The sequence below is a fragment of the Triturus cristatus genome, chromosome 10 (genome assembly GCF_964204655.1).
Source record: "Triturus cristatus chromosome 10, aTriCri1.1, whole genome shotgun sequence".
Lineage (NCBI taxonomy): Eukaryota > Metazoa > Chordata > Amphibia > Caudata > Salamandridae > Triturus > Triturus cristatus.
Genome location: NC_140593.1, coordinates 755,737,876 through 756,026,233, shown reverse-complemented (window position 1 = coordinate 756,026,233; position 288,358 = coordinate 755,737,876). Strand labels below are relative to the sequence as shown.

Here is a 288,358-nt window from a genome sequence, read left to right as displayed (position 1 = left end):
CTATACAAACAATGAGCCGTCGTGTTGTAGTGCTACTCGCACTCGAGACCAGTCATGCCCACGTTGGAGCCTTCACGGCTCTTTAACCAAAGAAAATGCCCCCTCGAGCCTCGCAGGCTCTCTCCACAAAGACTGCCCCTCTCGTTGGAGCCTCGGGGCTTGGGAACACGTTGGGGCGGCCCGCTGCCTTCCGGGGCCGCCCGACACTCGCACTGCCCTGGTGCCTGGGGCAGGCACGACAGAAATGCCCCCACTGCCGTTAGAGTCCCACACGGGGGACTCTTTCACACTGCTGCCCCCGTAACGAGGCGTCCCGCACTTAGAGCATTGGCGCTTTCCCCACTCGGCCCCCACTCACCGGGATGGCTGCTCCGGTCTCGGCAGCGCTGCTCTTCCTTTCGCCCGGGCCCCCTCCTGGGACCCGGGACTTGGGGAGCGGAGCCTGCCGGGCTCCGAGCGTCCGGATTCCTCTCTCCTCCGGCCAGTGCAGGAGCGCGAGGTGAGCTCTCGTCGCTTCCTGCTTCCAGGTCCCGCCCACGTCCCAGTCAGCGTTGCCTGACTTCCTGGGCTGCGGCGGTGAATTGCGATCGTGGTGACGCGGGGTGGGCACCCGCGAGGGGGGGTGAAATTCACTACGGCAAGGTCCCTGGCGGGGTGGGCACCCGCTAGGGATATTAATTTACCAATAAGCGGGGTAGGCTCCCGCAAGCACCACAATGCGGGGTGGGCACCCGCTTTGAAGAGGACGGAAATAGCAGGGAATCCCTACATCGGGGTTCCCTCGCCGATCATTGCAGCGCAGCGCTGCTGGGCCACAAATAAAGCGCTCCCGGCGCTAGAGGTGAAACCCAGAGCGCTTCCAGGCGCGCAGGAGAAAGAAAAGCGCTTCCAGGCGCTTAGGGGTGCAAATAAAGCGCTCCCAGCGCTTTAAAGCGGATAACAGCAAAGTCAGCAAAGTCCAGGACAGTTCTCCCTTGCAGGCAGCAAGGCAGGGGTGGGGGGGGGGCAAGGCTGGACCCAGAGCCAGCTCACTGGGCCTCCAGGCAGGGAGGTAATCCAGGTGGCGGTCCTCTGGTCCAGCAGCAGCAGCAGCCCCCCTCAGGTAAGATCCTGGCAGAGAACAGTTTCTGTGGGGACACAGCCCCATTTTTATACAGGCAAACCCTTTGTTCTGGGTTCAGGGTGAGGGGGAAAACCAGTCGCAGCTGGTTGGGGAGCACCCTTGATGTGCTCAGCCCCTCACTCTATTCACTGGCAGGGCTAGGGTCGTCAGTCGCACCACAGGGGGCGGGGCCAGCATTGTGTGTGGAAAACCCTGTCCTATTCAGGACCCAGGTGTACTCCTCCCACCCATCTAGCTGCTGATCTCCCCATTCACCACTGGGTGACTCATCCTGACTCTGGGGAATCCCTAGCCCGTCACATGACCCGACCAGCCAATCATGCGATAGACACACTGCACACAGAAGTGCCCACTTCTAGAAGTGGCACTTCCACACTAGGTACATGCACGCCGCACACATCATCGCGCAGCATTCACTCCCACGAGTCCGCACATACCAAACTCGGGCCTGCACACCCCACGCATCAGGAACTACTAGGGACACATACACTCCCCATGCATTCCTATGGGAGGGCAGGCCTATCTCACCACATGCACTCAGAGCACGCACGCACTTTACCCTGGGACACAGGGAAAGTGCGCAGAGACCAAACAATTACCACACCAAGTCACCAATAAAAAGCCAAAAAGTCCAGGGGTGAACCTGCCAGAAGGGCCAAGTCCAACAGGAAACCTACCAAACCCACACATTTCTGAAAACTAGACACCCGGCGGCTTCCAGGGAGGTATGGCTTGCGTGGATCCCCCAACGTTTCCTTACCCAGAATCCCCTGCAAACCTCAATTTTTGCTGAAAAACTCACTTTTTTCACACATTTTGGGGTGGGAAAGTTGTGGCATCACCGGGCTCACACAAATTTACCACCACCCAGCGTTCCCCCAGGTCTCCCGGTAAAAATGGTGCCTCACTTGTGTGGGAGGCCCAAGTACCCGCGGCAGGCAAGGGCCCAAAACATAGTGAGGCGACATCAAAATGGCCTATCGCAAAACCACCTGATTTTGCAAGGGGGGGTCACTTGGGTTTTTGGCCCGGTGCTCGGCGGCCATCCAGGGAAACCTACCAAACCCATGCATTTCTGAAAACTAGACACCCGGCGGCTTCCAGGGAGGTATGGCTTGCGTGCATCCCCCAACGTTTCCTTACCCAGAATCCCCTGCAAACCTCAATTTTAACAGAAAAAAATACTTTTTTCACACATTTTGGGGTGGGAAAGTTGTGGCATCACCGGGCTCACACAAATTTACCACCACCCAGCATTCCCCCAGGTCTCCCGGTAAAAATGGTGGCTCACTTGTGTGGGAGGCCCAAGTACCCGCGGCAGGCAAGGGCCCAAAACGTAGTGAGGCGACATCAAAATGGCCTATCGCAAAACCGCCTGGTTTTGCAAGGGGGGTCACTTTGGTTTTTGGCCCGGTGCTCGGCGACCATCTAGGGAAATCTACCAAACCCACACATTTCTGAAAACTAGACACCCGGCGGCTTCCAGGGAGGTATGGCTTGTGTGGATCCCCCAACGTTTCCTTACCCAGAATCCCCTGCAAACCTAAATTTTTGCTGAAAAACTCACTTTTTTCACACATTTTGGGGTGGGAAAGTTGTGGCATCACCGGGCTCACACAAATTTACCACCACCCAGCGTTCCCCCAGGTCTCCCGGTAAAAATGGTGCCTCACTTGTGTGGGAGGCACAAGTACCCGCGGCAGTCAAGGGCCCAAAACGTAGTGAGGCGACATCAAAATGGCCTATCGCAAAACCACCTGGTTTTGCCTGGTGGGTCACTTTGGTTTTTGGGCCGGTGCTCGGCGGCCATCTAGGGAAACCTACCAAACCCACACATTTCTGAAAACTAGACACCCAGCGGCTTCCAGGGAGGTATGGCTTGCGTGGATCCCCCAACGTTTCCTTACCCAGAATCCCCTGAAAACCTCAATTTTAGCTGAAAACATCACTTTTTTCACACATTTTGGGGTGGGAAAGTTGTGGCATCACCGTGCTCACACAAATTTACCACCACCCAGCATTTCCCCAGGTCTCCCGGTAAAAATGGTGCCTCACTTGTGTGGGAGGCCCAAGTACCCGCGGCAGGCAAGGGCCCAAAACGTAGTGATGCGACATTTGGGATAGGCCATTTTGATGTCGCCTCACTACGTTTTGGGCCCTTGCCTGCCGCGGGTACTTAGGCCTCCCACACAATTGAGGCACCATTTTTACCGGGAGACCTGGGGGAACGCTGGGTGGTGGTAAATTTGTGTGAGCCCGGTGATGCCACAACTTTCCCACCCCAAAATGTGTGAAAAAAGTGAGTTTTTCAGCAAAAATTGAGGTTTGCAGGGGATTCTGGGTAAGGAAACGTTGGGGGATCCACACAAGCCATACCTCCCTGGAAGCCGCCGGGTGTCTAGTTTTCAGAAATGTGTGGGTTTGGTAGGTTTCCCTAGATGGTCGCCGAGCACCGGGCCAAAAACCAAAGTGACCCACCAGGCAAAACCAGGTGGTTTTGCGATAGGCCATTTTGATGTCGCCTCACTACGTTTTGGGCCCTTGCCTGCCGCGGGTACTTGGGCCTCCCACACAAGTGAGGCACCATTTTTACCGGGAGACCTGGGGGAACGCTGGGTGGTGGTACATTTGTGTGAGCCCGGTGATGCCACAACTTTCCCACCCCAAAATGTGTGAAAAAAGTGATTTCTTTCTGCTAAAATTGAGGTTTGCAGGGGATTCTGGGTAAGGAAACGTTGGGGGATCCACGCAAGCCATACCTCCCTGGAAGCCGCCGGGTGTCTAGTTTTCAGAAATGTGTGGGTTTGGTAGGTTTCCCTAGATGGTCGCCGAGCACCGGGCCAAAAACCAAAGTGACCCACCAGGCAAAACCAGGTGGTTTTGCGATAGGCCATTTTGATGTCGCCTCACTACGTTTTGGGCCCTTGCCTGCCGCGGGTACTTGGGCCTCCCACACAAGTGAGGCACCATTTTTACTGGGAGACCTGGGGGAACGCTGGGTGGTGGTAAATTTGTGTGAGCCCGGTGATGCCACAACTTTCCCACCCCAAAATGTGTGAAAAAAGTGATTTCTTTCTGCTAAAATTGAGGTTTGCAGGGGATTCTGGGTAAGGAAACATTGGGGGATCCACGCAAGCCATACCTCCATGGAAGCCGCCGGGTGTCTAGTTTTCAGAAATGTGTGGTTTTGGTAGGTTTCCCTAGATGGCCGCCGAGCACCGGGCCGAAAACCAAAGTGACCCACCAGGCAAAACCAGGTGGTTTTGCGATAGGCCATTTTGATGTCGCCTCACTACGTTTTGGGCCCTTGCCTGCCGCGGGTACTGGGGCCTCCCACACAAGTGAGGCACCATTTTTACCGGGAGACCTGGGGGAACGCTGGGTGGTGGTAAATGTGTGTGAGCCCAGTGATGCCACAACTTTCCCACCCCAAAATGTGTGAAAAAAGTGAGTTTTTCAGCAAAAATTGAGGTTTGCAGGGGATTCTGGGTAAGGAAACGTTGGGGGATCCACGCAAGCCATACCTCCCTGGAAGCCGCCGGGTGTCTAGTTTTCAGAAATGTATGGGTTTGGTAGGTTTCCCTAGATGGCCGCCGAGCACCGGGCCAAAAACCAAAGTGACCCACCAGGCAAAACCAGGTGGTTTTGCGATAGGCCATTTTGATGTCGCCTCACTTCGTTTTGGGCCCTTGCCTGCCGCGGGTACTTGGGCCTCCCACACAAGTGAGGCACCATTTTTACCGGGAGACCTGGGGAAACGCTGGGTGGTGGTAAATTTGTGTGAGCCCGGTGATGCCACAACTTTCCCACCCCAAAATGTGTGAAAAAAGTGATTTTTTCAGCTAAAAATGAGGTTTGCAGGGAATTCTGGGTAAGGAAACGTTGGGGGATCCACGCAAGCCATACCTCCCTGGAAGCCGCCGGGTGTCTAGTTTTCAGAAATGTATGGGTTTGGTAGGTTTCCGTAAATGGCCGCCGAGCACCGGGCCAAAAACCAAAGTGACCCCCCCTTGCAAAACCAGATTAACTATTGTTCCTACAGCGTGAGAATTTTGGAATAATATTGCAAAGAAAATGTGGCAGACATTTTGAGGTTTGCAGGACATTGGGGATAAAAAAAACTTTTTGAATTCACAAGAGAGACATCACCATGAACTCCCATGGGTTTTCGACAATATCTACAGTTGGTGGGTTATTCTTGCATGGAAAGTGTACCTTGGCAGAGAAACTAAAGACAAAGATTCCTGCACAACCATCTATTCCTCAAACACACACACATACTGGTTGGATTTGGCGCGAGTCATGGTTCAGTGTATTAAATTTTATTAACAAGAGATTTCACAAAAATGAAATGCACTGTCAATAATTAAATACACAAAAAAAAAAAACAATGACTCGCAGCTCGTGAGCTGTAAAGCCACGTCAAGGCACCAACCACTTTACAGGCCATTCACACACCTTTCATACGTGATACAAACAAGACCATTCGCACCACCAGGCACAAAAGCAACACATTACAAAATTCACCAAAAAGGGACAAGGTACACCCTGCTTCAGAAAGACAAATATTACATCACAGCCATCTAATCCGCAAGCACACACACATACTGGTTGGATTTGGCACGAGGGTGAGTGATGGTTCAGTAGATACAATTGTATTAGCAAATGATTTCACAGAAATGAAATGCACTGGTAATAATTGAAAGGGCGAGAAACTGAACCATTGACTCACAGCTCGTGAGCTGTAAAGCCACGACAAGGCACCAACCTCTTTACAGGCCATTCATACACCTTTCATACGTGTGAGACATACAAAACCATTCACACCGCCAGCCGCGGGCCCATTACATAACAAAACTCACACCAGCACAAAGCGCCATTCAAGGGCCCATCACTTTCACACGCCCACAATCCAGACACAGCAACTACACAGGCTGATGGATTTCGTGGAGTAGCACTCAGCTAGCAGTGTGTGTAGTGACCAGCAGAAAGTCACTACTCACACACAGCCAGCCGAGCACCAGTCCACACACACCGCTAGCAGAGAGCCAGTCCACGCACACCGCTAGCCAAACACCAGTCCACGCACACCGCCAGCCAAGCACCATTCCACACACACCGCCAGCCAAGCTCCAGTCCACGCACACCACCAGCCAAGCTCCAGTCCACGGACACCACCAGCCAAGCACCAGTCCGCACACACCACCAGTCCACGCACACCGCCAGCCAAGTACCAGTCCACGCACACCGCCAGCCAAGCACCATTCCACGCACACCGCCAGCCAAGCTCCAGTCCACGCACACCACCAGCCACGCACCAGTCCACGCACACCGCCAGTCCATGCACACCGCCAGTCCACGCACACCGCCGGCCAAGCACCATTCCACGCACACCACCAACCAAGTGCCAGTCCACACACACCAACAGCCAAGCGCAAGCCTAGACACACCGCCATCACATTTAGGATTTTTTTGAAAAAAATAAAAACACAAACAAATCGCAAATAGATACAAATCTTCTAACAGAAAATCAGCAACTAAATACATTGCACTAACACCAACCTTGAAACAGAATCAAATTATCCAAAGAATACAGACCAGGCAGTTCACTTTACCACTCATGAATGCTCCCAAAAATTATTTCGCGTGTGGTACGCTCTAAAACAAGCAGGGACACACAGTGCAGGATGAGAAGGACAGTCGGGGCAGTACATACGACTCTCCTTCCGCGAACCTCTTCGCCAACAGACTCTACATCTCCTACTGGGAAAATCTTTTGAGGGTGTGGGAGGAATGTGATCTGGAAAGTGGCGATCTTTCAATCTAGCAACATCCTCCACCACTCCAACTCTAGGAACACTTGCCTGTTCCACTACAACAAGGCTGCCTATTACAGACTCCTGAAACTTAGCAAAAGTCATCTTTGACTCAGGGCAAGAATCCTGGAGCACAACAAAAGCATTAAACATTGCCAAGTGGAAAAGATGGATAGCCAACTTCTTGTACCAAATGTAAGCCTTACGAAGAGCAGTGTAAGGTTCCAACCTATGATCTACTCTGTCAACACCATCCATGTGCCTATTGTAGTCTAAAATGCACACAGGTGTGCGCGCTTCAGCGACCTGACCCCAAACAGTCACAGGTGCAGTGCTTTCATCATGGATGGTAGTCAGCATGTAGACATCTCTCCTGTCTGAAAACTTCACAGCAAGAAGCTCCTGGCAACGCAACGCACTGCACTGTCCCCGCACAAGCTTTTGACAAAAAAGTTCTTTCGGGAAACCTTTACGGTTAGAGCGGATTGTGCTACAAGCAACAGTGTCCACTTTGGCCAATTCCCTGAACAACCGCACACCAGTGTAGAAGTTATCTACATATAAATGGTGGCCTTTGTTAAAAAATCCTCTACAAAGTTCCCAAACAATTTTCTCAGTCACTCCAAAAGTGGACGGACAACCAGGGAGGTTAATCCTAGATTCCTTACCGGTGTACACCCTGAAATTAGAGACATATCCAGTCCTACTGTCACACAGCATATACAGCTTTATTCCATAGCGTGTCCTCTTACTAGGAATGTATTGCCTAAAAACCAAGCGGCCCTTGAACAACACCAAAGACTCATCCACTGCAATTTCTTTCCCAGGGGCATAAATCTCAGAAAATCGATCAAAAAAGTGATCAAGGACAGGCCTAATCTTAAAAAGACGGTCACAGTCAGGGTGATCTCGTGGCAACGCTAAACCATTATCAACAAAATGCATCATCCGAAGCAGAAGCAAATACCTGTCACGACTCATGACTGCCGGAAAAATAGACGTTGCCATCAAGGGACCGCTAGACCAATATGAAGACATTGATGGCTTCCTTAGCAAGCCCTTCAAAAAAGTTAAACCCAAGAACTTCTTCATCTCTTCAACATTTGTGGGAGTCCACCGGGTAGCTCTAGAGTAAGGCCTAAGTCTGGCACTGTTGTCCCTCAAAAAGTGTTCGGCATACAAATTAGTCTGCTCAACAATCTCTGCCAAAAACACATCGTCCATAAACAACTGAAAAACATTTACCGGCAAAAAGTTTTCAGTATTCACTCTAGACCCTGGAACACCAGTAAACTCTGGCAATGCCGGCTGCACCATGCCAGGGGCAACCCAGAGGTCATCACTTTCAAAGGGAAGCCTTGCAGCCCAGATGCCTCTTGCCGCACTACACCAACGGGAAGCCTTGCAGCCCCAGGCTGCAGCCCAGATGCCTCTTGCCGCACTATCGGCACATCAGTCTCCTCCTATAACACAGGCACTTCATCCGCACTAAGAGTATCTTCATCATCCGATAACTCCATACAGAGAGACAACTCACTGCCAGAATCGTCCCCTGCCTCCTCTCCCTCAGATGCAGAGTCAGTCTCTGAACCATGGTCAGAGGAAGACTCAAACAGCAAACCAACAACCTGCTGAGCAGTAATCCTGCGGCTAGCCATTATACTTACTAAGATAGAAGACTGCACAAACAAGTCAACAACAACCAACAATGTGCAAACCAAGTAAGTAAAGAAATGTGTACCTTTATCACAAAGATCAATGTACTCAAAAACTATACAATCCAATTACAAGAGACAGCTGCACTCACCAGAAACCAACTCTGCAGTGACACAGCAAAAACCAACGATATCAAACTAGAAAGAAGAAAAAAAAACAAATTACTCACAAGACAACAAAATACACATCGAGCACCAATGCAAAAAGTTTTTGACACTCAAAAAACAAACATACTGCTATTATTACACCATTTGCAAAAAAAATTCATGCAGAGAAATCAAACACATTTACATTGTACAAAAAAGAGTCTCTTACCAAATTACACAAACAGCAGAACCACCAGTAACAACACGGCAAACTGAAAAGAGCAAAAGCCTTCACCTAGAACAAAAAAGTTTAAAAAAAACATTACTATTGCAATTCACAAAAAATATAACAATAAACATTATAACATGCTATGTTACTACCCAAATGGTCAATCGGGTTATGTGCCAGGTGGGGCAGAAAACAGCAGGAAAAAAAAAGGCTACTCTGTCCCGGGGCAGGTGGGCCAAATACATATTATAAAAATTGCCCCCTGGAAGCGACACTTGCCAAAGGGGTCACTTCCATTTTTCTGGGGCCAGAAACGGACCGAAAGTCGACCGATCTGCCCCCAGGGGGGGCAGAAAAGTCTTCCAGAAAATTATGCCCCCAAGGAAGCGACCCTTGTCCAAGGGGTCGCTTCCCAAATTAATAAAACGACATCCCTGGTGTCTAGTGGGCTTTTCTGCCCCCCCCCCTGGGGGCAGAAACGGACCGAAAGTGGACCGATCTGCCCCCAGGGGGGGCAGAAAAGTCTGAGCATAAATGATTCCCCCTGGGAAGCGACCCTTGCCCAAGGGGTCGCTTCCCATAGCAATAAAACGACATCCCTGGTGTCTAGTGGGCTTTTCTGCCCCCCCCCCCCCGGGGGCAGAAACGGACCGAAAGTAGACCGATCTGCACCCAGGGGGGGCAGAAAAGTCTGTGCAATAATTATTCCCCCTGGGAAGCGACCCTTGCCTAAGGGGTCGCTTCCCAAATGACGAAATGGACATCCCTGGTGTCTAGTGGGGCATCCCTGCTCCACGATCACGACGCTGTGCGCGATTGTGGGACAGGAATGCCCAGCATTGAGACATCAGGGGAGAGGAAATACTCTTTCCTCTCCCCCGATGCCTCAAGGCCTGCGAATTACGCCCTCCCCCCGCCACACCGCAGCAAAACACTCACCCTCCCCGTTGGACGCGCTGGAAGAAATGAATTCCAGCGCGTCCAACGCTTCCTGATGACGCCGGCGCGCGCTGTGCGCGCTGACGTCATCAGGAAGCGTGGGGGGGGCTCGGGGGTGGCAGCGGAAACTCTTCCGCTGCCATCCCCCTCTGTGGGGGCACGATCGATGCCCAAGGGGGGGAGCGCCAGCGCTTCCCCCAGGGGCTGTGCTCATGACGGAGCGGTTCCGTCATGAGCACAGCCCAACCGATGCTCATGACGGAATCGCTCCGTCATGAGCATCGAAGGGGTTAAGAAGAAGCAATCTGAAGGCGAAGACGTTGATTCTTATATTTCTGTTTTTTCATAGGTTGGCAGCAGATCACGCTGTCTTGCATCTAACGTCACTTGCAGTTATTGCAAAAAAGTAGGACATTTTGCAAAAGTTTGTCTTAAGTTAAAAGGGCAGAAGAGTTTTAAGAAACCTGCCGTATATCTAATTGACTCTGAGGCTTCTTCTGACTCCGAAGTAATTTCTGTTGTTTCTGACTATACTGCTGGTGATGTAATTGAAGGTGATCCTAAGTCCTGTGTTGACCCCATCGTTGATATTTCTGTAGGAAGCAAGTGTATCAAGCTTTTACTTTACTCTGGTGCTAAAATAACCATGATCACGAAAAAAAAAATTGCTGAAACTTGGGAAGGTAGCCAACCTCTTCTTCCCCCTGATCACACACCTGTGCCATATGAGGGTCGAAAAATGTACCTTTTGGTTTTCTTTGAAGAAGAGTTGTGCTTTAAAGGAAGGAGAATACAAGGGAAGATCTATGTTGCTGTTAAAGGCCTAAACATTTTAGGGTGGTTCCACAAAGGACTTTTCGGAATAATCCTTAAACCTGGAACCAAAGAGCAAGTCCTTGTTGTTGGGTGTTCCGATGAGGTCCAAACTCTTAAAGACAAGTTTCCCTCTGTTTTCAGCTCTGATTTAGGTAAAATTCAAGGCTTTAAACACAGAATCATAGTTAAAGAGGGGTTTTACCAGTCAAGCACAAACTTAGGGGTGTACCATATAATGTCAGAGATGACTTAGAGAAGGAGTTATTGCATCTCTGTGAGAAAGGCGTTATAGAGCCAACTGAGTCCTCCCTTTGGCTTTCGCCTTTGGTTGTTGCCAGGAAGAGGTGTGGTCAACTCAGGGTGTGTGTTGACTTAAGGTCCCTCAATAAAGAGATCTGGGTTGACTCACATCCTCTCCCGAAAAATGTATGATCTGTTTGCATCCACCAAAGGTGCCAAATTTTTCACCAAGCTTGACCTGGCCAGCGCATATCACCAGGTTGAGTTGCATATGGATTCCCGTCATCTCACTGCCTTTGTGCCCCCTCTAGGCACGTTTCAGTATCGGCGCATGCCCTTTGGTTTAGCATCGGCTGCGTCGGTATTTCAGAGGGTGATGAGTAACATCCTAAAGTGGGTTGACGGAGTGTTAGTCTTTCAAGACGATGTACCCATCTTTGCCAAGGATGCTTCTTCACATGACCTAATTTTGCACAAAGTCTTGGGTTTATTTCAACAACATGGAGTTGTTCTAAATCTAGAAAAATGCAAATTATTTTGTTCTGAAGTAGAATACTTAGGTCATGTTCTCATTCAAGATGGTGTTAAGCCTAGACCTGGTCTCCTGGAGGCCATTTCCAATGCTTCCACTCCCACTGACAAAACTGGAGTCAAATCTCTGTTGGGTCTTTGTGAATATTATTCAAGATTTATCCCTCATTATGCCACTATAGTCCGCCCCATCAGTAATCTCCTTAAAAAGGGGACTAGTATTGTTTGGAGCAATGAATGTGTGTCGGCATTTGGGGAAGTTAAAGATCTCTTAAGAAAGAGTGCTGTGCTCAAACCTTTCGACCCCAGTTTACCATGCTGCTTAACTGTTGACGCTAGTCAAGTGGGGTTAAGTGCCACCCTGACACAAGTGGAAGATGGAGTCGAAAAAACCATTGGGTTTGCATCTAGAGGACTGAGATCACCTGAATTGCAATACTCAGTAATTGAAAAGGAATTGTTGGCCTGCTCATGGGCCATTGAAAAGTTTCGCCCATATGTATGGGGAAAGCGTTTTTTACTTCAGACTGATCACAAACCTCTAGTCAATATCTTGGGTGGTAGTCTGAGTAAATGTTGCACTCCCAGAATCATGAGAATGGTTACCAAGTTGCTGCAATATCAATTTGATATCAGACACATCTCTGGGGGTAAGAATGGAAGGGCAGGATTTCTTTCTCGTTTTCCTCCCACAGATTTTCATAAGGATGAAATTTCCTTTTCTGACCTCATTGAAGAGGATTGTGAAGATTGCCTTGTGGCAGGTGTGGACATTCCTGAGCTCAAGTTGTGTTCTGAGGATGAATGGAGGGTAGCATTTTCCAATGACTGTATACTTCAAGATGTATGTCATTTTGTTAGAAGTGGGTGGCTAAGAGAAAAGGTTCTGCCTCCTTCACCTCAATTGTTTTCTAAAATTGAGGATGAAATTTCTTTGAAATATGGTATTTTGCTGCGTAATTACAAACTGATTCCTCCACATTAGTTCAGGAAAGGGATTATTGTTAGAGCTCATGAAGGACATTTGGGTTCCTCCTTCACCAAGCGTTGCATTCATGACACATTTTGGTGGCCAGGAATGGACTCAGAAGTTGACGAATTTGTGATGGATTGCTGTATCTGTAGGTCATCTGACAAGTCCCTTAAAATGTCAGCTCCTCCTCTCATGCCTGTTGAGTGTCCTGACCGTCCTTGGGTGAAACTTGGTGTAGGTGTCATGGAACCTTATATGACACTCAATGGTAATTCTAGGTTTGCTTTGGTTTTGGTTGACTATGCATCCAAGTGTCCTGAGCACAAACTGGTTATGGAAGCTGACACTAAAAGCATTATTGAGTTTTTAAGCGAGGTCTGGTCTAGAGAGGGCTTTCCTGAAATACTTGATTCAGACAATGGGAAACAGTTTGTCAGTAAGGAATTTGAATCTTTTTTGTCTGTTTCTGGTGTAAAACATATAAAAAGTTCCCTTTATCATGCTCAAGGAAATGGACTTGTTGAAAGGATGAATCGTGTGGTTGAGGACTGCGTGAAATGGGCTAAAGCCAGCAACCATGATATTGTCAAATCCCTTAACAGCATGATATGGTTCTATAGAACCACCCTACATTCATCCACCAAAGTGTCTTATTTTGAATTGATGCGGGGAAGGAAGCCAAATACTTCCTTTCGTCCAGGGTGGATGTTCAAGTGGGTTAATGCTGAGTCAGATGTACAGAATTTGATGTCTATTGTAAAAAGTAATGTTTCTTCCACCCAAGCTAAGCAGAAAGATCATTTTGACACCAAGAAAGGTTCGAAGACCTCTATCCTTAAAGTTGGGGATACTGTTAAAATCAAGAAGTCTATTCAAGTTAACAAAGGGGAAAGCAGGTTCGGTCCACCTGTCAAGGTAATTAAGATGGTGGGCAATGCTATTCAAGTCGAAGGTGGATTTTGGTGAAACTTAAGCAAGGTTGCCAAAGTTTACTGTCATGCTCAGCAGGTATCCTCCAAGCATGACAGCAGCTTTTCTCTCGATACGGAATCTGTCCTAGGGAATGCCAGGAGGAGTTCCCGCAATGTGGTTAAACCTGCAAGGTATAGAGAAGAAAGTCTTATTTTTTTTTTTTTTTTTTTTTTGTTTTTTTGTTGTTGTTAGAAGAAGGGAAGGAAATGTAGTAATATGTTAAGTCAGATAATGTTTACTCTGCTTTAGTAATCATTATTTTATTGTTTTTTTTTTGTTTGTTTTTTTTTAAACCTTTATTTATATCAGTCTGGAACACAGCTATTCAGCCGACATCCCGGAGGTTCGGCAGCCAATTAAGTGCAACACATGGAAGCGTCCATAGCTCTGGTACAGGAAAAAAAAAACCAAAGGTTCCGTTTTTTAAACAACCTAAAATAAATAACACAAGCAAGGCAGTATACACAATAAACTCGTGCCAGTTCCCGATGGGGGCGCGGCCCCATTCCCAAAATCAGAACAAAGCCACCGGTCGGGTGGATGAGGGAGAAGCAGAGGCGCTAACATTCTAGCATATAGTCATCATGAAAATCCCAAGTTGGAAGTGAAGCTAGGGGGAAAGTTGCTCCTCTAACGGTTCAGTGGCCGGGGGCAGACATATATCACCCCTATACTGGTTCCATCGTCCCCATATCTTGTGCCATTTCTTAGGCCGCCCCCGGGCACTATACACCGTTTTCTCCCTAAACATGCTCCAGTCCATATTATCCATCCATGCATCCATAGCGGGAGGTCTCTGAGAGCCCCACAGTCGCGCAACATCACGCTTCGCCACCATATTTCCTAGGGTCACCCATTGAGTCTGCGCCGCGTCATAGTCAGTAGGACCCCAGACATTCAAAAGACAGCGCCGTGCCTCTGGCAGCAGTGCAATACCCGTGACCTCCTGCATCACTACATGAATTTGCTTCCAGAACTCCGCGATCACACCACATTCCCATATGATATGTAGAAAGGTGCCCACCATCCAACAGCCCCTCTTACATAAACCATCCTCGGAGAAACCCATTTGAATCAGTCGGGGCCGTGTGACGTAGACTCTATGAAGTATCTTAAGCTGGACCAGCCTTAGTCGTGCGGGGATCGCGACCTCCTTAGGAGAGGAGATGGTGTACTGCCAGTCCTCATCATCCAGTTCAAGGCCGTCCCTAGTCCACTGATCACGCACCCCTAGGAGGAGGTCAGTCCGGACATTAACGAGCTTCTTATAAATTAAGGAGATTGTACTCTCCGGCATACGGCCATCCAGGATCCGATCTTCCAAGGGAGAGGACTCAGGCACCGTCTCCCCCTCGACGAGGACGGACCGCAGAGCATGGCGTACCTGTGCATACCGGAAATATTCCGTACCCTCCAGAGCGTACTCCGTCCGTAGCTCGTCAAACGATTTAACTCGCCCCTTAGCCAGCAGGTCCCCCACCCTGGATATCCCGATCAGATCCCATTTCTCGAATCCCTTCGTGTGCCAAAGTTTCCCCAACATATCGGAGTCAAACAGCGGAGTGGCGAGGGTGAGCCTATCCTTCCAACCCAGCGAGTTCGTAACCGCCTTCCACACGTGCACCGCCACCTTGGTTGGCCCCGTGAGGGACCCATCCGTTGACCTGGAGTAGAGTGCTCTAAAGTAATTACCCCCGCGCAGCAACCACCGGTCCATAGCGAAGCCGGGGCTCAGCGCCGGACCGTAGACTCCGTGGTTGATCGCACTCAACTGAGAGGCCCAATAGTATCTTCTGATGTCAGGAAGCGCGATACCCCCATCGTACCACGGAAGGGTCAGCTTTGCAATAGCTATACGCGGACGGCCATCCCACAGCAACGAGCGCTGGAGGCTCTCAACCTCCCGAAAATAGCTGGCCGGGACCAGCTCCAGGGTATTCTGCAGGGCATAGAGAAAACGGGGAAGAGACATCATTTTGAACAGCGCGGCACGGCCAAGGAGGGAAAGCGGCAGCCGCCGCCAGCCCGCCCGCCAAATCCCGCCGCAGGCGCGTCAACGGAGGGAGCAGTTTTCTCTCGTATCGAACAGTTGGATCGGTGGAGATATAGATCCCCAGATACAAAAAACCCTCCCGGGCGATCTGGATCGAGCAATTCCGCGGGAGAACAGGGACGTCTCCACTCAGGGCATACAGATACGACTTTCCCCAGTTAATGGTGAGACCCGAGTTCCTACCAAAAGAAGTCAAAATGTCACAGACAACTATGAGAGACTTCGTGGGTGAAGTGAGGTATAGCAAAATGTCGTCGGCATAAAGAGAAATGCGGTCCTCATGATCTGGTGACCATCGGATCCCCCTTATATCTGGGTGCCATCGTATCCAGGCCGCCAGCGGATCAAGAGCGAGAGCAAACAACAACGGCGACAGGGGACAACCCTGCCTGGTGCCCCTCCCCAGCTTGAACGGACGGGACGCCCTACCATTGACCGCGACTTTAGCCAGGGGTCCTTCATACAGTAGTCTCACCCAGCCAACAAAGCCAGGTCCAAAGCCGAATTTTGCAAGTGCGGCCCACAGATATGCCCACTCTACCGTGTCGAAAGCCATCGTGGCGTCAAGTGCTGCAACAATGGTCGGCTCCCGCAGCGTCCCCGTCCTTGCGAGCATGCCGTGGATGCGCCTAAGGTTCAACGCAGTGTTACGGTGCGGGATGAAACCAGATTGGTCCGGGTGGATCAGGTCCCCGATCACCCTGATCAAACGGTTGGCCAGTATTTTAGCGAGGATTTTCGGCTCGGCATTAAGTAGCGAGATCGGCCTATATGAGCTGCACTTATTCCTGGGCTTGCATCTTTGTGTATGACCACAATTGTCGCCAGGCGTTGGTCGAATGGAAGGCATCCCGTCTGCCGCGCCTCTACAAACATAGCTCGCAGATGTGGAGCGATCTTGTCCGGCCGGAGTTTATAGAACTCAATTGGCAGGCCATTCGGGCCCGAGGCCTTGCCCGGGCGCAGTGAACGGATAGCACCCGCGACTTCGTCAGCTGTGATGTCACCATCTAGATCTTCCCTGTCTATGTCAGAGAGGCAAGGCAGAGCAAGATCGCGCAGAAGTTCACACGAGTCCTCCACCGGCCTGTCCGACACAGAGGTATAGACCGTGCGGAAATAATCTGCGAAGCACTGGACTATGCCATCCGGCTAAGTGACAATAACGCCACCCTCTGTTACTAGATCCGGCACCACACGATTGACCCGCTCCTTTTTATCCAGCCACGCTATTAATTTCCCGGCCTTGTCCCCGACGTCGTACAGTAGCCCCTGCTGCTCCCTACTCAGGGCTTTGGCCGCATTCGTCACCAGGGCCTTATACTCCGACTGCTTAAGGCTCAATTTATGCAGCGCTGCTGCCGTGACCTCCTCCTCCAAAACCAACTCCAGAGCCGCCATCTCCGCCTCGATCTGGGCGACCTCCGCATCCCGCCGACGTTTGGCTGCCGCTATCAAGGAGAGGGCCTCTCCTCTCAGCACAGTTTTAAACGCTTCCCACAAAGACACCGCAGACGTGACCGAGCCTAGATTTTCCTGGAAATAGCGATCGACCGCCTTCAGCACCGCACTACGAGTCTTAGGGTCACGGAGATACCAGGGGTTAATCGGAGCCACCCTGCCCCCCACTCCTCTACCAACATCCATACAGATCCACACCGGCGAATGGGCAGAAATACCCCTAGCCATGTGCCTAGCCTCGGACACAAAGGAGGCGTGTGCGGCCAAGGTAAGCACATAATCAATTCTAGAGAGACTGCCATGCGCCCCGGAGTGGAAAGTGTACTGCCGCTGTGTGGGATGCAGCAGTCTCCAACAATCAACCAGACCAAGGGTATCAACAAAGTCCGGAAGCCATTTCTGCGCCCCCCCAGAGCTTCTTGGCGGGTGTCTGTCAAGCAATCCGGAGCCAACCGGATTAAAGTCACCACCCACCACCAACATTCCCTCTGGGAGATCCAACAGAGCCCTCCCCAGGTCCGCAAATGTGGAGGGCTGCAGCGCAGGAGGGACATAAACCGACACCAGGACCAGCGTCCTGTCCTCCCACCTCCCCGCCACAGCCGCAAATCGTCCCCTATCATCAACAGTAGTGGAGTCAACCTCAAACGGCAGCGAGGCCCTGACAAGTATTCCGGCCCCTCTAGAGCCCGAGGAAAACCCCGAGTGTGCGACAAATTTGTAGCCCTTCCTGTTGAGTGCGTAGCACGTGTTACCTATCAAGTGCGTCTCTTGCAATAAAACTATATCAGGGGAGCATCGCTTCAGAAATTGCAGGACAATCCCTCGCTTAATACGATCCCCTAAGCCGTTAACATTCCAACTGAGTATCTTTAAGCCCCTACCCCCATCCCGAAATGTAAGGAGACCTCCACCCCCCTGTAGAACCGCACTCGAGCTACAGAACCTTGCATCACTACGCCTTGCAAAACAAAAAACAACAACAACCACTTCAACAACCCCAATCCACCCCCCACCCTGCACCCCTGCGTAAGCTCAAAAAGCCCCCCAACTTGCAGTGTGCCTGTCGCCCCAGTCAAAGACTAATCTACAAAAAGAACCCCAGAGGAGGAAAAAGCTCCCTTCCTACCCCCGCCACCCCCCGGGCTACCACCCTCCCGGAGGAACCGAAGACTGCGAGTCACTGTCCTGGACAAAATCAAAGTGATCTAGCACCCGAGTCCTCGCTCATTGTTCATCACGGCCACCTTCTGCTCCACCGGCATGTTCCCCGCTAGTCCGTCGTTGGGGCAATGTGTCCAGCCAGTCTCCGACCATGTCCGGTGATTCAAAAAAGAAAGTCCGCTCTTCATACACCACACACAACCTGGCCGGGAAGAGCATGGCGTACTTCAGTCCCATCTCTCTTAGCCTTCTCTTAACCGCCAGGAAGCTTTGCCGTTGCTTCTGCACCATCTGGGTAAAGTCCGGATAAAAACTCACTGTGGTGTTCTGAAAAGTCATCGGGCCGGACACTCGTGATGCTTGTAGAATGGCGTCGCGGTCCCTGAAATTAAAGATCCTGGCGACAATCGGTCTCGGAGGGGCCCCCACCTTGGGCCTCCCACCAGGGACTCTATGGGCCCGTTCAACAGTAAAGAACTTACTGAGGCCTTTAGGCGCCAGATGGTTCACCACCAAGTCCTCCACGAACAGGTCCACCGACTGTTCCTCCGAGTTTTCCGGGACCCCAATAATGCGCACGTTATTGCGCCGTGCCCGGCCTTCAAACTCCTCCAGCCGTCGGGCAAAGTGGTCATTTGCGGTCCTCAAGGTAAGGACTTCCAACTGCAGGTCAGAGACATCTCCCATGAGGCCAGAGGTTTTAAGGTCCAAGGACTGAACCCGCTCATTAGTTTTCCCCAGGTCTCCCCGAATCAAGTTGACGTCAATCGAGATTGTGTCCACTTTATGTGCCAGGGTCTCAAATTGCTGCCCGATAGAGGACTGCATCCCCTCGATGGCCCCCATGATATCCTGCAAGGTTAGTTCCGTGGCGGGGGGCAAACCGTCTTTCAAGGCTTCCAGTGTCCGTCCCGATCCGCCCGGTGACCCCTTCTGCTGGGCATAGCGGTCCATGTTGTTGGTTTGGGTGTATCCTCCCCACCTGGTATTCTTGGGCTTCTGTTTTTCGGCTTCCGATTTGGTCGTCATCGTGATCTGCCGCGGAAACAGTCTCCTTGCCCATCCAGAGAAGACGACCATGCAACAAGTGACCAGCGCGACTCACTCCCAGGCCAGGGCGCGATGAAGACAGGAAAGCGAAAGCGAAAGCGAAAGTGATGACACCGTCCTCCCGACGGCTCGCCCCTCACACGGCTGCTGTTGTTCAATTAGTGCTCGGGCACTGTGCCAGCGCAAGCCCCGGGCATCTTCCGGGGAGTAGGCCGCAAACTTCCATGTAGCACAACTTCGGCCTCCGGTGAGCGATTTCAGTCCGGACAGCGACGATCACCTCAGCAACGGCTCGCCTCCAATATTCCGGGTGTTAAAAACAGGATGCTGCACAAGATATTTGCCGGAGGGAGCGAGGGTCTCGGGAGCTCTGAGCTCACGCGGCCATCTTGATCACGCGCTAGGCTCCTCCCCCCCATTATTTTATTGTTAATCTGTAATTGTAATGTGTCGGTTTCTTTTAGAATGTTCTACTGCTGCTCAGATACTTTAGAATGTACATGGATTATTCTTGAGTTGGTGTCTGTTGGAGCTGGCTGCTTCCAAGCTAGATCCTTTTCCATGTAACCTTACAATAAATCGACTCAAGACATCATCTGCTTCCTGGCTCCTTACTACGCCACCCTTCCCACCATTTACACCTATAAACACCACAGCACACACCTAAAATTAATTACACAATGACCATAATGAATTACTAAATAACTAATTTAAATTAACAACTAATTAATACATCATCAATAAAAAGTAAATTACTTCCAACCCTTCCTACCATTTACACCGATAAACACCACAACACACACCTAAACTTAATTACACGATTACCATAATTAATTACTAATTAAATAGTTTAAATTAGCAACTAATTAATAATTAATCAATAAAAAATAAATTACTTCACACCCTTCCTGCCATTTATACCTATAAACACCACAACACACACCTAAAATTAATTACACAATTACCATAAGTAATTACTAATTAATTAGTTTAAATTAATTAACAATGAATAATGCATCAATAAAAAATAAATTACTTAAATTGCCCTTCCCACCATTTACACCTATAAACACCACAACACACACCTAAATGTAATTACAAAATTACCATAATTAATTACTAATTAATTCATTTAAATGAATTAACACCTAATTATGAAACAATTATTAATAAATTATTGTACACATTTAACACTATAACATCACAATTAAACAAATATTAATAAATAAAAAATATTCAATAAATTATATATAATTAAATTACTTCCCACCCTATTCCCCTATAAACCCACAACCCGCTACGGAACTAAAACGCAAAATACAATTTAATTTTTTATAATAACTACTATAAATAATCAATAACATTTATATAATTAAATTCCTTCCCACCCTATTACCATATAAACCCACAACCCGCTACTGAACTAATAACACAAACATCTATTTAAAAAAAATAATAACTACTATAAATAATCAATAAAATGTATATCATTAAATTACTTCCCACCCTATTCCCCTATTCCCCTATAAACCCACAATCCGCTACAGAACTAAGAACGCAAAATTCAATAAAAAATGTTTTATTAACTACTAACATTTTAACACATATAATAAAAATCCAAAGAATTCTTAAACAAAAAAACAAACATCACACACATATAAAATATATACTAAAGCAGCAGAACCTACCCTGTCTGGTCCACATCGCCATTGTTACTGCCGCCACCGCCAGGGGTCATACGGGGGCCAACACTGACCACAGCAGCACCAGCAGCTTCAATCCATCGCGTCGCCGCCCCGGGACTCAAAATCCCGGCAGCCTCAGCGGCGGCGCGTCGAGCTGACGCGCGGAGAGCGCCAGGTGGTGCCCATAAACAGCGGAGAGGCCGGCGGAGCTGCGGGAAAGCAGCAGAACCTACCCTGTCTGGTCCACATCGCCATTGTTACTGCCGCCACCGCCAGGAGTCATACGGGGGCCAACACTGACCACAGCAGTACCAGCAGCTTCAATCCATCGTGTCGCCGCCCCGGGACTCAAAATCCCGGCAGCCTCAGCGGCGGCGCGTCGAGCTGACGCGCGGAGAGCGCCAGGTGGTGCCCATAAACAGCGGAGAGGCCCGCTTCGCGGGACGCGCGCGGGACGCGCCGGGCGAAGCCCGGGCAAAGGGCGGGCCGTCTAAGGCCGTCAAAGGACGACGAGGGACGGGACGGGCCACCCCTCTAACATTTACGACGCGGTAAGACTGCCTTATGGACTTGGTGTCACCGTTCTTATGACTTGTTAAATATCGCACTGGATCCACCTCACACCATACCATCTATCTCTCTTAACGTATATACCATCTTTGTACTGTACCTGTGTATTCGTTCTTGGATAACCCTCATCATACTACTTGTGAACTAGTATTCCATCATGTCTAAACAAAAGGGTAGATCCCGCACTATAACGGTAAATACATTACATGGAACTGCTACTGGGTCAATTGACCAATTTTTTAAGAGGGTCTCCAATGTACTTGAAAAAGAAATAGCAGATACAGAAAAGCGCCTTTCAATAGACCTATTAACGGGGAAACGTTCCTCCCTGGGGTCATTAGCGCAAGCTGTCTCTCCAGGGAGGACACATTTGGACTTAGCTCAGGGCCTTACTCCCTTAACAGCTTCAAGGGTGGAGAATGATGATGACACACCATCCACCACTAACGCTACCACTGTGCTAATCTCAAACTCCTCCTTATCCTCTTCAAATACATCTGGTTTATCGAATACTCCCAAATTATTCTCCACTTCCCCATTGTCTTTAGATCAGCATTATAGAGGGGAAAAAATAATACAAAAAAAAACAACAAGGAAAAAAAGGGGGTCTCCGTCTGCGATAAATTCTACGAAAATACAAAAAATCAGTTCTCCTGCTACTCATAATACAAGATCTTCCAAGCCGGCTTGGAAGATCTTCCCATAGAGATAAATAACCTACCTGCTACCTCTAATCTCCCAGAACCCTCAAACACCTTACGCCTAGAAGTAGATTTTATTAATAAATTAGAGGTTCTAATGAAATCCCTCCTACTCCCCCTATTAGAGAGAACACGAATGATAAGTACACATTTAGATAGCTTGGGCAGTAAAATAGAAGGGAATACTGCCGCCCTGACAAAATTGCAAAGCACTTATGACAAAAATATTGGTAGTAATCATACAAAACTTCCTATTTTGTCAATACCGCACTCTTCCACAAGTATAGCACCTGCAATAGCAGTCAGCACGCAGGGGGAAACAGCTCTGTTTAAAACAGACAAATCAAAAACTAGTAAGGAGAAATTTTCCCCTCAAGCTAACTCTCAGGGAAATAGGGAGACTGTCCTATCTAGTAATAAAAGGGAAGGGGATAAGAATGAACCTATCAAAAATCCTTTAGTAGATAAAATCTCTCAACCAGCAAATCAAGCAGCTGGGAGCGATAAGGGAATGTTACCACCTACTCAGCTATCTGGAGAAATAAAAAGAATAGTAGATTTACCACCACAATCGGCCCCTTACACGATTATTATGGCAGGGGTACCAGAGCTTGCAAAGGGGGTCAGAGAGGATCATCACGCCCTAAAAAATAAAACTATCCATTGGCTTGAGCTGAATAGACCTTTACCAGCCCACATCAATGGAGAAGTTTTGACAGTGAGACGAGCAATTTGGGTGGAATCAAGACCCAAAGACAGAACTGGTGACGTGATAATTATAAACTTCAAAGACCATAGAGCAGTAAGGTTCATCGGAGACTGGTATGAAACAAGAGGAGGAGCCTCTATCTCCACCCACTACGTTAGCTATTTCTATCCAAGAGACCCAACCATACACTCGAAATCTATTCCAGCAAAAAATTCCTATTTGGACTGGAAGGAAGTGGGTCCCCGACTCCTGCGCCAAAATATGGACAATTATTGCCCTTATCCCCAGTCACATAGGGAGTTCCATAGTAACAACTATAATTTTCCCTCACATTATGGATTTAACGTGCCCACATACAATCGTTTCTCTATTTTTGGATTAGATGAAGTTGACTGACTTAGATGGCACTGGAGAGTCCCGCAAAGACGGTCTCCCTTAGAACCCTGTATTGTACAAGATCATATAATTGTGGAAGGGGATGACATCGGTAAAACCCTAGAAGATAGAGAGCAAGATGTATTAGGCGATCTACCATCTGCAAATGAAGAAGAAACCCCCCTTTTGCAGGAATCCATGGTTGAGCTACCATATAGCCTAGCCACTGAAGATGGACTCTATCCACCAGATAATCCAATAAATGGTATATTTACCACACTAAGGGCCATATGTAGGAAGCCTAATACCGGTCGGTAACGGCCGATTTTCGGTAAATATCCCGTTACCGACCGGTATTTAGGCTTTTGCTATGTAGGGGGATCATTTCAGGATTCGGTAATTTACCGAATCGGTAAAATTACCGAATCGGTAATTTTACCGATTCGGTAAATACCGAATCCTGAAATGAGATGTAGGGGGAGTGTGTCGTGGGTGTGGGGATTCGTTATTTACCACCAACTAAAAGTTGGTGGTAAATGACGAATAGGTGTAAAAAAGCATTTTTGTGCACTTTGAAGTGTGCAATGTGGCAGACATGCATGCCCTTAGGGCATGTATGTGCGCCACATGTGCACACATGGACGAATCAGGGGTGCAACAGGGTGTCAATGTGACACCCTGCCACCCATGATGATGCCTCCCCCATTACCGATTCGGTATTTACCGATTCGGTAATGGCAACTGGCTTCCCATTCATTCCTATGGGCCTCCAGGCCCATAGGAATGAATGGGAAGCCAGTTGCCATTACCGAATCGGTAAATACCGATTCTAAAATGCCGACACTTACCGATTCGGTATTATTTTACCTACATTACATTTACCGATTCATAAATACCGAATCGGTAAAATTCGGTATTTAAGAATCGGTAAATGTAATTTACCTACATATGGCCCTAAGAGTGGGAGCCCATTCTACCGCAAAGAGCTCCTCCCAAGAAGGAATAGATCAGATTGAAAGAACTGATGAAACCCAGAAAAGTTTAAGAATACAATTTTTATTCTGGAACATCGCGGGGCTCAAGAGAAAAATTATAGATGGGACTATGCTAAATTATGTACAGGAATACCATGTGATTTGCTTGCAGGAGACATGGGTAACATCTGAGTTACATTTAACGGGGTATAAAACCTTTTTTATTCCAGCAAAAGCTGTCTCGCATGGTAGACCAAAAGGTGGGCTAATGATCTACATAGCGAACACTCTACCGGGCCTAGAGATCACACCCCTTGAATTAGAACCAAACTATCAGATATTAAAACTAACATTTGAGGGGAAAAAGACTATTCTTGTCGTAAATTTATACGATAATTTGATAGAAACTGACAGACTCGGAATATTAGGGGCTCTCCGTAAGAAACTTGTAACTTGGTCCAAACAGAAAAAAAACCAGGATTCCCCAAGTATTATATGGGGGGTGATTTTAATCATCACCCCTGTGCTAGAAGTAACACCAATCTCTGCGGGATGGTGGATGAAATAGATGGTCAAATAATTCATTTTAGTCATTCAGTGGTGGGAATCTTCCTAAATGAAACTATGTCCGAATTAGGCCTCATAATATTAAATACCCCAAATTCTCTGAACGGCCAGTTGGAACCAACCTATTTGGGAAGGGGCTGTGAGTCGACAATCGATTATATATTGGCTACAGCCTCATTAGTAAATAAGGTTGGAAATTTTAGGACTCTTATAAATACTTTAAGTGATCACGCTGCCCTGACTATAACTCTATCCTTGGATCAAGGTCAGTTCCCGCTTTCGTCTATAAATTCCATTCTTACCCAGCACGAAATATACCTCAAAAAAATAAATGGTTACACCCTAGGCTGGGGTAAGATAGACCCCGTAGATTTAACAAAAAGGGTGGTCCGTGCGACATACGAGGCAGTAGTAAAATGCCTAGATACCAACACGGGGGACCAGGAGGTTTTGGATAACTTCGGGGAAATCTTAGATAAGATAAAGGAACAGTTAACTAAAAAGTTTAAAAGTAATGGGAGGAGAAAAAGAGGGTGGTTTGACCATAGTTGCTCTATAGCACATAAAAAATTAAAGCAAGCCCTCTCAAAAATCCCTAGAGATCAGGATGAGAATAGGAGGCTAAGAAGAACCTACACTTCAGCTTGCAAGGGCAGGAAACAAGAACTGAAACAAACATTATGGGACCAACTTCACGAGAGTTCCCTGACTAGAAATACTGATGCCTTCTGGAAACTGCTCAGGGCGCCATTCTTGCAAGATAATACCAACCACCCAATGATAGATGTGGCAATTGATGGCCCAACGTGGGTAAACCACTTCTCAAGAATCTTTGCCAAAACTCCAGAAGTGGAATCCACAGAAGACAATGTTTGTAATACCCAGCCCAACTCCTTTCCAATTCCAATAGATATTACACTAACTGAAATTACCAATGCAGTTAAAGCAAGCAAAAGTGGGAAAGCCCCTGGCCCGGATGGCGTGCCAGTGGACTTTTTTAAATCTAATCTAGAACTGTGGACTCCCATCCTAAAAAGGGTATTTGACGCAGTAATGAAGTGTGGCCTAATTAAATCCTGGACACAATCAATTATGGTCCCTGTTTTTAAGAAGGGAGACAGGGAGGATGTCTCCTGCTATCGTCCAATCTCGCTCCTGGACTCTCTGGGGAAGGTACTGGGCAGAGTTGTTCTCCAGCGACTCCAGGAGTGGGTGGACGATGACGGGGTCCTCTCTGATATCCAGTTTGGTTTCAGGGAGGGCTCTGGGACAATAGAGCAGGCCCTAAATCTGTCCCTAATTATGGGGAAATATGTCTCTGCAAAGCGGGGTAGATTGTATATGGTTTATGTTGACCTGTCCGCGGCTTTTGACTGTGTTTCTCACTCAAAGTTATGGATAGTTCTTAGTAAAATGGGCGTGGACCAGACCTTGATATCTTTTCTCCATGAATTATACATGAAGGCCTCTGCCAGGGTACGATTTGGAGTCCGGGGAGAACTCTCGAACTCATTCGCTGTAGAGCGGGGTGTAAGGCAGGGTTGTGTCCTGGCCCCCTTCCTCTTCTCGTTATACACTAATGGTCTTGAGATGGAGATGTTAGAGGGGGCTCAGGACCTTCCACGAGTTGGAGAACGCTTAATACCAGCACTCTTATATGCGGATGACGCCGTGATACTTGCACGTACCCCTCTAGAATTACAAAAAGCAACGGAACGGTATGCAAGTTTCATGGCCAAATTAGATCTTCGAATAAACATAAAAAAAAGTTTGTCATGGTGGCGGGGCAGGGCAGAAAAAGGGGGAATAGTATCTATTTAGATAAGGAAAGGTTAGAATTAACGGGCCAATACCCCTATCTTGGAGTAATGATGGACGCGAAGCTAAATTGGAAACCAGCCATAGAGGCCCGTAAACACCATCTTTTCAGGGCAAATGCTGCCCTAGTAAAATTCTCACAAAAATTGGGCAAGAGACCACCTGTAGAGCTTCTTCGAATTTACAAAGCGAAGTGCCTTTCAACAGCACTGTACGGAGCAGGCCTTTGGGGTCATAAAAATACTGGCTCCCTCCAGGTAGCCATTACAAAAATGGGGTAACCCATGGTTTGGGGACCTGGGTGTAAACTTGATACCAAAAACAATGGTCCTTGACCAAATTATTAATACATGTTAGCCAAATACTTCACTTAGTTAATTAATTTTATGATCCTGAGCTCAGAAACCAAAACTCTTTTTAAAGGAAGGAGCTCACAATATTCAATATACAATTCGATCCAACAAAGAACAACATCCCACCTTGTGTAAATTATTATACATATGTTTATTATTTGATAAGGCAGTACGAGGTTGCTCCAAAGGGAACGTGCGTCAAAGAAGAGTGATTAAAGGGTGAATGAGTGAAACAAGGAATGGAAACATAGTGATAGAGACATTCATTTGGTTTACAACAATACGGATCGGTTGTAACTCACCGTCCAGTAGACCTGGTCACATTTATCAATCGCAGAAACATATTTTTATATTTCAAAAAAGAGACCCAACAGGTGGTCTAGCACGAAGGACTGTATGTGTATCCCAGGTAATGAGGAGTAAGCGTCGACGTTTCGACCCGTCTTGAAGGCCTTAGGAAATTTAAACCTTGGCCGTGCGGATCTTCATCAGGACCAGAGGGGGGCAACCTGACTGGGTGATGATATTGATCAACCACCTAGAATGTTAAAACAAGGGGATGTGAGGATGTTGTCCTAATTAAAAACAAACATTAAAAACAAGGTACGTCATAGTCAATCATGTACCTGATTGGATTAAGGATTTCAATTCAAAAGAGGTCACCAGACTTCCAATGGATGGAGGACTGCGTGTCAAGGGTAGTTATTCCAAGCTGTTGGGGGGTTAATCCATGCTGTTGGGGAATATCAAAGATGAAAGAATTCTAAGTGTGGGCGGTGTAACCTACACGCAATTATACTGAGAACAGAATGTTGTAGGGATTCTGCGTATGCACAGAACTATGCGCAGGAAACCAGAACCTTAGAGAATTGTGGTGTACCAGAAACTCCCCTCAGAACTAAGAACCCCTTATCCGACTAGCTTAGTGTCACATTCGTTATCCGAGATTTAGCTCGGCGGTCCCAATGTATAGACAACCCAGAACATGCGACTTAGTTATTCTCAGGAATGGTGGGAACCCGAAATACCCGTTTGCACTTATATATCAGTCCACAACAGAATAACTAAGACACAGTAAAGTTTAAAGAATTTATTCATAAACCTCGAGTCCTGTTATACAGTACTTTGGCTAACATAAGCAGACAAATGGTTAAGATCATTACCATTAGCATTGTTACAATACCATAGAAAATGAAAGGAGCGATCATATTAATAATGACAGTGGAAAACAACCACCCTCCTTTCTCTAGCAACTAATAAAATATTATTAGACTATTAGAAGGTCTCATAGGCTTGCATAGGGGACCCCATACCGTATAGATCAGCTTAGGTGTATCACATCACAGGATCAGCTCAGTGTTCTCTGCTTCAGCTCTTCTATCGAATGAATCTTAAAACCTGCTGCGCTGTAATATTAAAGCCTACGACGTTCTGGTATTTGCAGCTGCGTGCATGTTATGACTAAACAGTGGTACGATCACCCTGAACACAATCAGCCGGCACCGTCTAGTGTCCTAGAACAGTTCTTTACTCGATGTACAGACCAAGGGCACTAGCAACTGTTAAGGATGTATAAATAACATTCACTTGAGACAAGAGCGAGTCTGCATTTCTCAAATGAATAACATGTAACAACAGTGTCGGGTGCAAAGGCAGCAAAAGCAGCAAGATGGCTGTCTAACAGCTAACGTGATTGAGCTAACTTAGCACTGTAAATAGGGAGTGGCCTAAAACCACGTGACATCCCCCTTTGATCGAACCACGGGACTACCAGGGGCGTATATTTTAATAGAACGCAGAGTTCAAATTCAACGATGCAGACTAAAGAGCTCGAAATGTGAGTTTTCAGAAACTGAAAAAAAATTTGAAGAGAAAAATATGTAAAAACACAAGCCATCGTCCATTCAGGCCAACGATCCCTTGTGAAAAAATGCAACTCCACATGACTCGCCACCAGACATTGTGAGCACAATTGTCAATCTAGGAAAGTATAAGCAGCATATGCAGCCGCAGCTTCCAGTAGAAAATCATTGGAGTCATCCGCAAAATTGTCTGTCATCCAATTCAGCAAAGAAAATGAACACACATGTTCCACAGGGAAATGAGTATCAAGCACTCCACGTGGACAAGAAGCAGGCATCTCGATGTAACTTCGTGCCAGGAAGTCAACTGCAGCCTTCTCGATATCCCATAAACCAAGGACTCCATGCGCCGCACCCAAGGCCATAAACCCGACTCCAGAACAGTCAAACTCATGAACCACTAAGGGATACATCAGTCGATCAAAATCCAGGTCAGGTGACACCAAGTTTGACAAACACATATCAAGAGCCCATTGGAACGGACATTCGAGACAGTGAAAAACAGGCTGTACACAAGTGAAAAACGGGAACCGGAAGGATAATCCATAAGCGACACTCAAGGTAGCCAGTGGTAAAGTCACATAGGATTCCCACATCCGGCTACGCAGATGGAACAGGCTGAATCCGTGGTCGAGTAGCGCAAGTCGTGCATCCATAGCGTAGAGCGCAGACCAACAGGAGTATGCCAGCAATTAAAGCGAGAATCAGAGGAAACCCTCCGAAAACCCCAGAAAAAATAGAATGAAAAATAGCTGGTATTATACCAAAGATAGACTGGAAAGACGTCACAAGGCCAGAGCCTACAATTTTAAAAAAATGGACCAGACCAGTCGTGGAAGAAGCATTGAAGATAGTGTGTATTAATGTGCCAAAATGCAGGGGGAGGTCAGTATTCAAAAGAGCTTGAGCTTCTGTGCGAGTGTTCGCCACTTGAAGGAGAAATGTTTCACGGGACGAAGTCAACGCAACCTCCTTTTGAGACAAAAGAGCCCTTATTCTGCTCATCCTATTGAACTCTGCTTTCAAGGTTGGAATCGTCGGCCAGATGGATATATCAAGTCTGCCTTGCGGGGGTGGGAAAAGCACGTTATTACAGCAAATCACCCTGCGTGAAACTGAAACAATATAGGGAATTCCAGCTAACATCCCACAGCAAGCCTCACTATTTAAAAGCAGATAACTACCATTTGCAAGCAGCGTAAATGATGGCGTTATAAGTGGCACAGGAATGCCCTTCAACACGCAAGCTAAATTAGGGGCATTCATATTACACGATCCATGTAATTGGATATGTCTACACACTACGGAATGATCAGGAGCAGACGTACACTCCTCACCCTTCAAATAAACTTCTTTGCCGTCTCTCTCACATTGATATGTAAATGGGAGAGACCAGACTTCATGCAAGAATGCAGAACCAAGTTTTTCATATCTGCCCAAGGCGTAATGTTTCATGCACGAACTAAACCTATACATAGAAATCGGGAGAGTGACCATCCCATGGATGAGCCACACTGCATAATCAGACTCAGCCACTGAAAAAGGCAAAGGTTCTAACTTTTCTATATGCAGTAGTGAATACGTAGCATCTTTCATGGACATGAATTGCTGCTTTGCTGTCAGATTAACTGGGCGGAATAAAGAAGAAATATTCATGTAATCCCAAGGTACTTTCCCCGCCTTTAACGTCTGCAAAGTCCAAGCAAATTGCATAATCGAGCGTAATTGATTTTGACCATGATATAACACAGACACATCCTCCTGGACAATATCTACAACAGATGAAACAATGTTATCTAATGTATATATTCTCGAAGATAAGGTGTTAATACTATTATCTATTACTGCCAATACTTTTTCCATATTGGCCTGGTCAATAGCACGGAGCCTGGAAGCAGCCTCAATCTGCGACAACTTCCAAACCTCGTAAACAGCATACACCCACCTTTTGGATCTTCCCAATGCGGGACCTTTAACAAAATCATTCAAATCTATTTTGTCATGTAAACGGGACAAGTGCATTTTAACAGAATCTAATGTGGAATGTTGCAGCCATGTCTGGCACAATTTACCTACCGAGTAGGTAGTGACAGTGTGTGAGGACATAAAACGAGGGTCTACTCTATCCTGTATGTATCCGGGAACCAACCCCAAAAATCTACGTTGACAGGTATCCGAACTTCTCTGCCATACCAACCAACCTTTAGGGTCAAATGCACTAATATTGAAGGTGGAATTGGAAATAAAAGACTGCAACATAGCAAGGGACAGATCTGTGTGATTCTCCCAACCAGGATAAGCACTCAGCTCCGGGATCGAGGGAGAAGTTAATTTTTTAGAAATAGCCAATCCAAAACAGGTTGTCTGAAAAATTGTGGAATTTAAAAATAACATGTGGTTTGGGATGAGGCAGGCACGATGTAAAGCTTCTGTTCCTTGTACTTGCCAAGACTTTGTTCCCCAAACCGATTTGAGATCAATAGTATCTTTCCAAACGTCATACCCTCCAATTGCCAAATCGTCCATAAAGGACTTAGAAAACAACAATTTAGTGTGGGTCAAACGCACCTTTGAAATAGGTTCGTCCCTAAGTTTAAAATAAAAGGATGCATTATTGGAAACACTGAAATCCGAAAAATATGAAAATTTGTTGACCAATGTTTTTGAACTACCAATCATCGGGGCAGGGCAATGTTCCCACTGAGTAAAGTTAACTAAACTACGAAATGTGCTTGCCCTATGAAGAAAATGAGTTCCATAATGTTGATAACAAAACTGCTCTGCATAGTTTTCAGTATTCAAATACAAATCCTCAGCATCAAATGCGGCATAGTATTTCAAATCAGAAAACAGTGTCTCTATAGTTTTTAACCCCAATCATCAGATCGAATGTTCTGTTTTACCACATCACCGATAGAAACACGATATACAGATGGCACATTAATCACTTCCGTGGGCCCATGAATTTGAAATTTAACTGCATCCCATGCTATCCCATCACGGACAGGCCAGGCGGTGATGTTCACAAAAGTCTGGTCCCTCTTCATGATGTGCGACGATGAATGTGGGGCCAAAGTTCCATTAATTAATCTAATTGTAGAACGTTCATTCAGGTAGTGTCCATTTATAAGCCGAAAAAACACCACCACAAAGCCAATGGACATGAACAAAAAAATGCAAATGAGCACCAGCCAAATGTAAATCCAGGGGGGAACCAAAAATTGTCTCTTGAACCAGGCAAAACATTTTGAAAATTTGGAAGGGGCAGTGGAAGTCAATGATTCAGTTCCAAAGGAAGAATTAGACTGGATAATTTCTGTTGAATGCAAAAGGGGCAATGGAACATCAGCAGGATAAGAATACTCAGCATCATCGGGCAAATCACCATCCGCAGGCGATACAGCAGAATCAGAAAGTACTTGCATTCCAATGGCAACCTCAGGCACAATGTCAGATGGTGGCACCACAACAGAACTGCGCATCATTGAAGGGCAAGAAACTGAAGGTGTCAGACTATGGAGAATCGGCCACCCTGTGTAGCTTGACATTGTCAACTGAAATGTACCTGTTGTCTCTGTGACCAGGAAGTGGAGGTAAAACAACTGTACGTGTACCCTCAACTCCAAGCACCGGCACTGGTGCACGATAAGAGGGGCCAAACTCTTTCTTCTTCTCCACCTTCTCACGGACCAGATCACCAACTCTGGGTAGCCAGCCGACTACCGGAATCTGAAGTCCAGCTTCGGACACAGAGGATATGTGCTCTTTTGCTAGAGTGTCTCTTGCTTCTTGAAGATTCTGTAAGACAGTACAGTGGTCATCTAAGTCAAAAGGCGCGGCTGCCGCCGCCATGTCTAGACCCTCAAGGTCTGGGACAAACATTCGAACCCCGAAGAGCATCATGTACGGGGTCCTCCCACCCAGAGACCTTCTAGGGAGATTATTAAGTGCACGTTGGACGTCATACAAATGGGCTAGCCAGTTTTTGCCAGTACCTAACACCCTGGCTGTCAATGATTGCTTTAAGTCACGGTTCATTCGTTCCACAACACTATTGCCCTCAGGCCGGTATGGAGACGAAAATTTGACTTGGACCCCCAAACTTCTCATAGCTTCTTTGTACGCCTTAGAGGCGAACGCAGGGCCCTGATCAGAGTGAAGGGTTCCACATGCAAAACTCCCTATAAAGACACGCAATGCTTTGATAACAGTCCTGGCGTCAGCACTCCTGTGTGGCCACACCCAAAGAAAACGTGTGCACGAATCTACTGCAACCAAGATATACTTGTACGCAGTGTCAGAGGAAAAAGGACCGCAGTGATCTAAATAAACACACGCTAGTGGTTGATTAGATATATGCAGCTGCGTTTGTGGTGGACGCGTCACAGAAGACGGCTTTATTTGTTGGCAAATACCACAATTGAGGACATAAGTCGGCGTATGTTTGTACAAACCGTACCACCAATAACGCTGCTGCAACAGTGACACAGTTGCGGACACTCCGGCGTGCGCAGACGCAACACCCTCGTGTGCAGCTTGCACCAAAGCAGGCCTGCAGTCTGCATTGGGAATAACTCTATCCCCAACATCATTAATCCTCACTAACGGGACGTTATCAGGACTTAAGTGATAATGGTATCGAGAAGGGAAACCTCTAGGGAAGTTTGCGCCAGTCTCTGAAGCAGCAATGGCTGCCAAGATGTCATCATCGATCTTACTTTTGGATCTTGTAACTGCTGCTACTAAGTATGTTGCCACTGCTGTTTTAGCTGCCTCGTCAGCCAAACTGTTACCGACAGCATGGACGCCAACTCGTTGGTGACCAAGAGTCTGAATAACATTCACAAGGGGACGACTGTCTTTTAGTTCAGCCACCCTAGCCCAAAGCGTTTTATGCTTCACTGTGCTACCTTTTGAATCACGAAATCCATTCGCGATCCAAAACGTCAGATTGTCGTTGTAAGATTGAACACAATAGTAAGAATCACTCACTATAAGAGTTGTGACTCTATGATCAGCAAACTCCAGTGCAAGCACCAGAGCACGAAGCTCCGCCAATTGTGCGGTACAATCACCCAAAGTCTGCGTATGCACCGCATCCTGTATGAATTCTCCATTCACGAAAGTACCAACAACAATTGTGCAAGCCGCTGAATAAGCGTGCCTTGATCCAGTTGCGGGCTGCGCGGACCCATCAGTGAATATAACACAATGGAACTCCTCCAACGGGCGCAATGTATGTGGAGCCGGATGAACTAATTCATACTCCAAACTCTCCTGAGTCTGTAGCCCTGCGTCAAAGATGTATTCGACGTCAGGCGAGGCTAAGGAGGTCGCCCATTGTATCCACCTTGGATGCAAAGCTTTAGAATTCGGCACACTTGCTTTAGTGACTGCCTCTAGGGCAGGAAACGGTGTCACCACCATCATGCGTTTCCCCTGTGATAGCGCTCGTTCTTTCAGGATTGCCATCTGAACTGCTGTCACAACCTTTTCGACAGTGGAGAAACGCATTTCAGCCGAAGTATATAAATGAGATTTGTAAGCAATGGGGACCGTGTCGCCCTCATTGTATGTTAAGTACGTGAACCCCTCCACACCCGTTACAATTCTTATGACCAGGTTTGTGTGGTTATCACGAGTTTGTAAATATTTCGCAGTAAGAAGGTCAGACTGCAAAGAGTACAATGCAGCTGAATGCTCTGGCAGCCAGCAAGATTTGGTAAAAGTTGGTTGTACCAAGGCATATAGTGTCTTGATACGCTGGGCATATTCAGGAATGTAGGTACGACCGAAATTCAGAAAGCCCAGCAATGATTGTAGTTGTTTCAGTGTCGCAGGGATACGAAGGCGTGTGCATTTCTCAAGGAACTGCGGAGCCAAGCCGCGGCCCTCATTGTTGAGTTCGTACCCCAAAAATAATACTGTGTACTCGGCAATGTGGGACTTCTTAAAGTTAAACTTGTAACCAAAGTCCGCAAACATAGTAATTATGTTGTCCACGCGAGCAAGGTGTGGAAGCAACTCGTCGTCTGTTAAGTATATGTCATCAACGTACGAGTATGCCTCCGGGTCTACCATCTCTAAGAGAGAGACCACACGGGCAGCAAATACCCCAGGACTATTTTTATAGCCCATAGGAAGCCTTTTGAACACTTTTTGTTTACCACCCGAAGTAAAAGCGGTCCACTCATAACTATGAGGGGATATGTTATGGCAATAAAAGCCATTGGACAAGTCGAGTGTGGTTTTGAACCTCTTTCTCACAAGACTATCGACGAGAGCCGAACTATGTGTATTTTGCACCGCACAATTCCGGCAGTGCGAGTTTAAGTGCCGGTAATCCAAAACTAGGCGGTACGATCCGTCAGGCTTCGTCACAGTGAATAAAGGATTATTCATGGGTGACACACACGTTTCAATTACTCCCTGATATTCCAATTGTTCAAGGATAGACGCGACGTGATACCTAGCTTCTCGACGCATAGGGTATTGGGGTTGTGGCTGGGGGTCGGACCGCAATGGAATTTCGTGGAGGGTAGAACATTTATCCCACCCCACCTGATTACGATACAACGCAGGTGCTAGCACCCGCGCCCACTCCTCGGCTAACTTCCTAGACTCCTCCTTGGGCACCACGTGTCCAAAAGAAGGAAGAATGACTTCTTCCCCCCTTGGAGCGTTTAGAACGAAAGCCGGGGGCCAATCTTTCTCCGCCAATAGTATATCATAGGTGGTCGTCAGATTATCCCAAAATACCGCGTTAATTTTTCGTTGTATGTCACCCTCAATATTGAGGACTACGTCAAATAATCTCTCAGGGGGGGGCTACGCGAGTATCAGCAGTTTCTACTGTCACATAGATTTTAGTTGCTGTCGCCTCCAGAAATGGACGCAGTGCTCCCCGCACTACTGTAACTTCCGCCGCGCTGTCTAGCAGCGTCAGCGCCCATTTCATGTTCAGAAGCTATGTCCGTACCATCTGAGGCATACTTCGCTGAGATTGCAGCAACTTTCTTTTTCTGAAACGGAGGACGCGGACGTGCAGAATCTTCTTGCTTGCCTTTTCCGTCCGCCTGTCGGGGCTGGTCTCGACCTTGAGCACCCCGGCCTCTCCCACGGTCTCCGCCACCAAAGTGTGAAGCCGTTGATTCCTGTGAAGAACGAGGAGAGCGCTGGTCAGGAACCTAAAACCTATCAGGTGACTTAATACGAGAACGATCACGCAAATCATAAGTGCGTTCAACATACGCCTGAACAGGAGAGGCAGGACGAGTATCCTGTTTCTGTTGCTGTTTATCTTGTTTCTTAGCTCGCCAATTTTGTTTTGGAAAGTTGGGTTTATCGTCTTTTGTAGACGAACTCACTTTAGTGTGCTGTACTACATCAGGAATTTTGATGGTGGGTTTCACGCCTAGGGCACTACGTCCAACCATCCTATAGGCTTTCGCAATAACTTTTGCAAACTCCCTCGGCTTATCTTCTTCCGCAATTAGTTCCATCATGTTTCCCACTTGAAACTGCATGGCATATCCTTTGAGATTTCCCATAATCATGGAACATACTATATCGAAGCTGTCGATAAGCCGCATTCCCAACTCAATAGCTGCTTCCGCACCATGATCCTCCTGGACTTTTTTGATAACGGAAGGTAGTACCGACATAGACGTAGTGCCGAAGCACTTCGAATAGGTCGCGGCAAAGACCTTGCCCCAATTGTCACAATCGACAATGTCCGGGACTAGTTCTTTCGGCAAAGTAATAGTGAGTATCCTGTGTTTTTCCACAGGACTAGTGTTAGGAAACACGGCTTCTAGTTGATCGAATTTCTCTGCAAGGCAATAAGGATACTCATCCTTATTCTGGGGGCGCTTGCCAACAACCGCGTTTACCATTACAGGACTGATCACCACCGCATGATGGTGATCAGCCCCGTGTCCCGCAACTGCAGGTGCCCCCACCTGTACAGTGCGCGACACATACTGCACTAAAGCCCTATGGACCGTAATCAGGGTTGTGTGTAGTATACGTAAGCTATCCACACCTACCGTCAGGTAGCGTGGATGAGGTGTATGTCCGGCCAGTACCGGCCAAGTAGCTCCTTCAATTGACAAAGGACCCAGTCTCGCCGGGGTGACCGTGTGGGGGAGGGCGCCATTAAACCAAATAGTGTGCTGCCAGGTAGAAATAGGAATTTCTAAAGCCATATATGGGGTATAATGTAGAGGCACCTGCGTAGCAGTGTATTTGTGGAACGTTTTATCGGTATCTTCCACAGCCTCAAAGGTAACCCAAGAGTAAAACAACTCATAAGGGTAAGTGGCATTTGCACTAACGACAAACACCACTGCCATCCCGTCATCAGGCACCCCATACGTCCTCAAATGAGCACGTAGAGACACCCTACTATGAGCGGGAATTTCTACCGCCATTAGGACTAAAAAGAAGATACAACGAGATCTTTAGTAGCACTTGGGCTTAGATTAGTGTAACCTTTTTTATTATCAAGCTTGAAAGAACCTATAGCCTAAAACCTAGGTAGGTTAAACCGTCACTCCCGTTATCCGGAAACCAGAGTGAGGGCGTTGTGGACTAATAAAAGCACTACTAAGGCATCTCAGATATTAAGACCAAACGTTAGGTGCGCCATGTTGTAGGGATTCTGCGTATGCACAGAACTATGCGCAGGAAACCAGAACCTTAGAGAATTGTGGTGTACCAGAAACTCCCCTCAGAACTAAGAACCCCTTATCCGACTAGCTTAGTGTCACATTCGTTATCCGAGATTTAGCTCGGCGGTCCCAATGTATAGACAACCCAGAACATGCGACTTAGTTATTCTCAGGAATGGTGGGAACCCGAAATACCCGTTTGCACTTATATATCAGTCCACAACAGAATAACTAAGACACAGTAAAGTTTAAAGAATTTATTCATAAACCTCGAGTCCTGTTATACAGTACTTTGGCTAATATAAGCAGATAAATGGTTAAGATCATTACCATTAGCATTGTTACAATACCATAGAAAATGAAAGGAGCGATCATATTAATAATGACAGTGGAAAACAACCACCCTCCTTTCTCTAGCAACTAACAAAATATTATTAGACTATTAGAAGGTCTCATAGGCTTGCATAGGGGACCCCATACCGTATAGATCAGCTTAGGTGTATCACATCACAGGATCAGCACAGTGTTCTCTGCTTCAGCTCTTCTATCGAATGAATCTAAAAACCTGCTGCGCTGTAATATTAAAGCCTACGACTTTCTGGTATTTGCAGCTGCATGCATGTTATGACTAAACAGTGGTACGATCACCCTGAACACAATCAGCCGGCACCGTCTAGCAACTGTTAAGGATGTATAAATAACATTCACTTGAGACAAGAGCGAGTCTGCATTTCTCAAATGAATAACATGTAACAACAGTGTCGGGTGCAAAGGCAGCAAAAGCAGCAAGATGGCTGTCTAACAGCTAACGTGATTGAGCTAACTTAGCACCAAAAACCACGTGACAAGAATAGCTATACGGAACAGTCATAATGCCAGATACACCATAGGTGTAGTGTCACACGATGTGTGTGCTTACTTAATCAAGTAACGAGAGCTAATAAGCTGCGTGACAAAGGACTAGTGCTCATTAGTGAACAGAGGAGCATTTCGTCACGTCAAGCGCTAGCGCGTAATGTAAATCAATTAATTCAGGCTAGCAGATGCTAATAACGTTACTGACATTCATTTGGTGGGTGGAAGAAACTTCTTACCGCAACAGACGCTAATGTCTGGTTCGGATCAGTCACTTGTAAGATCGTGGCCTCGAGACGTATTGTTCACTCGAAGCTAAAAATAAATGGAATGAAATGAATTCGAAGTAAGCCTGGGAGTTAAATTAAATAATCCCAGGGCTGAGAATGGAATTAATTTTACCAAAAGGCACAGTGTATGTGCTAGCTTACGGAGCGTCCGCCTCCGTAGAAGCTCCCGCTCGGTGTGAGCTTCGACCGCGTCTACGTACAATTACCGGGGCAACCGTCTACGGTCGAAGCTCACACCGAGCGGGAGCTTCTACGGAGACGACCGCCCGCATGTATGGCATTGGTCCAGCACGTAGAATCACGATGCGACCGCTAATGTGGTGGTCGCATCCTGCATCTTTACCACTGGGGCGGGTGCTGCTGGCTGCAGCACCCGTCGCAATGTAAAAAATGCATGCAGTGTGTTTCCCTGCACTACATGGCAGGCACCACGTGTAGAGGGGTACCATGGGTATCCCCCAGTGCACCACCACCTCTCCCAAACACAAGGGGGGCCCGCAACAGGCCCCCAAAACCAATGCCCGCCAACCCTTCAATGGCAGTTTACCCACCACGGAACGGCTGGCTGCGATCAGCATTGTAATTTGGCAGGCGGTGCCTGCTAAGCGCCGCCACCATTTTACAGTTGCTGACCGCTCCTCAAGGCAATCAGAATGATTGCCTGAGGTGGATCCGTGGTGGGCGGTCTTTGCGCCTGCCATGGTCGTGGTCCGATTTCCCCGCCATCCTAATTTGGCGAGGGGAAAATTGCTGTCCAATGGCAGAGGGTCTGCCACCGTCCGGCTGGCCGTGGCGTGCCTTCTGCCATCGTAATGAGCCTCTATATTTTTACAAAGAATATTTAACACTTCGATAATTTTTAAATCGATGTTACTTACCTAAAATAGATATTCTTGACCACGATATTTTGTCTTTCGATATTTCTGACACACAATATTTTTACCTCGATATTTGTGCAAATCGATATTTTGACATCGATATTTTGTCTCTGCACCGTCTGCTGTCACGGTTGGCAGCATTACTAGAACATACAGCCCAACATACAGCCCAAACCCCACAGGAGGCAGTAATCTCATCACTGAACCAAACATCACACCAAGAACAGAGGTGGCACTCGGACAGATCATGCAAAAGCGAAAGAGCAGCATGGAGGGGGCTACTATAACGACAACCACAGGGCTCCAGACTAATCTTATTTCTTGGAATGTCGCAGGTTTGGCACTAAATCTTGATCACCCTGAGTGGTTATTGAGCAGTTTGATTTCTGCTTCTTCCAAGAGACCCGGTCCATCCAGCCACTTTACCATGCAGGCTATTTCAATTTTTCAAAGGCAGCTGTATCACCCACGGGAAAGGGAAGTCTCTCAGGGGGGCCTACAACCTGGGTAAGAACTACAGTGGAGGGGGTGTCAAGAGAGGTCAAGGTGGACTCCCCAGACTTACTATGTGTTTGTCTTTCAACCACCCAGAGTGAAACCTTTTATCTTCATAATATCTACTGTAGGTCTGCAGTGAATAACAATGAACCCTTAGTAGTGAAGCACTTAAAAGCTCATTTAGCCTCTTTGCCCGCTAGTGCTAGTAAAATTGGAGTGGGTGATTTTAATTGTCAATTTGAACCCCTGAGTATAGGGTCCTCGTGCCCTCTGATAGACGAGGATGAACTGTGGTGTATTCCATCTTTGGAGATTGAGCCATTTAGGAAATGGACAGCCACTGCAATAAAAATCAACCCACTGGTCTTAAACCAGGGGCTGCATGCCTGCAATGACAGATCAACATCCGAAAGGGCAGGGTCGCACACCTTCAATCGCATCACATCAACTAGCCTAATAGATTTTGTTTTGCTGGATCTTAAATTATGGCAATATTTGGAAGATATGATGGTTTTACCCCGGCAGGACAGCGACCACAATACCCTGTCTCTCAAGTTAAGATTAAATGTTAAAGGTTCAACCAACATCTCCAGAGAGACGAAGTTTGAGAGTTTCCAGCAACAAGCGCAAGGTCAAATGGAGTAGTGTGTAGAACTCACAGAAGACCTTGGAACATATTTATGGAGTGGTAGCTGATGGGATGGAGAGAGTGGAGTTGCAAATCCAAACAGGGGAATACGGCCCATCATTAGGGAGAATTGCTCAGATCCACCAAGGGTCATTCGAAAAACTGAAAAGCTTATTTTATATTGAGGCCAGACAAACGATAGAGACATAGCGATGCCCGTCCTGGTACAACAAACTGTGTAGAGTGGCAAAAGATAATTTAGTCCTAGCAATAAGCAACCAAGATAGGGCCCAAATTCAGGCAGCATGGGCTGCCCACAAACAGGCTCTCAACATAGCCAGAAAAGAGTGGGAACAGGGAAGGTGGGAGAGCCTCTTATCTGCTGCCAAGAAAAAGGACCATCGTGCTTTCTGGAATTTAATGTCCTTTGGTTCTAGGGAGGGACACTGTACTATAGTGGCTAATATTTCTGCGAGCGACCAGATAGCACACTTCTCTGACCTGTATGTACAGCTAGGTAAAACCGCCATTTACTCAGCCAAATTATTGAATGCAGGACTTCCAAAACGGATACTTGGAAGCCCTGGCGAGGTAGAGGATGATATTGGGAGGACATCTGCCACAATCCCCATAACTGGGAATGGCCATAGCCTTTTTGAAATATATGTAGTGGAAATTTGTACAGCAATTAAGGGCATCGTCCTTAATAAAGTGCCAGGATTGGATAAATTCCTGGGGACCTGTTCCAGGATGGGGTTAAAATTTGGGGAGCTTATTCTTCACCATTGCTCACAGATTTCCTGCAAGGAAACACCTCTGCCCACAACATGGGCTAGGGCAGAAATGTTCCCCATTTTTAAAAAGGGACCCGTAAACTTCCAATCAACTACAGACCTATTAGTCTGCTCGATAGCTCTCAAAAGGTATTTTCCAGCATCATATTTGGCAGACTACAGGATTGGATGACAGATAATAACATCCTGTCCCTATTGAAGGCGGGGTTTAGGAAGGCCACAAGTATAATTGACCAGGTGTTCCAACTCCTTGTGTTAATTTGGGAAACGGTCACCCTGGGGAAAGGACGCCTGTACATTGTATTTGTGGACCCCCGCTCTGCCTTTGATCTAGTCCCTAGGCCAACTCTATGGCGGGTGCTGCAGGAGCTGGGGGTGCCAAATCATCAACAAAATATCATAGCGAGGCTGAACAACAATAACTATGCACAGGTCAGATGCGGGAATGCGGGTGAGCTTACAGAGACATTTTCAGTCAGTAGATGGGTCAGGCAGGGGTGCGTGCTTGCCGCCACGGTGTTCTCACACTACATCAATGGCCTTATAAAGCACCTAGATCAGGGTGACAATGATTCCCCTAAACTGGCAGACATGAGGACCCAGCCCTCATGTTTGCCGACGATACCCTCCTCATTTCCAAATCACCAATCGGCCTCCAAACACTACTTGACCATTTTGAAGATTTTTGCATAGCACGGGACCTTGAAATAAACGTGGCCAAAATCAAGCATATGGTAATCAACCCAGGTCGCACATCCAGGGCAAATCCATCATTGGCAGGAAACCTTTACAGACATTCACCTACCTGGGCATCACAGTAACAGAGCAGGGTGGGTGGCAGGCACACATTATGCAACGCGGATTAAGACTAGAGCAAGCAGCAGGAAGCATTACAAGCTGACCCGTAACTCTGCGTTTCGACCGGCACATCCGGCACTACAGGTCTACCACCATCAAGCCCTGGGGATGGCCACTTATGGTGCAGAACTATGTGGCCCTCTAGACGTCCCCCCGATAGAATAGGTGGAAAAACGATTCAAGGGATCACTAGTGGGTGTCCCGATAAGTCCGCCTTTTTTGCCACTAAGGCTTGACTTGGGGTTGGGACCTCTCTTGGATAAAGTTGGTCTCCATCCCATTCTCTTCTGGAGGAGTATCTGGGCTACCCCAGAGCTCCGTCTATACTGAGATGAATTAGAAGAAATACTTAGGCTGGTGGGTTCAATCAATATACCTTAGATTAAGGTTATTAAAGTCACCTTGGGGGAGATCGGGCTACCATCATTGTGGAGTGCCCCAAGAGAGGCTAGATCAGTTTCCAAGAATAATATCAAATTAGCATTAGCATACTGGCAGCATCAAAAGTCTTTAATACACTCAGATGCGTAGCATGGCTCCCTGACTGACAAACAAAACCGGCCCTGGTAAAGTGCTCGGCCCCCCCGGGGGTTGGGGGTGCCGCCGGGCTCTTTGCCAGGGCCGGTTTATGGCTGATTTTGTTACAGGGCCGCTTTTGGCAAAACCAGCCCTGTACCAAAAACGGCTCCCAGGGGCCCAAAACCGGCCCCCACCCATGCAGCCCACCAGGGGATTGCCCTGTGCCCGCTATGGCCAGTCCGGCCCTGCTGACCGATGCCTTCCTCTTAATTAAAAGCTCATTCATTAGAGAAGATTTCATGGACGAGATCGAACCACCCCCCCCCCCCCACTACCCCTCTACCCCTGCCCCTCCATTCATTTACCACCAAGTGGGTTAAATCGCCTCTGGAGGCTGAGCAGCTGTGCCCAGGTTGTGAGTCCTCTAAGGCAGTGGTTCCCAAACTTTTGACTCCTGAGGACCCCCATTGAGTCACCACTGGAAGCCGGGGACCCCTAAGCAATTTGCAGGATTTAAATTTCAAACATTAAAACAGTAATTCAAAAGAAATTAACACACGTGTGCACACAAAACAAATATTCTAATTACTAATGATTTTAGGTGCATATTTACAAGCCTCTTTTACCATGGGAATATCACTTTTTGAGACGTTCCCATGGCGATAGGGGCTTCGCCTTATTTACAAGGCAGCGTTAAGCCACTTAACGTAGCTTAACGCTGCCTTGTAAATAGGACCCCCTTTCACCCAATGCTTAGCGTAAAAGGGGTGGGCAGTTTGTGTTGCGGTGGGCGTTTTCCCTGCAACACCCATTGATTTTGACGCGCCCCCTATTTACAAGGGCAGCGTAAATGGGAGGCAGTGCCAAAATTAAGACCAGGGAAAACCTGGTCTTAACTTGGCGAAACAAGGAGAAATGCTTAATTTCTCCTCATTTTTGCAAAACGCCTTGGAATGTTTATGTTCAGGAAGGTGACCCTTCCTGCACATCAACAATCTTTACAAAAAAAATGACATTTTGTAACTTCCATATGTGCTGCATTAAGCAGCACACATAGAAGTGACAAAACGACATTTCACAATTTTTTATTTGCATAAAGGGGGACCTTCCTGTACATAAACAATCTTCCCCTGTTAAGTGTAGCGCCAGCGCAGGGGAAACACAGGGCTGCACCATATTCTTGTAAATATGGTGCAGACCTGCGTTTCCGAAGTGGCGCAATGTGTTGTTAAGCCAAGGAGGCTAACGGCACTCTCCGCCACTTCTGTTGTATTTTATATTGAAAGAATTTGCAAGAAAACGAAAAAAGTTAATGGGAAGGTAGTTGCTGCATCTTCGTTACTAACTTTTCAGTGGTTGGATTTATTTCGCAATACGAGGCTCTTGCTCCTGCCAGGGCTAGACTGGAAATTCAAAGCAGCCCTGGCAAATGATTTCAGACCAGTCCCCATACGGTGCACACCAAGTGCAGTGAGTGAGTCTGATCACTACAATGGGGGCTTTGGGAGGCTCTCCCCCAAAAACATTTAGGAAACAATGGTGCAGTCAAAAACACATGTATCATTATATATTGAATTGTATTAGCTTTTAAAGAATAGTAAATGAAGACCTGAATATGCACCGGAATACGACAATCTTTCTGGGGGGTCTTCAATGATTCCCCCACTATCACCCTCCAACAGCGCTTCTCATCTCCCCATAGCCCCTGTCACCTGTATTTCACTTTTTATAGCATCTCTCATACCATTGTAGGACGTCAGAGCACTTTACATCACACACATATAGAGACAGTGAATCATACGTGTAAATCAGTGTATAGAAAATGTTACATAAGGCAAAGGGGACTACAAAGTGTAAAATACACGTCATTCATACTGGTAGGCATTTTTAAAGCGTGCTTGGTCTGAAGAAGCACAAACTCAGGATTTAGAACATAACACAGTGGTTAGCATTGACTTTAACAATAAAAATGTATTTCCACCCAAATAAACCTTTTTAGCAGCATCAGGATAATGAAAGACTGGGAAAAAACATAAGTCACTAACTTGTACCTTGCAGTTTGCAAGCAGCTGTTTGATGACAGTTTATAGGTCACTGTGCTAGATAACGATTGTCACTTATGAACTGCACAGTAATAAAAGAATCTCTGCCAAAAGCAGTAACCCACTGACCTATGCATACGTTCTTTGCAGTAGGCATATTAACCCTCTGTGTTACATTAGATAAGTCAAAGCTGCCACTGGACAAAACTCTCATCTCTCTCCAGCAGGGACACTAATCACTGGTGTTATCTTGACACTTTTATTGTTCTTTGAAAACTGCTAATTAAACAAGATGCTTTGCAGTGCTTTCAAAACTGCTGCCTGTGGACCCCCTAGGAATGTGTCAGGGAACCCTGGGGGTCCGCGGACCACAGTTTGGGAAACACTGCTCTAAGGCGTCTCTAGAACATGTAATGCTGGTCTGTCCGGCCTACCTAACTAGTAGGCATCATTGGATCCTACCTATCTGCTGAAATGTGGGGTTTAGAGAATATAAATCTGCCCTAAGGATAGTAAACACCGACTGTAGTAAACTATTGGTTTTCGTACACTCCCGCTACTTGTTTGCTATCTGGATGACAAAGGCCAAACGTAGGGCCTTAAAAACGGCTAAATATCTGGTCCAATTTTACTAATGAGCGTCCACGTACAAAAAGTGTTATTTAATGTATTTATTCTGAGTTCTTATTCTCTGTCCGCAAGACAGTTTTAATATTGTTTTTAGTCACATTTACTTTTCGACCATGTATTTATTGCATTATGATGGTCAATGTCTTACCATGCTTATGTATGAGCTTTAATGGTTTTAAGCGGACATAAAGCTTGTACGAAACGAAACTTGGCAGGTCTGTTGTTTGCTGATATTGCAGGTGTCTGATCTTTAATGTGTGACAGGTTGTTGCCATGATATGAGCTATCTTTTCCTGAAGAAAATATTTTGCTTGGTTTATAACATTGCAGCTTGTTTCTGGCCATTGAAGTAAGGCACAACAAATTTACTATAATATTTGTCCATACTCCATACTGCCAATTTCTATGGGGAAGAGTTTTAAAAATAAATGTTTGTTGCATCTCAGACTCCGCCTCCTTTCGGCAGCCCACTATTGACACCCAATTTAAAGAATGGTAGAATATATTTGTTTACTTTCCAGCACTGATATAGGACTGTTCTGCCGTTCCATTCCAGCAGCAACTTTGAGTCGTTCACGCATTGAAATGAATCACGCACTGCCGACTATTTACTTCCGGGTAGGGCACGTAGAAAACACGAGGGGCTGGAAACGTTCGGTATCTCCCGTGTACTTCCGGAGGAGACAGAAAAATACCAACGCCAGGAACACAGACCGGCGAGATTCTGCGGACTGCCCCTTTAAGTATTTTAACCCGTGCGGCGTGGTTATGGAGCAGCAACAGCTCATCGATTCCTTCCAGCGTCTCTTCCTCGCTGGGCGACGGTTGTGCTCATTTCCCTGGGCGGTGAGTACAACGAGCGCCCCTCACAACCGAAGTATCTATAATCAGACGGGGTAGTCAGGAAATGAAGCTGATGCAACCTAAATCGGGCCAACAGAAACCTATCACTTGCACTAGTAAGGATAAAAAGATAATTCTCCATACCCTGCACTGATTTCAGCAGAGCATGCCTCCTCACTGCAGGTTTCTGGAGCTCAATATTTTCGAGGTGAATTTCGGATACAGGTAAAAGTAGAATGAAGTTTATTCCAAGTAAGCCCTGACACCAAGAGGCGTCTGATAGTCACGGTGAAGTCCTCAACTGTCCCTCCAACCGTCACCCTCGCCCAAGTTTCCAGAATGAACGGAGAAACGTCATGGAACCCTGGGCGAGGGCTCGCGGCGGAAGGTAGCGCGAGGCAAGTCGCGAGGACAATAAGAAGTAAACGCAACACATATTGTCTTTTTATTTCAAATCTGTATAAATGGGGTGGAGTATTTCCAGATTTGAATGCCATTATTATTGACCTCGCCAACACCATTGATATATACCACCCATACCAGACTGAAACGTGGCAAATACCTAAATATGTTGAGCAACCCAACACAACAGCATTCGCATCTACTGAATACGATTTTCTGAGGTTGCTCCACAGCCCTCTCATCACCTCTTCCCAAAAGGTTTGAACACTTTTGCACTCTCGAATAATATGCAGGTGCCCAATCCTGTGCATCTAGGACACTGCTCCAATATATTAGCGTTCCATTTATGTAGCAAGGGAGGGGTATATTCCACCATCCATTGGGAAATAGTTGCATTTTACAAAAACTGAGACTGCGTAAAACTCTGAAATTAAGGACCGAAACTTCCATCCACTGAGGCTGGGTTGAGTTTAACCCATTCTCACGTGACTACTTGGCTTGCATTCTTGGGAACTGGGTCTAGAAGTTAGTTCCCTTTAAATTCAACCATTTTACCCAATTGAAACTGTTTTGTATAATCCTGCACATAATGAAAGAGAGCTCCAACTACCTCCCGGATTGTTTATATTTACAGTGGCTGGAGTTCCTTTAGGATGGACATAATTTGATGAAATACCAGCTGATTCTTTCTCCACAATATCAGAAAAAGAAGCTGAGCATTCTCCCATGAATTCAGGGCCTTATTCACCATCTAGTCTCCAACTTCCCCCAAAGTATATTCCTCCAATATCGAAGCTACCACATTCACCTCCACAGGACACTAACACTGAATGGAACTTTCAGCATGAATATTTGGAACTTGTAACCATCGAAACAATTGCTTCTGCTTAGTTCCACAAACTATGAGTGTGCGATACCGAACCGTTTTGGCGTACTTCTCCAAGGAAATGTTGGGATCTGGACAGTCATGGCACAAAGTAAAGAATTATGAAAAGTTTGCACTGGTTCAGAACTGTATACCTAGCACAGTTCAGCAATGGACTGCTAAAATAATACAGTTTAAAATCTGGTAAGGCAACCTGCCTTGGGCCTTCTGCAAAGTCGACCTCCCCATATTAATTCTCAGACTTCTCTTATCCCATATAAAAGCAATAATCAATCCATTAAGCCTCTGAAAAAATGATTGTTTAGCATGCAGAAAATGGATGTGAAAAAAATGAAACGGATGTAAAATATGCATTTTAACTAGTGCTACCCTGCCAATGATTGAGATTGGCATCTTCCTCCACAGTTGCAATATTGCCCTGGTCTTACAGGGCGGTATAAGTTTAATTCCTACAGATTCTCATATTTTTTCTGAAACCCGTATACTCAGATACTGAAAAATACTTTTGCTGATACACCTTCTGAAGATTTGAAGGCAAAACGGAAACATCCGTATTAAAAACCAGAATCTCGGTCTTAGAGATGTTCACTTGGTATCCTGAAAGCTGTGAACATTTGGAAAGGATGCTAAACTGTTCTGGGAATACTACCCTTCCAGGTGCAAAATATACCACTTGGTCATCCACATACAGGTTAAGTTTGAAAATTCCAGGCAGTGCTGCCTTAACTCCTTCCCTACGAAGAATAAGGTAAGCACAGGGCGAAATAAAAAGGACAAAAAGAGTTGGATACCGATTGAAACCCTGCCTAGTGCCTCAATAAATCTGGAAGGGTTTCAAGACTTTGCCATTAAGGGATACTGTCACAGAAGCTTCCTGATACAATGACGCTATTAACCTTGTGAACTGGGATGGGAATCCCATAGCGTCTATTATCAAAAACGGATAATTCCCATTTCACAAGGTCAAACGCCTTCTCTGCATCAATAAACAAGACCACTGCAGGAGTCTTAGTAAGATTGAAATAATCAGTTGCTTCTGTCAGATAATGCGTGTTATAATATTGTTGACGGCCAGTTATAAACCCGGATTGGTCTTTCCCAATTAAAAAAGTCATAACGTCTACCAATCTTGCTACTAAGATTTTCATCAGATTTTTGTAATCTTAGTCCAGAAATGTAATTGGGCGGAATGAGTTTACATCCTCTGGGTCTTTATCCTTTTTAAGAATGCACTTAAGCAGGCCTTTTCGAAAAGACGGTGGAACAGAACCATCTATCAAGATATTAAATAAGGCAATCAAAGGGGCTTTCACCTCTATAATCGAGGCCTGGTACCAGTCTGCAGTGAAACAATCTTCTCCTGGTGCTTTCCCTCTTTACAAGGATCTGACAGCGCCTCTATTTCTAATGGTGATATCGAATGTACCACATTTAATACATACCGTCAGATAGCTTTGGAAGAGTGATACCATCCCAAAAAAAAAACGCATATCTCTCCCATCCGAAGATGGGCTAGCAATACATATAGCTAAAATACCCTCTCAATTAGGGAGACGTCCCTGAACAAGGCACCTGTTAGTGGCTCCCGAATTTTATCCACCGTATTTTTACCTTGTCGGGCTCTAGCCTGCCAGGCTAGCAATTTTCCACTTCTCCCTCCTCCTGCAATTGTTGCCCATAAGTTCTAACACTAAGAATTTTCTACTCTAAAGGAAACATCTGCAACTTATTCTTAGCTTGTTCTAACTTCTTAACGTTCATTCCATTGAGCACCCTAGAAAATTAATTCTGTGCTAATTGAAAATCCAAGGACAAATCCTTAAACTGTGCCCTTGCCAGATTATTAGAGAAAATTTGAAAGGCAGTGATATCCCCTTCATAGTAGCTTTACACGCTTTCCAAGTGTTCTCTAATGCGGAAGTGTGTTGATTTCCATAAAAAAACAGACGCTGTGGCTTCATTTGCATGAGAAAGATTGGTCTGTGAGTAATGCTCTATTAAAAACTCACCACTTAGCCCGATGAGTCTTATTACTGGGCCCAAGTCAATACTTACAGCTACGTGATTGGATAAAGGGTTTGATATAATTGAGAAACTGGAGACCTGCATCTCTTTTGAGATAAGATAGAAATCTATCCTCGAAACAGAGCAGTACAGAGTGGAGAAGAAAGTATAACGTCTGGTTTATAGAGAAAGGCTTGTCAAGGATCTACTTGTCCATGCTCCTCTTTGATCCTTTTAACTACCTTCGCCATCCTAGGTTTACGCTGATTTATGAATCCCCTGCTGACATCTACCTCTAAATTCTGAGGAATATTAAAACCACCAATTAGCCAGTTGAAGAGACAATTCATACGATGAGTCATCTGAAATTGACCCATAAAAAGAGGTCGGGAGTACCTCACATCATTAATAGATATTTCAGCCAACAAACCTCTTCCTTCCCAATCTGCTGTCACCCGCCCCAGTTGAAGCTGAAATCTCTTGCTAACTACTATCACAACCCCACGATACCAGACAGAGGCTGAAAAATAACAAAGTAATTAAAAAGTAATCCAGTTGACTGAAAGCATTTTAGATTTCTTAATATGCGTCTTTTGCAGTGAGACCAAGGAAGTCCAAAACAGCCGGGCATTTACGCAGGTTATTTAACCCATTAACATTAATATAAAGTATCCTACAATGCCCCTTTACAATCCTGCTTGGCATGACAACATCTGAAATTCAGAATCCCACAGCAGCAACATCTCTGGCATACCGCCAATTCGCACTCCACCTTTGATTTAACATCTCCCTGCAAGAAACCATTTTATCCCTATAATGCACCCCTAATTTTAGTGCAAGTCAATGAGCAAATGCAGATGCCTCACCTTGTGCGGCAAAGAGTCCTGAGAGGGAAAGTTAGAAAAATATATCTGAGGAAGAAAGGACTTTAATTTCCAAAGGAAGTTTTAAGAGGGAAAAAGCTAAAATTAGTTTGCTTCAAAAAATGACAATTGCTAGCCTAAAGTGCAAGTGTTTATGCAAATGTTATATGTTTTCTCTAGTACTCTGATCAGTGAAATCCTCTAACAATGCAACTACCTTGAATACCCCGGGGTATTAATGACATCCACTAGCTCTCATGTCACTTGGACTACATTACCCTGGCAACCCTCTAATAACTATCCCCTGCAGCATATAGCCATGTGGCTCTTTCAAATCCTTGATGCCCAGTGCCGTCCAAGCTCTGACTCACTGTCAAGCTACACCTGCTAAATCCCTCCAGGGCCAGACAGGCTATTCTCCCACATACTTTGGCTTTTGGGCAAGACAGCGCAGTTGACCAGTCTCATGAAATCGAAAAGGCCTTCCCAATCCAAACCTGGCACTATATTATGCTACAAATGCAAACAAAAAAAACACGTCACTGATACAATTCATAAACATAATCACAGTCCTCCCTAAAAATCCCTGATTTCCGAATATTCTCCCCATTGCGCCATTCGTACTATCATTCACCCTAATTTGCTCATCATTCATGCACCCTTCCCTATCAGCCCACGCAAACGTCTTATAACCTTTACCCATAGACCTCTGTGCCTTCTGAACCAGCCCATCCCTCCCCCCTCTTCAAAGGCCCACTGAGTCAGCTAAACCCACACTGTGGCTAACCAACCCTTGCCACCCAGGAAAATGTGACAAAGGTGTTTTCTGGCCCCACCCTTGGTCCTCAAACATCTATAGTGGCATCACAAATCCACACTTTAGATGCTTGCCACTCGTTTTCCTCACAGCCAAGAGATGGTGCTCGTTGCCTAAAAAGCAAAGGCACCTAATCAGGACAAAACAATGACAGTTCTTTAACAATGTTTCAGTGCACCAGCACACCACATCTATGCTCCTAACAAAACACCGTCTTCTCCCTAGTCATTTTGCATCTAACTATGTCCATCATAGCTCCTGATTTAGTGCCCTCTCCAGAACCTTCTTGACACAAAATTAATCCGAACAGTGTATGTGCCAGATCATAACTGCTTCTAGTGTGACAAATCCACCTTCATCATGTTAAGGTGTGCTAGCCCCGAGAGCTCCCCTAATTCATGTTCTGCTGTGTTTGATCAATACATCAGGACAGGCTCTTCTTATAAACAGGTTTGCTGAATAGAGCGAAAGTTTTCCCCAACCCTTGCCGGTACATCCCTGCCAAGAGACCCGATTCTGTCTGCTGTGAAGTCCAAAGGATCTTCCAAAAAGACGAGAATAGTCCTGTTTAACCACCCATTTCATCGAGTGCCCCACAATCCAAATTAATGTCTTATCTGACATGGGGCCACGGACGCGTCCCACAAGAAATATATATCGAGCTAATCAACTTGAACACCTACCTCATGTTCCCAAATAGACTAATATAACTCTTGCAAGAATCTGACTTCCACATCCCTATCCATCTGAGATCTTCTTGGGGGAAAAACTAATCTTTCTACCCCAATTCAGAATAACTGCATTCCATACTGTGCTGCCTGTAGCCCTAATAAACTCCATATCCTAAAAAACAAGCATGTGCAATGTAATGGGTATCGCATTTATGAAACTCTCGTAAATGTGACACCTATTGCATTGCAAATGCTTGTTTGTAAAAGCGCCCATGTGGCCCGTTTACTTTAATGTCGGCTGCGCCCTTTTCCTTAGACGAGCAATGTCTAAAGAAAGGTGTGTGGCAGCAATTAAAGTGAAAGCTCTGTATGCGGCGCTTTTACAACAAGAATTAAAAATGCAATAGGTCTCGCCTTTCATTAAGTTAACCCCTTGAGTGACCGCCCCTTTACCCGCCCTGTGCGGGCCGTTGCATTAGCGGGCGGGGTTTATGACGAGCTGGTCTCGTCATGGGCACAGCGCAACCGCGGCCCATGACGAGACCAGCTCGTCATGGGCACTCAAGAGGTTAAAGCCATTTGCTTTGCTATACAATACCATTAGCAAAGCAAATGGCTTTAACTTAATCAAAGGCGAGACATATTGCATTTTCAATGCTTGTTCTCATTGCGCCCACCCCTACCCTTGTGTCTCTCTGACCAACCTCCATCCCCTTTTTCCACACTAGAGCCTCGCCCTTCTCTTGTGAGATGGTTAAATTATTCAGCCTTGGGATCCAAGCCACCTTGGCTGTACGCTCAGTCCTTTTCAAAGTTCTCCAGGCAGACATAGTCCTTGACTGCTTGTTTGTGCTGGTAGGGCTTTTGTGTGTATGTAACTTAAGTGAACCCCATCTGACTCCTTATATACAGTGCTGACCATATTCGGGGTAAGTACAGGGTGAGCCCAAGGGTTTCGGAGCAGGTTTCTCCTGCCTTACCCTCTCAGACAGCCTGTTTCTCCCAGTTTAGTCCAGTTGGTTACTTTCTGGTCCTGTGGGTTTCTGTGGTGTCCACGTCCACAACTTCTGTGAAGGAGCATAGTGGGCCCAACAACCCCGTGGCGAGGGAGGGAGAGGCATGCCCCTGCAGAGCCTCTAAGTGCAGCTTGGGCCCAGCCCGTTGGAGAACCGGGCAGGCGCCAACCCTGTAAAATATTCATGCCAGGAGTCTGTAATGACCGCTTCGTTAGGGATAATACGACCCAGGCGAGGCTCCGTTAACCTGCAGTGCACAGCCAATTATTTTATGGAAAGTTGTTGCTGCGACGCACCGCCTGTTCGCTTTAACTCGCGATTATACGGTAACATTATTTTATTATCGTTCCCTTTCAGGCTATTGGTGTATTATAAGGTACTTCTAACATCATAAATGCCTTAGGCATGTTGTTGTAAGTACAGCGCTATATTCCTGTCCTACTGGGAGCTGGTAATTGAGCGGACAGTCAGTCCCGTCTCCCACCCACCCCTGCTGCGTCACTAGGTCGAGGCTTTAAACTAAACAAGTTGTGCGCAAGATTCTCTGGTGGGTTTAACAAGGCACTGCCGGCGCCCGACACAGCCCACTGAACGGGAAAAAAGTAAGTCCAAACAAAGATAGCGTCGGCATGCAGTCTACTATTAGAAAGCATCAGCCACTCGGAGAGTCTGTCCATTGTCAGGCAACCAGGATACAAAAGTTGCGTTATCAGAAGCGAGAGCGCACACGCTCATTAAAGTAAACAAAGATGGCGTTGGGCTGTCCACATGGGCCGTCCTAAAAGTGGACAAGGCTGTAACCCAAAAGCCTGGTTGCCAATCACGTTGACCCGAGCCAATTGAAAAGAAGGGCCTGGCTTAAAGCCCCCTTCTGAAATCGTATCGATTCCAAAAGCACTCGCATGGCGAGAGCACCGCATGCGTGCTGCTAACGCCAAGCGATACCTAAAAAGCAGCACCTCTAAACAGACTTCAGACCACAGAAGCCAGCCCCTTCTGTCAAACAGAGGGAACGCCTACGGGGCGGGTCCTTGCTGCTGGTGAAGGCCTGCAGCTCCAACAATATTTACAGATGTGAGATAGACTGTTTAAGAGATTATTACCACATGCTGTCATTGTCGCACACAGGGGAGTGGTGGGGAGCAGGCTGTGCTGTTCAAGAATGGTGCTAAGAGGCGGCCTCCATCGGCAAGTTCAGGAAATGTGTCCCTATATATATCGGCCTCTACGTCTAACATGAAGGAGAGCGTTCAGCAAACAACTTTTCTACATCGTGTTTGCAAAGGCACCCAAACGATCCTAGGAAGAAACCCATCTCTTTCTAAACAAGTTGTGTGAGCCGCAGCCTCTATTGTTAACGCGGAAGACAGCGCTGCTGAAATAAACGCATAATATTTTCGGCTATGAAATTAAAACCTAATATTATTCTGGAGACTTAAAAAAAAAATACATTAAAAACACAGCGTGTCGAGCCGTGCTGCTTTTAAATAAATATATTATGTAGTGTGCAGTCAAGATAGAGTTCGGCAAGAGGCACTGGTTAAAAAAAAAAAAAACAGGCAGGAGAAAGTTATTTAAGGAAATACTGCCCAGTCTGTCATTAAAACATCCAGAGTAGCAACACTATCTCATCGGTCTACTTTTTTGGCAACATTCCTTGCCTGAGAACTGTATCCATCTTGATGGCAAAAAAAATTCAACACCATCCTTGGACCTTCTTTTATTTCACTGCCAAAGGAACTCCCTACTCCTCTGCTAAAGATTGAAAGCTCTTCAATCCTGTCTCATATTGCCATGCCTGCTCATTCGATTAAAAAAACACAAATCGTCCAAATAATGTGTTATTCCAACCTTTTTCACATTTGATGCATTTGAGAAAAGTGGTAAGTATTTCGAAATGTGAACAGGAAATGGCACAGCCCATCTGTAAAATTTTGTCAATTAAACCAACCCTTCAAACTGCATCATAAAAAGCGAAAAATCAGCCGGGAGCACCGTCCGCATGTAAAGAGCTGACTTCACATCACATTTTGCCATTTTGAAACCCACTCTTTTTGCTTGCATCACTCTCACCTCATCATCCAGTGATGCATACTGTACTGCCATGTCTTCTTGTGCGATTAAAATTATTTATGAGTCTCCCACTGGCCAAGATCAATGATGAATGAACCTATACTGGCCATGTTCCTTTTTTGGAATAACCCCAGAGGTGATTTCATTTCGTCCGGTAAAGGCACAGCACAAATGGTCGGACACCATGACTTCCTCCATCTCCTTATATAATTAGAGTTCTCTGCCAACTGTTGTATCCGAGGACCTTGGAATCCTAATCTGAACCCTTTCCAAAACCACCATTCCAGAGTTTTGCTAATCGCCTGTCTGGATACTTGGCCATCCGAACCCTCAGTCTCTCCACCGTAACCTTTTGGCATACGCAACTTTTGTTTTATACCTCTACCATTGGTCACCTGCCAGTATCCGATTTTACATTCCAAGACCACATGGCATTTTTCCCACCTAAAGTATTAATGTTTTAGAGAAGGCGTTGCTCTTGAAGAGAAGGCTGTTAATTCCTCTATTGCCCACCAAACCCACTATGGTCTCTTGCAAACTCCGCACCCCTATTTCTGGCTGGGGTGTCTCCGAGAAGGGCCAATAAGGGACTGGCAGACCACTGGCTGTATGTGCTGTTGGTGCCGGACTCATAGGGGCCATCCATTTGAGTCATACCCATCTGTCTCCCGCTATGTCTCCTCTGTAGCCATGTTAAGCCTTACCTGAGATTCCTCGTCATACCACAACCAAGAAAATCTCCCTAATACCATCTGTGCCTTACTGATTATGTTTGAAAATTGCCTCCGCATTCTTCAGATGCTTCACACAAAAGACACTGGTACATATTAAAAATAATGATATCCAAGTTTCTATGGTTACTGGCAAGTGGATGACCCTGCCACTTCCCACTCCTTTTTAGAACCCTTCTGAGCTTGAATTTCCCTATGCAGTAACTTGTACACATTCATGAATTCACCCTTGCAAATCTATTCCTTAGTTTTACTTGATAGAAGGGCCTCTAAAGGCTTCACCAAAGCCATATGGTGCAACTTTTTCTAATCGCCCGCTTTCTTCACCTCCTTATCTGAATCCGCATTACTGTCCCCATCACCCTCTTCTGCCTTGTCCTTCGTATCAGTCCCTTTATTTTCACCTTCCCCCAAGGTACCTATCTTATTACTCACCTCCTCTGTACCTACTGCTTGCCTTTTAATCTGAAATTTATCAAAATCCTTCTTGCTGTGCCGACTCATCTCCAACACCAGCCATACGGAATTTGTGCAGTTCTTTAGTTCTCTTACCCCAACTTCCCAATCACCCCACCACTTCCCAATACAATGCTGGAATTGTCTTTCAGCTCTCTTCCTGTGCATATTCTGGTCACTCCTTTTACCTTCTCCAAACTTAATTCATTTAGCAAGTTATCCATATGGGCACTTCATCTAGCTTTGTGGGCTCATAAGAGCATTTAGAGCCTGCAGGTTTATTTATGGTGCACATGTTTCATGCGAAACCACTGGTACACTTACATCAGTCTATTTCAGTTATAACGGAGCTGAATTTAAAGTCTGTGGAACTGAAAGTGGTGTACATTACCTTAGCACGCGGCAATGGGGGTCCCAGGAGACTTAACTGTCTGATCCTAATGAATTTCCCTACATGCTGTAATTCCCCATTAAACCGATGAATATGCTCATGGCAACTAATAAGGTATTCAAGGTTTTTTTAGTGTGTACATCTAGCAGGAATAATAGATGGCTTGTACTTGCAAAGTGTCCAGTATCAGTTTCAGTTGGTGAAAATTCTAGCCATGAGTAAAAGATTTCAAACAGATGAGTTTGGCTTACTGTAACAACAAAGTAGCCGGAGAGCCTTCTGGCATCGGATAATGTTTCTGCAGACTCCACATTCACCATTATTAGTACTTCGCCAGCTGCCATTTTACCACAGTTTATAGAACGTCTCCAAGCGCAATCAAATAATTCACTTTTAATAGTGAAGCTTAACAAACCCTTGACCGAGATAAAGGATTCCTTTTAAAATTCTTCCCATCAAACCAAAGTACTGAAGTCTCCATATTGGTACTCATTCTTGTTAGTGTCTTAGCGTATTCAATCTATTATGGCATCACAAAAAGTGCCATGTTCTGCATTGGCAGCTGGCATGTCCCCAGGGTGGTGGGCCAGGTGACAAAAATAAAATTAATACGTTAAATTAAATAAAACACACTTAACAAGCAAGACATCCGCAATCATCTACTCTCCTTGAGACAGGCTCCTAAGTCAATCCTGGCACTGCTCTCATGCTCATGAGAGCCGCGGCCTGATTGGAGAGAGCTGTCTCTGTTGATGCTCCCGAGGGCACTGGATGCCTACACTTACCCTCAACCCAGCTGTCTTAAGACAGCTGGGTTGAGAGGTTTAGGGCCATATGCATGAACACATTTTCCCATAGACACAGAATAGACAAAAACCCTTTGATGCATCTTGCCCTTAAAGTGTGCCTGTCTGCTGGCTGTAGCAAGACAGCCGGTCAAAGAGAAATGTGCACTTTAAACAAGTGCAAAAGGCAGCCCACCCTCCTTTCTGCTGCTACCGACATTCAGCAGGAACGCCTTGTCCTGACACTCCTTTCGGAACAGCATGACGAAAAATAAAATGGCAATGAATTAACTTAATTACTTTTTTATTTATTGTCTCTGGGGGTGTTTCAGTGTGGCGACGCTCCTCTGTTATAACGGGGGAGCCGCCCCTGATATTATGTCGAGAGTCCATCCTGAAGTAAAAAACAAGAAATTATCACCTACAACCACACTGGTAGACCTTTAGTGTGTTTCCATGTTTACAACTAAAATCCCTAACTTCAAACTCGCAACACTAAATTCAAATATATGCAACAATGTCAAAAGTTTATTGTATCAAATCAATGTATATATTCATAGCATTTTGATTAAAAACAATACAAAACAATTTTCTGTGGCTATTTACTATACATGTGAACTCCTGTATCTCTGGTTAATTTATACATTCACACGATATCTTGTGAAGATCACAGAATCATTAAAAACAATATTGTTGTAATGTTTTGACTTTTCACTCTTTATACACAATGTGCAAATAAACAACATAAAACAGAAAATTTAAAAATACTAAACAGCATGAAGTTGTTGACTCGGCGTTTCGGTGGATGAGAATCGATAAACCACCTTCTTTAGGACTTTTAGTTAATGACAACAATCATCTTTTTATGATTGTCCTAGGTAAGCATTTATTATTTTTAATCATTCTTGGTTAAAAGTTCATTCTCCTGATTATTATGTATACTGTTATCTTCAGTTTTCCTGTGTAGAGGCCTAAGATATATCTGACGATACCTTTTATTTAAAAATATTAGGCAAGCAGACACCGGATCGGACGGTCTTTGATCACAGTGCCTGAAATTGAGAATGGGCGCCACAACTGAATAAGTAACTACATCGGTACGGAATGATTTGTTTTTTCAAAACAATATACGGTCAGGAGGAGTCAGTCCCCACAGCATCATGCCTAATATTTTTAAATAAAAGGTATCATCAAATATATCTTAAAAGTAAAAAAATTACAACAATTAAGCTTATGCGAGTAAAATGGACAGGTGGTATCCCAAGAGTCTCTGCTGATCTTATTCAGAGAGAAATCCTGTTTGGAACATAACCGAAATAGAGTAGTACCTGTTAGAGGCACTTGGGGTAATTTTTCCCTAACAGAGCACACATGTGAAAATTGTAATCTATTTTATAAGCCTTAATTGGAGGCTATTCACATTCATATCATATGTAAAGCTATAATTCTATTAAAATAATTGTAGTAATTTATGAACGAGCAGAGAGTAAATACAGATAACATAGTACATTAAACAAATTCACTTTTTCCCTGGCTATAAATGATTAGGATGCAAAGTCTTTCCATGGTGACGAGTGCACAGTACTGTTCACTTGTTGACTACAGACAAGTCAGGGCTGTCTACAAATAACTTTTCTGATAAGCTAGGGTGCTCTCACACTGAAGCCTTTATGGAAAGACAGCAAGTTCCCTTGGAGTCAAAATGATCAGTGCCTCAGAAATGGTTAACATCTCCTCTTTTATATAGATTCCAAAAGCACTGAGAGAAATTGTTGTCACACATGATACAAAGTGAAAATCACGGTAACTATACTATCTAGACACAATTTCTCCATTGTACATATACAGTCTTGTTGTTTTTTACTTGTTGGACTTAGTTTTACTCTTACTCCTACTTTATATAATTTCTACTGTAATCTGCTCGTACTATATAAAACAACACAGCCATGAATCAACCCATGCTTCAAGCCTACATCTGCTTGTGTCTGTATATGCCTGTCTGAGTGTTGTCTGCCTGTGGTGTGTCCTCACACATCTGCAGTTTTCTTTATTCATATGGGTGATTATATATGTGTTGTCTATTAGTGCATCCAAATATAACGCACAGCGACATACGACTATTACTACACAGTTAAATAATCCAAACGCCTAAAACAAGCTAGACCTATGTGCTTTGCCATTGGCAACACTATTTTGTTGTAGTTCCACCTAAGCAATTTCAATTTCTCTGAGGTAAGCCTTGCTGCTAGGAGTAAGCTACCAAGAGCGAGGTAGACATTCCTCTTAGAAGGGTGAAAACAGTTCACCCTTAAGGAGTCAGGTAGTTTGGAGTTTGTGGGCGCTCAGAAAGAGCTCATACCAATATTGTGACCTTTCACAACACAAGCTTACCAATAGTGGGATTTCTCGCCACACTTTCCTATTTCAGTGGTTTGCCTTCAGTGACTGTACTCCTCTACAGAGCCTTTACTAAAAAGAAGTTAAAATGAATAAAAAGCTACCTAGATAAACCATTCGAGACCTAAGAGAGCATGATAATATATGCCCATCACCCAATCTTCAGTAGATGCCCTAAGGTTTCTAGTGGTATGATCCCACTCTTCTGCACTTGACAAGGAAAAGACCATCAGATTGGCGTGTCCATCCTCCAAGGGAATTCTTGAGTACCTAATAAGTGCCAGCTTGTGGGATGAGCACACTTGCAGGGAAGACCATTAACCTCGAGGACCTTGTGTGAGGTTGCCAGAATGAGAAATTGAAGGGAGGGTAAAGCCTTGCAGGGACAATGCCAATGAAAGGTAGTCGCATAATGCCAAGACAGAAGGAAGAACTGGTCCAATCAAGTAAGGCTGTGGAGCGACAGTAGCGAGGTAGTCGTGGGCAGCTGGAGGGAGAAGATTCAGTGAGGGGCGGCTGTTTGTGTGGAAGGCTTGACAGATTTAAGACTATAGATCGGTCAGTATAAGGTTGAGGGAAGAAAAGTGTGCTGAGAGGCTGTTCATGTGAGGGGTAAAGAGTAAGGATAGACCTTGCAGGGATTTTTTTTTTTTTTTGTAATAGGGATTGCCTGAAGGGAACAAAACCATGTGTTTAGTTGTAGCTAGCTCCACATGTTGTGCGATACTTTCAGTAAGTCATAGCTTCTTTTTTTTTTTTACCAATCTGGCTTTACAATCTGATCTTGTAGTGTTCTTTTTCATACATGTTAACATGTGTCAATTTTCTTCACTATAGAAAAGGGCTCCATAAAGCCTGGGTACTTAAGCCACTTCCTCAAAACAGCTGGAAGCCAAAATTACACTTACTGTCAGAGTTCTACTGTAGTCTGCTTTTCCTAACCTTCATTGCGTCTTTCCGCATGCAGGGGTTAGGACTGTTTGCCGTCCAGCACTGTCCTTGCTGATGCTGGTGGTTCACTTTTCAATCTTGTTTTTTATATAGCACTTCATACTGCACTTCTGCAGTTTCCAAGTGCTGTAAAGAGGAGGTGGCACTTTCACCCAATCACTTTAACAGACTTCAGCAGGACGAAGACCAGGTCAGCATTGCCCCGATTGTAACTTGTGACCTGCCCATCTCTGCTTTGTTCAAACAGTTAATCCCCAGCTCATTGATGTATTCCTCTGATCTCCTTTCTTTGGACCAGCGTGGGTTTTCCCCAATACCGGCAAGAGACTTCAGGCTCCAGGGAAACTCTTTCCTCTGTCATTGATGTCCTATTTGGTATGTTCTGGTATGGGGAGGGCAAGAACCGGTGAGTGGAGTCAGCAGTGGTCTAGTTGGTGTTTCTGGGAGTATGGTAAGCTGATGCAGGGAGAAAACAGGAACCAGTCTACCTTGCAGTACCATACCATAGTCACAAATGTATTGCATTAGCATATATAAACAGACACAAAACTGTTTTCTTCCTGTTTTATACTTTGATCTTTGGCCTTGATATTTCTGTGTTGCTGAATTATTTTGTAGATGCGGAAAAATATACAAAGCGACCTAGAAATCATAATTTGGGAAATTCATCCCAGATTCATTTGTTTGCCTAAGTTACATGTTTTAGCCACAATTATACAAACCCTTAAGGCCTTTGAATCCGTCACAAAATTCCCCACAAAACCACACAGTGAAATATAGTTTCACCCTTTTTAGATTGATATTTAGTTGACAAGATTAAAGACACTCAATAAAGCATTTTAGGAAACAAAGAAGATGTTAAACCTAAAGATGTAGGCGGAGAGAGATGCAAGGAAAATGTAGACCAACCCATTGTGAGAAAAATAAGGCATTTGGCTTACACATGTGGAAGTAGCCTGCCAGCGAAGAAAAATACGAATGCAATTAGTTCATACGGCACCTAAGAATAGCCAACAATTGTCAGAGACATAGGAGGTGGTAGATGAGCGCCCCACACTGATAGTGCATTATACAAAGAGGAGAATTGTTTAGCTGGAAGAGATGACGGAGTGGAGAGATGGGATGAGAATATGAGCTCATCTCTCGTTAATTTACAGCAGAGGAGATTGCCCAGTGAGGTTATACATTTTCATAGTTGGTAAATGTGAGAAAGTGGCTCTGTATATACTGTTCCTTAATAGGTACAGGGTGTAGAGAGTCCACAGACCCCAAGGGTTTAACAGAGGTTAAAGTTAGATATAACCTTACTCTCTAAAGTGGTAGCCTGGTCGAGCTGTAAGGCAGTATCAGAGGACAGTGTAAAGCATTTGTTGTACACACTCAGTCAGCAAATGGTTCCACACACTCAATAACTGAACTCTAGGCCAATGGTTTATATATAAAAAAATATATGCTTGTTTTATTTTAGAACCAACACTTGGAATTAAAATATACTTTCTCGACAGGAGATGTTTCATATAAATACTTTTCTATACGCAATAGACTTTAGTAAAAAGTTACAAGTAGTTGCAGTAGGCAACTCTATTTCTAAACACAACAATACATTGAGCTCAATGATAAATTCAAGTTATTTGCAACAGATTACTTTTTAGATTACTTTTGTAATTCCAGGCCTGGATCCTAGATTCAGTCCTGGGTCAGTTCTCAGAATCAAGTGATGAAAGTCGACTTAAATACTGTAATGATTTTTAACTAATATTTAGCTATTTTAAAAGTTGACACTTAGAAAATATTTCAGAGAAAACAACCAATGATTCCCTATGGAAGAAAATGCAGGTTACAGGTACGGTACGTTCTCATTACTTTTGTAATCCAGTACTGGGTGCCTACCTAGACTCAGTACTGGGACCTTTATCCAAAACAGGTAAGAAATTACGTTTTCAGATATTATACGATTTTTGAAGAATATTTAAAGATTGCAGAAATCGACACTTGGAAGAAATTTCACAGAAAAACAGACAATGGTTTCCTATGGAAGAAAATGGGGTTAAGGGTAAGTACAGTTGTAGAGATTTTTCAAAGTCAGTGCTGGGCACCAAGATCCAGCACTGGGAGTTCACTTAGGAACAGGTGAGTAAATTCGTTTTTGCCACTTGGCTGATATTTGGTGAATATTTGAAGATTTGAAAAGTCCACACTTAGAAGAAATTTCAAGAAAAAGTCAGTCAATGTTACCCTAAGAGGAAAATAGAGATTGCGGTTCAAGGGTAAGTACTCGACTGGCAGAGTTGAGGTTCTGGGCCCAGACTCAGGGGTCTCCCAGGGTCAGGTAGGTACTGTAGGTTCACCCTCAGCGGCTCTAGGGCGGCCGGGTGCAGAGAGAGTTAGGCCCAATGTTATCCTATGAGGGATAGGGGGGCCTTGTTTGGTGGCTGCTGACTGGCAAGCCACGCGGCTGTGGGAGCTGGGCTCCTGGTCACTTACTCAGGGCAAGTGGGGAAGTAGGAAGGAATAGAGTTTTCACTGCCAGGGCCACTCGGGCGGCTGGGTGCAGAGTGCTTTTGAGCCTTCGGGCGCTCAATGGAAGCCAATGGGAAATCTCCGGTTAGGAAAAAGACTGCAAGCTCGGGGACGAGGACTCTTCAGGTGCCACCACCACTTCGAGAGGTAAGTTGGGTAGTTGGAGGATAGGTAGGTACCCCGGGATTGGACACAGAGTGCCGTCGGGCGCTGGGTGCAGGGGTGCCTTTTGGTGTCGGAAAATCTTACCCTCTGTTGATCGCAGTTGGGGTGGCACGCTGTTCTGAGGCTGCAGGCTTCGTCAGGATTGTCGAGGGGGGGTCCTTGGGTGCCAGACTCGGGGTCACAGTCGCCGTGGGGTCGTCCTCGTGGGTTTAGTTCACTCCGGCACGGGCCAGGCTTGGCTGGTGCAGAGTGGGCTGGGATCGCGGTTCCGGGCTGCTGCCAGGGGTGAAAGGTAGTTTCTGAGTAGAGCCTCTACTTATGGGAGTCCCAGGGGATCAGAGTTCAAAGGTAGCCAGGTCCTCCGGGGTTTCTGAGGTTGCTGGCCACAAGAGATGCCGGGATTGGAGCAGGAGCAGGTTCAAGGTCGACAGGCCGGTAGGGCTGGGGCCAAAGCAGTTGGTGTCTCCCTCTCCTTCGCAGCTGCAGGGCAGGTCTTCTTTTCTTCTTGCTCTTTTTGTAATTTCGGAATCTGGAATCTGGGGAAGGAAGGTTCAGGGTGCCCCTAAATACTAGATTTAGGGGCGTTACAGGTAGGTGAAGGGCAGGGACCAATGGGTACCCGTCCTGGGGTGGGTACACCCCCTATCCTGCCTCTCTCCTGTGGGAGGGGGGCAGTAGCCTAATCCTGATAGGGTAGGGTTCCCCATCTTCAAGATGGCGAGAGCCCGGAGATGTGCTTCACCTCGCATCCCCCACCTGAGGGGTGGGGTTGGCAGGCTGGCACATCCCCTGTCCTTATTTGGGGTTTCCGGCCAAAGCTTCCCGCCAGAGTGGGGGGTTGCAGGGGCCTGGGGAAACTCACAGAGGCGGCATGCCTTTGAAGCTTCCCCCTGCCCATCCTGGGGGAGGAGATTTAGCACCTCGCCCAGGATGTGCATTGTTGCAGGAGAGCAGGGGCTCTCCTACCCAGGGGTCCAGCAACATGTCTGCTGGGTGGCAGCCTAGGCAGCCTCAGAGCAGACGTGGATTTGTAGGTTAGGTTCGAGAGGGCACCTCTAAGATGCCCTCTGGGGTGCTGGGTACATTAAATCCCACACTGGCATCAGTGTGGGTTTAATGTGCTGAGAAGTTTGATACCAAACTTCCCAGTCTTTAGTGTTGCCATTATGGTGCTGTGGAGCTCGTGTTTGACGAGCTCCCAGCACCATGTACTCTTTAAATGGCAGCACTGCACTTACAGGGCTCAGGGATGGACCTGGGCACGGTAGGGGCACAGGGCTCTTGCTCCTGTGCCCACACCATTGGTATAAGGCACCCAGCTAGAGGGGTGACTGATGTATGCCCTGGCAGTGTATGTGATGGGCATGGCACACAGGGATGTGTGCCATGTCGACTTTGTTTTGGTCTTGCACCCAAACACTCAGCCTGCAAAGGCAGTGTGTGTGTGTAAGGGTACAGGCCTCTAAGGGTGGCACAATGAGTGCTGCAGCTATTGGAGGCCTTCCTGGGTCACAAAGCCCTGGGAACTTAGAGTACCATTTACCAGGGGCTGACATGTGGCCAAGATTTGCCAATTTGGGTGTGGTTTGTTTTAGGGAAGGAACATAGGCCCTGGGCACCTGATTGGCAGGAGTCCAGGGCACACTCATTCAAAGTACATTCAGCAAAAAGTGGGGGCATACCAGGCGAGACAGATGGCACTTTCTCACAGTAAAGTTGAGAGGTGAGTTGAGAGGTGGGGAACTGTTGGGTGGATGGACAAAAGTTCCTCTCTAAAGCTGTTCTGAATACGGGGAATTCTGTCTGGAAACCGTTTTCATATTTAAAGCCAAGATTGCTTTGCGTGCCCATGACAACGTTTACAACATTTGGGGCCATATGTAGGTAAATTACATTTACCGATTCTTAAATACCGAATTTTACCGATTCGGTATTTATGAATCGGTAAATGTAATGTAGGTAAATAATTACCGATTCGGTATATGTCGGTATTTTAGAATCGGTATTTACCGATTCGGTAATGGCAACTGGCTTCCCATTCTTTCCTATGGGCCTGGAGGCCCATAGGAATGAATGGGAAGCCAGTTGCCATTACCGATTCGGTAAATACCGAATCGGTAATGGGGGAGGCATCATCATGGGTGGCAGGGTGTCGCATTGACACCCTGTTGCACCCCTGATTCGTCCATGTGTGCACATGTGGCGCACATACATGCCCTAAGGGCATGTATGTCTGCCACATTGCACACTTCAAATTGCAAAAAAATGCTTTTTTACAGGTATTCGTCATTTACCACCAACTTTTAGTTGGTGGTAAATAACGAATCCCCACACCAACGACACACTCCCCCTACATATCATTTCAGGATTCGGTATTTACCGAATCGGTAAAATTACCGATTCGGTAAATTACCGAATCCTGAAATATGCCCCCTACATACCAAAAGCCTAAATACCGTCGGTAACGGTATATTTACCGAAAATCGGCCGTTACCGACCGGTATTAGGCTTCCTACATATGGCCCTTAATGCCTCTGCCAAGAGAATATTGGTTTTCCAGCTTACACAAAAGCAAGACTAATGTTTTTTCCCAGCATGAGACACTTGCTCAGGACAGATCACAAGAGTCTGAGATCCAAGTTATTTCCCTCAAATGTTTTTTCATCTGACTCGCGTAAGAGTGCGGAAATAGAAATTCTCATTGTTTAGCACTTCCCCTTTACAGATGCTGGCTCCACCTATGTTACAGAAGAAAGGTGGATGGTAGTTAATTTTCTTAACTAGGAGAACTGTTATTGAGGTAGAGGTACATTTGTTCATATGCATGGAAAAAGATAAAACCTAAGGTTTGTTGGAGCTTCAGTTCTCTCAGTTATGGACAGTAATGTTTTGAAGATGTAGAGGTATGACCACCCAGACAGGAGTGACTCCTTGCATTAATTTGCTTCCCACAAGTCTCTGCCAGAATCTTTTACATTCTGTTAGTTTGTCAGTTGCTTGAAGAAGTTATGGAGGAGCAAAGGGGTCAATAAAAAATTAGCTAGCTTTCGCGCCAAGAATTTTCAATTCCATTAAGGACACGGAGGCGAGGATTATGCTTCTCTTTCTATTTATTGCTACTCACAGCAGCCAATGAAAACTTTTCTTATGCAAAAACAAACTACATTTCCCATGATGCATACACCACATCACTTCCTGCAGGGCCCCATAAGACCCAGTAACACCGGAACCAGTCCTCTTGCTTTGCTCCGAACAAAAAGCCCAATAATTATAATAAAGTTAAACAACAGCTTCCAACGTGGCAGAAAACCAGACCAGCTGGGGAGAACGTTAGTCTGCAAACAGGATTAGTCCATCTTCTTTTCGGATCCTGAAAAAACAGAGATAAAACAACCCGTAACTTCTGTATAATCAGAGTATATATACAAACGGGTGGGCAAAAATTACAATACTGTAATTTAACCGGGTGGGATAATCCTCGCCTCCGTGTCCTTAATAGCATTGAAAATTCTTGGCGCGAATGCTAGCTAATTTTTTATTCTATTACAGGACCCGAGGCTTCGTATTATGCTAGTTTAACGCTGAGTAAAAACAACCGAGGATATATCACCCACCGGTTTATAATAAAACTGCTTAAACGTTGATTCAGATGACCAGTCTGCAGAATGCATAATATCTTGCACAGTAGAACCCAACATGAAAGTCTTAGAGGCCATAGCGCCTCGAACAGAATGTGCACCAAAGACCTGAGTATCTACACCTGCTTCTTGCATAACATCTTTAAGCCATCTGGCTATGGTAGCCGCAGACACAGGTTTGTACGGTTTCAACAATTGTGCCACCCCATCAGGCCTGGTAGACCTGGTACATTCCTCATAAGCCTTGAGGCATTGAACCACACAAAGTTTAGCATTATCGGGAAAAGCATGATAATCCACACTGCGTGACATTGTTTTAGTTCTAGACGTAATAGAAGACGAAGCTCCCTCCGGAGTAAATACTCTACCTGTGATATCCAGAGCTTTAACATCCGAAGAACGTCTACAAGCCGCTAGGCAAAGCAACATGGCCAACTTGACCGACAACTGTTTCCTGGACAACCTATTGTTGTCGGGCCATCTATTAAAGAGTGACCGAACCAGCGAGACATCCCACAAAGAAGAGTACTTTGGTTTGGGTGGATTAGCTACTCTGATACCCTTTAGGAGTTTACATATTAAAGGATGCATTCCGACCGGTTTGCCCTCGACCTGACAGTGGCCTGCCGATATGGCGGAACGGAAGTTATTAACAGATCTATACGCCAAACCTTCCGACGCCTTTTCCGACAGAAAATTTACAATATAGGGTAATCCTGCCCCCACGGGATCCACATGCTGTCCCATGCACCAACGAACCCAGCATCCCCAGGCTGAAGAATATCGCTTCCTGGTAGAGGGGGCCCACGCTTGATTGATAAAGCTTGAAGCTTGTTCCGAAAAATCTGGCATTTGCCAACGCTGCCTGAAAGTCTCCAGGCCATCAGGGACAGATGCCCCGATAGAACCATCGGGTGTCTCTCCCCCTGAGGGCCCTGGAGCATCGTCGAGGACCATGGGATCCTCCTGGGAAAGTCGCAACTCGCCTCCAGTAACAACGGGAACCATGACTGCGACTTCCACAAGGGAGTCACTAATATCACCTCTGCTTTCTGGCGCATCACCTGAGTGAACACGCGAGGAATGAGAATGAATGGCGGCAACGCGTAATTCAATTTCTGAGTCCACTCCTGCGCAAAGGCATCCGTCGCCAGCGCCAGAGGGTCCGGTCTCCAGCTGAAAAACTTCGTCATTTGACGGTTCAGCCTGGAGGCAAACGGGTCGATCTCCCAAAACCCCCAAATCTCCTGCAACCACCGGACCACCCGTGGGAGAAGTTGCCAGTCGCTGTAGTCCCTGAGGTGGCGTGAGTTACAATCCGCCACCACATTGGACTGACCCGGAATGTATTCTGCTATGACTGAAATCTGATGACTCAGGCAGTAGTGCCAAAAGGCCTTCGCTATCTCCACCAACATGGAGGACCTCGTGCCCCCCAGTTTGTTGATATACCGTACCGCCGATATGTTGTCCATCCGAAGAAGGATGCAACATGAGATCGGGCTGGGAGCTAGTGTCCGAATCGCAAACGATCCCGCGAGGAGCTCTAGAAAATTTATGTGAAGATTTAACTCTTCTAGGGACCAACGTCCCCCTGTGGAAATATTTCCGCAGCGCGCACCCCAGCCCCAAAGGCTGGCGTCGGATTCTATGACCACCTCCGGTAGAGACCCGAAATTTGCTCTGCCGTTCCACGCCTCGACATGGGCCAACCACCATTGCATCTCGTCCTTCACTTCCTAGGAAAGAGGGACTACGTCCGTGTAAGAAAGACCCTTCTGCAAGTGTTGGAGTCGTTAAAGGGCCCTGTAGTGTAGGGGTCCCGGAAATATCGCCTGAATAGACGACGCAAGAAGTCCCACTATCCGGGCAATCCCCCTGAGCGAGACCATCTGTTTGGTCAGGAACAAGCGAAGTTCCTTCTTGATATCCCGAAGCTTGGCATTTGGAAGGCTGAGTTGGGCCGTCTGAGAATTTATGACGAACCCCAGAAAATCTATCGTCTGTGTGGGACACAGAACCGATTTGGTTCGTTGATCACGAACCCTAGGTCCTGCAAAATACGGATGGTCATGCGCAAGTGTTGAACCGCCAACTCCTGAGATTGTGCCATGATGAGCATGTCGTCCAGATAGACAATCATGCGAACCCCTTGCTCCCTGAGGTAGGCTACGACCAGCTTCAGAACCTTGGTGAAGCACCACGGTGCTGAGGAAAGTCCAAAAGGAAGGACCAAATATTCGTACCACCGGTTCCGCCATTGAAATTGAAGGAACCTGCGATGGGAGCGATATATGGGAACGGACAGGTAAGCGTCCTTCAGGTCCAGACGGACCAACCAGTCCCCTTGTTTCAGTAAATCTGCAAGCAGATGGATGCCCTCCATCTTGAAGTGTTTGTAAGTCAGAAAGTGATTGAAATCCTTCAAATTGAGTACCAACCTGTAACCACCGCCTTTCTTCTGCACCAGAAAAATATTGCTGCAGAAACCGCGAGGGCCCTCGTTGCAAGGAGCTATCACGCGTTTCTGCAGCAATCCTTCTATTTCTGAATCTATGAAATCGCACTCTAGTCGGGAACCTGATAGGGTGTTTGAAAGAACTCTAGGTGGTACCCCTGAACTGTCTGTAAAACCCAGGCGTCCTGTGATATTTGAACCCAATTGTGATAAAACTGCTGAATACGTCCCCCCAATGGAAGCAGAAATAAATCTGGAGCGGTCACCTGAAGACTCGGTGGCTTGGAATCCTCCTCGATAGGATCCTTTGTTAAAGCGCCGTTTGTTGAAGCGCTGCCTGGTGGGGTAGAAGGTGCCACCGCGGGTGGAGTCCCAGTCTCCTCTGCCGTGTCCGAAATCTCCTCGTTGAGGACCTTGAGAGTATTGACGGCCAAACGTCAATAAGCAAAAAGCAGCGGCATCGTTCTTAGCTCTCTCAAGCAGGCCATCCTAGTGCCCCTCCTCAAAAAACCTGGCGCTGACCCCGCGGAACCATCCAATTATCGTCCCATCTCCCTCCTTCCCTACTTTTCCAAATTAATGGAGGCCCACGTCACACGATGCCTGTCTAATTTTATTGAATCTTCTTGCCACCTTGAGCCCAACCAAGCTGGCTTCAGACCTGCCCACTCTACTGAGGCCGTCATTCTGGCAGTCCTGGACACGCTTAGGAGTAATGCGGACGCAGGGATCCCCCAAGCCCTTGTACTCCTGGACCCGTCGGCCGCGTTCGACACGGTGGACCATAACATCCTTCTCCACCGTGTCGGACAGGCAGGCATCCAGGGTACCGCCCTTCAGTGGGTCGAGTCCATCCTGACCGGAAGAACACAGGCTGTCCGCCTGGGCCCCTATATCGCAACAAAAACCCCCACGACCTGTGGAGTCCCTCAGGGCTCCTCCCTTTCACCACTCCTGTTCAACCTATACCTCCGGCCCTTGATCCACTCACTTCAGAAATGGGACATTACTGTTTACAACTATGCCGATGATTTACAGATTGTCCTCCCTCTAAACTCACCTCATGCCATCAATATGTTTCAAACTGTTATGATCCATATCCAACATTGGATGAACTTGAATCAGCTAAAACTGAACCCCGGGAAACCCAAGCTCCTTCTCCCCCCGGACTCAGCCATGCTCACTGGGGTTCGCAGTTCTGGCCCCCTGAGCTAGGTCCCCCCCCAGTCCCGGTCAATCAGTGAAGAGCTTGGGTGTGATTATCGACACCGAACTTTCTCTCAAAGCTCAAGTGGGTGCGGTCATCTCATCTTGTATGTACCAGCTCCGGAAGATCTGCAAAGTTCGCCACCTACTTCCGCCTGCCGCACTCACCCAGGTCGTCATCTTGCTAGTACTTTCTCGTCTGGACTTTTCCAACTCACTCTACCACGGTCTCCCACAATCTTTGCTGCACCGCCTTCAGGTTGTCCAGAACCAAGCGGCCCGCCTCATTCATAAAACTCCTAGATGGCAATCGGCAAAACCTCTACTTCACAGCCTGCACTGGCTACCAATAAGCCAAAGGGCAGCTTTCAAGGTGGCCTGCCTCACATTCAAGGCCCTCCACTGCGCCGGCCCCGCATTTCTCAAATCCCTAATCACTCCCCATCGACCAACGCGCAACCTTCGATCAGCCCACCTTCATCTGCTAGTCACCCCCAAAGCCAAAACCAAGAAATTCGGTGGTCGTCGCTTCTCCCACCTAGCTCCCGGATTTTGGAATCCTCTCCCTCTTTCCATCAAATCCAGCCCTTCCCTCCTGAATTTCAGAAAATCACTCAAAACTCACCTCTTCCCACCCCTTGGTTAAAAACATCGTCACTCACGCTTCCCTCTCACTCACTCTGTCTTAAAGCGCCATGAAGCCTTTGGTGTTAGCGCGCTCTATATAATGCACTTGACATAACATAACGTACGATCCCTCCACAAACACGTCACTGACATCTGGGACCTCCTCGATGCTGCCTCTCCCGACATCGCCTTCTTCACAGAAACCTGAACCAACCCTTGCTGTGCCCCGGGCACCGCCGCTGCCATCTCAGACGGCTACAAAATCACCCGCAAGGACCGCACCGACCAGGAGGAGGCATCGCCATCATCCACAATGACACCATCCGTCTGACCACCCACTCTAGCGACCCTACGACAGTCATGAAACACCTCCATTTCAAGATCCAGGCAAAGCCCAACGCCACACTCGGTGGCACCCTCGTCCTCAGGCCACCCGGACCTTGCCCGCCCTTCACCGATGCCATCATAGAACACATCGCACCCCAGGTTCTCGCATTCACAGACAACATCCTACTCGGTGACCTCAGCTTCCACCTGGACAACCCGAGCAACAAGAACACCACATCCCTGCTGGACAACCTTGACCACATCGGACTCCAGCAGCTAGTCTCCGCGCGACCCACGCAGCCAGATGCACACTCGACCCCGTCTTCACCTCCAGCAGGAACATTACCTACAGCCACACCACCAAACTCCTCTGGACTGACCACCAATGCGTGCAGTTCACCTTCGCCACCCCTACCGCCCCCCACCGCCCTCACTGCCTCCGCCGTCGCAGCTGGGACAAGGCCACTGAGGAACACTTCACTGCCACACCTCTGACATCAATAGACTCCCAACACCTCAGCACATAACCTCCACCAATGGATCTCCAACTGCAACGACACTCTGGCCCCTATCAATCAAGCAACAGTCCAAGAAAGCCAGCGGGTTCATTCCCGCACTCCACGAGTCCAGATGCACCTGCAGACAACTTAAGAAGAGATGGAGGAACAACAAAATCCCCAAAACTGACGCAGACTTCAAAACCGCCATAAACACACACCACCACCTCCTCCAAGTCACAAAGAAAATGGCCCTACAAGACAGAATCCACGCCAACGCACACAACAGCAAGGAACTCTTCACCATCATCCAGGAGGTCGCTAGGCCCAACAGCGAGACAGCAGACATCTCACCCCCCTAAGACCTCTGCAGCAAACTCATCACCTTCTTCCACCACAAGATCAGGCAGATCTATGGCCGCTTCGACTCCCAAGACCCTTCCTCAACACCTGTCACCACTGCAGGCATCCATGCCGCACCCCAACAGACCCTGTTCAACTGGACCCCACTTACCTCAGCCCCACCCTCTTCAACATCTACATTGCCTCTCTCGTAGACATCATCAGAAACCATGGACTCAACATAATCTCCTATGCCGATGATGCCCAGCTGATCCTTTCCCTCACCAACGACCCTGCAACCCCCAAAACCAACTTCCACAGCGGCATGAAGGCTGTGGCCACTTGGATGGAAGATAGCTGCTTCAAGCTTAACTCAGACAAGACCGAAGTACTCATCCTAGAACCTGCCCCCGCTTCCTGGGACAACTTGGTGGCCCATCCCTCTGGGAACCACTCCCATCCCCACAGACCAAACACGCAACCACTGCATCGTACTGAACTCCTCACTCTCAATGAACCGCCAGATCAACGCCGTATCCTCATCCTGTTTCTACATGCTTTGCCTGCCCCAAAAGACATTCAGATGGATCCCCATAGAATCCAGAAAGACGGTCACCCACGCACTCATTAACAGCAGACTAGATTATGGCAACTCAATCTATGCCGGCATCACCCAGAAATAGCTCATGAAACTTCAGAATGTCTAAAACGCCGCAGCCAGACTGGTCCTCGATATCCGCTGCCACAGCCCCATCACTCGACACCTCCATCAACTACACTGGCTCACAGTCAATAAGTGAATCACCTTCAAGATCCTCGCACATGCCTACTATGCTCTCCATGATGCAGGACCAGCATATCTGAACCACCGCCACGTTTTCCACCCCCCACCCCCCCGCCGACAGCTTTTGCTCTGCCCAACTTGCCCTGGCCACCGTCCCACGGATCCGAAGGACCAGAACTGGAGGAAGATCCTTCTCCTACCTCGCCGCCAAGACCTGGATCACCCTTCACCTCAGGCAGTCACCCTCGCTGACCCGATTCAGGAAGGATCTCAAGACCTGGTTCTTCCACTAAACCAACACACCCAGATGGATCAGCCCCTTCTCCCCAGTTACTTAGGCCTCTGGGAAATTATGTTCCCATATTCATCACACGTATAATCATCCTTCGATTCAACAGCATCCTACTCTGTGGAAGACAAAAAACTTTGAGCATCAATTTCTGTATTTCCTTTTCCACATTTTGAGACTGTTCAAATTCCTTTAGCTTACCATCTCAGAACTTTTCTCCATACTTCTAAAAGTTTTACGACCTTTAAAGGTTTTGTGAATTTAGAGAATTTCTCACAACCTACCAGAGCTTTATTTAGCACCCACTCTCCAGTTCTCGCCTACATAAGCTTACCAGCTTTCCTACAATCATAGATCTCTTTCCACTTCTCTCATAAACTTCCCTTTCTTTGTCTCCACTCATGCCAAACCATCCAGCCTGGAACTAGTTTACAATTGATATTGCTTCCTCTAAACAACTCCAAAGGTATTTTACCAGTAGTTTGATGGAGTGCTAATCTGTATGTCATTATTCTTTTGAGCAATTTATACTTCCAGTCTACACCTGCTGCTTTAGACATTGGAATGCTTTTTTAATGGTTTGATCAAACCTTTTCTCCATCCCATTGCATTCTCGATGATATAATGCTGCTTTTTTGTGATATGTCACACTCTTCAAATAACGTTTCCAGATCTTGAGCAAAACTGGGCTCCATTATCCGTTAAAAGTGTCTTCAGATATCCCTCCCTTTTGAAAGTTTCCTTCATAAATGTCTTCCTACTCTTAGAGAAAATATTGCGTATCTGTTTTATCTCTTGCCACCTGGAAAGTAAATACACAAGACCAAAAACATAAGGAAACATTACCTCACCCTCTAATGGTCCTTTCGGGTCCAATGCCAACTCTTCCAACGGAATCGTTGGTAAGTTCCTGAAATACATCAGTGGCATAAACATTTTAAAGAAGTTAAAACTCTTGGCACAGTCACAACAATCTCTTACATGTCTCTCCACCTCTCTATCCAACCCAGGCCACCAAACGTCAGACCTTAACGTCTCTTTAGTCTTAACATATCCCACATCGACCCTCATGAGCCTACTCCAAAACCCGATTCCTCAATATTTTGGGTGGAACAAGTTTAGAACCTCTGAGCAGTAAGTATTGTTTACTTAACAGATCGCTTCTAACTGATCAAAATGCTTTTAGTTCACATACTTGACCATTCATTTGTCATCAATCTTATAACCTCTTGCCATCACACCATCTGTGATCACAAAAACGTTTCTTCCCTTCTTCAAAGTCTTAAAAGCCACTTCCAAGATCCTGATCAGTTTTTACCAAGCACAATAGTCCATCAACTACACAATTCTGTACACTGGGTTAGTAATGAACCTCAAATGTATATGCTTGTAAAACTTTTACCCATCTCCTGATTCTGGCTGCCTCCGAATCAAGACCTTCTTTGCCAATCATTTCTCTCAAAGGCTTGTGGTGTAAACGCACAGTGAAAACCTCAACCAACAAGAAATTATGACATTTCGTTACCACCCAGTGCACGGACAAACCTTCTCTCTAAATGACAGAGTAGTACACTTCCGGTCCCTTGAGAGCTTTGCAAGCAAACGCATTGTTCTGTTCATACCCATTGATGACTTGCATCAAACCAACCCCTACATCTTTCGCACTAGCATCAATAAGTATTCACTTTCTTCTCGGAACATACACTTTGAGACATGGAGCTTTCCTTCAATTACCTTTGACTTGATTAAAACCTAGGTCACTTTTAAGCGATAATGAGCAAAAATTAAAGTGCTGAACGCAGAGATTTATTGTCACCCCAGCCACAATCTAAAGTTGAGTCCAACTGACTTTTTTAGAACCCTTTTGAGCAGCAGAGCAAATATCCATTCCAGAATGGATCAAACTAAAGGATTGTGATGAACACATAACTTCTATTTAAAACAAGTACAATACTTTCTATAACACATACTCATAGTATTAGAGAGTGTCAGTTGTATGATGAGCTGGTTGAGATGGTATGTAATTACAGTGGTCAGATTTTCAAATTGGTCTATCAAGCTATTGGAACTTGCAACAAACAAAAAGTAGATTGTAAATTGAGCTCCATTATGTACAGTAATGCTTTGAGAATGGGTGATAACACTATCCCTGGCCTCAGTGAAGGGAAAGATGACTAAATGCTGTTGATCATTTGTTTGTCAATAGACGTTTTATTTCCCTCCATTAGATACAAATTCAGCCTAGTGTCTTAAATCTATGGCCGGAACAGAGGTGAGAATTATTCACTCAGTTTCTTTTTCTTGTATTGAGAAGCCCATCCATAAGATGTTGTTAATGAAAATAGAATCACATCTTTAAAGGCTATATTTCCCATTATTTAACTAAAATTATTAGAGACCCCAAACAGAAGTAACTAATTGTAGTCTAACAGTCATAATGTGTTCGAGGGCCAAGTACTTCCTCAATCTTGTTTCTGAAAAAAAGAATAATATCATATCTAGTTCTCATGTTCATAACCACAATGTAAAACGTTGTCATAACTACAAAAAAAGATTTTACTCAGCCTGGCCTAAACCAAATCACTCAAGAACAGAACTAAACAGAAGGACTTATACTTTACATCTTGTGTATGTTGTTTTATATGGCTGGAATTACAGTAAACTCTTATTTTACTCTTTGGTGGGATAATCCTCGTCTCTCTGTCCTTAATAGAATTAAAACTTTGTTTCACAAAAGTTTGGACATTTTATAGTGTACAATATAAAGGTCCCCTTTACTCACCAAAAAATCTACATGCCATGTTGTACCCACAGAGTTAAATTGGCTTCCGAGGTACTGATTGAGAAAGTTTAGTGGGAAGGGGTTTTGTGTTCACCCGTTTTGTGTCTCATTCATAACATTTTTTTCAAAAATCTACACAGGAAAAGTGACAAACCACTCAGATGGAGCATTTTATTGTAAAGGGTAGGCTGCCTACTTAATTTGGGATACATTCTTAGTGTTTGTCATGACTCTACTTAACTTTTCTTGCCCCCAGCCTCTTGGTTTAGGTCTCTAGCACGGGACTTTATCACAAAAAAACAATTTGTCATTGGGAAATCTTTTACTGGGGACCGCAATATATAACACCAAGTTATTGTCCTCTCTCAATTTCTTTTTTTTTATTGCTACTTTTATCGTAAGACCCTGATAGAAATCAGCAACCAAGTGCTTTTGTAAACTAGGATTGCAGGTGTTTATGTTCTGTGCACATAGGTTACCCAACACAAAATGCAATGGGTGGATTTCTTGAATTAATCTTAGCCATTGATAATCACTGTTGACTGCATTCCAGTCCATCGTTTATTTTAGCTCATCTGTGCTACTGCACTTGCACCTGGAGTCCTAGACACAGCAAGCCTGGTGGGATCCACCAACTATTTGAGGAGATTCACTTAGGCAGCATACAATGTGGTTGGTGGAATGCTTGATTTAATCTCTTCCACTTATGATCATTCTGGGCCACAATCTATTATTGTTTTTTAGATCACCTGTGTCATTACAGACAGGAGCCAATCCCATGCAAACCATTCTTAGTCCATCCCTTACATTAGACGATCCAGATTGAATTTCCAGAGCATAAAATATAGTGTTCAGCATCTTCTCTTTTCGTGATTAACTTTCTTTTACAAAGTTCCATTCCGTCTCTTCTCCTGGGTTTTGGCAGTGGTGTGCGATTTAAATGTTACGGTTCCAGACTATTGTGTTCCTTATGTGATGTCAGACCTGTTCATCTGCATAGCACTATGAAATGTATCTGACAACACCATCTCCATATGTGTTTTTTTTTTCTAAATCAGATTGCACTCTTTAAGTGGGCACTGGGGACAATGATGAGGTCTCAGATTGTCCTCCTTGGTGGTTCACCCGGGGAAACATTTATCCTGAAAGTCCGTCCTGTGCTGGGCTGGAGGCTCTACGCTACCTCTCCTGGGCTGCCGGGGGACCTGGACGCTGCTGCTGAGGTGTGCAGCTGCGGGGGGCTTCCGTCGCGCTGCCCTGTGTTGCGGCCTGCGCACCCGGCAGAACACCTCGGCCGGGGACTGGAGTTTGGCGGAGGCCGCCCGGGGGGGTACTGGAGCGGCGAGTGAATCGAGTGCCCGGCGCTCCGCCCCGAGGGGCCTGGCAGAGCGGAGGAAGGAAACACCGAGGAGGCGCCGGAGCGATGCGGGTCTGCTGCCCCTACCTACATTGCAGCACTGACTCTTCTCCACAGCTGAATATCCTGCGAGGCCCTGGGCCGTAGGAGGCGCGGCGCCTGTGATCTGGCGAGCTGCTCTCGGAGGTGAGGAGGAGGCCGGGAGGAGACAAGCGCGCCGCGGGAGCATCTCCGCGGCAGGGGCCGGACGCTGAGAGAGACGGCGGTGGAGTGGCCGGCGAGGGGGAGGGGAGGCCTGTATGGACTGTCCACCCCGTGAGGTTCTGACACTACAACTATCCGTTCCTACTGTGGCCCGGAGGCGGATCGCGGGGACTGGGGCCTTTTCCACCTGGATTGGTTGCCCGCCTTGCCTGACGCCGGGGGGATAGACGGGGGCGGCCTGGTGACGCACTCCGCAGCCGGAGGGCTGCTCTTCTACTGGGTGATAGCCGGAGTGCCGCGCTGTTGGGTTCCGCCGGCTCCCGCATTGACCCTGATCCCCGGGGCACTCGGTTCGGAGTGTTGCGGCGGATAGCCCTCCCGGGGCTCCGGGTGGACCGCGAGGATACTCATGGGCCCGCAAGTGGTTTACCAGTAGGCTTACCAGAGGGGAGCTGTGACAAGAGCTGGGGGACTTGATCCTGGCTGGAATTGGACGGGGAGTCTCGACTGCGCCCAGATAGCCGGCCACCTGCAGCGAGAGCCTAGTGGGGCCCGGCTGGCCCGGGCCAGGACCCTGGAGAGTGCGCCCGACCCCCTTGCCTGCTAATACCGTTAAGCGCACTGCGTGGGGAGAGGATGGGCAAGCCCAGGACCAGACACGCCGACGGAGGGGTGGACGCCAGTGGCATATCTCATAATCAGGACTCCGAGGCTAGACCCCCGGGAGCAGGCCCCACTGCTGCGGATAAAGAGGGAGTGGCTTCGCAAAAGTTAGACCTTATTCTACAGGAGATTAAAGACACACGCAAGGCCCTTGAGCAACAAATAGGTACTCTTACCACCGGCCTTACCCTACTCAAGGCTGATCATGGAAAACTGGCGGGCACTGTGAAGGACCAGGGGCAGACGCTGCAACGTGTGGAACCTATAGTGACCGAGCACACTGCCCAAATCCGTGAACTACGACAGCAGGTGTCAGATCTTCTGGACAGGACTGAGGATGCGGAAGGCCGAAACCGCCGCAATAATATACGCGTTATCGGCTTGTCGGAGCGCAGCGAGGGAGGCAAGGCTGCGAACTATATGGAGACCTGGTTTAGGGAGCACGTGGCGACTGAGGGCTTATCACCATACTTCTGTGTCGAGAGAGCGCACAGAATTCCCACGGGACCCCCTAGGCCGGGAGCGGCCCCTAGACCGCTCATAGTCAAAATGTTGAACTTCAGGGATCGAGATATACTCCTACAACAGGCTAGAGAGAAAAAGCAAATCCTCTTTGAAAACCACAGGATATCGTTGTATCCGGATTACACCCCTTTAGTTCAACGGCAACGCGCCTCATTTCAGCCGGTCAAGAAAAAGCTAAAACTGGTCCAACTGTCCTATGCTCTCCTTTTCCCTGCCCGCTTGAAAGTTATTCACAACAGAAAGACATTCTTCTTTGATAGCCCGCAAGATGCGGAAGAATGGCTGGAAGTGCTGAACTTAGAACCTAGTCAAAACGGCTCCTCCGGCCTACGGCGAGTGGTTCAAGAGCGATCCGGGAATCACCCACGATGCTGCATACAGCAAGGAGGGTCACCACGCGGCAAGGGCCGGGGCCCACCGAGGGAACAACAAATGGCTGGTAGAGCAGAGGCGTTGGCGGCGGCGGAGATCCTATGTGATGACACCAACAAAACGCAGTCTGATACGGAGGAGGATACTGCTCACTCGGGCTCCGAATACAGCATTAACTTATTTCCCTCGGTGACACCGCAAACCGTGGATGAGCTGATGGACACCTGACAAAGCCCTGAAGGTTCCTCCTGATGTACAGGGGTGCCCAGGATCCACAGCACTGCTGGAATCATGTATTGCCGTGGACAGGCTGCTGGCTGAGAGGTGCTCGGAGTTAGCTAAAGGGACTATTCCAACGTCAATATGCTCTCTTGTAGTACTTTAGATAGATGGATTTCTATCTCTACGTTACTGTATTCATTTATTTACTTATGGTTTTTTTAAGCCCCCCTCGGCATAATGACGCTTATGGTGTGGCCTAATATGGGCTGCCATAGTGCGAGCTGAAGTGGAACATTCCAGACGGGGGTGTGGGATTGCCTATGCCGGACGGGACACTCTGACGGGTAATTCTGTGTATGATGTTTCCCCCGGGTTCTGTAGAGCCGCCAGGTGTCTGCCACCGTATTTACCATGAGGCCCCAAGTTAGCGAACGCACCGTTCTATTTTGTTGTTTGTTTTGTTACACTATGTTAGGCCCAGCACAGTTCTTAGGCTGCGCCACAGAAGTTTGGGGATATAGTTTAGGGGTGGGTTTCTCCAGGTCTACGGTAGATACCAGGTCCCTGGGCAGCAGGGAGTCCACATGCATATCATCGCCATGGCCGGCTCTCGTAGAACCGAGGACACCTATAATATAGTATCCTGGAACGTCAGGGGACTGGGAGCCATACAAAAAAGACAGAGTACATGCATACCTCTTAAGGATCAAGACCCAAATTGCTTTTCTTCAGGAAACACACCTTACCGAGCCTGAGGCCCACAAGACACGTAGGAAGTGGAGGGGGTATCTCCACTCCACTAACTACTCAGCCTTTGCACGGGGGGGCGGCGATTTGGATTAGGCACGGGGTCCCCTTTGTGGAGACGGAAAGGCGCATAGATGATCAAGGCAGATATGTGCTGCTGAAGGGCACACTAGATGGACAGCCGATGGTACTGGGTTGTTTTTATGCTCCGAATTTTGATCAGGACAAGTTTTTCTATAGGCTGGGTATGGCCCTGGCGGGATGGGTCTCTATTCCTTGGTTACTGGGGGGAGATTGTAACACCATCCTTCAAATAGATTTAGACCACTCTCACCCACCAGTTAATGGTGTGGCGAGCAGCAAACAGGCTGAACTCCTAAACTCGTGGATAGATGGGTGGGGGGTGTCGGATGCCTGGAGGTGCATGCACCCTACCCACAAGGAATACTCGTTCTATTCACCAGTACACTTATTGCATACACGAATAGATCGTTTTCTCTGCTCCAACACTGTGCTTCCACAAATAAGCCACATAACATACCTAGCGAAGACCTTCTCTGACCACAGTCCTATACAGCTCACATTACAATGGGGCCGAACGCCTACCCCCATCCCCACTTGGCGGCTCTGGCCGCAGCTACTGGAGGATGCCCCGTTCCGAGCCCAGACGGCAACGACTATCACTAATTATTTCACTGACAACTGGGGTACGACCTCCTCCAAATTAGTGGACTGGAACGCTTTGAAAGTGGTGGTGAGAGGATCGACAATGGGTCAACTTGTGGGAGCAAGACGGGAGATACATCAGAGCTTTGTGGATGTTGAACTCCGACTGAACACGCTAGAGTCTCAAGCGGTGACTGACCCCCAGCAGGCAGAGGCCCTACAAGAGGCGTGCATTAAGCATGCCGAGACTCTAGAGACCCTGCGCCTCCTTGACTATAAAGCCTTTACACAACGTAAACATGCTGAAGCTGACAGATCTGGGGCGCTATTGGCCCGCCCGGTACGGGACAGCCCAGAGCCACCCACGATCACGCAGATTATGACCCCGGCTAGCGGCCTAGTCTCTACACAGGGCGAGGTTAATCTGGCCTTTACTGCTTACCTTAGTGAGTTATACGCAGCCCCAACGCAACTCGATGCTGCCCAACAGGATACATTTTTTCAAGAGCTCACCCTGCCGGTGCTCTCGGACGAGACCCGCAAAGGCATGACAGGGCCTGTTACCAGGGCGGAGATCCGGACAGCGATCAAGGGACTTAACCGTAATAAGGCTCCGGGGCCGGATGGCCTACCCCCTGAATTCTATGATACATATCAGGATACATTAATCCCGAAACTTGAAGAACTGTACCAAGTGGCCCTAGAGAGAGGTTGCTTGCCGAAGTCCACCATGCAGGCAACGGTGATAACAATCCCCAAGCCTGGACGAGATATCACTATCATGGGTAATTATAGGCCGCTTTCCCTCTTGAATACCGAGTACAAAATTTTAAGTAAGGTACTAGCTAATCGCCTACAACTGCTGCTGTGTCACCTAATCCACCAGGACCAATCTGGATTTTTGCCAAATCGCAATATATCCCTAAACACTAGACGATTACACTATATTATGGCTGCAGGCGTTGACGCGTACCCTGCCGCAGGCTGCCTGACCCTTGATCTGAGGCAGGCGTTTGATTCCATCGCTTGGGATTACATGTTTATGGCTCTTCAGCGGTTCGGACTACCTTAAACTAGTGCGGCTACTCTATAAGGACCCTACGGCTAGAGTACGCACCGGTAATCATATCTCTGATGCATACACTATACATAGAGGCACCCGGCAGGGATGTCCTCTCTCCCCCTTATTGTTCGTCTTAGCGCTTGAACCGCTGGCGATAGCGCTGAGAGCCAGAGCACCCCACATAGGTATACTGTTGGATGGCAATACTCATGTCCTCTCAATCTATGCGGACGATATCCTCCTTTATATACGGGATCTAGACTCGGATATCGAGCCAATTCCGTCTCTCTTCCGTACCTTTGAAACTACTTCGGGATTGGCCATTAATTTTCGGAAATCATATGGCTTTTACTTCCGGGAAGGCGTCCACTCAGACACGATCCCATTTGGGGGCGCTACACTATCGACTGCACACCACACGTTTAAATATCTTGGGATTCAAGTCTATCGAGAACATAAGGACCAATTAGAAGGTAATCTCATGAGGGCCATTACGGCTCTGCGTTCTAGCGTGGCATTCTGGACCTCGCTACCACTGTCGGTGATGGGTCGGATAGCCATCTCCAAAATGGTGGTGCTCCCCCGGCTATTACACTACTTTGTCAATCTGCCCTTACTAATACCACAGGCCATGTTCAACCTACTTGACTCCATTCTCTTGGACCTCATCTGGGGAGGGGGCAGACGCAGGATTAGCCTTAAGAAATTGCAATTATCGCCGCGGAAAGGAGGATTGGGGGTACCTGACTTTAAGGCGTATTACCTGGCCAGTCAGCTACAATGGCTGTCCTATTGGACGGCGGGGCGGAATATCCGGGAGATAGGGTACACTCCAGACGACTTGACACGAGGTTCTCTGCATATGCTTCTCCTGCCTGGGACACGGATACCACGCAATGCCCCCCCTCTTCTATTACTAGCATTGCACTGTTGGAGAAAGGCCCTACAGTACACTGGAAAGTACGTCCCATATGCTCCTAATATACCACTGTTGGGTATACCTCGTCCTACTGGCAGACTGACAACAAATCGCTTGCGGGTCTGGGAGACAGTCGGGGTAGAAACAGTGGGATCCTTCTTTGGGGATGGTACTCTCCTGGACCATCGCACTTTTGTGCGGGTCACGGGCACCACAGACCGCCATTACTTGCTACACGCCACGACAGTACACTATATTAAAAACACCTGGGCTCCTCAACGTGCGGAACCAACACAGCATGAACTGGTACATTTGGTATACTATATGGGGGCAGGGGGACATTTAATAAAATGGCTTTACGCCGGAATCCGGGCCCAGGTTGGCACCCAGCTGCACGATCTCCGTGCTAAATGGGCGGAAGATTCTGACAGGGAGATCAGGGACAAAGACTGGGAGTGCTTGGTGGAACACCCAAAGAAAGTGTCGCGTAACGCCAAACTTAGGTTCATTCAAACGATGATCCTACATAGAGCCTACCTCACTCCGAAAAGGCCACACCTTATGTTCCCGACGGCACAAGCTACCTGTCCTAGATGTCGCTCTGAAGAGGCGGGATTTGCCCATATGGTTTGGAACTGCCCACGCTTACGCCCGTACTGGCAAAGCATTTGACAGACATTACACGGAGTCACACACATAGAAGTGAAAGACGACATCCTGGACTGTCTCTTAGGACTACGTAAACGCACCAAGACTCAACTAGCACGAATGCGCTTCCTTGACCTTTTTTTAATCCTTGCGATACGTACAATCACTAGACAGTGGAAGGCCTCTAGGTGTCCCACTCTAACGGCCTGGCAGGCCGATGTGTTACTATGGGGGGAGGCAGAGAGTGCTGCGTTGAGGCGGGAAGAGGAGCAAGGAATGTAGAAGCACCCCATAGCGATGGCCTGGGACGTAATGCTCTTAGGCCTAAAAAATGTGGATTTACACCCCACGGGAACAGGGCACACACAGTAAGTGGCACGGCTCCTGACCCGGCAAGTACTAGATGGGTAACCCTAGCAGTGTTTGCCCTACGGCGATCGAGAGGGCCACAACGATCCACCACACGACACTAGACACATGATAGTATGTATGACCGGGGACCTTGTCCACTGTTACTATAGGGAGATTTAGAGACCGAGGAGCGGGGTGGGGGGAGGGGGGGTTTATTATGTTAAATGTTAAGAGTATCTTCTATTCCTGGAGGTTATCCGAATGGGTTAGGTATGTAGGTACCCTATGTATGGCACTATATATTTCTAAATGGAAAGTGAGACGAGACTAGGTTTTACTTGCATATGTACGATCCGAAGACCGTGGTTGTACATAATGGGTACAATGTATTTTCTCTTTCTTGTGTCTTTTTCCTCTGTTTTATTGGTTTATTTTTTTATTTTGTATACTTTTTTTTTTTTTAATGTTTTATTTTAACGATCATTAGCGAATGTATACCTGTAATGCTGATGTGGTTGATACCCTGCCGACAAAAAAAAATAATGTGTGTGTGTCCTCCTTGATGGTTTTTTTGATGAATACTTTTATTGCTTTTATGCAGTGAGAACAAAACATTTCAGCATCCTTCAATAATACAAATGAGTACATATTCCTTCCACATGAGATTATTAGTTGCCCAAAGTACATAGTCCCAGGCCGTGATAATCCCAGCATTTACCCCAAATTCTTAAATGTTTTGAGGACATCCCCTGGCTCTGTAAATGGCTCCTCTTGTTGAGCGCACCAGATCAAGCCCCCACACCATTCGTGATTTTTGCTTCTTGCCAATCAGTGCCCTCCAGGAGGCCCACCCACACAACTGTGTGGTATGTTTGGAGAGTGCCACCCCTCACGAGACTCCCCATGAGGAGCCTGTCTTTGAGGGGTTTACATTCAGGTAGGCCAACAACTGGTTCAATGTTATGACTGCATAGGGCTTGTCTGAGTTGTAAATATTAATGAAATTGGGTCCGGGACCATTGAAGCTGAAGTTGGAGGTCCTGAAAGATGCACAGCTGGTCACTCTGTCAGATGTCACCCAGGTTTGTGATGCCTATCCTGTCCCATTTGGCAAAGCCCTCTAGGTGTGTTGCATGGTGCAGAAGTTGGCCCTGTTCTAGCAGGGTCTGTCATGTGTTTGGTCCCATCGTATAGAGTGCAGTGCCCATCACCAATGCAAGAAAATCACCTTCGAGACCTCTGGGAAGTCTCAGGGAATAGGGCCACCATAGAGCAGTTGCGTCACTTTGTCAATACTCGGGAGACGCTGGATTGCTCCTGTGCTCACACAACCAATCATTAATAACCAGGAGTTGCATCACCTGGTAAGGGAATTGTATATCGGCCATAACCATACTGCCATCATACACCAAAAGGTGACATTTATCCATAACAATGCGAGGTTGTCTACCTGCCCAGAGGCAGTACTATATATCACAGATGCAAGAGTTCTAAACTATGTATAGGGTATCATCAGTGGGAAATTTTAGAGTATGTAGAGGAATCGCAGAAGTATTGGGTTTATTAAGAGGGTTACCTTGCCAAGTACATTTATCGGCAGTGATACCCATCACTGGAGGTCCATTTCTGTTCTGGTCAGGAGAGGGTTAAGAGAGTCTACGCCAGGCCCAGTTCTCGGGCCATATAGAAGCTCAGGTACTGAGGGCTGAGACGCCAGTCCGTGATGTCACTGTCCCCATGTAGTCGAACTAGCAGAGATTTGTTTTTGTTCATTTGCAAGCCTGAGGCCTCTTCGTGGAGGTCTAAGATGAAGGCAACAGGATTTGGAGAGGCGGGTTAGCTAGGTACAGAAAGATGTTGTCCGCATATGGAGCAATTCCTACCTCCTCCCCACCCCTCCATCGTCTGCTGAGGATCTGAGCATCGCAGAGTATAAGTCGGGCAAGAGATTCAATGGTCATTGCAAAGAGGAGCGGAGACAACAAACAGGTACCAATGCGAATAGGGAAGTGGGCCGACAACACACTATTTATCTGCACTAATGTCAAGGGTTGATAGCGGAGCTGCGTATATCTACGAAATTAAGGACCAAGACCAATGTGTTTAAGAATCCTCCCACTCAGAAAGGCCAAATTGACGGAGTCAGACGCCTTCTCACAATCAATTAGGAGAGCGCATGGGTCTCGGAGTTCCTGAAGTCGGGCCAGGGCTCGTGGCACCCATCTTATACAGTGGTGGGTACTACGGCCCGGCATAAAGCCACATTGGTCTGGGTATACAATTTCGGTAAGACACGCTGGAGCCTGTTGGTGTGGATTTTAGTAAAGATTTTGTTCTCTGTTAGTTATGGAAATAGGGGTGTTATGCCACACAAAGGAGTTCTGGGTTATTTGATTCACTGGGAAGGCTCCCAGTGCTTTTTTTTTTTTTTTTTTTTTTATAGCAATCATTTTTATTGATTTTCATAACAACAGTATCATTGCTTTATTTTATTTTTTATACCTACTTTATTGGTTTCCTTAAGATTACAACTTCCACCATCATTAGTATACATCATAACATATCAATACCGACAGATTCAGCAAAGAAGCTCCAAAATAGTAAGCGGTGAGACAGATAGCTATGAGTTACCAATGGACGAATCCAGCACGTGTAACCTTTAATTTTTCGAGTTGTTGCAGCATCCATAATTCTGTTATTAGGTTGTCACCAACCTTGCCTCTCACCTCCCAACCAACAATTCTCCATTTAGTCCACCGCTGCGGAGGCGAGGAACCGCACAGTAAAGATACCTGAGAACAACAATGTCTGAGTTCAACACCGTGGAAAGTCCATTATCTTCAACGTTTATCATCCGGTGTCTCGTTTGATTCGCATTATCAAAACCAACTTTAGAAAATTCCCACCTCCCAGCCCCTCCCCCCTAACCCAACTCCCCCCCCCAGCCCCCCCCTCTGCCGGGTCAATGTAACTCAAGGTCCATGTATCGAGGTACTCATACGGGGCCACCTTCTATCTCTCTCCCCTGTCCTGGGGTCTCCCCCTCTCCAATGGACATCTCAGCTGCACTGGATATAGTGACTTGGGAGGCCTGTCCCGCTATCTCCTGCATCATTGCTCCCCATGCCAGTAGCACCTCAGGCAGTTTGGCATCCCTCCTGGTGCTCCGTATGTGCCCCTCCTCGGCTAGGGCCCACTCCCGTAAATCTGACCTCCACTTTGCCAATAGCGGTCCTTGCTGTGTTAACCAGTGGATTGCTATACTCCTCTTGGCTATAACTAGCCCCAGGATCAGAAACCGCCTGCTTATCTTGTGTTTCGGGTCCCGCGGAATCAAGCCTAGTAGACATACGCGGGGATCCAATGCAATAGTCCATCCAGTTATCCGGGTCAGTTCACCAAGAACCGCCCCCCAGTACGTCTGGATCGATGGGCACGTCCAAATCATATGCAGAAAATCTGCTGGATCCTAATGACATCTGGGACATTGGGGGTCTCTGGAGCCATCAATGGCGTGCAACCTTCTAGGGGAGAGTTACGTCATATGTATTATGTTGTACTGGATTTGCTTAAAGCGATTGCTCACTGCCACCTTCCGCACACTCTCGTGTATCCTTACCCAGTCTCGCGGCGTAAGCTCCTGTGGACACACCTGCTGCCATTTTTCTTCTATTTTTAGGGGGCCGGTCTTTTTATCGTCCCTTAACGCCCTATAGAGGTGAGTAACACATTTTTGCCCTCCCGCCATGGCAATCATAGTGACCAGAGTCTGGGTGTGCCCCGGGGCCTCCGGAAACGTAGGCCACAATTGTCGTGCCGTTGCCGCTATTTTTGCATATTGCAGAAACTGCCCTGCCCCCAACTCAAAGGCAGTCACTGCCTCCTGATACGTGATAAATTTACTGTCCGGGTACAGGTCGGCCAACATCAGGCAGCCCCCTGACTTCCATGCCTCTGTCGACATTACCTGGTCAATCTGAGCAATGGGCGGCACTGCCAGAGGTCCGCCTCCGGGGCAAAAGGTCTGTCCTGAATAATTTTGCGAACCACTCGATTCCAAATTGCAGCCCCAAGCCCCACCAGAGGCGGACCGGGCGCCTCAAGCCCACCAGCCCGCCACAACAATGCCCCGAGCTGTCAGTCCCCATGCTTACCTGCCAGCAGGGACCTCTCCCAAGAGGGATCAGCGTCCAACCAGGCTATGGCATGTTGCAATTGCGATGCAAAGTAGTAAAGCTCCAAATCAGGGATCTCCAAATCCCCTCTACCCCAACTACGTTTCAGGACTTCTAAACTAACCCTGCATCGCTTCCTGTTCCATAACAGTTGGACCAGCAGTGAATCGAGTCCCCCAAAAAACCCGGTGTGGAATTTCAAAGAAGGAACCTTGCATGGTATAGAGGCATCGGGGCAGGACTACCATCTTTATGAGTGCAATCTTTCCCATCAGGGAGAGGTTAAGAGAATTCCAAAAGGTAATACTACCCTGCAACCCACGGATTATCCTCCCCATATTACGCTGATAAAACCCCGCATCGGACCTATCGAGCCATATCCCTAGGTATCGGATCGTGTCCTCCGCCCATGGAAGTTCCAGCACTGGTCGATGGTCCACCCCCAGTTGATCTTCGTGCCAATCGTGTAGAGCTGTGACTTCGTTCTGTTAATGTAGAGTCCGGAGGCATCAGCGAATTGGGCCAGCGCTGTTAGCAATGTCGGCAGTGATTGGGTCGGTCGACTCAAGTATAGTAACGCGTCGTCGGCGTACAGTGACACCACATGCTCCGTATTCCCCACCCGTATGCCCTGTCCTACAAGTATCCTGCGCAGATGACACGCCAAAGGCTCCATTGCCAGGGAGAATAGCAATGGGGAAAGCGGGCAGCTCTGCCGCGTTCCCCTCGCTATATTAAATGCATCCGACACGTACCGACCCGTACGGACCCGTGCCATCGGCCGAGCATATAGTAACTTAATCCAGTTAACAAACCCCTCCCCCAAGCCCATTTTAAGCAGAACCTGCCAGAGGTGATCCCACCTGATCGAATCGAACGCCTGTTCGATATCAAGGAACACCAAGGTGCTCTGTTGGGCCCGTCCTTCCACAGATTGCATAATGTGCGCCAGGCGACGAATATTCCGCAGTGTATTTCTGCCCGGTATAAAGCCGGACTGGTCATCATGGATCAGCCGCCGAAGATAAGGGAGGAGCCTAGACGCCAACACCTGACTGATAATTTTAAGATCCACATTCAGCATAGAAATGGGCCTATAGGAGCCGGGGAGGAGGGGATCCCTCCCAGGTTTGGGGATCATCACAATCAATGCTTCCCTCATGGAGTCTGGGAGCGTACCACGTTTCTCGGCCTCCATCGTGGTCTCTAGTAATTTGGGGACCAGCAGTCCGCCGCACTCTTTATAGAGCTCGCCGGGTATGCCGTCCATTCCCGGGGATTGCAGTCTTTAGGTGGGCGATAGCTGCCCGTAGTTCTTCCCCACTAAAGGGGCCCCCCAGGGCTTCCTGGCCGTCCGCGTCTATGCTGGGCAGTTCCATCTCAACCAGATAGGCCTCCACCGTCTCAAGGGCCGAGGGAGACTGCGTCTCAGAGTATATTTTACATAGGTGGGCCACGAATACGCTATTTATTTCATGTTGGGTATACACAATCTGTCCCAGGTCGTTTTTAAGTGCCAAGATCGGGGGAGGCTGAGTCTCCGCCCGAATCAGGCGTGCCAGCAGCCATCCTGCCTTATCCCGTTCCGTGTACAAACGACGCCTACTCGTAGTTCTAGCATATTTGCCAAACGAGTCCCATAAGTCTCCTATCCGCCGCCGCACGTCGTCCCTTTCAGCCGACCTCTTACTATTCGTGGGGAGTTCCTTTTCCAACGCCTCCAATCGTTCCTCCTGCCACCGCAGGTCACGCTCCAACACTTTTTTGACCCCTACCTCCGTGGACCGACCACCACTTTCACTGCATCCCACTCAGTCGCCCTGTTGCTAGCGGAACCCCAGTTGATCTCCATATACTCATTCAGCCCAGTCGATATGGCGTCTTTATAAATCGGGTCGCCTAAGGCTTCAATATTGAGCCTCCAAAGTGGTACCTTCGATCTCGGTCGGGCCAGCGAGTAAGCAATCAGGAGCGGGAATGGTCCGACAGATATCGGGCTAGATATTGCGTCTCCGTTACCCGATAGATCGCCGTCTGTTGGATGAAGAAGTAGTCCAATCTGCTAAAGGTATTGGCAGCAGGTGTGTGGCACGTGTACACTCTACGACTAGGGTTATGGTGGCGCCACACGTCCAGTAGGCCATAATTAAGAAGCATTTGGCTTATTGCTTCTCTGACATGAGGCTTGGCATCCAGTTTTGGGGGGAATCTGTCGAGCTCCCCATCTAGGGCACAATTAAAGTCCCCTGCCACCACCAATTCTGTATCAGGGTCCAGATCCAGCACTCCCAGTACACGGTTTAAAAACCCACCATCGTCACTATTCGGGGCATAGACATTCAGCAGGCAGATACTGCACCCATCAAGGGTCCCCTTTACCGCCACATATCTCCCATCTGGATCCTGTTTAACATGCAGAGCCTGGAAGGGGACTCCCGGTGCCACCCATATTAGCGCACCCCGGGCAAACCCCGAGTAGGATGTAGCAAAAAGCTGACCCCTCCACCTGCGTTGGACACATTTAAGACAGTCTCCCCATAGGTGGGTTTCCTAGAGTAGAGCTATACTGACCCCATATCGCCTTAGGTATGATGCTACCCGGATCCGTTTCACCCTGTTATTGAGCCCCCGAACGTTCCAAGAAATCAGTTTGTAGTTCAGGTTATCCCCTGTCATGAGTGAACCGTTGTCGGCATCCCAGTCCCCCGCCTGTGGTGTGCGGACCCCCCATCAGTGTCATATCTTGCGCCCGCCTGAGAAGTAAGTCTTCGATCCCCTGTGTGCCAACATAAACCAGACCCGGCAGCAACCCCAACAAACCCCCAACTGAAAACCCCAACTCCCCCCACCCACAGGCGGTAGCCCGTCATTCTCACAACCAGTCCTGGTTTGAGGACTCTGAACCCCGCCCCAAAGCTCCTCCCACCCCTCAGAATACCCCTCTCAGCTTAAAAAAACAATTACAACCTCACTTACCCACTCAAATCCTTGTAAACTTCTCACCCTCCTTTGACTCTGTGAATCAGCCGACTGCCTGGCACTGTGCAACCCCGCCCGACCAAGGTCTAGCCAGGCCGCCTCGGCACTCCACAGCCGGTGAACCTAATCAGTGTGTAGGCGGAATAAAGTACCTTCTTCCAGCATTTCTCAAACCCCCCCCCCTCCCCCACCCGCAAGTTCAGAGGGCTCAATGTTCATGCACCATCGTCTCACAGTAAAGCCAAGCGCCCAGCGGGCCAAACCCGGTACTCACAGTGTCTATGGTGATCTATCCCTGAATCACAGCATCAGGGCTCTCCCTCACTTGTTTTCTGAGCCTACCACATCCGGGCCGGTGGCACCCTCCAGGTCCGACTGTGTTTCCTACACCAGACAGAGTGGGGAGAACTGGTTCTGCGTCTGGATCCCCTCTCCCTCCGTAAGGAGCATGCCATCCGGTCCCAGCACGATACGTCCCTCATCTGCTCGATCTCGGTCCCGCCGCTGTCGCCCTTCTTCACGGCGTTGCTGGTTCCTCTGTCGATTGCTTCGACGTCTCTGCTCCTGCCATCCCTGGTTTTGGTCTGGGCCGGCCAGTCCCAGCGAATCCATCCAATCAGCTGCCTCTGACGGGGTACCAAAGAAGTGGACTTTGTCAGCGTGCTGCACTCGGAGCCTAGCTGGGAACATCAGGCTATATTTTATATTATGGCTATGCATCCGTCGTTTAACACCCAGGAAATCGGCCTGCAGGTCTTGCACTTTTTTAGTATAGTCGGGATAGATATGAATGTCTTGGCCTTCAAATCGAGGAGGGCCTTTGGCCCGAATATACTGTAAGATCATGTCCCGGTCCCTAAAGTTAAACATCCGGGCAATCAAGGCTCTAGGCGGGGATCCCGGTTTTGGTGGTGGCCCCAGCGATCTATGTGCCCTTTCCACCGCAAACATTTTGGATAGTCTCAGCTGGGGGAACCCTCTGCCAATCCAGTTCTCCAGAAAGAGGTCTGCTGCGGGCCCCTCCGCCTTTTCCGGAAATCACAAAAAACGGAGATTGTTTCGCCTAGAGCGTCCTTCGGCGTCTTCCGCCCTGTCCTCCATTCGGGCAGTATCGTCCTAGAGAGCCGTCACCGTCTCCCGCAGCTGCCTGACCTCCGACTGCAGCGCATTCAGGTCTCCCTCCGTAGTGGTGACCCTGTCCGTCACCTTCCTGAAATCCAGGCGTAGGTGATTAATGTCAATGGCCATCCCATCCATTTTTGTTTCTAACGCCACCCTGGAGTCTCGAATCGCTGCCAATATATCTGCTTTATCCTGTGCGGCCAAATCCTGGTGGGCTCCCTGCTCCATATCCGCACGAAGGCGATCCGTCACCGTCTGCCCAGGGACCGTGTATTGCACAATTTTGTTCATCTGGGCGCCTCTCAAGGGACTGTCCTTCCCCATCGTCCGCGGGGCCGTCTTCAGGGATACCGCAGTGGCCCCTCCGTCCAAACAAACCAGAGAAGGGGTTCCCTCCAGCAGTCCACCTCCTCAATGGGGGCTCAGTGCCGTCTACACCGAGCTGGCCATCCGTCTGCCGCTCGGAGCAGTTACCAGGCCATCCGCCTCCGTTCTCCAGGCATGCCGGGCTGGTCCAGTGGGGCACCCCCGTGAGCCCGAACCTCGTACACACAGCTCAAAGGGGGGGGGGACCCCTCACCTCCTGGGGCACCACCTCCAAGCGCACTGCGCACCACTGCCCAGCCCTCACGCCGGCGTCAAATCTTGCTACCGATTCCCCCGCTGTAGTGGAGGCAGGCCGCACCTCACCCCCTCCGCCTCTATCTGGGCCTATCTCCGGCCGCACGTTTCAGCAATGCCAGGCTTCCGAGGGGCAAGCCGTGCCCTGGGCATGTGTGGGCAGCGCTCCTCCGCAGCCGGGCCTGAAATGTAGCCCTCAGATATCCGGGGCCTGCAACTGGGTCCCCAGGCAGTCTCCACGCAGATAAACACATGCTCAAGGGTCCTGTGACCTCAGTGACAGAGTCACTGTCACTCTATGGTGTGCTGCTTCATAGGCCTGCCTTCAAGACTATGGTGATCTTCAGAATTAATTGTGGTGGACAGGCCTTCAAGGTTAACCTACACTTGCCACTGCTAGGGTCCACCTGCTGGTGTTACGACACCAGGGCTTTTAAGATCTTGTGGGGCCTTCTAAGGCTTAGCATGGGAATGTGCTCTCTCAGGGAGAGTGGTCTGGTGGACTGGTCATGAAGGCTGAACCTGGTTCCCCAATTCCAAATTCAGCAGCTCTGACCATAGTGCCACATCCTCTCCTCCACTGAACACCATACTGCCCCATTGAGAGAAACTTGCACTGCACTGCACTGACCCGCTATAACCACCTGGATGCGACTCAATTCAAATTACACACTAATTAGGAGCAATATGCTGCCTAAAAAAAAATGTACACCCTAGAAAAAGCAAACACTCATAGAGAATGCAATATCTGAAAGAAACACGTTAGTTAGATTCCTCACCTTAGAATATCCCCAGGCGTCAGGCTGGATCCGGAAAGATTTTTGTAGCAATACCCCTTGCGCGTCGCTAGGCGTCGTCTGCGGCTCCGCGTCCGTAGTTGGCGTCGTGCACCGGAATGACGTTGTCGGAGTACTTAGACGCCGCCCTCGCACGCTGACGTCAGGTCTTCTTTTTTTCCGCGCCGATCCGGTAAGAGCTTACCCCTTAGTCACTTTTTGACTAAACTTTTTTGGCTCTTTTTGGTCTTCTGTCGACTCGACTCTGGTGCCGGTAGGATGCCTGGGTTTAAAGCCTGTGACTCCTGTCATCGACTGATGTCGGTGACGGACCACCATCGCCGGTGTTTTTACTACCTGGGGGCCGACCACGACGCGGAGTCGTGCCTCGATTGTCAAGCCTTGACCTCGAAAGCTAGGCGGGAGCGGTCCCGTAAGCTTCTCGAGCTTCGGCACTCGGCTCCGTGCCGTTCACGGTCCCGGTCCAGGAGGAGGTCCAAGGACCGGGCGCGGAGCCGCAGCCACCATCATCGCTCGTCGGGCTCGAAGTCTTCGGGTAAGTCGAACCGATCAAAGAAGTCCAAGAGGCGACACCGCTCTTCGGACTCCCCTCGTTGGTCGCACGACTCGGCCGAGGGTCAGGGTGGTCCCACCCCCGCGGCTCCATCGGAGCCGCAGGAGCCGCGTCCGTCTCCATACCCGCCGATCCCTGGGACTGACGCAACTCCGGCGGAGGTCAGTGCTTTCCTCTCGGCCATGAGGGGCCTGGCTCCGCTGTCGACGCCTGCCGGCGCGCCTTCGGGCCCCGCGGGCGCGACTGGGCGACCTGGCGTGCCGGCGGCCCCGGCACCGTCGCCAACTTCGGTCCTGACGCCGCAGGTCCCCGAGGGATCTCTGCCGGCGCCGGTCGACCTCACGACGCCTCCTCCGCCGGCGCCGACACTGGTTCCGCCTCCGGCGCCGTCCCCGGACGACGACGTTCCCCGGTTTAGCACCGCCGGCGTGGCACTGCTCGACGCCGCACCCAACGCCGATGGATGAGCATTTCATCTGGTGCCCGGCTCTGATCATTCTTCATGTTTATCAGGAATCGGATGAGGGGGGCGACTGGGAGGGGTCTGAGGACCCTATGGCCAGACAAGCCCAACTTTCATAGGACTAGGCAGATGAACTGGGGGATGCCAGTGGTCTGGACACCTCCCCGGACGCTGGTTTAATCTCTCCTCCAACTGTGGCCTCGGAGGAAGGTGCAGCTTTCTCAGTGGTGCTGCGCAAGGCGGCCGAAGCCCTTGGGCTCGAGTTACCTGCTGTGGCCGTGAGGACTAACATCCTCACAGAGGTGCTTCAACTGTCAGCAAGCTCCACAGAGCCTCTACTGCAGTTCAATGAGGCCCTCATAGACGTTCTGCAGCGCACTTGGTCCAAGCCCTCCACAGTTCCTCCTGTGTGTCGGAACGTGGCCCGGCGGCACCCCACCCCCGAGAGTCCGGTTATCCAGGCCTCAACTTCCCAATCCTCCTTTCCGTCTGCTCCTCCGGATCAGGAATCCAAGAGGTTGGAGCAGTTCGGAAAGAAGCTGTTCTCTTCCCTGAGTTTGGGCCTGCCGTCTTTGAACACCGCTTGCCTCTTGGACCGTTTCTCCCACTCTCTGTGGATGCGGTGGAGGACGTGCTGCCGTTGTGCCCGGAGGAGGCCCGGACACGACTCACCCAGGCGCTTGCTGCCAGGCGAGATGCAGCACGACATGCCATACGGTGTGGACTAGACACCGCGGACTCGCCGTTTAGGGCGATTTCCACCACGGTGGCGCTCCGGCGCCACGCCTGGCTGCGGTCCACGTCTTTCTCGGGGGATGTCCAGAGTACCCTCATGGATATGCCCTTTGATGGCACTCGCCTTTTTGGTGAGAAGGCGTATAGTGCGCTGGCTTGTTTTAAGGACTCCCGGGCTACGGCCAAGTCCTTGGGTCTCTCGGCCCTGCGGCCGCAAACTTCCGCCTTTCGTCCCTTTCGTGGCCAAGGAAGGGGCGCCTCCTCACGTCCGCCTAGCCACCGGCCGCAGAACCAACCTGCACACGGTCGCCGATGTGGATTCCGCCGAGGCGGTACTGGAGGACAATGTGCCGGTCAGTCCACATCCACCCCCGGCAACATCCGCCTCAAAGCCCTCCTAGTCCGAGCTTTCAGGCCCATTCCACGCCAGTGGGCGGCAGAGTTCGCCATCACCTGCTCCACTGGCGATCTATCACATCGGACAGGTGGGTGCTGCAAATCGTCTGAAGGGGCTACTCCCTCCCCTTCGAGACGACCCCTCCAGCCATGCCACCGCAGTGCCACCATATGTCGGGGGATCACTTGAATTTTCTGCGGGAGGAAGTTACGGCCCTCTTGGCCAAAGAGGCAGTCGAGCGCGTTCCTGGTCCAGAAGTAGGTCGTGGTTGCTATTCCCACTACTTTCTGGTTCCCAAGAGGGGCAATGGGGGCCTACGCCCTATCTTGGACCTCAGGAGCGTCAATGCCTTCCTCCGGAAGAAACGGTTCAAGATGCTCACTTTAGCTCAGGTTCTGGCTGCCCTCGACCCTGGAGACTGGATGGTAGCGTTGGACTTGCAGGACGCCTATTTTCACATCCCCGTCCTGCCGGCCCACCGGCGTTACCTGCGGTTCACGGTGGGTCAGGAGCACTTTCAGTTCACCGTGCTCCCATTCGGCCTCACCAGTTCCCCTCGGGTGTTCACGAAAGTGATGGCGGTGGTCGCAGCTCACCTGCGCAGATCAGGGGTTCCAGTCTTCCCCTATCTCGACGACTGGCTGTTGAAGGCGGGCTAGCCCCAGCAAGTCGACTCCCACCTCCAGACTACGGCCGACCTCCTGCATTCACTGGGGTTCTCCATCAATGTGGGACCTGAAGTTTCAGTGGGCCCAGCATCGAGGCAACCTGTCCGACCATGTCTTGATCTCGGAGGGCACTGCGAAACAGTTGCAGTGGTGGCTCACAGACCGCGATTGGGTCAGCGGCAGATGCCTCTCCCTACCCCAACCGGAGCACGTAGTAGTGATGGATGCGTCCCTCCTGGGACGGGGGGGCCAAATGGGAGAGGCGGAGATCAGAGGCCTCTGGTCTCCGGCAGAGTCTCAACTCCATATCAACTTTTTGGAGCTGAGAGCGATCCGGCTTGCACTGAAAGCCTTCCTTCCCTCTGTCCGGGGAAGTGTTGTGCAGGTGTTCACGGGCAACACCACCGCCATGTGGTATTTTAACAAACAAGGCGGGGTGGGGTCGTGGACCCTTTGTCAGGAGGCTCTGCGCCTCTGGACATGGCTGGAACACCAGGGTATCATCCTGATGGTTCAACATCTGGCGGGCTCTCTGAACGCCAGAGCAGACGAACTCAGCCGCCGGTGCATGATGGATCACGAATGAACGTGAACTTGGACGTGGCGCAAGGTCTCTTTCTGCAGTGGGGAGAGCCTTGGTTAGATCTATTCGCCACCGAAGAGAACGCGCAATGTCAGCAGTTCTGCGCGTTGGAATTTCCAAGGCGGCACTCGCTCGGAGACGCTTTTCGTCGCGAGTGGATTTGCGGTCTGTTGTACGCCTTTCCGCCTATACCACTTCTGCCCAGAGTGCTGAAGAAGATCAGGCGCGACGGGGCCCAAGTCATCTTAGTGGCTCCGGATTGGGCACGAAGGTACTGGTATCCCGAGCTACTCAGTATGTCCATCGATCCTCCGGTACGACTGCCTCTTCAGGAGGACCTTCTGTCTCAGCAGCAGGGGACGGTCCTCCACCCAAACCTGTCCAGTCTCCACCTCCATGCGTGGAGATTGAGCGGAGACAGTTAATGCCATTTGACTTGCCTCCTGAAGTCTGTGACGTCATTCTGGCAGCCAGGCGTCCCTCCACAAAATCGGTATACGCCTGCAGGTGGAACAAATTTGTGGCATGGTGCACAGCAAAGGCTGTGGATCCCCTTTCCTCTCCTCTTTCTGAGGTTCTCCTCTTTCTTCTTTCTTTGGCCCAGCAGGGCTCTGCTCTGGGCACCTTGAAAGGTTATCTTTCTGCAATCTCTGCTTTCTTACGGCTTCCTGATCAGCCTTCTCTTTTCAAATCCCGTTGTTTTGCGTTTTCTTAAAGGCATTACTCACATGTTTCCTCCTGTCCCCTTTGTAATGCCTCAGTGGTATTTGAATCTTGGCTTGACCTTTCTGATGTGCGCTCCCTTTGAGCCTCTTCACAATTGTCCCACTCGTCTTCTGACTCTTAAGACTGCTTTCCTGGTAGCTATCACCTCGGCTAGACGGGTGAGTGAGCTCCAGGCTCTGTCATCTAAGCCTCCTTTTCTTTCTGTTCATCCGGACAAGGTTGTCCTCCAGACTCGTCCTTCCTTTCTTCCAAAAATGGTGACCCCCTTTCACATCGGGCAATCTGTCACATTGCCCACCTTCTTTCCGCCTCCGCATCCTTCGAAAGAGGAAGAGAGGCTCCACCGTCTGGACCCCAAACGTGCGCTGTCCTTTTATTTGGATCGCACCAAACAGTTCCGGGTGGACAACCAACTTTTTGTTGGATACGTAGGTGCTAAGAAGGGGAGGGCTGTACACAAGCGGACCATCTCACAGTGGGTCGTATTGTGTATAAAGGTTTGTTACTCCTTGGCGAAAAAGAACCCTCCTGTAGGGCTGAGAGCCCATTCCACCCGGGCCACAGCGGCGACTACTGCCCTGGGACGGGGAGTTCCCTTGCAGGACATCTGTCAGGCGGCGACGTGGGCCTCACTGAACACGTTTGCCAAGCACTATTGCCTGGACAGCCAAGTCCGGAGAGATGGCTTCTTTGGCCGTTCTGTTCTCCAGGACTTTCTGGTGTGATCTTGGTTCGCAGACCCACCACCGGGGTTGGTATTGCTGGGGTATCTATTCTAAGTTGAGGAATCTAACTAACTTGTTTCTTTCAGATGAACAAGTTACTTACCTTCGGTAATGATGTATCTGTGAGAAACATTAGTTAGATTCCTCACGGACCCACCCATCCTCCCCGTTCTGCGAACCGACATCTAGGGTTAAGGCCATCCTGTTCAGGGCCCTAGACTTTTTGGCACCAGTGTCGGTCTCTTGCATGGCTCTGCGTTCCTGGCGCGGAAAGCTATGTACAAGAACTGACGTCAGCGCGCGAGGGCGGCGTCTAAGTACTCCGACGTCATTCCGGCGCACGATGCCAACGACGGACATGGAGCCGCAGACGACGCCTAGCGACGCGCAAGGGGTATTGCTACAAAAATCTTTCCGGATCCAGCCTGATGCCTGGGGATATTCTAAGGTGAGGAATCTAACTAACTAATGTTTCTTACAGATACATCGTTACCGAAGGTAAGTAACTTGTTCATTAAGTAAAGCATGTGAAATGTAACTAGGAACAACATGGTTACCTTTTTCTTTTTACACTCATTATTCAGAAATTAGTGAGTGCTTTTGCCTGAAAAGTTAAGTCCATGACTACAGGGTCCAGAAGGGGCCCGTTTCAATGCCCATTGCTTATATCCTTACAAAACGAAAGCAGTGTGGTTTAAAAAGACCACGTTTGTGAATACAGAGCCACAGTATGCATTTTGTTTTCCAATTCACCCATCAAGCAGGTATTTCAGTACCTTCATGAATAGTGCACTTTCCCACCCAGGAAAAACAATGTTGTTCAAAGAGCTAGGAGAAAACAAAAGTAGCGCTTCACTGGCAAACACTGTAAAGTGGCGCTAATGTGTTTAGGGGTGAATAACTCAATCTGGATTATCTGACCACCTTGCATCCACTCTGTCTTGCTTTAGTTTTTTCATATTTTGAATGTTTTATTTCTCTCCACCCCGAGGCTGCACTTGAAATTGAAAAATGTCAGAAAAAGCCGACGTATTCAGCAAGTGTTTTTCTTTTTTGGATCCATTTCACATCACAAGGGAGCAAATAAACGAAAGGAGGAAAGAGAAGGTAATACCAGTTTCTTGAAGTCTTGGTTTTACTAAATGAGCATGAGGGCGACAGTAAGAGAGGGAAGAGAAAGAGGGAACAAAAAAGGGGTGGGGGGCAGCTGCCAGCGGCAGAGGAACTAGACAATGTCTTTGTCTTATTTGTGCACGAAGGAAAAGACAGAGTCCTTTTCCTTCTCTGCCCGTTTCGCCCGTACTGATATCGCTTAGCAAGTTAATGTGTGTAGGTATTCGGACGGCTGGCTGGGAATGAAGAGCTCACTCGCCAGGCCGGTCAAGTAGGCCTGAAAACTGTCTCGCCCTGAAAGAAATTGACTCGTATTTTCGAGCCTTGTATAGCGTTACTAATCACCTGTGAGGGTATCTAGGTGCTGGTGATCTAAGGTGCTTGAATAAATCTTAAGTTGCTGGCAATCACTCGGGTCGCATCCCAATCCATCGTTTTTCGCCCACCATGCCACCTCAATTTGTACCCAGCCATATGCAAATCAGCCTGATAATAATTCAAGCATTCCATCTGTAACCTTGTTGTTGCAGTTGATGCCCTAAGTGCAACGGGTATGACCAGATGTGAGGTCTCGTGCTCCCTCTGCCACTGAAATCAAGCTATATCTGGCTGAAGAGCCCATAATAAGGGCGAAAACGGTCCGAGGTTGCTTGTATTCCGGTTCAGGGAGGACCTGACTTTGCAGTTCGAACTGCACTATTCCAATTGGTGTAGGGTCAAGACTGATTCGCATATGGCTGGGTCCAAACCGAGGTGGCATGGTGGGCAAAAAACGATGGGTCAAGATGCGGCCCCAAGCGAGTACCAGTGGCCGGGATAAATTCAAGCATTCCATCCATCCCCTGGTTGTTCTCCTAGGGAGGATGTCAACAGTGTGAGCCCGGAGGATGTTAGGTACCGGAAACGCAGCAAAATCAAGGCCAGAGAGTTTATTTTTGGGCTGCGGAGGTGTGACTGTACTCCTCAGCTTAAGGGTCCCAGGCCCTCCTGACACTGCATAGGCCCAGTGAGTTCATCCATCTTATGAATTGTTCTCTTCTTTGAGTACATGTCACAGCGGATGGCTTAGAGACGTCCGATTATGGTGGTGCCATGGAGGAAGGCTAGAATGGTGGATACAATTATCTTAAGGGTGGCAGTGGGCGCCTGAGGCAGCACTTAAACATTCAGGAAATTGTATTGTTTCCCCTCCTAGATTACCCTCCAGTCTGACAAATCTACAGTGGGTTAAAGTGCAATTAGCAATCACCGCCCAGGAAAGTCCTTGTGAAGACGTATAGCCATACCCCTGGACCCTCTTGTGAGTCCTGAGTCTAAGACTCTGTCATACCCAAAAGGACGCAGAAAGGGCCATGAGGTCCCCAACAAATGGATTTCCTGCAACCTAAGGACTGATGGTTGGATGCATCTGGTGCAGCACAGGACAGCCGTCCTTTTAATGCGATCAAGTAGCCAATTTACGTTCCAGAACATAAGGAAGAAGTACCTCATTAGGGATACATGGATAGGGTATGGGATCATCTGGTGAATCGGGTCCTCGCGGGTGACCGGTTGAGGAAGCAAAGGGACGTAGTATAGGGCCAGAAGTACAGCAAGCGTCATGCGTGGGAATCTGAACTATCTATGATGTGCATGGAACAAAAGATAACAATAACATAGTAAACCCTCCACAACCCCCCCACCCAACACTTCCTCCTAAGAAGCATCTGTCACCCCAGAAGTCCCAACACAACCAACCATAGCTGTAACATGTTGTAGACATCCCAGATGGACCTCCTTCTAGTTTAGGATAAACTGCCACTTCAGCTTAAGGACACTTAGCCACAAAAATGGGCTTAGCCAATATTCATCCCAGCCAAAGGCAGGTGTCCGGGGCCAAGGCCGCTTGTGGCTTAATCCGGGCAGTCTGTGGTAGTTTACTTCTCAGACTTCGTGAGCCCGTGGTCCCCAGAGCCCATGGGGCAGCGGTTTGGGGGAGAGGGGTGTACGCGGGAAGTCCTGAGGCCCCCGGGGCCGAGATTGTAAATGTTTCCATTTTGGTTTGGACGCCACCCAGAGCTTTTATCCAAGCGGAGAGCTCGTAGTGCCAGGGACAGAGCAGATCCACAAGGTGGTTGTCCTTAGTCCTTGTGTCTGTGGGCTGGAGTCGGAGGGGACCCAGTGGTGCTGTTGCAAAGGGAGCTCTCCCCATCTCACTCAGACCTGCCTGCTTGCTCCAGTATATCGGGAAACATCCATTACCACGCGGGCATTGCATCGCGATGCCTTTACATTGCGGGTATTACAACGCAAGTTGTTACAACGACTTGCGAAGAATGGCGCTCTAACCTAAGAAATAGAATGATTTACTGTTCTAACACCTTCCCTACTGTACGTAGACTGGTGTTGGAATAGTAAATCATACTATTCCTAAGTCCAGCGCCCTCCAGCGCAAGTCGCTGTAACGACTTGTGTTGTAAAAACTGCAATGTAATGTACCACGATCATTTTGATCGCGTTGTAACATGACATATTCCAGTGTATCTGATAAGGGGTGGGGGGAGGTGCGATGGCAGGGGCAACACAAGCAGCTAACAGAAAATTTCAAAAGGCAGGTATAATTCGGACATCCTACCAGGCCTTCAGAAGAGCACTGTGGTTGTTGCTAGGCAGCAGGGCCCAAGGAGTCCACAGGATAATGTCTCTAGGTTAGGAGCTACAGGGGTCCCCCAAGTGCTTGTAGAACTACCCAGTGAGTATTCTGACCAGTATTGGGCCAGAAGATCAGCTGTATGGTCTATACAGTGCAGGTGTGTGGGCATACTCTGGGTTGCAATCCGCAGCAGACCCCAACTTAGTCAGGTTATCCAGGATGATCATGCAGGTCCTCCACCCACAGTGGCGATGGCCTGTGTCCACACTAGTAGCAGCATGTCAGGTTGCAGCCATTGCCAGAATCCGGGCACACCTGAAATCAGAGGCCTCACATGGCAAGTCCATTCCACCGCAGCTTGACTAGTCCCCAGTGGCCACTGAATGCAGCAGGCCGCACAACCGCTCCAGGGGGTCCGAGCGAAGATTCCAGCACACAGAGGCAAGCCGCAGCAGATCTCAACTCCTGCAGGAACTTAAGGCAAACCAGCTGTAGACTCGCCTGTTGCGAGTGGGTCAGCTGCCCAGCGCAGGCCATGGTTGGAAGAGTCTGGCGCGCTAGGAGGAGGAGGCTACACGCAGTCCGCGGCATGCCCTATGATGTGGGATCGAATCCCGGGACAGCCCCCAAAGGAGACTGGGACAGCACCAGGCTCTGTAGATGCAGTGGACTGGGTTGGATTCCATCAGATGACGGAGGGGACGCTCTGTGCATCCACCCTCTCGGTCGGTCCCGTCCTCCATAATGTTTTATAAGGTTTAATGTATATTTGTATATATGACGTCAAAGGCAATTGTCCCTAGTATGTAAGATAATGAATGGTTCTTTATTTTTTACCTTCAGGCTGGGTTTTCACTCTGCAAGATTTTATTGCAATTTTTTCTATTGGATGCAAGTGCCAAGTTTTTTTCTTCACGCATGCAGATCCCCTGCCCAAAGCTCAGCACTGCTGATCTGTACCATTAGTGTAGCCTGTAGCCACAGTTTAAAATCGGTTACTTCAAATAAAAATAGAATTGACGTCTGAGATTTTTTTACTTGAGTGCATTGTGCTCCCTAAACTAAAGGGTCTAGAGCCCTGATTAAATGTGGCCACCTATGGCTACCACTAAGAACACACACTGGCAAGGACAAGAGGTCAGTCCTTGACAAGTTGGTGTTATGGTTACTTTTTATTTTTTTAATAAGCATATATTATTTAATGAAGAAAGGAAATCACACTAATGAAGAAAGGAAATCACACTAACACCTACATGTGCCTGCTAGAAGCTTGTAGTTATTGATGCTAACCAAATATATTATCAGCTTCTAAGTAATGTAACATGAAGACATTTTAAACACAAAAGGATGATTATAAAATCAAAGAAGAAAAAGAATTGTAAGAAAAATGGATTGGCAAATCAAAGTGTTTGTAGCACTTGCACAGCAGTACGTTTCTTTTTGGGCAGATGTGCACATGTGATTGGGCAAAATGCCGCACTCAAAGTCCAAGAGAGCCAATGGTTGAAGGGGGCTCACCCATTGCCCCACGAAAAATATGAATGACAGTTGAACAGACCTAAGAGTGAAGAGGGCTGCCCTCAAGACTCTTTACGTATGCATGTATAGGCCAGACTTACAACGTGTGCCACAGAAGCTGGCAATACCAGAGATGGTAAGTTAACATTAATTTGCCAAATGGTACTTCCGTGATAAAGTAGCTCTTTTTAAAAAAGGATGTTTTTTGGACAAAGAAAATCGCATGTGCCATGCTGTTGGGGACTTATGCATTTTGTTTACGCTGTAATTGCAGGGTCGCTGCTCTATGCTATCATGAGCTACATTTACACTGAGATAAGAAGTTATTTGGCAAATTTTCTGTCTTAAATGCCAATACTTTATTCTTGTTTCATTTACCAAACAAAAGATTTTGTTTTTGTCAGGAGCTGGAACAGCAGTTGAAGGAGTCCGCAAATAATGTATTACTGCTGGACATTTTACAGAAGGTATGATCACAGGCTTCACAATTTGCCCTTTATGCCTTAACTATTGTTTTATTCATGTATTTTTGCTGTAATGTCTTTATTTATGTTGAGTACTACATAGAATGTGATGGGATTCTAAAGGTGACAAGACTTAATCATTACACTCCTGGAAGATGTGATATAAACTCTTTTGAATACCCTTTAGTTGCTGTTTACAGGTGTTCTAGCCATTGCTCAGTGGGATGTAAGGCTGAATCATCTGACATTCAAACTTGTGAACACAGGTATCTGTTGTGGATGCCCTATCTTATTCAACAAATTTACTTTGGTCTCATATGGAGCTCATCTAGCCTTCTTTGTAAGGTGAAATGTAGAATATTTTTTTCCTCATTCACTGTGGTCGATTTAATGATGCATTTTCTTTTTGATATCTGCGGTATATGGTTGTAATTTGAGTAGTGTTTTGCGTTCTGAGGAGCTGTGTTGTGTTTTGTTGGAATTCTTGTGGTAAATTCTGTCTGGCCTGCAACAGAGAGCCACGTCAGTACTCTTGTGTACTTATTTACTTGACGGGTAGCCTTGACTGACTCATCCATGCACTCTTCCTTAGTACTTGGAGCCAAAGTCACATGACCAGAAAGCAGATGGACGGTGCAGGTTCACACCTTTATGGTGTAAGAGCTTTTTTGGCGACATTCAAAAGTGACCTCATTTGCGCTTAAAAAGAAAATGTTTTCCAAGCATTTTTGACCACCACCTACTCCTACAAAATGTTTTGTTTTTTAAATATTCAAAAAAGGGAAAGGATCAAGGGGAATTTGGGTATCACCTCATTTTAGGTGGTGATAAAATATTAATATTTTGCAACCGTTTTCTGTCGCAAAACTTTAATACATACCTTAACAAATTGGTATTTGGACGGGCCCCCTTAACACGCACCTTTAAAATACAGATTCGTTGTGGTTTCCTAAACCTATTTTATGATTTTGAAAACCTTTTCCAAAACTTTAAATGGGCTATGTACATTTTAGAAAGGATTTCAGCATTCCAAATCCTCTGACTTACCAAATAAAAGGATTTGCGAAGGCTAAAACTGTTAGTACATGTCACCTTGTCACTAATTGGGTAAGTCAGTTTGTGATCCCTAGTAGTGCTAACACTAGGCAAGATCAATCACTGTCTGTTACATTCTCTGTGCTGAACATTTAATTACAAATAGAAATTTGTAGATGTGCATTTGAACCCTCTACGTCCCATTACAAATTATGTGAAGGCTAAATGGAGCTGTAGGTGGGTCAGCGAGTAGAGTGCATGCTGCTAACACCAATTGTCCTGAAAGGACAAACTCAGTCTTTAGGCTTTCCAAAAGTGATAGATACACTGAGTATCATACATTTGTGTGACAGTTAGATGTATGCCTTCTGAAAAACAGCTGCATTAATTTCTGCGTATAAACTGTTAGCGTTTGGGTGAGATGTGTACACCGCAGAGCGCTGACAGCTTGTAGTGTGAAATAGGCCACTTTAATGAAGGAGGTGCAAATCACAAAACATTACATAACCCTAGGCAATTTGTCTTATAGCCTCACTATACATAACTAACACGGATTGTTCTATCCTACTCCTAACTGTCCCATCCCCCAAAATTCCCCGAAGTCAACCTTGTGTCACTGTAGCTCTACTCTCCATCCTTAACCCATAACATCCCATCTTTTCCTTGCCAATGCACTCTAACCCCATATTTTGGTGGGCCAAGTTGTGTTTCAAATCTTTTCAAACTCGCTTGTGCCTCCGCCCATGTCACAAACGAATGCCCCACTATCCAGGTGTTCATATCCTCACTCTCCGGTCTCGTAACAGAACCTGTGGAAACAACATAGCGATTAGGCAACAGAAACTCCATTCTGGTTCTTCGCCGTGACGCACATACCTCCTATAGCAGTCCAATGACCATTTCCTCAACCGCATAATCCTGTCCTTGTCCCAGCTTCTTCTGCTTGCTGCTGTTACCTCAATTCTAAAGAACTTTTCCAAGGAACCCACTACCAACTGCAACATCCTCCTTCGCCTATCCGCCAGAACTCATCTGGCATCGGCATTTTGTTCTTGTCTGCTCCTGAAGTAAGACCACTGAATGTCTTCCACTGCAAACAAGGCAAAACCTCCACAGTGTCATTCTCATGGCCTGGAACATGATGTGCTCAGAAAACTTACATGCTTCAAACAGGCCAACAGAAAAACCCTCAACAGATTTAGCACCTGTGTGTCCCTTGTGGACTGCCCTGTAATAGCGTGAACCGCTGGCATGTTGTCCATATTAAACAGTACCCTGTTGTTGGCAAACTCATCGCCCACAGAAACAAGTAAACCACTATGGGGGAGAAAAACTCCAAGAACGCAGTACTCTTTCCTTCTTTGTTCCATTCTGTTGGCCACTGTTCTAAACACGAATGTCTTTGCCAATACAAACCAAAACCCACTTCTCCTGTGGCCCCACTAAATATCTGTAATCTTCTATTCAGCCTTCCCTCCCCCCAGCCCCTCCAAGGAAATACTATTGAAGTGCTCCAAGAAAAAAAGCCACATTCTCAAATCCTCCTTAACTCCTTCTTTCAGCCTCAGTCCATGGTGCGTGCTGCAGTGTCAAACCTGATCATGCCAATTCAGCCTCCTGCAAAACGTCCTTCCAACCCGCACCACCCTGCATGCAAAGTTCAGTTGTCTCAACAGTACTTACACTTCCTACACCTGCACTTTGTTCTTGCCCAACAAGATATCAATCAAGTGTATTGTGCTTTTCTTGTCCTCCAGCAACCGTGCCTCATTCATTGCTGGATCAATCTCAATTCCCATAAAAATCAAAAGTGAGCTTGAATTTAATGACTTTTTCCTCAGTCTGGGAAAACACCACATCCTCCATGAGCTCCTTAAATCAAACCAACATATGTTGGCAGTCCATGGAGCTCCACAAAGAAGAAGTTGCCCAAGTGGTGTGTCACCATCACATACGATGTCACAAATGTGAATTGCCATTGTAAAAATGAACTAAACCTCTCAAACATGCACACAATACGGAGCAGCCCATGGACAAGGCTTCATCCACATAGCATTGTCCTGGAACTGTATATCCAGCAGCTTGAAATCTGCTGTGTGTACTGGCGTAATGCGAAATACTGACTTCATGTCACTGTTTGCCAACCGCCCAGGGCCCACAGGGTTACCCAGTCTATGGCTACATCAGCCAATGAGTAGGAAACTGAGGACATTCCGTCCAATATGTAATCATTTATTTATTGTCCTTCCAGCTAAGACAAAAGCTGAATGAGTCAGAATTATCCCTTGTGTTTCTTTGGCTCACCCCAGTATATGACATAATCAGTCTATCCAAAAGCCTGTCATCAAATGGGCCTGCCATTCTGCCCTCCCTGACTTCCTTCTCCAGTTTCTCTCACACCACCTGTGGGTATTCCTTCTCTGACTTTACATTCTCTGCCCATCTCCTCTACCTGGGTCCTGTATAACCCAAATGAAACCCTTGCTAAAACACCTCCTGTAATAATCTACTGTATTTTTATATCGTTGCAGCTAGTACACCAGCCTGTCCAATTTAATCGGCGTAAGAGCCTTTTCTTGCAGGTCTTGGTGTCCACCTACCTCCCCCTCTCACTGTATGTTGTTGGCGAGTTCACCCTTGCATCCCTCGTGTTCGTACCGCATTTCTTACACAATGACTGAGCGGGTGCCAGACTGTACATTTTAAGCACTTGTGTCAAAATTTGCGGTACTCCCTGATGCAGGATTCCGTTAGATGTCCAATGAGCTCCACTCTGTCCTGCCCAATCCTTACCAGCCGTTCCCACCCCTCTCTGGGTGGGATGCCTGTGAAAAGGCAGATAGACTACTGGTAAAAGGCTAGCACTAAACACCATTCATGCAGGTCGCACAGACCCCATTGTGTGGAACCAGAAATTCAGCGCAATTTACTTGCCATCTGCTAGGCATGCCCTGAATTCCTCATTATAACACAGAGAGAGGGACCCCAAGACCAAAGGAGAGGGGTACCAGAAACGACCTTAGTCACAAAAAACGACCTCCTTTGAGTATATATACTTCACCAACCAATGATCCATACAATCCTCACATTCACAGGATGAGAATGGACATCAAAAATGCAATCAAAAAGGACAATGTAAAAAGTTACACAAATTTATTCAGAATTCACAAATAGTCACATATATCACAAAATATTTTAAAAAATCATAAAAAATATTGAAATTTTTTTTGCACATATTTAATAAAATGCTGATACTTACACACAAAAAACAATATTAATTTTTTTTTTCAAGACTTGATGACAGATAAAATAAAATAATGCAACAATAATCATATAACACAGTACATTTACAAATTGGGAAAGAAAGAAGGACAAATAAATCCTATTAAAGCAAGGAAATCACCAAATCAAGGATTCATCAGTTGTAACCACAATGAAAAATAATCCAAATATATATATTACAAAACCATTATCATCACAGATTTTGGATGATTTCCTCTCATTAAAGCATTGGCGCATTACGGTGGGGACTAATACACAGCCAAACACCTTCTTCAGGAATTTTATCATAAGATCCCAATCCAAGTATATATACATATGAAAAAAATAATTATTGTGTGAAAAACAGTCTCCTTACGAGTTTCGCCAGGATTTCTCTTACATGAACCCAAGCCGCTGCTTCACAGACAATCACTAAAAGCCGTTTATACGTTTCTTACCGGCTTGTGTCAACCGCCCCACTAGGGTCAATCAACTATTCAGATGCGATCCTTATGGGTATTTACCTCATAGGAGTATAATGCCTATATGTACTAAGTTCAGATGTCTCTTCTATATTTGAGCCGTCACTGTATTTGTTTAGAGATTCCCCACAGGTGGTCAATGAATCGACCTCTCAAGTATTTGTATTGTAGGGCTTCAACAGGGATAATGGATATAAGAAAGTCCCAAACCTGGGATCAGTTCAGTCACTGTATGTCACCTGATATGGTCCGCGGATAAACTTCTTCCGATCTGATAGAACCCTGTTGAAGCCCTACAATACAAATACTTGAGAGGTCGATTCATTGACCACCTGTGGGGAATCTCTAAACAAATACAGTGACGGCTCAAATATAGAAGAGACATCTGAACTTAGTGCATATAGGCATTATACTCCTATGAGGTAAATACCCATAAGGATCGCATCTGAATAGTTGATTGACCCTAGTGGGGCGGTTGACACAAGCCGATAAGAAACGTATAAAAGGCTTTTAGTGATTGTCTGTGAAGCAGCGGCTTGGGTTCATGTAAGAGAAATCCTGGCGAAACTCGTAAGGAGACTGTTTTTCACACAATAATTATTTTTTTCATATGTATTATACTTGGATTGGGATCTTATGATAAAATTCCTGAAGAAGGTGTTTGGCTGTGTATTAGTGCCCACCGAAACGCTTCGATGCTTTAATGAGAGGAAATCCTACAAAATCTGTGATGACAATGGTTTTGTAATATATATATTTGGATTATTTTTCATTGTGGTTACAACTGATGAATCCTTGATTTGGTGATGTCCTTGCTTTAATAGGATTTATTTGTCCTTCTTTCTTTCCCAATTTGTAAATGTACTGTGTTATATGATTATTGTTGCATTTTTTTTATTTTATCTGTCATCAAGTCTTGAAAAAAAAAAATTAATATTGTATTTTTTTGTGTCTAAGTATTATCAGTATTTTATTAAATATGTGTAAAAAAAATTGTATAATTTTTTTAAAAATATTTTGTGATATATGTGACTATTTGTGAATTCTGAATAAATTTGTGTAACTTTTTACATTGTCCTTTTTGATTGCATTTTTGATGTCCATTCTCATCCTGTGAATGTGAGGATTGTATGGATCATTGGTTGGTGAAGTATATATACCCAAAGGAGGTCGTTTTTTGTGACTAAGGCTGAATTCCTCATTATACTGAACCCATAAATAGCCACCAAATGTTATGCAAGCTTTCCTTACAACGTCAATGTATGTAAATAAAGCCACACAGTGCTCAGCAATTTGTTCACAATACACACTGACATATACCAAAAACTATTCAGTCCAGTTTTCAATGGTACTGGGACTCTAGGCCTATTTGCCAACTCATACTCTTCTTCATTTGACCCCTCCTAAGCTCTTATTTTCCTGTGCAAAAACTTAAAAACCTTGATATACTCCTTACCATATCAGTTCTTTAGTGAGTCCCATTAAGCGGGTCCCCAATGGGTTTGTTATGCCCATATAGTACAGCTTCTTTAACCTTAAGCTCCTTGCTGTCTTTTTAGTCCATATCTTAATTCCACTGTTCTTCGTTGCTCTTGTCTGCCAGCGTCTCCACATCTTTGTGTCCTTTGCTGGCTTTCGTCACTCCTGAACCCCCCACACCTGTTCCGTCTTTACCTTTTCCATATCTGCACTGACCTCTCCTTTAGCTTCTGCTTGCTTTGGCACCCCCCCCCCCCTTTGTTTGTTACATAATTCCCCTTCTGCAACTGTAAGTTGGACCTCAGTTGCCTTTCCCAACTACCTTTGAAGCCATCACTGCTTGCACCTTCTTTGGCATCTGCTTACCTGGTTTCAGGGCCCACCCTGAAGCTTGATGTCCCACCAGCTGCCTCTTGTCTGCTACCCTGATTGTGTCACCATTGACATCTTCCCCCGTGCTCCATCCTGCAAAACACTTATGAACACCTATTCACTCTGACTCCCCACCTCAGTTGCCTTGCTGCTACTCGTGCCACCCATATACTTCCTCTCCTCATCAACATCAACAAGCTACTCCTCTTCCACATCATCCTCCTCATAATCAAGCACCAACTCCTTCACCTCTGCCACCCCTCTTCATTTGCAAACAGGTGTGCCATGGCATTTCGTCGTAAAATCTCTTGTCCCATCAATCATGTGACATTTGCTGCTCCTTCTGTGCCTGGTGGCCACACTAGACTTTCCCTTGTCCTGATCCTGCTGAGGCCCCACTAGACCTTCCCCAGGCTGATGCTCTTATGTCCAACGCATCCCTTAGGTTGGCTACCTGTGACCGTACCCTCTCTTTCTCTCAGGGTGGGTGAGCCACACAAGACTCTCCCGAGTCCAGATGCTGTAGTGAGTAATGCTCTCTCTTTGCCTATGCTATCTCGCTCCTCACCCAATCATGTCCATCTCCCCTGTGAACAAGTCTCCCTGCCCCCTCCCACTGTACTACCCACCCTGTCCATCTCATCAACCCACATGTTTTACCTCTTTTGATTTCCCCTGGCCCCACTGCCCCATTGCGTCTAGCCCCCCACTGCTGTTAGTCCACTATCCCCCATTCTCTGTGAAAAAATACACCTTCAAGTGCTCCTGAGGTGCCTCCCTCAGTCCAAAAAGCCCCTCTATCTTGCCCTGTTCCTTTGCCTCTGGTCACCCCCCCCCCGTTTACCGTCCTCCCCATCGCTCCACTCAAGCATGGCTTGAACCACCACGAGGCAGAACCCCAGTATGATTGGCAGAACTGCTCCTCCGCTGGGCCCTGGGTGCTAGGCTGCCTTCTTCCGAGCCACACCTTAGCACAATGTATGCAGATATTGCCCATCCTACTTGCTCCCTCCCCTACCTTCACCCTTTACCCTGCAGGGTACTGAATGCAAAGTAGTTGCTTCTAGAGCATCAGTTGCTGAAAGTACTCACCCCCCTCCCCTGTCCCCCCACCTATAAAGTCGCCTTATACCCCACTGGATGCAGCCCAGAATTATGTGCCACTCTAGCATCATAAAATGCCCCCGCACTCTTCTTCCCCATCGGCAACGTCGTTCTGTTGTGCCCCATCCTCCCAGCTCGTGCCTTTTAGCTGTCACCCCGGGGTCTGCCTGGCCTTTGCGGTCCGCAGCCCCTTCCTGCCAATACTCGCTAGACTTTTTTAGTTTTGGGCACGGCCATTAGCATGTGAGAACCTCTGCCACCACGCCCTCTGAGTCCCTGCACTTGGGTCTCACTCCGCCTCTGAGCTCTGCACCCTCCTCCGCACTGTGTACCAGCATGTCCGCGTGGCATGTTTCCTGTAGCATGTGGAAGGTTTCCACGATCCTTGGGTCCTCCATAACAACCCCACGGCACCTACACAACCTCACCACACCGCTACAAAACTCGCTAACCTTACAAAAATCTGACCCTACCTTCACTAATAATCAGTGCACCTATTACAAAATGGTGGCTAGTAGTACAACTGACCCGTTCTTAAGTACAGTGCCTCGCATCTCCTATCTGAATAGCCCAATTTCCTAACTTGCAGTCCTCTTGACTGCACTATTGCCCAAAAAGCCCAGAGAGCCCCTAATAATAATATTGACATGTAACTATCAAACCTATCACTACATGAAATAATTTTCTTTGAAAATGGCATAAAAAGAAGTGAACTAAGAAATCCGATTGCTTGAGAGTAACTACACAGTATGACATTTGAGCGTATTTTGCTCAATATACTGAGTTTTAAATCTATGGTGAACCAAGGAAAAACCGGACGGGGCTGGGGAATATAAATTACAGAGGGATCAAAGAATAAGATGAGAAATTTACTATTGCCTTTTTTGTGATACGCCGTCTGAAGTATATAATAGTCTCTGCTACTTGACAGTGGTTAATATGTAAAATAAAAAGTGCCGGTGCTCTCCTCAGGAGGCAGCGCTAGCAGGGGAAATGCCCCGGTTACTTACCGGTAATCTTCATTACTCCGAGTCCTAGTCTTCCTCGCCACAGTAATACATATGAGCCTCCGGCTCCACACAGAACTCCAAGTAAAATAAAAGAGCAGCGCTCTAGTCTCCCCTCCCTCCTCCAATATGGCCCCCAGTGGCTTCAGCCAATCCCATAAAAGGATACAAACCAACCAGCTCGATCTGATAATCAAAGCCGCAGACATGAAGCCACCACCAGGGCCGGGAGGGAAGGGAAACTATACTGTGGCGAGGAAGACTAGGACTCGGAGTAATGAAGATTACCGGTAAGTAACCGGGGCATTACCTCCTCGTCCAGTCCTCCTCGCCACAGTAATACATATGAGCCGATACCAAAGCAATCAGCTTCATGTAAGGAAATAGACCACACCAATAGTGCAGTGAAAAACATAATTTAATACACAGAGGTACAGCAATCAAAAGAGAACCTCTCAAGTCACCCCCGCAGTCAGAACAGAAGATGCAAACGAAACAGAACCCCCACCCCCAATCTGGAGGCGGTAATGGGACATGAATGTATGAGGGGAAGACCAAGTAGCAGCCCTGCAAACATCCTCCATGGACACCCCTTTGAAGGAGGCCCAAGACACAGCAACAGATCGGGTGGAACGCCCCTGAACAGGAAGGGAGGGAACCTCAGAAACAGAATCATACGCCAACAAAATGGCCTCCTTAATCCAGCGACTGATCGTCGAGAGGGAGGGTTTCAGGCCCTGACGTGATAAACCATAATTGACAAATAAGTTGTCCACTTTGCAAAAGGAAGACGTGCGTGATAAATAGATCAATAAGGCACGACGAACATCCAAGAGGTGCAACAGGGATTCCTCGTCCGAGGAAGGATCAGGACAAAGAATCGGAAGAATTACTTCAGCAGACCTGTAAAAATAAGAATCCACCTTAGGAATAAATGTAGGATGAGGACGCAATACCACACGGTCCGACAAAACCAACAAGAATGGGGCAGAACGAAGGAAGGCACCCAACTCACCCATACGTCTGGCAGAAGCAATCGCCACAAGAAACACCACCTTGAGTGTCAAAAACTTCAAGGCTACCGACTCCAATGGTTCGAAGGGAGCCAACTGCAAGGAACGCAAAACCAAAGGCAGGTCCCAAGGAGGAGGACACATGATAGGACGGGGTCGTTTTAAAGAGAGGGACTTAAAAAGTCTAGCAACCAATGGCGAAACAGAAACCAAAGGGAGGACATGGAAAGCCCGAATCGCAGCCCACTGAGCCCGAAGAGTCGAAATGGCCAAGCCCAACACAAAACCATCATTTAAAAAATCCAGAATGCGAGCCGGGTCCAAAGAAGCCACCGACAGGTCGTGACTCACACACCAAGAAACAAAATTATCCCAGTGCTTCGCGTAGGATTTAAGAGTAGAAGGCCTCCGGGATTGCTGAATGACCTCAGCCACAGCCACCGAACAACCATTCTGCATCAACTAATCCCTCTCAAGAGCCAGGCCCGCAGACCCAAGGAACGGAACAGAGGCAGAGGAAGAAGAGGACCCATCAGAGGATAAGGAATGAATGGCAAGGCCCACCCTGGAGACACAGCCAATTCCAACAGCAGGGGATACCAAGGGCGACGCATCCAACCCGGAGCAATTAGAAGCACTAAGGATCCCTCCCTCTTGATCTTCTGCAAGACCGCCGGAATCAGGGGAACAGGGGGAAAGGCATACAACAGACCCGTCAGCCAAGGGAACGACAGGGCATCCACCCTCCAGGCATCCCGGCAAGGCATAATCGTGCAAAAGCAACGGATCTTGAAATTTTCCTGGGAAGCAAAAAGGTCGACAATCGGATATCCAAACATCCTCCGCAACCTCCTGAACATCACATGCGTCAGGGACAAAGACCCCATGGAAGCAAACACCCGGCTCAGACAATCCGCAACAGTGTTCTCAGCGACAGGTAGGTAAATGGCAGATCGGGACTCCAGATGAACCTCCGCCCAACAACATATCCGACGGCTGAGGCAACTGAGGGATCGAACCTTGCACCCCCCTTGATGGTTCACATAAGACATCACAACCTGATTGTCCGTTTGGATCTGTACATGGTGACCCCGAACAAGATCCGAGAAATCCAACAGACCCAGAAGGACGGCCTTCAGCTCCTTGTAGTTGGAGGAACATGACAACACCGACTGAGGGCAAACCCCCTGAGTCGTCGAATCCCCCAGAGTAGCACCCTACCCCAGCAGGCTGGCAACGGTAGTGACCACGCGGGTGGGAACAATCAGAAAGGGGCGGCCTCTGGACAGATGACCTTCGACCAAACACCAACTCAGGACCACCCGAACATCCTCCGACATAGGAACCAAAACACTCATATCTAGGGAACAGGGGTCCCAATGCGACAAAACGTGGCACACCACCGGGTACATGTGGAGGCGAGCCCACGGCACCGTCTTCAACGACGCCGACATTAGACCCTGAACCCTCAACCATAGGCTCACAGGATGAGAATGCCCCAACAACAGGGCACGAACTGCAGACACCAGGGACAGAATCCTGGGAGGGGGCAGGAACACCATCCCCAACTGAGTCCTGAACAGAGCCCCAATGAAAGTCAATTCCTGTGCAGGAACCAGGGAGGACTTCGGTACATTCACTAGGAACCCATGATGCTCCAGGTCATGGCACACTCTCTGGACATGCAACTCCGCCTTAGGAAGAGAAGAAGCAGAAATTAAAATGTCGTCCAGATAAGGAAAAACACTAATGCCCTCCCCATGCAAATGTCCAATAAGAGGAGCCAGAACCTTAGTAAAGACCCTGGGAGCAGAGCAGAGCCCAAAGGGTAGTACCTGGAATTGGTAATGACGACCCAGCATGCAAAACCGAAGAAATCTCAGAGTCCGGATGAACAGGGAAATGCAGATAAGCATCTCTTAAGTCTATTGATGCAAGGAAGTCGCCCTGAGATATCAGAGGAAGGATCAACTGAAGGGAAACCAGTTTGAACTTCTGGTGAGGGATGTAAGCATTCAACCACTTCAGGTCCATCACTGGTCGAAGATCTCCAGTGCGCTTTGACACCAGGAATAGGATGGAATACACACCCAACCCCAATTGATCGACGGGAACAGGAATCACCGCATGTTTGACCAACAGGGATTCGATGCCTTCCAAAAGCGCCAATCTCCTTACAGGGTCTCTGGGACAAGGAGTGGCCCGGAAACAGTCTGGGGGAGTCCGGATAAATCCAATACGCAAGCCCTCTGAAACCACCTGTAGCACCCATTGGTCCGACACATTCATTCTCCAAGAATCCAGGAAGAAACTGAGGCGACCCCCAACCGGACCCAAACCAGGAGCGAACCAGTCATGACTTTGGTGCAGGAGTTGAGGAGGAAGATGAACCGGAGAACCGGGATTTACCAAAGGAAGGAGCACCCCGGCCACGCACCCTGCCACGAAAGGGCTGACCAGCCCGACCCCTCCTAGAAGGACCAAAAGCCCGCTGAGAACCAGAGGAACGGAAGTGACTCGCCCTCTCAGGAGCCAGGAGTTTACGGTCCTACGCCGTCTGTTCACCATGTCATCCAGAGGTGACCCAAAAAGTTTAAACCCAGAAAAGGGGATCTTCATCAGGAGATTTTTCTGCGCAGCATCAGCCTTCCATGAACGAAGCCACAACTGGCGCCTCGCAGCCACCGAAGACCCAGCCGCAGAAGCCGCAGAAGCCGCCGCTCCCAAAGAGTCAAAGGAGATATCTGAAAGCATCCAAACCTGTTGTTCCATCATAGCCAGGGTAGAAGAAACATCCTCTCCCTGGTCCAACAACTCCGACAGAGACTGAAAATCCTTAAGCAAGGATTGGATAGCGTAAGACGAATAGGCAGTGGCCCTGATAGAAAAATTTGCAGCCGCAAAAGCGTGCTTCACCGCACCATCTACTTTACGGTCAACCGGATCAGCAGGAGAAGAATCCTCCGAAGCCACAGTCCCATGAGACGACATGCTGGCCAATAAGGAGTCAACCTTCACCGAGGAAGGGAATTTCACAGCAAAATCCTGCAGCGGGTACCTCTTACTCAAAAATCGTGGAAAGGAACCCTTATCCACATCCTTCCATTCATTCTCCAAGACTTTCAAGACCGAAGAGTGGATGGGCAAAGAATCAGGTTCAGGACGTTGATATTGTGCAAAGAGATCGTCCTTCAGAGGAACAACAAAAGCAGGAAATACCAAGTTCTCGCGAATGTGACCCAGCACCTCCTTCAGGTCGGCACCCTGCACAAAGCGACCCCTGACATCAACCTCTTCCTCAGTCTCAGAATCAGCCGCAGTAGCGCCATCAACCTTAGCCCTCTTCACAGGAGGAACAGGCACCTGACCCTGCATTGCAGCAGCCACAGCAGAATTGATCATCTGCTGCAACACGTCCATAGAGGGGATCTGTATACCAGAACCAGAAGCCACCACCAAGGGATCAGGAGCATTAACATCCTTAGAACCACTCTCCATCATAGTGAAACACAAGTGGACGATTGAATTAAACACAGGCAACTAAGACAACACGCCCGGCATAAAAAGGCCCCGGGGTTGCTATGCAACCATACAAGCCAGTCCAGGCACGCCTCAAAACAACATAAATGCCGGAAGAGAATCGAGCGCATGCGTATAGACAGCAATAGACCGTCGCGTGAGGTCTCAGTCAGCCGCATGTCTCAGAATTGCAGCAGAAAGGAACGCAATCAGCAGCCTCCGGCCCCCACATGAAGCACATTCGGCAGTATCAGCAGGTTAGAATGCGAACGGGAGCCTCCGGCCCCCAGAGCAAACGCACCCGGCCGCGCTACGTCCGCTCAGCAGGACGCGCGGTCGGGAATGAAATAAACACCCGCAAACAAGCAGGAAGTCCCAACACAGCAGGACTCCAAAAACTAGTCCAGAAGCGACTCGGAAACAAACGCCACGGAAGTCCGCTTAAGCAGGACCAGAGGCGTAAAGGCAGAAGAAGGGGGAAAAAAAACAAATGAAGCAAAACAATATGAATTAAACACAGGCAACTACAAAATAAATCAACTACTTCCCCCAAACTTGATACCCTAGGGCAAAACGGGGCTGCTCAAGCAGGACCCCAGCCCCACTCACCTGACCATCAGGGAACACAGCACTCGGAGAAGTGCAGAAAAAAAGAACAGATCGAGCTGGTTGGTTTGTATCCTTTTATGGGATTGGCTGAAGCCACTGGGGGCCATATTGGAGGAGGGAGGGGAGACTAGAGCGCTGCTCTTTTATTTTACTTGGAGTTCTGTGTGGAGCCGGAGGCTCATATGTATTACTGTGGCGAGGAAGACTGGACGAGGAGGTAATGTGCTGGGGAAAACTGCCTCCTGACGAGAGCCCAGGCATACATTTTTCTGGAGAGGACTTGGCTTAATGGCTACAGCTGCTGATTTTGGAGCTAGGGAACCGGGTCCGAGTCTCTGCGTGGCTCAACATCCTGTGATTCTGTGGAAAATCACCTGCCTTCCAAAAGAGTGTGTCCTTAACTGGTGCTATAAGCACCGGTGCTGAGGATTAGGTGCCGGTGCCGAGCACCCTAAAGCACCTGCTCAAATTAAGCACTACTTGACACCCCTCTATACCATTTACTGAGGCCTCATCTACGTTGTAATGTAACTCAGTGACTCATTAGTTTTGCTCACACCATAAAAACATTTCCTATATATTAAAAATGTACATTTTTTGCCAGCATCTTCTGAAATTATGATATTGTTGTAACATATTTGTGTGTTCTTGTTGTAGACAGTTCTTGACCCTCTCTGCGTCAGACACCCACCCTCCGTGAAATACAGGCGACTATTCCTGTCAGAGCTCATTAAAAAGGTTTGTAAAACTATACAGAAGCAAGACTCAACAGTAATTCGAGGAAAACCTTTATGTTCACAAAATACACAATGTTTTAAACTATTAATGTTCTTTTTAAAATGTATTTATCATTCATTAAGGAGTTTTAGGATGTTCTTCTGGGGTCCTTGCATTTATTTCAGAAATGCACCCAGGAAAACGCAGACATGTTTGCCAAATTTTGCAGACCCCAAAACAAAAAACTTGTCCAAAAAAAGCAAAAATTGTGTTTTTCTTACAAGTCATATAATTTGCCTGCCGCAAAAAGCATGCCTATATACAGAACCAGCAAAGCAGGCCTTTGCCTGTCAGCAATGGAGAGCTGGAAAGAATGGTGCCTGGGATAGTGGAGAATTTAATATACAAGTTGCACTCCTGCAGGCACCACTCTCTCACCTCATTTCCCAGCTTTAAAGCCTCAGTGTGAACTACATGGTGCTGTTACAATATTCCCTTCCGTACTACTGCCATCTACAGGCAAGAGGGAGGATGGGGTCTACACTAACAGGCCTCTCCAGCATCATTTATTTCATAAGGGTAACAAAATGAAGTGTGAAGAAGGTACCGGAAGTAGGTAGGATCAAAGGAAATTTGGTGCTGTTTGGGTGAAGGCAGGAGAAGGAGAATGGGAGTCACGAGGGGAGGGAGGAGCAAGAGAATGAGTCTGAAGGAAAACTAGTGCCACAGAGAGCCAGGAGAACATCTGAAAAATGAAACCGGGATGTGTACAAGCCAGTTTAATACCAGTCTCCAGCAGTTGATTTTCCTCCTGGCTGTGCAGTCAGCTTCAGCGTCTGGGATAAGGGCTCCACCTCCACAGAACAGTCAAAGAGCAGGGCTTTTAAAATCTTAGCATTTTTATAGAAGTCACCATTTGCATTTTGGCAAAAAATAATATCACCAAAGTCCTACCGAAATTTGTTCAGGGCATAAAGTTTGGACCAATCAAAAGTACATTTGGTGTAGGGAAAGGCAGAGGTACCAATCTGTTATTATTCATCGCAACCCCCGTGAGGGTTGAGTTAAATTGTAGACAAGCTGGAAGCATTCTGTTTTCAAATCCTTCCCGAATTGCTTGTAATTTTAGATCTATTCTCACACTTGGATTTACTGTTTCCTCAGTGTTATAGCCATTTGCAAAGACTCTTTGTGTTTAAGTTTCCTGCTTCCTAATTTCTGTAGGTATACAGGGCCATTGCCCTTTTAGGCTTTTTGCACTGTACGAGGAACCATGAATGTCCTACTGTGTAACAGGGGCTAGGCAGCACCTTCTGGTAGGTTATATGCAGTCTCTCCTTTGCATTTTAAAATGAACATTCTTGCAGCTTGATTTTGGCACCTTTGCAGCCTATTACAGTTTCTTTGTGATCCTGAAGCAGAAGATGTTACAAGAATATAGTCATATCATAACCATGGTTCTTGTCAACTCAATCCAGTGGTCCTCGTAGAGGAGCGGGAGAAGATTCCAATAGAGGTAAAGCTGTAAATCAATGCTCTTGGGCTTCACAATGGCTTAGGGGCTGAAGGAGGCCTTGCCATTAAAAGGGATTACCATATTCTTTACTCACTGTAGTAGAAGAGGGAAAACCCAAGATGGATGTTAATTGATCCGGATATATTGTGTCTAGTATCATGGCCTCAGTCTTGGTTTTGTTTCTGCACATGAAGCTATCCTTCATCCAGTTAAATTTATGGTTCATGAATGTTGTAATGTTACCCTCGTTTGTTGGGCAGTTTTCTCCCGGGAAGTGAATTGCTGGTTTTTTGGCAGTATTGCCCTTTGAGGTGTGTCTGAGGGCCTTTTGTAAATGTTGAAAAGTAGGGTAGATCTCTGGAAAACTGTGTACTTATTGAAGAAAACTATTCAGATACTCATATCCGTCTCCCTTTAAAACAAACATTTTCTATTATATTTTACAATTTTTACAGAAACCGTAACACAGGGCCTGAGAAAAAAAAGAAAGCGCTGAGAGCACATGATGCAACATACGCCTTATAGTAGCAACCACATAGATAGTGCACATAATACATATTATTGTACATAGTCCGTGCATGTTCCCAAATCATATTGATCCCCACTCATCTCCGATGGAACCAGAATCGGAGCTATTACGCATCATTTCTACTTATTTTTTGATACATCATCAATGTGACTTTCCCAGCAACCACGTATTCTACCATGCTTCTGGGGACAATCCCCAGCCTCGTGTATGTGCACTTCAGGCAGTTTACATCTGTCCATTGCACGTCTCCTCTTCATTAAGCTTGGAGAGGCCTCATTCTTCCAGTTCTGGGCTATGTCGCATTTCCCCATTGTCCCTCTAGCTCAGCAGTATTTTTCAGCAGTTGTGAAACCCTCGTCTTCTAGTATATTCAGATCACAACTTTGGAGGGAAATTGTAGCATTCTCTGGAATATAGCTGTGAATACCTGGAATATTCCACCCCAGAAAGGTCTTAATCTTAGGCACAACTCTACAGTGTGTATACAATTGCCTACTTCTGCTCCACACCTTAAGCCTTCAGGCCCAGGGCCCCTGTGGAAGCGCCACAGTTATGCTGGGATTAGGTAGATTCTATGCAGATATTTGAACTGTATACGTTGCAGCCTATTTGTGATTGCAGCCTCCTTTGGGGCCATAAGAGCAAGCATCCGCTCCTCTTCCAGCAGTCCAATGTCTTCCTCCCACTTGTCCGGCAATATAAACATTCTATCAGGCGTTAATTATCAACATTTTATAGAGGCAGAACTACTGTGAGTGCGTACATTGTTAATTTTGCCTCTAAAGGGCTGTATTCAGTTATTATTTCTTGATCTGGCGAATAGGGCCCAAACGCATCTGAAGATATTTATAAAGTTATGTATGCAAAAGGCCAAACTCTTCCTTAATCTCAAATGTTTTCAGTGTTGGCCCCACCACCATGTCACTTATTGTTGCAATACATAATAAGTTCCATCCTGTGAACCCCTTCAAACTTGAAACCTCAAATAGTGCCGTACCTCACTACAGTGGAGTTTGTGCCGTCAGTTTACCTTGTCAGCCAATTCTCCTGTTAGCGGCCTTCCTTGCCGCCAATATGTCTTGCGTGGCCGAGGTAGCTCTTGATGGCAACCTGGCGCCATATAGATAATGTAACGAGGAGCAGTCACCAAACACCCACAAGTTAGAAGCATAAACCAGATCCACGTCTCCACCCACCACCAAAGAACAAATCCAGCCATTCACCGCAAGCAGTTGTGTGGCCAAATAATATTCTTCTGGATCTATCATTGCTAAGTCTCCATCGAACCGATAATTTATGTAAGAGACCCTAGTGTGGCCTTTGTTCCAAAGACAGGATCGCAATAATGATTTCAGGGTATTCAGGTATGCACGAGATATAGGGAACAGAAAGTTTTGGAGAGTGTATAATGTCCTAGGTGAGGTAACTGTCTCAAGAAGAGCTATGTGCCCAAGGAGTGAGAGCAGAAGGGACATCCACAACTGTAATACTCACTTCTTTGCCTCAAGTTCATTAGCAACTAAACAGAATTCTTAACCAGCAAGACACAGACTTCTGCAGTTCATCATGGATGTTTTGTCAAGGCCCATTTGATTCCAACATCTCCTAGATTAAGCCTAGGTTCCCATATCGAGGATAATCGCATTGACCTCTCAGGTCAATCACTTTTTCTATTCAGGTTTATATCGTATGCCGTCTACTGAGAAGAAGTGCAGTGGCTAGAAGCTCCAGTGTTCAGCCTTTATGCTTTGGAAGATTCTGCCATTCCCAGAAACTAATATTGAGCGGGGTCCTGTTCTTGGCAAAACTAGATGAGGAACTCTAACCTTTTCTTTAAAAAGAGCTACTTCTGATCAGTTAATATAGTCCAAAGCTTCTAAAGGCTTTGAGTATTGTTGCAGTAGTGACCACATCAAATACAACGAACAGTAGTGATAACACCTTGTAGACATATTGGCAGTGACCATCCAGATGCATGTCATAATATCAAGTGGTGGAATATCATCATGCCAAAATATCATATGCAGAATATTGACTAGTTAAGTGTGTTATGCCGAGTTGGGCTTACCATACATTTCTGATCGTATCAAAATGGAGCCTATTTTATTATGGCACAGGATATGGACAGAAACAGAGACACAGTTAAATAGGGATATTTTAATGGACAGTTTGAAATTGGAAGGGGTTCTAAAGATCCCCTGGGTAAGGTATGTCCGAAATTTTATGCGTGACTTAGGTCACATAGAATATTTTACTGACCCAACTACAATGTAGACCATAACGAGAAAGGACCTAAAAAAAGAGGGTCGTCTGTTACTGGACATTTTAAGAATGTTGGCTGAAATTATAAAGCTTAGTGTCCAGTATAACCATCTGATTTTAACTACTTTTAATATTCAACCATATTTAACATTTGTACCTGGTGGCCATGATAAGTTCTTATTGACTAGATTCAGGATCTTCCACAGACAAGTAAACTTCCCAAAAATATATGACTGGGCTCGAGAATTGCAATTGTGTCCTTGTGACAATCACTCCGATCAATCCACTATATATGTAGTCCTATTTTGTAGATGCTATAGTGAATACAGAAAAGCTTGGATTATTCCAATCTTAAAATCTCTGGGGATTAGACAATGTCGCCCGGCCCTCATTGTATTACAGCTTCTTGATAATGTACACAGAGTGTGGAGGACAGGAATGTTCCTAAAAAAAGTATTTAGCTACAAGAAAAGCATTGTAATCTAAGTACTGAGGCTGTAAAGACGTATGGGCATATTGTTATTAACTCTGAATTGTATAATCATTTATATATTGCGCTCTTTTATTGCTATCCTGTGTAACAAATAGATTGTTTTTATGTGCTTTTATGATTGTATGATACAGCGATCGAATAAAGCTGCTCTTGACTTGACTAGTTAAGTATCCTGAAGGAACATATTTAATGGTAAGTATAATTTTTTCAGGACCACACACTGAAGAACATTCTCAAACTATCTGTGTTGATTTGTTTCGAATATTTTCTTCTCAATCTCTTATCATTTTTTACTATGTTCAAAATTAGTTTGTCAACGAGTTGGATGGAAACTAGTTGTCGGCTCCTTTTTTTTTACCCTTCCTTCCATGTTCCCCATGTTGAAAGGACACAATGCGATCTTAGAGTTGGAAGTGAAAGAAAATTATGATACTAAAATCTTTAAGAGATTAGATATAAGCTACGAGGTAGGTGGGGTGGAAAGGAGCTGCAAAACAGACAATGTGTTTAACTATAGCTAGGTGTGACGCCTGATCACATGATTCTATTCACTCTTTTTGAGCCGCCTTAAAAGTTTACCCATAGTCTTCAACTGAACCAAATGCAACAGTACGTCTTCTACTTGGCATACAAACATTGCCTCACTTTCATACCACTTAAAAAAGCTGCACTGGCTTTCCATTCGCTTTGTCTTTTTAACTCTTTATGCATTAGCCATCAGGCTTTTCATTGCCTGGCCCTACTTGCCTACCAGACCTATTCCAGAAACCTATTCCTGTACAGCCTCTAAGATCAACTGTTTCACATCTGCTTAAAACTCCTGGTACCAGGAGAAGTACACTAGGAGGCTGCTCCTTTGGCTGTCTCACCGCAGCTGCATGGATTGTTTTACCGCCAGTCTTCACTAGATTATTCCCCAATTACAATTTGGGAAACATTTGAAAACGTATCATTTTAGCCCTTAAGCCCCTCTTGTAACACTAATCTAAACCACTGGAATGCATGCCCTCAATCTTACTGTAGTTGTGCAATGAAAGGACAGAACCAGTCGTAGGTAAATAAGAGGAATTCTGCTCCAGAGAGAGCTGTGTAGCCCAAACCTTCAGCGCACAACCACCCTCATTAAATGCCTTTGACAGCAGCCATACACGTGGAATATTCTTGTTACATCAGTGGAGAAATCTTGGAGAAAATTACTTAATTTCATTACTTGCAGGATTTCTGAAAACCTTTACTGGCCGAAGGTCTTTCTCTGTACAGAAACCGAAGCTCTAGAACACCCTCCCTGTATGAATACAAATAATCGGCAACTCTTGTGAATCCCAGAAAGCAATAAAGAGCTGGCTGTTTCCTAATAACTGTTCTATCAGGTGCGGGTGACTAAAGTAAGAGGACATATATGTAATCTAAGGTCCTATGTCTCACTCACATCTCTACAAGATATCTATGATAAAATTGGAGCACACTTTCAAACCCATCAGATCACACCAAACATACCACACAATAAACGACACTAGCAATAATGCATTACAGGGTCGAAAGAGCTACGGTGCCTCCTAAGGCGTATTAAGCTACACACATGCTACCGTACCTATGGCATACACTACTAAAGTCAAACCACTTGCTAAACTGAAGGTCTTGCTTTAGCACTTTAATTCGCCCCATTTAATCACATCACTTGAAAGTGAAGATACGTTCCTAAAGACGTTACTGATAAACAGAATTCTATGTCTCTGAGTGCCTCACATAAGGTGACTGGGCTTCAGGCAGTAAAAGAGGGCATTTCCTTCAAGTAGGAGGGAACTCGTGACTCTACAGGTCACAGAGACATGGTGCTCTTTGTTCAAGTCCATAGCTAATGTGCCTACTGCGTTTTGTCCGAACAGAAGATACAAGTTACTCAAAGGAATAATTATGTTACCCGACTGGAAATGAATTATGTATTAGTCCCTGGAACATTAGTATGGAACCTCGGCCCTTAAACACCAACTGGACATGCATAGCCCGTTCTTGTAGCCCCTCCTGGGTAAACTCTTCAGACCACGTACCACGAGTTACATTACGCCCATTCTATTGGTTGCTCCTTTGCCACACATGTATGTTCCCTTCCAAATATATACTGGCTGGTTGTATTGCCCATTATTATGGGCTTGCGATGAGCTGCTTCAGGGTGGATTCCTCGGAGTACATGTTATGAATAGATGTATAATGGCCATTTGTAGGGCTGCTCCTCTCCCAGATCTGGGTGGACTTATACAAGCATATACTGTGGCTGGTTGTTTATTACAACGTATTCCTATATATTGTTCCCTGTCGCTCTCGGGTGGACTACTGAGAGCACATATGATGGCTGGCGGTATAGTGTGCATTTCTGAGAGCTGCTCCCTGCTGCCATGGGTGGACTCCTCCGAGCATGTTTTTTAACTTGGCATGTAATGCTCATTCCAGTATTTCACACCTAATGACTTCCCATATATGCTACACCGTGCCCACAGACCTAATCCTCCACAAGCTGGTCTATAATGTGTAAGTGCCCTATCTTATGGTCCCTTTTTGCTCCAATACAAGTGAAAATAGTGTCAAAAACGAAAAAGAGCACAACTCTGGTCCACATGTACGACATCTAAATACTAGACCCAGAGTAGAGTGCTGCCCATCTGATATTGCGCTTCGGTTCCTCGTCATGGAAATGAAGCACTATATACATGTATACATACAATTCTAATGCAATACAGCGATAAACTACACTAGCCACCAGCGACACAGCCCAGTAGCTGTCTACTGGCCCAGATCCCAACCAAAAGATTTCACAATCTAGTGCTGCTGTTATTGCCTTGAATGTATACAGTAAGTGCACTGACAAACAGGCTCAATGCCAGTAGTGTGTGCTTTAAAAAAAATACTTAACAGGATCCTCTGTAAGGTGGGCAATTTACTGGACTGATTAAATGTGTTTCAGTGGACACATTTTCATCCAGGAGATTTTCATCTAATTCTAGCTTTATAACTTTATCCTCCAGGAGGGGAGTATAGTATTTGCCGTCCTATAGTCGACACAGACATCTCCTCCACCTCACCGTGAGTATTCCTTTCTCCATGAGCAGAAACCACGCTGATCTCCTGGTAAGAAATACGCTCTTCACTAATTGATAAATGCATTTACAGTTTTTTCCTAAATCAGAGCGACGACGTGCTCTGCTATCCCCGTTAGCACAAGCCCTTATCTCTTGGGTTGTGTTCCCACTCGCATACTGGATGCCCTATGACATCGTCCGGTCTCGACCTCACGAGCCCCTCCATACTTTGATTACCAGTATACCCACAGTGGGACAGTTCTTACTTAGATGGACGTTTAACTCTGGTGTTCTAATGCCTGTCTAGCATCACCTGTCGCAATACCTGGCATTGTTAACCGCTATTCATGTACCGCATGAATGCCTGTGTCTGTGTACTTGTCATGGTTACCCTTGATGTGCGCCATGTGATCATATGACTACGCCCATGTCGCTATGTCAAATTGGATGATTGTCTGATGGTAAAATTGTTTACCCTAATCTTCCTCACGACCCTAGCCACTGCGAGTACTGCTACAGTCAAGGTTGTAAGCCACACTACCACCCCTATCACTGGGTGTGAAAGTACAAATATGAGAATCTGATGTGCTGCATAGCCACTATCGTACTGACTGGCATTAACAACGTAACTATTGTGTTCTTACCAACATCTTAACTAGACCTTGGTTTTCTTGTTTTTACTTCTCCCTCTCCTTCTCCCTTAGGTCTTCCTCCTTGGCATCAAATGACCCGGGGTGCTCAACTGCATCTGATTACTAGTTAGGAATCACTGAACCAGTTTTGCGAAGGTGCTAAAGTACTTTTTAATCACCCTTTTTTGGTCCTGATGAAGTGCCGCCAGACCCGTTAGGGGCTAAATTGGCATGAAATATGTCGACCCTATGCACCACACAAGCCCTATAGGATCATTGCATCCAGCTGGGGCTCACACTTTTTAGTTAGGCTAGTGCCCCTTGGGAATAAAGACATTAGTTTGGGCTGCCCTAGACCTATTTTTAACCTTCACACTCACCGCACTACCTAGCCCACACACCCGCACTCACCCTACAGCTTCATCACCAAAAAGATATCTGCCAAAGAGCCCCTTCGCGGGTGCCCGTCTGGCATTGCAGCGCCTGCCGACGAGGAGCAGGCCCAATGATGAAGCATGACATCCTTCGGGGTGTGTGAGGGCACTTTTTAGAAAAGACCTCCCTCCCCCCACCCTTAGGAACTGCGCACCCCTCGTGTTTGTCACTATTGCTTTGGAGTATGTGTGCAGGACCTGCTTAAAAAAGGTCCTGGTTCCTCTTATTTAAGGCAGTTATTCATACCACAGCAAATGTAGGCCTGGGAAGGACTTTTCAGATATGTGGACTGAGAGGAATAATATTCTTTTGTAAGTGTTATTCACGTTCTGATCTCGCTACTCTTCTACGTTCTTTCTTGGCTCGCTTGAGCCTCTATGCTATTAACCCCTTAAGTGGTGGGACTTTCCCACCAGTACCGACTTCTTTTTTTATTTTTGGGACTGTGTGCTCATATGGATTCATAACTTCTACTTCTAAAAGGTAGCCGTTTCTGTCCTTTTTTTCCTACATTTCTGGCGATTTTAGAGGTACGAGGAGGTTTGTGGATTTTCTGGAAGGAATTGAGACAGTAGCCAAAAAGTAGCAAAATGTTGGGTGATTTTTGGGGAACATGTGCTGTGCAAGAAAGAATGCAGCTTTGTGTTTCTAAGAATGGCAGCATCAAAAGGTTTGTTGTGTTACAATCACCCACTTCCCAGATTCCAGGGACAGGCAGAGTTGTAAAAAAATCACTATTTTTGCAGTTTTGTTAGTAGTAGTCATTTTTTCATATGTTTGTGGTTTCTACCTACTTGAAGTTTGTGGTGAAAAGAGGTGAACCTTGAAATTATACATTTTTTGAAAAGTAGACACAATTGAGAACCAAGCAAAGGTTAATTTGTGTAGATCGCTTATTGTTTTCCCAATATAACCTAATAATTGAAATGAAAAACGAATTAGAGCAAGTAAAAAAATGTAAATATGTTACAATATATTTGTCTGTAATATTTTGCTCTGATGGGCCATCTACAAAAGTAAAGTACGATTACTTACATCAGACTCTTGTGGTTCCAGGCATATATGTAGTGTTTATTGGTTTTTGGTTATATATACCAACCAAGTATACATTTTTATGGTAAAATCAAATGGATGAAAAATGGGTATGAAAGAAATCTATTCCTTTTTCAAATGTGCCCTATATAATGAGTTTAGGATTATTGGTTATTTGGACAACTTTGAATTTGAGGTTATCCATATTATCACGGGTTGTTTTTCAAAATGTGTTCTTTCTTGCACATTTTCAACCCAGAAATGGAGAGAAATTAAATTCATAATGACAAATTTTTTACTATTCGGTGTTCTCACACTTCTTACAATCAAAAGCGGCATCCTACTTGTGTAGATGGGTGTTGGAAAACCACACTCCCACTCTGAAAGGGTGGTGGTGGTCTTCCGGACACACTGTGGTAGCTTGGCTCGAGTGGTCAGGAATCAGGCTCCGTAAAAAATTATGAAAATATCTTTCTTTATCTTCTTTTTCTCTTAGTTGCTGATTGGATAAATAAATAACAATCACAATATACAAACTTTAAATAGTGCAGGTCAAATAAATACTGGCTTAATGATTCAATAAATAGGGGTGATCATAAATAATGAAGGCATAAATATAAGTGCAATACATACAGGCAATTAAATATTCTGAGGCAATAAATACTGTAAACCAATAAATATTGTGCATCAATAAATACTGTGGACCAATAAATACAGTGAAGCAATAAATAGGTTAAATACAATAAATACAGTGCCCCTAATAAATAATTAAAAGCTGACAGTGACACTCATAGAATCAGATCACATTTGACTTCCTAAGGGCTGATTTGGCCCAGGCACAGCTTGTGGGGATGTGGAAGGCTTGAGGGTGTCTACTCCCTGGCTTGGACAAGGCTGAGGCCTAAACTGAGGTAGATCAAGGGGGGAATACCAGAGGCCTGGCTCTCTCCCTCCACACAACCCCTCTAAATTAGTCTCAGCTCACCCCCTGGCACAGTCAGGTTGGTTCCAGCACCTCCCTAGCCCCTTAGAGCAGTCTCTCAGGTCTCCACAGGGCCTTAGGCGCCCTCTACTCCACTTACTGCCCTTTTTCTGATGCTCCGACGCCGCTGGAGTCGTGTCGACGCCGTGAGGCGGTTCCGATTCGATGTCGGCGGCCTCGGCGCAATGTCAGTTCTTGACGACGCCGGTAGGCGGTTCCGGTTTCGATGTCGGCGGCCTCGGTTCGATCTCGACCTCCGATTCGATGGCGTCGGGCAGTCTTTACTCGATGTCGACTTCGGGCGACTCCGGTCCGATAGCGACCTCAACTTCGATGACGTCGACCGGCCTTGACTCGATGTCGACTTCCAGCGGCTCCGGAGTGCGATCCTCACTCCCGACCTCCGGTGCTCCTCTCCTTAGGTTTCCGGCGACTCCGGAGTGCGACCTCCACTCCCGACCTCCGGCACGATTCTCTCCGGTTCCGGCGACTCCGGAGTGCGATCTCCACTCCCGACCTCCGGCACGCTTCACCTCGGTCTCCGGCGACTCCGGAGGGCGGACTTCACTCCTCCGATGACGCCGCTCACTCGACCTCGGGTGACTTCCTCCTCGACCTCTGGTACTCCTCACGACCTCTGACGGCGCCCTCTCTCGACCTCTGGCGGCTCCGGGTACGACGTCTGCTTTCCAGTCGGCGCCGCTTCTCCACCTCGGGCTCCAGGTCTCAGGCTACTCGACGTCGGACTCCAGGGAAACCAGTTTCCAGGTCAGGATCTTGCTGTTCTCTGTTTCTAAGGCCTGTTCCGGCTGTCCAGGTCCTTAGGATGGTTTTTCTTGCTTCTTCCCACACAGGGCTCCAGGCTGGGCTCAGTCAGTAGGGACTAGTATCAAGGGTGGGTTTATGGACCCCACTCCAGGCACAAGTTTCCACCCCTGCTGCTTCACTCCTTCCTCCTTCAAGTTTCTGCTGCTCACTCTTCACCAGTCAGGTGCCAACTGCCAGCTCCAACTGCCAACTCTCTGTCTTAGCCTCCCAACATTCTAAACCGCCTCCAACTGTCACAGGGCTCTGGAATGTTCTGGAAGGTGCTGGTAGGTTCCAGTGGATGCTGGTGATGTCACAGGTGGCCACCATTTTGTGCTCCAGGCCCTCAGACAGAAGTTTCAGGGGTAGGTAAAATGGCTCCCTGAATCTGCAGCAACACTAAAAAGTCTGGTGGTTCCCAAAAAGGAAAAATTCAAACAGGGTTTGAGGCAAAAGTGGGACAAAATAAATAATGATGAGGAGGGACCACCCAAAGGGCTGACAGGTCTAACAATGGGCCTATCACCTGCAACAAGAAAGGCATCAAAACAAAATCAGGTAACATCAAGATTCTCTATTTAAAATTAACTTGCTCTGGCAATTTGAGTAACTTTGGTATTTGGGCCCAGGCCTGTCCAGCACCCATTGAAAATACAAAAACCAGGTGTTTTTGTGAACTAGACAAACGGGGAAGCAGTGTTGTGTGCCTTGCATGGATCGCACTATGTTTTCTTACCCAGATTGCCGACAGAGGTCACATTTTAGTTAAAATCATGGATTTTCATCACTTTTCTTTAAGGGAAAGTTTTGGAATCAATGGGGATCAGCAAAATTCCTATCACCCATGGTTCTCACACTTCTGATTAACACAGTACCCACAACAGGAAAGGCCCCAAAACGCCAATGAAAATGTCAAGATTTTTCTTTTGAAATTTACTCACGCCAGTGATATGGGTAGCTGTGCTGTTTTGGCCCAGGCTTGGCTGGCACACAGGCAAACCTATCAATCCCAGCCATTTCTGAAAACTAGTGTTCAAGAGGAGTCTGTTTTGTTGTGGCCTGCTTGGATCCCATTATGTTATTGTACCTGAGCGCCCTGCTAAAATAATGGATTTTTATTAAATTTTTTTGAAGGAAAGTTCAAGAATCTACGGGGATTGACAAAATGCCTACCACCCAGTGTTCCAACGCTTCTCTTGATAAAAACAGCACCTTGTGTATGACTGGGCATATCGCCTGCAACCAGATCCGCTCATTACTTGTACTGTGTGATGTTAGTGTGCTGTGAATCAAGTTATCGCATAGTTTCAGTTTTGTAATGTTCTTCTGATGTACAGTGGGTCCTCCCACATGTGGGAGACAGCATTTCACTCTGGAGAAGTGTGAGAATTTAGTGTGGTAAGACTTTAGCCGTTGTCTGGAAATGGCCACGTTTTCTGTTACATAAACCTGGGAAAAAAGGAATATGCTACTTACCAGTATGCATCTGTTCTTGGCATGTAGAGCTGCAGATCTATACACTGTGCATAGATCGCCATCTGATGTTGGGCCCGGATGTTTGCAGTTTGTTTTTCCTCTTGGAAAGTCTTTGGAAGTCACGAGGTCGGTGACTCCTCCTTTGGTTCGTATTGCGCATGGGCTTCGGCTCCATCCTCAGATTGTTTTTCACCAGCAGGGAAAGATGGAGCGTAGTAGTAACAGTAAAGAAACCCATGTGTGTTGTATCTAAATAAGATAAACTGGAACGGATACAGGTAGCCGGGGAGGCGGGTGGGCGTGTATAGATCTGCAGCCAAGAACAGATGCATACTGGTAAGTAGCATATTCCGTTCGAGGCATATGAGCTGCAGATTATACACTGTGCATAGATTATATAGCAGTACCCAAACCCTAGCGGCGACCACCGGCATCCGTTGCAGTTGTTTGGAACAGTGTTTTTAGTACAGCCTGGCCCACACTAGCTTGTTGCTTGGTTTGCACATCTACACAGTAATGTTTTGTGAAAGTGTGCGGTGTTGACCATGTCGCTGCTTTGCAGATGTCATCTAGTGGTATGTTTCCTAGAAAAGCCATAGAAGCCCCTATCTTCCTTGTAGAGTGGGCTTTAGGGGGAACAGATAGCGTTCGTTTTGCTTTGTGGTAGCAAATCTGTATGCATTTTACAATCCACCTAGCTATCCCTGATTTAGAAATAGGGTTGCCTTTATGTGGTGGAGAGAAAGAGACAAATAGCTGTTTGGTTTTTCTGAAAGGTTGTGTTCTTTGGATGTAGTAAAGTAAGGCCCTTTTAACATCCAGTGTGTGTAAAGCCCTTTCCGCAACGGTTTGAGGTTGTGAGAAAAAGACTGGTAATTCTACCGACTGGTTTAGATGGAATGGAGAAATGACTTTGGGTAGAAATTTTGGGTTGGTGCGGAGTACAACCTTGTTCTGATGCATTTAGAGAAAAGGTTCCTGTATAGTGAGTGCTTGTATTTCACTAACCCTTCTGAGGGAAGTGATGGCCACTAGAAAAGCTGTTTTCCATGTGAGAAATTGCAGCTCACATTTATGTAATGGTTCGAAAGGGGGTCCCATTAACCTTGTGAGAACTATATTCAAGTTCCAGACAGGTGAGGGTTGTACTCTGGGTGGAATTACTCTTTTGAGGCCTTCCATAAAGGCCTTGATGGCAGGCACCCTGAAAAGAGATAGGTGCTGCCTGTTCTGTAAGTAAGCAGCAATTGCTGCGAGGTGTAACCGAATGGATGTATATGCTAGGTTACATACACCTTTGTAGATGGAGCAAGTAACATATGATGTGCTGTATGGACACATTTAAGGGATTGATTGTGTTGTTGTGGCAGTAAACAACAAATCTTTTCCACTTTGCAGCATAGCATGCCCTAGTAGTAGGGCGTCTAGCTTCCCTGATAATATTCATGCAATCAGGAGGGAGGTTAAGGTATCCGAATTCTAGGACCTCAGGAGCCAGATCGCAAGGTTGAGCTGAGCTGGGTCCGGGTGTCTGATCTCTCCATGGTTCTAGGTTAGGAGGCATGGTGAGAGGTGCAGCTTTTGGTGTGGTACTACCGAGAGTTCCAGCAGTGTGATGTACCACGGTTGTCTGGCCCATGTTGGAGCTACTAGGATCAGTGTTAGGGAATGCTGTTGTAGCTTTCACACCACTAATGGAATTAGTGGGAGAGGTGGAAAAGCGTATGCAAATTTGTTTGACCAGTTCATCTATATCGCATTGCCTTTGGACAATGGGTGTGGATATCTGGCGGCGAAGCTTGGGCATTTTTTGTTGTCGTGGGTGGCGAATAGGTCTATGTGTGGATGCCCCCACATCTGAAAGAACGGGTGAAGAACTTGTGGGTGAAGTTCCCATTCGTGAATCTGTTGCAGATCTGCCATGGTGTTTTGGACTCCTGGGACGTGTTGGGCCAGGAGAAAGATTTTCTGTGGAATTGCCCATCTCCATATGCTCTGTGCTAATTGAGAGAGCTGTGGAGAGTGTGTGCCCCCCTGTTTTTGAATGTAGTACATGGCAGTCATGTTGTCTGTGCGAATGAGGACTGCCTTGCCTGAAATCTGTGTCTGGAAGGATTTTAGGGCCAGGAAGATTGCCAGTAACTCCAGATGGTTGATGTGGAGTAACTTCTGTTGCGGCGTCCATGTGCCCTGTACTGTAAGATGTAACAGATGAGCTCCCTAGCCGGAGAGCGATGCGTCTGTTGTCAGGATTATTTGTGGGACCGGGTCCAGGAACGGTCGACCTTTGGAAAGGTTTGTGGTGTTCCACCACTGCAGAGAGCGATGGGTGCGACCGTCTACCAACACCAGATCTGTCAGTTGCCCCTGGGCCTGGTTCCACTGGCGCGCTAAACACTATTGGAGTGGACACATCTGGAGTCTTGCATGGGGCACTATGAAGATGCAAGAGGCCATCATCCCTATCAGTTGCATAAACACCCTTGCTGGGAGAGAGTGTTGACATGAATTTTTGACGCAGAGCCTGTATATTTGCAATCCTGGCAGGATTGGGATAGGCTATGGCTTTTGAGGTGTCTGTGGTGGCACCGAGGTATTGTTTTGGGTTTGATGGTACCATGTGGGACTTTTGGTGGTTCACCGTGAAACCTAGCTGGTGAAGTAGTTGGATTGTAGCGGCGGTGTGTTGCACACATTGTTCGTAGGACGTGGCTTTTATTAGCCAGTCGTCCAGATACGGGAAGACGTGAATGTGCTGTCTTCTGAGATGTGCCGCCACTACTGCTAGGCACTTGCTGAATACCCTTGGTGCTGTTGTTACCCCGAACGGGAGCACCTTGAACTGGTAGTGTTGCCCATCCACTACAAATCTGAGGTACTTTCTGTGAGCATGGTGTATTTGAATGTGAAAGTATGCGTCTTTCAAATCCAGAGTGGTGAGAAAGTCGTTCTAGGAGAGGAGTGGAAGAACCTGTTGAAGGGTTACCATGTGAAAATGGTCTGAATGTATGTAAGTGTTTAGAGGTCTGAGATCTAGGATAGGTTGTAGAGTCTCGTCTCTCTTTGGAATCAGAAAGTGCAGGGAGTAGACCCCTAAATTTTGTTGATTGATGGGGACCTGCTCTATGGCTTGTTTTTGCAGGAGGGAGACTACCTCCTGTTTTAGTAACGTGGCATGTTCTTGAGACATTGGGCGTTGCCTCGGTGGAATGTTTGGGGGGGTAGATGTTAATTCTAGGCAATACCCTGAATGAATAATTTGGGTCACCCATCTGTCGGTGAGGTGATTGTCTCCCAGACGTGAAGGAAATGTTGTATTCTGCCCCCGACCGGAGTGGAATGGTCTGGAGGGAGCGGGGGAAAGTCATTGGGTAGGTGGTGTGGCAGAGCGGGGGCGGTATTTGTCTTGCCTCTGGCTTTATTATTATTACCTCAGTATCCGCCTCTTTGATAACCCTTTGTGAAGGTAGATTGAGGAGGGGATTTGTAGGACTTGGATGCACTATCCGAGGAGTAGCCCCTGCCTGTGCCCCGAAAGGAAGAGCGGCGAAAAGAGCGCCTAGGAGTGTGTAACTGTAGGGCTCCCATGGATTTCGCCGTATCAGTATCTTTTTTCATCTTTTCGAGGGCTTCAACAACTTTTGGCCCAAATAGATGATGTTGGTCGAAAGGGTGGTTCAATATAGAGGCTTGTACCTCAGGTTTAAAACCTGAAACTCTGAGCCAGGTATCACGACGGAGAACGACACTGGTGTTTATGGCCCTGGAGGCTATATCTGCCGCATCTAGGGCACAGCGTATAGAGGTATTAGTTATTGTTTTTCCCTCTTGGATCAATTCATTCGCCCTATTCCTGTATTTTTCAGGGAGATGGTGCATGATGGTCTCTAACTCATCATAATGCGCCCTGTCGTATCTGGCCAATAGCGCTTGCGTGTTGGCGATACGCCATATATTGGCGACTTGTGACGCAGTGCGCTTCCCTGACGCGTCTAGGAGCTTGGACTCTTTGTCAGGTGGTGGTGTTTCGCCTGACGCCTGAGAATTCAAACGCTTCCTAGCTGTAGATACCACTAAGGAATCCAATGGTGCAGGGCCTTTAATGTATGAAGGGACTGTGGGGCGGCTTTGTAGTTTTTTCTCTATACGGGGGTTTAGGACCCTGGCCCTGACTGGGTCTTTAAAAACCTCCGGTGCATGTTTGATTACTCCCTTTAACATAGGTAGAATGGCAGTAGACCTATGTGCATTATCGAAGGTGTCTAGGAGAAAATCTTCCTCCACTGGGTCAGTATGTAACTCCACCCCGTGGTAATGTGCCGCCCTCTGTAGTAGGTGGTGAAAGCCTAACGATTTTTCTGGTGGGGATGGCCTAGATGGGTAAAGGTCATCCTGTGGGACCTCTGGGATGTCCGGATTGTTATAGTCGTTCCATGGGTCTGGAGATCCAGTAGGGGTGGGGTCTTGTGGCACATCTGCTGGATCATAGTAAGGGTCCCCTAGATCGTCTGGGACTGGAGACAAGGTTGGAGAGCGATGAGGCAGGGGTGGAGAAGGTGGAGGAGGTGGGGAGGGTGGAGGAGGTGGAGGAGGTGGGGAAGGCACTCTAAAAGGGGAGGTAGCAGTGTCCTTTCTCTTTGGAGGTAGAGGTGTAGCTGGTTTGTCCAAGTGTCTCTTTTTTTTTTTTTTTTTTTTTTTTTTTTTTTTTGAAAACCTTTATTTCAAAATTCAGGACACAGCTATTCAGCCGACAGCCCGAAGGTTCGGCAGCATTGAGAGTTAAATACAGTGATGTGTCCCCAATACAGTTCAAAGAGTAATGCAAAGGTCCAATTTTAAATAAACACAGAAAAAACTCACAACAAACCCCAGCAAGGCAGAACATTGAAAGCCCATGGCGAAAGCCCCCAGGGGAGGCCGGACCCCACTCATCTACTAGTTACAAGACTGTGTACGGAGGAAGAAGGGGGACAGCAGAGGCCCAAAACGGTTCCTAAAACCAAACTGTGCTGGAAAGTAGGTCAGGGGGAAAGCTGTTCCTCGGGAGGTTCCAGATCCGGGGCAAGACATATTCCCCCCCTGTATTGGTTCCACCGCCCCCAGATGGCGTGCCACTTCCGGGGGCGACCTCTAGAGCAGTAGACCGTCTTCTCCCTAAACATGCTCCAGTCCATGTTCTCCTTCCACGCAGTCAGTGTAGGGGGTCCCGAGGAGCCCCACAATCGCGCGATATCCCTTTTAGCTACCATGTTACCCAGAGTCACCCATTGGGTCTGCGCCTCATCGAGGTCAGTGGGCCCCCAGACGTTCAGGAGGCAACACCGCGCCTCCGGCTGTACCGCAGTGCCCGTCACCTCCCCCATAACTGCATGGACTCTCCTCCAGAACTCCACAATGACACCACATTCCCAAATGACGTGCAGGAAGGTACCCACCATACCACATCCCCTTCTGCACAGGCCGTCCTCCGAAAATCCCATGTGGACCAGCCTTGGCCCCGTCACATACACCCGGTGCAGTATTTTAAGCTGCACCAGCCTCAGACGCGACGGGATCGCAACCTCCTTAGGAGAAGAAACCGCTGACTGCCAGTCCTCATTATCCAACTCAAGGCCATCCCTAGTCCACTGTTCTCTCAGCCCCAAAAGCATATCTGCCCGGACGTTAATCAACTTCTTATATATGAGCGAGATCGTGCTCTCGGGCATATGACCATCAAGGACTCGGTCCTCAAGGGGAGAGGACTCCGGCACCTTTTCACCCTCCACGAGGACTGATCGGAGGGCGTGACGCAGCTGGATATACCTGAAATACTCTGAGGGCCCTAGCTCATACTCAGTCTGCAACTCCTCGAAGGACTTCACCCTCCCCTTATACAGCACATCTCCCACCTTGGATATACCTATCAGGTCCCACTTATCAAAGCCCTTCGTATGCCAGAGTCTTCCCAATCTCTCCGATTCAAACAATGGGGTAGCGAGGGTGAGCCTATCCTTCCAGCCCAACGAATCAGTCGCCATCTTCCATACACGCACCGCCACACCTGTGGGCCCCGTGAGGGACGAGTCTAAGGACCGCGAATACAACGCCCTGTAGTAGTTGCCGCCACGAAGCAGCCACCTATCCAGGGCATACCCAGGGCTGAGGGCAGGGCCATAAAACCCGTGGTTGATCGCGCTCAGCTGCGTGGCCCAATAGTACCGTCGGATGTCTGGGAGCGCAATGCCCCCATCGTACCATGGGAGCGTCAACTTTGAAATAGCTATTCGCGGCCGCCCATCCCACAGCAACGTCCGTTGGAGGCCTTCGACCTCCCGAAAGTATTTGGCCGGTACCCAGTCCAAGGAGTTCTGGAGGGCATAGAGGAAGCAGGGAAGAGACATCATTTTGAACAGGGCCGCACGCCCAACAAGGGAGAGCGGCAGCCTCCGCCAACCTTCAACATCTCGCCTCAAGCGCGCCAAGGGGGGGGAGCAGATTCCTCTCATAGCGCACAGCAGGATCCATGGATATAAAAATCCCCAAGTACACGAAACCCTGCTGGGCAACCTGTATCGAACATGTTCTAGGGATCGGTGGGACCTCGCCACTAAGAACGTACAAGTACGATTTGCCCCAATTAATCACAAGCCCCGAGTTCCTACCGAACGATGCGAGTACGTCACAGACCACTATAAGTGACTTCTTAGGTGAGGCAAGATACAGTAGGATATCATCGGCATAAAGCGAAATACGGTCCTCGTGATCAGGCGACCACCGAAGGCCCCGTATATCCGGGTGCCAACGTATCCACGCAGCCAACGGTTCAAGGGCGAGGGCGAACAACAGAGGCGACAGGGGGCAACCCTGCCGAGTACCCCTACCAAGCTGAAACGGAGTAGATGCCCGACCATTCACCACAACATTCGCTAGTGGCCCCTCGTACAGCAACCGAACCCAACTCACAAAACCGCGACCGAAACCAAACTTGGCCAGCACGGCCCATAAGTATGCCCACTCCACCGTGTCAAAGGCCATCGTGGCATCAAGAGATGCCACAATAGCCGGTTCACGCAGCGTGCCCGCCCTGGCGATGACGCCATGAAGACGCCTAAGGTTTAATGCTGTGTTTCGGTGCGGGATGAAGCCAGATTGATCCGGGTGGACCAAATCGCCAAGCACCCTACTCAAACGGGTAGCCAGAAGTTTGGCCAGAATTTTCGGCTCAGCGTTGAGGAGTGAAATGGGCCGATAGGAGGCGCACCTATCTCGGGGTTTACCCTCTTTATGTATCACCACGATCGACGCCAGCCGCTGATCCAACGGAAGGATCCCATCCCCCCGCGCCTCCAAAAACATGGCGCGCAGGTGAGGGGCGACCCTATCCGGGAACAGTTTATACAGGTCGATCGGCAGTCCATTCGGTCCAGAGGCCTTACCCGAGTTTAACGCGCGAATCGCCCCCGCCACCTCGTCAACCGTTATGTCACCATCCAAATCATCCCTATCTATGTCAGAGAGGCAGGGCAACTCGATATCACGGAGGAGCTCAGACGAGTCCTCGGGCGGCCTGTCCGACACAGAGGAATAAACCCTACGAAAATACTCCGCGAAACACTTCACAATCCCCTCAGGTTCCACAATCGCCTCTCCCCACTCCCCCGTCAACTCTTGCACCACTCTATTGACCCGTTCTTTCCTGTCCAACCACGCCAGGAGTTTCCCTGCCTTATCACCAACGTCATACAGGCGGCCCTGTTGTTCCCTACTGAGGGTCTTAGCGGCGTTCGTAACCAGGTCCCTATACTCCGCCTGCTTCAAGCAAAGCTCATGCAGTGAGGACTCTGTAACCTCCTCCTCCATAGCCCCCTCAAGGGCCGCGATCTCCTCCTCCACTTGCCGCACCTCGCCATCCCTCCGATTCTTGGCAGCCACCACCAGGGAGAGGGCTTCCCCCCGAAGCACGGTCTTAAAGGCTTTCCACAGCGACACCGCCGAGTCCACGGTTCCCAGATTGTCCTTAAAGTAATTATCCACCTTCTTTACCAGGGCGCTGCGCATCTTGGGGTCTCGGAAATACCATGGGTTGATGGGGGCCACCCTCCCTCCTCCCTCCCGACCTAGATCCAGCCGGATCCACACTGGCGAGTGGTCAGAGATACCGCGTGCCATGTGCCTCGCCTCGGATATCAACGAGGCATGTGCGGCCAGAGTAAGCAGGTAATCAATCCTGGAGAGGCTACCATGCGCCCCGGAGTGAAACGTGTATTGACTCTGTGTGGGGTGCCGGAGCCTCCAGCAGTCTATCAGACCAAACGTATCCAGGAAGTCTGGAAGCCATTTCTGAGCCCCCCCTGTGTCCCTGGGCGGGTATCTATCCAACAGTCCGGAGCCCACAGCGTTGAAATCCCCTCCCACTACCAGCATTCCCCCCGGAAGAGTCAGCAAAGCCCTGCCCAGTTCAGCAAGTGTGGAGGCCTGCAGGGCCGGCGGGACATAAACCGAAACCAAAACCAAAGTCCTTCCTTCCCACCGCCCCGCCACCGCCACAAACCTCCCCCTATCGTCAACAATGGTGGAGTCCACCTCAAAAGGCAACGATGCTCTAACAAGGATGCCCGCACCCCTGGACCCAGAAGAGAATCCCGAGTGTGCAATGAATTTATACCCCTTCCTATTCAAGGCATAGCACATATTACCTATGAGATGCGTCTCCTGCAGCAGGACAACATCTGGCATTGAGCGTTTCAAAAATTGCAAAACAATCCCCCTCTTGATGCGATCCCCCAAACCATTAACATTCCAGCTTATAACACTTAAGCCCCTACCCCCCATCCTCAAACGGAAAGAGGCCCACCCCACACCCGAGGAGCCACCATGGAACAGCCCTGAGGATAATCATCATGCCTTGCAGAAATAAACCCCCCAACAACAAACTCAAAATCCCCAAAACTCCCCCCACCCTGCACCCCTGCTGCAGCTTACAAAGCCCCCCCAACTTGCAGTGTGCCTGTCCCCCTACAAAAACAAAAAATCTACAAAAAGTACCCTAAGGGAGGAAAAGAGCACCCCTCGTCCTCCCGCAACCCTCCACAGTTACTGCACTCTGTTCGAATCTTCAAGTATGGTCAAATCAAGGCAGGCCGGCTCTGAGATCTCAGCCCTGTCCATCCCGGCCACTGTCTCCATGCTCGGCTGTGTCATCCCCCGTCCGTCGCCGGGGCAAAGCGTCCAGCCATTCGTCGGCCATAACAGGAGAGTCAAAAAAGAACGTCCGATCTTCATGCACCACCCGTAGTCTGGCAGGGAAAAGCATGGCATACTTCAGATCCAGTTCCCGAAGTCTCCGCTTCACCCCCAGGAAGCTCTGTCTCTGTCTCTGCACCTGCTGGGTGAAGTCCGGATAAAAATTCACCGACGCATTCTGGAAGGGGACTGGGCCCGTCACCCTCGAAGCTTGCAGAATAGCGTCCCGATCTCGAAAATGAAAGAGCCGGGCGACAATCGGCCGCGGTGGGGCACCCGCCTTAGGCCGCCCGCCCGGCACCCTATGGGCCCTTTCCACCGCAAAAAACTTTCCAAGGCCCTTAGGCTTCAGATGATTGAGGACCAAATCCTCCACAAGCAGGTCCGCCGAAGCCTCATACGAGGACTCCGGGACCCCGATGACGCGCACATTGTTGCGCCTGGCCCGGCTCTCGAAGTCCTCCAGCCGGCGGGCGGCGAGGTCACTCTCGGCCCTCAGCTTCCGAACCTCGGTCTGCAGATCCGCAACATCATCAGTGAGGCCCGTGGTCTTGTGGTCCAGGTTCTTAACGCGCTCGTTCGTCTTGCCCAGGTCCGAGCGGATCAGATTGACATCTACCAGGATGGCATCCACCTTATGCGCCAGGGCCTCGAACTGTTTCCCCATCGAGGTCTGCATCCCGTCGAGCGCGCCCATGACATCCTGTAGGGAGAGCTCCGGTGTCCCAGGCGAGTCCTCCTTCTGGGCATCCGGTGCCTGGCTCGATCCACTCGGTGATGCTTTCAGGAGGGCATAGCGGTCCATACTGTTGACTTGGGAATACGTTCCCCGCCTGGTGGACTTAGTCTTCAGCCGATCCCCTTCTGCTTTGCCCGACATAATGGACTCCGGGCAGTCCAGTGCAGTTAAGACTGTTCCCTCTCAGAGAGAGGGATAAGGAGTGAGCAGCCCGCCGAGCGTCCTTGGGGTAATAAAGCCACCCAGAGCTCTACAGTGTCCGGGCAGACAAAGGGAACGAAAGCGAAAGTGAAAGTGCGAGGACCTCCGTCCGACAGTTCACACCTCGCCAGGCCGTTGTTGATCAACTAGGAGTCGGGCATCCTGCCAACTCTAGCCCCTGGCATCCCCGGGAGTTAGGCCGCAATCTTCCGCCAGTCGTAAGTCCGGTTCCCGATGGGCGATCCGACCGCGGGTAGCATCAATCGCCTCCCTGACAACTCAGCAACACGGTGCCATGCATACCATCAGGATTAGAGACAGGATAGTCGACGGAGGGCGCGAGGGTCTCGGGAGCTCTAAGCTCACGCGGCCATCTTGGTCAAGCGCTAGGCTCCTCCCCCAAGTGTCTCTTTTTTGAAGACAGTGTCAAATGTCCAGTTTTTGGATCCTTGGTAAGTGTCTTTTGCAGAGGATCCGGTGTGAAAAGTTCTTGCGACACTGGTTGTTCGGTCGGCGCCGAGGTTTTCGGGGCCGACGGCTTTTTAGGTTTGTCTAAGCCGTGCTTCTTCGGGACCTCCGATTTTTTTGTTCGGTGCCGAAAGAGGCTTCGGCACGGGAGTGTTGGTGCCGAGAGCCTTGTGATGTTTGGTCGGCACCGGGAGGACAGGTTTCGACACCAAGGGCTTTGGTGCTGGGCTCGGTGTGGAGGTGGAGGCCGATTTTTTTCTTCGGTGCCGAAGGGCGTCTTTCGGTACCGCTGGTAGGCTGGCTCGAGCCCGAGCTGCTGGAAGGCTTTACAGGCTTCTTTACCGGGCCCGAAGGTGGGGTGTGAGAAGCAGTATCCTTGGTCTTGCCTAGGCCCGAAGGCGTGACCGATGCCTTTTTGGGTATCGGCGTGGGTGTGGGAGGGGGTACTCACGACCCTCTGCGCGAGGTGATGTCCTCCACATCTGAGTCGTCGGCCTCGGAAGCACTGACTGGACATTATGGGTGAGTGGTGAGGCCCAATAGAAGTAAGGGCTGCCCCCATATTTTTGTTATTTAAATCTCCCTGACATCTAGGAGACATTGTGCCCCATCCCCCAGGGGTGCATAAAAGGCTTTAGGGTTGATGGTAAGGCCCAGTCCCAGGACTGCCACCACCTGTGTTATTTTATTTTTTTGTTTCTGTGTCTTTTGGACTTTCAGATTGGAGTAAATGATAAGTCGCCGTCCCAAGGGGGAGGGATAGGGATAATCAGAAAAGACTGTCACTGGCGCACATGGTGGAGGCAGTTGCCATGCCTTGGTGTGTTGCTTAGGCTATCCCTGGTGGTCAGTGGATGGGTTCCTACTCTAGGACCACCCTTCTCCAGAGATCACCAAGCAGGGATCCACTAGAGCGAGGTACAGTTGGAAAGGGGACGTTCTCCCCTTTCCAGCAGTATATCTCTGATGGTAATCAGTGCTCGGGAGGGCTGAGTTATGCCCCTCAGCACCCGTCACAGTGAAAGTAGCCGAAGCCTAATGGCTCCGGTACTTAAGTTCCTGCTGCTTTCAGTTTCACTCTCTTTGATGTCAGCACACATGGTGCTCTGCACATCCCAGAGTAAAAAAAATTACATCTCAAGTTCAACGATAGCTCTTCCCTCACTAATCGAGATTTAACTGAAAACAAAAATCCTTCTTCAAGCACTAACTGGATTTTTAGGTCTTGCCTAGGGTTGCAGCACATGCGCGCTGCTCGCTCTGTCAGACCTCTTGTGATCAAGGAGATTTCAGAAGGGGACTTGAGGCCCCGCCCATCAATCTCATTGGCTGGCGTCATCCTTTATGCAAAACGCTGGCTTCCGATTGGAAATTAGGCTTATTTGTTTACGGCCTGTCTCCTTTTCGTCCGGCCTATCCGGACTGGATTGTCTGCTTGCCGGCTGTTGTGACGATATTTCTTATCTTTGGAGGCGTGGAGGGATGGATCATGTTTACTCCGGGCAGGCACAGAGCTCAGAGGCGCAGTCGGTCACGGGGAGGACCGGGGGATCCCGGCACACCTGGGTGCTTTAGGCAGCAGCGTGTTCATTTTTGCATTGGGCTTTCACTTAAAGTGAAAGCGCGATGCAAAAATAAACACGCTGCTGTGTGCGTAATGGCGACAGCTTGTTCGTCTTGATGTCACTCTGCTCATCCATGTTTTCCCCGATGCTGTCTCTTTACGCTCTTTCTGTGCCAAACGGTGTCTTTCTTCCAGTGCCAGTCTCTTTTATCTCAGTGTCCGTGTCGGTTTGTCTTTTCATCCTCTCTTCATGTATCTCTCTCGATATCCCACTGAGATGTTCCTTCCTCGCAGCGTCTCGCTGGCCACCCCCGACTCTTCCGTCAGTGTTTTTGAAAGTTTCTCTGTGACCCTCGTGTTTCTCCTTGCGTGCCTGACAGCGCGCCACGTTGTGCGGCCGTGGCCCACTGTCCTATCCATACCTCTGTGTCATGCTGTCTTTCTCTGCCGCCGTTCTCACAGGTACCCTGACTCTCTGCATGCCTTTTCAACTCTGTCTCCCCATCAGCATCAGCCTGTTTCTCTGTGTCGCCGTGTGCGTCTCGGGGTTCTTAACACCCTGTCTCTTTCGAACAGTCTCCCGCTGAGTGCCATTGTGACTTGATTGGCTGATACCACTGTCACGATGCACAGGACTAGGAAATGCCATTATTGCTGGCTCCGCGGAGTCTGCCAATGTCCGGAGGAGGTCGGGATGCAGATTGCTTCACGTCCAGCCTCTTGGGCCCGCCCCTTATCCAAATGGCATTAACTTGTTAGGGTCAGACTACGGATCCTGCAATAACCCTTGCATAACACAGGCACATTAAAAATTGGTGCAACCAACATCCGCCACAAACATTTATTGGTCTTAAGAATAATTTAGGTCTCATTCAACATGCATTTCCTTCTGCGGGAATTTCGTATTGCAGCCTGCTGATAGCAAGGGCACTTCGAGGCGCCGTAAAACTGCTCCCATCATAAGCACTGCCCACATCTGCTTCCAATAGGACCCAATCTGAACTCATATCCGCCAAATAACGTTGGTCCCTTTCTCAGGCTGTTTCAACCCAGCGATTGACCCAATTGATCCTAAAAGCTAGCGACTAAATATAGTTTGTCCAATGTATCTGTCACTCTTGCAAGACTGCTGATTGTATTGATTTTCAAAATTATACTAAAACCGCAGCGGGCCTAAACCATTCACATATTTTCAAGCGTTCATGAAATTCTGAACTACGTCACCACCACCTGGCCACTGGGCATCCCATAGACTTCATGCTACCCATCAATGGTTTGTAGTCCTTAAGTCCTGCATCACCTACCAAAACCACCCTCTATGCTAATCGTCATCATACATCGCCGATCTCTCTTATCAACCGTTCACCATTCACACTCCACTATCACATGTAGAATGCCACCCATTCAGCTACACATCTGCTGCAATATTGCTACAACATTCTACATCAAGAATAGAAACAAGAACACGCACCGCACCTGTTGAACGAAGCTATATCACGCCATCAACAACAACACAAAAACCCTCCAAAATTGACAGCTGCACTACACAGACCATCAGTACCAACCTCACACTCCACATCCGTCTCTCGTAGTCTTTATCCTCATAGAACACTATGCGCCCCAATTTAAATGATGCCCTAACGCACCCCGCTCAACGGACTCTGCCACAATACTCTAGACTCCGCTATGCCTATCTCACAAAACATTCACACTCAAACATACCACCCGAGGACAATATCAAACACTACCACCACAACTTTACCACACACATGAATCCCCACTATTTCTAAAATGTGCAGAACACCTCAAAGTCCACTTACACCCAACCACAACTTACTATAATACCAGTATGAACATAGACCTCCACCCCTACACTGACCACGCAAACTCAGGTAAATCCTTGCTAACCAGGACACAGAGGGCACAGTGGTAACGAAACGTAAGCCCCCCTCCACCCCTACAAAGTACGTGGAGGGAGCCCCTGGAGCTCGCCCTGGAGCTGCAGGTGCTTTTGTTATGTCTCTAAGGGGACACCACTTCAATTGACACCCATTCCACAACATGACGCCTTTAGGATACCACATTAAAATTCCGTGTGTATTTTATTTATTTTTTTGCAGTTTTATATAGTGCGAACTCAGCCCAATGGCATCAAAGCGCTTTACATGAGCACCAGTTACATTACACTCGGTCATTCTTAGGCACGGAGACATTAAGTGGTTTGACTAGAATCACAGGATGTTAAGCCGGCGCTGGGACACAAACCTAGTTTCCCCACTTCCAAAGTGGGCTCTGGATGTAACGCCACATCAACTCTCCATAGGTGCTGTATGCCTTTAGGAGGACTGAGATTGGCCTGCAGGTGAGAGTGCCACAGTAAGAAGTAGATTTTGACAAAACAAGGGCACCCAAGATTAGATCTGTCAGGGATCTTTGGAACTGATTTTTTATAAGAGACACTGGTCTTCATTTTTATGTGTTTGTTGGATATGTAGGTCTTCGGATACAGGCTTGTATCCCACTGTTACTTGACTTACATTCTGTGTTTCATTACTTCACTATTGTATATATTAAAAAGTGCCTCTATCCGGCTGGATATTGGCAGCAATATAGCACCGACTGAGGCTATATTCATTGTTGACTCATCTCCTTACCCAGGCCACAGTAAGAACTAGAGGCTCGTGTGTATTGTTAAATTGGTCAATTGTCAACACACAGGATGAGACGAATGGCCCACGGAAGAAGTTGGAAAAATGAGCACACGTGGACACTGGGACACAAAGTAACCCATTCAATCCTACCAAAGGAGAGCGTGCCGGAAGAAAAGAAACTCATTCTTAGCAAATATGTATTCTTCAGAAAGCCATAGCTCCATGAAGCCGTACCAATGGCACACATGTGTTATACAAATACTAAGTATCGTAGCATGGCATATTGTTTTTGCTTGAATGGGTAAATGTAAAAACAGTGCAGGTCTGCAGTAGAAATACTTAGCAACCGAAGCGTAGTTAAATTTAGTCTCCCAATGTGACGTATAAGGCCGAGGTGTTACTATTCCCCTCCCCCACGATATAATATACGTTTGATAATACTTTAACCCCTTCAGTGCCCGCCCCTTTCCCCGCCCAGTGCCGGCCGTTGCATTAGCGGGCGGGGTCTATGACGAGCTGGACTCGTCATGGGCACAGCGCCACCGCGGCCCATGACGAGTCCAGCTCGTCATGGGCACTGAAGGGGTTAATATCGTTTGTCCTGTTACACTGTATGCCTCCCTGATCAGAAACTTTGTACAGGCAGATTGTACCTTGAAACCAAAGTGCTATTGTTTTGGTATGCTGCACGGGAGAACATTTATTAACCTACATTTACATAAACAGAAGTACTTGCATTAATGCATCTTCTCAGAAGGCCAATACAAACAAGCATTTGCAGTGCAATAGGTCTCACATTCACGCGAGTTTAAGCTATTGACATTATAAATGACTGCCTTTTATTTATATTTTAAAAACCAAAACATAAATAAAATGCTTTTTCATTTACAATGCCAATAGTGCAAACTCACGTAATTGCGAGACCTATTGCATTGCAAATGCTTGTTTTAATTTTAGTGCAGGGACAAGACATTTGCGTGCAGAGGATATGAATGTCTTGTCCTTCACTCTGATCTGGTTGCGTTTGGAGGTAATGGATATTCAAAATATGTGGCAGTGGCTTTAATGAGCTCTTTAAATTTGTTCACTGAGGACTTTGAGATTAACACATCTACTGTGAAATCAGCCTTTCTTTATCTGTAGGCTTAAGGGCTTGTTCTTGTGTTAAATTGTTTACTACCATATTTTTGGCAAATATACAAATATGAAATAAAAAAAAGTTTGATCTGTTTGTATATTTTATAATGATTGCTTTTGCTTATTTCATCATAGCATGAATCGACAGTGGTGGAGCCTCTCGATGAACTGTATGAAGCACTTGGTGATGTCTTGAGTATGGATGAGCCTACCCAGTGCCACAAAATTTACTTATTGGTATTTATTTTGAAATCAACTTTGTTTTGTTTTTGTAACATTAGGTTGTGTTTTCTCGTATGATGTGACTACCACTCCTCTTAACTCTAGGAAGTTTGAAAACAAACTATAATTTGACCAACACTTAAAGCATACATTTTGTTCGAAGACAACCATATAAAACTAATACAAAGAAGCACAATTATCGCATATCAAAATTAATTCTTACATTACTGTACAAGAGCACTGTCCAAATGTGTCATAACATAGCAAATTTTTCATCCATGTGGTCCTAATTGGTTACTGATCGACTGGGCCCCTTTCATCCCATCCATTCTCTTCCTGGACGTGAGCTTATCTTAACCTTCTGCCTTTTTATAACAGTTCTTCATTCAATATTGTCATCTCCATTCATCAATGATTGATTAATAAAAACCACCCATGCCTAAAGTTGAGGCATCTTAGTTAAATCATAATTTTTCTCTACATACTTTTGATATTTTAATTACCATGAAAACCCCAGCTGTATACACTTGAAGATTCTTCCTCTGACCCAAAAATGATTGAATCCCTAGATTCTCAAGCGGGGGTCGGATGACATGAGGGGAAGAGTAGGTATCTTGCTGGGCGTGTCTCATTGACTAATTTGTTAATACAGGAGCGGCCTACCATGATCAGACCATGAAGTAAAATATAACCCAAAATAGGGTGGAAAGGTGAAACAGGGTACCTTAGGAAATTCATGTCTTTCCTTTAATAGTACACTAACAAGATTAGAGATAGTGATACTCTAATAGATCTTAGATATGCACCTGACCAGTTATCTGGCACTGTGAGTGGGCAGAAACATGCCAGCACATTTTAAAGATGATAGGGGCATTGTACCTCGAATATCCATGGATCTGTTGATCTATTTTTAATCATACTTAAGGTACCACCTTATAAAGAATATACCTTTAGTATTCCTTAAGGTATTTTTAAGTATGAACTGGATGCTTGTCTTAAACAGGTAATTAACTCTAATTAGGATTGAGTCCACCCTGGTAGTAATACCTTACCAGGGTGGGATGAGGTGACTAGTGATGAAGCATGCCACATTATGTGGGAGACCACCTCATCCAAATATATTTAGGCCCACAAGGGATGTGGCACCTTGGAAAAATGTACTTGAAACTAGGAAATGCCATTCCAATTGAACACTCCAGCGCACCTGCTGTGTTTTAATGAATCTCTAGAATGCCTGACCAGCTCGCCTGCCACAGCTCTTAATTCCAAAGACTACCTTACAGAATTCAACCAGGTCTTTACAATGAGAAATCCGCCATGTACAGGCGGAGGGAAACGGACATCGTAATCCCTGCGACGGTGCCTGAGCAAGCACAGCCCTAATTGTGGGGATTACAGTTCCACTGCTGTCCGACATGCTCCTTGAGCACATTAGAAAAGCAGCGCTCAGTCTCTCTGCCCGACGCCTCCGACCACCGGATCATAATCCGGTGGTTGGACCTCTTCTATGGATGTCAGAGAGCCAGCCACCAACGGCCTGTTGGTGGTGGGCCCACCGACTTCGGAATAAGGCCCATAGTGTCCAAATCTTTAATATGCTATGGGAAGTCATTTATGAGCACTTTGGTAACCTGTTAACATATATTTGCACCCATTCAAATATTTTATGATTCAAACTTGCTGTTTAATCTTTACTTTGTTACCTTCAAACTTTCGAAATGGCTACATTTATGTTAAGGTTGCTCATGTTTACGGTCTGTTTGCAGGAGATCACCTAAAATTCCAAAACATTACAATTCTTAGAGCATTTTAACCCGGTTACAATTTTAAAATAAATGGATAATACTCTGATTGTAGTCCCCCCCCTGAACCACCTGGTACTTTTTAATTGTCTATACAATTCAGTTCAATGAATCCACACAGCTGTATCCTACAAATGAACCACTAACAAACTTGTTACTGAGTTCCTGTCTCTCATTGATTTCACCATGATCATGCTTTACCATTTATATGGTGTACCTTATGCATGTGAACCAATTTTCTTTTAGATAATATGCCATCAGTGTCAAATCTCGAAATACCAGTTACTAAATCAAGTTTTAAACTTCTTTTCCACTTAACACAGCATATTCCGATTCCCATGTACATTATTGAAGCTTCATTTTATTATACCTGGTTCAAATATATCACCCTATTGATACTCTTGTAATATTGCCTCTCGTGTGGTAATGATGTTCTTAACATGTGCAGTGCAATTACGTATAGCCTTCTTTGCACTACTGAAAGCTCTTTGTATATTATTGCCTTTTTTACAAACATTCTACCTCTTTTGAGCAACATCCTCTTCTCCTTCTGAAGTCATTAAGGAATGCAAATGATGAAATAGTTCCACAATTTTATTTGTTTCAGTACTCATTCACTTGTTTATTCACACTGGTTTGGGATTACATCTGACCTCATCCACTTACATGCAATCTGTTTAGGTACAAATACTGAAATCTAATGTCCAATATTTCTCATATCAATTTTTTTTTTTAGAACTGTCACAGGTGCTGTTAGTAAATTTTCTTTAGTAAAATACGTTTTGTATATTAAAACATTTCACCTTTGACAGCCTTGAAATAGTCCTCTTGAAGGACGATATATATATTGACTGCCCAGATGTATACCAAAAAAACTATTCTGATGGATGGTCTATGAACAATAATTTAGTTTTGCTGAACTGCTGAGAATATACGAGTATGATAAACTAGTGTCTCCTTCTTTAAACGAGTAAACATTTTAAGTGCTTTTCCATTGCGTTTTGGGAATTTTGTAAATTACTGATCTGCAATAATTTTAATTAACACAATTGGCAGCCAGATGGTGCTTGAATAAAGTGTCCATGTTGTACCTACTAAAACTGCTTGTGACTTTGAGTAATATAGAACATTGCAACTTGTGGTTTTGCAGCAACAATTGATTTACTTCTACCTCTATAATAGTTTGCAAATACAAAATATGTAATCGCTTAAAGTTAACGACTATGCAGATTAGCATACCTCTAGTGTATTCAAAAAAACTTCCAGCCATAGCTATTGGTTCTGACACTGATTGAATATGTACTACTATTTCTCAATGTCTCAAGAACTTTTAGTTGGTACAGCAGGAATGTCATGCGTCTGCACCACCTCCCTACCATTGGTGTATATTAAAATGGTTGCAGATATTTTACAAAATTGACAATACATAATCGAAGCACAGGAAAAAGGTTTGGTTATTCATTGAAGGTAGAAGTCAATTGTTTCATAGTTATTTAGTATCTGCCTTACATAAAAACACATATGTTCGAGGCATATGAGCTGCAGATCACTCACTTAGGATAGTAGATCGCCATCTGGTGTTGGGCTTGGATGCTTGCAGGTTTTTGTTGTCTTCGGAAGAAGTCTTTGGTCACGAGTTAGGTGACTCCTCCCTTGGACTACAGTGCGCATGGGCATCCAGTCCATCCTCAGATTGTTTTTTTCCGCCATTGGGTTCGGATGTAACTTTTCCAACTCCGGTTGAACATCTCAAATACAAGCTTTTCAAAGCGAAAAACCTTCTACAACTACATCGAAGAACCTTCACTCGACATCGAATTCATCGGCTCGATTCCGGACGACGACGCGGGCTGCTGGGCCTATCCACGCCGTGAGGCCTACGGCTCATGGAAAGGACGCTGTATAAAAAATGCCCCCAGTGTGGAGCAAAATTTCCGCACAGTGACCATCACAAAGTCTGCAACCTGTGCCTATCACCGGAACACGACGAAGTCAGCTCTCCAGCCTGCGCAGCATTTCGATCCAAAAAGACCATTCGGGATCGAAGAGCTCGACGCCATATCATGGCACACAAACCAGCCCCGGAACCAGAAAACATCTTTGATGAGGGTCCCGATGTCCTGGAAGAAGATTCCGAGGAACTTCAAATCATCTCAGAAGCAGACGACTCAGACGACCCCATTAGTCCTGGGCAACGTGTGAGTACCACTGCCCCTTCCCCAACCCCTCCGAAACCAAAGGCATTAGTCAAGACTTCGCCAGCTGGCCTCAGTCGAGACCGAAAACACCCTTCAGAAGCCCCGCCTCCGGGCTCCGAAGAAACATAAGCCTTCCGGTGGCTCGGGCCCAAGCAAGCCGCATGTAATTGTACCCCCGGCACCTTCGGCACCGAAGTCAAAAGATCCCTCGGCACCGAAATCGGATCCGACACCCTCGGCACCGAAAACATCGAGACCCATAGATAAACCGGCACTGAAACTTCCCAAGCTGAAAGACTTAACTTCGGCACCGAAACCTTCATCAGCTCGGAAACCTTCATCGGCACCAAAACCACTGGCTAAGGACTATAATACACCTCCTAAAGCCAAAGACTCGGCGATCAACCAAAACCTCGATCGGAACCGAAATAATCTGCGCCAAAATCTGTTCCTGAAGAACAAGAACTTTTCCATCCAGATCCAACACAAAAAAGGATCTATATTAATCCAAAGACTGGACATGTCACTGCAGTGCCATGTAAAAAGCGGAAACTGGACACAACACCTGCCCCAGTTCCTATAAGAAAGAAGGACTCGGCAACATCACCTATTCCTCCTTCCTCTCCCATACAACCTTCTACCCCACCCCCTCTGCCTACATCACCCTTACCTCTACCATCTCCATCACATACACCACCTCCACAGGATGATGATGATGATGACCTAGGGGGAGGGGTGATCCTGGTGATCCTAATGATCCGTTTACGGATCCAGATACCGCACCATTGGATGATTGGGCATACCCTCTACCAGATATGCGTGACCCTACACCATATCCCTCCAAACCATCACCTCCAGATGACCACCTGGGGTTTGGACAACTAGTAAACAGGGCAGCACTTTACCATGGCGTCACCATGCACTCCGATGCACCCGAGGAAGATTTCCTCTTAGACACGTTTGAACAATCTCAGAAAACAGTACAAATTCTACCTATGATTAAAGGTGTCACAAAACACGACACAGAAGTATTTAAAGACCCTGTCCGTGCCAGGGTGTTTAACCCAAGAATTGAGAAAAAATATAGACCTGACCCAGAAGATCCTTGTTACATCAAAGGACAGCTCCCTCTGGATTCTTTGGCCGTTTCCAACGCAAGGAAACGCGCCAACTCCCAAACCACGGGAGATACACCACCCCCTGACAAAGAATCTAAACTATTAGAAGCCTCGGGCAAACGAGTAGCAGCACAAGCTGCTAATCATTGGCGTATTGCCAACACCCAAGCCCTACTAGCACGCTATGATAGGGCTCACTACGATCAGTTGGAGAATCTGCTACAACACCTGCCAGACCAATACAAGGCAAATGACCTTATACAAGAGGGAAAACTCATCTCAAATGCGTCAATTAAATGCGCACTTGACGCCGCAGACACCGCCTCTAGAGCAATAAACACAAGTGTACTCCTCAGACGCCATGCCTGGCTACGCATTTCAGGCTTTAAGCCAGTAGTACAAAGTACCATACTCAACCAACCATTTAACCAAGAACAGCTATTTGGGCCAGCAGTAGATACTGCACTCGAAAAAATGAAAAAAGACACCGAGACTGCTAAGTCCATGGGAGCATTGCAGTCTCCACAACCACGCGGCTTCTTTCGGTGCTCCTTCTACAGAGGAGCCTCCAAGAATATGGGAGTAGACACCTCCTCTACCTTCAAAACCTCTCAACAAACATCCCCAGTAGAGGATATTTTAGAGGAGGATATAGAGGAAACACCAAGGGACGAGGTCGAGGCAATACCAACACTTGTACTTCCCCCGCCACTAAACAGTGACTTTCCTCCACTCCCCCCAGACCATTCCACTCCAGTCGGGGGAAGACTCAAACAGTTCCTACCTGTCTGGAACTCCATCACAACAGACAAGTGGGTAAGACAAATTATCCAGTATGGTTACTGCCTGGAACTTACCACTACCCCCCCCCACACATACCACCCAAGCAGCGTTCCATGTCACCAGACCATCTTACGCTCATCAAACAAGAGGTTCTCTCATTGCTTCAAAAACACGCAATAGAACCAGTTCCCTTACAATCAGGTTACAGGGGCATACTCACTATACTTCCTAATCCCCAAAAAGAACGGGACTCTAAGACCAATACTCTACCTCAGACCCCTAAATCTGTATATAAACTCAGATCATTTCCATATGATCACTCTCCAACAAGTGCTCCCACTACTACAACAAGGCGATTTCCGTGCCACACTAGATCTCAAGGACGCTTATTTTCACATTCCCATACATCCTGCTCACAGGAAGTACCTAAGGTTTGTAGTGGACGGAAAACACTATCAGTTTACAGTCCTTCCATTCGGGGTGACAACTGCGCCCAGAGTATTCACCAAATGTCTAGCAGTTGTAGCAGCACATCTCGAAAGACAACAAATTCATGTCTTCCCGTACCTAGACGACTGGCTAATAAAAGCCAACTCATTCAACAAATGCGTTCTACACATTCACCAAACTATTCAACTCTTACACAGCTTGGGATTCACAATAAACTATCCCAAATCTCATCTCCAACCCTCCCACATACATCAATATCTGGGAGCCACCATAAATACCTCCAAAGCCCTAGCATATCCCAGCCCAGCCAGGATAGTCAATATACAAGCTCTCATCGCAAAATTTCAAACCCAACACTCCCTTCCAGCAAGAGTGTTCATGCAACTCATAGGCATGATGGCGTCATGCATCTTCATTGTGCCTTATGCAAGACTACAAATGGGTCCCTTGCAAGAGTGTCTAGAAAGTTAGTGGAATCAGACTCACGGACAACTAACAGATCTGGTGTTGGTGGACAGCCGCTCACATCGCTCTCTAAAATGGTGGAACACAATAAACCTGTCCAGAGGGCGGCAGCTCCTCGAGCCTCTTCCACAAATAGTGCTAACAATGGACGCATCACTCACGGGATGGGGAGCCCATCTCCTAGGACACACCACTCAGGGCAAACGGACCACTCAACAGAAAGTGCTCCATATCAATTACCTAGAACTACTGGCAATATTCCTAGCACTAAAATCATTCCAACTACATCTCCAGAACAAAACTGTCCTCATCCGTACGGACAACGTGACAGCCATGTATTATATACAAAAACAAGGAGGCACACAATCTCTCCAGCTGTCCCAGCTCACACAGAACATTTGGAGATGGGCCGTTCCCCAGAACATATACCTACTTGCAGAACACCGTCCAGGGGTCCACAATCAGATTGCCGACCTGTTAAGTCGACAGACTCAACAGATCCACGAATGGGAATTACATCCACAAGTCCTACTTTCCTTTTTCCAACAATGGGGCCAACCAGACATAGATCTGTTCGCCACAAACGAAAACGCAAAATGCCCAACCTTCGCCGCCAGGTTTCCCCACCCACAGTCGAAGGGCAATGCAATATGAATGAACTGGTCAGGCAGATTTGCGTACGCTTTTCCGCCTCTCCCACTCATTCCATTTGTGGTACGCAAGTTCCGGCAACAGTCTCTCAAACTGATCCTAGTAGCTCCCACAAGGGCACGTCAGCCCTGGTTCACAACACTGCTGGAACTCTCTCTAGTTCCACACCAAAAACTGCGCCTCTCCCCGTCCTTATTAACCCAGAACCATGGAGAAATCAGACACCCAGATCCAGGTCAACTGAATCTAGCGATCTGGCTCCTGAAGTCTTAGAGTTCGGTTACCTCAACCTACCACCAGACTGCATGAATATTATAAAAGAGGCCAGACGAACTACCACTAGAGCCTGCTACGCTGCAAAATGGAAAGGATTTGCCATTTACTGCACTAACCATGATATACGCCCACTGGATGCATCCGTCCAGAACATCATTTTCTACTTACTACACTTGCAAAGATGTAATTTAGCGTACTCATCCATACGTCTCCACCTAGCAGCATTAGCAGCCTACTTACAAAATCGACAACACTTGTCACTATTTAGACTGGACGACTTTAATATTCACTTCGACAACAGCACTGACAGCACCGCTAACGAGCTAGTCTCCAGCTTAGCCGCTATTCAACTAGAACAGTTAATCAGGTCCCCCACTCATAACAAAGGTCACCTGCTCGACCCAGTCTTTAGCAATTGCCCCAACCTCACGGTTGGCACTATTACTCACCTCCCATGGACTGATCACTTCCTCATTCCCCTTAACTGGTCTACCCACAGATTCACTCCCTCCTCCCCAACTTCACGAAAGATGAGAAACTGGTCGAGACTCTCGCTAGAGCAGTGGTCGAGCCTCCTTTCCACATCCAAACCCGCTCTTTCTCAGAGCCCTACACCCGATAGCAGGACATTCAATAAATAGATCAAGGACTCCATCGACTCCATCCTCCCCTCTAGGAAAACCATGTTAAAAAGAGCACGAGAAACTGCCCCCTGGTATTCGGAGAAGCTCAGGGAGTTAAAACATCAGTGTAGAAAGCTGGAAAGGAAGTGGCGCCTAGGATACGCCATCACCGAAAAAAACAGGTATAGGGAAGCTATTAGGGCCTACAAATTCAAAATAAACTTAGCTCAAACCAACTACTACAAAGAGAAAATTATGGCAGCTCGATCCAAGCCAAGAGAAATATACCACGTAGTTAAAAGCCTTTCTAAGATCTCCCCTCCCTCAGCCCCAACCGACAATCCTATAGCTCGATGTAACGAGCTGGCGGAATTCTTCTTTCAAAAGATCCTTCACAGCCCCCAGCCCAAAGACTATCACTGCCAAATCACCACCTCTAAGCGCTACAGAACACCCTCCGAGTTTTATTGAATGAATTCCCACCACTAGACTTGGAATCACTCAAATCCCTTGCACATCAGGTAAAATCAGGCTCTCCTCTCGACCCAGCGCCCCCTCAGATGATGAATATGGTCAACCAAGTCATTCTCCCCACCCTCATGGACTTTCTCAACAGCTCCATGCAAACAGGAGTGGTTCCCCCGTCTTGGAAACAGGCAATGGTGAGAGCATTACTTAAGAAGCCCAATCTCAATCCGATGGACCCTAACAACTACCGTCCAATCTCCCTGTTGCCTTGGGCAAGCAAAATTCTGGAGAAGCATATTAATCTCCACCTCACTAAATTCCTCGAGGAGAATCTTCTACTGGACTCCACACAAACAGGATTCCGTCCTAAACATGGCACAGAAACGGCTCTTCTAGCCGTGACGGAAGAATCCAGGAGGATCTTGGACCGAGGGGGGTCAGTGGCAGTGGTCCTCCTCGATCTAAGCGCCGCATTCGGTACGGTGTGCCATAAAACCCTGCTTTCTCGACTAGCCGATCTGGGAGTCTCAGGAGACGCTCTTGACTGGTTGGGTTCCTTTTTGAGCGGAAGGACCTTTCAAGTCTTTGACGGCGACTCCTGCTCTACTAGCAGACCTCTAAATTGCGGGGTACCCCAAGGTTCCTCCTTGAGCCCCACGCTGTTCAACGTGTACATGAGGCCGCTGGCTGAGGTCGTCCGACAATACGGCATCAAGATCATCTCGTATGCGGACGACACTCAGCTGGTGGTCTCTCTGGCACGGAAGAACAGCGGCCTCTCCCAATCCAATCTGGCAGCCTGCATGGAGGATGTTAGAAGATGGATGACAGCATCCTCATTAAAACTCAACGCCGACAAGACCGAGATTATGCTCCTCGGCCCCCCTACTCCCACTTCCATTGACCAGCTATGGCCCGCCAGTCTGGGCCCACCTCCATCTCCGAAGGAGGACATTAAAAGTCTGGGAGTCTGGCTGGACAAAACCCTCACCTTTAATACTCAGGCAACTAAAACAGCAGCAACCTGCTTCGGGATCATCCGCATGTTGAGAAAGATCCTGCCGATTCTGCCCTTGGAAGCTAGGCAGGTTGTTGTTCAGGGCCTCATCCAGTCCCAACTCGACTCTGGCAACGCTCTCTACTTGGGAGCCCCTGAGTACGTGCTGCAGAAACTTCAGCGTACGCAGAACTGTGCAGCTCGCACGCTGCTTCAGATCCCTCGCAGAGAATCGGCTAAGTCAGGGATCAGGTCACTCCACTGGCTCCCTGTCAGGGAAAGAATAAAATTCAAAACCCTGTGCATATCGCATCAAGCCTTCCATAGAGCTGGCCCTGAGATTAATCACACACTTCTCACCCCCTATTGCCCCGGTAAACCACTTCGCTCTACGAACGCATTTCTTGCTGCAGTTCCCAGAGTTAAAAGGTCCAGAGCAGGAGGCAGGTCCTTCACGCTTAATGCTGCTAAATTATGGAACTCCCTTCCCTTCTCACTAAGGTCAACCCTACTCTCTCGTCCTTCCGTAAAGAGTTAAAAACTTTCCTCTTCAGAAATTAGGTCCCCTCCTGGATCTCTCCCCCTGTCCCTCAGAGCTCTATTCCCTCTCCTCAGCGCTTGGACGCCCTTGGGCAGCAGCCGCGCTATACAAAACCCCTTCACTTCACTTCACTTCACTTCACTTAGAGTACCTGCAATTAAAGCCTTCATGGAAGGCCTTAAGAGAATTATTCCACCCAGATTACCTCCCTCTCCAGTGTGGAATCTAAACATTGTTCTTACAAGGCTCATGGGACCCCCATTTGAACGTATGCATAAATGCGAACTGCAGTTCCTCACATAGAAAGTGGCTTTCCTTATTGCCATCACATCCCTTAGAAGGGTAAGTGAAATCCAGGATTTAACCATACAAGAACCATTCCTACAATTACACCGCAACAAAGTGGTTCTTAGAACAATTCCTGCCAAAAGTCATATCTCTATTCCATCTTAACCAATCAGTTGAGCTACCAGTGTTCTTCCCAAATACGGACTCGGTAGCTGAAAGAGCTCTTCATACCTTAGACGTTAAAAGAGCCCTGCTTTACTACATTGACAGAACCAAATCATTCCACAAAACCAAACAATTGTTTGTTGCTTTCTCTCCACCACATAAAGGCAACCCCATTTCCAAATAGCCAGGTGGATAGTTAAATGTATCCAAATATGCTACCACAAGGCTAAACGCACACTATCAGTTCCCCCTAGAGCGCATTCCACACGCAAAATAGGGGCTTCCATGGCATTCTTAGGAAACATTCCCTTAGAAGATATTTGTAAGGCAGCCACATGGTCTACAACACACTCCTTCACTAAACACTACTGTGTTGACGTGCAAGCAAAACAACAAGCTTCTGTAGGTCAGGCTGTCCTTTAAACCTTATTCCAAACTGCTGCAACCGATACAGGTGACCACCGCTAGGGGAGACACTGCTATATAGTCTATCCTAAGTGTGTGATCTGCAGCTCATATGCCTCGAACGGAATATGCTACTTACCAGTATGCATCTGTTCTTGGCATGTAGAGCTGCAGAGCCAAACACGCCCACCCACCTCCCCGGGACCTGTATCTGTTCCAGCATCCTCTTACTTAGACATTACACATGGACATCTCTCTCTTTTTACAAACTCCATCATTTCCCATCATGGCAAAAAACAATCTGAGGATGGAGTGGATGCCCATACGCACTGTAGTCCAAGGGAGGAGTCACCTAACTCGTGACCAAAGACTTCTTCCAAAGACAACAACAACCTGCAAGCATCCGAGCACAACACCAGATGGCGATCTACTATCCTAAGTGTGTGGCGCTGCAGCTCTACATGCCAAGAACAGATGCATACTGGTAAGTAGCATATTCCTTGTTCATAAGCCAGTCTTTCAGAAAATCCTTTAGTGCATTTTTAGACAACCAACATGTGTTTTGTCCCTCGATGACTTTTTCAAGACTGTAAAAGGTGACAATATGCTTTAAATTGTATATGGCATTTCTTTAAAGCAGTTTACTAACCAAATGCATGACTTTTAGAACAAGCATTGAAAATGCAATAGGTCTCGCTTTTGATTAGGTTAAAGCCATTTGCTTTGCTAATGGTATTGTATTCTAGCTTTACATTATTTAGTGTATATTTGTGATATGTGCATATATTTGCTCTCCTCTCGCTCCTTTCGTCTGCCTTATGCTATTGTAATCCTCACTATACGAAATTAACACACATACTATTCTTCTATTCATTCACCTCCCAAATCTGAAACACTGCTCTTTTCCTACTAATGCTATGCTTTAAACTTCTACACAGCTAACAAAACAATTCTAACTACATACAACTACAACATATCCCAAATATACACTAAATAATGCAAAGATAGAACATAATACCATTAGCAAAGCAAATGGCTTTAACTTAATCAAAGGCGAGACCTATTGTATTTTCAATGCTTGTTTGGAAAAGCCCTCACCCACATTATAGTGGCATTCTTCAACATTGGGCAGCTACAACATCTTCTGTACCATGGGGGTGTACAGTAGGGGGCTAGAGTAGAGATTTTAGGAATCCGGTAAATGACTGAAACTGCCTAAAATCGATACCAAGTCTATTTGATTCATTATAGGGTTCCTTTTGGAAGGATAAAAAGCAGATTAAGATGGTCAATGGGCCATTATTACCCTACCATCTAGATGCCAACATGTTTTGGCCATAACTCTTCCGCCCTTACGGGTCGTTGGCCTTCATCAGGACTAGATATCCCTATACTGTCAGCGTAATTTACATCAGAAAAAATGTCCAAGTTGGTGCTGTCGAAACACACCACATTATTTGTCACAAAAATGTAACGATACTCTTGTTTCTGATGGGGTTCCTTGAGGTTTTCTCCAGGAATTGGGTCTAATTCTCCCAACCCGGGGAGACACAGGAGCATTGCCCTTTAGTCACACATTCATCAAGGGTATGGTGCCGCTGTAACAGTCAGATGTTTCCCTTCGCCAATACCCACCTATGGTACAGGAGGTGTTGTAGCTGCCCATTGACGAAGCATGCCAGACAAATGTGGTTGACGAATTTTCTAAAAAAGGAATATGGGATCCTATTTCAAGGTGGAAACCCTATTAATACATTCCATCAACATTTGTGTTACCTGAGGCCTGATAATGATCTGCCCTATGAATGTTGCAGGGGACACTTTAGTATCCATGTAGGTGGTATATCTGCGCAGTGGTGAGGTGTACTGTCTAATAAGGTGTGTTGAAAGTGTGTATCTTTTGTTGTTTAGGGAAAAGTGCTGGTGGGAGCACATTGGTACCTAACTATGTAGAATGTCTGCATTGCTTGTTGTGTTTGTACTGAGCTCTGTCTAATGTGCTGTGCAGGAGGAAGTGTTAGCATTGAGTATTGTTGAGACTCCAGGACAATCTTTGAGGCATATCTGAGCTGGATAAACAGAAACTGAAAAAACTAAGCCAAACCAATGACTCTCTTCCACTGATTATGGCTGGACACCAATCACAGCAAGCTACATTCAGTGATACACTCTGAAACTACCTGAATTGGTTTCAGTGTTTCATAACACAAATATCGGGTGTCCACAATCAACATTAACCATCAACCTGCACCAAATACTGCTAATGATTCATTTCTCCTTACAATGTCCCTCACTCAAGCAACCAGTGACAAATGGTAGGAGAAATTAGGTGAGCTATTCCTATCCACCCGCAGAGTTCCTTTGTCATTGCAGTGCAATTGGTTATTATTTCAATATCTTACCAAAAACTCTTCCAAACCTCAATATTTCTCTCACGGATATAACTGCTCATCACCTAGAAATGCAGCAAATAATGTGCAACGGTGTATTTTTGATCTATTTATAGCAAGGCCACATTTTCTAACGAACATATACAATTAAAAGAACATTTTCTCAGAGAGAGATTTGCCAAAAGTACATTGTACTTGCACAGCCCACACACAGTATGCATCTTAAAATAGCAATTTTTCATGAAAAAGTTTACATTACATGTCAGTTTATTAGCATGTGTGCTATCCATTTGCAGTTTTCAAATGGCAAATCTCAGAGTAGTATTTGGAGAAAAAAACGATAAAAAAATCATATTTGAACCTGCTATGTGAACTCAGTATGACCTTTCTAATGTGCTGCACTTCGCACATCATGTACATTTGCAAGTGATGGAGGTGGGAAAACAGAGACTGTCGGGCCCACTTTGCTGAATAGTCATTTTCAGGTGTTTTTTAATCCCTCCTGGTATTTTCCAACCTCAAGCTTAAGACTCCTCTCAAAAATAACCTTTTATTTACAGTGCCAACTGCGTGGCGAGATAGGAACCACTGGAAAGGCGCTTGGACTCGGCGCTTAGTCTGACTGCCAATTGGGTGTGGTCTAACAAGACACGTCACAAATGTATCTCTATCAGAACAGGTCAGGCAGAGGCCGATTGATCAATATGGAGCCCCAGAGCTTCAGTCACTGGTCTCCGGTCTCTCCTATCCCCACCCCCAGGGTGATGAAACCAATCAGTATAAGTTTCTGTGAAATACATAAAGCTGTCCTCCTCAGGGTAGATAAATGACTGCAGACATTGGACAGCTGCCATTTTCCCACACAAGCGCTGCCGTTTTGTCATCCTTTTTGGGCCATAACACTGAGCATTCTTTTTTTTTTTCATTTCTGAAGTTAAAGCCAATTTGTCAATGCCTGGCTTGGGAAGGAGGTGGTGTATTAAAACTGTTGGGACAGAAGCCCTTCGCTTGCACGTTTACAAAACAGAAAAAACACAGCCGTCCTAGCACAGCTTGCTGGCCATTTGACATATATGTTCCATATATCACATCCACTGCTCTGCTTTTCTGCAGGGGTGTTTTCCAAACCAAGGGTGCTTCTGGTCCAGGCACAGTAAACCGCGTTGAAGTGACAAATCATGAAAATGAAGTGTTTATTGTTTAAGAAAAGAATGTGTAATAAATCGCCTGCTACGCCCCCGTCCCCAACACACTACTTAAAACGTGAAACTTTTATGATTCAGCCCCGGATAAACTGCAACCCTCATCCTTTCAAGATCCCACAGAAAGAACATTCTACACATAAAAACCAGCCAGACACATACTACCCCCTCCCCCGTTCATTATTGATGGATGTCACCAGATAATAAGGGCCAGGATAGATTGGGGCGTGGTGTACTCTAGGAGAAGTCTGTGGAGAGGGTGGTGCTCTTCTGTACAGAGTGATCCCTCGGGAATGTTCATTAAATAAAAACCTCTAAAGAACAGCATGGGGCAATGATCGTGATTTATACAAAAGCTTTCTGCTCGTGAACTCTATAGTATTAAACTTTTTTCTGAAGAGAACTGGGTACCAAGAGGGGAAATATACCAGAAGCTAAACTACAATTCAAGCAAGCAAATAAACACACTGAAAAGGGACGGGTTTTGCAGTTTAAGGCATGTTTCTTAAGAATTATGCAAATGTGAAGAAGCATATGGGCTAATGGAAAAGATTAAAAACCTGTCATGCACAGAGAGCGCCGAGTACCTCGCACTGCAGCGCTGTGTGCTGTTCCCACGCAATTACAGTCCTGGCCGCCTCATCGCTGTTCGCACAGCCCGCGCGGCTCCGTGTGTGTCCTGTGCGCCCCGTTCCTTGAGCCCGGTTCTGTGGAGGCGAGAGAGTCCGTGCCCATCGTCCCGTCCCCTGCCACCTGCAGCTGAACCCTCCTCCACGGCGCTCCAGAGCGGACCTCTGAGCCGCGTCCTGCGCCATCCCAGCTCAGCTTGCAGAAGCCCCGTCTGGCTGAGGTGGGTTCAAGCCCTGCCTCCGGGTCTCGGCTGATGGGGGAAAAAATGGCACAGCTGGATTTTCGTTAAGTCATCCTGTCCCGCACTGGCCGTGCCGCGGCGGGACGTGCTGAAAACGGAGCTTCACCTCGGATCCGGGAAACAAATTGTAAAGATACTCCGGAATGATGAGTATAACTTTAACCAAGCAGCTGGCTCGAGTTCGGAGCCTGCTGCGGAAAGTGCTTGCGCTAAAAGAGGTTTCATCAACTCGCTTCCACGTCTCAAGGAGCAGCAATAAAAGATTTACATGACGGCTCGCCGCAGACCAGCTGGCCTGGTGACTGGAGGAATGCGCATGTGAGACCGCAGGGACAATTAAAGTTTTGCAACATTCAGTCTTTTTTTTAATGCGTGAAGCTTTTCCAAGCTAGCCAGGATCCACCAGTGTCTGTAAGTAATTACCCACCAGACTCAGTTATTCGGGGGCTGCTGCTGCTACCGTCTTGCCTACCAGTACCACTCACCTCTTCCACCATTTTATGGACATGCGCCCTTCACACTAAAAACAAGCGTGGTCCCGAAAGTGAAAGAGGACCGCGCTGCAGTCGGAGCATGGGGATTTCTTGTCTTTATGGGGCCATGTGTTTCAAACACATGGCTCCATAAAGACAAGAAAGTGTATCGCGACAGCCGTGAAGCAGGCGACCCAGACGGATCGCAGGGGAAAGGGTGGCAACCCAAAATCCTCATTTCCAATGGCAGGCCTCTGTTTAGCATAAACGATGACGCCGGCCAACGGAAATGAGGGGCGAGGGCTTCAAGCCCTCTACTGAAACTCCTCATTAGCAATAAATCTCGCCGAGCGAGCTGCGCATGTGTGCAGCAACGCTAGGCGAGACCTAAAAACGTCTGAGAGGAGGTGTAGAAACGAGGTAGGATCAGACCCTGATGAATCAGCACTCTGGCAATAAAAGTAAAAGAAAACAAAACTGTTCATAAGTCATAAAATGAAAAGTACAATAGTCATGTAGGCTTTGGTATCATTGCGTATGGGACATGCGGTATACGTATTTGTGTTCGAAGAAATTGCATGTGTACATAAAAGCATTGCATATATGTACATAATGATGCATGAGGTCAGATATAATTGTTTTCACAACCATCACAGTGAGGTTTATAAACTTTGTTATGAAAAATGTTTTTCTTGTACATTAAAACATATCACCCGTTACAGCCTTGATCATTTTTCCATGAGGGATAAAACCAATGTTGGCTGTCCCAATGTATGGCAAGACGCTATTCGGATGAATGGCTTATGAACAAATAACTTACCTTTTGAGGATTGCCGTTTGCGTACTCCCAACTCCTGTTCCAACGGGGTGATGAGCAGCTCTTGTTGACAGTGTCAAAAACCAATGAAAGAATAAAAGGATCAAATCAACAGCGTGGTTTCTGTCCCTCTTCTCCAGCAACTGAGCCATGGAGCTGACGAGCTTTTGGAGATGCACCTGTACACCAGAGGGAGGTACTGAGACCGGAGAGGATTGTGGCACCTTTCTCAGCAAGGACCCACTCCATTAGCCAGGACCATGCTGTCTTTCTGGATCTTGACATCACGATGAATGCAGACGGCATCAAAACAAAGGTTCACAACAAACCGACAGACAAGAATAGCCTACTGCTATATGAGAGCTATCACCCAAAGGCCCTGCGGGACAACTTACCAGTAGGCCAATTCCTCAGGGTACGCAGGCCAATTCCTCAGGGTACGCAGGAACTGCTCAAACGGAACATTTTCAAAAAAAAAGTTAGGAGCTGGAGAAGAAACTACTAGACTGACACTACCCCAGAAAACTGATCAGGAAAGCAAAGAAGAGAGCAAGGAATAACAACTGCGACGCTCTACTAGAAAACAACGAGAGAGAGCAGCCTAACAGAATTGTATGTGTAACAACATATACACCAGTTTCCAACACTGTACAAAAAATCATAAGAAAGAACTGGCACATCCTTCATGGCGGAGGAAAATGTTGGGAACCCCCACTATTTGCTTTCAAAAGAAGTAAGAATCTACGGGATGAGCTGGTTCGGGCCAAAGACCCCCCGGCAAGAGGTGATGACCAAGTGACCCTCTGGAACACCCAAAGACCAACAGGACATTTTGCCTGTGGTGGCTGTGTCGCATGTCCTCTTACCCGGACTACTAAGGAAGTAGACATTGGCACCACACTCCTGTGGAAATTGAATAACTTCAGCAACTGCAACACGGAAAATGTGGTATATCTCCTTACATGCCCCTGTGACCTGAGGTATGTGGGTATGACCACCAGGAAAATTAAGATCCGCATCAACGAACATTGCAGCACCATATGATGTAAAAAAAAAAAACAACACAAAACTCACTAGACATTTCCTGGAATACAATCATAAAGACACGGACCTAAAATGGGTGGTCCTGGAAGTCATGAAGAAACAGAAGACAGACCTGACCAGACCACTCCATGTCAGGGAGCAGAGGTGGGTATACCACCTTCAAACATGGAAAAGAAGGTCTGAACGACGACATTCCTTGGCTACAATTAGCTCTTTAACTAATATATGTCTACACATTTCATACATGAACATCCAGTCTGCATTGTGTCCTTTACCCCGTTTTACAGCACTAAACATCATCCAAAGTGACTGATACTATTACTGTTTACAAAACCACCTCCCCGAAACAGTGAAAGTACTTGCTTTTACTTATGGGTCCCTTTTCCCCATCAACCTTAGGAAATGTCCTTTTCTCATCTACCGTAGGAAATGTGTATCGCCTTGGATGTCTGTGTCTATATGCGGCGCGTAAAACGCCATACTGCATAGTTTATCCTACAATTATGTTGCTACAGCTGGCATTACCTTTAGGTTTCATCTTGGAACCATGGGCACCTTGGGCCCATTTATAGTTATCCTTGGTTTGCCAACTACGTCGCATATTGTGCCAACCCTAAGATAAATGTGCCAATCCTCCGGTAAACTTAATTTCACCACTGTTCAATATCTCCAGCGCGCATGTGCAGCGCATAGAGGCTTCACAACATCCACATGTTCTATCAGTTCACGGAGTGGATGCCGGCCCCACCCCGGCTGCTACATGTCCGCTTGCACGGACCACAGGCCATCAGGGAACATTACCGGAAGCCCATATTTGGCAGGTCAGGCAATACTCCGGACCTCCATCAAAGCGCGATGTTGGGACTCCGGATGTTGCACTCCGGCACCCAATTAAACCTTGATTGGCATTAACTACCCGGCGCCGACACTATAAATAACTGGATGCCGCTCCACTCATTTAACATCGAGGAGCGGAGGAGCACTGATATAGGCGCAGAGGCGGAGATCACGTCGCGTATCACTAAGAGTATGAATGTGTGGATGAATGTGTTTCCTTTTCAGGTATTTTGAATTTGATATACTACAGAACCTCATGTGTGTTCTTTGTAGTATTTACCTTCGTTAAAACATCTTGTATTTTGTTTTTCTCCTCATTACATTTTTAGCGCTTGACCTAAGGGGTCTCCTGCCCTCACACTCCTATGGAGCACAGTATCCCAACTATAGGGTGAGCATTTTGAAGACAATTTCTCCTCTCTGGTGCACAGATAATTGTCACTACTGTTGCACTCATAGCCACTCACAATAGACCCTCGGTGTGTGTGGCTGACTATATAATGTTTTGTGTTTCTAGTGCTCTATCATGGCTTTTAACCGATTTTGTTTTTCTTTCAGGCTTTAGATATAGGCCACATCACGGTGGTGTGTGATCTTTATCACCCCACTCAGGGGAAATCCTCTCACCTCAGTCTGGTAAGAGTGGAGCCCGCAGTTTACTTATTTGTTTAGGTCCTGATGAATGCCACGGACCCTACTGGGCCATTTGGCAGAAACATGTCGACCCCATTGATATCGGTGGGGGAAAATAATATCCCCAGTACACCGATCACTTTGTTTTAATTACCATATAGATGCCAGCAATATTAACATTTAATTTGACATCTATAATGGCTTTTTAACATCACTATCTTTTTCTATGGGCCCCCACTTAAGTTTAAGAAGTGCATCCCTGTCGTCAGGTGTATGCCTGACCTCTATCAAACCAAGTTTTTAGAGGGTGAGGACTGGTCAATGATGAAGCATGACACCAGGTGGTGTGTGAGACCAGTCCTTCACTTTTTGTGAGATGCCTGCACTCACAAATTGATTAGCACTAGCACTAGCGACACCTCACTGGGAGCGGCTCTATTGTGGTAAACAGCTTTCTCAGCAACCCCAGATGAATTTCGTTTTTTGTCTCTACTGATGAAGGTTAATATCCAGAAACACTTGTGTCTAGAGATTTACAGCACTAACCTGCACCAACTTTAGTGAAACACTTCAGCAAAAACTCAAGTAAGCGTTTAAAGTGAACTGCATTTACCATAATGCTAAGGGCTAAACTGTGCTTGGAGGTGAAGCAGTGTGCTCCCATCGCCCTTCTGTTTGAAAGGGCTCCTTGAGCCATGGAATTGACGAGCCTTTGGAGATGCATCTGTGCGCCAGAGAGAGGTGCTGAGACCGGAGGGGATTGTGGCAGCTTTCTCAGCAACCCCAGACAAATTTTGTTTTTTTATCTCTTCCGATGAAGGATAATATCCAGAAACACATTTGTCTAGAGTTTCACAGCACTAACCTGCACCAACTTTGGTGAACCACTTCAGCAAAAACTCAAGTAAGCTTTGAAAGTGAACTGCATTTACCATAATGCTAAGTGGTGAACTGTGCTGGGAGGTGAAGCAGTGTCCTCCCATCCCCTTCCGTTTCCATAATATCCAGTACTTCATGCCCTACCTCAGAAGTGTCTAAAACTGGATCGCAAATCGGAGATTAGTGTTTGTGTCTAAGTAATGCTGCCTCAGGGTGGCAACAGATGACTGAATTATTTTAGTTACAAATGGCAGCCTTGAAAGAGGCCTAGAGTGTGCTGCATCTTTTGTATCCAAACTTGCCTTGTTTATGAGGGAGGTAGCCATGCATGTTGTAAAAACTCAGGGTCTAGTGCCCTCTGCAGTAAAACATTCACTATCAGTATTATATCCTCAGCCTGTAAGCTAAAGCTCTCAAAATGAGCATGCATGAGATCAATTCTAGCACCAGATGCTTAATTACACTCCCTATATTTCCCACTTCTGGGAGACGAATTTTACTTTGGTGAGATGGAACTAATCTTGAGGAAATGGAACGTACACACACCAATGTTGATTTTAGAAGGACACCAAGAAAGTTTTATTTTCCTTCTTCTGGAAAAGGTTGATTATTCTCTTTGTTAAGGAGACATGTCTACCTCCACCTGTGCTGATCAGTAGGAGAACAGAAGGAGAGATTCCCTGGCAATGTCAGAAAAGACAGTTCTTATGCACGGTGTCTGTGCCTTTGCATTGATACATGAGGGGGCGTTCATTTAATAAATGGAAGTTTTCTTTCTCAAACGGGTTCCTTGTTGGAAAAATATCTCAAGGAGAAGGAGAAAAATTGTTAAAGGAGTGGGGCGGAGGGGCTTTGGTACGTTCCTCCAGTGTTATCTTGCTCTAATAGGCTTAGATGGTTATGCCTGCTTTTTCGGGCTACTCACAAATGTTATGTGGGGACTGGAGGTGAGGATTATGCTGTTCCTTCTTCGCTCTGTATTAAAAGCAGCCAGAAGGAACAATATGTCAACAATCAACAAACTACTTTCCCATAAACACCACGGAAGGTAGAAATAAAAGAACAATCTTGTTACATCCAATCACTACATACTTCATCAGAATAAAGTTTTATTGTCACTGGGTATTCCCCCTTATTCTTTGCTGCTCCGCAGCCAATTAGGTCAGGTCTTGAGTTTCTCTTTTAGATACTGCCTTATTAATGCCATAAATTGTTTGGTTATAGCTCTTTTTCTCTGTTTGTTATATGCAGTGCTAACATACCGGGGAATTTGGTGGAGTAATAGGGTCTGGCTGTGCGTGGTGCTCCCAGGGGCCGCTAGATCATAAAGGATGTGTGTGCTAAGACTGTAGCCCATCGCAGCGGTCTCCGTGTTCACTGACCGATCCCCTGGTTCTCCTCACTCTATTATCCATTCTGGGCTCTTTCTTTCTTTTCCGGTTTTTGCAAGCTTTCGTTAGTTTTGCTCGCGGGAATCGGTTTTGTCCCTTCACGAGCTGTGTGCTTGACTGGCATGGCGTGCAGTGTGTGCTACTGACCGCTAGAGGGCAATGCTCTCCACCATAGAGTGTGGCACTCTTCGTCTGCTCCTCGCTCGTCGTGAGTATTGAAAAGGGACATGTGCGCTGCTCAGACGCCTATCGCAGACACTATGCCACGTCGGGCCTGGAGTGAGTCGGCCTGTGAGAACGCAATCCATATAGTGCTGCAGGTGCTTGGCGCACATCGCTCATAATGCCATGTACTGCACAGTCGGTAAAATTCTGTAAAATCAGAGTGCGCTTAAGCACGTTTGGGGACACATCCCCTGCCCACGTATCCTAAAGATAAAATGAGTGCCCCATGGGAAATCCCCTGTTGGTCATTAAGTACCTTTTCACCGCTATATTTGCTTTTTACCCAGCGCCCCAAACAACGTGCTATGCAGGATGAGTAGACCTCCTTCATGGAGGAAGAGCAAGTCCAATACTTTCCACTGGACAATAAATTCTGTGATGTAGTGGGTGAATCTATCATTAAGGCTGTGCCATGGAGCCCTTCGAGAGGAAACTCCAATGGCTGGCTACGGCCTGCCCTGTACCCCTCTTTGAGAGGGAAGGCTTTTGAGTCCACCCTGGATCACAACCTCATGGGCTCCCTATCCCTGTGCCTGGCAAGATCAAGAGAAAACGTAAAACATAGATACTGATGTCTTAAGCTAGCCTTCTTGGCAAGGGATGCCCCACATTCTGATAACTCCACGCTATCGCTCCCAGGTGGAAGTCAAGATAGATTTGTTCCCCTATCTAGACCCAGAAGCTGATGACTCCCAAGCGGGATTGGACATGGATGGCGAACAAACTGGGCCTTTGTATCCATCATCCGATGGTTCTCCTTCGGCCTCTCATTCACCAGCCCTTCCAGATAGTGACATGCTGTTTTCTGACAGCCTTATGCATCCTTGGTCCTCCGAGTGAGTCCCGGCACCCAAAGTGGCGTCCTACGTAGTGGAGCCCCTTGACAAAGAGGTCCAAAATCACCTATGGGCAGTGTGTCCCCTCTCTCTCTAGAGTGAAAAGTTGTGCTCACACCCTAAGCTGGATTCCAAAATGGCGACCTTCCTCTCCTAATAAATGTGGGACCCAAAAAATGGCATTGGTCGGTCATGATGGGCTTGCCAGGACAAGCTCTTTTTTTTTTTATTTTATATATAAATCTTTTCATTTTATTTATTATTAGCATGTAACACATACATATGATAGTTGGCACTGTGACAGTATACATAATGTATTATGATTTATCTTGAGCATTTTTAAACCTTTGCTTCCTGTTCAGAAACTGACTGTAACTTAGGTTCCCACCCATTATGATGTTCGTCATTCAGTTGGCCCCAACTTCCCCCGCCCTCGCAAACTACAGGCTGTGCTTGCAAATATTGTATTAAGGGGCCCCAGAAATCCTTTGGGCATGAGGCAGCTGGTAGCTCCTCTGCATATGTTGTCAGCTGTTCCTTGCAATATACCATGTCCGTTATCCAGTTCTTGATGTTCGGGGCTTTCATGGCAATACACCATTTGGCTAATAAGAGAGCAATGGCCAATAGCCTGCGATTTGATGGCTGTTTATATTTAACCAGGCCTAATAAACAGAGCTGTGGGGAATGGGCTAGAGGTGCTGTTAGCATGGTTTCTAATTCTCTCATCACCTCATCCCAGTACTGCTGTATCGGGGGGCATGCACATGTAACACGTATGAAGTCTGCTTGCGTGGCTCGGCAATGTATACATTTATCATTCTCCCAGAAGCCATATCTGTGAAGTTGTTCTGGAGTGTAATATGTTTACTGCAGGAAGTTAAAGTGGATAATGCCTAGATTGCAGTTTGGTTTAAGCATCTTTGTTAGTGTGCAAAAGATGCCCCAGTCTTCCACAGATAAAGGTGTGTCTAACATGGTATTCCATTTCTCTAGTGCCTGTTCAGTATGTCTGCACTGTTCTTGCTGTGCTGTAGCGTAAAGTTTGGCGATGAGATGAATACTTGTGGGCACCGTCAGTAGTGTCTGCAGGGTATGGAATGTGGGGGGTTTCTGTAGAAATGTCGGTTACAAATTTTAAATTGTTAGGCGCAGCCGCAGATATGTGAAGTGTTAATGGAGTGTCTGCAGTGTCCGGAGTAATGTCTGAAGGGTTAATCTCCCATGATGTGTAAACTGATTTTGATTAGTGTTGCCCGGGCCCTCTGTTCCTGTGTAACAGATATGTCCGAATGGTGTGACAGCTGGAGAGCAGCCGGGGCATAGAGTGGGAACTTGTGAGCGTGTCGTCCCAATGCATGCCATGCCACGATAATGCTTTGAACCGAGTTTATCTCCGAACGGGGTACACCTGTTCTTTTTTGTGGTATAAGGGCAGCCAGTGGCGTTAGGTATACTTCATTAGTTTCAATCACGATGTGTGGTAGGTGGTTATGCATATTTAGCCTAAAATAAGCATAATGTACTTCAGCGCAAAGATAATACAGTTGTAGGTCTGGGGCTCTAAAGCCAGGTGGTGCATATGGGCGCGTTAGCTCCTTCCAACAAATTCTTCATTGCCAGCCTGCCCATGTGAGTGTATTCATTTGCGATTGCAAGTTTTTGAAAAAATTGTTGTGTTAAAGGAATAGGTATGTTGAGAAATAAATACAGAAAGTGAGCAATACCACAATTTGTGGGATCACTATTCGATCCGCCAAGGATAACGGTAGACATATCCAACTGGACATCTAGCTTTCTAATTTGGAGAGAGCTCTCTCATAGTTCTCTCGGACCACCTGTTCTGGGTCGCAGTGTACCCAGATCCCCGGATTTTTAACCGGATCGGTTTGCCAGAGCAAAGGGAAATCTAGGGGAAACTGCTGAGTACAGGGTGTCAATGGGATTACCACTGATTTGGACCAGTTTATGCTCAGTCTGGAGTACTTCTCAAAGCGGATGTATGCCCTTATCAGGGGCATTAGATTGTCTTCCGGATTGTGGACATAGAGGGACATGTCATCAGCGTATAGTGGAATACTTATTGGCTGCAATCGGCACCGTAGTGCTGCTTGGCTGTGTTGTTGATGTATTTTACATGCCAGCGGCTCAAGAGCCAGCGTGAACAGCACCAGGGATAGGGGACAGCCTTGCTGAGTTCCCCTATTAATGCTCAAGGGATCTGCTATGTTGCCGTTATACGAATACTGGCGACTGGCCCGGTGTACAGCAATTGGATCCAGCAGAGATAGCTCTGCGGGAACCCCATTTTCTGTAGGCAACATATATTTCCATTCCACCGAATCAAATGCCTTGGCGGCGGCGAGTAATGCTGCCGCCGCAGGCATCTCAGGATCTAGTTGGTGAAATAGAGCGAATACCGTGTGTAGGTTATGAGTTGTGGAGCGTGCGGGGATAAATCCTGATTGGTCAGGTAAGGTTAGAGTTTGCATTAAGGGCTGTATTCTGGTGGCAAAAATTTGGGTAGAATTTTGGCATCCGTGCTTATAAGTGAGAGAGGTCTGTAGGAATAACAGTGGGCTGGGTTCTTGTCTGGCTTGAGCAGTGTTATTAACGGGGCCTCTCAAAGGGTCGGGTGAGTGCGCTTTATTCATAGGCTTCTGTATACATTGTTAGTAGGTGCGGGACCAGTAGGTCACTATATTTCTTGTAAAATTCACCCATCAGGCCGTCCGTTCCTGGGGCAACCAGTTGGTAAAGTCCTTTTCGCGTCCTTCACATCATCATCGGTTATGGGCTGCATGAAGTATTCCCTCTGTTCGTCAGACAACCATGCCAGGGCTATATCCTCCAAGTAATCTGAGATTTCATTATCTGGGGCTGTCAGTCGCGTAGAGTAGAGATGCGAGTAGTAGTCTGTAAATACCCCTATTATAGCCTGGCGTGTCATAATGCTTCCTGCCCTGAGCGTCTGCTATATGCACTATTTGTGTGGGGGTGCAAACAGTCTGCAGTCTTGCTGCAAGCGAGTGATCTGGGTGGTCCCCCTACCCGTATATATGTGCCGTGTGTCAGCGTGATGGAAACCTAACTTCACTCTGCCATCTTCTGGTATTCAGTCATTTTCCCACTGATGGTAGCTAGTAGTGTGGCATCTAGAGTCTGCTCATGATTCCTCTATAGTGCCTGAATAGTTTTTTCCAAATCAGCGAGTTGTCGCCATATGTCATGCAGTACACCAGTCTGTTTGCTGATACATACCCCCCCACAACCACCCCCCGGCCACAGTGTTACCTTAAAGGCCTCCCAGAGTGTTAGTGTGCTCGTAACTGAGCCTGTATTGTGTTCAAAATATTCCACTATGTTCTGGTGTATGTCAACTCTGAAGACATGATCCAGCATTACTGTTGTCGGGAAGCACCATGCAAACTGTTTAGGTGTATGTGTAGGAAGTTGCAGCACTAGTTGGATCGGAGCATGGTCAGACAGAGTTTTAGGCGTGTGTGCTATAGTTTCTGTCCAGGTGCTAACTTCCCGAGCCAGAAATCAATCTTGCACCATGAGTTATGAGTGGTTGAGGAGTACGTGCCCTCCTGCCTGCCCGGATGCCTTTGCCTCCAGAGATCAATAAGATATTGCTTCTCCATGCCATCTCTGAGTACCCTGGCTGCCTGCTTGCCATATCTGTCAGTTTGTCGATCTGTCCATTGTTGAGTCAATGCAGGTGTTAAAATCCCCACCCCACACAATTGCAGCTGGAGTCAGCTCATGTAACCTTGCCCATATCTGTGCATAAAATGCTGGATCATCAGTATTGGGGCCATACACCTTGACTAGCATCAGGGTTGTGCGTCTAAAATTACCTTGCACAATAATGTTCCAGCCTTGGGTATCTGTAATCCTATGTAATAACGTGAATGGCATGGTTTTCTTAACCATCAATAATACTCCTCGAGCATGTATCCAGTAGGAGGAGGCTCCCATGTAGACCCCCATCGAGTGCCCACGTTTAACTCTGTGTGGGCCACGAGATGTGTTTCTTGTAGACAATGCCACTTCTACTCCATGTGTATCTAAGTACGCCAGTACCTGTCTGATCTTATGTGGGTTGTTTAAGCCTCTAACATTCCATGTGAGCAGGGTCAGGGGCCAATAGATTGGTGGTGTTGTGCGTTTTGGTGCTGGGTTTCAGTGGGTGCAAAGGAGTATGATAGCCAGAAGCAAGCAATAAATCAGGTGTGCTATATAGATTGGTGCCAGTTTGAACTATTCTTAACCCCAACATATATCCTCCCACTCCGACACCCCAATTGTATCGGAGACATTCCCTTCCCATAACTCGATTTCCCAAACATCCCCCTCCCCGCCTTCAACTTTAGGATAATGGATGTGACATACACATGGGGGTGGAAACGTCCCGCTAGGTACCCCCGATATCTGGTATTGCAGGGGCACCACTTTTCAGTGAGCCAATAGCAGTGTGACCATGCATTTTTCTGTGTTTTGTTCGTTCCCAAAATTAGGATACTAGAGAGACTCTTGGTCCTTTTCTATTTAGGCAGGAAATTGGCAGTGGTGACAATGTTGTTCCTCCTCCTAGTCTATATAAAGTTTACAAACATACGTTAGGACGTAACTTGATGTAGGACCAGAGTTGATAACATGGTATTAGGTGGGTCGTCTAGACCTGAGTTGCATTCCTGTTCGTTATCATCTCGTCTAGGTGATTTCCATTGGGTGCTTGCTTTTGCCCTCTGCTGTAGGAATTGTTGTAAATTTTTAGTGTCTCTGAATATCTTGTGCCTGCCGTCTATGGTGAGCTTGAGGCGAGCTGGGTATAACAGGGCATAGGCAATGTTCATTTTCTGCAGCTTTCTCTTCATTGGCAAGAACTTCTTACCTGCCTCCTGGACATGTGTTGTAAAGTCCGAGTAAATGGAGATCTCCATGCCCTCATATCTGAGGGTCTGTAGCTCCATGGAACGAGGCAGCGCCGCATCTCGGTTTCTGTAGTATAGAATCCTTGCTATGATGGGACGGGGTCTTGCCCTGGGTGGCGGTTGCGGTTCAAGTGATCTGTGCGCTCGCTCCCCCACGAATATGTTAGAATAGGCTTTTTGTCCCCGCAGCTCAATCAGCAGTTTTTCTACAATGCGCTCCATGTTGCCTGTGTTTGTGGTTTCAGCAATTCCAGTTATTCTAAGGTTGTTGCACCTGGAGTGCGCCTCCAGGTCCTCTGCCTTGGCCTGCAATAATGCTAATGTTTTTTCCATCTTCTTCTGAATCTCTGCAGTGATATTCTGGGCATCTTCTGTGTCGGACACTCTGCGTTCCACTGTGTCTAATCATGCTTCATGCTCATACATTCTTTCGGACAGGATGTTATTATTGGGTTTGACCTCTGGATGTTCTGGGGTGTGTCTTTGCCTTGCCCTAGCGTGGCCACTGAGTAAAATGATCGTACTATTGATGTGGTATCATTAATGTTATACATGTAGAATATTTGAAACTGGCAATAAAAATACTTCCAAAAAAAAAATCATTCTTTCGGACAGTTTGTCTACACTGTATGTTAGGGCGTCTATTTTCACATCAATAGTTGTTAACGTAGCCTGCATCACTGTTAGGATTTGGAGCAGATCTCCTCCGATCTCAGAGTCCAGAGGTGGCGCCTCTGCTTCTGATGCCTCCTGGTCCATGTTGTGCCGACCCTGGGTCCCACGGAGTTCAAATTGTATCTTATCCGCTTTCCCCATTTCTGTAGTGCTTTAAGATAATGAGGGATAAGATGAGGACAATGGCTTATTGCCGCCCTGTTGCTTATCTGGCAGTAAAGTGGGTGATGGCACCTCTTTGTATAGCCTGGTGGGGTTTCAGGTGGTGGGATAGTGCGGATTGAGGGTGAAATCGTCTGTTGAGCCAGGGCGCTCCCCCACTTCTACCAAGGTACCCTGTCACCCTTACTTCGCCCTTTCAGATTCGTGGGCGGTGTGCCTGTTTTGTAAGTCTGGTTATTTAATAGGTCCTGCAGATCTCGTACTGTACAGGTCAGCACAATTCCACTATGCTCTACAGCCCGCGGGTTCTGCTCTGAGTTCCACAGATGGGGCTGTAATGCGTATTTTGCTGGTGAGTGCAGCGCAGCCCGGCGTCACCCACAGGTCCCAGTCGGGGCAACAGCGCACACAGCCGGGGCGCCGCCCCAGTATGCAGGGCCCGTGCCCAGGGAAGCAAGCGGCTTAAGCTGGGGCCACGCCCTCACTCATCGCCTCAATGCCGCAGGCCCCTGGGTCCTCTTAATAGGTCCGCCGGCCCTGCGTAGGTTTCCCCTGGTCAGCCAGCGTCTGATCCCGGGCAGCAAACTCCCCGACTCAGGCCGTATTCGAGGAGCATCGAGCGGGCTCTTCAGCAGCCCCCGACTCACAAGGACCAGCGGGCAACTGTCTCATTCGGCGGCTCTGCCTCACCCCAGGCCGCCCGACCACAGTATCCAATCGACTCCGTCGCCAGGCTCAGACTGCAGTTTGTGCTCCAGTTCTTGGCTTCGCCTCCCGGTAGCACCGGGCCGGTGTTACAGGAGTGTGGAAATCGATGTTTGGCGCAGGATATTGATGGAGTATGTTAGCGGCCGAAGGAGCTCACTCAGAGCACTGCCATCTTCGAGCTAGGCAAACTCCATCCCCCCAGGACAAGCTCCATGACATCACAGGGCCCTTCACAAAAATGATAGACATGGCAGAGGATGCCAAGGCATTGGGGTCTCATATCTCTTGAGGAGCTGTTTTCCTTGGGCCCAGTGGGCAATAATCCTTTTGGGGAACACCAACTGTGCACTGTCTATGGAGTGCCGTCGGTCCTTTCTAATCCAAGCTGACCCCAAGCTGGGTGACTTGGCGGCCTCCGAGGCAGGAGCAATAGCCCAGGGCGGTGTGTTTGGTGACCCTTTCATTAAGGAGCTAAGGAAGTTTGTTTCCACCTTTAATTCCCTAGCTAAATTGCAGGTCTCCATCAAGCGCATCTTTAGCCCTAGGGTTTTCATCAGAGTCGGTCGTGATCGAGGGTGCACAGCTGGCCGCCCTATAGCACAGCCTTTTTTCATAGGTCAAGGAACACCGCTACAGTGGCAGGACTCCAGTTGATTCGGCCGCTTCTATTTCTTCAGAGGCGGTCCCCGAAGTGCTTGCATGAGATTGCCCACTGTTAGACCTGGCACCTTGGCGTGAGTCTCCCTTCCACTTTTTGTCGTTGTGCCTCATGTGTTTTTATAGTCTTGGCCGCTCAGAGCACTGTGCCACTGCCAACCAGTGCCACAGTGCAAGTGCTCCCTATTTAAAATGTATATTATGGTTGGATTCCATGATTGGCTTATTTGGTTTACTGTCAGACCCCGTAAAGTGCACCAGGAGTGCCAGGGCGTGTTAATACAAATGCCGCTGGTGGGCTCGCAGTACTGGTTGTGCCACCCACAGAAGCGGCCTGGTAAAATATGTCTAGGTCTGCCACTGCAGAACCTGCGTGCAGTCTGGTACTGACATGCTGACTGGGGAAGTGCACAGACTTGCCAGTCCCTAAACCTTCCCTTAACTTCATATTAGTCACCCCTATGGCAGGCCCAAGGACAGGGTGCATTGTAAGCGTAAGGCAGGACAAGCCCTGATGTGTGTGGCATGTCCTAATAGTGAATTACAGCCAGTTTTGTTTTTCACTATTGTAAGGCTACCCTGTTCTCATAGGCCAGAATGGGCTGTTAAGATTGTTACATCCTATGATCCTAACAGACCCAGGGAACATGGTAGAAAATCGAGTTTAGTATGCCTGAACTCAGAATAATAAAGTACATCTGTTAGCAAGGTTTATTTTAATGTTCTGTGTTCGCAAACGCCACTTTTAGAAAGATGGCCTTTGCTTGCCTAACCATTTCAGCCCGCCTCTGCGTGATGTCTATCTGCTGTCTGGCTTGCGTGAGTGACAGGGCTGGGGAAACCCAGATGGGCAGGGCTAGGTAGCCTGGTGGTGAATAGGACGATTGACAGGTAGATGGGTGGGAGGAGTACACCTGGACTCTGAATAGGACCGTGCTCTGCCACCACAATGCCGTCTCCGCCCCCTGTGGAGCGTCTGATGACTCTGCCCCGCACCCTGAATGAAGAGCCTGCATCGCGTCAACAAAGTGCTCCAGAACTGGCCTGAACTAGGCAAGGGCCCCCCTGGCCTGGGAGGACAAAAGAAATGTAGTATAAATGTAGGAGCCCTGCTCCTAAGAAATTAGATCCTGCTACAAGACGAACCTCTGCCTGAGGGGAAGGAACCGGGAAAGCTGTAGGAGGAGTACTGTCCCTGACCTGGGGGATTGGCCTGCAGTGGTTGCCTTGCTGCTGAAGGAGAGGAGAAAGATTGCTGAGAAACTTTGCTTCAACTTGTACTGTTTAAGGTCTCCAAGGGCTTGTGCTGAGCTTGCCTCCTGAACGAAGTCCCAGGACCAGTGGACTTCACCCCCCTTGAGAACCGCCGTTCTCCCCGTGAAGCTGATGCCGAGAAAAGTGTGCGCCTCTCAACTCGGCGCGTACTTTGGCAATCCTGTGCCCCCCTGCCCGGCCAGAGCACCGCGACTAAAGCCCCTCGAGCCGTAGCTCGCAACGCAAAGGAAGGACTTCGTGACACTTGCTATTTGCCCCTCTCCGCATCGTACCCCTTGTGCGTGCCCCTCTACCCTTGCTGAGGGCAGCCTGTGGTGCGTAGAGTGGTTGGCACGCGGCTCCCCCCGGGAGTGTACGGCCTGCTTCGCATCGCGCTGAGAACAAAGGCGCCGCTCTCAAGGTACGGCTCGTACGCTGCAACGAAGAGCCAGCGCACCGTACACCCGCATTGTCCCCCTGAGCAACGCGACTGAGGCCCCCTTCGAGCCGTAGCTCGCACCGCAATTGAAAGGACATCGCGCCGTACAACCGCGCTGGAATTCACCGCATCGTCCGTGACGAACTCCTGAAAGATAAAGGTACTGTGCCCCCTTCGCACCGTAAGGTGTACGCATCGCCCGGAGCGACTGCAAACGCTTGTGAGCCCCGCTCGCAAGCCTCTTCCAGTCACACGAAGTGCACAACGCGCATGAAGTGCACAGGCCTTCTGAAAGACGCTTAACCTCAAGAACTACTTATTGCAAAGTATTGTGGGCCCGTCTTAACGTTATTGGGTCTTGTGCTAAATCTGCTTATACATAAAATACTTCTTATTGATAAACCCAGTGTGGAGTCCATTTGTGGGGGTATCATTGAATTGTTGTATGTGGTCCCAAATGCTTAACCATTACGCCTAGGATAACGCCTTGTCTGCTCGTGCCAAGCTACCTAGAGGGTGAGCAGGGGTTATTGTTAGAGTGTAACCCCTTACCCTGACTGGAAGAAGGGATCCCTGCTTGACACAAGTCCCTAACTGTGTCAACCAGAGAACCCAGATTCTAACACCCACCCAAGGAGTTTCTAATGAGGAGTCCCAACATTTTCCTCTCACATGGAGGTGGGGAGCAGACTGAAGGAATTCTTGCACAATTGGAGGGAGGTTACCTCAGACGCATAGGTGCTACAAACTGTCCAAGGTTTCCAAATAGAATTTTTTGGCTCCCCGTCAAAACCCCATCATCGATGCCCTTTAATTTTTTCCTATCAAGACTCGGCCCTCATAGATCTAGAGATTTAACAAATCCTAGTGAAACAGACCATCACTCTCTCCCATCTTCACCCCGTAGGTTTCTAAGCAATCTTTTTCAGGTTGAAAAACGCGATGGGGGTCAATGCCCGGTTATCAACCTCAGAGAGTTCAATGGGTGGCTAGTCCTTCGCAACTTCAAAATGGAGGGTTCTACCTCCTCTGAGATCTGCTGTGTCCCGGCGAATAAATAGCCCGGTTCGATCTCAAGAAAACCTATATCTCGATTCTAATTTCCCCCATCACAGATTCTTGCAGTTCTACTGGAAAAGTACAGTGTTAGTTCACCGCTCTCCCCCTGGGTCTATCCTCAGCTCCCTGGTGCTTCCCCAAGGTACTCAAACCTGTGGTGGAACATCTACAGGTCCAGGGAATCCGTCTTATCATTTACTTGGACAACATTCTGTTAATGGAACAATGTCTTTCCACACATCTGCAGGTGGTAGTATCTCTCCTCGAATCCCTTGGCATCATCATAAATACAGAGAAGTCTCAGTCTCCTTTCTAGGAAATTGGCGAAGATCAGACAGACGTTATGGAAAACTCTGGCAAAACCCAAGACCTCTCTGTGCCAAGTAGCATAGGTAGTAGGTCTCTTATTCTCCTCCATCCAGACGATCTTTCCAGTTCCTCTACATTATCGTGCCCTACAGCGTCTGAAGGCCTCCTACCTTAGGTTCGGACTCGTGGAACGGCAGAGCTATATTCAGCTCCTGTCCTGACCTCCTCATCAAATCAGTGGCCAGTGTGATGGGTTAGAGCAGTGTTGGACCAAAGACAAAATAACAATGTTGTGTCCTCCTAAAGATGGACAATGTGCCCACTGTCCTTTATATCAATCTTCTGGGGGCCAAAGCCTTGTCGGATCTGGCCAGGAATTTCTGGGAGTATTTCCTTGCCCACAAAGTCACAGTGACGAGCGAACATCTTCCGGGTACTTACAATACCGTAGCTGACTCGAACTCCAGATATCTCTATGACTCGAGCATGTGGAAACTTGATCCCAAACTCTTCCAGTCTCTGGCTCGCCGATGTAGGCCATTCACTGTAGATCTTTGTGTCGCACTTGGACCACCAGCTGGACCGGCTCTTCAGGTGGACACCGGACCCACTGGTGGTAGCAACGGGTGCATTTCTGCAGGTTTGGAGCTTGGAACAGGGGTACGCATTTCTACCGTTTTCAATGATAATTTGGCTATCGGCACAAGTCCGAAGGCAGAAGGCGAACATTGTTTGGGTGGCGCACATATGGAAGTCACAAGCTTGGTATCCAGTTCTGATGGATCTTTCTTGGGGTTTCCCAATCCCTTTACCCAGCTATCCAGATCTCCTGAAAGATCCCTTAGGGAGTCACAACAACTTAGTGATAAATTAGTCACTTCGTTTCATGGTGTGGCGGCTTACCGAAGAGGATGGCAAGTATCAGGCCTTTTGCAACAGGCTCAGGATCTCCTCACAAAGGCATGGGCATCCACTACAGTAGGAAGATACAAGTCTGCTTTGTCCAACTGGGCCAGCTGATGTATGCCACGTGATTAGAATCCCGTTGGCTCCAGTGAGGTGCTGAACTTCCTTACCTACATAACAGGCAAAGGAATGGCTTACAGGTCAGTAAATGTCTTGTGATCAGCGATCTTGGCTGGTCATGATCCTATTGAGGGTCTTCATGTTGGAGAAGATCTGCTGGTGCAGTAGTTGTTAAGGGGCGTTTGACTTTCTGTTACCCCGGAGCCCAGATATTCGTTCCTATGGAATGTTAACCAAGCGCTTAATCCATTTCTCTCATGGCACAGTATCTCTCAAGGAAGGAAGTTTCTGGTAAATTGGCAAAGTTACTATGTCGCAGAGTTTTTTGACGTCCGAGCTCTGGAAATTACAGGTAGGGCGGGTTTAGTTTGATATTTCAAGATGTACCCTGACACATTCCAGGGTAATTTCTTATCTGGCTTTTCCTGATAATCCCAAACTTTGTGTTGTAAGATGCATCAAAGCTTATGATGCAATGACAGACAAGTTATGATTCCCTGGAGAGATACCACTTCTCATCTCCCTCATGAAGCCTTTCAAGGCTGTTGCTTTTCCAACCAGAGCTCGTTGGCTTTGATGGGTAATGCAGGAAGCAGGTATTGAAACCTGGTTTTTTTTCGGTGCACATTCTGCAAGAAGTGCCATGACCTCTAAAGCGTTTGGGCTGGGTGCACGCCTGGAGGAAATTATCAACGCCTTTGTCTGATCTTCCCATTCCACCTTTAAAACCTTCTATTTTAAGCCGGTAATAGATATAGCTTTATTGGAGGTAAGTAAACTTTCAACTAGCATAATCCTCACCTCCAGTCCTGCCATAAAATACAAAACTTCCTAACTATCATAATGGAAAGTTTTCAATTCTATGAAGGACCCAGAGGCAAGGATTATTCCCACCCACTGATCAGAAACCAGTAGATCCCATCCTTGATTTTGGATTCTATATGGGTTTGTGATATTTAGCAGAGACAAAGGTTTCAGTTTTTTTCTTCTGTCAAAGCTGAGTATTAATTTGGTGATGTGTTCGCAGTGGTCTAAACAGTGTTGTAAAAATTGAATGACATGTTTTTAACCTGTTTAATTGATGATATCAGTGTTGGGTGGTACTCCTATTTATATACTATTTGTTACTGCAAATAGTGATTCCTCCAAACAAGAATAGAAGATTTGGGCGATATGGATCATAGCACGAAGAAAGAGGGGGACTAAACACTGGCAAGGGATTTTATTTGGATGAACAGTGTAGTGATTGGATGTTCCAAGATTTTTCTTTTATTTCTACGCTCCCTGGTAATTATGGGAAAGTTAGTTTGTTGATTGTTGCCATATATTGTTCCTTATAGCTGCTGTTAAAAAAAGAAGAAGGAACACCATAATCCTCGCTTTCATGTTTTTAACAGAATTGAAAACTTTCCTATACGATTACTGGGAAGTTTTGTATTCAGACCATCATTACAAAATGGCTGATGTCTGTAGAGAGAGATAACGTGGTTACTGATCCTGGGCAGTATCTCCACTCCAGCTATTGGCATATACGAGGTACATGGAAATGGGAAAATATACAGGTCCTACAATTCCTAACATGACTGGACTTGGTCATTTCAGCTAAGATGCCATTCCACACAATATATTTTTGGGGCCCTAATAAATGTATACGTTCAGGTAGACATTCTTCCTAAGTTGTTCCAGCCCAATATGCCGTAGAGGGAAGTATTTTTAGATGCATTAGAAAGCATTTTTGTTAATACCCTGCTGCAGTAGTTACAAATTTGTCAATAATTCTTTGAGTTCTCAATAGTATTTGATGGTTGAGTTCATATAGAAAATTGTGATGTGCAGACGAAGAAATATTTCATTGACCTACATTTGTAAACTTTGAGTAGGATTTTTCGCGATTTGAGTTTTATATTTTGATAATCCTTTGTCTATGATCATCCAACAAAGATTGCCTCTTTCTTGACAATGTGTTGTTTTCTTGTTCTGATTTCAGCCCTCTGGCGAGACCATCACTCTTTCTGAAAACTTGGCTATCATATCAGAGGGAACCACTGGTCTGGTCACGTGGGAGGCCGCCCTGCATCTTGCCCAGTGGGCCATGCAAGAGCCTAAACTTTTCAACAATAGGTAATTTAAGTAAAATGGACATATTTAATCTCAGTAAAGAGCCGAAATGTATCAGTGTGTACAGTTGTTGGATGGATTCCAGTTTCAATTATCACTCTGCATAATATGAGGGTGAATTTCTACCTTTTGTCATAGCTCAGTGAGTTAATATACATGTGGCAGAAATCTGCATGTTACCTGATTCACTGGTTGTGATCTTATCTTGTAGAGCAAGTTGTTTATCCTCAACCTCTGATAAAAGCAATAGAAATTCATTGCTTAATATTTACAAATTAGATGTCCTAAATGAGTAAAGTTTATTTTGGTTTCCTGTGGGTGCTGAATATTTTTTTTGTTTTTGTAGTTGCATGCTTGTTTAAATATTTTTCGCGGACTTGAGAAGGGTCTATTTCCTACAAATTTTAGACCTGTTCGGATTCACTTGAAAAACTCAACTCTTTGTGTAATTAAGATATTAGCCAGGTCGTTGGAATGGGCTCCATGGAAAAATGGAATGCTATTCTCTCACAGTCACTGACTGAGGATGAGTGGATAGCCTGTTGTAAGCTAACAGGTCAGCTGACCTCAAATGGGAACCTCAAACTCATTCATTATGAATATTTACATCAAATGTACTATACGCCTGCAAAACTCCATAAGTATGGTTTGAGAACCTCTGCCTGCTGTTTAAGATGTGGCGCGAACAATGCAGACTTTCAACATTTGGCATGGGGCTGTCCAAAGATCTATGCGTTTTGGGAGAGGGTCACATGCATATTAACAGAGATGGTGGTTGAACTGATAGAATGTAATATGCAGATATATTTATTGGGGAATGTGTTCAAAATTAAAGCTGTACATCGTAGACTGGTGGCCGTGTCTCTGCTGTTGACAAAACGTAGAGTCTCAATTCACTGGGGTGGAAGACCTACACCCAAAAAATAGGTTAAAAGATATAGCATATTGTCGGGACCAGTTCACATGTTATGCTGAAGAACTACCCATTACGACTCGGCCGCGTGAGATATGGGGACCATTCACTGCATATATGAAGACTATGAAAGAGAACTAATGATATTCCATTTGAAACTAATACGCTAACTGTATAATCTTACCATGGACTGGGTTCACTATATCCACCGAAATGTTGATGACCTGTAGCCCAATAGTACTCTGTATTCTGTGACTGTGTAAATGCTGATGTCGTTATGGTTGTTATGCTATGAAAACCAATAAATACAATATTTTAATAAAAAGATATTAGCCAGGTCCGTTGTGCAGTTCTGGCACACTCCCTGCTGAACATGGACTAGTTTCGTCAGTGCCCAGTGATCTCCAGGGGAGCCACTTGCTGCAGTAGGTTGGCTTGAGATCACCCGTGTTGACATCCATCTGCTCATATACCTTACAGTGTTGGTCTAGAGATTATATCCAAGTCGATCGTTACTAAATAGATAGGTTGAGCAGTTGTGTTATTTCTAGTACAGAGATAACTAGTATGTTAACTCCTGCTTGCTTTAATTTCACTTTAGGGCAGTTTTGGAATTGGGAAGTGGGATTGGCTTGACAGGGCTTACAATTTGCAAGACTTGCAATCCCAAGAGGTTTATATTCAGTGATTACCACCACCATGTGCTGAAGAAGCTTTCTAAGAACATCCAGCTGAATGGATTTCGTGTGGGCTCCGAAAACACTTATTGCACCGTAGAGCACTTTCCTGCCCTACGCGAAGACTTACATCATGAACTGAGGTCAGAAATAACAGTCCTGGAGCTTGATTGGAAAACTGTTACAGAGGCGCAGCTCTCGCAACTCCACGTTGAAGTCGTCATTGCATCAGGTACTTATGAAGTTATATTTGACCATCACTTATTCAAGGGCAATGGTATAATCCGGTAATAGAGGACGAAATTATGTGACGGTGTTGACTAACCATTTGAAACCAAAAGCATTTTTTTTTCAGTTTAATGCGCAACCTTCTGTGGCAGTGTAACAACACTATTTTGTCATTTTAGCACACATTAATACTGTCTGATCAGTGGTTTCACTCTATCAGTACCAGCTTAACACCTGAATATATAGCAATTAGTGGCGTAAAGATGGACAGTTAAACATTACCAAGGGTCTACCACTCTGTGGCTTCGCGTGTCGATGTATTTCTTTTTTTAACTTTTGAAATGTTGCATTTAGAAAAACACTATTTTTTTCACGTTCGCAAATGAATGCTGCATTGGTGGGTTATATGGAAAGTAAAGTCAGTCTACAATGCACCATCCTTCCTTGCAAGCGTGCTGGCTCAGATTACACATTTTTCAACTGGAGCAGTCCTATAATAAACAGTCCTGTTTCCCTCATTCAGCTGCAATGTCCATTACGAGAATGAATACCTGTAAGGGATCCTTTTGTAAGTCTCACTTAAGTGCGCTTGCTAGGAAGGATGGTTCATTGTGGGACTTGTACCCAGAGGGGCCAAAACTCCTATTAACAGACATGATGATACGTGCTGGCCATGATTGGGGCTACAACAGTCCTTTGTTGATTACGATGATTTACCAGCCAATGGGAGCATGCACAGAAATATAAAAACCTATCAATGAAATCACCCTTTTAAAGTCAACATTGAAAAAGACACTGCCTGTTGAAACGCATCTGTTGATATATGAACTCTGAGTTTTGAAAACCAGTGGAGTGCTTTTTGTTCCTTGTGAGTTATTGGAGAAAAAATATATATGTATGTGTGTATATATATGTCTGTGTGAAAATATCTATATGTGTATATATTTATATGTGTGTGTGTGTGTGTGTGTGTGTGTATATATATATATATATATATATATATATATATATATATATATATATAGCCAAAGGTGGAAGGTGCACTCCTTGTGTTCGGACACATTAAATCAAATAGTCCAAACAGTATAGGTTCTCTCCTTTTAATTCTCGAGATTTTTTCGATCATTCAAACATGAACAAAGTACAGCCAACGCGTTTCGTTCCGTACAGGAACTTCATCAGGGCTATTTCAAAAAGAGTAGAATATAGATATGGTTGGATACTCCTAGGGCAGTATATGTTCCCGTGTGGCTTGTTACGTCGTAGACAGAATTAAAAGGACATATGAAAATTATTTCATTCCTTGTGTTTGGTCATCCCATGTATAAATTAATACAATTGGACCCTCATACGGTTTCAATAATGGGACGCATTCGGAGTAGGGAGATTCCTATAGGGAGTGCCATAAGAACCTTATCTCCAGCATGGAGATAAGGTTCTTATGGCACTCCCTATAGGAATCTCCCTACTCCGAATGCGTCCCATTATTGAAACCGTATGAGGGTCCAATTGTATTAATTTATACATGGGATGACCAAACACAAGGAATGAAATAATTTTCATATGTCCTTTTAATTCTGTCTACGACGTAACAAGCCACACGGGAACATATACTGCCCTAGGAGTATCCAACCATATCTATATTCTACTCTTTTTGAAATAGCCCTGATGAAGTTCCTGTACGGAACGAAACGCGTTGGCTGTACTTTATTCGTGTTTGAATGATCGAAAAAATCTCAAGAATTAAAAGAAGAGAGAACCTATACTGTTTGGACTATTTGATTTAATGTGTCCGAACACAAGGAGTGCACCTTCCACCTTTGGCTATATGTTTTGACTCATGTTACATCTCTGGATGACAGATGTAGGAAGTAGCTTTGCACCAATCTAACGGACCAACTTTACTTATTGTGTATTGGTTGAGCTGGACCTTGGTCGGTCATCCTTGTTGCTTCTGCTTTGTATATATATATATATATTCACTGAAAAAACCATAGGTTTCACACACGTTATAGTTAGGAATTAGCATTTAAAAAACCTTGCAAATTCACTGAAAAAACCATAGGTTTCACACATGTTATAGTTAGCGGAAATTTTACTGATAAAAAACCAATGAAATTCCCCCGTTATAGTTAGTGCAGGCAACTATAACTCACGCGACCGCAATCCTCTGCTGATGCTAATACTGTATTTAGACACTTATTTGCCCATGTCTTCTTCCATACATTTTTAGCTATACATATATTACAAATATTTTTTTTTCATAAAGACACATATGTCATCAGCAGAAGATTGCGGTCGCGTGAGTTATAGTTGCCTGCACTAACTATAACGGGGGAATTTCATTGGTTTTTTATCAGTAAAATTTCCGCTAACTATAACATGTGTGAAACCTATGGTTTTTTCAGTGAATTTGCAAGGTTTTTTAAATGCTAATTCCTAACTATAACGTGTGTGAAACCTATGGTTTTTTCAGTGAATTTGTACGGTTTTTTAAATGCTAAGTTACTTTACGCCATTCGTGGCGTGCGCGCCCACTTAACGCAGTTCGTTCCGTGCGCGCACGGTGCGCTTCGCGCACCGTGCGCGCACAGTGAGCACGCGGTGCGCTTCGCGCACCGCGCGCCCACTTTACGCAGTTAGTGCCGTGCACGCACGGTGGGCACGCGGTGCGATGACAAAGCAAGAAAGCACGTCAACAAATCTGTTTCTGCTTTCCTCCGTGACTATGGTATGGGTGCCATTTACCACAACAACTTGCGTTATGACATGCAAGACATTTATAGAGGAGATGGTGTGCACTTCAATGATGAAGGGAACAGAGTCTTCCTCTTGAACCTTAGACTCTGCATCGGTACTTACTTGTAGGTACCACTAAAAAATCATTTCATAAACACAACGGCTCTTTTTAGAGCCCCCTAATATCTAAACACTTAAATCTGATTTTCATTTTTTTTTTTTTTTTTTCTACCGTACGCTTACCGTAAGCTTACCGTACGTGTACCCCGTGATTTTTTTTAAAATCAATAAATGTTTTCTTTGTACTTTACAGTCCTTCTTTGACCCCCTCACAAATGTAAGGGGGTCTGTAACTCTCCTCATTGCCCCCTTTTCTTGTTTTCACTCTTTTTTTTCTGAGTGAAATACACAAAATGGCGGCCGCCGCTTCCTGGTTTCGGCCGATTCGAATGTTTACTAAGATCTAAGAGCCAATCAGAATCGCGCTCGCGCACGCCACCGTACGCTTACGGTAAGCGTACGGTAAGCGTACCGTAAGCGGGCTCAGATATATATATTGATTTAAAGGCTATTTTCTCATAATCTACTGAACAGATTTACACCAAACCTACAAAAGGCACTTCCTTGACCTAGGGACTACCTCTCTGCCAAATTTCGAGTAATTCTGTTCAGCCGTTCGGGCTGTAGCTCGTTCTAAAGGTCCTATGGAAAAATGCATGGGGAAAACGCGTTTTGGGACCCCCCTTTTATCTCAGCCCCCGCTTGACGGATCCCCCGAGACTTTCAGGGTAGGAGCTGAGCGTAGCGCCCCACCTATTTTGAGAAATTCGCGAGGATTCATAGACCGGCGCCAAAGTTATTCAAAATAGAATGTTGAGGTTTTCCTATGGAAAAGGGGTCCTAACTATAACTACCTACTGGCGACCGCCAGTAGGTAATATATATATATATATATATATATATATATATATATATATATATATATATATATAATCGCTACCAAGTTGCACCAAGGGCCAAGGCACTCATAGGCGGGTGCTGTAACGCGGTGGTGCCCGCGTTTAAGATCCACGCTACCAACGATGTCCACGCTCTCGGACAAAGCACAGCACTCCGGGAGGATTCCGTATATCAGTTTATTCAGCAACAAGCAAAAAGACAGACGCGTTTCAGGGTATCCTTCGTCAGTGTCTAATTACGCTAGCCGCGCGAGAGCTATTTTAAAATCAAAAGACCCATGACGTCACTTCCTCCCCCATACGGCCAATGCAATACAGTCTATCGCATGGCGGCCATCTTAACAGGGTGAAGATAACGTACCAGCCTATAGAGTTATACACAGTTTCAGGTATTGATCTCGACATTTAAGAATCGCATTAACAACGTTAAAACATAAATGTTACTAATCATGATTGAAAGCAATTGTTAATCAATTTAGCATATTGTAAATGTCATTTAACAATTATGCGACAGAGAAAGCTACAAATCTTAGTACAATTAAGCCGTGGATCGGCATGTATATTGTAGCAAGCCTCATAATGTACATTCTGAACCTCAGTGTATTAAATAATTCATTCAATGGTTCAAACATTAACGCCGTAAATCGGCCTAAACATTTTATAGTGAAGTAGTCCACTGAAATCCATGAGACTAAATTCCCAACAAATGTAAGAAAGAGTCAAGACATTCTCAAGGGAAACCTAAGTAGGGGACACCAATTATCCTTACCCCTTATATTCCCTGAGTTGCATGTATAAAACGACAAAGAAAGGAAGAGATTACAGTTACGTCCACAAAGTCTACCAAATTACCTCCCCAGATGCACAGCTAATTCCTCTCCGCTATTCAATCCAAAGGGTGTTTTGGTGTGCAAATCAATAATGTAGCGGGACTCAAGTCTCCGCAAGCGTTGCACTCTATCCCCACCTCTTGGATTAATATATACACAGTCTAAGCCAAAGTACTGTAACAGTTCCCTGTTACTGTTGTGTTTGAGGGCGAAATGTCTGGCTACAGGGTAGTTACTATCTTTATTCATGATTGCGCGTTGGTGTTCCAAGATGCGCATCTTTACACTGTGAATAGTGCTGCCAATATATTTAAGTCCACAGGGACACAATAGGCAGTAGACTACATGTGTAGTAGTGCAAGTAATAAATTTGTCAATGGGTTTAGGTTTTTTTATCCCATCGATTGTGTAGCTCAAGGTTCTTTTGCTGTTACAGCAAGCTTTGCATTTCCCACAAGGGAAAAAACCCTTCATTTCTTTCAAAACACCTTTAGGTTGACTTATAGGTGATAGGTAGCTCTGAACTAGTTTATCTCTCAGAGACCGTGATTTGCGGAAGGTAATCAGTGGCACTGTCGGGATTTCTTTTCCCATTACGGAATCGGTTTGCAATATATGCCAATTCCTTGTCATTATATTCCTCAAAGTGTTTGCATCATCCGAGAAAGTTGTTATCATCCGCAATTTGCTACCTTCAGAATTACTCTTTTTTATACTGTTCAGCTGGGTATCATTACGGGTCAACAAGTCCTTCCTTTTAATCTTATTGACTCTCACTAATGCTGCATTCAGAACCTCCTGACTATAGCCCCTGTTAAGAAATCTTATAAAACAGTTAGCAGCAGCAGATACAAAATCATTATCTCTGGTGCAGTTTCGTTTGAGCCGGAGAAGTTCCCCATAGGGTATGCTATTTATCAGCTTGGGCGGGTGGTTACTACTACCGTGTAAGATTGAATTACCGGTAGTCGGTTTCCGATATAAATCTGTACCAAGGTTGCCATCCCTCACCTGCACCTTTAAATCTAGGTAATTCACTTCAGTGGTGCTAATTTCATGTGTGAACCCAAGGTTAAGATTGTTGTTATTAAGTTCAGAGATGAAATTTTCAGCTTGTTCAGTTGACCCTCTCCAGATTATAAAAAGATCGTCGATATAACGATACCACACAACTATGTGTTCGGCCCATTTTTGTCTTTCGTCACTAAGGGCCACCTGCTCCTCCCACCAACCTACGAAAAGATTCGCATAGCTGGGGGCGAAGCAGGTGCCCATAGCTGTACCAGAGATTTGTTTGAATAACTGCCCCTGAAACAAGAAAATGTTATTATGAAGGCAAAATTCAATGAATTCTAACAGCATACTACTGTGCTCTGCAAACTTAAGGGGCCTTTTATTCAGGAAGTATCGCATTGCCATTATACCCTGATGATGATCTATACAGGTGTATAGGCTAGTAATGTCCATAGCAATTAATTTGAAGGTAGATTCCCAGTGCATGTCCATCAAATGAAGAATAAAGTCTTTAGTGTCCTTAACGTATGACTTCAATTGTATGACAAAAGGATGGAGAAAACTGTCTATATAGATGGACATGTTCTCTGCTAGGCTGCCCTGTGAAGAGACTATCGGTCTCCCGGGTGGGTCAGTTTTATCTTTGTGTATCTTCGGTAATTGATAGAACGTAGGTGTAACAGGTTCATTGTTCCGTAAGAAGAGAAATTCATTGATGTCAAGCAAACCTGAATTATGCCATTTGGTAATCATGGCATGATACTTTGTGATACTGGTTTGATATACATCTTTGTTAGTTCTTTCATAGAACTTGGTATCGGTCAACTGCCGATAAGATTCTCGACAGTACTGTTCTCTAGTGAGTAACACTACGTTACCCCCTTTGTCCGAAGGTTTGCAAATGATATTGTCATCCATAGCCAGGTTATTAAGGATCACTTCTTGTTCATGGGTTAAGTTCCTCTGTTGTTTTGGTGGGTTGGAGGAAGCTTTGATTCTGAATTTCTGAAGATCGTGAAGTACGGCATCAGAGAACGAGTCTATAGCGTCGTATGGCATTTGAGGGTTGAAAATGGAAGGGGGCTTGAAAGTGGTTGAGGGTGTTTCTTGGTCAATTCCTGCACGGTGTACTCTCAGGACTAGATCCTCACTCTCTGAAGTTGTGATCGATTCTTCAGCCCGTAATTCTTCCAACAATTCGATTGTATCCAGATCTTGAGCCGTTAAGACATCTGTTGCTTTATGCCTAGATTTGTGCTTCAGTCTTCTTGCTTCAGTTATAGAGGGTTTCATTTTGAAATATTTCTGTAGCTTAATTTTCCGGACAAATTTGAACAAATCAATGCGCGTCTGCGTGTATTCTAAGCGGTCACTTGGGCAGAAAGATAATCCTAATTTTAGGGCTGCCTCCTCAGCTTTGCTTAATACACGTGGCGTGAGGTTAATGATGGTCAAATCATTGCTTTCTTTCACCATCGTTTTCCCCTGTTGCTGCGCTTCGCTCGGGATGCGCCCCTGCCTCTTCCTCTGCTTCGTGCGCCACCAGCCACCTCTCCTTGTCCTTCTGCGTTTTCCGGAGGCTTGCTCTTTCCGCCTCTCAGCCACGTTTGCCGTATCAGATCGAATTCCAAATGAAAAGGATTTCTCGTTTTATCACTCTGTGGGGCAGTCGTGTCTTCGCCGGATAGTTCACTTTCAGTGGTCTCAGATTCAGAGGTTTCTATTCTGTCAGACGGTGTTGGAGGTTTCTTTTTATAGATGGCTTTACGTGGTTCATCAAATTTTCTTGAGAAGGTTAGAATTCTCCCTTGGGCGTAATCCCGTTCATCACGTTCAAATTTGTCCTGCTTCCGTTGTCGTATCTTCAGTTCATACCTTTGTAAGCGTTTCTTCATCTCTTCCTTCAATTCTTCCTGTTTGGTTTTGTCGTCATCCTTAGCGATTTCTTTCTCAAGATTCGCGATTTCCACCAGTGCCTTTTCTCTGTCACTCCATGCGAATTTTACTAAGATTGCGAGCATGCCTTTGCATGACGCTGCTGTATATTCAGCCCATTCTTCAAGGAGGCAGTGATCCGGATTTTTATAAGCGGGCACTGTATAGATCCTCAGGCCCCTAGGCACTCTGTCGACATCCATGTAACTTTGGAGGGAGGTGGCTTCCCACCATTTTCTTACTTCTCTTTCATGGAGCCTTTCGAGTTTGGTGAAAAGTGTACGCAAATTTTTGCGAATGTTTGACTCATTCAATACCGCTTGCGGGTTCTCTTTATTCTTCATTTGATGGACATGCACTGGGAATCTACCTTCAAATTAATTGCTATGGACATTACTAGCCTATACACCTGTATAGATCATCATCAGGGTATAATGGCAATGCGATACTTCCTGAATAAAAGGCCCCTTAAGTTTGCAGAGCACAGTAGTATGCTGTTAGAATTCATTGAATTTTGCCTTCATAATAACATTTTCTTGTTTCAGGGGCAGTTATTCAAACAAATCTCTGGTACAGCTATGGGCACCTGCTTCGCCCCCAGCTATGCGAATCTTTTCGTAGGTTGGTGGGAGGAGCAGGTGGCCCTTAGTGACGAAAGACAAAAATGGGCCGAACACATAGTTGTGTGGTATCGTTATATCGACGATCTTTTTATAATCTGGAGAGGGTCAACTGAACAAGCTGAAAATTTCATCTCTGAACTTAATAACAACAATCTTAACCTTGGGTTCACACATGAAATTAGCACCACTGAAGTGAATTACCTAGATTTAAAGGTGCAGGTGAGGGATGGCAACCTTGGTACAGATTTATATCGGAAACCGACTGCCGGTAATTCAATCTTACACGGTAGTAGTAACCACCCGCCCAAGCTGATAAATAGCATACCCTATGGGGAACTTCTCCGGCTCAAACGAAACTGCACCAGAGATAATGATTTTGTATCTGCTGCTGCTAACTGTTTTATAAGATTTCTTAACAGGGGCTATAGTCAGGAGGTTCTGAATGCAGCATTAGTGAGAGTCAATAAGATTAAAAGGAAGGACTTGTTGACCCGTAATGATACCCAGCTGAACAGTATAAAAAAGAGTAATTCTGAAGGTAGCAAATTGCGGATGATAACAACTTTCTCGGATGATGCAAACACTTTGAGGAATATAATGAAAAGGAATTGGCATATATTGCAAACCGATTCCGTAATGGGAAAAGAAATCCCGACAGTGCCACTGATTACCTTCCGCAAATCACGGTCTCTGAGAGATAAACTAGTTCAGAGCTACCTATCACCTATAAGTCAACCTAAAGGTGTTTTGAAAGAAATGAAGGGTTTTTTCCCTTGTGGGAAATGCAAAGCTTGCTGTAACAGCAAAAGAACCTTGAGCTACACAATCGATGGGATAAAAAACCTAAACCCATTGACAAATTTATTACTTGCACTACTACACATGTAGTCTACTGCCTATTGTGTCCCTGTGGACTTAAATATATTGGCAGCACTATTCACAGTGTAAAGATGCGCATCTTGGAACACCAACGCGCAATCATGAATAAAGATAGTAACTACCCTGTAGCCAGACATTTCGCCCTCAAACACAACAGTAACAGGGAACTGTTACAGTACTTTGGCTTAGACTGTGTATATATTAATCCAAGAGGTGGGGATAGAGTGCAACGCTTGCGGAGACTTGAGTCCCGCTACATTATTGATTTGCACACCAAAACACCCTTTGGATTGAATAGCGGAGAGGAATTAGCTGTGCATCTGGGGAGGTAATTTGGTAGACTTTGTGGACGTAACTGTAATCTCTTCCTTTCTTTGTCGTTTTATACATGCAACTCAGGGAATATAAGGGGTAAGGATAATTGGTGTCCCCTACTTAGGTTTCCCTTGAGAATGTCTTGACTCTTTCTTACATTTGTTGGGAATTTAGTCTCATGGATTTCAGTGGACTACTTCACTATAAAATGTTTAGGCCGATTTACGGCGTTAATGTTTGAACCATTGAATGAATTAATTAATACACTGAGGTTCAGAATGTACATTATGAGGCTTGCTACAATATACATGCCGATCCACGGCTTAATTGTACTAAGATTTGTAGCTTTCTCTGTCGCATAATTGTTAAATGACATTTACAATATGCTAAATTGATTAATAATTGCTTTCAATCATGATTAGTAACATTTATGTTTTAACGTTGTTAATGCGATTCTTAAATGTCGAGATCAATACCTGAAACTGTGTATAACTCTATAGGCTGGTACGTTATCTTCACCCTGTTAAGATGGCCGCCATGCGATAGACTGTATTGCATTGGCCGTATGGGGGAGGAAGTGACGTCATGGGTCTTTTGATTTTAAAATAGCTCTCGCGCGGCTAGCGTAATTAGACACTGACGAAGGATACCCTGAAACGCGTCTGTCTTTTTGCTTGTTGCTGAATAAACTGATATACGGAATCCTCCCGGAGTGCTGTGCTTTGTCCGAGAGCGTGGACATCGTTGGTAGCGTGGATATATATATATATATATATATATATATATATATATATATATATATATATATATATGAAGGTCACGGAGCTCTAGAGGTCATGAGCTTCAGTGTGAGGCACAGAGACGGATTAATGCAGCAGCGCTTTCCAGAGCTCATGGAGAGCTTGAATTGCATCAAATTTCAAAAGCGCATCCATTTGGGGACTAATAGCGGACTTCGCCTACCAGCATGCAACGTGATTACTCATTCAGAGTTGTCCAATCAGGACTCACGATAACGCATTACAAGGAAGGCGTTGCCACACATGCTCTTTTAGACTGCAATTAGCCTTTGAAAAAATGATTTGAAACGCGTCAGGGCTGCAGTCGGTTGCTGAATTTCACTTGCAAGTGCAACTGCTTTACCAATAAATAAGCAATGGGGAAAGCTTCTCTGTGTGCGAGTGCGATTCTATTTTTGGACACCCCCCACGAGCTTGATATTGTAGCGGCCGTCCTGCCGCTGAATCTGCACCACTTCTTAATGAAGGTCACGGAGCTCTAGAGGTCATGAGCTTCAGTGTGAGGCACAGAGACGGATTAATGCAGCGGCGCTTTCCAGAGCTCATGGAGAGCTTGAACTGCATCAAATTTCAAAAGCGTATCCATTTGGGGACTAATAGCGGACTTCGCCTACCAGCATGCAACGTGATTACTCATTCAGAGTTGTCCAATCAGGCCTCAAGATAACGCATTACAAGGAAGGCGTTGCCACACATGCTCTTTTAGACTGCAATTACCCTTTGAAAAAGATGATTTGAAACGCGTCAGGGCTGCAGTCGGTTGCTGAATTTCACTGGCAAGTGCAACTGCTTTACCAATAAATAAGCGATGGGGAAAGCTTCTCTGCGTGCGAGTGCGATTCTATATTTGGACACCCCCCACGAGCTTGATATATGTATATGTGTATATATGTATATGTCTGTATATATATGTATATGTGTTTGTTTGTGTATTTGTGACGTCATCAGCAGTGCATTGCGGGCGCACAAGTTATAGTTAGCTGAACTAACTATAACGGGGGAATTTCTATGGTTTTGTACGAGTGAAATGTCCAACTAACTATAACGCCCCTGAAACCTATGGTTTTTTCAGTGAATTTCTAAGGTTGTTTAAATGCTAATTTCTAACTATAACGTGCCTGAAACCTATGGTTTTTTTCAGTGAATATATATATATTTATTATACTATGTATATATGTGAAAATGTCTCGGTCCGCCTGTTTGCTTCGGTGGCACAGGAAAAATGGGTGGAACTGATGTCAGCACGCCGTCGAGGTCCTCTTATGGCTCCGATGACGTCATACGGTTTCACGAGCGGAGCCGTGCTATTATGAGGTCCTCGTCGACGTGGGAGAGCTAGGTAAGAATTTCCGTGGAATGCTGGTGCAGGGGATATTCACCTAAGTATTCAGGCTAGTCCTTTGGGAGCAACTGTTTGTTGCCACTCCAGAAACCGAAACCAGTGATCCGAGGGCAGAGGCCCTGCAGATGGCACACGAGGTGGGGTGCCCAGTCGTGTGCACCGGCGGGGCATCGAAGTGACAAGCACCACAACCTACAAAAAAGGTAACGAGGGCACTGAATAACACAGGATCTTCTCTTTGTATCTGGCAGGAACAACAAAGTTAAAATGCCCTAGTACCAAAATGTAGATTAGTGCTACAACGGTCTTCAAGAGGACCTGCAATGCCGCTTCTGCCTCCCGTACCCTGGAGGCGGCACATGGGTCACGCGGTACTGTCATACTGCGGTGGAACCCACACTCGTTGACCTCTCATGGCACTGCTCCACACTTCAGGGAGGACGCTTTCCATCAGCTATGTTTTCTGATGACGTGTCTCGCCGGCCCGTCCAACAACAGAACTCCTTTAAATCCAAACAGACTCTTCCACTTTCTCACCGGAAGTGAAACCAGGCCACGCGGACACTTTCACAATACACCAGTTGGGAATGCACTTTTCGGTAAAAAAAACCACATTCCTTCCTCCTAATTAATCAAATAAACGTCTCACTGAAGAACAGGGACCAGCTTCGATCGGTAAACAGCCGTTATAATGACTTTTTTACTTCGCGATACCATTACAACGCATGCATTACCACGCATGCGTTGTACATCGCAAAGTCATTACTACACATTTTTTTAGAACGCATGGTCCTTTACCACACGTGCCTTTACAACAAATTTTGTTGTAAAGGTATGTATGGTAAAAGACCATGCGTTCTAAAAAACATGTAGAGGATCCACGTTGTTGTAAGGAAACAGAGGCTGGTCCGTTGCCTCACAATGACGTGCACCGCCCCTCAGACACGACGTAAAGCAGGAACCACGAGGAGAGAGGAACCACGAGGAGTGAGAGGTAAGGGGGATTGGGCATGGGGTGGTTTTTTTTTCTCCTAGGGTTTAGGGTAGTGCAGTGGTGTTTTGGTAGTGTAGGGGGTCGTGCTAGGGGTAGTGTTTTAGGGTAGTGCGGTAGTGTAGGGGGTCATGCTGGGGGTAGTGTTTTAGGGTTTAGGGTAGTGCAGTTGTGTTTAGGTAGTGCAGGGGGTCATGCTGGGGGTAGATTTAGTGTTTAGGGTAGTGCAGTGCTGTTTGTGTAGTGTAGGGGGTCGTGCTGGGATAGTGTTTTAGGGTTTAAGGCAGTGCAGTGGTGTTTGTGTAGTGAAGGGGGTCGTGCTGGGGTAGTGTTTTAGGGTTTAGGGTAGTGCAGTGGTGTTTGTGTAGTGTAGGGGGTTGTGCTGAGGGTAGCTTTAGGGGTTAGGGTAGTGCAGTGGTCTTTGGGTAGTGTAGGGGGTCGTGCTGGGGCTAGTGTTTTAGGGTTTAGGGTAGTGCAGTGGTGTTTGTGTAGTGAAGGGGGTCATGCTGGGGGTAGTGTTTTATGGTTTAGGGTAGTGCAGTTATGTTTGGGTAGTGTAGGGTTTCGTGCTGGGGGTAGTGTTTTAGGGTTTAGGGTAGTGCGGTGGTGTTTCGGTAGTGGAGGGGGTAGTGGTTTAGGATAGTGCGCCCAACCAGCCACAATATCCGTGGACAAAGGGGATCCTGACTCTTTTGAACGCTCCAGCAATTGAGTAATTTGGGTCAAGGGCCCTACCACGTCCAAGACCTATCAATTCCTTTCTTGGGATACCTCATATGCTTGGAGAAAAAGGTACTTAATTTCTCTTCAATTTTAGTTGTGTGTGCCACCTTCCCCTTCAGTGAGGGTCTGGGGCATTCTCCCCTCATCCTATTCCTGACCTCCCTTTCACGGGGTTGATGGATTTTCCCCACCACATACTCTGCCACTTTGGTGTCAGGGGTCCACTCCGCCGACCTAGGATGGTAAATTTGGGTAGGCTCGAACATGTCCGAGTGGGCCCCGTCACCAACCCGTGACTGAGAGGAGTGGGACTCTGGATGCCAGGGACGCCCGAGTCCTTATCCTCATCGGAGGAGAAATCGTCCTCCGATACACCCTCTCCCTCTAAGGGAAACCCGCCGTCAGGGTCTACAATAGTGGTGACACTGTCGCAATTTTCTCCGGACCCCTCCTCCCGGCAGGGTGCATGTTTTAGCGTTTGCGCATTCTTGAGGAAGGTCTCCGTAAGTTTATTAAATCCTTCCAAGTGCCCATGATATGCTTAACGGCCATTTTATTCCCCATCTGGGAGCTACTGGAACCCTCCACCACCAGATCTGGGTCACTGAACACCCCAGGGATGCTTTTCGCCAGCTTATCAACCTGATCCCTAAGAAGAGCCAGCGCCCTAGAAATAGCCAGAGAGAGGGCTTGGTCCACTGCTGGAGGGAGAAGTTGGGGGGGCCATTCCTCCTCCACTTCCTCGTAGGAGGAGTAGAAATGGTCTTCTGGAGAAGACATGATAGTAGAGGGTGTGAGCACAGAACAAATGCCCTTAAAATGCTTAAGCCAGCCCCCTCGCCGGTGCTCCAACAGCTGGGCTTTCCCCGAAGCTGTTATAAGAATAGACTGAGGCGCAATACCAATTACCACCACCAGGTGGTCACTAACGTGGCCGTGTGGAGAAATCACCGCGTAGCGGTGTCAAAATTAGTCGAGGGTTGGTCGGGAATCAAGCGGACACTAAAGGAGTGACCGGATTCCCAAACGCGCGTAAAGACCAGCGGGAGCGCTCAATGGAGCTGCCTCGCTTGGACCAGACACGCCTGACAGGATCTCACCACATGGAGAGCGCACAGCGGGAGAAACTGCGAGGGGGAGAACGCTCCCGGGCAAGAGCCTGCTGCGCAGGGAATATGAAACAATACCAAGGTAATAATGCTAATAACGTGCACAAGAAACCACTATACAAACAGCAACAACGTCAGATTAAGCCAAGAATGTAAGGAATGCACTTAACTGACGAGCAGTGAAGAAAGAGGAAGCGGAAGGGATGTCACGATATTATATATGATGGTCTGTGATATGATTGGACTATAGTTGCCTTGGAGACTACCCCTTAATGGTTCATGGGTTGTGTGGTCTTTTGTTTAATGATTGTTGTGTTACGTTTTCTTTGAACTGCTATGCAAAGAAAGTGAGGAAAGATATGCATAATCCTCGCCTCCGTCCTGCCATAGAATTCATTAAACTTTATTCGATCTGATTTAGAAACATAGATCATAAAAGTGTACATAAAAACAGTAAATCCTCTTTCCTAATACAATACAGTGAGAATTAAATAAAACCAGTAGGTAAATACGGGTGTTACAAAAGCCCGGTTCAGAGCAACTGCAGGTTAACAGAATCGTAAAGTTCAATGTTTCGCAAGATCAATCTCATGTACTTCGTGCAAAATACGCAATAAGGGGTCCAAGTAAGATGTAACGCTCCAATACCTGACCAGTCTGCACTATGTAAAACTGCAGGAAAAACTAAAAATAAAGTGTTTTTGTATACTTCTGTCATTGGGCTATATGTGGGCTACATCTGGGTGACATTTGTGCTTCATTTGGGCTCTTTTTTCTCTGGTGGCCATCTTGGGAGACTTATTTGTTATTAAGTTTCCTAATTTCCTCATTTACTGCAGTCTCCTCAGTAGGAAATGCTTTCAGTTTTTTACTTTGATTCCATCAAGAAGTCATTCAGATGTGTCACACATTTGCCATAAATTCAGAATGTTAGCACTCTAGTTGTTCATTAGATCACTGTAGTAAAGCTACTGCTCACCAGGGAGTTAACTGGAAGTCTACTGCTGGTATTGAAAGTGATTGTTTCAGTCTGCATGTCAGAATTTTCTAATGAAATAGAAGAGGTTTTGAGATCTCACTTAAAATATGCCCTACATTTTCTTTCTGCAGCACTAACCATAATTTCTATGGCAAAATGAACCCCCTCATTGTGTTCCTTTTTAAATGAAATGTTTTAAGTGTTACCAGTCCATTCCAATCAAGATGGCTTCAGGTGTGCCATACTTTTGTCATAAGTAAGACTGTTAGCTCTCTAGTTGTTCTTTAGAACACTCTGGGAAGCTGCAGTAGAACAGAAAGGCATCAACTGACAGGCTTCTCCTGTTGAAATATACCAGGAAGATATTTGAGATCTCACTTAAAACATGTCCTAATTTTTCATTCTACAGCACTAACCATAATTTCTATGGCAAAATGAACCCCCTCATTTTGTTCCTTTTTAAATTAAATGTTTTAAGTGTTACCAGTTTATTCCAATCAAATTGGCTTCAGGTGTGCCATACTTTTGTCATAAGTAAGGCTGTTAGCGCTCTAGTTGTTCTTTAGAACACTCTGGGAAGCTGCAGTAGAACACAAAGGAATCAACTGACAGTCTCTTCCCTTGTTGGATGTACATGATTTACTGAGAATGACAGACTTCATTCTCACATGACTGAGAAAGATAATGTGAATTTACAGAAAATATGCTCTCATTTTAGCTTCAGTTTTCTCTCAAACATGATTCATGATATCCTAGCAGAAGGTTTTTCACAGGGTAAAATCACCTTAGAACACACCACAATTCCTGAAATTAGTATGGTACCATCAACAAATGAATTCTAATGTAACTAAAGTCTGTTATCACCCTTTATAGTTCTCCTTTTGGTAACCCTCAAAATCTTCGATTCACAACAATGCATTTCAATGGGGTACTATCATGTATATTGTTCCCAAGATGGCTGCCAGCAATTCCAGGATGAAGTGCTGACAGCCAATCAGATCTCACGATGAGAAGTCGTTAGGCTCCGCCCAGATATTGAAACTTTTTTTTTTCTAATTTCTCATGAACTACTGAATCGATTTACACCATTTAACAAAAAGGGATCTTTTTGAACCAAGGGCTACCTTTTTGCCAAATTTGGTGTAATTCCGTTAAGCAGGTCGGGCTGTAGCCATGTCTAAAGTTTCCTATGGGAATTAACATGGAGAAAACCCGTTTCTCGGCCCCCGCTTGCCGAATCACCCCGAAACTTTTAAGATAGGAGCTGACCGAAGCGCCCCACAAGTTTCGAAGATTCGTCAACCGACGCCAAAGTTATTGGGAAAAGAATGTTACAATTTTCCTATAGATAAAATGTCCTACCTATAACTACCTACTGGCAACCGCCAGTAGGGGTGTGTGTGTGTGTGTGTGTGTCTCTGTGTGTGTCTCTGTGTCTGTGTCAGATACCAATAAATCAGTGTCCGAGCCCCAACCTCCACAGGGCGCCTCGGCGCATGGCTCCCCACATAAATTCAAACACCTTCCTTGTTGCCAGCAAAGAAGCACGCCACACCCAGACCTTCAGGATAACAGGTGCTTTAATTTCCAAACAGCATTTTGGCAGCTAGCTATCAAATCCATAAACCCTTCCTAACGTGTTTCAGCTCCTTCAAGCCTTGATCACAGGTGGGCCATCAATGTGTTAGCAGTGATGTCACATGAATTTTTACATCCTCTGGAACATGGGTACTCACAAACTTTCTCTCGGGGGCCAAATTTACAGTGTGGTTTGTGGCCGAGGGCCGCACCGGTGGGGGCGGGGTCAGAGGGGAGGGGCGGGGCTAAAGCAAAAAAAAAATTGTGACCATGAGGTTGAACACAGGTCCCTGCAGCAGATGCCTTCGTCCACTGAGCCACCAGACCCGGCATACACACATCTCTCTCTTTCTCCCTCCCCCTCCCCCTCCCTCTCCCTCCCTCTCTCCCCCTCCCTCGCCCTCCCTCTCCCTCCCTTTCCCTCTCTCCCCCTCCCTCTCCCTCCCTCCTCCTCCCTCTGCCTCCTTCTCTCTCTCTCCCTGTCTCTCTCTCCCTGTCTCTCTTCCCCTGTCTCTCTCCCTGTCTCCCTCACTCCGTCTCCCTCACTCCGTCGCCCTCCCTACGTCTCCCTCCTCCCTCTCTGTCTCCCTCCCTCTGTCTCCCTCCCTCTGTCGCCCTTCTCTCTCTGTCTCCCTCTCTGTCTCCCTCTCTATCTCCCTCCCTCCGTCGCCCTCCCTCCGTCTCCCTCCTCCCTCTCTGTCTCCCTCCCTCTGTCGCCCTCCTCCCTCTGTCTCCCTCCCTCTGTCTCCCTCCCTCTGTCTCCCTCCCTCTGTCTCCCTCCCTCTGTCTCCCTCCCTCTGTCTCCCTCCCTCTGTCTCCCTCCCTCTGTCTCCCTCCCTCTGTCTCCCTCCCTCTGTCTCCCTCCCTCGTCTCCCTCCCTGTCTCTCTCCCTCCCTCCGTCTCCCTCCCTCCCTCCCTGTCACCCTCCGTCTCTCTCCGTCTCCCTCCCTCCCTCTGTCTCCCTCCGTCTCCCTCCCTCTCCCTCCCTCCCTCTGTCTCCCTCTCCCTCCCTCCATCTCCCTCCCTCCATCTCCCTCCCTCCCTCCGTCTGTCTCCCTCCCTCTATCTCTCCTTGTCTCTCTCCCTCCCTCTGTCGCCCTCCCTCTCCCTCTGTCTCTCTCCCTCTGCCTCCCTCCCTGTCTCCCTCTCCCTCCCTCCCTCCATGTCTCCCTCCCTGTCTCCCTCCGTCTCCCTCTGTCTTTCTCCCTCCTCCTCCGTCTCCCTCCCTCCGTCTCCCTCCCTCCATCTCCCTCCCTCCATCTCCCTCCGTCTCCCTCCCTCCATCTCCCTCCGTCTCCCTCCCTCTGTCTCTCTCCCTCTGTCTCCCTCCCTGTCTCCCTCTCCCTCCCTCCCTCTGTCACCCTCCAGCTCCCTCCCTGTCTCCCTCCCTCTCCCTCCGTCTCCCTCCCTCTCCCTCTGTCTCCCTCCCTCCGTCTCCCTCCCTCTGTTTCCTTCCCTCCGTCTCTCTGTCTCCCTCCTCTATCTCTCCCTGTCTCTCTCCCCCCTCTCCCTCTGTTTCTCTCCCTCTGTCTCTCTCCCTCTGTCTCTCTCCCTCTGTCTCTCTTCCTCTGTCTCCCTCTCCCTCCCTCTGTCTCCCTCCCTCTGTCACACTCCGTCTCCCTCCCTGTCTCCCTCTGTCTCCCTCTGTCTCCCTCTGTCTCCCTCTGTCTCCCTCCGTCTCTCTCGGTCTCCCTCCATCTCCCTCCCTCCCTCTATCTCTCCCTGTCTCTCTCCCGGTCTCTCTCCCTCCCTCTGTCTCCCTCTCCCTCCCTCTGCCTCCCTCTCTGCCTCCCTCTCTGCCTCACTCTCTCTGTCTCTCTCTGTCTCCCTTCCTCTCCCTCCCTCTGCCTCCCTCCCTCCCTCTCCCTCTCCCTCCCTCGTCACCCTCTGTCATCTCACCCTGTGTGTGTGTCAGCCCTCAGCCCGGGCTGAGACAGCTTCCCAGCGCGCACTCACAGCCGCACTGAGACAGCTTCCCAGCGCGCACACACAGCCGCACCCGAGTACTTCACAGGTAAAAGACCATTTACATGTTAATAAAGCTTTGTTGTATTTCACCTTTTAGGCCCCTGCATCACCACTTTGACAATCACTGGAAACCCCCGGCCTCCACAGAACAGAGTCTCAGAGTCCGGGCTGCTGCACCCGGCAGTGTTTGCTAACACTATTTAATTTCTTTTTTTTAAAACACAGGTAGGATGTCTGCAAGGTCCGCGGGCCGCCAAGGAAGGCTTGCCGGGCCGCTGGCGGCCCGCGGGCCGTACTAAGAGTAACCCTGCTCTAGAACTACTCCGTTCTTAAAAACTGTTTAAAAAAAGTTTAAGTGTTCAATATGTATATCTGTTGAACACACAGCCGATGTCTCTGTATTGTTTGGTTTTTCAAAAATAAATAAAGCTTTAAAAAAAAGTGTTCAATATGTATACCAAGGTGTATTGGTGGGTGTATGAGTGCCTGTATGGATGATTAAGTGGATGCATGACTGACTGTATAAGGAAGTGTTTAGGCGTCTCAGTGAATGTATGGGTGAGTGACTAGGTTGTGTGAATGTTTATCAGTCTGTCAGTTGGTGTCTAAGTAGCTGTATGGGTTAGTGAGTGGGTATGTAAGTGGCTGAATGGGTGAATAATTCATTGTCTGAGTACCTGTATGGCTGTATGAGTGTCTGTTTGGGTGGGTGAGTGGATGCGTAACTGCCTGCATGGATAAGTGAATGGGTGAGTCTGTGATGTATGGGTTAGTGAGCGTATCTCCAAGGGGCTGTATGATTGATTGAGTGTGTGTGTGTGTATGGCTGTGTTGGTGAATGAATGGATGTGTCTGTGCTATATGGGTGAGTAACTGCATATGTGAAAGGCAGTACAGAAGAGTGTTGTAGAATAGGAGTGACTGTATGCGTGAGAGTGATTGTGAGAGTGGCTCTATGGGTGAGTGTGTGCTTGTCAGTGACTGTATAGGTGAGTGCGTCTGTTAGTATCTGTATGAATAACTGAGTGGGTGTTTGTATAACTGTATGGGTGAGTGAGTTGCTATGTGATTGACTATGAGTGAGGAGTAGGTGTGCCAGTAGCTCTATGGATGACTGACAGTGTGTGAGTGGCTGTATGAGTGGATATATCAGTGGCTGTATTAGTGAGTGAGTTGGTGTATGAGTGGCTGTAAGGGTGACTGAGTGGATGTGTGTGTAGCCCTATAAATCAGTGAGTGGGTGTGTAAGTACTGGTATGGGTGTGTCAATGGTTTTGAGAATGGTAGTGTGGAGGTTGAAGTGAGTGTATGAAAGGTTATATTGGGGTGTGAGTGGGTGCATCAGAGATTCAGTGCATGATGTCATCAGTCGTGTCACTTAAGATGTCATCAGTGATGTCACTGACCATGTCAAGAGCGATGTAATACGTGAGGTCATAAGCAGTGCATTGCGGAGGCACGAGTTATAGTAAGCTCCACTAACTATATAACTGCTGAATTTATCTGGTTTTGTACAAATGAAACCTAGCCTAACTATAATGTCTCTGTAACCTTTGTGTTTTTTCAGTGAATTTCTAATGTTTTTTTAAAATTAATTTACTAACTATACCATCCCTGTAACCTTTGTTTTTTTTCAATGAATTTGTAAGGGTTTTTTAATGCTAATTCCTAACTATAACATCCCTGTAACCTTTGTTTTTTTCTTTGAATTTCTGTTATTTTTAACTAGGTGTGTGTTTGCAGAGTGGTGAAGAAAGGGAGCATGGCCTCTGATGACCTCTCAGCTACATACCAGTGTGAGTGTTACTCGAGGTACCCGGCGGGGCTTCTTGGCCCCCAAGGTCCCTCAGAAGTAAAGTGGACTTCATCCCCCAACCAGTAGTGCGCCACGAGCCACATTTGTAGAGCGGTGGAGAAAGGGGGCATCGCCTCCTATCTTGTCTCAGCAATCCCGCTGTGTGGGTCTTATTGGAGATAACAGGATGAGTAGTTTGCCCCCAAGGACGTCCTTGGGGGCCAACCACTCCTCCTATTGCTGCCAGTAAGTCCCACACAGAAGGATTGCTGAACCTGACTAGAAACATATGCAGTAGAATGGGATCACAGGGAGATGCTGAATCTTAACATGTTTTTTGGACACAGCCTGTAATCACAATTTTATATGTTAAAAAGTATATGAGGAAAAAGGTTAGGCATTCCCATGTTACACACACCAGAACAAATTCATCGTTTCCACCTAATGCATATGCCAAAAACGAAATACTTTTATCTCCCTAGCAGGGGCTTGGTTCCCACAGACAGTTTTTTTCTGAAGCTTGACTATTGGTTTTGAAATAAATATGCACATTTTATAGCATAGTCCTTTTTACCAACATATGGCGCCAAGAAGCACTAGATCTTATTTTACAGTGTTCCTATTTTTTTATGCTGGCTATGGTGGGTGTAATGGGAGCTTTCAACAAATTAAAGTAAATCTTTTTGTTTCATCAGATTGTCAATCCAAAAGGGGAAAAACATTTAATAGTGATTGGATTCTGTTTGAGTGCTTAAAAGTATTCATTTTTATTGCAGATTTGGTGTATGATCCTGAGATAATTATTTCACTTATCCCTGTACTGAGAAAACTTTTAGACTGCAGAACAAACGAGAAAGCCCCGGATGTGTATGTGGCTTCTACAATCCGAAATCCAGAAACCTACACTTTATTTCAGGCTAAACTTAGTAAGTGATTGGATTTATTATTTCTACTTATTTTATTATACACAACAGATGGATGATTGTGTGTATATGTATATATATATATATATATATATATATATATATCTCCTATATAATAATATTATTAGTTAGTGTGATACTGATAAAGATGGATTATATTTTTTCTTCACACAAAACAATGGCATTTAGCAATAGAGTTTGCTGCCAAATAACATGATTTTGTTTCTCGAAAAAAATATAGGGGGATTAGGGTTAATATTTATCTCAAATTTATAACGATATCCTGCATTAGTACCAGTATGTTCTGCCCATTACCAGCAGGTACATACTGATCTTATGTGCAGCCATAGAAAAAGGATGTTTTAGATTGATTATAATTGTTTGCCCTGAAAACACATCTGCATAATATCTTCCAAAACAATAATACCTCTCAGGTTTTATCTTGGCGAGTTGAGTGCAGATTGCTCAAGGATGGCAAACATGTTATGTGGCCATATAAAGTAAACAGCAGTGTTGGCTGCTCAGGGGCAGTATTGGGGGGGGGGGTGGGGTGAATCAAATGAAGAAAAGAAATTAAGACGTACCGGACGGCACGCCGCCGCCTCGCCTCCGTCCTCTTCTGTTAACCGGAAGCACATAGGCTCCCAGACTCCCCTAGCCAATCACAACGCTACTGTCACCAGTATAACCGCAGCATCATGATTGGTATGAGCGGCCTGGTTGGGCACTCAGACAGGGAGTGGGAGCCTATGCATGTTCTCCACCTGGGCTGTGCAGTAGAGTTGGGTGGACAACATGCTGATTGCGCATGACTGTTTGGCCGGCCAAACCATCATGCTCATTTAAGTGCACCAACCACTCTTCCCCCCCCCCCCCCCCTTCTAACTGTGACAACAGTCAAACCCCGCCTGCCCTGCCCTAAAACTGGCTTCAGCACAGAAAAATATGATGATAACATTACCTCAGCGGAGGAGCCACGGCTGGTAACAAGTTTCATTGAAATACCCACAGAAAACATTTGCCAAGTCAAGATGGAAAAGGCAGGCCTTGGATCCAGCAAAGATGGCAGCACCTGAGAAGATTCTGTGAGATCCTGCCACAACTTTGGCCTCAGGTGCCACTGTATTAGTTAAAAGCAGTTTTGTAAGTGCTGTACAGAGGTATCCACTGTTTGATCACAGGATGGTGCACTCCTAAGTCATGGCTGCAACCAACCAGCCATGTGTATGACATTCGGTGCCCTCCCTACACAGCTGTACACTGTGATACCCAGAGAAACATGCATAAGGGCTCAGAAGTACCCTACTCTTCATGCAGGATTGATTTAATGGTTGGATTCTCATGTTTTTGGGAAAGCGGTCAGCATTCTAGTCCTCCGCTCCGAATGCACTGACTATTTTCGTTTCCGGGTGGCACATTAAAACCTCATCCTGGTTACCTGATCCTCCCGTCTCATTGTCACCGAAGAGACTCGTTCTGGCGGGAACCCATGCCCAACCGATGCATCAAGTAAGTTGTTTGCCAATGCCCCCCCCCCTTTTAACTGTTTGCAAAATACATAATTCTCTAACCTAAGCTGACATGCTCTACTCTTCTCTTAGTTGTCACAGAATCATTTCAAGGGGCTGTCCTTTGAATTTCCTTCCCTGACGCTCGGCACTACGCATCTCATGAAATACTCGTTAACCCGTTCCGTGCTCATGAGGAGCTCAGCTCGTCACGAGTCACAGTGGAGCTGTGCTCATGACGAGCTGAAATCGTCATAACTGCCGCGGCCCGCCAACGTGCGATTAATTCCCCGCCTGTGTGGGACAATTAATCAGTGGGCGAGGTCGTGACGAGCTCAGCTCGTCATGAGCACAGCTCCACTGTGAGTCATGACGAGCTGGAGCTCGTCACAAGCACAGCGGCGCCCCGGGCCCCCCCCTCCGCACCGCGGGGGAATTACCCCCGCAGGGAAGGGGTAAAAAAGTATGTGCGCCTTCCCTCCTTTGACTCCTGGATCAGATCCGTTGGTCTACCACAACTGATCCCTAAGAAGTAAGTCTCCAACCATCGGTTTACAAAACATGTTGACCATTACTGAATTCCCTCTCTTACACACTTTTCAGGGACATAGAGATTGATTCCAATTCAGCGCGAGACACTACAGTGTGTAGACTCGCAATCTGCATGGTTCCTTCCGGAAATGTCACTGCATTGACTATTCCCACGATTGGGTGATCGTTTACCTACCAGACAAATGATTAACCGGCCCTTTCCTATCCACCTTAAACTAAGATATAGGCGACACAACTCGCACCAACACAGTTTGGATCTAACTCCACTGTTTCATCAATTAAAATTGGCCTCATACCCATTTGATGACCTAATTCCTATCTGCACTACCCATATTAATTATCATCCACCTTCCAACTACGTCCTATAACTAGATGAGACCTCCATTACTCTGGCCTTACAACCTCCTTTTTCTCTTCTTTTCCAGTGATATCAGGTGCTCACACACCTGTCCTGAAGGTGATCTCAAATGTTTGAGATCAAAATGCCTTCAACCTCATAATTATATTAACTCCTGTTTTTACATTTAGTGAATGAGTGTGTCAATGTGTGTTTTTCTATCTGCTTGTGTATGCGTCTGTGAATGATGGTGCATGGCTGGCAGGGGGTCTAACATCACGCCACTTTCAATGTTCACCATCTACCACTGGGCTGAGGGTCACTGGCCTGGTATACGTCACGTGCTGCATTCCACTCACCCACCCACATGCCCCACATACTGCAGCCTGGCCTATATAGAATGGGTTCACAACGATTGCACTACACTGCCTTACTCCGAGTCTTTGATGGATTTTTGGTTACCACTAATATACCCTTTCAGTGTTGACTCTTAATGGCAGTTATTCCCTAATGTCCTATATGCATTGCTACATTTATGTACTAGTAGCCCACTGTGTGAGACTTACGATTTGTTTTCCTACGACGCTGAAGGTGTGTTGGGGGCTGCCCATCTGTATATTTCTTTTCTGTGGCTCTTATGTCCTATTGTGTATATTGTGTTGACCTTTGGTTTGCCTCCCTGTCATGGACACTATTGATTGTCGACTCTCCACAATACTGTAAATTTTGCCCCAATATCTGAGAACTGCACCTGACCTGCATGTTCTGGCTCTTTTTTGCAGATCCTTAGAGATACTGTGAGGTTTTGCAGCCTAATATGTTCACTGTTTTACTACAGGAACACATTTTTTTACAGCTCCCACATGGTAATCGCGGCGGGATGCCTGACTTTCACCTTGTGGATACCCTGCTATCTCACAGGGGAATTCCAGGACGGGTTCCCTAAGCAAGCGCCGGGAAACCCACAGCGGGTAGCTGTGCGCTATATAAGCTCAACTACATACATACATACAGTAACTAATTTGAGTGCGGGGCTGCCACACACTGATATATCCCATGGCTAAATAAAAGTTGTTTAGGCAATTGCATTTTAATATTTAAACTTAAACAAATGTAAAAATACTCACATAATTTAAAAATATGTATCCAACCAACTAGCAAATCATAGATAGTAACCCACAGGTCAGGATATAACTGACTGAATTACAAAAGGTAGTATAAGAATCATACTACACACTCTACATATATAATTATCGTACAAAATGATTGCGACAAACAAATATGAATGAAAACTGAAGAGGAAAACTCAAATGAGTAGCCAACATTTTATCTATGAATTACAAGATAACAATGCAATAATTTTATACCCATATTATGACATACAATTATGGTTTATAATTGCTAGTAATTTAATATTGTTTATTATTTAGTAAAACAAAGTCCATCTTGATTGGTAGTAGCTATTAATTAAAATCAGTATTTAATGACATTTTTTTGCGAAAGCAAAGTCTATTCCTTAAGGACCCAAAAGTATAACACAGGTGATATAAAAATATTTTTTAAGAAACTAGTTTCTGATAACCACCCAGGTGCTCAATAAATTAATAAGGGACCAAATGTTCTAAGATTTGATTCACAAAAAGTGGTTTCAAATTGCTTACCGACATTTACGAATCCAATCTAATTTAGCAAACTGACCTATGTACTAATAGGTCAGTTCCCCAAATACCAAATTGTCGTGAATCAGCAGACCACATCTCTGTGATTTTGCTTATCAAAAATGAAAACTTATTTTCTTTTAAAGAAGGTGACGTCTTTAAATGAAAAAAGACTGCTTTGAAGAAAAAAAAATCTTTCTGTTGAGTTGGCAGTGGTACCCCTGAAGCAACCACCCCAATTTGCAAAGGGGAAGTGGCCAGAGGAGACACCTTCCCTTTTACGAATGAGTTACCCCCATAGCTTGGATGTTGGTAACTTTTTGATGGTTAGCAAATGGAATTCTCGTTGCATACCATTGATACATAGAGCTCAAAATCGCATTTTGGAAAGGACACAGACAACACACCCCTTCCAAATTATGATTTGGTATTTATTCAGAAACTCTTTTTACGAGTCTTTAGAACATTATTGACTCCTAAAATGGGTTTAGTACAGTTTTAGCATTCGCAAACACTAAAAGGTTTTGTACATCTGGCCCATGGTCTCTTATTTGTTAATTTATCCTAATATCCAATGGTAAAAGGTTTACATCAAACCGGTTGGCTCTCAGCCTTCCTCTGGTGCACTTCTCGACCCTGGGGAGGTCGATGAGGCCTTGACTGACTCCAAAGCAGCAGGACCTCTCTTGGTGTCAGTGGGGCCCTCCGAGTCAGTGATAGACTCCTTGGCTCCGAAGCACGGCCCCTCAGGGTTCCCACCTGTGATTCCTGTGTTGGATCGGCCCCTTCTTTGTCTCCTCTCCTCTGTGCCGACCGGGAACCGTGTCAGTGGATCTGTCCTCCTTGGGCTATCTTCCTCTGCTTTCGGAGGAGCCCCCTGCTATTTTCTCCTTGGCACACCTGTATTTTCGTGATGTGTGTGATCACATGACTGAGTCTCCTTTGTAGTTTCATTGGGTTTCTGCCCTTGGAGACACTAGGGGCCTTGATTCTTCTCCATCCTCAAGCCTGTTTTCTCTGCCTCACTTCCGAGGCTAGCTCAGCCTTTGCTCTGCTTTTGCGAAGAGTTGGCGTAGTTCTGGGGCTGCAGCTTCCTTCTGTGGAAGTGGCCATTGATCCCCTACTTGGGGTGCTTCGGCGGGGCCAGCTGAGTACTGAGCTTTCGCTTCCCTTCAGTGAAACCCTCTGATATTCTGTTGAGCACTTGGGCTAAACCAGTTTCGAGGGCCTCCGTGGGCCCGTCTATAGCTCATGGGCACCATTCTGCTCCTGGAGACCCACTCTGCCTTTCCTGTTGGCCTACTTTGTGGTTCAGGCTTCTACAGCCTCCTCTAACATCAACGCTGTGCCTGACGTCCCTGCAGACAGAGTCTAAAGTTCTGAATGCTTTTGGTTGATTTATCTTTTCTGCTTCAGCTCCACCTTACGGTCCGTTAATACAGCTTGTGTTTTGGGTGATTTTTCTCATGTGCTGTGGGATTCTGCCTTGCGCCTTCTCTCCATCCCGAAGGCTCTTGGGACACTCTTTCTCAGCTGATCCATGTTGGCCAGCTGGTGGCTATGTTACTAATTTGTGGCATGGATACCACAGATTCTATTGGATGGTCCATGGCCCTTTCGGTGGCTCTTAGCTGGCATGCCTAGCTACGTACCTCTGGCTTTTCTGAGGCTGTTCAGTCTGTCTTGGTGGACATGCTTTTTGATGGTCAATATTGGTTTTGCTCTCAAGCTGACTCCGCTTTATGTTGTTTTCGGGATAGTTGAAGTGGAGTGAAACCTTAATACCGGATTATCGTACTGTCTTCTTCCCACCATACTCGGTCGGACTGGGGATCTCTCCTGCGTTCACTTCTGTGTGGACTGTTCTAGGGCTGTGCCAGTTGGCTTCTTCTTTTCATTTGTCCTTCATGTGCCGTCCGTATGGTGCCCTGCCCTAGCAGGTATTTTCTTTCTGCTCTCTACCCTGTGGATGACCGGTTGTGGTCCCTAGTCGTTCTCAGGGATGCGACTTAATTTCTGACCCTGTTGGTGTCTATGCTGATCACTGCACAGTCTTCTTTTCTTTCTACCTTGGTTCGGATTGGGATGTTTTCATGGTATTGTGTGGATGCACTGTTCCCTGTCTGACAGGGTGCTTAGTCTGTATACCTTACAGGTATTCCTCAATATGTTTCTGACGCTCTCATACCTCTTATAGGAGACTAAACAAGCAGTGCTTTGTGGCACTGTTGCAATTCGGCACATGTTGGACGGTGGTTCCTCTTGACCGTCGCCTTCCCCCGCCCTCCTGGTTGGGTGTATTTCTGCACTTGCCAGGTGGTTCTCCACTTCCACTCTGTTGGTGCCCTTCTTTCCTAGCAGATGCAAAGGAAGGGGCATGGTTCTTGGCCTACGGTTCTTTGTCTGGGTCCGCCCTAAGTGGTGTTCCTTCTTTCTCTCTTCAGGCGCTTCTAGTGCTAGTTCTCACTATACACAGGCAAGGCGGGCCCCATTCCACCCCTTTTCTCTCTTGGGTTCCTTGTGACCATCCCTAGTAAGTAACTTGGCATGACTGGCCAATTCAGCCGCACTACCTCTTCTGTGCCTCAGCATGGCCTGTTTTTTCCTCTGCTTCTGCCTTGCTTTCACTTTTTGATTGGAGCTGTTTCTATGACCCCTCCGAGACCAACCCAAACATTTCGTTACTGGCCTGGCTGTTCTTCAGGTGTACCTTCTGCCCTTTTTGGGGGTATATGGTATATGTTCCTCTTCCTTTCTTCTAGGACATGGGTTCCTTGCCCGTCCACTCCGGGTTGGATCAAACGGAGGTTTGTGATCCCTTTTGTTTCTCTCCGGGGAATTTTCTCCACTTCTTGCAAGCACAGTTGCAGTTCTCACCCAATGTCGGCTCGTCTCTCCTGTACTTATAGGGTACAGAGTATGATCTTGGGTGGAATCTGGATCCTCACCTACATTGTCCCCTAGCTTGTTTGTAGGGCACGAGTTGTCCTATGCATATGATTACTTTCCTTTGCTTCTGGCCTTCCTGCTTCCTAAATGTGTGCACTACCTCGCTATCTGTACCTTCTCTTCTTTACACTGGCCCTTTGCTTGGACTTTCATTTCTGGCGTTAGTCTTCCAATATTAATTTCTTTTACTCTGTGACATGGTTGTCTGCCTAGGCCTCCCAGGTGTTTGCCCCACCCCCTCGGTCTCTTTTTCCAGTCATCCCTTTTGCTCTTTATGTATTCTTTTCAATTGTCTCTCAACTGCCTAATCATACCTTTCTGTCAGGAATATGAGACGTTATTTCGCATGCCATTACTTCGCATGCTATTACTATCCGGTTATTACTTAGCAATAACCGTTACTACGCAAGTTTTTACTTCGCATACCATTACAATGAAAGTGTTAATATATGCGAAGTAAAAACTTACCTAGTAATAAGAATGGTATGCGGAATAACGTGTCATACTACCTTACACCTCTAAAATACTAAAACACTACCAATACATTAAGACACTACACTACCCTATACTACTGAAACACCACTACACTACCCTAAACCCTAAAGCACTACCCCCTGCACGAATATACACATTCCCCTACTCCTGTCCCTACACTCATTCACTACCCATCACAACCCCCCGACACTACACTAAACCCTAAAACACTGCCCCACACTTCACTAACCCCACAACACTACCCTAAACCCTAAAACACTAACCCCAGCACGACCCTGCCCCTACCCCCAGTCCGTTCCCTACTCCCAAACACTACCATTTCCGACCCCATACAATACACTACACCCAAATACACTACTTTACACTACACCTACACAACCGTACACACAGCTTCACTTACCTCTCTGTCCTCGTGGATCACCTTCCACTGCTCCAGCTTCCTGCGTCGTCAGAGCTGTACTACGTTTTTAGAAACGGAAGCGCCTAAATAAACACAATGATGTGGATATCCTGCGAAGTAACGGTCAAGCGCAGTAAAACCATGCGAAGTAATGGTTTCTGCGCACTAACGATCCGAAGTAAAGGCAATCCGAAGTAGTGGCCGCGTAGAAAAGGTCACCCACCTTCTGTCAGTAGTGCCGTTTCTGTCTGCTCCCTTGGCCTCCCCCTTTAGATGGGGCCATGTCGCTGGTTTCCAGTTTGCCGTTGTCTAGTTTTCGGCCCATTGCCACTGTTGTGTTCATTGTATGTTCCCCCTCTTGGGAACCTATTAATCTACAGTGTGAATTCTGTATGTGTTTATGTTCATACATATCACATATATATCTTTATGCCTCTCTATATGTATTATATACCTTTTTTTCTCTGGATTCTACACTGCATTGTTCCGGAGAGCATCATCTCTCTGTGTTTCCTCTGCCTAACGTGGTATTTGGCCATGATGGATGCTATTGCTCACAATGCTTTATCAGCTGTTGGTTGGAGCCCTCTGCCTTGCCTACTTCTATGGCTGGGAGCTTTTCCCAGTAGTTTTAGCTATTGTCCTTAGCCTTCTGCCTCGGTCTCTTGGACCAGTTGCCCTTTCCGGGGGACGTTGTAGTGCTATGATATATGGAGTATTATTCTCACTTGTCTTGATTTTCTGCATACATTGTCTCACATGTCTATGCATGGCTGGTGATGTGGTTCCGTATGGGGTTCTCCCCAAGATTTTTGGTGGGATGTTTTCTTCTGGCAAGAGATGCAAATCGGATTGCCTAGTCCTCCTGTAATGGTATTGCTTCGGTATCTATTCTAAGGTAAGGGATCTGCAGCCAGACGTCTCTATCAGATGGATAAGTTCTGTAGTAGGGGATCTCTGTGTATAGTCCTAATCTATGAATAATCCCCGCCCATGTGCGGGGACCCCGGAGCAATCAAAAATATCTCTTAAGCTGTCCCGCATTTGCAAACCTGCAAAGACACTTAAGAGACAGACAAAATAATACAGCCTAATCACAACAAGGCTGCACTGCCCAGCACTTCCTCTGAAGTGAACACAAAAGCCAAAATAAAGTTGAAATGTCATTTGTATTCACATTTGACATGTTCCTTTATTATCACACACTCCCTTCACCAAAATCCCTTTAAACAATAGAGAGGAAGGGGTGGACAGACAAGCCCTATAGGCTGTCATTATGTGTCTGCTAAAGGGATACCGTGCCTTTAAGAAACTCTCCAGAGACCCCCGGTATCCCAGGATGCACAGCCAACACAAGTTACTTTCAGTTCTTTTTTCCGGCTCCTGCTAGCAGGACCCTGGAGCTTGAGCTCTACCCTTTTGGGTGGTTTAATTGATTAAAATCGGATTTTTTGGATTAAAAGTGGTTTCATTCGACGTCTAAAGCCTTTGTCTACTACTGCCTGCAATCTGGAGCAGTTTTGGCCCACTCTCAGCATGGCTTTATTCGATAAATGCCCTGAGTGTGGGAGGAAGAAGGCTAAGACGGACCCACATGAGGTGTGTATCCTCTGCTTGTCGCCCTCACATGTCCCAGCTGCCTGTGACATCTGCAGCACCTTTTCGAAAAGGACCCTGAGGGACAGGGAGAAGACTCGCCTTCAGGGACAGGAGATGCAGAGGACCGGTGGGACTTCAGGGCATGGAGGGTCCCATTTGCAAACCTGCAAAGACACTTAAGAGACAGACAAAATAATACAGCCTAATCACAACAAGGCTGCACTGCCCAGCACTTCCTCTGAAGTGAACACAAAAGCCAAAATAAAGTTGAAATGTCATTTTTATTCACATTTGACATGTTCCTTTATTATCACACACTCCCTTCACCAAAATCCCTTTAAACAATAGAGAGGAAGGGGTGGACAGACAAGCCCTATAGGCTGTCATTATGTGTCTGCTAAAGGGATACCGTGCCTTTAAGAAACTCTCCAGAGACCCCCGGTATCCCAGGATGCACAGCCAACACAAGTTACTTTCAGTTCTTTTTGAAGGTGTATAACAACAGGCCTGATACCGTCAGGTTACTCCACCGGGGAGGAGGGAGGGTCGCTTATGACTATAACAGAGATACCCCTACTACAGAACTGGAGTTACAGGTAAGAAACTACTCCTTCTGTAGTAGGGGATCTCTGTGTATAGTCATAATCTATGAATAGAATGGCAAGCCCATCCCAACCAACAAGAAGCGGTGGAGTAAGACCAACCACCAACAAATCACTGTGCAAACAAATTCCTTAGCGAAGCCTGTCCAACCTGCGCATCTGCCCTAGCATCAGAGTCCAGGCAGTAATGCTTTGTAAACGTATGGACTGACTTCCAGGTGGCAGCCTTACAAATGTCAGCAATGGGAACATTCCTAAGCAAAGCGGTGGTAGCCGCCTTGCCTCTAGTCGAATGTGCCGTAGGCTTACCCCCTAATGTTTTATTAGCTTTCTGGTAACAAAGCTGAATACAGGAAACAATCCATCTGGAAATGGACTGCTTTGAGGTAGCTAAACCAGTTCTTACCGAACCATAATTAACAAACAGTTGATCCGACCTGCGGATATCTTTTGTCTTATCCAGGTAGAATTTCAACACCCTACGCACATCAAGTGAATGCAGAGACCTCTCCGCCGGAGAGGAAGGATGCTGAAAAAACGTAGGCAAAGTTATCATCTGATTCACATGGAAATCTGATATCACCTTAGGCAAAAATTTAGGATGGGTACGCATCACTACTTTAGAAGCATGGAAAACAGTATACGGCTCTTGGCAACACAGAGCCTGAATCTCACTCACCCTCCTGGCCGATGTAATGGCCACAAGGAAGGCAGCCTTCCAAGACAAATGCTGCAACGAAGCCTTATGGATAGGTTCAAAAGGCTCCCTCATCAATCTAGATAACACCACATTCAATTCCCAAGGTGGAGAAGGCCTTCTAACAGGGGGAAACACCTTACGCAAACCCTCCAAAAAATCCTTAATCACAGGGATTTGAAAAAATGAGGTTTGAGAAGGGCCCTTCCTATACGCAGTCAGAGCTGCGAGATGAACCTTAATAGATTGAAAATTAAGCCCAGACTGAGCTAACTGCAGCAGATAAGGCAAAATAACGTCTTCTTTACAGGATGTAGGGTCAAAGTCCTTCGCCTTGCACCATAAGCAGAATCTCTTCCACTTATAGGCGTAGGAAGTCCTCGTAGACGGTCTCTTAGCCTCTTTCAAAATCTCCATACAGTCCTGAGGCAGGTTCAAGTGTCCATACTGCACTAGCTCAGGAGCCATGCTGCCAAACTCAAGGACGAGAGATTGGGGTGAACCATCTGCCCTCCGAACTTCGTGAGAAGGTCCGGCCGGCACGGCAGGCGCCGGTGTGGCAGAACAGACCGGTGAAAAAGGTCGGTGAACCACCATTGTCTCGGCCACTCCGGAGCAATCAGGATCAATGGCGATGAATTACCAACAGTGATTCTTTCAATGTGTTTGTCCTTCTATGATGTCTATGAATAGTGATGTCATGTGATCCACGTAACGTTTCATTGAAATATGCTGCTTCTTTGGCGCGAAATTTGTAAAACATCAGACTAAGGCATAGCCGAAACGCGTCATGTTTTCCATGCTCGCTATGCAATAAACGACCTAAGAACTGCAGAAGTGTCCCGTGAGTGCTTTCCCGAGTTCTGATGTGACTGGGACTGAGCGCGCATATATATATATATATATATATATATATATATATATATCTATATATATATCTATATCACACCAAACAACCAATAATACTTAATATAAACGTCTTTCAAAAAGAGGAATTTTTTTGGGCTACTGTTTCCATAGCAGTTTCTATATGTGGCGCTGCGTTTTAGCGTGGAAAGTAGTCGTGAAGGAGCCTATTCGGACTCTGACAAAGTCACATCCGGTGGACAACTCTATTACGAAGTCACTCGACGCGCCGAGGTACTGCTGTAGCAAAATTTCCATGTCCAGTCTGGTGCCTGCGGAAAATTCTATGGTAAGGAATCTGCAGCTAGATCTAGTCTCTACTGGCTAAGGCATTACCGAACATAAGTAACTTATTTGTTTAACCCCAAATGGTCCCTAGTTAGTCTTGAAAAATGTAATATCAGTGGCATAATTAATATAATATTTCAAAAGATCAATGAGTGGTAAGGTACCTGCTCTGTTTAACTTTAAGTAGACTTCATCCGTTTTATGTTGTCCTATTTTAGATAAGATCTGTAGTTGGCTTATGCTGAATGTGGCAAAAGAATTTATGCTGCAGATAAGTGCTAGAAAACGGGGGTGGGTTTAGGTATGAATGTGGCTAGTCAATTTAGCTGTTCCCTGATAGTTTGTCTGTGTCTCATTTATTGTATGTATACTTTAATCACATCTGATGAACATACCTCTTGGGTTGCCTTTTCTACTTAGAGTTCACATGTAGCACTAAGTTCGTATAAAAAGTAATTGAAGAATACAAGAAAGGGATAACAAGCCAAGATCCTAAATATATTAATTTGCTGTATAGAGTTAACATTGGAGCACCAGTCCTTATCTAGTATTATTGAGTATAGTAGCGCATAATGAGAGAAATGTCCGTATAGCTTACTGCAAGTACCATTTACAAAATGGCCAACTTGTATAAAGGTGCCAATCTTGTTGTGGGTAAGGTTGAAACCACTTTTTCAGTCACGGTGGTTCTGACTCAGTGGTGACAAAAACATTTTGCAGTATAATTCTTGGTTATTTGGTAGGGGCAATGTAAATACGTAAATGTAAGTTAATTTATCATACTACTTATTCTGAGAATTCTGTTCTGTTTGAATCAAACTGCAGGAGGCTTACATGTCAATTTTAAATACTATTGATTCCAGGGTTTGCCAATTACATACATTATTTGAAATAAGTAAAAATGGACACAGCTCAAAAAGGAATACAAAATCTTAATTTTCGTTAAAAGTAAAATAGATGGCACGATTAGCACCCTGACAAGTAAGGCTCTTTATCCCGGTCCTCATTGAAGCGAAGCCAAGACATTCTCCTCATATTTTTGAAGATCCGTTCTCATTGATTGCTTCCTCTCATATGGATTACTAAAAACCGAGGCATAAGAGGGGCACAACCATTAACCTGTTCTGGTGTCCCTCAATGTTTTTAAACCACTGTCCCTTCTAGAAGAAGAAATGGTTATTTAACGTGTTGTATGTAATTGGTCCAGTGGATCAGGGATCCTTTGGCCATACTCCTAATTGATTTTGAAAACATATCTGTTACTAGGATGAACTTTGGTCGTTATTTATCACCTATGCCCATCTCCTGTATAAGGGACCAAGGCAAGATTAAGAATTATTGGGGTGCCAGACCTCTTTCTCATTAGGCTGGTTTAGGAAATTGGGTTACTGGTTGAGGGGTTGAAACCCTACTCAAGCAGCAACCACAATGATTGTCAGGGTGAAACACAAGCAAACCCCAAAACAACCTGTTCTTAACACTCTAGTAGGTTGGCACAAAAGCAGCCAGGCTTAACTTAGAGGCAATGTGTAAGCTTCAAACAGCAAGAAAGTGAAACAACAATTCGAGGAAAATCCCACACCAATTTATAAAAATAGAATAACATTTAATAGAGTATTGAGACCAAAACAACAAAAATCCAATCAGTAGAACCAGAGATACGCAGTTTTAACGATTTAAGTGAAAATAGCCACAATGGGCGCTTTGTGGTCCTATGCACGGTACAAATTCACAAGTTCGGGCCGCCCACAATGGAGTGCAATCTGGCCATAGGGACCAAGTTAGGGCCACTGAACAAAACATCTTAAATTCTGGTTTGTGGAGCATTGCGAAGTTCCCCGTTGAAGATGCGTCGCGCAGCAGCAATTCCCAGGAAGCGATGCGGAGTCCTGCGCCATTATCGAGAATGGCATTGTCAAGGGGCTTGCAATGCAAATTCCTGCGTCGTGGATGCATCGTGTAGCAGTGGTTTTGCAGCGTGAATCTTTTAGTTATTTACATGCTGTGCATTATTCTGCCATCTAGTGGTTTGGTCTGGAATTCTCCACTGTGATTGTAGTCCTTCTCATTCTTGCTTTTTAGGTCTCGCCTGAGCCAACGCATGCGCTGCTCTGGCGAGACATTTAGTAAGTGCGCTTTTGAAAATGCTGCCATGGCCTAGAGCTTGCGGTTACGCGTGCGGGCACGTGCGATCAAGGCTCCATCTGGCTTTCCTCAGGCACCATCTGGTTTTCCACCCTTACACTCGCAGCGGCTTTCATCGCTCGTGATTACTTTCACTTTCCCGGCCGCGCTACCGTGTCGCTTTCACGGCCGAGCGGCCAATGCTTGTTTTACCTTATTCTGCAGCCTTGCATCTCTCCTAACCCAGCTTTAGCACCTAAAACCCATTCTGAATGCCAAAGTGCCATTCGTAATAACCCAAGGACAAAGGATGCGTACAGTGACCTTACAGAATACGTAAAGCTGTCAACCCGTTCAATGTTGTTCTTTTTTTAGCTAACAACTGCAAGCATAATTCATATTTTTAGTTTCAATTTCACCTTTCCTAATATGTACATACAAGTCACAGAATTTTTATGCGGTGGCAGAAAGTTTCCCACCTGACATGGAATCAGATGACAGCCATGATGACATATTGGTTTCAGCGTCCTGTATGTTTACATCGGAATGCAAATTTAGCTGTAACACGCTCTGACAGGGACCTGCGGTATCCCGCGTCATTTGGGGGGGGGGGGGGGTCATTTTTGCAGCACGCTCTAACCAGACAGGATTATGCTCTCCCTTTCACCCATTTGCCTCCGCTCATACTTAACTGAACTCATCCAAGGGCAATTTGCTTCAAAGCCTAGTAAATGAAGCGCGCATTAGTCTACCTTTTGGGAGTTGGAGATCGCGCCCCCATCTTCATTAAAGGATTCGTCGGGGGGACTGCCTGCCTTCCTGCCTGGCTGATTAATGGCCATGCTGCCGCGTTGCGAAGACGCGAGAGCGCTGCATTTCATTCTCCTGTTTGTTTCTCTGAGCCAATTACACGCATACTCAGGGCGATTATCGAAACCCCCGCGGGAGGCCTTACAGTGGACAAGCTCTGATGAAAGCAGCTTTCATTTCTTAATATGAAGAGTCAATCTGCCACATCAAAGCAGGCGCGGACGAGGGCCCGCCCTAGGGCCCAAGTTTCAGAGGGCAGATAAACACAAAACGTACCTGAGGCCTTGTACCCAAACACAACGGAGTTGATTAGAACTTTTACCGGACAAGTGATTGCGCGGCAAGCGGTGCTGTTTTCAAAGACATTCTTCATAAGTCTGCCATTTTAAAATAAATCTTCTTTTAGGCTGACGCGGGCCCAGGGGTTACAGTAGCTACACTTGAGAGCAGCAATGTTAAGGCCTATTTCTAAAAGTACATCTAATTACAGCCAAACAGCAGGCGGTCTGTTTTCCCAAGAATTGCAAGAAATATCCAGTTTTCTAAACGTGAAAGTTTGTTTTCTCGTTCCATGGACACAAGCAAGTGCTCAGCCATATTTCAGAATCTATATTGGTACGCTTCAATGCGACCCACTGATAAAGGAAAAGACACACCATCATTCTTTTGCTCACCATGCCACCCCAGTTTAGACCCAGCCATTTGCAAATCTGTCTTGACCCTGTCCCTCATGGGAACAGTCCAGCCTGAACTGCCAAGCCAGGTTCTCCCTAGGCTGGAAACCAGCATCCTAGGATCGGTTTCAAGGTTTCACCCCCTCATCAGTCAAGCTAGCTTGAGTATAGTGGCACAGTAAGCCCGGGACCCATGTCTGGGCATACCTGGCGCACTTAGGGCGAGAAGGCAAAAGATTCACAGATGATGGACGGAATGCAGAGCAAATCAATCATTCACCCCCCAGTAAAGAGATCTGGGTTAAATCAATAATTATTTTGCTCAGCATGCCACCCCAGTTTAGACCAAGCCAAATGCAAATCAGTCTTGTGTAGCACTGATAAAGCGGCACCTACTTCTGGCCACGTTATGTGCCTTTTAAAAAAAAAAAAAAAATTGCAGTTTTATATAGCGCAAACTTGACCCGAGTGTATTGGAGGCTTTACATGAGCAACAGTTACATTACACAAGGGCACATTCATTTTTGTTAGGCACAGGGAGATTAGGTGATTTGCCCAAAATCACAGGATGTTGAGCCAACGGCGAAACCCGAACGTGCTTTCCCAACACCAAAGCTGGCAGCTCTGATCGTTATGCCACATCCTCTAGGGAATCTGCTAGTTGTCTAACAGTCTATTGCCCCAGAAGGGCCAGTACAGATGGGAAGTTAATCAGACCATGAAAGTCTGGTATTTGACTGCAGCCAGACCTAATATCACTTCAGACACTGTGGCCCCCCTATAGACACCAAACTCTCAAAACAAATGGACAGACATACGAGCAATGAGGTATGTAAGGACCTGTAGAATATTGATTGCAACTGATGACAAATGTGTAGGCTACACACAAACCGAGTTAAACAAGCATTGGCATAGCCAATAGGTCTCGCGTTTGGGACCTTATAAGTATTTAGTTATGCAGCACAATATCCTTGGTGCAATAACATCAACTGTTGCTTGGCTAAAAACGTATAAGGTCCCAAAGGCGATACCTGTTGGCTATGCAAATGCTTGTTATGTGTTGTTGGGTGTCAACTGTCCCACCATTTGGTGTCTAATCCAGCCTCTTCTGACGTCATATACCCTACCCAGAAGCTACTCTGCGTGGTCGCCATCTTCAAATTCTTTTTTTCTGCTGTTGGGTCTGGAAGCCGAGCTGAGTGCTTTTTCTATGAGAAGAAGTTGGACGAAAGTTAGTCTTGTGAATGCCATAGAAGACTTCCGAAATAAAGGTAACAAATTGCAGAAGTTAAGGGAGAACCGGAGAATGCCCGAACAGGAAAACTCCTGGGGAGAAAATTTTAAAGCGGGGAAGCAATTCGATGGAGGGTAGCCAACTCAAATGCTCTTCTCAACTGATATGCGCGCCAGCACTGGGACGAGATGGCAGAGTTGATCAAGCACCTGCTGGAATGAAAATGCAAGATAACCGCATCCCTTGCAGAAGAGGTGTGCAACTTTGCAAATACTTGCTTATAAAAGTCTGCATGAGATGAAGCAGACACTGCTAGTAGACAAATGATGGAGGGAACAACCCCAAGAAGTCATGCCTGACTAAGGGTGTCTGGCTTCCAACTGGAGGGTAAGGTGAATATAATCAATATGCCTTTCAATGGGGAGCAACCGCTTGGAAGTACAGTAGATGCAACCTTGCAGCAGCTCAAAGGATAGTGAGATGGCAAAGTCCATGGAAGCTTTACAATTCAGGGGACACATACAGAGAGTATCAACACCTGTGAGAATACTAGCAGGCGGAGGAAGTTTTCAAGTGCAGCCTCACATTAAGAATTTCAAGGCACAAGTCCAACACAGATGCAAGGACAACACTGGCAGTACCAAACACCACTACGCCAGCCCTTTTGGGTCGGTCGGGAAGAACAGCACAGAGGCATAGAGGTATGTTTGCCCCCTCCAGCAAGTGGCTTACTACACAATCAAACTCTCGCTCACTCAACACCGGTCAGGGGGAAGAATGAAGAACTTCCTCCAGGTTTGGAGTATAACCTCAGACAAATGGATAGTAAAAATTAGTTGATTTGGATATTGCATAGAACTGCTACAACAACATCTAGCAAGGGGACCAAGGAAAATTATCCACGCAAAAGAAGAAACAGTCTATCTACTGCAAGAAATAAGATTTGCAACAAAAGGCAGCAATAGAAAGAGTTCCCATGAGCAAGATCAACCAGAGAAACAACTCAATATATTTCCTAATACCGAAGCAGGGGAATCCTTCATCCTATCGTAGACCTCCGCTTGTTAAACAAGTTAATAAAAACACAAAAATTCAAAATGACAACGTTGCAAGATGTCATACCCCAGATACAAAAGCGTGACTATATGGCAACTATAGATCAAAAGGACGCCTATCTTCACATCCCAATGAATCACATACACAAAATATATTTATGTATCGTGGTGGACAGAGCACCTTATCAATTCAAAGTGCTGGCCTTCAGAATAAAATCCTCACCAAGAGTGTTTACTAAATGTCTGGCAGCAGTACCAGCACACCTAAGAAGACCGGGTATACATGCATATCCTTACTTAGACGACTGACTGATAAAAGCAAACTTGATGCTACTCAAATGCAAAAGCAACATACAGCAACACTTCCCAATCTGGGTTTTTCAATAAACCTAGAATAATCATCTCCAAAACCAAAAATCTTCCTGGTAGCAAGAATAAACTGAGGTGAAAGCATATGCTTGCGAAAAAAAGTATAGTATCAATACTTCAAGAAACTCATCTCTACCAGAAGGGTCAGTCTCTGACAGTGGGAAAAATTCTGGAGAAGATGGCCTCCTGCATTCCTTTCATACCATATGAAAGCCTATATATGACACCAATCCAAGAATGGATACAAAGCCAATGGTCACAAGCCACAGGGAGTTGGAAAGATCTAGTGATTGTCACACAAAAACTTTAGGAGGAGATGGCGTGGTGTCACAGGACAAGTGTAACAGCTGGAAGACCATTTTATCACCCAACTCCCACAGTGACGATTACCACGGCACCTCACATATGGGTTGGGGAACTCATATGGAGAGGCTCAAGTCAAAGAAATTAGGAAGGAATAGGAAGTGGTACACCATATCTGTGTACTAGACCAAAAAAGAGTATCCCTAGCCTTAAAAGCCTTTCAGAAACAGTTGTGCGTAAAATCATTACTAGTTCATACAGATAATACTACAACAATTTTCTATCTTTACAAGCGGGGAGGAACACAATCCATTGTACTATCAAGACTAGCTCATGAAATCTGGAGGTGGGCCATCCAGAAACTAACTTAACGACAATACACATTTCGGGAAAAGACCATTTTGAGGCAAACAAGCTCAGTAGGCGAGCATCCTCCTCTCACGAGTGGGACTGTAATCAAACAGTACTCAAACTAATATTCAATCAATAGGTTACACCCAGAAATAGATCTGTTTGCAACCTCAGAAAATACAAAATGACAATTCTTTGCGTTCAGACACCCACACAGCTACTCCCTCCCTGGGAAATGCTCTGTCAAAAGACTGGTCAGGGGCATTTGCTTATGCTCTCCACCTCCCCCCGATTCCACTGTTACCCAGAGTAATCAGATAATGCAAACAATCTCAAGTGACACTGATACTCATCACCCCACAATGGGCGAGACAAACTTGGTTCTCTGACCTAATAGAGATAGCACAAAACAATATTCTTAGATTACAAGGACAGAACTATCTACTGTCTGTTCAGATGGGGAGAGTTTTATGTCCAGAACCAGCACCCTTAAGTTTAGCTGCTTGACTTCTGAAGACTTGGGGCCTGATTACGATTTTGGCAGTCTTGGAGTAGGCAGACACGCCAGCGCCCTGCTCTAAGACCGCCAAACTTGACCGCTGCCCGCCAGACTGAGTTATCTTGTGGTCTGGCGGCAGGTCCTTTGGCGTTCCCACGGCGGTGCCTATTAAAAAGGCACTGGAATGGGAACGCCAAAGTCTGTTCCTACACAGTATGGACTGTAAAGTCCATGCCGTGCAGGACAGGGGTTGACTGCACACAGGGCCCCCTTTGTTTCTTCACCGCCACAGTTTTCATGGCGGCCTCACTGCCATAAAAACTGTGGCGTGAGGAAACTCCTGATATGCCAGTATATTAGGGCCTCTGACCACTGCGCCACCGCTGCGGGACACATGATCCCCGGTGGTTGTCCTGTGGCTGTCCACCGCCATCCCACAATACTGCAGGTGAACTGCCAGTCTGGTACTCCACGGACCGCCATGACTAGTTCGTCGGACCCCCAAACTCTTAATCCGGCCCTTAGAGTTTGGGCACCTTGGTCTGCCAGAAAATACAATGGCGATTCTCTGAGAAGCAAGAAGGATAAGAACAGTAAAATGTTACATAGCTTAATGGAAAATGTACTCAAGGTGGTGCCAGAGACTTGAATTATTAAAAGACCGTGCTAAGGACACAACAGTCCTAAAATACGTCACACATCTACTACACTGCAAGCTAATGTGTGCTTCAGTAAAGGTACATTTAGCAGCTATATTTGCCTACCCAAGAGACCATGTAGGAAGAGGTTTCTTCGAGACACCTTTAATTAAATGATTCCTGGTGGGAGCAAAACAGATAGCTCCACCTAGGAGGGTACCTGCACCAACATGGAACTTACATTTGGCACTAACGCAACTAATGAGGAAACTTTTTAAACCTTTGTACAAATCTACTCTGATATGATTACTTTAAGTGACACAAAAAGAGCCTTTGGGTCCAATACCAAAACGAACGTGTGAGTAGAGCCAACCATGCAGTGGAGAATCCCTTTTAAGGACGGTTTCTCTCACACACCAGAGGTGTCCTGCTTCATCATAGGGATACCTCCTCCCGTCACAAGCCTAGTTGTACAACCTCCTGGCGGCGAGGGAGGAGCTCAGTGTGAGAAGTTGGCCTGGTATATGCTGGTCACTAGTTAAAGTGGCCACCTTGTACCAGTACAATTCGACTCTTATGGTAGATAGGTTTAAGACAACCTTTTAAAGAAAGCTATCCTAGTGGTAGCTGTGGAGAGCAGCCTTCAGGCTAAGTCTTTAGAGGAATGTAAAGCAGCTTGTTTTACCTTAAAATCTCTTGAATTACTAAATGAAAGGACACCACACAGGTATATATATATAAAATATATATGTATTTATTACTAACACCTCTCTGCTAATCTCTGTGAGATTAGAAGTCAGGAACATATGCACAAATCAACATTTCACAAGTTAAGCACAAATATGGCTGGGGCCCTAGGGACGTACCAGACCATATACTAAAAAAGAGACCTAAGAATAACGACTTGAGAAGGAACAAGGCCTAGGGCCTTCAGAAGCGCTGGGGCCTCACTAATCCACCCAAGGCAGGAAAGTAAAGGACCCACGGGAGACGCATGCAGTGTGAGAACACAGCCGCGGATCCCAATTGACTTCAATGGAGTAAGTCACGATTGGAAATTTAGAGTTTAAGGATACTTCGGGAGAGTCTACAAGCAAGTCACTTACAGAGTAAGTAGTTCTAGAGCCAACACCCACAGGAGCACCGTAGTGCTGGAGTTACCTCACCCAGGGAAGCCGGGTGCATAGGTGTCTTTTGGTGTCGGGTCGCGGCGTCATTTTCAATGGGAGACAAAGAAGACTTGCTGCTTGTGAAGACAGGAGAAGTGTCCGGTGGAATCCAAGGCTGGATTCAGAAGAAGGAAGACCTGAAAGCAGAGGGGACCGTGTTCAATGTCACTTGGCAGTGACCCGGGGCAAGGAAGATGGATGCCCACAGTCGTCAGGTGATTTCAGGTGATCCATGGGTGTCTTGACTCTTCAGTGCACGGTACCCAGGTATTGTGGTTCCTCGTCACTCGTGGGGTCCACTTGCCTCCGCGTCGCTGGGACTCACGATGGCCTTGGAGAAGTCAGGAAAACCACTTTTTAGGGCTGCAGGGACTTCGGACTCCGGCGGGAGCAGAAAAGTTGGTGACCGTTGATTGCAAGATTGGGTGCCTGCTGAGCAGGGAAGTCACTCCTTGACTCCAAAGGAGATTCTTCAGTCTTCAAGAGGTAGTGGAACGTCGAAGGTCCAGGATTCTTCTTCAGAGCGTCGTCCAGGGATATCTAGTTTGCAATGGCAAGGGTTCCCTAACTTATACTGCAAGGAAGGGAGGGACTAGCTCTATGACCCCACCTATGGGTGGGTCAGGGGAGTGGGTGGCTACACCCACTTCCCTTTGTCCAGTTTCGCGCCAGAGCAGGGGTAGGTAACCCCTGAGCCGGTTTGAACTGGTGTATGCACAGAGGAGCCTACTGCTCCCCCAGTGCAGGACTTCAAAGCACTCTAGGAGTGCACCCTGTCAGGCCCAGCTCCGCAGGATCCAGTCGCAGCAGAAAGAAATGTCCATCTCCTGATCTTACCAGCACCCAGATAAAGGATATGCACCGGGTGCTCGACTGATCAGGTGAGGAATAGGGGAAGGGAAAGGACAGCGTGGGTTCTCTATGGGCTATTGATCTCCGCAGGACCTCATATCTTGAATTATACCATAGCAATTGTAATAGGTAGGCGCTGCACTTGCGAACCCTGACAGTAGGTCCCCTAGGCCCAGGTTTTAGCGGGAACCGTCTATGGAACCGTCTATGGAAGGAACGGACTGCCGAAGGAGCATGCACATTCTGCCAAGGTTTCCAGGAATCATCCTCCGCAGTGTAGCCTTTCCATGACACCAAATACCACAACACTCCACGTCTCATCTTGGAATCCTGTATGCTCCGTATTTCATATTCCATACCCCCATCGCACATCACCGGAGGTGGAGCGCGCCTCCGCGCTCCCACAGCAGGCTTCAGGAGATTACAATGGAACACAGGGTGGATGCGAAGGGAACCAGGTAGTTTCAAACGATAAGTGACAGGATTGAGTTTCTGCAATATGGCGTATGGACCTATATATCTTGGATGAAAAATGCTGCGCAACTTAAATCTAATGTTTTTGGTGGACAACCACACCTTGTCACCCACCTTGTACTGCGGGCCCTCCTGCCTATGACGGTCTTCCCACTTTTTATAGGCCTTCTTGGCCTCAACCAGGTGCTTCCTGACCTTACTCAGTATTGAGCGGAGCTTCCGCACGTGAGCCATTACCACGGGCTGATTTACCACTTCCTCAGGAATGGTAACCAGTAGGATCCGAGCATCTCACTCAAAATTGACATAAAAAGGAGACAGCCCGAAGGAACTATGCCAAGCATTGTTATAGGCCAATTCCGCCATCCACAACATTTCAACCCATGACTCCTGGGCCTCCTTTGCGTAACACCTGAGGTATTTCTGTAGAGTTTGGGTCAACCTTTCCGTTTGCCCGTCAGTTTGTGGGTTAAAACTCGTTGACAGTGAGGGTGCAATGTGCAGGGATTTGCACCATAACTTCCAAAACCTGGCAATAAACTGGGGTCCCTATCAGATACTATGACCTCAGGCAGTCCGTGGAGTTTGACAATGTCAGCCAACAATAGCTGGGCTGTTTGACCAGCGGTAGGAAGGTTTATCCAAGGAATGAAATGCCCCATCTTGGAGAGCCCATCCACTACCACTAAAATAGCAGAAAACCCTTTCTCCGTGGGCAAACCAGTGACAAAATCCAAACTGATAAGTTGCCAGGGGTATTGTGGTGTGGGCAGAGGAATGAGTTTCCCCTTCCTGCCAATGGTTTCATTTTTTGCTCTGGCACAATCGTCACACTGGGGCACCCAAGAGGCAACGTGAGGATTTAAGGAGGTCCACCAGAAATGTCTTTGGAGTAACAGCTGAGTTTTTCTTATACCCGGGTGACCGGCTAATGGAGATACATGACACCATAGAAAAGCCTTTCTTTGTAATTCGACCGTGCGAAGGAACAGTCTGTTTCTATAGAAAGGCAGTGCTTGTCTCAGGGTGCGTTCTGGGTTTTCTGCAGCCCATTCTTCCCATACGGAAAAAGCCTTATTTTCTCACTTCTTCCAAGAAGGTTTCCACTCGGACTATACATAGCACCTTAGATGGTTCAATGATTGCCTCAGTCTTGGCTTCCTGAAGAGGGAACCCCTCTGTTTTCTGTCTGGACAAAGAATCGGCCTTGCGATTTTCCGCTCCTGGCCGAAAAGTAATAATAAAGTCATACCCTGCGAAAAACAACATCCATCTCATTTGCCTCTGAGAAAGGTGTCGCGCAGATTTCATATACTGCAGATTTCTATGATCCGTGTATACTGTGACAGGGTGGCTGGCCCCCCACAGGTGATGCCTCCATTCCTCAAAGGCCTTTTTGATTGCCAACAACTCCTTTTCGGCAATAGTATAGTTCCGTTCCGCAGGATTCAATTTCTTAGACATGTATGCTACAGGATAGAGCTGTCCTGTGCTTGGATTCCTCTGAGACAATATTGCCCCAAGGGCATCATCTGAGGCATCGGCCTGAAGTACTCAATAAAAATCCCAAGGGCCACACTTACCAGTGGCCCGCAATAGCCTTCAAATAATAGTCAGCTGGCAACGGAGAAGGTTCAAAAGTTTATTGGCCAAAGGAAAAACTCTATATAGAGGAGCCTCATCGATCCTCACCCATCAGGTGCGCCGAGGAAGACTGCTGGCCCCTTGACAAAACCACACTTATATACATAACAGATTCAGCATACAAAGCCTTACAAGTGGAAAAATACCAGTTAGTCCATGGGCTCCTGGATGAGCTCATACAGTGTTCAGTTTCAATCTCACACAAAAGGTTGCTATCTATACAGAGGAGGTGGGCGGGGTGACTCCCTTTTCGTCCCAGGGCCTGAAGGAATTTGCTTGATACTCCCTACAGCAGATGTGACCTTGGGCCTCGGACGTAAATACAACTAACCTGTCTCTGGGCTGGTACGAACTAAATCATGAAGATGGTGGGCGAAAGAAAACATGTGATCTGACACGTGGTCTATCACCAACCAAGATGGCTACAGTGTGGTTTTCGGCCCTTTTTGTCGTGCTGTAAGAAGCGAAAGAAATGCTTCTTCTAGAGCATATCATATAGGTGTTTATGTGATCGGAATTACCGTTATAGATACATTGTGCTAACTTTACATGGTGCAAATAAACAGAACAAAATGATTTTTATCCTTCAGAACGGCCCTTTTAGCATAATGTAGCTAACATACCCACTTAATCTTCAAAGATGCCTTCATCTATCTGCATCATGTCATGTATTTCCTTCTGTACTAATTGAGTGCCTGTCTTTGCTGGGTTTGGTTTAGGTTCAGGAAGGGCGAGAAGAAGTCGATTAGTGCAATAAGAACAACAGGCAGGTCCACATTGAATGCAGACACAACAGGTGAAAAGGAAACCCGCTATACCCAAAAGGATCATGAGTAATTTCCATCCCCAAGTGGTAAAGAGACCCCAGAACCAGCTAGAAAGAGACCAGGTACCGGTATCTGTATGAATTTCAGATGCTAAGCGGTGCAGTTTTTGAATGGGTAAATGCACAGAAGGGGCGGAGTCAGGTATATACACACAACAAGAACTGCCAATCACTCTGCATGCTCCCCCACGATCAGCTAAGATAACGTCTAAAACCATACGGTTTTGAAGCGTCACAAGCCTGGTCGCTTGAAGCTCAACAGTTATGTATTCCTGCAGTGATATTCACTACTCCCTCTACTACTCTAGATAGTCTTCTGATTTCTTTACTGGTCAAAATGGGTCCCCATATGGGCAGGACTCCTTTCATTATGTCCACAAAGTGTTCTGCAGGGGTATCGGTCTGGTCAGTAGCATCCCCCGTAGTTGCTCGTTTTCCCAAACTCCGCCGGTTCAGTGAATGGGTTTTATGAAAGTCAGAAGGGGCTATATAGACTGGTGGGTATAGGAAAGACAGATAGCATCTACCTGACCATCCTCTAGGGAGCCATGTGTAGTCGTTTTCCCCGCATACGAAATACACATTCGGGGGAGTAAGCAGTGGTGGGCTGCTGAATGTTCGTAATCTGTACGTATAATTACATTTACTAAACCCAACTGATAGGTGCCCTGTACCATGTATACAAAATGAAGATGACGCATTCAATACAGGGACCGGAATGACCTTATCTTCTGATACATTTCGTTCCTGAAAATATTTAAAATACTCAGTGAAATTGAAAGACATAAAATCTAATACTTCATCCCTTAACCAAGTGTCATTTGCATATTCAGTATACTCATTCATGCAAGCAGTTGGGTCTAGAGTACCATCTGTACCATCTTCGTTCGGAGTGAATCCCTGATGTATTTCTATATATGCTAGAATCATTTCATAATCCTTTTCTGAAAATCGGTGCTCATCAACAGTATAATGCGTATATATCATTGACAGTAACTTAAACCAGGCTTCACAACTACCTAGATACGACAAGGGCATTGAAATAAAAAGGTCGTGTTTGTGCATAACCGAGGGGAGGAGGCCACACACCCAGCAATTTGTAGCGTTAGTCGAGCTATGGGTCTGGTGCAACATTTCAATAAAGGCATTCTTTACATATGTCTGACGATGCCTTTCCTTATGCCGGGCGAAAGTATGGAAATTATGCTCTTCAGGAGCAGAAGTAGGAGTTACAAGGGTACGCACAGGGTGACGACATTCTAAATAAATGAACACACCTAGACATGTCACTAGTGATATAGTTATTATAGTTATGAATACTATCTTGATCCGCAAACTCCAAGTAGAAAACATAGGTATATATGGGTGCGAAGGACGTGGTGCTATAGGTCGCTCCTCTTAAGGAACAAAGCGAGCAAAAGGATACATTCTTACTAAAAGTTCAAATATAATCTATGGGGGATAAGTCTACTTGCAGTCCAACCTGCCAGAGGGTGCTTCTTTCCTGTGTCCGTTACAGAGCCTCACAGGCAGACTCCTATTGTTCATAAAAAGAAAACACAAAAAGGAAAAAATGCAAAAACTTCTCGCGTTGGAGCTGTACTTGACGCAACTCTTGCTGAAAGACTCCACCTGGGCCCCTCTAACCAATCAATGTCTCTATTTTCTTTCTGAACAGAGCTTTACTGAAAGTTCCGAGCTCTCAACAGGTTCTGTCCAGCGTTCTTTGATTTATACCAGGATTTACTCAAGTCTCTCTTTTCTTTCTCTAGACTGAACCTGGTATCTTTACTTCTTGTCGGGGCCGCAGGTTATAGCGAACATGACCAGGTGTTCTGGGATCAGGAAAAAGAATGGGCACAGTAGGATCAAACAAAATACTGGATGGGTGATCTTTCTGATCAGATGCAGCATTACCGGGAGCAGAGCTGACAGTTGGGCCAGCTGCCGTAGGCGGTTCTGGACTTACAGCGTCGCCCGTTCGCTTCTCCTCGGGCTTCAGAGGGAGATAAATCTTCAATGAGCTGCTCACCATCATGCACTAACCCTTCACTCTGATCCTGCTGGTCATCCGGCAATGGGAGGGGATCTCTTTTCAAGTGTGACACGTGGATCCAGTGCCGCTTCCCTTCAACTTTAACAGCCGTTCTTGTAGAAAGGAGTATCTGATGTGGTTTGGTCCATCGTGGATCCAAACTGGATTTCCGCTGGTAATTCCGGATCAAAACCCACTGTCCAGGTTCAAGACGATGTCCAGGACCCTCCGGCAGGGGCTGCAATACTGCTGATATCTGTTGATGAATGGAACGAAGATCTTTAGTTAATGTGTAAAGATTATCTGTCAACATCGGGTACTCCATGTCTCTAAAGGATTTCGGTCTTGGCACACCCCAGATATTAGCCGGCCTACCAAATATCACCTCATACGGTGATATTCCAGAACGAGAGTGAGAAATGGTTCTCACAGACAACAAGGCTAGGGGTAAGAGATCAGGCCATTTCAACCCGTGGTGTCTTGTAATTTAGCCAATTTCAACTTTAGAATCCCATTATACTTTTCTACCAACCCCGCTGATTGAGGGTGGCGGGCAGCGTGGAATTTCTGCTTAATGGACAATCCGTTACAAATGTGTTCAATAAGGTTGGCATTAAAATGCTTCCCATTGTCACTCCAGATTACGCGTGGCAAACCATAGCGAGGGGGAAAAATTCCTTCACTAAAGCTTTGGCTGTGGCTAGAGCGGTATTCTCCTTGGTGGGGTATGCTTCCACCCATTTACTGAACGCACAAACCACTACTAGAACATATTTGAGATTATTTACCCGCTCTAATTGAATGAAATCCATTTGTAACACTTCAAAGGGCAAGGTAGGAGGCGCAAAATTACCTTTCAGAACAGGGACACTACCGCCTGGATTATGCTGTAAACAGATCATACAGTTCTGAACCAAATGTGTTGCGGTCTTATTGATATTGGTATTATACCACACAGGATCTAGTACTGCACAAATTCCTTTAACACCTATATGCGCAGGGCCATGTGCCATGGATACTATTACATTCACAAATGCATTTGGCAGTAACCACCTGCATTTGTCTGACAGGTCAATCCAACATCCATTTTCGTCTAGTCTCCCTATCTGCTCTTGCCAATATTCTAGTTCTTCAGGGGTCGCTTCTTGTTGTATTTCCCTAACACTATCCATAGTGCTATTGAATATTTCTGTTTCTACCATTCCTCTCGATGAACTGGTTACAAACATAGAGGTGGTGTTTGACTGGGCAGTTTCTTTAGCGATTCTGTCAGCAAATGAATTTCCTTTGCCTACAGCATCGATTACAGCTTTATGGGCGCTACATTTAACAACAGCAATTTCTTTTGGTAAGGTCAGAGCAGTCAACAATCTCAAGACTAACGGGCCATTCCTTATTTTCTGACCATGCGAAGTAAGGAAACCTCTTTCTGCCCATAACCTACCAAAGCTATGTGCTACACCGAAAGCGTATTGGCTATCGGTATAGACATTTACTCTAAAACCTTCACTTAACTCACAAGCTCGAAGCAAGGCCACTAATTCAGCAGCCAGGGCAGATTGATAGGACACTTTAGCTGTTTCAACTACAGTTTGGAGAGTGGTGATCGCATAGGCGGATGTGGTAGTGCCATTCGGTAACTTAAAACATGAGCCATCGACATATAACTCTCCCTGTGGGTCAGATAAGGGAGTGTCTGTCAGGTCTATCCGTCCCTTCGTTTCTTCCTCTGTCCGAAATATACAGTCATGTATGTCCTGATTTTGCTCTTCCGAAGGGAGGGGTAGTAATGTGGCAGGATTCAGAGTGGCGCATCTTTTGATAGTGATGTGGGGTGCAAACCGGGTCAGTTCATACCCTGTAAGACGCGCACTGGTTAAGTGCTGAGTCTTGGTCCTGTTTAGCAATACATCCACAGCGTGGGGCACCATCACTGTGAGATCAGTATTCAGGACGAGCCCTTCTGATTACTGAATTGCCACCGCAACAGCGGCCGTGGCCCTTAGACAACTGGGAAGTGCTCTGGTGACATTGTCCAATACCGCCGAAAAATATGCACAAGGTTTTTGCTTACCACCAAAACCCTGTGTTAACACAGAAAGCGAGCAACCGTCCACCTCATGCACGTAGAGTGTAAAAGGCTTCCGGTAGTCAGGAGTGCCAAGCACAGGAGCAGAACACAGAGCAGTTTTTAGAGAGACAAAAGCATCCTGACATTCAGCAGTCCAAGGTAAAGGTTCATGCACATCCTTAGGCGTTAAATATAGGAGGGGTTTAGTCAGAAGGGAAAAATTAGGGATCCACTGGTGACAGTAAGAGGTTATGCCAAGAAAAGCGCAGACATCACGTTGCGTGCAAGGAACAGGCATGTTAACTATAGTTGTTATACGATCAGGAGTTAGTCGCCTACCCTCCTTCGACAGGAGATGACCTAAATAAGTCCCCTCCGGTCGACAATATTGAAATTTAGACAAGGAGACCTTGTTACCATGTTTGGCCAAATGCTGCAACAGTTTAACTGTAGCATCCCGGCAACCATGTTCAGTATCCAAAGCCACCAGTAGATCATCCACGTACTGTAATAGGACACTACCAGCAGATATAGACTATCAGGATGAATGGGAATACTGAAGAAAGCATTCTTTAAATCAATCACAGAGAAAAATTTAGCTGTGGGAGGAATCATAGTTAAAATGGTGGTTCTATCAGGCACCACGGGATACTGAGGGACCACAATCTTGTTAATTTCCCGCAAGTCAATCACAAATCGATACGTATCAGCATAATCAGGATTGTGATCTATGGGAGCCCTTTTAAGAATAGGAAGAATGGGACTGTTACACAGATTGGAGGCTGTTTCCTCCACTACTCCAGTGCGAATCAAATCATGAATAATGGACAACAAAGCTCGTTCACCCGCAGGTGCAATTTTGTATTGCGGTATCCTCGGTAGACAAGCATTTTGTTTCAAGGTAATCGAAAATGGGGGTATTTTCAACAATCCCACATCTGTGTCCCCCGTAGCCCAAAGTCGTTTTGGAATTTTCGCAAATTCAGGAGGTAAGGTGTCAGTTTTGGAAAAACATTGCACCGAAGGGGAAAAAGGGTCTTTAATAGTCAAGTAGACACCATCCGGTGAACAATATATATGTGCATTTAATCGTTTCAATAAGTCTATACCCAATAAATTCTCACCACACTGCGAGGTTAAAAGGAATGGTGAATCGATAGAAATAGGGCCGACAGTGAAAGGAAGAGGTTGGGAAATGGGGCTCACCACCGGAGTTCCAGAGAAACCTACGGACACATTATTCTGGCCAGACAGAGCAGCCCCAGGGACAAGGGCATGTGCAACAGAACTGTTCATAGCTCCCGTGTCAACTAGAAACTTACCCGATGCGCCCATTAAATGTGCATTAACATAAGGTCCGTTTTGATCTATAGGAATTGACACACGTCCCCCACTCTGCCTTCGGCTATCCTATGCATGAGAATAGCCTGCCGATGCATCGCTGGCACATTCTTCGTTGAAGTACTGTTTTCCCTGACCATGATCACAATAGTTTCGACTATTCCCACCTTGTCCAGACTCGTCCTGCCTTGTATGTCCACCCCGACTACCACCACCGCGTCCTCTCCCTTGGCCTCGCGTAGCGCTGTGTTGCGCATATAACAACAGACACTGGGAACGCCAATGTCCTTCCTGTTTACAGAATGCGCATTGGTTTATTCCTAAATCAGTTCTTCCTCCACCTGGTACTTGGCCCGCCCCTCGTGGAGCAGAGGTCGGCACTCCCCGACCCCTTCCACGGCCTCTCTCGACCTGCTGTAACAGGACCCGCGTTTTTAAATCCTTTGCTTTCTTTTCCATTTAATCCTTACTTTCATTCTCTCGGTGCTCATAGTATTGAGCCATGCTTAAGATAATCGAAGGAGTAGACGTCGTCCAAGTACTTTCAGCTGCCTGGAGTCTAGCAGAAATTTCAGGCAGTAAATTAGTAACAAACCTATTGACAAACAAGCGTATACCGCCCTCCTTGGATAGATCTTGGCCACTGAAGTCAATAAAAACACCTTCGAATCTGGTGAAAAAATCTGACACACTCTCATCTTTCTTTTGTCGGCACGCTGTCAATTTATCCCAATCAACTTTTCTAGGAGGGATTAATGAATGCATGTATGTAATTATTTTGTCAGGTAACGTTAATATTTCAGCCCTGGGCTTGTCTCCTGGTTTTCGATCTCTATCCCAATCTTTCAATTGATCCCATGTTCCCCCAAATTCAGTCACATGATCTTGGTCATGTACCTGACGCCATATATCCACTGGTACTAATAAAGCAAAGAATAATTCTATATCGGCCAACGTCATTAACGCTGATGAGGCGGCTTCAGTAAGTTCTTTATAATATGCTGTAGGATTTTTCCTAGGATCGGGTAAAGGAGACTTTAATGACAGTACTTCACTACGTTTCCACGGGGTTTACACCCACTGCTCCTGAAAACGAGCATCTACTCGCAGGCGGGTAACCACCCCTGTTGCATCTACTATTTCAGTGATTTCTGGATGATAAATAGGGTGAACTTCATGCATTGGGAAATGTGTGGAGCCCGCAGGAACAGCAGAGTGAAGTCGAGTTCTATAACTAACCATTGTTCCAATATTTCTGTACACCTCCTCCGGGCTTAAGTGAAATTTATGCGCTTGGTCATGAATATCATACAATATTGCTGGAGCCTTCCCCCCTGCATGAACCTGTTCCCATAATGATATCAGGCGTGCAGCCATATGGTCTAACGCATGCTGCTGCATCACGGGCTCATAGTCCTTCATAGTGCTCCATATGTCGGACAAAGTATAAATAGGCTGTCGCATCCATTGTGATGCTTGTTGCGCAATGACCTCCTTTTCCTCTAATCCTAAGGCTGACCGGGTAAACAGTTTCTTGCCCTCAAGGAAACCGGGCGGATGTACCGGAGTGGAAACAGCTGGTAAGGGAGTCGCACTTGCTGAGGAAGAGGTCAACACATGGGGAGAATGGGTTGACCCGGGTGACAGCTGAAGAGTTTCAGCTGCCGCAGATGACAACAAATTTGGCAATAAAGTCATAATCTCTGAAACAGACGAGGACAACCGGGAAAAATTGGTTTGAGGCGCAAGGAGGGGAGGGGCTGGAGGCGCTGAAACAGTAGGAGCTACTACTGACACAGCCGAAACTTGCGCAGGAACGGCTGGCCCCGCAGCGGCTGATACCGGGCCAGCTGGCGCTGCCGGGTATAACCGTTGCGGAACATATGGGGGGTGGACACATGTCTAATAGATCTCCTATTTCATCTTCAGCGTCAGGCCGAGCCACATAGCTTTTATCGACCTGTTATCTAAACTCACGATTTACACATTCGATCCCTTCTTCCGTTCGGGCTTTATCATAGGCAACAGCCTTCTGGGTAATGGTTTGCCCTGCTTTGACTCTAGCTAGTTTCTCTTCTCTCATTCGCCTTCGCTTCGATTCCTTCTGCCAGGTGTTTAACGCTTCAAACATAGACTGCCTACTGCGTCTAGAAAATAACTGATCCTGTAAGAAAGCAATTTTCTTTTCATCAAAAGAACCCGTTTTAGGCCATTGCAATTCTTCATTACCTCTGGTATACTTATGCCACAAAGTATTAAACAATAAAGGAGCTATTCCATGTTTTATGTACATATAATGGCTAGGACTGCCTTCCGGTGGAGCAGGCTGGCTTTCGGCCAGACGAGAGCCACTAGTCCGACAACAGCACCCAAAACAATTCAATTTACTGAAGCACGGCATGTTAGTTAGCAGACAAACACCAACAATATACAAACAGATTCTCGTATCACATATAACACATATTGATGGTTCTTATATAACGTTTTCTGCAGTTCAAACTCAACCTACTTATTCAAACTTGATGCATCCAAACAAAACTAACCGAGCCCGTCGACTCCCGTTCGTGGAGAATTATTCAAAATACCGAACCGACAGAATCCCAACGAGTAGTCCTCCAAAAGAAGACTGGCAAGAGGCAGTCAGACAGGTGTAACCACGGACTGGACTACAGACCATCCTATGACCTTCTTGGTTCACCACCGAGACTGTTCTGATGTGGCGCGAGCATCACCTCAGGTATGTCTCATGGCTACCCAGTTACAGCCACAGGCTTTTCCGAATACAATCAGGCCGTGCGTTACACACAGGTAACAACTAGGTATCTGATCCGTGTCTCTAAGTCACAAAAGATCTGTGGAGTCTCTACAGTCAGTCCCTACCGGACCGCCCTGCAAGACCTCCGTAATTCTCCTAGGGTACTCATGACCCCCAAATCAAAATACAGTTAACTGTTCCAAATGCACTGCTCAAAAGTGTGCGTCAAACAAACAAATTACTCACCGGGTGCACCCAGGTACAGACGTTCGTTCTCCGCTGCCAACTTCCTGGGACCAACACGGTCAGTTCCTGGGTTAGGCCCGTAGGACCCCGGTGAAGGGCTACTAGCAGCAGAGGACACCCTGATCGGAAGTGCGGAGTGGAAGTGTCAAAAGTCAGGGAGAAGGAAAAAAATAAAATCCCTCTTCTCCACCCACCCGACCAGGACGCCCTCAATCCTACCACCCGAATACGGGGGAGGAAAAGACCCTATCACGGGGTCCCACCAGAGTCGCCAACTGAAGTACTCAATTAAAATCCCAAGGGCCACACTTACCAGTGGCCCGCAATAGCCTTCAAATAATAGTCAGTTGTCAACGGAGAAGGTTCAAAAGTTTATTGGCCAAAGGAAAAACTCTATATAGAGGAGCCTCATCGATCCTCACCCATCAGGTGCGCCGAGGAAGACTGCTGGCCTCTTGACAAAACCACACTTATATACATAACACAGTGGTTCCCAAACTTTTTTGACCTGTGGCTCCCTTGACCTAATTGGCAGTTGGCCGTGGCTCCCCACCATTTTTTTTTACTGGTGGGCGGGGGGAGGGAGGAATTTAAGCCCGACCTCGGGAGTACTTCCTGTTGTCTTTCGTAAATTAATTGGGATGCAATGAAGAATGAAGATATTATAATCATATATGTAACAAAATAAAAATATAACCGTTGTTTAATAAAAACTCGCTAAGTGAGAAACGATACAACATTAATAGCCAAATATGTTTCCATGACTTAACTTTTTGCAATCACACAACAATAGTTTAAAAACTTCTGTATAATTAAAAGGCAAAGCAGCATCTAATTAGTTCAGTTCCTAGAATTATCTTGCAGAGTATCCTAAATCGAGGACTGTCAGGAAAGGCAATAAAGAGTTTGCAGAAAGAAAACTGTATCCATCACATCCAACATTACTAAAGGTTTCCAACTTTTTCGCTGAGGAGGATACTAAGGAAATACCAATTTTAGGCCTGAATGTGCTGTTATCTAAGACACAGGTTGTAATATGTTACCAATACGTGCTGCTCAACCATAACATCCAAAACTACTTCTACCAGGTCATTTCCAATAAATGCTAGGGGAGCCAAATGTGCATCTCTAAGCTGTTTGGATCTGGGGTGGAACATCATGCCCACTTTCTGAGTCTTTAACGAGCTCCGTGGTGCCCGCTTTTTTACACTAAAAATAATGCTGGTGATACAGGTGTAAAACGGAGGCTGGGCAGAAGATCGGCGTGGCATTTGATTAATAATTAATGATGATCAAATGACATGCCGATCTTCTGCCCAACCTCCGTTTTACACCCGTATCACCTGCATTAGTTTTAGTGTAAAAAGGCGGGCTGCATGGAGCTCGTTAAAGAAAGCCAAGCCAAGGCCTTCTCTCTGGCAGCTTTAACGAGCTCCGTGGATCCCTCTTTTTTACAGTCGGGCTTCTTGGCTTGTGTATGACTGCAGTACTCCTGTTCTATTGAACGGGAATCCCTCCCATGCCAGTTCCTTACCTTCTTACTTGCGAAGAGGATCCCACGGCGGGCAGCAATAACGCGCCTCAAATGGTCAGAGGCGAGCTGCGTATGCAAGTAATGGAGACTACTACGCCTGTGAAAGCACGTACGACGTGACGTGTACGTACGTGCGCTCTGACTTGGGCCAAACCATGTTCCCGGATCATGCAGGTGGCACGTATTTTGCGCTGCAGCTGCAATAAGCTTCATTTTCTTAACGTGAGCGCGGCGCCCCTGGCTACTCATGACGGCGCACCGGGGTGCCGCGGCGCACAGTTTGGGAACCACTGACATAACAGATTCAGCATACAAAGCCTTACAAGTGGAAAAATACCAGTTAGTCCATGGGCTCCTGGATGAGCTCATACAGTGTTCAGTTTCAGTCTCACACAAAAGGTTGCTGTCTATACAGAGGAGGTCGGCGGGGTGACTCCCTTTTCCTCCCAGGGCCTGAAGGAATTTGCTTGATACTCCCTACAGCAGATGTGACCTTGGGCCTCGCCCGTAAATACAACTAACCTGTCTCTGGGCTGGTACGAACTAAATCATGAAGATGGTGGGCGAAAGAAAACATGTGATCTGACACGTGGTCTATCACCAACCAAGATGGCTACAGTGTGGTTTTCGGCCCTTTTTGTCGTGCTGTAAGAAGCAAAAGAAATGCTTCTTCTAGAGCATATCATATAGGTGTTTATGTGATCGGAATTACCGTTATAGATGCATTGTGCTAACTTTACATGGTGCGAATAAACAGAACAAACGATTTTTATCCTTCAGGCCTCTACCACAAAGGGATGTTCTGGTCGAGGATGTGCAAGCACCGGGGCTTCAGTGAAGAAATTCTTTAGGTACTTAAATGCTTCCTCTGCCTCGCTAGTCCATTGAAAGACACTCCCCTTCCTAAGCAGCCTGGTGATAGGTGCTGCTATTTGGGAGAAATGGAGAATGAACCTCCGGTAGTAGTTTGCGAAGCCTTGGAAACTCTGCACCTCGCGCACATTCGTAGGGGTTGGCCAGTCCCGTACCGCTAGCACCTTTCTTTCTGCCATGTGTAACTCCTCTGGACAAAGCATCAACCTCAGAAATTCCACTTGTCTCACCCCAAACTCACATTTACTCAGCTTGCAAAATAGTTTGTGTGTACGCAACCTAGACAACACTCTTATCACATGACTGCCATGTTCTTCTACCGTTTCAGAGTATATAAGGATGTCATCAATATACATCACAACAAACAAATCCACAAAGTCTTTGAGCACATCATTAAGAAAATAGTGGAATGCCACCGGGGCGTTGCAAAGGCCGAACGGCATTACAGTTTATTCAGAGAGTCCGTAACGTGTTTTGAACGCTGTTGTCCATTCATCCCCATTCCTGACGCGTACCAAATGATATGCACCTCTCAAATCTAGCCGAGTGTATATCCGGGCTCCCCTCACCTGATCAAGCAACACTGAAATGAGGGGCAGGGGGTACCTGTTTCTCACAGTATTCTTATTCAGCACTCGATAATCCACACAAGCCCTAAAATCACCATTAGCTTTGGATATGAAAAAAAGCGGGATGCAGCTGGTGACCTTGAAGGCCTAATGAACCCTATCCTCAAATAGTGATCCAGATATGCGCGCAGATGTTTAGTTTCTGGTTCAGATAACGCATATACTCTACAGGCAGGCAATGTAGATTCTTCCACTAGATCTATTCTACAATCAAACCCGCGGTGAGGAGGCAATTGTTCCGCCTGCACTTCACTAAAAACGTCCTCAAACGGAGAGTATTTGCTGGTAAGGCCACATCTTTCTCGGCTGCCGTGGCTACCACATACGGGTGTATTAAAGCCCCCGCAGGTGAGCTGGTCTCAGACTCTAAATGGTTTTGGCACTCATCCGAGAGGAACTGTATGATTTAGCCTTCCAATCAATAGTGGGGTTATGGTGACATAACCACGGCATCCCTAGGATAACCTCATACTGTGGGGCTTCTATAATGTTAAGAGAGAATACCTCAGTATGTTTTTCATTTGGCATGTTAAACGTCAAAAGAACGTGTTCTGTTTGTTCAGTAACCAAACCTGATTTCAGGGGTTTACCATCTACCGCAAATACTTCTTCCGCAGTTTGTCTGCGCACCCTCTGTAACCCAATGTGTGTAACCATCCCGCTGTCTATAAAGTTTCTAGTTGCACCGGAATCCACCATTGCTTGCACTGTGTGGGACTGATCGCGATAAGCACGATCCATAGGAATCACTATGTGTGATCCAGTATCTAGCAGATCTGAAGTAGCCAAGGAGGGGAGTTGCCACCCTTTATCCCCACCTTGACCAGAAGAAACCCCTGAAGGGATGACGGAACCTGAAGAGGACACGGCTACCCTTTTACCCCGGGACTAGGCCTCGGAAACTTTAGGTTTAGTGGGGCAGTCCCTGACGTAGTGACCTTTCTTTCCACAATACATACATAACCCATGTACCCTCCTGTTATCCCTTTCCTCCTTAGATAAAGGTGTGCGAACCGCCCCGATGTCCATTGGTTCTGCGGATGTTTGGGCCATTCATAGCTCGACGTTGGGGCTTCTCTGATCTATAGTAGCCCCGCTCCCATTTCTTTTTCTCTCCCCCTCTCTCCGTCAGTCTACCATCCAACCGTAACGTCAAGTTAACCATATCTGTACAATTCGTGGGTTGTGGGTCAATCTGTGCCAAAACATCCTTCAACTCATCCCGGAGTCCTTGATAAAACAAAGACCTCCTTTTTTCCTCAGGCCATGCCGTTTCGCCACTAATCTGTTGAACCTAGTCAAATACATAACTAAGTCGCTTCTCCCTTGTTTAAGCTCCAATAGTTCTCTGTCTGCACAAAAAGTGGTCGCCCTACGATCAAAAACCCTCTTGAACTCCGCCTTGAATGCTGCCCAGTCTGACAGTATCGCATCATTGTTTCTGACTAACGGAACAGCCCAATTGGCTGCATCACAAATCAAGTAGGATAATGCAAATGCTACCCTAGAGTGGTTATTGGGGAAAGAAGCGGGTTTACATGAAAAATGTAACATAATCTGTGTTAGAAACACTTGCACTTTAGCTGGATCCCCCGCGTATCTCTCGGGACTTGCTAAAGGAATGGGTGGAGGCACCGTGACCTGTATTTGTGAAGCTATGGGGTTTACATCAAAAGGGTTCCTAGACAGCCGTTCTACTTTCTCTCTTAGCGCTGCAGTTTCAGCCTTTGAGGCTGCTAATTCCTGTTGCACCAAGACGAACGCTTGGAGGACATCCTCCATGGTAGCCATTCCTTCTACCAGGCTGAACCGGGCAGAGCTAATTACGTGGGCGCATTATTCTGTCAGGCCCAGCTCCGCAGGATCCAGTCGTAGCAGAAAGAAATGTCCACCTCCTGATCTTACCAACACCCAGATAGAGGATATGCACCGGGTGCTCGACTGATCAGGCGAGGGAAAGAGGAAGGGAAAGGACAGCATGGGAATAGAACCTGAAACAATAAATGCAAATGATTAATACCAACGAACAGTCTACTCTCAGTAATATCTCTCTTATGAACCTTACTGTATACCTGAATCTAACTACAGCTGGTGGCTCTTTCATTGGGCATCATAACACCTTTCTGAACCCCCGATATAGAGCCCAAAGATAGCATTCTCTATGGGCTATTGATCTCCGCAGGACCTCATATCTTGAATTATACCATAGCAATTGTATTTCAAAACTATTATACATCCAACATTGACAGGGTCTCTCTTTTCTGGAGCATAGCCAAGACACCGGAGACACTTAGGCGCAAGAGGTTAGATTCACCTCTCTTAGACTTGGACAGGGTACTTTCCCAATAAGTGTTTATATTCAGTGTTTTGCATAAAAGAAAACTGTAGTCATCCAGGGGCAAAGGGCAAAGTTCCAAGCAGCCGTACAATTGGCAATACGCGGTTAATCCTCACCGCCGTACTCCATAGTAAGCAATCCCAGCTTTGATATTCCGCTCCAAACGGTAATACGCAGTTCACTTCACCGCCGTATTCCGCTGGGTCCAAAGTTACATGTACACCAAAGAACACACACACGGCAATACGCGGCTAGACTACCGCCGTACTCCGCTGCATGAGTACTTGCCAGGACTCCAAGAACACACACACGGAAGTACGCGGCTTAGCCTACCGCCGTACTCCGCTGCGCACGCTCCAAATGTAGAATCAAACAAGAAAAAAAGACTGAAGCGCATATTCCCCGGAAAGAACGGTAAATTTGCCTACCGCCGTATTCCGCTCTAAGGAGGGAGCTCTCCGTCTGTACTCAGTCTCTTTGGATCTTCCTGTCAGACGGGGCTTACAAGGACGCCAGAGGAACCCCACGATGCTCCCTTGCTTCCACGCTCTCCCAGCCGACAGAGCGAAGACGCCACGAACTCAGAATAATGCGAACATCCTGTGTGCCGCCGGCACCTAAATCCCCCTTCCCCCCAACAAGCCTTCTGGGAATTGTAGTTTTGCGGGCAATAGGTAGGCGCTGCACGCGCGAACCCTGACACACCCACCCAGCCCCAATACACTAAACGCTGTCAGGGAGGTGGTTACACCTTCCTATGACAGGATGCCTATTGTTGGGCCTCCTCCACTGCGAGTTTCGGTCAGCAGCAGGAGGGCAGCCCAGTGTCTGTGACTGGTGGCATTCATTTTGTGATGCCAGGGCTCTTCAGGATTCTACCGTGTTTCCACAGTGGGTACATGTCTATCCCTCTAGAAGGGTGGGATCCTACTCCCACACCAGTTACTGGTGTGGGGGTATGATTCCAAAGCGTTTGACACCAAACACAACATGTTTTGATGCAGCCATCCCAGAGTTAGCATTTACCACAAGGTTATAATGTACTTAAGAGTATATGGTTTGACCGCATTCACAAACAGCCCCAGAGAATGGACTCTGAGAGCTGCAGAGGGGCCCTGCTCAGGCAGAGGCACCCCCTCACATGGAAACCAAGCACCCTGCCCTCAGGATTGATAGGGTCTGCCTTAGCGGTGACTGATAGGTTTATATGTGTGTGTGCAGGGAGAGATATAGTGAACCTATATCTCAGTGAGGAGTACTAACAGTACCTCACCCAGGCTGCAGTAGCAGGCCTGTGGTGTCAGATTTAGTCTGCTTCTCAGGGGTGGAATAATACTTGCTTCAGCCCCTGCTAGGCCTGTGAAGTACCAATGCCCTAGGTACCTAAGGTACCATATACTAGGGGCTCATAAGGTATCACAGTATCCAATCACTAGTGCATCTAATATGCACTCCATGTTGTTTAGCGAGAACAAAGAGGCTGGGGCCTTGATTAGCAGGGTCCCAGCCAGACTATAGCCAGAAACCAGTGTTAACATCAGAAAATAAGTGGGGGCAACATAAGAGGCAGATCCTACTCTCCTACACTCAAGGATGTTTTTTATGCGAGCGGGCTGTCCTCAAACCCTATGTGAGCTTGGTGTGTTGTGTGGGGAGTGCAGTGCTAAGGAAAATGGTGGTTAAAACTGGCTACGAGGTTAGCCAGACAAGGTTTATTATGCTACCTCATGCCAGGATTAAAAATAAATAGCGGATAATGTAACTGTCAACATTAGAGACAGCTGCATTAGGAAACGATCAACATGTTTTGGCCTTTAGACCTATAAAAGTGTCACGCCCTTCATCAGGATCATAAGCTAGCTACTGCTAAACGTGAGTGAACACAATAGCGAAAAATGTGAGAGTAAACAATAAACTGCAGTGTGTAATACTGAACCAGTGATCCTTTCGTTCAGCAGATTCACCTGTGGTAAAACAAAGAAACAGCAGACAGCGCCATTTAAATTGTGGTAAAAATACAGCATGGTTGAGCCACAGTACGTTAGATAAATAAATATGTAAAATACATGATTTAATTATTCAAACCACATCAATTGGTTCCTTATTTGTGTGAAACTCACCTACAACAGTCAGGGAATTTACCGCATCGGTCATGTGCTATGAGCCATAGGTACATCCGCCAAACCAACCTCGTGAATGAAGTTGATGGCGTTAAAATAATAACAGACTGTTTCAAAGAACAAGCAAACGGGATGTAAGCAATCATTAGCAAAGAAGGTCATCTCTAAAGGTGTTCCACCACAAAGCTGTTTGAACCAACGCGCTGCTGTGAGAAATTATCTATAGAGCAGTTCCAACAATGAGCGGTAGGAACCCAAGCGCTGCTGTGCGCAATAGTTGTGATATGATACACAAGATGTACTGTGTGCGAGTCGACACGGGTGCAGCAACTGTGCTAGTGGGTGCCCTGAGACACACAAGAAGGCCATACGCGGACGATATGCCGCTAGAGTCTCGAATCTTGTGTGTAGAGTCTTACCCAAAAGCATAGTGAATGAAATGCACTGAACTGCCCTCGTGGAGGACAGATAGGGCAGGTCAAATGAGCGCCTCAGGGTGAGCCCTGCAGGTATGCCGCATTTATTCAAAAGACGGCTGCTGGGAGAGAATCGGTGTTAAGCTACATTCGATCCGTCTACCATTGTGAGTGCCATTCACAACGGGCATGGAAGGATGACCTGTTGAGGACGGGTGTGGCAGGTTGAATAAAATATGCATCAGAATGAGCCCTGCCGGAATGCCCCATATATTAAAAAAGTCGATTTTAACAGAGAATCGGTGTTTAGCTTCACACGATCCAGCTAACAAAAGTTATAACGACGCAAATAGTGGAGAATGCCCTTCCAGCATGTACTTACTGCTCAGCTTGAGCGTTGATGCAATGAAAACCCAGCTGGCAACCAACTTCCAGGAAATGGAGTCAGGCATGCTGGGAGTTGTAGTCCGCTTAAGCGGAGTGCCCGCTCAGAGAGGAAACTACGATGAAAGGCATGTTGTTCACTCTGTTGTGCACACTATCAACGTGATGCAGAGGTTGTTAATGATTGTAGACAATAATTTCCGAACAGGCGGAAAGTGTGTCTGCTTGATCGAAGCTATAGGGGTAAAACCCAGGTGTTCCTCAATAGTTGTGATGCAAGGAGCAAACCGCCAACACAGCTGTATGATATGAATAAAAGTAAATACTTGTGATACAGCTCTCCTAGTAATATATGTTGAAGCCAAATAGATAAATAACATTTTGCGCCTTACGTGACGAGGCGTGTAGCCAGATCATAAGAGGGCAGGTGGTAGGTTGAGGTGTTGACGCACAACAGTCTCGTTTGTGGTTATCTATTATGGGGGTTATCCAACAGGGCATCCCTATTGTTATTAAGCGCTCGTTTAGCCAATTTCTTGATGAGCGCTGCTGGGTAATGCCTGTCCAAAAGGTTGCCCCATAATGTCAAACGGTGTTCCTTGTATTCGTTCACACTGGAACAATTCCTCCCCAGTCTGATGATTTGGCCGATGTGTGAATTCATGATTACTTTAAGGACAACATTTCCCATCGCAATGACTTCTCTTCTGAGAGTATGTGGATTGCAGACACTCACAATACAAGAGCCATACATGCAAATACACAAGGACAGTATAGTCATGAGGACAGATCCACAATTCCTACCCAAAGTCATCCCGCAGTGCCACATAAATCAATTCACATACCAAGATCTTTCCAAGAACCAAAAAACCAAGATGAAAGAACGTTGTGCACATTAGCTGCAATTGCGGGTATACAGCTACAAACCAAATGCACACTATGCTTGCCAAAAAGGGGCAACAATAGCCTTTCTAGCAAATATACCATTGGTGGATATTTGCATGGGAACTACTTGGTCCTCAGTGCATGTTCATGAAACATTATTGTATAGTCATTCAAATGAACAAGGAAGCCCAGTGGCACATAAGGTGTTGACGCATCTACTTACAAACTCAAGCTCATCTTCAACCCATCCACTACAAAATTAGAAAACACTGTTACAAATCAATGCACAACATGTAAATCAAGCAAGGATTCACACAGCCTTTTTATAGTCTTTTCTGTCCTGATCAGGATGCCAGCCGACTAGCCCTTGTAGTCACTCTGGTGATCCTAGGTTCAAGATACAGGTCCAGTCCTTTTCAACACAGCAGCAGGGAAGCAGAGTAATTGTCATTGTAGAGCAGCACACCAGTCCTTCGGAGTCTTCCACCGGTCTTGAGGTGTACTAATCAACTGGGACTGAGAGTCGAATGTTTTTACCTCGTGTCACCTTTGAAGTAGGAGAGGTTTCTGCAGGTTCCCACTCCCAGAGGTGCTTGGAATTTCCTTTCTCCCTGCCATGGTCCCAGCTTGTCTGGGGGCACAAACGACCAACACTTTGTGAGAGTATTCAGGCACTTTGTGATGTGCAAGTGTGGTAGATGACCGCTCCTCCCCATCTTAAGTCAGAGATGGCCTATCCTACCAACACCTATTCCTCCATTTGTCTCACCGTCTGGGAGAAATACACAAAGACCGACTGCCATCTACACCAAGTCATGTGACCCAGGATACAGGCTGCAGGCACCAAATGGTAAAGACAAGAAAATGCCAACTTTCTAGAAGTTACATTTTCAGAATTGTGACTTAAAATCCAACTTTACCATCAAAGAGGGTTTTTTTTTTTTGTTGTTTTTTTTAAAACCTTTATTCAGTTTATCCGGGACACAGCTATTCAGCCGACAGCCCGGAGGTTCGGCAGCATAGGTGAAGCAACATAGAAATGCATTCACACTGAACAAACAGGAGAATCAAATAAAAGGTTCAATTTTAAAGAAACACCAACACAAACCAAACCCTTGCAAGGCGTTAAGCTTCGAGTGCACATGAGGGGTGCCCATCAGGGGAAGTCCGTCCCATTCGTCTACCAGAAACAATACTATAATGAGGGGAGGGAGGGGGAAAGCAGAGACCCACAATAGGCAATCAATCATCCACAATACGCATATAGCCGGAAAGAATGTCAAGGGGAGAGCTGCTCCTCTGGCTGATCCAGGTCAGGGGGCAGACATATGTCCCCTCTATAGTGATTCCATCGCCCCCATACTGCATGCCATTTCCGCGGGCGCCCTCTAGCACAATACACCGTCTTTTCCCTGAGCATGCACCAGTCCATATTTTCCTTCCACGCTGCCAGCGCGGGAGGCACTGCCGAGCCCCACAGGCGCGCAACATCCCGCTTGGCCACCATGTTCCCCAGGGTAACCCACTGAGTCTGTGCGTCATCAAGATCGGTAGGACCCCAGACGTTCAAGAGACAACACCGCGCCCCTGGTTGCATGACAATGCCCGTCACCTCCCCCATCACTGCATGCACTCGCTTCCAAAACTCCACAATCACGCCGCATTCCCAGATAATATGGAGGAAGGTGCCCACCATGCCACAGCCTCGCTTACATAGACCCTCCTCCGAAAAACCCATATGGACCAGCCTAGGACCTGTCACGTAGACTCGATGAAGTATTTTGAGCTGGACCAGCCGCAGACGCGACGGAATCGCAACCTCCTTAGGAGAGGAAACTGCATATTGCCAGTCCTCATCATCCAGTTCGAGGCCGTCCCTAGTCCATTGATCCCGCAACCCACGAAGAAGGTCAGCCCGGACATTAATCAGCTTCTTATAGATGAGAGAGATCGTGCTCTCCGGCATATGGCCATCCAGAATTCGGTCCTCCAATGGAGAGGACGCAGGCACCTTCTCACCTTCTATAAGGACCGATCGCAAGGCGTGACGCACCTGGGCATAGTGGAAAAACTCAGTGTTCCCCAACTCATACTCCTTCTGCAGCTCCTCAAAGGACTTCACCTCGCCCGAGCCAGCAAGTCTCCCACCCTTGAGATGCCGATCAAATCCCATTTCTCAAACCCTTTTGTATGCCAAAGCTTCCCAAGGATATCCGAGTCAAATAGCGGGGTAGCAGGGGTAAGTCTGCCCCTCCAACCCAGGGAGTCCGTCGCCAACTTCCACACCCGCACCGCCACCCCAGTGGGCCCCGTAAGGGACAAGTCCAACGACTTCGTGTACAAGGCCCTGTGGTAATTACCGCCACGCAGTAGCCACCGATCCATAGCGAAGCCGGGGCTCGACGCCGAGCCATAGACGCCATGATTAATCGCGCACAGCTGGGTAGCCCAGTAGTATCTGCGAATGTCCGGAAGCGCAATACCACCATCGTACCACGGAAGCGTCAACTTAGCGATCGCTATACGTGGTCGCCCATCCCACAATAGCGAGCGTTGGAGGCTCTCGACCTCTCTAAAATAACTAGTCGGGACCCAGTCAGGAGTATTCTGCAATGCATAAAGAAAACGGGGAAGAGACAGCATTTTAAACAGTGCGGCGCGTCCGAGGAAAGAGAGCGGCAACCTCCGCCATCCCGCCGCAGACGCGCCAGGGGGGGGAGCAGATTCTTCTCATATCGCAGGATGGGGTCAGTGGAGATGTAAATCCCAAGATATCGGAAGCCCTGCTGGGCGATCTGGATCGAACAGTTTCGGGGGACAGGTGGAACATCGCCACACAGTACATACAGATACGACTTTCCCCAGTTGATACCAAGGCCCGAGTTCCTACCAAAGGAAGTCAAGACGTCGCAAACCACTATGAGAGACTTCTGGGGCGAGGCAAGGTATAATAGGATGTCGTCGGCGTAAAGTGAGATACGATCCTCATAGTCGGGCGACCATCGGAGGCCACGTATACTCGGGTGCCATCTTATCCACGCTGCAAGCGGCTCAAGAGCAAGGGTGAACAACAAAGGCGACAGGGGGCACCCCTGCCGGGTGCCTCTCCCAAGCTTGAACGGCCTGGAAGCCCTCCCGTTTACCACAACACTAGCAAGGGGACCCTCATAAAGCAACCTCACCCAGCCAACAAATCCGGGTCCAAAGCCAAACTTAGCTAGTATCGCCCACAGATATGCCCACTCCACCGTGTCGAACGCCATCGTGGCGTCAAGTGACGCCACAATAGCCGGCTCCCGCAGCGTGTCCACCCTAGCGATCACACCGTGGAGGCGCCTAAGATTCAAAGCAGTGTTACGATGAGGAATGAAGCCCGATTGGTCCGGGTGGATCAAGTCCTCAAGCACTCGGACCAAGCGGTTCGCCAGGACCTTAGCGAGGATTTTCGGCTCAGCGTTAAGAAGCGATATCGGCCGATAGGAACTACATTTGTCCCGAGGCTTACCGTCCTTATGTATCGCCACTATGGTTGCCAGTCGTTGATCAAGCGGCAGATATCCGTTCCCCTGCGCCTCCACGAACATGGCGCGCAGGTGAGGGGCGATCTTATCCGGACAAAGCTTGTACAATTCGATAGGCAAGCCATTTGGACCGGAGGCCTTACCCGAGTTCAACGCCCGAATGGCCCCCGCCACTTCATAAAAAAGAGGGTTTTAAATTACAATTCTTTAGACCTCAAATTCAACATTTTTACCTCCTCCCAATTGAAAGTTACCACTTAATAATTGTAATAAAGCAACCCACTGTTATACTATGGGTGAGGCAGGCCTTGCATTTAATAGTTTTTCACTAACAGGTCATGTAAAAGTTAAAAGTACATGCCCGACGTTTTACATAAACTGCACCCTGCCCTATTGACTGTTTGGGCCTACCCAAATTGTGACCTATATGTAGTAAAAATGGAAGGTTTAGGCAAAAGGTTTATTTTGGCAGGTCTAAATGGCAGCTTAAATGGTGCAAACAGGCTGCAATGGGAGGCCAGAGATGTTTAAAGAGTTACTTAAATGGGAGGTACAATTAAGTGCCACAGGCCCATTAGGAGCATTTAATTTATATTCCCCGATTCCATGTAGTACCACTTTGCTAGGGACTTAAAAATAAATAAAATGTGCCAATTGGGTGTAAGCAGATTCTACAATGTTTAAAGGAGAGAGCACTTTAGTACTGGTAAAGGTTGCAGAGTACTAAAGCCAGCAAAAGCATAGTCAGCAAAAACAGGTAGATGAAAGGCAAAAAAGTTGGGGTAAACCACACGAAGGATGTCTGGTCAAACAGTGGGGTATACAACAGGGATGTGCACTTTCTTATCTACTCTGTGGGCTTACAACCCACCCATTGCCTTTCTATTTGTTAATTCAATTGTCCTTTGTAAATGCTTGCTTGCTAGTGGTTAATCTTCCTTCCTTTCCCTGCCTTTTTGTCTTTTGTTTACTCCAACAGAGCACCGCCCAACTACTGGCCTCTTTACTCTTTTTTGTTTATGGGTTCGTTTCGGGAACTGTTTCATATTATTTGTTTCCTGTTCGCTGTCTTTGGTGCGTGTTCAGTTTTGGCTCCGACGCTGCTTGCATTTCACTTAATTTCACTGTTCCGTGCTGCCCCCCCCCCCCCCCCCACACCCACCTCCCGCCCATCGCTGCTTGTTATTTTAAGTGCTTCGGTGCCTGTCAATTTCACTTAATCTCCCTGTACCGTGCTGTCCCACCACCACCACTTCCCACCCATATTCTCAGTTCTTTGGCACTGTCGCTGCTTATTTAAAAAATAATTTTACTGCAGTTATCTTTGTTCCAAAAACATGCAGTGTTGCTTAGCACACATGCTTTTGCCATCCCTTCTGAAATATTCTGAAGTACTACTGCTTCACTTCCTTATTTGTTTGCAGGAGATATTTTTTGTCTTGTTCTCGTGTTCTGCTAAAGCTACACTATCGCCTAGCCCCCTTACTCAGCCTGCTTCAGCATCACTTCCCCTCCTCTAGGTTCCCCAGGTCCAGAGTAAACAGCCTTGGTGGTATGACACATCCAGCGTACAGGAATGGAGGGAGGCTGGCAGAAGTCATATGAAGACCTCGAGCTTAGCCAGAGTCATTCTTCAAGCTCGAGCCTGGCTTTAGCTTTCAGTGGCTCACCCTCCTCTACTCCGAACGGTACAACATGCACCAATCACTCTAACACATGTAGGCAAATGAGTCTGTGCCTGAGATTCTGTATTCTTTGTTAACGAGTTTGGTTAGTAACAGTTGCAACATGGGAACGTTAATAGGTCACTCATGTTGATTGACTATTTTCAAATACTTTAACGTTCTATTCTGTAAACCATTTCCACCATTGAGTGGATGAGGCTTGTGTTTAGATAGTTTTCATGTGAAATAGAGCTTGTTTTGTCTTGAGATGTGGCAGCTCCGAAGATGGTGCAGTCTATGTATAAAGCATTTGAAGGTAAATTATCAGGGGCAGTGTCTGCCAGTGCTGCAGCCCTTTGTGGACACCGTTCCAGCAAGTTATATATGAGAGCAGTCTAGAGTAGTGCACCCCCATGTGTGACCTATTAGCGCTTAGGGCCTCATGTAGGTCGCCAAATACCGGTCGGTAACGGCCGATTTTCGGTAATTATACCGTTACCGACCGGTATTTTGGCTTTTGGTATGTAGGGGGCTCATTTCTGTATTCGGTAATTTACCGAATCGGTAAAATTACCGAATACAGAAATGAGATGTAGGGGGAGTGTGTGGGTGTTTTTAGGAGTCGGTATTTAACACCAACTAATAGTTGGTGGTAAATAATTAATGGATGTGTGTAAGCATTTTTAAGCGCTTAGCAGTGTGCAATGTGGCAGACATACATGCCCTTAGGGCATGTATGTGTGCCACATGTGCACACATGGCCGAATCAGGGGTGCAACAGGGTGTCAATGTGACACCCTGCCACCCTTGCATGTGTTCCCCCCCCATTACCGAATCGGTATTTACCGATTCGGAAATGAGGTATACCTTCCCATCAATGGGAAGGTATGCCTCATTACCGAATCGGTAAATACCGATTCGGTAATTACCGAATGTTAACGAATCGGTAAAAATTACCGACACTTTACCTACATACGAGTTACCACTTCTTAAATACCGATTCGGTAACGTTCGGTATTTAAGAAGTGGTAACTGGTATGCTACCTACATGAGGCCCTTAGTCTTCAGTTCTTGTGTGAATTCAGGAGTCATCTACAGTGTACCTGCTGCGGAAGTCTTTGACTGTGTTCTACGTGTTCAAGCAGAGCGTGGTCATGTGCATTATGATCAGCTAGGAGTCACTACCCTATGTGTCCATATACATGGATCAAAGACAGCTTCTGTATTAACGGCCCATAACCCCCACTCACTTTATGCTTTGGGTACAACCACAAACGCCAACGTCCCAGGATAATGTGCTGCGTGGCTAAACACTTATAAAGGTGCAAAAGGTGAGCCCTATTGACTATGCCAATGCTTGTTGCACTATCAATTGAGCACTAGCAATAGAGCTGCGAGTAGAAAAGTTTAATCTGGATGAGGAAGTGATGGGCTTTAGATGGGCCTCATATCTGGAAGACAAAAGGAACTATTTAGAGTTTGGAGGATCGGATACTTCAACACAAACTTGGCGGATGTCCCATCTTCTATATTACAAGTGTGGAATAGCCCATGGCACTTGTAATATGGTGGATCCGCAAACATCACATTTTAACAGAGTATCCTGTCTGCCAAACTCTAAATAAAGCCCATTTATCTTTATACACTGATGAGATGACTTTCTGCTGTACCTGAGTTACCTCCAACAATCAGACCTCAAACGGGAACAGATTCTAAATGAGTCCAGCATGTTTTCATACCTTCAGCTGAGCTGGGCCATGTTTAGATAGATTTGACTACAACAAGGTGCCTGACTCTTAGGCACTTATAGTTGAATTCTGTAAAAGATACAAGGATATCCTGGTGCCACTCTTCCTAGAACTGTCATGACTGCCTGTTACGAGTACCCTCCCTCTTTCACCCGTGAAGCCCTATTCACACCTTGAAACCAGATAAAAATGCTTGAGACTTCCAAGTGTATATATCACTGTTAGTAAACGAAGACAATAGGATACTCGTGGGTGTCCTGGCTAACAGGTTAAAGCTCTTAATGGAGAAAATAATAATTTGTGACCAATAAGGGTTCATCTTTAGGAGGGCTACATCAAATAATCTCTGAAAGATGTTCTCCCTAATCCATAGGCTATGTGCGGAGATCCAAGCAGTCATGGTGTTTTTAGATGTTGAGAAGGCATTCAATTCACTGGAATGGCCCTTCTTATTGACTGTGATGTGCTAGATGGGCCAGGCTGTTATGTATTTTAACCTGATCAAACTACTATACCTGTACCAGTGCCAGAGAGCAAATAAATGGCTACACCTCTAGTCCATTCACTATTGGCAGAGGTGTCTTGTCACACTTGGTCTTAGCCATTGTAATAGAATGATGGTTTCCTTACTTAGAGACACTTGTCTTAATTACATTCCGTACAAAACGATTTGTATGCATACTCCTTTTGTAGACACCTCTTTGCTAGGCTACACACACTTCTAACTAGGTTAATTTGTTACGGTAAAAACCCTAGGTTTAGATGGAAGGTACTAACTTTGCCATTTGAGAGGGGTGGCTTCTCGGTTACAGATATTAAGAGAATTCCTTGTGACGGACCAAATGGACTTGAAGAGTTCAGCCCCACATTTACCAATAGAAAAGTACTAAATTGAGAGCTGAGCCTTGAAACCGTTCTGGCCTATGAGCTACCCAAACCTGGGAAGCTCATAGAAACTGTTTGCAGTACACACTGAACAATATGATCAGAAACCAAGGCAGCAGGGAGCCATCTGTATACTCCCTGAAATACACATAGCAGATAAGCCTTCTCTACTCCTCACAATGGAGTAAGCCATAAAAGCCAGGAAGATGCAGACTTTGGGCTAACTCTCCCCAATGCTGGCGGCTAACTGGCAGAGGAGTTTATCCCTCAGACCGCCAGACACACGCAAATGCACCGACCTACAAGCAACAACTGGTGGGTTTCTAGGCTATACATGGAGCATGCAGCCACACCAAATCATGGTGTGATAAAACCATGGCAGAACGATGTAGGCCGAGGAATAGATCCAAACAGTCGCATAGCTAGACCATTTGCTGTTCATGGCGGTCCCTGCGTTTTCCACCCCGCAGCAGCCACATGTTAGAGCGGGGGGGGCTGCCGCCCCCAAAATTGTTGCACCCCCCCACCGCTGCTATGCCACTGCTCCCAAAAACTGTAAATTTTGCTGTGAACAAAGTAAAACCATCTCTGGAATCTATTGACATAAACTGATACGTTTTTGCTTCTCAAATGGCTCATACTGTACACCCAAATGTCTCCACATATTGTCCCACCGCACTGCACCATGTGCTCTACAGACCATACGGGTTTAGTACACTTAACCTGGGAAAGACCTCCAATCAACAGATATTGGTTGAGGTAGAACATACATTTGTGGATGTAATATGGACATAATTAAAATGCAAACCACCAATCATGTTTTTAGCATATGTTGCAAATGTGCCACGATCAGTTAGGAGATTGATGGCTTTTCTGCTATTGTTAGTGAAACGTAGAATAGCATGGATGAAAGGGCCTAACCCAACAATAGAGGTAGGCTGTGGGATGCTGCATTATCCAATGAAAATGCTGAAATCTATCTCACATTGCAACCAATCAAGGCTAGACATAAAAGTGCTGGGGAGGTGGGGAAATGAGCACACTGCTGTCATTATCTGCAAAACTTCAATTATAATTTCAGTATCTCACAAGTAAGGAAGTGTTCACAATTAGATGGTACGGCTAGGGCAGGTTTTCTGTGCATTGTTAAAGCTGATCAGGCTGACGAGCCTTGGGATGCATCTTCACGCTTTGGAGTGTATTGATCTGATGAAATAAAGCAGCATTACAAACACCCCTAAATAGACCTGCTACTTTCTGCTGAAAAAGGGCAATCACCAAGAAACATGTGTCCAGGAATACATACAATTCCTGCACTGTCTGCACTAGCCAGTAGCATATACCAATTGCAAGCCCTTTCTTACTTGTGAGTTACTGAAAATATGAAGAACTGCAATTACCAGACGGCAATAGGGATGAATATTTGCCGCAATGCCAGCCGTATGCTCCCTCCCGCACTGCAGTCAAAAGAAAATAATTCGAATCTTATTTTAAAGAGCTCTAAAGCAACGTAACGTCCTCCGGAACTAGAGTGTACTGAAGGTCAGAACAGCACCAAATCAAAACGCTAACATGGCCTAAACGAAGGGAAACTGCATTAACCACGCAGGCTAAGCCACTTGTGCAGTTACTATGGGAGCGGAACACCGCTCGTCTTAACAATGCATATGCTTTAACCACTCACATGCCTGACCGAACCACGCATATGCGTGTTTAAGGCATTTAGAAGTCAGCGGTCTAGTTCCAGAGACCGGATGGCCAGGAGAGGAAAGACCGGGACACAGCTTGGTAAGTAGGGCTTGAGGGGGAAGGGGAGTTTTCAAGGGGGGGGATAGTTTTAGGGCTCAGGGTGGGGTAATACGAGCAGTTTTCAGTGCTGGGTGCCGATTTAATGCTCAGGCAGGGGGCTGAGGTCATGGTAGTTTTTAGGTCTAGCCTAGGCAGCGCTTGTGACGTCTCTTCAAGACATGCTGTATTCATGTATGGACTTGAAGCTCTGCCAAGTTTCCGCCCATCTTTTCAAATAGCTCCTGTTACTGTCCTTTCTAATTGGTTGCTTTTGATTCGTGAATAGGCTTAGTAATCCATCCTTAGTACCGCATTTTCTACTTTTGTAAGCTCCCATGAGGACTGGCCCTTTTACTTGTGTTGTTACTCTGTATGTTTTATTTAGTCTGTGAGCACTATTTTAAATGAGTTTCTCCTATTTCACCCACAACATGCTTTCATGCAACGCAGCACCACGCCCGTTTTTATATTTTTTTTTAGTAATGGTGGCCACGCATCATATTTACAAAATGCGAGGCTCACCCAACTTGCACCTTTTCAGCAACATTATTATTATTATTTTTTTGGTTGCGTGGCACGCTTAACCCCTTCGCTGCGGCGCGAATTCCGCCGCAGCGCTGGGGGGTGTTTTAAGTGTGCGCGGCGCCGCCATGCTCATGACGGAACCACGCCGTCATGAGTCACGGGCGAGCTGTGCTCATGACGGAGTGGTTCCGTCACGGCGCCGCCCACTTACGTTAGACGCCCGCAGAGGCGGGGAAAAGGCGCCGCGTGGGCGGAGCGGCAGCCAACGGCCGCGGCATGACGGAACCACTCCGTCATGAGCACAGCGCGACCGTGGCTCATGACGGAGTGGTTCCGTCATGAGCAGGGAAGGGGTTAAACTATAGTGGCTGCGCACCTTCTTTTCTTTGCCAGCTCGTTCTGCTTTAACTATAGCAGCCGCCATCTTTTCTTTTTATCCGAATACTAGCCAATGGCGGCCGCACGCCTGGAGTGGGGTGAGGAGCGCATTTTGCATATAAAGGCGTGCGGCCGCCATTGGCTAGTACTCCGTCCTATGCAATGAAGTAATTGAGCTGTAGATGTTGTTGAAGGGCGGCACCTTGTAGGAGATGAACATTAAACTCCTCAAAATCTGTGCTACTCTTAACATGTTCAACTAGTGAAGACTTCAAAACTTGTCATAGTTAAACAATTTGGAAGGAAAAAATGCACAATGTCGAAGCTCTCTTTGCAAAGATACTTAGTTCTTTCTTAATTTTTGCGCCCACACCAGCGCTTCATTTTAGGTTGAGCCTGGGCAGTGCATGCGTTGCTCTACGAGGCATACTGTATTTAAGTATGCGCTTGAGGCTCCGCCCATATTTTTCATTGGCATGTGTCATTGTCGTTTGTAAATGCAGGCCTCTTATTCGTTAATAGGCTTGCTAGTCCCTCCTTAGTACCGCCTTTTCTTCATTTGTAACCATCCATGAGGACTGTCCCATCTACTTTTGTTACACAATTAGTCTGTAAGTACTAGTTTCTTTAATAAGTTTCTCTAACTGCAGGCATGACATGCTTTCCTGCAACATTCAGCGCACCATGCACGCTTTCACTTTCCAAGAGACTAGGTCTCCCATTAACAAGAGTTTGAGCTATAGGCATTTTACATGACAATGCCTTTTATTTATGTGTTAAATATCAAAACAGATAAATAAAAGGCATTGTCATTTACAATGCCAATAGTTTGAACTCTCGCAAATGTGAAACCTATTGCATTGCAAATGTTTGTTTTTATTACCTATGGCGGTCGTACATGATGTTTACAAAATGCGCGGCTCGCCCAACTAATGTGCGTTGTGCGTGTTCTGAACTGTCTGGAGTTCTCAGTTGGAGATTTCTTGATACTTTTCTAGCCGGCCGTTTTGCTGTCCCGGGGACTCTTCAAAATTTCTGACCTCTCTGGATATGTGAAGCCGGTAGAAAGTGGGCTCTTGGCAGGAGGGGGTTACCAGGAGTTTCTCAAGGCTGTTTTCTAGAAACTACTCTCAGGACAAGGAAGAAAGCAACAGCACTGCGAAATTGGACACCGCCAGTCTACCAGGCCATTGACAAGTACGGCTGGTTCCTATTAGTCAATGTCCTTTTAACACTGTTCCTTTTCTTGACTAGGCATTATTCCCTAAAATGTTAAGTTTCACTATGTTTTAATACCGCTCTTGCCGGAAGGCTGTAATAAACATTCATCCATGTTTTGTGGTGATGAATTCCAGTGTTAATACCCAGTATTGTAACTACAGTTCCACAATGTGCCATCTAATTTGAGAAGTAATAGTAAACAAATGCGTTATATCACTCGACTATCCTTGTTGCCTTTTCAGATCTGTTACTTACTACTTTGTAACTGTCATGGCATGGACGGATTATTTTCTCAGTGTAGTACTACTCTTTTTCTTTCTTTCATATTTTGTCTATTGTATGAGCATGGAGATAGACGTATGTCACCCCTTCAGACAGAGATCAAGGATTCAGAGGGGATTTATTCTCCATGGTTTTCTCCATCTTTTTATGTGCTGTGCATTAGGGCTAAAGGCCAAATGTACATGAAGCCGGCATCTATTTGTGCACCCACCTTGAACCCTTGGCTGTCTTATGTATACATGCTGTTATGCCAGCTGCATGCCAGTGTGTTCTATGGAGTTTTATATATCTACGTGAGCCTTCTCTGACAACCTGTTGGTTTGTGTTTGCAGGTGACTACATTTACCATGGGTGGCTGTGTTCATGAGAGCCCGTGGCCGTTTCTGATAGTGTTAGTGAATGGGTCTGTGTACTTGATTGTCCTGCAGGTGTGTTTCTTTGTGTGTTTCTCTGTGTGTGCTGTATCAGTATGAATGTCTGTATTGCTCGCTGGACATTTATCGAAGGCATTGATGTGTGCCATCAGAGCATACCCTGTACAAAAACCAAACCTGTAAGCTTTGTTAACGCTTATTGGTATACTGCATGTAGTGCACTAGGGTCTTCTCGCTGCTGACCTTTTTTAAAAACTCTAACAAATTACACTACCATCATCAAAAATGTATTATTTAGTTAATTAAAACCATAACAATCATTTATCACATATAAATCGCCGCATTATCGTTTACTGGACATCCTGGAGCTGGTCTCTCTGCCTACCGGAGCTGCACGAGTGTGGGGGACGCTGCACTGAACGCGGTGAGGCCGCCACAGAGCCTCACATCCCCGGGACTGCGAGGACCAGGGTGCCTGCTGCTGAGCTGATCCAGCACACCTGTCTCCTCTTCCCGGCCACGCCCCCATCAATCTCTCTACTTCTCGCGGCCCCCGCTTCGCGGGCGCCGCTCGCCGCATTATCGTTTCCTGGACATCCTGGAGCTGGTCTCTCTGCCTACCAGAACTGCACGAGTGTGGGGGATGCTGCACTGAACGCGGTGAGGCCGCCACAGAGCCTCACATCCCCGGGACTGCGAGGACCAGGGTGCCTGCTGCTGAGCTGATCCAGCACACCTGTCTCCTCTTCCCGGCCACGCCCCCATCAATCTCGCTACTTCTCGCGGCCCCCGCTTCGTGGGCGCCGCTCGCCGCATTATCGTTTCATGGACATCCTGGAGCTGGTCTCTCTGCCTACCGGAGCTGCACGAGTGTGGGGGACGCTGCACTGAACGCGGTGAGGCCGCCACAGAGCCTCACATCCCCGGGACTGCGAGGACCAGGGTGCCTGCTGCTGAGCTGATCCAGCACACCTGTCTCCTCTTCCCGGCCACGCCCCCATCAATCTCTATACTTCTCGCGGCCCCCGCTTCGCGGGCGCTGCTCGCCGCATTATCGTTTCCTGGACATCCTGGAGCTGGTCTCTCTGCCTACCGGAGCTGCACGAGTGTGGGGGACGCTGCACTGAACGCGGTGAGGCCGCCACAGAGCCTCACATCCCCGGGACTGCGAGGACCAGGGTGCCTGCTGCTGAGCTGATCCAGCACACCTGTCTCCTCTTCCCGGCCACGCCCCCATCAATCTCTCTACTTCTCGCGGCCCCCGCTTCGCGGGCGCCGCTCGCCGCATTATCGTTTCCTGGACATCCTGGAGCTGGTCTCTCTGCTTACCGGAGCTGCACGAGTGTGGGGGACGCTGCACTGAACGCGGTGAGGCCGCCACAGAGCCTCACATCCCCGGGACTGCGAGGACCAGGGTGCCTGCTGCTGAGCTGATCTAGCACACCTGTCTGGAGCGCCCGGAGCGAAGACCGGGCAAAGGGCGGGCCGTTTGAGGCCGTTCGAGGACGATTGAGGACGGGACGGGATACCCCCCTAACCCTTATTGTGTGGTAAGAGTTGTCTATCCACACTATTATAAACATATATAAGCCTCGGACCTTGTATTATCGCGATTTTGGACTTGCCTGTGCACTGTTTTCCCTTTGTAATTTTGTGTAGGTTAAAAATATGCCATCAGACATAGGAAAATCACGTTCTTTAACTGTTAATACATCTAATGGTCCTGTCTCTGGCACTATAGATCAATTTTTTAAACGTGTTACTACTGTTTTAGAGAAGGAAATTGCAGAAACAGAAAAACGTTTATCCCTTGATTTGTTAACTGGCAAACGCTCTTCATTGGGCACAATTGGAAAAGCACTCTCCCCGGGGGTGTTGAACAAGGGAGTAGGCTCCATCCCTGAAAGGGGCGAAATAGTTTCAGATATAAACTTCCCAGGCATGGTTCCCCCTACCGACCACACAATAAGTTCATCCATATCAGGGTTATCAGATTCGCCAAATCTGGTAATATCCTCTCCATTGACAATAGGGTCTCCCGATATCAGACATATCTTAAGTAAGAGACAAGGTTCTCCCGTTATACCATCCTTGGCTAAGAATAAGAAGACCAAATTCACAGCACAAACCTTGACTCTTACTGACCTTGTAGCAACGAATAACCCTTCTTCAAGTGTTAATAACATAGGGCTATCTACTGATACGGACCCCCTGGGTGAACTACTTACAAAAATAGAGGTTATGGTTAAGTCCCTCTTACTCCGCCTCTTTGAGAGGACCAGACTAATAAGCCTACACCAGGACGATTTGGGCAAGCAAATGCAGGGGATTAATTTGACCCTAACTGAACTGTTAAAAACTCAGACTAAAACCACCACTGTCGAGTTAGCCACCTCTTTCCCTACTTTGCCAGAACAACCATCAACTAGTGGCAATCTAAGGGAAACGCATATTGTATTGGGGGAAAAATCTGTGGGAAAGTTATCGAAAAAAACTGCAGACAATAGTAAGATTAAGCCCCCACTAAAAGACAAAGAAATAGATGGGGAAACTAGGGTGGACAGTAGTTCCATATCTGAAATGAGAGGAAATGCCGAAGACCTAAAAAATAAAAACACAAATAACTCTGAGGGAAAAAATAGCACATCAACAAAATATATAATGGATAATGGAAATTGCGAACCGTTTCCCCAGCGCCAGTATATTCAACCAACTAGAAGAGTGGACTTACCCCCGGAATCAGCCCCATATACGATCATTATGACAGGGGTACCTGAACTTCCAGAGAGTTCCAGGGAGGACTATTATGCCCTAAAAAATAAAACCATCTACTGGTTGAGTCAAAATCGGCCACTTCCCGCACATATAAATGGGGAAATTTTAATGGTGAGAAGAACGAGCTGGGTGGGGACAAGACCAATAGAAAGGAAGGGGGATGTAATAATCATAAACTTCAGGGACCATAGAGCCGTTAGATGTATTGGCGACTGGTATGAAGCTAGAGGAGGGGATGCTATTTCTACACACTACGTCAACTATTTTTATCCACAAGAACTGATCCCCCATCTTAAATCCCATTCTGCAAAAGACTCTTACAAAGACTGGAGGGAAGCAGACCATCAATTTATTTATCAAAACGCTCGTAAATATCTGCCTAACCCCCAGTTTGGGAGCTACTCGATTAATAATCAATATCCATTTCAGACCATAAATCCACTATATCAGAACAACTATGCCCAGCTACAACAGAGGTTTAATATACCTACTTATAATCGTTTTTCAGCTTTGGGTGGTTTGGAAAATATAGATTGACTTAATTTAGAACAGGTCCGAACACAAAATCCCACTGTGGTAAATCGAACCATCTCTAACGATACCACCCCCCCAAGTGAAAGTGTAGAAATACAGGGAATGGAAAGTAGCAACCTCTCCCCAGCTCCAATTTTAACACCACTTAGAGGAGCTGATATTGCCACCCTTGGAAATTTCTGTAATAATCAATCTATGCAGATGGTTGACGAAGTGGAAAAATCCTCAGAGCACGCACCAGTAGTAGAGGCAGCTTGTATAAATAAATGTTTAGATTTTAGAAAGGACGATAACATAATACAAATCATGTCATGGAATATCGCAGGATTACGAACCAAAATAATGAACGGAAGTCTGTTGGATTTTACCCAAGATTACCATGTAATCTGTTTACAGGAGACATGGTCTACCAATGAACAGCATCTAATGGGTTATAAAACTTATTTCTCAGCGGCAGTGGCAGGTCCTCATGGTAGGGCCAAGGGGGGCCTGACGGTATATATAAAAAACACCATATCTGGGCTAAAAGTTACATCACTTAACTTTCATCCTAACTATCAGATATTGAAACTCTCATTCCCGAAGAACGGGACAATAATTCTAGTGAATACATATGATAATGTCCCGGAAAATGAGAGAGTAAATTTACTTAGGACTCTCCGTAACAAACTTATTAATTTAATAAAAAAAATGCTAGGATCAGATGTCCCAAGCATCATTTGGGGTGATGATTTCAATCACCACCCCTGTGAAGTAAAAAATAGTAATATCTGTGGTATGGCAGAAGAAACAGATAAGTTTATGACTCACTTCTGCCACACTAAAGTTGGTGACTTTTTAAATGAAACACTGTCAGAGCTAGGCCTAGTAATCCTGAATGAAACTAACATCGCATCTGGCCAGCTAAAACCCACATATCTGGGTAGGGGATGGGAGTCAACGATTGATTATATATTGGTCTCAACAACACTCGAAAGCAAGGCCCAGAGCTTTAGATTGATACCCAACACTTTAAGTGATCACGCCGCATTAGCTTTTGAGCTGGTCATTGACCAGGGGCTTTATACATCGCACCCGATAATGGCCACACTTACCCAGAATAATTTCTACCTCACAAAAACAAATGGCTATGCTATAGGGTGGGGAATGATAGACTCAGTGGCCTTGATGAACAAGGTGGTTCAAGTGACATATCCTGCTATTGTGAAGTGCCTCGACAATGATACTAGTGATGAAGAACTATTATATAATTTTAGCTCAATTATGGAGAAGGTGAAGGACTCTTTAACCAGAAATATGAAAGGGAATAAGGCCAAAAAAAAAAAAAAAAGGTGGTTTGACCATAAGTGTACCCTGGCCCACAAATCCTTTAAAAAAGCGCTGACGAAATCTGTAAGAGATCAAGAGGAAATATGCAGATTAAGGAGGTCCTATCGTCTAGCCTGCAAAATTAGAAAACAAGAACTGAAAAAAGCGCTCTGGGACCAACTATATGAGAGTTCCCAGAATCGGAATAGTGAGCAGTTCTGGAAGGTAGTGAAGTCCCCCTTTTTGATAGATACCAGCGACATGCCAAGAGTAGAAGTAGCGATTGAGGGCCCAATATGGGCAAACCACTTTTCAAAAGTTTTTGGCAAAGTAATAGGAGTAGAGTTACTAGAGGAAAATAACCAGAGTCCACAAGAAAGTTTATTTCCGATTCCCCTAAAATTTGACTTAAATGAGGTCATAAATGCGGTTAAAAAGAGCAAAAGTGGAAAAGCCCCCGGTCCAGATGGTGTACCAGTCGATTTCTTTAAGTCTGAATTAGACTTATGGGCTCCAATTTTAACAAAAGTGTTTGATGCAACAATGAACTGCGGTCTAATTAAAACATGGACCCAATCGATTATGGTACCCATCTTTAAAAAAGGAAATAGGGAAGATGTGACCTGTTATAGGCCAATTTCATTACTGGACTCGCTCGGTAAAGCTCTGGGCAGAGTGGTTCTTCAGCGCCTACAGGATTGGGTAGATGATCGTAATATACTCTCTGAGATCCAGTTTGGCTTCCGAGAGGGCTTCGGAACAATTGAACAGGCTTTGAACTTAGCCCTATTAATGGGTAAATACGTCTCAGCAAAACAAGGAAGGTTACACATGGTCTATGTCGACCTTTCCGCGGCCTTTGACTGCGTCTCTCACTCGAAGCTGTGGTCAGTGCTCACTTATATGGGCATAGACCCAGCTCTTGTGTATCTCCTACGGGCACTGTCTTCTAATGCCTCATCTAGGGTCCGTTTTGGAACGCAGGGTGAACTATCGGATTCCTTTAATGTTGAGAGGGGCGTGAGGCAGGGGTGTGTCCTGGCCCCCTTTCTTTTTTCCCTCTACACTAATGGTCTCGAGGCAGAGATGCTGAAAGGGGCCCAGGACCTCCCACGAGTGAAAAATCGCCCCGTCCCAGCGCTTCTCTATGCGGATGACGCAGTAATACTGGCACGTACCCCGCGAGAGTTGGAGAAAGCTTTAGATAGGTATTCAAAATTTATGGGTAGCTTGGACCTCAAAATAAATATAAAAAACATTTGTGATGGAGGCAGGAAAGGGAAAGAAAAGGGGAAGGTCTATCTATCTTGACAAAGAGAAAGTGGATTCGACTACGCAATATCCATATCTTGGGGTCATGATAGATGACAAACTTAACTGGAAAGTGGCTATAGAAGCCCGCAAACACCAACTTTTGCGAGCAATTATTGCCCTTATAAAATTTTCCCAGAAGCTTGGAAAGAGGCCACCAGTAGAGCTCCTCCGCATCTATAAAGCAAAGTGTCATTCCATCGCACTTTATGGGGCGGGGTTGTGGGGACATAAAAACACCAATGCCCTCCAGATAGCAGAGAACACATTTTTGAGATTCCTACTGATGGCACCCAAGCGAGCATCCACCTTTGCCTGTCATGCAGAACTTGGTCTGCCCCATATCGAAGATTTGGCTACAATCCAACCTCTTTTGTTGTGGCGCCGTATTTGGACGTCAACAAAAAACTCAATCACAAAAGAGATAGTGGCTGATTGCATGTCTCTGGAACACGCGGGGAAAATTGACTGGCTGCTTTATGTGAAAAACCTCCTTATAGATTTGGGTCTTAATAAATACTATGCTAACCCCGAACTAATTGCTGAAATTTCGAAGAAAGACCTAAAAATAAGGGCCCTCAGCCATATGGAAGAATTACGGTTGAGTAAGGAGATAAAAAAAATATCTGCGCAACACTCCCTGATAGTCATGACTACACTGGAAATGGAACCATATTTGACCTATGTCGAGTCACAATTTGAGCGTTTTTTGTTGAAACGATTTAGATTGAATGTTTTCCATAGGCTTGTAGCCTTCCCAAAAAATCATGACTGGAAAGAGGGTCTAATGGCGTGCCCTTGTGATGAGTTGTCGGAACAATCAACAATGCATACGGTATTGTTCTGCAAATTCTACTTTACTCATTGCAAACTATGGCTAATCCCATTGCTGAGAACCCTTGGTCTTAGAAGGTGTCGTCCCGCCATGTTGCATCTGCAACTCTTGAATAACATACTGACTACGAAATATGTTAGTACCTTTTTAAAGTGTATTTTTGAACATAGAGTAAATCTTGACTGAACTAATGTTCATTTTTATAAGGAATCTTTTATAATGTGTGCATTGTGTATGATATGTTTTATCTGTACTTTAATGGTTATTATTGTTTTTTATAACCGAATAAAGATTTACTTACTTACTTACAAAAAAACATAAAACACGACAAAAAGAGTTAATTGTCAAGAGAAGATTTTCAGTGTTAAAACCATGAAGCTTAAAGCAACCACCTTCATTCTCAGAAATAAGTAAAGCTTTAAACAGGTAATTAATAGTGCCATCTCGGATTAGTTCCTTTTTAGGCCCCCCCATGGTGAACGCAGCGCGAAAGCGCTGTCGCCAGCGAGATCTATTGTTGCTGACTTGCCTTGGAAGTGGGACAGGAGATGGTCACGCGCAGGGCTTTTGGCGGATTGGAGCCTGTGTACGCGCACGTAAACACGCACATACAGACACGCGATGTGCACATCTCCTGTCCCCCTTCCGACCACATGCCATCCCCGTTGGAGCAGCCCGCTGCAAGACGGGCCGCTCAGAATGCGAAAAGGACACTGCCTGGATCAGGCACCAACAATAGCCCACACGGAGCCCCCCAGCCCTTCTTCAATCACCGGGCTGCTCTCTTCTGGCGGGGGCTCCTCCTCGCGGCGGCAGCACTTCTCTTGCGGGGCTTCTCTGCACTCCTGGGAGCCCCGCGCTGCCGTGGGCAGCCTCGGCCGCCTGCACTCTTCACCCGGGCCCCCTCCTGGGACCCGGGGCTTTTCTCCACTCTGGCCGCCACTGCGGGACTCTCCCTTCAGCATGGGACCCCCGTGTTAGCACGGCACGCTGGTTTCTCTTCCTGCCAGAGCAGGCCCTGCCCACGTCCCGGGCAAGGGCGCCTGACTTCCAGTTTTGCCAAACAGGGCCACGGCGGTGATTGCTTCCTCGAGAATTAAAATATATGTAGAAGCGGTCTGGGCACTCGTTCAAAGGATTTTGTCTTGTGTAATGCTCTTGAGCACCTTTGAGTTGCGTGGTACAGTTAATTTGCATTGTCTTCTCACAACATAACAAGGGTGAAAGTGGCCTGTGGTTTCTGCAGCTAGCCTAGGTGTGGGGCACTGCGTTGCTTTGCACACATTGTGCAGTTGCTTCTTGTCACTTGATTTCCTAGAGGCATCAGTGAAAGGTTGGCATCCGTGGCTATTCAGAAATTGTTTTCTTCATTTGATGATGGGGTCTCTAATTTTTGGGCGCTTATGGTTGGAAGTTGGAAGTTTCCCCGTTGCCCACAGGTTAAAATCTTGTTTTTGGAGGAACTGTTTAAGATGGTTACACAGCATCCATTCATCTGTGGCATGCAGATTATGGTCAAGTCCTGATGATTTTGGGCTCTTTGGTTTTTCTAGGTTTACCATGGTCTGTATGTCGTCAGTGACATTTTAACAGGTAAAGTTGAAGAATATGATCTGGTCTAGTAGGGGCATACACTTAAAGTTGAACAGGAGTGCTTAGACGATGCAGCTTTGGGATGCTTCAGTGTGCAGTCAAAGAACTTGATATTAACAGATAGTGGACAATGAATGCTATGTCTGCCTTGAAGTTAAGAGCGGATGCAGTTTGATACTTCCCTGTATGCCGAGGCCGGCTCTTTTCAACCGTAAAATATTGTGATTACCAACAATTTTTAGGTTTTTGCGAAAGTTTGTTGTTGGCATTGTAAATAACAATACCTTTAATTCATCTATTTTAAAAACAACACATAAATAAAAGGCATTGTCATTTACAATGCCAATAGCTCAAACTCTCCTAAATGCGAGACCTATTGCATTGCAAATGCTTGTTTGAGTATCTCTTAGTCAGATCCTTGTGGCGAGGAGGATGATATGGTTATTTGATTAGCCAGTCTAGTTGTTCTGTCCCTCCGAGTGTCTAGTTGTTCTGTCCCTCCAAGTAGCTCGTGCAGACAGAAATATTAGGCTCGTCTGTAAAGAAATGTGATACGTTTGAAATCTGTGCAAAATCTTAGCAATTCCTCGGTGTTTGAAGTGGGATGGAACCTAAGTCTTTTAATGGTTGGCCGTCTGCATGTGCAAGCTCGTTCGAACAGGCAGGTTTATAACTATTACACTACTTGAATGTGAAGCACCCTAATTTCCTAATGGATGAGAACCATTTTATTGCATTCTTTTTTTAATTTAAGGCGACACACCTTGTGACTCCAATGTGTATTTCCCACGGTCTTGTTTTCCCTGCTTGTAGTAGGTGAAAGCTGTAGTTCGCATGCAATATGTAAATTGCGTAGTTTAAGAAAAAATGAACACAGTAGATCTCTCTTTATTTATACCGTTTTTCAGACACTTTTGGTTTTCCACTTTTAATCTTATCAGTAACTCAATAGGATGTTTAGCATATTACCAGAGTCAGTCGAAATAATTGATCAGATCAATATGACAAGCATATTATGTTATTAATATTAAAATCTTGACACAAATCTTCATCTGTGGGTTTGGCAAACAAGTGTTTTTGACCAAACGTCACGTCAGGGCGCACACGCTCCCCCTTTAGGTTATACACTGGCCCCCAACAACTCTGCTAAAACCACTAAACCGCTTGGGCCAACTTCAAAAGTCACGGGCGCAGGACCTGCTTTCGTGGCATTTCAAGTGTGCATCATTCTGCTTGTCATCTGCAGCACAACATAAACGTACACAACTCGATTTTACACATTTTAATCCCTTGGGAAATTCATGTTTTCATGAAACATAGCCATACCGGCTAAAAATCCGTAAGAAAGTGCAACATGTTTTTGTTCCCACGGCAAGACAATGCATTCTGCCTACATTTATTTTCAGTTTTAAAGCTCGGAGGGAAAACCCAAAAGAAGTCAAATATAGTGTCTGCGTATTTTAAGCATTACCATATGTCCAAAAAGTAAAAAGCACAGGAAGTTGAGAAGGGGAAAGCAAGAGAGTATATAATTTCAATTCCACCCTAGTCCATTTGGCTCAATAGCCAGCACCAAACAGATGGGTATCAGAACTAAATATGCTTTGACAAAGCCCAAAGCCAACAGATTCTTTTTTTTTTTCTTCTGTTTTTTTGGAAAGGGAAAATATCCAGTTCATTACTGGTAATCCCATGTCTCCAGCTTTCTCTTCAATCCTTGGCCTGCATAGCACCTAGGAAAATGTACCTCATGGCTCATTCTTACACATGCTTTCTGCTCCTCTAGCTCCAGTTCATTCACCACTTCCTGCACAAACTACCTATCACTCTGTAGCTTCCTTTCTATCTATTCTGTGCAGCTCTCACCCCTATCTATTCACCATGCCACATAAATCCACTTCACACCACACAATTCCACAACTAACAATGCCAATACAACCCACATAATTCCACTCCACACCACATACATCCACTTCACTGCAAACCAAAAAACATAGGTAAAATACGTTGTCATATAAACTGCCAATAATTCTAACTCTCGCAAATGCGAGACCTGTTGCATTGCAAATGTTTGTTTGGCTTGGGGCCGTATTAGGGCTCAGGGCAGGGAGCAAGGCTCGGGTAGTTTTTTGAGCTGGGGCAGTTGTAGGGCTCAGAGTGGGGGGCAGAGGTCGGAGTAGTTTTTTTGGGGTGGGGTGGGGTGCGTTGCAGGGCTAGGGGCTGGTTTTAAGGCCTCAGGGCGGGGGGTGGGTCTCGGTAGTGTTTAGGGCAGGGACAGGGGGAATTGCAGTGCTGGGCCGGTTTTTAGGGCTCAGGGCAGTGGGGCTGGGGTATGATCTTTACTACATATACCTTTATCAATCATGACTTTACCACGAAATTTGTTAAAAAGGCATGCGTGGTAAAGACGCGTTTGTGGTTGAGACAGAGTGGTTTAGGCATGCGTTGTTCGATCATACAACATTAAATGAGGAGTTACCGGTAAATTGAGAAGGCCTAGAGAACAAGTCTAGATAAACCCAAGTTTAAAAATAAGGTCCTGCTATGCAGAGAAGAGGGATAAGACAATCAGAGCTATGTGCAGGAGTTAGGAGACCAACCTGAAGACCCTCACGACGATTAGACCACACATAAGAAATGGTGCTCCTACTGACATCCTAAGAGGTTTCCATTTCATTGACGAGAAAGAGGAGATAATTGTGGCTCAAACAAGAGAAGAGATACTACTTCAGGGCCATAACTCTCAACTGTATCAGGACTTGGCAAGTTGAACATTGAGAATGAGAAGAGAATTTGTGCAAATCACGGATCAGCTCAGATCATACAAACTACCTTACCAATGGGTGCACTCCATTTTGCATCATCTTTCAATGGAATCAGAGCAGAATCATTGGAAGATTTATGGGAGAAGCTAGGACAACCTTGGCACTGAAGAACATTGAACCCATAGGCCCTTATACAAATCCTCTGGAATGTACTGCACCTGGGGAGACAAGTCTGTGGCAATGAGTAAAACGGAGAAGGAGTTGATTGTTGCCAGAGGCAATGGCTACTGTTGCTGCGCCTCAGACGTTATAGGCAACACTCGGAACCAGAATGATATGGCTCAGTGGCAGACTTGCAAGAGGAGAAGAAACCAATCTAAGTACACTTATGAGAACTAAGGGCATTTCACGGTTGGGGGCCTAGCTTTTATTGGTGGGGGAGCAGCGATAAACTTCTGTCAGACATATCCTGTAGCAAGGGTACTCGCAAATAATTTCCCAGGAGCCAAAAAGTTGGATCTATGATGTGACGGAGGGCAGCATTGATGTCAGCATGGTGGCGGGCCGGGATTTGGAGGTGGGCAGGGGCATAACGGAGGCCTGTGCATCCCCATGGTGTGGGGGCCTCCCATTGTTTCTTGTTTGTGAGGTAGCCCCATACCCTTTAAGCCATGCCATTGCATGTCTTGCTGAATGCGTGCAGTGACATGGAATAAGAAATAGATAAATGCTCGGGAAAGCCACTCTGCCTTCCCTAGAGGGCCCGACATGTAGGGGCGGAGGGGGGGGGGACTGTTCAGGGGCACCCCCTTCAGCCCAAGACCAATGAATGCCTGTGTGATCTGGGATACGCCGGGGTCCTTTATCACATTCTGCAGAGGAGCCCCATCAGTTTGTGATGCCACTGCGTGGGCCGGGGGGGGGGGGGGGGGGGGTGATTAGCGGTAGTGAAGCATATGCATCTAGTGGATGATCTCCACAATGTGAAACCAGAAAACGTGAGATTAATCCTTACTTCCCCACTTAACAACGTTGTGTGATCCTAAGCAATTGTTTTATCTCACTTTCCCTCCTTTTTCTTCATTATCGCATGAGATGAACTCGAAATACATGACTTCAGGATGAGTGCTGTAAAGAACCTTCGACTGTGTTTGATATACTAAACTATAATGTTGGTCATGTATATCTTATAGAGACTTCTAGCCTCAGATTCCCTACTTTAGAATTATATTCGGGCATCAGACTGGATCCGGACATTTTTCGTGAACAGTACCTCTATGTGCCAGTAGATGGTGTCATCTGCTTGGAAGTGTTGTATGCGGTGCCTATATAGACACCAACCCAGCACAATGACGTCCGTTCTTTTCTTTCCACGCCAGTCAGTGCAGCTCCGGAGAGAGCTACCCTATCAATCACTTTTTGACTGAGCTTCTTTCGATGTTTTGTTGAAGTTTGTGAGTTCGTCTCCTGGTGTGGCAGGGATGTCCACTAGGAAGATTGGCTTCAAGCCCTGTGGTGCCTATCATCGACAGATGTCGGTGGCATACCCTCATCTTGTTTGCCTCTGGTGCCAGGGGAAAAACCACGAAGCAAAGATCTGCATCGATTTCTGTACCATACACCCCAAGGTCTTCAGGGAGTGGTCCCTCAAGCTCCTTGCTGTCCGACGAGCTATGCTGCAACAGTCTCCATCCCGGTCGAGAGGACGGTCTTAGAGGCGAAGATTTTTGTTGCATTCCAAGTCATCAGGCCACTCGGGTAAGTCACACGAAAAGAAAAACAAGCATTGGCATAGCCAATAGGTCTCGCCTTTGGGACCTTATAAGTGTTTAGCCATGCAACAGTTGCATAACTAAATACTTATAAGGTCCCAAAAGCGAGACCTATGGCTATGCCAAGCGGCCGTGTGGCCGCGAAAGTGAAAGTGATCGCGATTGCGATCGTGATCAACATCAAAGCGGCCTTGCGGCCGCGAAAGTGACTGTAATTGCGGTAAAACGCGGCGCGCGCGCCCGCACACATGCACTTTAGCTCTAGGCTGGCCTGGTAGCACTTTTTGGAGCACGCTCAATAATTCTCGCCAGACCAGCGCATGCGCTGGGTCAGGCGAGACCTAAAAAGGAAGCAGTCGAAGCGGTCTTCGACTTCACCTTGTCCGTCGGCTGACGAGAGGAAGGAGCATTGACATTCGAGACCTGGCTCACAGTTGAGCAGCACCTGGGTCAGCTCCGTGCTTCCGCGAGTTTCCGGGAGCCGAAGCGACCCCAGCTCAACTCCAGGAGTTTTACTAGGCCATGTGCCTCATATTTACGCAGTCCGTCCCTGCCGGTGCGCCTTTAGGCTCTATGCATTTGGAAGGGGCCCCTACTGGTTCCACGCCAGAGACTCCAGGTCTGGTGCCCTTCAGGCCCCTTGAATCCACAGATGGATCCAGTCCGGCACCATTCGTACCACTGCGACCTTCCACGGCACCGGTTCTGATGCTGATGATTCCGGTGCCACCAGCATCCCCCTGGTGGCACCATCCCCATTCTTATCCCCCTAATCTGAAACAGAGCTGGAGGGTATCGTCTGACATCGACCAGAGTCATGCCTTCCAAACCAGAGCCCCCGGGGGGGGGGGCCTTGAAGGTCTTGCGGAGGGTGTAGAAACAGGTGGAGGCGACGGCGTTGATCTGTCGGGTCACGGTGAGGGAGGAGTCTAGTATGATCCCTAGGTTTCGGGCTTGGTCCGGGGGGGGGGGGGGGGAGGTGTGCCGTGGGCAGAGGGCCACCAGGAGTTGTACAGTAATGGTGAGAAGGGCAGCCGAGGTCCCGGACCTTAGCCTCCCCTTGGTGGCAGTCAAGACTGTCTTGATGGAGGTGCTTCAGCTGGGAGTGACCCCTCAGAACCGCTTCTCATATTCAATAAAGCCATTACTGACTTCCTGCTTGGGACCTGGTCCAAGCCCTGCACATGGGCTCCTGTGAACGGGACGATTGCCCTTCCCCACCGCCCCGCCCCATGGGACCCTAATTTCCTCACTCCACACCCCACCTCGCAGGACTTGGTGGACCAAGCCTCTACTGACCTTCTACGCAAATCCTGGTGAATTCTGGCTGTCGCTTCAGAAAGGAATCCAAAAGGCTGGGCACCTTAAGGAAGATGTTTTGTTCCACCAGCTTACCACTGCTGTCCATGAACACTGCATGTCTTTTGGGGCGTTACTCCCATGCTCTATGGATTTTGGTTGCACTGGTGCTGCCCAGTGACCCAAATGAGGCCTGGTCCATGATCTCCCTCTGTTGCTGACCGGAGAGATGCAGCAAAGTTCACAATCAGATGTGGGCTGGATACCACCGACTCCTTGGGCAGAGTGATTTTATCAACCGTGGATTTAGGGCTCCACACCTGGCTGAGGAAAACTAGCTTTTCACAGGATTTCCAAGCATCGCTTATGGACATGCCTCTTGATGGGTCCCGTCTCTCAGAGACAAGGTGGATTCAACGCTGGAGCTCTTTAAGGACACCAGGGTTACGGCCAGGTCCTTGGGCCCTTCCATGGCCCCTTGCCACCCCCAATCCGCCTTTCGCTCCTTTTGTGGCCATGGAAGGTGCTTCCACCCGCATCTATACCCACCCAGCCACTGCCGTGCACAGTTTTCTCAGCCTCTGTGTGTCGGAGGACTCGGTGCCCCTAGACTTCGTGGGTTGGGCAGACAGAGGTTGGGCCAGTCCACCCACTGGCATCAACAGTCTCCAAACCCTTATAGATTGCCTGCTTACCATCATGGGCACCCAGTGGAGGCAGGATACACCATCACCTGCCCCAGTGGAGGCCTGTAACATCAGACCAATTGCTTCTTCAAATTGTCCCAAGGGGCTACTCCCTCTCCTTCATGACTAACCCGCCACCCAAGCCACCTGCTTGCGACAGGATGATGGAGGACCATCTTACTTTGCTCCACCAGGAAGTGACGGCTCTCTTGGACAAAGGAGCCATAGAGAGGGTGCCGATGTCAGAAGTAGGTTGTGGTTGTTATTCCGGCTACTTTCTGAGGTGTGATCCTATCTTAGACCTGTGCCCTTTCAGTTTCTTCTTTTTCGGGAAGGTGAAGTTTAAAATGCTCACGCTTGCTCATGTACTGTCTGCCCTGGACCCGGGAGACTGGATGATAGCATTGGATTTGCAGACGCATACTTCCACACCACATTCCCATCCTGCCTGCTCACAGGCATTACCTGCGGTACACGGTGGGCCACAAGCACTTTCAGTACGCTGTGCTCCATTTTGGCCTTACCAGCGCCCCTCAGTTTTTACAAGGTGATGGTTGCAGCTCATTTATGGAGTTCAGGGGTGTCCATCTTCCCCTATCTCGATGACTGGCTGTTGAAGGTGGGCTCTCCCTAGGCTGTCTTCTCCCACATCCAGACTTTGGCAGGCCACCTGCATACACTGGGGTTCACTATAAATGTGCTGAAGTCACACCTGTCTCTTTCTCTGATGCTCCCCTTCATCGGAGCTGTTCTGGACACAATGCAGTTTCAGGCTTATCCTCCCAAAAGGCAAGTCCAGGATATTCAGGCTATTATACTGATGTTTGTCTCTATTCTGGATTCCAGTGAGACAGACTCTGAGGTTGCCTGGACTCATGGCCTCCCGCATCCTGCTTGGGACACATGCCCGCTTGCATATGCGGGCACTGCAGTGGGAACCGAAACATCAGGGAAATCTCCCCAACATGGTCCATATCTCGGAGGGAACTGCAAAAGATCTGCAGTGATGGTTAATGAACCACGTTTGGGTCAGCGGCAGACCCCCCTCTCCCTTCCTCAACCATTGGGGACCGATGCATCACTTCTGGGATGGGTTGGCCATCTGGGAGGGATGAATATCAGAGGCCTCTGGTCTCCACATCATCCTTCTGGACCCCTGGGTGATCTGGCTGGCAATAAAAGCCTTTATACCCCCCCCCCCCCCCCCCCCCCCCCCCGCCATCAAGGGATGACTAGTGCAGGTGTTCACGGACAACACCACTGCCATATGTTACTGCAACAAACAGGTTGGGGTGGGGCTGTGGACCCTTTGTCAAGAGATGCTGCATTTCTGGACATGGCTGGAAAGTCAGGGCATTTCCCCGGTGGTTCAAGGCCTGGAAGGCTCTCTGAGCACCTGGGCAAATGAACTCAGCTGATCACATATGGCATCTCCATCCACAGGTGGTTCAAGGTCTCTTTCAGCAGCATGGAGAGCCTTGGTCAGAGCTGTTTGCCACTGCTGAGAATGTGCAATGTCTACAATTCTGCGTGCTGGAGTTTATAAGGCTACTCTCGCTGGGAGATTCTTTTAGACTTGAGTGGAGCTGAGACCTCCTGAACGCCTTTCCAACCATACCACTCCTGCCCAGAGTTCTCAAGAAGATCAGGCCTGACTGGGCAAAAGTCCAGAGGCGGTTGCCACAAACAAAGGCTGATAAGGCAGGTGGAGGGAACGTGGGAGCGGGGAGTGTGGGGGGCTGTTAGAAGAACTTACCTGAAGCCACTGGTCGCCTCCCGCGTCGTACTTCATCTTCTCCTCCTGGCCCCAGCAGCTCCTGGAACACACTTGCATCCAATCCCAATGCTGCTCTCCTACTAGGAGAGTAGCGTGGGTATTTGGCCTGAGCTGGCTGAAATGACGCTCTGCTCAGGCCAGGCAGTCTGTGAGGGTTTCTTCAGCCTGGCTGTTCAATGCAGCCAGGATGGAGAAACCGAAGTGCGCGTGTGGGTCTTCGTCAGCCCGGGACGGCCAGCCAAACACATATGCGCGGTTAGGGAGTAAACATAGCACGCCTCCTCCCGTGCCCCACCTCACCCCTCCCTGCACAAGCTGGCTCAGAGCTGGCAGATGGCTCTGATCCAGGCAGTGGGGCGACGCTCCTCCGCAATTGCGGAGGTGATGCTCCTGCCCAAGTCATCTTTGTGGCTCCAGAATGGGCTCAGAGAGTTATGTAGCCTGAGCTGTTGAGGCTTTTTGTTGATGCCATTTTTAGGAAAAATAACCATTGACTTTCTTACACAGCACTTTTCCCATTTTACAAACCCTTGATGCCCTTAGAATCCCCGTGATGTGGAAACAGTCTCTCATTTGGCGAGGACACATTTTGCAGAAGAAAAATGACAAATGCCTAAGTGTGAAGTGCCCGAACCTTTGTCAGAACACTGGGGGTAGTTAAGACCTAGTAGCTAAGGGGTTAAAAATATTTATAAATTAATATATTTATGTTTGTATTATGTAATACACATTTAATTTGAAGAGTTAATGTGCTTTAACATTTTATTTTATTCGTTCCAGGTTAATACTAATTATTTTACATGATCTTATGTTTATGTTACACATAAGAATGTTTAGTGATCTTTATTGAAATAATAAACTTTATTTAATGTTCCACACTTTCCCATAGGGTGATCTCCAGCTCTGTGGTGGGGATTTCCACCAACAGGTATAATGTTACTAGTAGTAACTTTGCACTTGTAAATTATTTTGTAGAAGGCTACACTGCTTTATTAAAAAAGGGTTGAGACATGCAAGTCTTCATCTAGGTGTAAATCTCCAGTCGGAAATCGTGATCAGCAAAAAGGTGAGAGTTACACCTACGTGTAGGAGTAGATCTACATTTGACTAAATATATACATGTATATTTAAATTCATATATCTGTCTCTAGCAATGACATAAGTTCCGTATTATAGCTTTGTGATCTACTTTATCCAATTAGTTTCATAAATGGGTGATGTTTTTATGGTCTGTATTATGGGTCTGTATATTCAGAGAGTTAACCACAACCAACATCCTGCGAAGGAGGAGGACCGAGCTTTCATGTCCGCTCAGCCTGTCTATCTATTTCTACTAGTCAGGTAGTTGCAATTATTTGTTTTTGCATTCACTTATATCAAAGAGGTGGCTCTATCCAATTTACTAGACTTGTTTTTAATTTTGAGCTCTAATGATATCTGGTCTCTAGATTGTGCTTTATTTACCACTCTTTGCCGTTTACTTAAGTGTGACTTAGCCAGTCCTGAAACTTATTCCACATCAGATATGATTGACAACTCATGTCTGCACAGGAACAAGGCTCATGTAAAGTTGTATTTTATGCAGGCTGATGAATAATAATTGGAATTTCTGTGTTTAAATGATCTCCAGCATTGCACAATGATGTGACATTTAATTCTGACTAGAGATCTCAGGAGTCTACAAATTAAATATTAAACTATTTGAAACAGTATAACATGTCTTGTGTTTTTTTTTTCCTTAGGAAATGTTGGAATTCAATGGGAAGTGATTCCTGGTCACATACACAGATTCTTTCCATCTGATGAACAGTCCACTGTAGAGATACTTAGATTACATACGTAGACTGGCATGCAGCATGAAATAATGAGCAAAAGACAACTTAAGCTGATGAAGAAAAAAAAAGCGATGTTCCCAAAAATAACAAATGGAATACCGGGTATAGAAGTCTGTTAAGTGGATGAACATTGGGTGCAGTCTACAAATCACCGGCTGTTGCTGAGAACATAATTTTTTGCAAATTGAAGACCGTGGACAACACAAATACAATATCTCCATAATTTGCAACAAATACTTATTGAAGGTAGTGTTTGGATTGTCACCTTCTGGAAGCTGTATTTGTTTCTGAAGCAGTAGTATTTTCTCTGCCACTAAAATCATAAATACAAAGGCCAGCTAACTTGGAATGTTTATATATATCTGTGAAGGATTAGGAGAATGTGGATTGAACCAGGCAGTAAGGAAAGTTACAGAATATTACAAATGCAAACGGAGATGAGATAATACACTTACTGTTCTCAACCACATAACCGGTCCTGGTAAAGTACGTCTGAACACAAAAAAATGAACATTATAATAAATAGCAGAAATAATATTTCCCTCAAAGTGAAAGCCTGCAAGAAGGTTGTACAGATATGGAATTTAAACCAGCAGGGTATGTATCTCTACGTACTCGAGGAGCAATAGGACAGCTCCCCTTTCCAGAAGAATAAAAAACAAGGCAACTGGAGAAAGTTTCTTTAATGGCGATGTCATGGGTAAAGTGGACCAAATAATACGTAACCATAAACATGTATATCAGACTTAAAGGAAACTGCATAGTAAGACGTTAGAAAATATCTGTATTAAAATCGAGGAATGTTGCTTCTAGTTTATGAAAGGTGTATCAAGACAAATGCAAACCAGCATTGCCCGAAGCAATAGCTTTGGTTTTGAGGAGTAAAGAGGTTTTTCAGGTTTAACACCGAGGACCAGGGGCAGTGGCGAGTCAAACCTGTCTCTTATGTAGATCAAGTACACATTCTTCTGTACACCCAGGCAAGCAGCAGTACTACAACATTTCCGTGAAAGATCAGGAACGTGCTCAAGCCTAATCACACGTTTCCAATCGAATAAATAAAGATGTACAACACAAGGATTTTCATGCACACAAAGCTAGTACAGCTCTGGCAGCAACTATGCATGCCTCTTTCACACAGGTCGGGTGCAGCACAGCAGCAACAGCTGTTCTTGCATGCATAAGTCAACCAGAGACTGCAGTGGTGGAGCAGTCCCACTGCACACAAAACGTATTGCACATCGGCAGTGCACGTTTCTGTTATAGACAAAATACATGTTTTTCATGGCAGCATTAGAGCAAGCTTCCCTCACTCACAAAATAGGTACCACATGGGCCTCAGCAGTGCAAAGTTTCTAAGATTCCCACAGTACATTTTATAGGCAGACATCATTCAAGCTTAAAAATGCATGGTCTCAAAATAGCACCCACAATACAATAAGGGGGAAACTGTTTATTGCTGTATGTTGCTTAAGGACAAATGCAGACTTGCTTGCCTCTGTTAGATGGTTTGGGGATCTTGCTTACTGGACAGTGCAAGCTGTCTATTTGCCAAATGACCTAATTTCAGATTACATTTGACTTTGAGCCAGAACATTGCTTACCATTGGTTCGGTTTGCTTCTTATTTGTTAGCTTTGCTTCCTCTTCTTGCATTTGATCCTTCACGGGAGCACAGTTGCATGGCTTATGTCCTTCAACTGCTCACTTTTCGGGCACTACAGTTTTTCTTTAGGGTTAAGTACTCCACAAGAGAGCACGTGTTACCCAGATTTCTCCCTTGTGTACTTCTCTTCCATCATCTATCGCTCACAGTGTTGCTGTTGCTTGTGTGCTTCTCCCCATCCCCTAATTGGTGTACTTGCCCTCGTGTATTGCTCATACCCCCGCAGTGCTTTCTTGCCTATGTGCTTCTCCCCTCAGCTTCACATTGCTCTTTCTCCAACCCATTTAACTTTCTCCCCCTTGCACTGCCCTTTTTCAGACCTTTTTTATTTACAGATGCAACTCGGATCAATAAATAAAAATAAAAAAATGTAATTTTATAGGCTCATGCATGTTGAGTGCACACATCTACAAAATGACATGGCCATCCCTGTCATAGGCGTTTTTTTTCTCCCCTCTTTAGCCTTGCTGTAGAACATTGCTAGCAACCATTGACAAAGCCATTAGGTCCCAAGGGTGTGACCTAGTGCCTGTAGTGACTTCAGGTTGGACTCCCGTGTGGTGCCCCAACAGCAAGGACACTAACATCTTGGCTTCGGTAGTGGTTACTCCGCAGATTAACCACCTTCGGGCTATTTATCACTTTCTTCTGGCTATACACCAGACAATACTATTATATTCACGCACATGGGGTTAAAACACACATCACCCCAGTACACTTGGTGTTGCCTAAGTTATCGCAACACTACAGTGCCGTTGTCAATGCTTGTTTTAAATGTGCCACAGTCGCAGAATGCTTCCTTATTCAGGCAGCTATGTCTTGCCATTGTATTTAATGAGGGTTCTGGATTCTAAACGACGTGTTACCACAAGGCCATACAGTGGAGTAGAGTAGTAGTTGTTCACAGGCAGCCACATTGCATCACTAGAGAGTTTTCATACAACGGATTAAACCATGTATGTTTTGCAACCAATATGAGAGTCAGATCTGCATTGGTGTTTTTTTTGCTTCCCTTACTTCATAATACACTAACACATGTTAATAGGCGTGCTTTCATGCCAATATTGTTTAGCTTTGTTTTGGCAGATCTCTGTTGATCAATATTGAAGATAATTCATGAGATGAAAATACAAATATTTGCCTACGGATGACTTCTGGTTGTCATTCAACTGTTATTTAGCAGGGAAAGGAAAATAAAATGTGTTGTATCTTATATACAATGCATCTTTCCTAGTTCATGGTCCTTGCTGCTCAGCCAGTGTGGATGTTGTAGAATGTTGGTATGAGGATGAGGTCACAGAGTGTTGGGATGCCTGGGGAGTGTCAGTTGAGAGTATGGGCTGAGCAGCAAGGGAGCTGCTCCTGGTGGGGCTCGCACCATAATCTATAGGACTCTTGATTACTTGATTATTTCCATCTATAATCCATCTTCAATAACTATCATCTTCTTCATCTACCCCTCGGCTTCCATGGAATTATTTTATATTACCACATTTGGCGACGATTTAAAGAACCTACATGTGCCTCCTGAAGGACTATTGAAATCTGAAAATTCCTGAAGTGACTACAAGGCATGAACTTAATTTTAAAGGTACAATTTTCACTTTAAAGGCACACTGGCACCCTGTGAGCCCCACCAGTGACCTTCCATCGGTCGCCCACCGCTTTCCTGCCAGTTCCTGCCTTACTCTTCCTTATTTTTCCCTTTATCTTCCTGCCTAATTGCCCTGTTTCCTGTAAATCACCCTTATTCCTGCCTGCTACTAGCTGCCATGAAAGCACTTCATTACTTTAGCAGCATCCCAGAGTAGTTTTCACCCCGTTACTCTCTTTGGGGCAGATTTATGAGCCCCTTGCGCCACTTTTGCGTCACTTTTCCCAGGTTAAAAGTGAAGCAAAAGTGGCGCAAGGGGCTCATAAATCTGCCCCTATGTCCTTATTTGAATGAGATGTGCTGCACTGGGAGAGCTGTGTGACACAATGTATTTGGTTTTTGAAAAAACGGAGCTGAAGGCAAGAACTGGAGAATGTAAACTAAATTCCATGCTTTGACAATTCAAGAAGGTGTTTGAGAGGCACATGAGCCCAGCGGATTTGTTAAAAAAAAATTTAAACGGAGAAGTAATATTATTGTCTCCACCTGCGGGAGAAAATGGATTTGGAGGCCTGTTTACGTTTAATTACCTGCATTTTCAACTGAAAAATGCCTTGTCACAGCTCATTTACAGCATGGACACGTGGAGAACACAAGCTCTGCTATTACGTTTTGCCAGGTGAGGCCCTTGTTGTCCATTAATTTTAGAGCTTTTGCGACTTTCCCTCAACTCTCTCAATGGCAGTTAAATCACCGTTTTTCTTTATATGGAGCTCGAGCTAACATAGAATGCATTCACCCTGAGCACATGCATTCTTACCTGTGCCCAACGCTCCTGCCATGCCTCATAGTGACCACACCGTCATCCGCTTCAGTCAACACGCATACACAGACGTCACCCAAAGATTACACTGACACTTTATTTGTGGGTGAAGAACTGCTGCAGGTTTATTTCATACAACACAGTATGATAATAAAATTGGGTTATCTTACGGGCGATCCAGGGCAGGCAGCCCCTTGCTGCTCCGCCCGCCTGGTGAGCCAGCACACACGGTGGGTCGATGCCCGGCAGTGTGGCACATAATTATTTACAGATCATCCACTGGGTCACGTGATCTGTCTCCTACTCCCGCCCCTTCCGACAGGGGCGGAGCGTGTTGTGGCACACCCCCGGTTGGTCAGGCCCCCCAACCGCCCGAAGGACTAACGGGGCGCCGTTGCGGTCTTCCCAGAACCCCCTTCGGCTCCTGGACCTTGGCTCGGGCACCCTTACTGTGCCGGACAGGGGTACCCTTACTGTACCGCCTGTCGCAGAGGTACCCTTACTGTACCCGTCTGCATCCAGATCGCCCTGTAACTCCGCCTGCAACGCAAAAAGAAAACATTAAAACATTCCAATAACGCGCTGTGACTGACACGTGGGGTAAGTGGAAAGGGTGGGAAAACGCGTGTCCAGGCTGGAGCGGCGCGCAGGAAACAGAGGAGGAACTGGGCGAGAGGGCCTCCTAAGTAGGGGGGCAAGCCGCGCCCCCCCGCCCCCAATGGCCCGCCTCCAGCTCCACACGATAGGGGGTCATAACCCTAGTGGGCGTAGGCCTCGCGCGCGAGGCAGCAAGGGGGAAGGCTCCGACGGGCGGCCACTAAAATGCTGCCCTGCTGATGTCCCACTGCTTGGGACGCGGGCAGCGGCATAGTGACCACACCGTCATCCGCTTCAGTCAACACGCATACACAGACGTCACCCAAAGATTACACTGACACTTTATTTGTGGGTGAAGAACTGCTGCAGGTTTATTTCATACAACACAGTATGATAATAAAATTGGGTTGTCTTACGGGCGATCCAGGGCAGGCAGCCCCTTGCTGCTCCGCCCACCTGGTGAGCCAGCACACACGGTGGGTCGATGCCCGGCAGTGTGGCACATAATTATTTACAGATCATCCACTGGGTCACGTGATCTGTCTCCTACTCCCGCCCCTTCCGACAGGGGCGGAGCGTGTTGTGGCACACCCCCGGTTGGTCAGGCCCCCCAACCGCCCGAAGGACTAACGGGGCGCCGTCGCGGTCTTCCCAGAACCCCCTTCGGCTCCTGGACCTTGGCTCGGGCACCCTTACTGTGCCGGACAGGGGTACCCTTACTGTACCGCCTGTCGCAGAGGTACCCTTACTGTACCCGTCTGCATCCAGATTGCCCTGTAACTCCGCCTGCAACGCAAAAAGAAAACATTAAAACATTCCAATAACGCGCTGTGCCTGACACGTGGGGTAAGTGGAAAGGGTTGGAAAACGCGTGTCCAGGCTGGAGCGGCGCGCAGGAAACAGAGGAGGAACTGGGCGAGAGGGCCTCCTAAGTAGGGGGGCAAGCCGCGCCCCCCCGCCCCCAATGGCCCGCCTCCAGCTCCACACGATAGGGGGTCATAACCCTAGTGGGCGTAGGCCTTGCGCGCGAGGCAGCAAGGGGGAAGGCTCCGACGGGCGGCCACTAAAATGCTGCCCTGCTGATGTCCCACTGCTTGGGACGCGGGCAGCGGCATAGTGACCACACCGTCATCCGCTTCAGTCAACACGCATACACAGACGTCACCCAAAGATTACACTGACACTTTATTTGTGGGTGAAGAACTGCTGCAGGTTTATTTCATACAACACAGTATGATAATAAAATTGGGTTATCTTACGGGCGATCCAGGGCAGGCAGCCCCTTGCTGCTCCGCCCGCCTGGTGAGCCAGCACACACGGTGGGTCGATGCCCGGCAGTGTGGCACATAATTATTTACAGATCATCCACTGGGTCACGTGATCTGTCTCCTACTCCCGCCCCTTCCGACAGGGGCGGAGCGTGTTGTGGCACACCCCCGGTTGGTCAGGCCCCCCAACCGCCCGAAGGACTAACGGGGCGCCGTCGCGGTCTTCCCAGAACCCCCTTCGGCTCCTGGACCTTGGCTCGGGCACCCTTACTGTGCCGGACAGGGGTACCCTTACTGTACCGCCTGTCGCAGAGGTACCCTTACTGTACCCGTCTGCATCCAGATCGCCCTGTAACTCCGCCACAGCTCTGGGGAGGCTACCGTCGCTGCCAGAGCCCCCCTTCCTCCCTTCGCTGTTTATAGGTGCCCGCCCCTGCGAGCCAGCTTTTAGTGGGCTAAATAATGGGTCCTGTTCTGTAACCGTAAATATACGGCATTAAGTTGCAACATTACTCAGAAGCCCAGGGCAGACTTAACCACGAATGACTCTTGGCCCCAATGCCGCTCAGCTTAGGCGTGACTGGAGTTACTAGCCTTATAAGCGATGCCACTGCAGATCTTCCTATCGTAATTATGGGAAGATCTAGCATCTACATATGGAGTCAGAACTAAACCATAGCTGAATTCGTCAATCCATCGCTTCCCTTCTTATCCTAGCACTAAGGTGTTGATTTCCGCTTTGTCTACAAAGGTGATGTATAGATAGCGTCATGGTACCTGAAAAGCAGCTGCTGCTGCGGGGGATTGCATGATTCCTTTAGCAGGACAGAAGATTTTTATGTAACTGCTAAATGGACGTATTCTTCTTTCATGACTCCGGATAAAGCCGATATGGCTGACTGAGCTGCCGAAGGTACATCGCTCAGCTCGAGGACCCAAATTTGTGAACGTTTCCCCCCCTCTCTGGCTCCAAGGAAAGGC

At 46.7% G+C, this 288,358-nt stretch overlaps 1 protein-coding gene across 2 annotated transcripts; it reads left to right on the top strand.

Moving 5' to 3' along the window:
• Positions 1-46,086: 46,086 nt before the first annotated feature.
• On the top strand, positions 46,087-284,553 carry EEF2KMT (eukaryotic elongation factor 2 lysine methyltransferase). Of its 2 annotated transcripts, XM_085628275.1 has the most exons (8): positions 46,087-46,293; positions 104,317-104,379; positions 118,915-118,995; positions 148,333-148,434; positions 184,464-184,597; positions 186,109-186,416; positions 207,768-207,917; positions 281,338-284,553. In XM_085628275.1, exons 1-8 carry the CDS (start codon positions 46,216-46,218, stop codon positions 281,436-281,438), a joined length of 1,017 nt encoding a protein of 338 aa, XP_085484401.1. In that variant the 5' UTR covers positions 46,087-46,215; the 3' UTR covers positions 281,439-284,553. The 2 variants fall into 2 exon arrangements, with proteins under 2 accessions (XP_085484401.1, XP_085484402.1); XM_085628276.1 differs by lacking the exon at positions 207,768-207,917.
• The last annotated feature ends 3,805 nt before the right edge of the window (positions 284,554-288,358 follow it).

What these genes read in the sequence shown, in the direction of transcription:
- EEF2KMT (XM_085628275.1), top strand. Translation starts at nt 46,216, where the DNA reads ATGGAGCAGCAACAGCTCATCGATTCCTTCCAGCGTCTCTTCCTCGCT. An exon ending in TGTGCTCATTTCCCTGGGCG is followed by an intron (nt 46,294 to 104,316) that starts GTGAGTACAACG and finishes TGTTTTTGTCAG; the next exon opens with GAGCTGGAACAGCAGTTGAA. An exon ending in TGCTGGACATTTTACAGAAG is followed by an intron (nt 104,380 to 118,914) that starts GTATGATCACAG and finishes TTCTTGTTGTAG; the next exon opens with ACAGTTCTTGACCCTCTCTG.